At 35.6% G+C, this 288,358-nt stretch overlaps 2 protein-coding genes across 2 annotated transcripts; both read left to right on the top strand.

Moving 5' to 3' along the window:
* The first annotated feature begins 90,789 nt into the window (after positions 1–90,789).
* Positions 90,790–138,470, top strand: LOC120417243 (protein jim lovell). Its single transcript, XM_039579203.2, has 4 exons — positions 90,790–92,225; positions 107,167–108,878; positions 116,356–116,490; positions 136,329–138,470. Exons 2-4 carry the CDS (start codon positions 107,234–107,236, stop codon positions 137,024–137,026), a joined length of 2,478 nt encoding a protein of 825 aa, XP_039435137.1. The 5' UTR covers positions 90,790–92,225; positions 107,167–107,233; the 3' UTR covers positions 137,027–138,470.
* A 19,332-nt stretch (positions 138,471–157,802) lies between these two features.
* LOC120417222 (uncharacterized) lies at positions 157,803–283,875 on the top strand. The gene is made up of 10 exons (XM_039579183.2): positions 157,803–158,640; positions 208,829–210,045; positions 252,014–252,149; positions 258,958–259,075; positions 259,361–259,432; positions 266,565–266,641; positions 266,719–266,815; positions 277,878–278,030; positions 278,092–278,430; positions 278,489–283,875. The coding sequence occupies exons 2-10, from the start codon at positions 209,484–209,486 to the stop codon at positions 279,026–279,028; spliced, it is 2,094 nt and encodes a 697-aa protein (XP_039435117.1). The 5' UTR covers positions 157,803–158,640; positions 208,829–209,483; the 3' UTR covers positions 279,029–283,875.
* The last annotated feature ends 4,483 nt before the right edge of the window (positions 283,876–288,358 follow it).

The raw sequence follows: 288,358 nt of genomic DNA, 5'->3' as shown, positions 1-288,358 counted from the left end.
ACGGCATGTCCTTGCGGCTCGGTGGTGGATATGTTACATGCTCGAGTCCCTCTTTTCCGAATGAGAAATAGGAGAAGGATGTAGGGTATGTTATCAAATCTGGCCTGGCGCTTGCCGGATTGACCGGTGGCGGAGCAGGGTATTAGCCGCTAAACTGTGGCGAGACGTGTGCTCAGACTGTCTAGAGCTGAGCAGTTTTTTCTAAAGTATCGGAAATCAGATGTGTGCAAGTGACTTAACCCTTCATATTTTGAAGCCAGCAAAAATCATGGAATTCTAAGGTTTAAAAATCTCATGGGCGTTCTTGAAAGTGAACAGTCTATCTACTTTAAATCCCCAATCTCAAGTTCAAAATCACTCTCAAATTAATGAAGCTCCCCCCTCGAAGAGAAACCACCAGCCAAAATGTAACCGCATCGCTGCTAATGAATGCATTTTTCATCTTATATGAGCAAATTTGTTCCACACATGCAAAAACCTTTTTTTGGTGCCCTCGTCTCTTTCAGTTTCAGCACGATACAAATCTCCTACACGAATTCTCAAATTTTCACCCCGTGACGTCTGGCTGAAGAGAATCCACCCCGTTGCGTCTGAGGGGGCACCCCCACGAGCAATTTTGTACGGTTATAAATTCTTTTTTCGACCGGAGTTAGAAACAAAAATCAGGATTTACATACATTGAACTAACTTGACACACATACGCATTTTTTTAATAAGCAAGGTTCATTACATGAATACTAAATATTATAAATCATTAATCAATTTTATAAAAAAAATAATAATATTAAAACATGAATAATCCCTTTTAATTCTTGACAAAAACCCACTCATGTTGCAGACGGCATACGCAACTTATACTTTCAGTCTGTGCATTCAAGTAATAATTCAATATAAAACATACTCTAAAACCACGCTCGAAAAAAGGTTGCAAAAACTCCCCAACCAACTTGCATTTTTCACCCCGAAAACAAGAAAAAGACACACAGTCATACGAAACAAAATTTTCACTTATGCATATCCTTTGCCGTGATGTGATGAAAAACAGAGCAACTTTTCCACTTGGCAGCAGAAATAATTCAGCGGAAAGATTTCCGCTCAACAAATAGAATTTTCCTCCAACCACCAGTAACATCCCCTTGGGCACCCGAAAAAGTCAGTCCGGGTAAGTGTGCGAAAAAAAATCAATGTTTTTATAAATATGAAATTTACCATACGTGAATTCAATTTCCTACCAGCCAGACTGCGGGGTGAAGTTGTGTTTCGGGATTTAGTGGTGTTACATCGCTTGCCCCGGAGGGCAGGAAACTTTTCCTTCTGCATTTTCCGGCAGCGCGTGAGGAAGACAAAAAAAATGTTAGCAACCACACACACACACACACGTATGTGCGAATGGGGAAATGTAAATTTCCACCCAATTTAGTTCTGGCGTTTATCCACACGTTGGCTCACCCTACTATATAAATTTGGGCTGGAGCTGATAAAGAGCAGATGTCGGCAAAGTTTTTTTTCTGCTCCTGTTGCCTTGAGCTAGGATCAGCTTCCTGGTTTAAACCGTATGAATATGTTTTAAAAGATGTATTGGAGATTGTAAGATTATCACACGTAAAAAAAGAGAAAGTAACGAGTGAAATCTGAACAAAAAAAAATGCAAATTTTAAAACGTCATCAGTTCTACAACACTATTTTAAACTGTAGAGACGAATTATGTTGCAGTAGGTTTGCTTAAATTTAAGTACTTATTATAAAATTGCAATTAAAAACAGTTTTTGTCTCACTTCCTTCTTAAAAAATTCTCAAAAAATCATTGCTCATAAAAATAATGGAAAATTTAAAGGTAAAAACTGGAATTTTCATTGTAAACAAACTGAGAGATTTTCAAGGTCCAAATATCAAAATTTTATATATTTATTTTTCTGCTTTGTGGGTGTTTTTGAATACAGTCATGCCTCGGTTATGATTCATTCAGCTGCCTCGGATAAGCACGACCCAGTGCTTAACTGAAGCACAGAGCTTATGGGATTTTTGCTATTTGGGAGACATTGGCAATAATCCTACGAAAAAAATCATCCAAACTTCAAAAATAATAGTGTTTGGAATCGGGATAATGTCAGCTATCCGTTGCAATTATAATTTCATGAAAATTTTCACAAAAATACGTATTTTCCCCGTATTTTGAAAATGCAATGTTTCTCAAAAAATACTATAAATTATTGTTTCTGCCATATGGTATCAAATGATCGATATTTTTGCATTCATTTCTAATATATTTGCAAACATTTGAATTTCGGAAAAATACTCAAAATTTCAATTTTTCACAATGTGGGTTTCAAATGATCAGAATTTTTTCATACATTTCAATAGTAATTTATTTTGTGAAACCCACAAAATTTTTCACAAAACAACGTATTTTCTCAACAAAATCTTGAAACTAAGGTTTATGTTAGTTATTATCACAAGATCTGGATTTGTTCAAATATTTCCGAAAGTTATGACACATTTTTTTGGAAAATCGTGAAAAATATTTTAAAAATCAATTTTTACAAGCAAAAATCCGATTATATGATACCTTTAAAATGATTACTGAAATTTAGAGTATATTTTAAAAGAACGTTGTTCCGTAAAAATTTTGAGTATTTTCAATAAAAATTCTTTCGAAATGTATGAAAAAATTCACAATCATTTTAAAGCCATTAGAAAGACAAAATTTTAGTACCGTAAATTGGGGTGACATTGAAAAGATTTTAATTTATTTTAGGAATGTGTTCCTACTATTAATTTAATAACATGTAGTGGGCTAGGCTGCACAAGGCGCATGCATTTTTTTTTTTTTTTTGAAAAAAATCCGCTCTCTAATGCCTATAGTTTTGAAGATTTTTTCGAATTATTTTTCGAAAAAAACATAATATTTATTATTCACAAACTTTATTCACCTTCTCCTAGTGGAAAATTGTCCAAAGAATCCAAAAAAGCATTCCGTTTTCCGATTTGAAATCAAGTTTACTGTGAAAATCACACTTTGAGAATATTGAAATAAAGCTTTTTATAAACATTTTCTTTATTATAGTTGAATAACTTTTAAAACTTTTAAAAATTTTATGAAAACTTCTTTTAATCGTTAAATATTAAAAGTACTTCAAAAAGCATGTAATCGATTTTACAGTTTCTGGGGTTTAAGGAATTCGGAAAAAAAATGTTTGAAGCATTCATATATCAGCCTGTTTGAAAGTTTTTCGCACAACTGTTGGAAAGTTATTGACTGCCTACTGTTTCCTGTAACCATTTTGGGACGATGCGAAAAAGTTCGGTAACTGTAAGTATTTAACTGCAAGTATAAATAAAGATGCATTTCTTTTAACTGCTAGACCACGTGCACGAACGAGACAACATTAAATTGAATGATACATGTACGGGCTGGAGTGAAAAAGATTTCATGACGGCTCCAAAACACGGTGGAAATCACAATGAAGAGAGAGGCCCCCGCTAATCAGCCAAAGCCGTTAAAATTTTTAATATGGGAAAATTGTACGCTCGAGGTAAACTCCACTCCACTCTGTATTGGACATTATTTTATCTTATTTTTTCGGAATTTCATATGACCTCTCACGGTGTTTCACAGCTTTTGGAGCTGGCCAGGTAACGACACACCGTGCCGGTGATAAACTTTTTTCCAACGAAGTGGTCATTGGTGGATTGTGGAACACAACTTCAATTAGGCCGAATTTTTTCACACACAGAAATTAAGAAACAAGCGCCAATGTGTCCATTCTCGTGCTGCGGCGCAAAACGATTGCGGGTGGACAGGTGGTGGATTAAATGGTGATGTTGTAGGTTAGTATCGTAAAATGATTTTTTAACCAGATTTTAGATCAAATTTCGTGTGGTTAAATAATGCAATATTTTGTTTCAGTAAGGTATTTCAGCTTATCTTATCTTTTATGTAAGAAAGTCTGGGAATGATCACATATTACTATTCAATTCTTCAAATCGCAATTCCTCCCACCGTCGTAACTACGTCTCCAAAACCAGCGTGGAAAACATAAAAAATGTGACCGTATAAAACATAACTCAACTCGTCAGAGAAAAATTACTGAAAACGACACGAAACGCGTTCACCCCGAAACGGTGAATGTGGTGTATCAACGCTAACTGTTAATGGTAATTAATTCATCTTCACCCACCTCCCCACCCACTTCCTCACAAAAATAAAACAGAAGAAAAATTGTCCAAAAAGAGCAACATAGTAGTAATTGTTCCCAATGCGAGGTTTGAAATCAGGCTTGAGACCCCTGCAATTAAAAGTGGTTTCCATTCTCAAAAAGAGTGACCAACCTACCAAACATTAAAACATCCTCCCCCGCGCCTCACCTTGCCAAAGCACGACACCAAAGAGATTAAAACAACGAATAGCCACGAAATAAATGAATGAATGAATGACATATGCCTCATTTGACACATACAAAAACAACCAAGAGAATGGATCGTATCTTTTTGACCGTCGCCGTTTTCGTGCATCTTTTTGGAGGAGGAAAAATAAACCTCCGAAATCAAAACACTTGGAGGGGGGCTACTTAACAGCAACACAATGGAAGATCCCACTGAAGTCAGTCAGAGGTCGTCGCTGATAGCACGCACACTCGTGGAGAGTGGGATTTGTTTTAACAATGCTTTAGACTACTTGTATGTAAGAGGAGGTTCACGAATAGTTACTTAAATAAATGATCCAAACATTTATACCTTTGATTTTATATTTCTTTAATTTTAAGCGCAGCTTTTACACAGTAGATTCACTAATGGGAGTTTCACAACTTGAACGTATTCGATCTAAAAAAAAAACACTCGAGCGTAGAGCATCCAATTTCCCAGGGTTAAAATTCCGGGGAAACGGGAAATTTTCAGCAAATTTCCAGGTAAATCCCGGTTAATTTGAAACTGATTGAAAATTGTTCTGATCCTGGTGAAGATCACAAATCAATATTTTGCAACCAATTTGTACGGGAATGCAACTTTTATGGTCAAAATGAGAGTGATGATCAATTATTGGCTTAACTGCTGTAAAAATCCATAAATCTTCAATATGTATAATTTTTTAAAATATTTTTCCTTCTTTCAAATCGTACCACAACACAGAAAAAAATTAAAAATAAAAATCATGCAGAAATACTTTTTATTACGGCAAATATTTTTTCTAGAACTAGTCTTCTGATTTCAGCTCATTAACAAAATAGAAAATCATTTCAGTTTTCCTTTAAAATCTATCTCCTCGTATATTTTTTACTTGAAAAACTTATTTAAAAATTAAGTAACAAATATTTGGAGCAAAACGGGCAAAAATATGGGTGCGTTCTTTGCTAATATCTGTAAGCCCATACATCCAATTGAAATGTGGTGAAAGACAAACGTATGGGAAATTGGACGAGCATTTCGGTAAAAATATTTTAGAGACTGAAAAATCAAGTCTGTCAAATAGAAATCGCCAAAATCCATCAAAAAACCTATTTTTTCAACATTTTTATTTCTAAAACCGCTGCAAGGATTGGACTTAGGACAATGGTCAATATGGAAACTTTTATATAAAATTGTCTGGAGAATCGAATCTCGTGTTCGGTTTTTGAAAATTTTGACGTTTAGAGCACTTTTCAAAAAAACAGTTTCAGTAAATGATTTTTTGTATTTTTTACGGTGACTTGCTCCATCCTGCATTTTTCGTGAGTCTTTTTGTAACATCTTAGACTATTTTCACAAAAATGTTGAACGAAAAAAAAAAACGTGGGCTCACCTTCAAATTTGACTTTTTAACTTAAAAATCAAAAAATCTCATAAAAGTGGAGTGTTTTTTTCTTTCAGTGTATTTTTTTCGGAAAGCCCGTCAAATTTCCTACAAGTTTGTCTTTGACCACTTTTTGATACGATGCAACGGCATTGAGATTCAGCAATATTTAAATTAAGAAATACAAAAATATTTAAAACACTTACGCCCTTCTCAAATGTCATTATCGAGTGTAACTGGCTCCATGTACACAAAAATGGCTTATATACGCCTAGGACAACATACAAAGTTTCATTGAAATCGGGGAGGGTTGGGTACAACCGATTCCCTATTTGACATGGAATTGCTCTAATATGAACAGTAACTTGCATCGAATTATATCAAATTAATTTCTTTCATTCAATAATATATTTATGTACATTTTTTCAAAACATTGATGCCACAAAGGATCAGTAGTGCGGTGCCTGTGTGGACGCGCAGTCCTGTTTTTTCGTGTTATTTTCCGTCTCTTTTATGTCGCTGTTCGAGTGTATGGGGTGATTGGTCATTATAATTAAATAATGGCATCAGTAGTGTGGTGCCTGTGTGGACGCGCAGTCCTGTTTTTTTTCGTTTTATTTTCCGTCTCTTTTGTGTCGCTATTTGTGTACATGGGGTGATTGGTCATTATAATTAAATAATGGCATCAGTAGTGCGGTGCCTGTGTGGACGCGCAGTCCTGTTTTTTCGTGTTATTTTCCGTCTCTTTTATGTCGCTGTTCGAGTGCATGGGGTGATTGGTCATTATAATTAAATAATGGCATCAGTAGTGTGGTGCCTGTGTGGACGCGCAGTCCTGTTTTTTTTCGTTTTATTTTCCGTCTCTTTTGTGTCGCTATTTGTGTACATGGGGTGATTGGTCATTATAATTAAATAATGGCATCAGTAGTGCGGTGCCTGTGTGGACGCGCAGTCCTGTTTTTTCGTGTTATTTTCCGTCTCTTTTATGTCGCTGTTCGAGTGCATGGGGTGATTGGTCATTATAATTAAATAATGGCATCAGTAGTGCGGTGCCTGTGTGGACGCGCAGTCCTGTTTTTTCGTGTTATTTTCCGTTTCTTTTATGTCGCTGTTCGAGTGCATGGGGTGATTGGTCATTATAATTAAATAATGGCATCAGTAGTGTGGTGCCTGTGTGGACGCGCAGTCCTGTTTTTTTTCGTTTTATTTTCCGTCTCTTTTGTGTCGCTATTTGTGTACATGGGGTGATTGGTCATTATAATTAAATAATGGCATCAGTAGTGCGGTGCCTGTGTGGACGCGCAATCCTGTTTTTATTTCGTTTTATTTTCCGTCTCTTTTGTGTCGCTATTTGTGTACATGGGGTGATTGGTCATTATAATTAAATAATGGCATCAGTAGTGCGGTGCCTGTGTGGACGCGCAGTCCTGTTTTTTCGTGTTATTTTCCGTCTCTTTTATGTCGCTGTTCGAGTGTATGGGGTGATTGGTCATTATAATTAAATAATGGCATCAGTAGTGCGGTGCCTGTGTGGACGCGCAATCCTGTTTTTTTTTTCGTTTTATTTTCCGTCTCTTTTGTGTCGCTATTTGTGTACATGGGGTGATTGGTCATTATAATTAAATAATGGCATCAGTAGTGCGGTGCCTGTGTGGACGCGCAGTCCTGTTTTTTCGTGTTATTTTCCGTCTCTTTTATGTCGCTGTTCGAGTGTATGGGGTGATTGGTCATTATAATTAAATAATGGCATCAGTAGTGCGGTGCCTGTGTGGACGCGCAGTCCTGTTTTTTCGTGTTATTTTCCGTCTCTTTTATGTCGCTGTTCGAGTGTATGGGGTGATTGGTCATTATAATTAAATAATGGCATCAGTAGTGCGGTGCCTGTGTGGACGCGCAATCCTGTTTTTTTTTTTCGTTTTATTTTCCGTCTCTTTTGTGTCGCTATTTGTGTACATGGGGTGATTGGTCATTATAATTAAATAATGGCATCAGTAGTGCGGTGCCTGTGTGGACGCGCAGTCCTGTTTTTTCGTGTTATTTTCCGTCTCTTTTATGTCGCTGTTCGAGTGTATGGGGTGATTGGTCATTATAATTAAATAATGGCATCAGTAGTGCGGTGCCTGTGTGGACGCGCAGTCCTGTTTTTTCGTGTTATTTTCCGTCTCTTTTATGTCGCTGTTCGAGTGTATGGGGTGATTGGTCATTATAATTAAATAATGGCATCAGTAGTGCGGTGCCTGTGTGGACGCGCAGTCCTGTTTTTTCGTGTTATTTTCCGTTTCTTTTATGTCGCTGTTCGAGTGCATGGGGTGATTGGTCATTATAATTAAATAATGGCATCAGTAGTGTGGTGCCTGTGTGGACGCGCAGTCCTGTTTTTTCGTGTTATTTTCCGTCTCTTTTATGTCGCTGTTCGAGTGTATGGGGTGATTGGTCATTATAATTAAATAATGGCATCAGTAGTGCGGTGCCTGTGTGGACGCGCAGTCCTGTTTTTTCGTGTTATTTTCCGTTTCTTTTATGTCGCTGTTCGAGTGCATGGGGTGATTGGTCATTATAATTAAATAATGGCATCAGTAGTGTGGTGCCTGTGTGGACGCGCAGTCCTGTTTTTTCGTGTTATTTTCCGTCTCTTTTGTGTCGCTATTTGTGTACATGGGGTGATTGGTCATTATAATTAAATAATGGCATCAGTAGTGCGGTGCCTGTGTGGACGCGCAGTCCTGTTTTTTCGTGTTATTTTCCGTCTCTTTTATGTCGCTGTTCGAGTGCATGGGGTGATTGGTCATTATAATTAAATAATGGCATCAGTAGTGCGGTGCCTGTGTGGACGCGCAGTCCTGTTTTTTCGTGTTATTTTCCGTCTCTTTTATGTCGCTGTTCGAGTGTATGGGGTGATTGGTCATTATAATTAAATAATGGCATCAGTAGTGCGGTGCCTGTGTGGACGCGCAGTCCTGTTTTTTCGTGTTATTTTCCGTTTCTTTTATGTCGCTGTTCGAGTGCATGGGGTGATTGGTCATTATAATTAAATAATGGCATCAGTAGTGTGGTGCCTGTGTGGACGCGCAGTCCTGTTTTTTCGTGTTATTTTCCGTCTCTTTTGTGTCGCTATTTGTGTACATGGGGTGATTGGTCATTATAATTAAATAATGGCATCAGTAGTGCGGTGCCTGTGTGGACGCGCAGTCCTGTTTTTTCGTGTTATTTTCCGTCTCTTTTATGTCGCTGTTCGAGTGCATGGGGTGATTGGTCATTATAATTAAATAATGGCATCAGTAGTGCGGTGCCTGTGTGGACGCGCAGTCCTGTTTTTTCGTGTTATTTTCCGTTTCTTTTATGTCGCTGTTCGAGTGCATGGGGTGATTGGTCATTATAATTAAATAATGGCATCAGTAGTGTGGTGCCTGTGTGGACGCGCAGTCCTGTTTTTTTTCGTTTTATTTTCCGTCTCTTTTGTGTCGCTATTTGTGTACATGGGGTGATTGGTCATTATAATTAAATAATGGCATCAGTAGTGCGGTGCCTGTGTGGACGCGCAGTCCTGTTTTTTCGTGTTATTTTCCGTCTCTTTTATGTCGCTGTTCGAGTGCATGGGGTGATTGGTCATTATAATTAAATAATGGCATCAGTAGTGCGGTGCCTGTGTGGACGCGCAGTCCTGTTTTTATTTCGTTTTATTTTCCGTCTCTTTTGTGTCGCTATTTGTGTACATGGGGTGATTGGTCATTATAATTAAATAATGGCATCAGTAGTGCGGTGCCTGTGTGGACGCGCAGTCCTGTTTTTTCGTGTTATTTTCCGTCTCTTTTATGTCGCTGTTCGAGTGCATGGGGTGATTGGTCATTATAATTAAATAATGGCATCAGTAGTGCGGTGCCTGTGTGGACGCGCAGTCCTGTTTTTTCGTGTTATTTTCCGTCTCTTTTATGTCGCTGTTCGAGTGCATGGGGTGATTGGTCATTATAATTAAATAATGGCATCAGTAGTGTGGTGCCTGTGTGGACGCGCAGTCCTGTTTTTTTTCGTTTTATTTTCCGTCTCTTTTGTGTCGCTATTTGTGTACATGGGGTGATTGGTCATTATAATTAAATAATGGCATCAGTAGTGCGGTGCCTGTGTGGACGCGCAGTCCTGTTTTTTCGTGTTATTTTCCGTCTCTTTTATGTCGCTGTTCGAGTGCATGGGGTGATTGGTCATTATAATTAAATAATGGCATCAGTAGTGCGGTGCCTGTGTGGACGCGCAGTCCTGTTTTTTTTCGTTTTATTTTCCGTCTCTTTTGTGTCGCTATTTGTGTACATGGGGTGATTGGTCATTATAATTAAATAATGGCATCAGTAGTGTGGTGCCTGTGTGGACGCGCAGTCCTGTTTTTTTTCGTTTTATTTTCCGTCTCTTTTGTGTCGCTATTTGTGTACATGGGGTGATTGGTCATTATAATTAAATAATGGCATCAGTAGTGTGGTGCCTGTGTGGACGCGCAGTCCTGTTTTTTTTCGTTTTATTTTCCGTCTCTTTTGTGTCGCTATTTGTGTACATGGGGTGATTGGTCATTATAATTAAATAATGGCATCAGTAGTGCGGTGCCTGTGTGGACGCGCAGTCCTGTTTTTTCGTGTTATTTTCCGTCTCTTTTATGTCGCTGTTCGAGTGCATGGGGTGATTGGTCATTATAATTAAATAATGGCATCAGTAGTGTGGTGCCTGTGTGGACGCGCAGTCCTGTTTTTTTTCGTTTTATTTTCCGTCTCTTTTGTGTCGCTATTTGTGTACATGGGGTGATTGGTCATTATAATTAAATAATGGCATCAGTAGTGCGGTGCCTGTGTGGACGCGCAGTCCTGTTTTTTCGTGTTATTTTCCGTCTCTTTTATGTCGCTGTTCGAGTGCATGGGGTGATTGGTCATTATAATTAAATAATGGCATCAGTAGTGCGGTGCCTGTGTGGACGCGCAGTCCTGTTTTTTCGTGTTATTTTCCGTTTCTTTTATGTCGCTGTTCGAGTGCATGGGGTGATTGGTCATTATAATTAAATAATGGCATCAGTAGTGTGGTGCCTGTGTGGACGCGCAGTCCTGTTTTTTTTCGTTTTATTTTCCGTCTCTTTTGTGTCGCTATTTGTGTACATGGGGTGATTGGTCATTATAATTAAATAATGGCATCAGTAGTGCGGTGCCTGTGTGGACGCGCAATCCTGTTTTTTTTTTCGTTTTATTTTCCGTCTCTTTTGTGTCGCTATTTGTGTACATGGGGTGATTGGTCATTATAATTAAATAATGGCATCAGTAGTGCGGTGCCTGTGTGGACGCGCAGTCCTGTTTTTTCGTGTTATTTTCCGTCTCTTTTATGTCGCTGTTCGAGTGCATGGGGTGATTGGTCATTATAATTAAATAATGGCATCAGTAGTGCGGTGCCTGTGTGGACGCGCAGTCCTGTTTTTTCGTGTTATTTTCCGTCTCTTTTATGTCGCTGTTCGAGTGTATGGGGTGATTGGTCATTATAATTAAATAATGGCATCAGTAGTGCGGTGCCTGTGTGGACGCGCAGTCCTGTTTTTTCGTGTTATTTTCCGTCTCTTTTATGTCGCTGTTCGAGTTCATGGGGTGATTGGTCATTATAATTAAATAATGGCATCAGTAGTGCGGTGCCTGTGTGGACGCGCAATCCTGTTTTTTTTTTTCGTTTTATTTTCCGTCTCTTTTGTGTCGCTATTTGTGTACATGGGGTGATTGGTCATTATAATTAAATAATGGCATCAGTAGTGCGGTGCCTGTGTGGACGCGCAGTCCTGTTTTTTCGTGTTATTTTCCGTCTCTTTTATGTCGCTGTTCGAGTGCATGGGGTGATTGGTCATTATAATTAAATAATGGCATCAGTAGTGCGGTGCCTGTGTGGACGCGCAATCCTGTTTTTTTTTTCGTTTTATTTTCCGTCTCTTTTGTGTCGCTATTTGTGTACATGGGGTGATTGGTCATTATAATTAAATAATGGCATCAGTAATGCGGTGCCTGTGTGGACGCGCAGTCCTGTTTTTTCGTTTTATTTTCCGTCTCTTTTATGTCGCTGTTCGAGTGCATGGGGTGATTGGTCATTATAATTAAATAATGGCATCAGTAGTGCGGTGCCTGTGTGGACGCGCAGTCCTGTTTTTTCGTGTTATTTTCCGTCTCTTTTATGTCGCTGTTCGAGTGCATGGGGTGATTGGTCATTATAATTAAATAATGGCATCAGTAGTGTGGTGCCTGTGTGGACGCGCAGTCCTGTTTTTTTTCGTTTTATTTTCCGTCTCTTTTGTGTCGCTATTTGTGTACATGGGGTGATTGGTCATTATAATTAAATAATGGCATCAGTAGTGCGGTGCCTGTGTGGACGCGCAATCCTGTTTTTTTTTTCGTTTTATTTTCCGTCTCTTTTGTGTCGCTATTTGTGTACATGGGGTGATTGGTCATTATAATTAAATAATGGCATCAGTAGTGCGGTGCCTGTGTGGACGCGCAGTCCTGTTTTTTCGTGTTATTTTCCGTCTCTTTTGTGTCGCTATTTGTGTACATGGGGTGATTGGTCATTATAATTAAATAATGGCATCAGTAGTGCGGTGCCTGTGTGGACGCGCAGTCCTGTTTTTTCGTGTTATTTTCCGTCTCTTTTATGTCGCTGTTCGAGTGCATGGGGTGATTGGTCATTATAATTAAATAATGGCATCAGTAGTGCGGTGCCTGTGTGGACGCGCAGTCCTGTTTTTTTTCGTTTTATTTTCCGTCTCTTTTGTGTCGCTATTTGTGTACATGGGGTGATTGGTCATTATAATTAAATAATGGCATCAGTAGTGCGGTGCCTGTGTGGACGCGCAATCCTGTTTTTTTTTTTCGTTTTATTTTCCGTCTCTTTTGTGTCGCTGTTCGAGTGCATGGGGTGATTGGTCATTATAATTAAATAATGGCATCAGTAGTGCGGTGCCTGTGTGGACGCGCAGTCCTGTTTTTTCGTGTTATTTTCCGTCTCTTTTATGTCGCTGTTCGAGTGTATGGGGTGATTGGTCATTATAATTAAATAATGGCATCAGTAGTGCGGTGCCTGTGTGGACGCGCAATCCTGTTTTTTTTTCGTTTTATTTTCCGTCTCTTTTGTGTCGCTATTTGTGTACATGGGGTGATTGGTCATTATAATTAAATAATGGCATCAGTAATGCGGTGCCTGTGTGGACGCGCAGTCCTGTTTTTTCGTTTTATTTTCCGTCTCTTTTATGTCGCTGTTCGAGTGCATGGGGTGATTGGTCATTATAATTAAATAATGGCATCAGTAGTGCGGTGCCTGTGTGGACGCGCAGTCCTGTTTTTTCGTGTTATTTTCCGTCTCTTTTATGTCGCTGTTCGAGTGCATGGGGTGATTGGTCATTATAATTAAATAATGGCATCAGTAGTGCGGTGCCTGTGTGGACGCGCAGTCCTGTTTTTTCGTGTTATTTTCCGTCTCTTTTATGTCGCTGTTCGAGTGCATGGGGTGATTGGTCATTATAATTAAATAATGGCATCAGTAGTGCGGTGCCTGTGTGGACGCGCAATCCTGTTTTTTTTTTCGTTTTATTTTCCGTCTCTTTTGTGTCGCTATTTGTGTACATGGGGTGATTGGTCATTATAATTAAATAATGGCATCAGTAATGCGGTGCCTGTGTGGACGCGCAGTCCTGTTTTTTCGTTTTATTTTCCGTCTCTTTTATGTCGCTGTTCGAGTGCATGGGGTGATTGGTCATTATAATTAAATAATGGCATCAGTAGTGCGGTGCCTGTGTGGACGCGCAGTCCTGTTTTTTCGTGTTATTTTCCGTCTCTTTTATGTCGCTGTTCGAGTGCATGGGGTGATTGGTCATTATAATTAAATAATGGCATCAGTAGTGTGGTGCCTGTGTGGACGCGCAGTCCTGTTTTTTTTCGTTTTATTTTCCGTCTCTTTTGTGTCGCTATTTGTGTACATGGGGTGATTGGTCATTATAATTAAATAATGGCATCAGTAGTGCGGTGCCTGTGTGGACGCGCAGTCCTGTTTTTTCGTGTTATTTTCCGTCTCTTTTATGTCGCTGTTCGAGTGCATGGGGTGATTGGTCATTATAATTAAATAATGGCATCAGTAGTGCGGTGCCTGTGTGGACGCGCAGTCCTGTTTTTTCGTGTTATTTTCCGTCTCTTTTATGTCGCTGTTCGAGTGCATGGGGTGATTGGTCATTATAATTAAATAATGGCATCAGTAGTGCGGTGCCTGTGTGGACGCGCAGTCCTGTTTTTTCGTGTTATTTTCCGTCTCTTTTATGTCGCTGTTCGAGTGCATGGGGTGATTGGTCATTATAATTAAATAATGGCATCAGTAGTGCGGTGCCTGTGTGGACGCGCAATCCTGTTTTTTTTTCGTTTTATTTTCCGTCTCTTTTGTGTCGCTATTTGTGTACATGGGGTGATTGGTCATTATAATTAAATAATGGCATCAGTAGTGCGGTGCCTGTGTGGACGCGCAGTCCTGTTTTTTCGTGTTATTTTCCGTCTCTTTTGTGTCGCTATTTGTGTACATGGGGTGATTGGTCATTATAATTAAATAATGGCATCAGTAGTGCGGTGCCTGTGTGGACGCGCAGTCCTGTTTTTTCGTGTTATTTTCCGTCTCTTTTGTGTCGCTATTTGTGTACATGGGGTGATTGGTCATTATAATTAAATAATGGCATCAGTAGTGCGGTGCCTGTGTGGACGCGCAGTCCTGTTTTTTCGTGTTATTTTCCGTCTCTTTTGTGTCGCTATTTGTGTACATGGGGTGATTGGTCATTATAATTAAATAATGGCATCAGTAGTGCGGTGCCTGTGTGGACGCGCAGTCCTGTTTTTTCGTGTTATTTTCCGTCTCTTTTATGTCGCTGTTCGAGTGCATGGGGTGATTGGTCATTATAATTAAATAATGGCATCAGTAGTGCGGTGCCTGTGTGGACGCGCAGTCCTGTTTTTTTTCGTTTTATTTTCCGTCTCTTTTGTGTCGCTATTTGTGTACATGGGGTGATTGGTCATTATAATTAAATAATGGCATCAGTAGTGCGGTGCCTGTGTGGACGCGCAATCCTGTTTTTTTTTCGTTTTATTTTCCGTCTCTTTTGTGTCGCTATTTGTGTACATGGGGTGATTGGTCATTATAATTAAATAATGGCATCAGTAGTGCGGTGCCTGTGTGGACGCGCAGTCCTGTTTTTTCGTGTTATTTTCCGTCTCTTTTGTGTCGCTATTTGTGTACATGGGGTGATTGGTCATTATAATTAAATAATGGCATCAGTAGTGCGGTGCCTGTGTGGACGCGCAGTCCTGTTTTTTCGTGTTATTTTCCGTCTCTTTTATGTCGCTGTTCGAGTGCATGGGGTGATTGGTCATTATAATTAAATAATGGCATCAGTAGTGTGGTGCCTGTGTGGACGCGCAGTCCTGTTTTTTTTCGTTTTATTTTCCGTCTCTTTTGTGTCGCTATTTGTGTACATGGGGTGATTGGTCATTATAATTAAATAATGGCATCAGTAGTGCGGTGCCTGTGTGGACGCGCAATCCTGTTTTTTTTTCGTTTTATTTTCCGTCTCTTTTGTGTCGCTATTTGTGTACATGGGGTGATTGGTCATTATAATTAAATAATGGCATCAGTAGTGCGGTGCCTGTGTGGACGCGCAGTCCTGTTTTTTCGTGTTATTTTCCGTCTCTTTTGTGTCGCTATTTGTGTACATGGGGTGATTGGTCATTATAATTAAATAATGGCATCAGTAGTGCGGTGCCTGTGTGGACGCGCAGTCCTGTTTTTTCGTGTTATTTTCCGTCTCTTTTATGTCGCTGTTCGAGTGCATGGGGTGATTGGTCATTATAATTAAATAATGGCATCAGTAGTGTGGTGCCTGTGTGGACGCGCAGTCCTGTTTTTTTTCGTTTTATTTTCCGTCTCTTTTGTGTCGCTATTTGTGTACATGGGGTGATTGGTCATTATAATTAAATAATGGCATCAGTAGTGCGGTGCCTGTGTGGACGCGCAGTCCTGTTTTTTCGTGTTATTTTCCGTCTCTTTTGTGTCGCTATTTGTGTACATGGGGTGATTGGTCATTATAATTAAATAATGGCATCAGTAGTGCGGTGCCTGTGTGGACGCGCAGTCCTGTTTTTTCGTGTTATTTTCCGTCTCTTTTGTGTCGCTATTTGTGTACATGGGGTGATTGGTCATTATAATTAAATAATGGCATCAGTAGTGCGGTGCCTGTGTGGACGCGCAGTCCTGTTTTTTCGTGTTATTTTCCGTCTCTTTTATGTCGCTGTTCGAGTGCATGGGGTGATTGGTCATTATAATTAAATAATGGCATCAGTAGTGCGGTGCCTGTGTGGACGCGCAGTCCTGTTTTTTTTCGTTTTATTTTCCGTCTCTTTTGTGTCGCTATTTGTGTACATGGGGTGATTGGTCATTATAATTAAATAATGGCATCAGTAGTGCGGTGCCTGTGTGGACGCGCAATCCTGTTTTTTTTTTCGTTTTATTTTCCGTCTCTTTTGTGTCGCTGTTCGAGTGCATGGGGTGATTGGTCATTATAATTAAATAATGGCATCAGTAGTGCGGTGCCTGTGTGGACGCGCAGTCCTGTTTTTTCGTGTTATTTTCCGTCTCTTTTATGTCGCTGTTCGAGTGTATGGGGTGATTGGTCATTATAATTAAATAATGGCATCAGTAGTGCGGTGCCTGTGTGGACGCGCAATCCTGTTTTTTTTTCGTTTTATTTTCCGTCTCTTTTGTGTCGCTATTTGTGTACATGGGGTGATTGGTCATTATAATTAAATAATGGCATCAGTAATGCGGTGCCTGTGTGGACGCGCAGTCCTGTTTTTTCGTTTTATTTTCCGTCTCTTTTATGTCGCTGTTCGAGTGCATGGGGTGATTGGTCATTATAATTAAATAATGGCATCAGTAGTGCGGTGCCTGTGTGGACGCGCAGTCCTGTTTTTTCGTGTTATTTTCCGTCTCTTTTATGTCGCTGTTCGAGTGCATGGGGTGATTGGTCATTATAATTAAATAATGGCATCAGTAGTGCGGTGCCTGTGTGGACGCGCAGTCCTGTTTTTTCGTGTTATTTTCCGTCTCTTTTATGTCGCTGTTCGAGTGCATGGGGTGATTGGTCATTATAATTAAATAATGGCATCAGTAGTGCGGTGCCTGTGTGGACGCGCAATCCTGTTTTTTTTTTCGTTTTATTTTCCGTCTCTTTTGTGTCGCTATTTGTGTACATGGGGTGATTGGTCATTATAATTAAATAATGGCATCAGTAATGCGGTGCCTGTGTGGACGCGCAGTCCTGTTTTTTCGTGTTATTTTCCGTCTCTTTTATGTCGCTGTTCGAGTGCATGGGGTGATTGGTCATTATAATTAAATAATGGCATCAGTAGTGCGGTGCCTGTGTGGACGCGCAGTCCTGTTTTTTTTCGTTTTATTTTCCGTCTCTTTTGTGTCGCTATTTGTGTACATGGGGTGATTGGTCATTATAATTAAATAATGGCATCAGTAGTGCGGTGCCTGTGTGGACGCGCAGTCCTGTTTTTTCGTGTTATTTTCCGTCTCTTTTATGTCGCTGTTCGAGTGCATGGGGTGATTGGTCATTATAATTAAATAATGGCATCAGTAGTGCGGTGCCTGTGTGGACGCGCAGTCCTGTTTTTTCGTGTTATTTTCCGTCTCTTTTATGTCGCTGTTCGAGTGTATGGGGTGATTGGTCATTATAATTAAATAATGGCATCAGTAGTGCGGTGCCTGTGTGGACGCGCAGTCCTGTTTTTTCGTGTTATTTTCCGTCTCTTTTATGTCGCTGTTCGAGTGTATGGGGTGATTGGTCATTATAATTAAATAATGGCATCAGTAGTGCGGTGCCTGTGTGGACGCGCAATCCTGTTTTTTTTTTCGTTTTATTTTCCGTCTCTTTTGTGTCGCTATTTGTGTACATGGGGTGATTGGTCATTATAATTAAATAATGGCATCAGTAATGCGGTGCCTGTGTGGACGCGCAGTCCTGTTTTTTCGTTTTATTTTCCGTCTCTTTTATGTCGCTGTTCGAGTGCATGGGGTGATTGGTCATTATAATTAAATAATGGCATCAGTAGTGCGGTGCCTGTGTGGACGCGCAGTCCTGTTTTTTCGTGTTATTTTCCGTCTCTTTTATGTCGCTGTTCGAGTGCATGGGGTGATTGGTCATTATAATTAAATAATGGCATCAGTAGTGCGGTGCCTGTGTGGACGCGCAGTCCTGTTTTTTCGTGTTATTTTCCGTCTCTTTTATGTCGCTGTTCGAGTGCATGGGGTGATTGGTCATTATAATTAAATAATGGCATCAGTAGTGCGGTGCCTGTGTGGACGCGCAATCCTGTTTTTTTTTTCGTTTTATTTTCCGTCTCTTTTGTGTCGCTATTTGTGTACATGGGGTGATTGGTCATTATAATTAAATAATGGCATCAGTAATGCGGTGCCTGTGTGGACGCGCAGTCCTGTTTTTTCGTTTTATTTTCCGTCTCTTTTATGTCGCTGTTCGAGTGCATGGGGTGATTGGTCATTATAATTAAATAATGGCATCAGTAGTGCGGTGCCTGTGTGGACGCGCAGTCCTGTTTTTTCGTGTTATTTTCCGTCTCTTTTATGTCGCTGTTCGAGTGCATGGGGTGATTGGTCATTATAATTAAATAATGGCATCAGTAGTGCGGTGCCTGTGTGGACGCGCAATCCTGTTTTTTTTTTCGTTTTATTTTCCGTCTCTTTTGTGTCGCTATTTGTGTACATGGGGTGATTGGTCATTATAATTAAATAATGGCATCAGTAATGCGGTGCCTGTGTGGACGCGCAGTCCTGTTTTTTCGTTTTATTTTCCGTCTCTTTTATGTCGCTGTTCGAGTGCATGGGGTGATTGGTCATTATAATTAAATAATGGCATCAGTAGTGCGGTGCCTGTGTGGACGCGCAATCCTGTTTTTTTTTTTCGTTTTATTTTCCGTCTCTTTTGTGTCGCTATTTGTGTACATGGGGTGATTGGTCATTATAATTAAATAATGGCATCAGTAATGCGGTGCCTGTGTGGACGCGCAGTCCTGTTTTTTCGTTTTATTTTCCGTCTCTTTTATGTCGCTGTTCGAGTGCATGGGGTGATTGGTCATTATAATTAAATAATGGCATCAGTAGTGTGGTGCCTGTGTGGACGCGCAGTCCTGTTTTTTTTCGTTTTATTTTCCGTCTCTTTTGTGTCGCTATTTGTGTACATGGGGTGATTGGTCATTATAATTAAATAATGGCATCAGTAGTGCGGTGCCTGTGTGGACGCGCAATCCTGTTTTTTTTTCGTTTTATTTTCCGTCTCTTTTGTGTCGCTATTTGTGTACATGGGGTGATTGGTCATTATAATTAAATAATGGCATCAGTAGTGCGGTGCCTGTGTGGACGCGCAATCCTGTTTTTTTTTTCGTTTTATTTTCCGTCTCTTTTGTGTCGCTGAGTGCATAATTGGCAAAGGGAGCGCGTGGTCGTAATAAAAAAATATTCGGAGTGAAAAGTGATTTTTTTTTTGTGTGTGCCTTTTGTTTCGCATTTTTGTCGTGAATTGTGATATAGTTTTCGATAAAAACGATCTAAGTTCGTTAGGTTTATCGCGCAGCAAAATTATTTTGATTCATTAAGAACGTCGTGTGGTGCGCGAGTCTTTTTGTGTTGAAAAGACCTTCCCATAGCTCCGTAGCTCGGAGGGCTCGACGTCGGTTGTTTGTGTGTTAAGCCCTCTCCATAGCATCGTAGCTCGAGAGGCAACGAAAATCAATACCTTATCTAGCTAACAGAAAGAAGATCGGAAGGCACTTGATGATTGAGTTCGTCGCGTCTATTCCGTTGCAAATTCATGAACTAAATGATTATATAATTAAAAATCAGACTACGCTATCATTGCAGCATTGCGTTTAACACCTCATTTTATAAATAAATATTATTTGGTTTTATCTTTCCACAGCCGGCTGTCTAAGATTAAACCATTTCATTTAAAATTTAACAACAGTTAAACGGGAAATGTCTCATCCGCAGCAACCGATTGTTTGCCTTGAGAATAAAATATAATACCTTTCAACAAACACTATGATTTTGGGTCGCATCATCATCTTCTATGATGAATCCTGACCAAACACCCTATCCTACTAACCAATTTTCAGGTTCCTGGCGCTTGTTGGGTGTAAGCACAGAGTAAATCAGCTGCCCTAGTAGCAACCTGCGCTAACTAACATTCCCGTCCCTAAAAATCGAGATCTACAAACTGACATGGCGGGCGCCGTTGGTGGCCAATGACTGCTACCTATTCGCAACTGATCTTGTTTTGGCAATCATGGTGTTTTATCTTTTCAGCGCATTCATACATGCTGTTGATAAGGGAAACACCACTAGATCGTCGAAGCCTATAATCAGTAGTGCTGAAAGGATATTACGGTTCTGTTCAGCAACGGAGGGGCAACCATGGGTGATCTCTCATGCTCATGCTCATGCTCATGCTCATTTTTTCAAAACATTGATGCCACAAAGATAAGAAAATCTATACTTCTGCCTTTGAGAATTTCCGGGAAATGTTTTTACGGTAAACCCTGGAAATTCTTGATTTTTTTACCGGGACGGGAAATTGAACGCTTTACTCAAACGTCAAAATTAGTTTTCAAATGAATGATGACATTTCAATCTTCATGTTCGACGCTTCTATTTTATTGACAGTTGTCAGTAGTTCCAACTAGCAAAATCGGAATCTATATTTCGAATTTAGTTCTCTTGCAATTTTCGAATTTCCTCTGTATATTTATAAAAAGACTCAATAATATTAAAATAAACAAGTAAGTCAAACAAATTACGCATATCAAAATACAATTTAATGCGAAAATTTATGCATTCCTTTTGGGTTAATCATCTCAAAATACAATTTTGAAATCAACAGGACAAATGATCAATTATGTTTGGTTTTCTTGAAACTTTATGATAATAGAAATATTTTGGTTCAAAAACTTCTACTATAACGAAAAAATGCAGCAAAAGTTGTTGAAGTTGAACTAAGCAGCATATATTTTTTCATGCAAACTATCAAAAATGAAAAAGTTTACCATCTAAGACATCGAATTAATGCGATGAAACTACTGAAATCCAACAGAATGTTCTATAATACTTTTTGTCAAGCAAAGAGCCTATATTTTCAAAATTATCTAAGTAAGCCTTAAAACTAAAATATTTCATTTTAATAAGAATTTAAAATTCTGAAAATTTGTTTCTTTGAAAGCTTAAAATTTCACAAAGATTTTTCAGCCTTTGAAAAAAAAAATTTTTTAATGAGCACAAATGGACACAATAAAAAAATGTTTAAATTTTTAAATGAAATAAGCCCTCAAATGGCATAAAAATGAAGCATTTTTTCAAAACACATGACGTATTTTTACTTTTGCAAATTTAGTATTTCTTTTGAAATAGTTTTTAGATGTTATTGTATACATTTCCAACATTTTTGAAAAACATTTTTTTGAAAATTATTTTTGTGTGAAGCATATTGCCGCTCGAAACTAGTCCGTAATTTTGCCATTTTTGAGGTAATGATGCAGTTTGGTTCAAAATCATGTAAACTATCAGAAAAAACCAATAAAATGCATAAAGCCAGAGAAAATCCACTTTTTCATAAAATTCCAAAACGTAGCCTTATGAGCGAGACGATTTTGACACGCGTTTTTCTCGGCTTGCTGTTCTTACATATGGGACGGGCACGATAAGAGCGGCAGAATATGTTGTCTAAACTTTTCACTAATTAAAAAGTTGCCTTTTTTCACTAAGTCCACTTAGTCCTAATGTTCACTTCCAACTTTGCTTCAGATAGCGTATCAATCAGCAAATCCCTACCCAAGATTTACAAACCTTTTTGTAAGGATAGCTACCAAAATTGTATGCAAAATTTTATGAACAAACCAATTATGCGAAATGTCTTCTTTGGTTATAAAGAAGGCTTGAAAAATTCCTAAATAACGAATATTTTAACAGCTAACAGCTGCATTATTGATCCAATTTATATATTCAAAATCGGAAACCTTTTTGAAATTCTCTTATCTCTCGTGATAACAATATACCCTCCCAAATTCCTCCAAGGTTCACTTTGACAAACCCCAAATTCGTTTTTTTTTGTGTTTACTGATGGTTACTAACGAAGCCAGAAACTGGTTAAGCTTGTGCGACATAATTAAGACACTGACTGACTCGCAAGTAGTGGCCACGCTGTAAGTGGACGGCGTCCGACGGCGATTATAGATCAAAAGTAATTTGTGCGAATTTATTCAGACGTGTTGATACTTTTAATTATCCACGGGAGATGGTGAAATACGTGAGAGCCTCCAGACGTACTCGTTTCGTTTTATTTAGTAAATGTTTTTCTCGTTTTTTCTTCATTGCAGGTTTCACCAAGTGGGAGTTGATTGCTAACGGTTGACCAGTAGCGAAAAAAAAAAACCGAAAGGTAAGTCGTCTGTCGAATTAAAGCAATCATGTTCATCGCTTATCTTGTGGCTTGTGAGAATCTTCAAAGTTATTTCAAATGAAAATTAAAACACATTAACAACCTAGCAAACATTCACATCGATTAGCTCGAGACACAGTTTGTAATTGGAAACCCCCCTCCTCGTTCTTCAAACCGTCGCACCTTTGCTTGCTCAAGCCACCATAAGTTGACATTTGATACTCTGTCATCATCAACGATGTTTTTTCTCTGCTTGTCTAGAAGAACCCCTCTCGTCGTTCCCACGTGTCTGTCACACGCGTGCAAGCAAAGAGACGGTGAATAATGTCACCCACTTGGCACTTATCACATAATCATACACACATTTTCGAGCACATCCCAAAATCCCAAATCATTCGATATTACCCGCGCGCGAGGCAACAACCATGCAGCAGCAACATCATTAATTATCATCCTCATCCTCGAATCATGCGGCACACACACACACACTCATATATTTTTATGCAAATTTTATGAATAATAAGAGAGTGTGCCATATCGTGCGCGCTTTGAGAGTTCCAAAAAAAACAGGAGGCATACTGGTTGATGGGAAGTATGAGGAGAAAAAAAAATCTTTAACCAGTCTTATCAGTTTGGTGGTTTGGCATTGAATAATTCACAGTTAAAAAAAATAAAATTTGTTTTTGTTCCAATAATTAAGTGACGTTATATTTTTGATTAAGATCTTTGACAAAAATGATCTTTGTCATACTGGTCATGTCTGTAACATAACAATTTACAAACCAGATTCCAACATTTTTAAGGTGTCCACAAAAGTCACCTCTCGTGAAGACGACGACAGACGTCGCGACGCCTCCGTCACTGGCAAGGCGCGACGTATGCTGCTGATACCGTGTGTGTCGCGAGGATCTCACATTTGGAGAGGGGTGGATTATTGTGGTAATGCTTTTAAAGTATGCGAACATGAAGTCATACCTGTTAAGGGAAACCGTAATGCCTAAAGAATCGACAGTTGGAGGGGCAAGTGCGACGTTTAAAGCAAATTTGCAGGATTATTGGTAATAATTACTCAATATGACTTCGTAAAGGACAGGGAAAGCTGAGCAAATTTGCTATGCAACCGGCTTTGAGTTTTTTTTTCTTTGTTTACTGTTATTAAATTTTAATTATTTTTTGTGTATTTTTTTTTTTTTTTGAAAGAAACATTAACTTTTGAAGTTTTTTGTTTATATAATAATAAAACGAAAAAACTATATTTTATTGATAACATATTTTTGAAAATTTATCATGAAAATATTGGAACATTTCCCCATAAATGTTAATATGCTGTTTTTTACCAAAAGAAGAATCCTTCTTTCTGAAAACATTAAATCTTAAAATCTTCAAATCTTCTAGTCTTGAAACTCGAAACCATAAATTTATGAACAATCAATTCTTGTTGATTAGACTCTCTATAGATTTTGTAACTGAGCAGTTCTCTCAGATTTCAGTCATTCGATTTTTTGTATTGTTTAATCCGACTGAAACTTTTCTGGTGCCATTTTGCATCATTAGTTTGTCCATATAATTTTCCATACAAATTTGGCAGCTGTCCATACAAAAATGATATGTAAAAATTCAAAAATCTGTATCTTTTGAAGGAAATTTTTGATCGATTTGGTGTCTTCGGTAAAGTTGTAGGTATGGATACGGACTACACTGGAAAGAAATGATACATGGTCAAAAAATTTGTGATTTTTTATTTAATTTTTTGTCACTAAATCTTGATTTGCATAAAAACACCATTTTTAATATTTTTCTTTTTTTGATATTTTTTAGTGGACAACTTTTCAGAAATATCCAGGTTCTGCAAAAAATCTTTGACCGAGTTATGAATTCTTTAATCAATACTGATTTTTTCAAAAAATCGAAATATTGGTCGCCAAAATTTTTCAACTTCATTTAATGATGTAAAATGAAATGCAATTGAAAAGTTTTTAGTGAAATTTTGATAAAGTGCACCGTTTTCAAGTTATAGCTATTTTTATGTAACTTTTTTCAAAATAGTCGCAGTTTTTCATTTTTTAGATTTAGTGACCATGTTTGCCCACCTTTGAAATTTTTTTTTGAAAAGCTGAGAAAATTCCCTATATTTTGCTTTTTTAACTTTGTTGATACGACCCTTAGTTGCTGAGATATTGCCATGCAAGTGTTTAAAAACAGGAAAATTGATGTTTTCTAAGTCTCACCCAAACAACCCACCGGTTACTAAAGTAGATATCTCAGCAATTAATGGTCCGATTTACAATGTTAAAATATGAAACATTCGTGAAACTTTCCGATCTTTTCGAAAAAACCAAGACCAATATTTTAAAAGGGCGTGATATTGAATCTTTGGCCCTTTTTAAACGTCAGTCCTGATTTAAAATTTTTGAAAATATTTTTTCGAAGAGATCGGAAAATTTTACGAATGTTTCATATTTTAACATTAAAAATCGGACCGTTAGTTGCTGAGATATCGACGTTAGAAAATGGTGGGTTGTTTGGGTGAAACTTGGAAAACATCAATTTTCATGTTTTAAAACTTTGCATGGCAATATCTCAGCAACTAAGGGTCGTATCAACAAAGTTTAAACAAGCGAAATATAGAGAATTTTCACAGCTTTTCAAAAATATTTTTTCAGAGGTGGACAAACATGGGCACTTATTTAAAAAAAATGAAAAACTGCGACTATTTTCAAAAAGTTACCAAAAAATGGCTTTGACTTGAATACGGTGCATTTTATCAAAATTTCACTAAAGTACTTTTTGATTGCAAATTTGATTTTACATCGAAAAATGGAGTTGAAAAATTTCGTTTTTATGAAAAAATCAGTATTGATTAAAGAATTTATAACTCGGTCAAAGATTTTTTGCACAACCTGGAAATTTCTGAAAAGTTGGCATTTCTAGAGTTTATTTGAAAAGGTCCCATAAACCAAATTTTTAATTTTTGCTTTTTGGGTGTTTTTAGAACTGCCTTGAGTCAGGGATATTCAAAAACACCCAAAAAGCAAAAATTAAAAAATTGGTTTATTGGACCTTTTCAAAAAAACTCTGGATTTGATGTCCTCTATAAAATATCAAAAAAAGAAAAATATTAAAAATGGTGTTTTTATGCAAATCAATTTTTAGTGACAAAAAATTCAATAAACATCACCAAAAAAAATTTTACCTCGTATCATTTTTTGGCAGTGTAGTCCGTATCCATACCTACAACTTTGCCCAAGACACCAAATCGATCACAAAATTCCTTCAAAAGATACAGATTTTTGAATTTTCATTCATCGTTTTTGTATGGACAGCTGCCAAATTTGTATGGAAAATTATATGGACAAACTAATGATGCAAAATTGCTTCTTTGGGCATAACTAAGGCACCAAAAAAGTTTCATTCGGATTATAAAATACAAAAAATAAAATTCTAAAAAAAAAGACCGAAAAAAGACCGTCTTAGAATTTAGACATTTTCTGGTTTTCATTTTTTATGACGTTTCAAACAAATTTGTATTTTTTTAATCAATTTTAAGAAAAATTACAAACTTAAATATCAGAAAAAAATTGAGCCTTGATCCTGGGGCCCTCGGGATATTTTTAAAATAAATTTAAAAAGTATCTGATTGCTCTCCATGCTAAAATATTTGAGTTTCTCTTGAAATTTATGGAAAATTGAGCAATCCTTGTTTTAAAATGCCGTTAAACCGATTACAACCGTGAAAAAAAATTTAAATTTTGAATTGGGAACCAAGAACAAAGTGTTCTAATGTCATTGTACATTTTTGAAAAATGTTTAGAGAAACATTGTATGGCTATCTGTAAAATGTTACAAAATATCTTGATGAAAAGTATAAGATGTCAGTAATTTTTTTTTCTTATTTAGTTTGGCTTAAAACACAATCCATATTGATTTTTTGAGCATTTTATAAAGTTGTATAAATTAAAAGACATGTTAATATTAACCTTGATCTACTGCTAAATTTTCGATAGAATTTCGGTACAAAATTGATCCAAAATAACAAAAATTTATGTGTATTTTTAGTAGATTTGCTGTTATTCCCAATATTTTCCATTTTTTTTTTTTTTGCTGTGGATAATCACTGCTTAGAGCATAACCTCAATCTGATACAAACCACACATTCCCATAATTTTGGTTCCAATCAGCGAAATGTTTATTAAATGTATTTTTTCTTCTATCCAAAATTGATTCTGAATAAAAAGTATCCCAGCAATTAATATTTACAAAAGTTTGAACAATATTTGCTATTTTTTTCTTATAAAAACTATGTTCATTTTTTGCATCATCAGAAATTTTTGTTTCAAAGTCCAGATTTATTTATTTTTTGTGTAAGCAGATTTAAAACATAAAAAGAAATAGCAAAACAATTTTAATTATTGACTTTTTTGTGTAATGCAATTGATATCCAAAGAAATATAAGTATATCCATCATAAATTGTATACATTCCCGACTCATTACGACATATCCTTACTGATACATACACATTCGTATCCAACACATACAGTTCATTACCCTCGCGCCAACAAAATGAATACTCATTTTCGTTAGGGACACAGAAACAACACCGCAGAAAAAAAATCCAGCAAGAACCCAAGTCCAAACAAAGAGCTCCCTACAAGACGCATTTCATCTCCATACATGACGTGAATAGTCCCAAAAATTTATATGGAATAAAATATGAACAACACCAGCAGTGACGAGAAGGACGCATAACTAGGGTAAACATGTCTCATTTTGTTCTCACTTGAATTGTGAACCGGTATGAGAAGTCTTTAAGGAAAATCCAAATTCACAGTCAGTTACTCTCTTCATTGAAATCGCGGGCCGCACTCCAAAAAGCATAACCGCGTGCAGGATCTTTTTTTTTGTTTTGGCTCCTTAACGAACAAAACACTCTGTAGAGAAAAAAAAAAAATTACCACCCACAATCACCCACTCTCCAAGTGATATCTTTTCGGCAAACACACGACCGACCCGGCCTTCGAACAAACCACCAGCACCCAGAAAAAAAAAGAAAAAGAAAAAGAAGTTGAATATATCCGAGTACAAAAAAAACGAAACTCCGAATCGTTGCTCTCATTTGCATATGCTACGATAAGCATGTTCTATGCCGCTGTCTAGGGTTTGCTTGCCTCCTCCTACCCACCCCCTCATTACACACCCCACCACACACTCGCACGCATTATCATTAACGATTGTGTGTGATGTGATGTGTGTGGGAGGGGGTGGGGGAGGGCTTAGGATAAGAGGGAGATTTTTTTTTCTTTCGCCCTGCTAATGCTGCCCTACTTGAGGCGCGAACACGAGAAGGACCTACATCATTATGAGTGAGCGAAAGCAGTCACCACCCCCTGCACTGCACCCACAAGCTTGTGGTGGGCCACAAAGTATATTTGGTGGGTGATAGGTGAGGGAAATCCAAGGACAACGAGGATGTGAGTGTTTTTTGGTGGAGGATGCTGGTTGCAAGTCAATATGATGCGGAAATTTTGGGAAAAATCGATATTCATTACATGTTAATATCAGGAATAAAATATTGAAAGATCAATACAGTCAGCTGCTTCAGAAAATGCAATTGACGCTCTACACAAATATAAATGCATACTTTGCGATAAAGTTTTTTTTTTAAATTTATTATTTGCATTGACTGTATTAAAAAAAACTCAAACCGAATATTGGTTTTGTAACAACAAAGTTTTAAGACCAATTGATGTTGTGCTGCATGCAATAAAAATCACAATTCTAATTTGGACAATCCATATGTCCAGCCTTTGTTTGTTATTAATCTTATAAAAATGTCTATTTGAAAAATATTTTAAAAAAAATCCATGTGAGCAACTCTCAACGAAATCGGCCGATTTCAACCATTTTCATTTTTTGTATTTTTTTATTTCACTTAAACTTTGTGGGGGCCTTCCCTATGACCAAATAAGCTATTTTGCGTCATTGGTTCACCCATACAAGTCTCCATACAGTTTTGGCTGCTGTCCATACAAAAATGGTATGTAAATATTCAAACAGCTGTAACTTTTGAGTGAATTTTCTGATCAATTTGGTGTCTTCAGCAAAGTTGTAGGTATTGTTGAGGACTTTTGAGAAAAAAATAGGTACACGGAAAAAAAATTTATCAACCTTTTTTTCACTAAAACTCAATTTCCCAATATACGTATTTTTCTGCCTGTGTGGATCAATTGGACCGCGCACTGGACTCACAATCCAGAGGTCGCTGGTTCGAATCCCGAGGCGGACGCAAAAAATTCTAAGTGTAAATATAGGTATTCGGTGCCCTCTCCCCGTGCCATACCTTCACACTTAGGAGACCCGGGAGGCGGAGTCTTGTCGCAAAAAGAACGATACACACCTGTGGAACCGTTGACGAAACCGCAAGGTTTAAGAGGGCCACATTATAAGGTGTTACGTCGATTCCGTTTTCCGTTTCCGTATTTTGATTTTCGAGATTTTTTGATATGTTTTAGGGGACAAAAATCCGCAACTTTTGAGCCAAAAACAGTGATTTTTGGAAAAAATCGAAGTTTCATGCAATACAAGTTTGACATTATTTTTTAATGCAAAATTGAATTTACAATCGAAAAGAACTTTACAGATTTTTTGATAAAGGGCTCCGTTTTCAAGATATAGCCACCGAAAGTTTGATTTTTGCGAAATATTTGCAGTTTTTCAATTTTTAAAAATAGTGACCATAAGTGACCATTTCTAATATTTTTTTTTAAGAAGTTCAGAAAATTTTCTATAAAATTGTCTAAGAGACATTGAAGATTGGACCTCGGGTTGCTGAGATAGAGCCGCTTTAAGAAAAAGAAACACGAAAATTGAAGTTTTCTTAATCTCACCAAAATAACCCATCATTTTCTAATGACGATATCTCAGCAACTTATGGTCCGATTATCAATGTTAATACATGAAACATTTGTGAAATTTTCCGATCTTTTCGAAAAAATATTTTGAAATTTTTTAAATAAAGACTATTATTTTAAAAAGGCCAAACATTGAATATTAAGCCCATTTCAAATGCTAGTCTTGATTTAAAAAAATTCAAAATATTTTTTTCGAAAAGATCGGAAAATTTCACGAATTTGTCATGTATTAAAATTGAAAATCGGACCATTATTTGCTGAGATATGGTGGCAATCTGTAAATTTTGATCAGAAAATTCACTCAAAAGTTACAGCTGTTTGAATATTTACATGCCATTTTTGTATGGACAGCAGTCAAAATTGTATGGAGACTTGTATGGATGAACCAATCAAACAAAATAGTGTTTTTGGTCATACACAGAAAAAAATATGTAGATTTACACAGCACGTAATTACTGTTTCTTATGTAAACCCACTCAATGTAATGTTGAAATATGATGTAAAGAGTAAAAAGTCATGGAAATTACTCCAATGTAAATCTAAATCTAATGTAAATCATGAATCTAATGGAAACGTTGAGCATGGAAACTCAAATCTGATGAATTTCTACCCGTGTTCGGCTTCATGTAAATTCCTATTTAATGTAAATCATATATCCAATGTATTTCTGCCAAACGTTGACTTCAAAACGACCCGAACTAAAAATAGTTATATCTGGTTTTCTTTCTATCGCTCTCATACTTCGCTGGCCCACTGCCTGAGCCTCGACCTGAACAAGTTGATGCTTTTGCCGCTCGTTTATAAAATGCGAAGATGGCTCAGTCGGCAGCGGGTAGCAGCAGTAACACCGAACATCCTACCCGTCGTCCGTTCGATTCCAGTCCAGCGTTATTCCACTTGGCCGTCGACAAAAACGCGTCTCCTACCTGTAAAACAACTTTTTAAAATCAGAATTTCCTTTTGCTGCCCGCTTCACTCATTTTAAAATAGAACATAGGCCACACCCTTTTCCTACTGCAATCCATGTCGAGCTTCTCATTCCCATTGGCCAATCAGAATTAGTTGATTTGAACTAATGTAAATTTCAAAACTAATGTAAATTCCAAAACTAATGTAAATTTTCAAAACTAATGTAAATTTCCAATGAATCTAATGTAAATTTCCAATGAACCTAATGTAAATATACATCATTTATCATGATACCTTTTGGTACATGATAAATAATGTAAATTTACAGAAATATTTTTTTCTGTGTAGGGAAGGCCCCCACAAAGTTTGAGCCAAATAAAAAAAATACAAATAAAATCCATTTCCGGTTTTGGTAGAGAAATGTTCATGTGTATTTTTTCCTAAACTATAACGGGTTAAAAGAATGTTAAAATCAGGCTTGTAAAATGTACCGTCGAGTGACATTTTTTCTGTGACATTCATGCTGTGCAGCACCTACCGTCACAGACCATCGATGATGCGTTGCGCGAAAGTCGTCGCAAATACACGCCAAAACCGTCACGCTACCATCGCTACACTACGTTCGTCGCACGACGGTAGTCTTTGACGTTAAACGATGATGTTCATGCCGAATATCGTCGTTCCTGTGTTCCTGTACGGGAGTGTCGTTGTTGACAAAAGCTTCAGATAATGAGAGTGTGAGTGCACTGATACCATCCATAAACCACGTGGACACTTTTTTTGAAATCTCAGTTAAGACCGGTGAGTCTACCGCCGTAACAAGCAAGAGGTCGGCAATGTTTGACTACGGATTGTACCTACGTAGCATCAGTGAGTATGTTAGACTACTCTGCTGTTATGTTGGGTTGTTCTGGGTCATCCAAGAACTTCCTGGAGTTATGATCTGTAGGTCTACCACCGTAACAAGCTAGAGGTCGGAGATTTTCGTGCATGGATCATACCCGCATAGCATCAGTGAATATGGTAGACTACTCTGCTGCTATGTTAGGATGTTCTGGGTCATGCAAGAACTCCCTGGAGTTATGATCTGAGGGTCTACCGCCGTAACAAGCAAGAGGTCGCAATGTTCGATCACGGATCATACCCGCATAGCATAAGTGAGTATGGTAGACTACTCTGCTGTTATGTTGGGTTGTTCTGGGTCATCCAATCTGTAGGTATACCGCCGAAACAAGCAAAAGGTCGGAGATTTTGGACCAAGGATCATACCTAAAGTTGACTTTATAGCTGTCGGCCACTATTGCTAGTACCAACCACTACAAGAACTTTTCCACCCTGGGTTCCTAAGTGTACGAAGGTATGGCATGGAGCGAAGGAGTCGAACACCCCACCGCGGGAGTTTAACCGGCGACCTCTTGATTGTTAGTCCAGTGCGCGGTCCGGCATCCACATGGGCGGGACCAATTTGGTATGATCCGTGTAAAAAATTACCGACCACTTGCTTGTTACGAAGGTAGACCCACAGATCATAACTCCAGGGATTTCTTGAACGACAGATCTTCTCAGCATAACCATACTCACTGAAGCTATGCGGGTATGATCCATAGTCCAAAAGCCGACCTCTTGCTTGTTACGGCGGTAGACCTACAGATCTTAACTCCAGGATGTTCTTGGATGACCCAGAGCATCCTAACATAACAGCAGAGTAGTCTACCATATTCACTGATGCTATGCGGGTATGATCCATGCACAAAAATCTCCGACCTCTAGCTTGTTACGGCGGTAGACCTACAGATCTTAACTCCAGGAAGTTCTTGGATGACCCAGAACATCCTAACATAACAGCAGAGTAGTCAACCATAAACACTGAAGCTAAGCGGGTATGTTCCGTGGTCAAAAATCACCATTTTGTATACCCATACAGTGCTGTGATGGTCGCGCACGATGGTCATTCCTATGAACTTCACAGAGGGTAGCTGTGAGCGTCGCGCGACGTTCATGCGAAGCAATTAGTCGTGACCGTAGCGGTGACGTGCGAAGCGGAGATGTTGCATGACGGTTGTCGCGACATTCTCTTTGTCCGTGTTGCGTCGACGGTCTGCTTGCATAGGACGGTGGTTTTTTGGTCGACATTTTACAAGCCTGGTTAAAATCCATACATGGCGTAGAGTGGGTTATGTTTTTTAATCGTATGTTCATAAAAAACTAAGTGTGGAAACACACAATTTTAGCGAAAAAAAACTACAGTGCATCGTAGTTTCACAAAATATCTAAATATTTTTAAATTTTATTTTAATTTAATAAATTTGAAGAAACGGAGAAATAATGCACACACATTAGGGTGGTCCAAATCCGGACTTTTTTGGGGCTACCCCCTGAAATCAAAGATTGACCCATCACTAGGCTAAATTCCAAATTTGAGCTCATTCTGACCACGGGAACCCCTCCCTCCAATCGCTTAAAGTTTGTATGGGAAAAATCGTCAAAATGTATGGAGAAAAGCAACTGTTTTACTTTTTTACCTGTGGAAGGCGCCATAATTATCCGATTCTTACCATTTCTCAAATGTAGAACCTTCATTAAATTTAGAACAACTTTCCCGAAGACACCATATTTTTAGGATTTTTTCCCGCGAAGTTATTAGCGCCCAAAACTGACCCTTTTTGCGCGGCCAGCTGTAAGGGGCTACCTAACAACGATGTTTATTTCCAATTCGTACACGCACGTGCTCTCTCTCAGGTTCAAACTCTCTCACGAGTTTGCTTGCCTGCCTGCCTGCTTACCAACAAGCGCGCGCTGTTTCTCTGCTTGGACTTATGTCGTCGTCGTCGTTTTCGTTTGCTATCCGCTGTGCTGCGTTCTTGACATGTTCATTATAATGTTGAACTTAAATACCAGGTTTGTTTTGATATATAAAATTTAATGTAATATGTGATCAACAAAATATATCACATTATAAGAGCGTGTGAGAGAGAATACAAATTTGATGAATTAGTTCATCCATGAATCGTCATCTGTTCTGATCCAAACCTAATTGCAAACGTTTTGGATTTTAATTTATCTGCTTTTGTTACAAGAAATACCATGCAGTTTTTTTAGATAAAAAAGGAAGGAATTTTCTTTAGATTTTTTTTAAACTGAATCCAAATGAGTATCTTAAAGGAAGGCCGCAACTGCAAGATCTGAAGGTAGTTAACGATTGTGCAGAAAGAGTTGTTTCCTGAATCGAAAAATTTACAGGTAAACTGACAAAAAATGATAAACAGTTGCAATATTTGTTGCAGGTGGTCTAGGAACACAGAAAGAAATTTCCAGAAAGAATAAAAAAATAATTTTAGAGAGTATGAATGAAAATTTGCAGCAATAATTGTAAAATTGCCTTGATTTGTACTAAGTATATTTTTGTTAAAGCAAACTACCTAAAGGAACAACATTTATATTACCTGAAGATTTTTTTAAATAATTGAATCATTATCATGTTTCTTTAGTATATATGAAAAACTGCGTGTAATGCTTGGAAAAACAAACAAACCCTGTTCTCATGACATTTGCTGTAATTTTTTAATCGAGCCTAAGCTGTCTTTTCTTTAAACTATTTTTTTCAGTGCAGTTTTTTTTTTTAATTTTTGTCGTAATTTAAGAATTTATATGCTAAATATATCTCAAAACAATCCTGCTATTTTAGTTGAAAATTATAATAAACATGCCAGAAACGCAGCGCAGCGGATAGCAAACGAAAACGACGACGACAAAAGTCCAAGCAGAGAAACAACGCGCGCTTGTAGGCAAACAGGCAGGCAGGCAGGCGAGCAAGCTCGTGAGAGAGTTTGAACCTGAGAGAGAGCACGTGCGTGTACGAATTGGAATTAAACATCGTTGTTAGGTAGCCCCTTACAGCTGGCCGCGCAAAAAGGGTCAGTTTTGGGCGCTAATAACTTCGTGTCTTCGGGAAAGTTGTTCTAAATTTAATGAAGGTTCTACATTTGAGAAATGGTAAGAATCAGATAATTATGGCGCCTTCCACAGGTAAAAAAGTAAAACAGTTGCTTTTCTCCATACATTTTGACGATTTTTCCCATACAAACTTTAAGCGATTGGAGGGAGGGGTTCCCGTGGTCAGAATGAGCTCAAATTTGGAATTTAGCCTAGTGATGGGTCAATCTTTGATTTCAGGGGGTAGCCCCAAAAAAGTCCGGATTTGGACCACCCTAACACACATTAAAAAAAAACAAAAGCTTACACAAACATATCTGGAGTTTTTTTTTTTTTGAAAAGGTCCAATAAACAAAATTTTCAGTTTTTGCTTTTTGGGTGTTTTTTAATACCCCTGACTCAAGGCGGTTTCAACAACACCCAAAAAGCAAAAACTGGAAATTTGGTTTATTGGACCTTTTCAAAAAAAAACTCCAGATATGCAATGAATGAAAACAAATTTTCTATTTGTAATAACAATCATTTCTGCTTTAAATCTGGAATGTTTTGTAGTTTTATTTATTGAGAGTAACATTTATTGCAAAATGTGTTTTACTTTTCATCGATTAAAATCAACTAATTTAATGAAAGGCCACACCCTTTTTTTCCTCCACCATTTTTTGTTTAAATGAATTTAAAGGTTGATCTTATACTTTTCATCAGATCAGATTATAGGGTGACGAGCGGGAATTCCCGGGAAATCGATCATTTTCGGACCTCTCGATTCCCGGCAAATTTGGTCGAGACTCCCGGGAAATTTTCAAATCAAATTAAAATCAAATCAAATTATTCGCTCTACAGCTTTGCCTTGGCGTTCTCGATTGCGAGATTCCTACTCGAAACTAGGTGTTCGAAGGCTTGATTGTTGAGGCAATTGCAAACCTCTTTTACACCTTAGCTTCCATCCACCCCGGGATTCTAACTGACGACCTTTGGATTGTGAGTCCAACTGCCTACCAGCGAATTCACCGAGGCAGGACCCAGGGAGACGACTCCTACACCTGGACTGAGCTAACGACCTCTAGGATAGACCGGGGCCAACATTTACTTCCCCATCCGACGTAAGGCGAGATCAGACAAATCTCGTCTCAAAATTTGCCACCGGGACCTTCTGGGATCGAACCCTGGCCGACTGGGTGAGAGGCAACCACGCTTACCCCTACACCACGGTCCCGGCTATTTTATTCTTGTAAATATGAAAGCGTAATTATATAAACTAATCAGAAAAAAACATTTAAAAACGAAACTATTGGCACTACGCCCCCCGGGGCATGGCCTTCCTCTAACGTGGGATTTCTGCTCCAGCGCCTCTGACGAGACAGGAGAAACCGGGACCGACGTTTTACTTCACCATCCGATAGAAGCTCAGTGGATAAGGCGGGAATCGAACCCACGTCTCATAGCATCATCGGGATCGGCAGCCGAAGCCGCTACCCCTGCGCCACGAGACCCACAAGAAAAAACATTTGAATAAATCGAAATTGTTCAGAACATTGAGTGTTCAATGATCGATATTCAAGTTCGAATAAACCAATGCTTCTATAATCTTTTTATTCAGAAAGTGTAAATTTTAACTTGTCAAAAATTTCAATAACTATTATCAAGTGTAGCCAAAAGTTACTTTATAGCATACTTAGCAGGTACACCCCAGAAATTAAAAACTCAAGTTTTTTTTTTAATATGGATGATTTTTTAATGTTATTTCTATTTATTATTTCTAAGAGGGAAAAGCCTTTTCATATAAGATAAGTTCAATTTTCATATCATATCTCGAGCATATCAAACCTAAAAACTTTGTTTTTTTATTCTAAGTTAGTAAATTTTGCTGTATCAAGGTAATTTCCTTTTTGATGTCAATCATAGTTTTCGGTTTTGCATCAACCTCAAAATTAAATTTCATTTTGGAAAAATAATTCTGCAGCTCTTTGTAAAGTTAAGGTCCGATAATTGTTAAAAAAGTTTTTGGATAACTGTTAAAATTTCTTCATTTAATATTTTCCAGGTAAATATCTCTTTATTTTAATATTTACAGTTGACCCTAGAAGGAAAAAACAATTTTAAATTGTTGTTTTGAGTCGTTATTTATCATATTGCAAAATAAAGATACTGGGAAATTATAAATTAGCTTATTTTAAATTTTTTTAAATCTAATCACGAATTCATGCAAAAAGCTTCAGGATTCATTAAAAAAAATTATCAGAATGTAGAACTGTGAACTATAGAACGAAGCTACTTAAATTAACGTTTCATTGAATAAGTTTGAATTAATTGTAACTGAATTGGTTGAAAAGTAACAATTTTATTACATTTCTAATAAATTATTGACACTATTGCATACTCAAAAAACTCCCAGGTCCCGGGAATTCCCGGGAAATAGCAAAATAAAACTCTCGATTCCCGGGAAATTGAAAATCTCGAAAACGTCACCCTCTAGATCAGATCTTTTGTGTCAGAGTTTAGGATGGTGCAACACCATGATTAAAAAAAATCGTTCATGAAGGCTGCCAATATTTCCTTCAACATTTTCTATTAAAAACTTTGTTTGATATTTTCAAATGGTATGTCTGGTTTAGATTTCGAAAATCTCACACATGAAAAAATATATTCGAAAGCATTTTTTCTGAACTGTCCTACAACTTTACTGAAGACTCCAAATGGAACAGAAGGTCTTTTTTTTTCAAAATGCGTTATTTTAATTTAAGTACTTATTTATATTTTTCTTGCTGTTAAAGGTTTGCACAAGGTCGATTTACACAACCTCAATTTAAAATAATTCATTGAAAGCGTTTAAATTCCAAAATATATTATTATTTACAAAGTTTCATCTAAATAAAAAAATATCTTAGAAATTTTACAGAAATATTCGACTGTAATCATGTCATAAAACTACAGGTGATTAAAAAAATTTGATTCACTGGAGAGCATTTTTTATTAGATATGTGTTTTTTTTCTTTTCTCACTTTGCACACATCTTCTGTTCAAAATATTTCCAGTTTTTTTTATTTCAATTTTTATCACTTTATCTTAAATTTCAAAAAAAATGATTATCATTTTTTTTTATTTCTTTATACAGATATAAAAAAATATTCATCTATTGCGCTAATATTAAGGATGGAGCAAAAAAAAAAAAGATTGAAAAAAGTTTTTTTGCGAAAAAAAAACCTCAAATATTTCCAAACATATTTTTAGATCACCGTTTCCAAATTAAGCATAAGCATAAGCATAAGCATAGGTGCCCACCCGAATTTTTAGATCACCGTTTCCAAATTATAGACAAAACAAGTTTCGATAAACTGGAAAAACAAATCTAACATATTTTTTTTATTTCTTTTATCGGACTGCTACTTGCAAAGATACAGTCTCTTTAAGTTTTAATTTTGTTAAAACTGAGTTTTTATCAGTTCCAGTGTTACCTAATTAGCTCTCATAATTCAACTCACGATACCTTGTAAACGATTGGTACAATTTTTAAAGTTAAAACTTTTGTGAGAATTTCTGCTCTTTTCAATTAAAATAATTAATTTTTTTTGTTATCAAGAGTAACATTTTGAAAGGGCAAAAACACTTATTTTGGATGTTTAAAATGTTGGGAAATATTTTTCCATTTTTTGAAATTAAAATTTTGAAATTCTTTAATTTGTAAAAGCGCAGAAAATTTAACAAAAGCTTCATTTTAAATCATTGAACAAATTGATTCCTAGATACCACGAGTTGAAAAATGCAGTGACACTGAGAAAAACTCTATGCAAAATGCATTTTTAAATACTTAAAAATTAAACACTTTTCGAATATGACGACAAAAACTAAATTTTGAAAACCATCAAACATTTTTAGGCACGATTCTTTAGGTAAATATAAATAATTGTGCAGATTTTGAGAAAATTAGTAAATGTTTAAGGCTCGGTATTAATCGTTGAAGTTTGTATGGAAAAATTTGAAAACATGTTTGGGAGAAGCAAACATTTAAAAATTCAATTAAAACGTGGTGTTAATTGGATTTTTGACAACTCTGTCTATGACCACAAAACGATCCGAGTTAACCCTGACGAGTTATTAGCGATTTGAAAAAGACGGGTTTTTATGAAGGATTTTTTTTTCACCGACTTTAACGATCTTTGCGACCCTTTGATCTAAACCGATTTGACACAATCTCAATCAATCAATCTATCTTATTTTCATCTATTAATCGAGCCAGAGAGTATCCCTAATGAAGTTTTTTTTTATTGACTCTCTAACGTGTACACTGACAACAATTTAAAATTACTTTTCCTGCTTTGATAATCATTTTAGTATTTTTTAGCAAGCTTTAAAATATTTTGAATTTTTCAAGAAATCCGATTTACAATATCGCAAATCGTTTTTTTTAAATTATACTTATTTTGGGAAATCAAGTTATAGTGATCTTTTAAAAGAAATAACCTTCAATTTAAGTTAGGCCAAACCTGAGATAAATATATCAATTTATTATTTCTGTTTGTATCCAGAAATAACTCAAACATTCATTCATATTGACAGTTGGGCCAGCAGCAGTAATTCCAAATTCAATATTTTTCATTCTACAAAAATTGGATGGTTTTCCCCACACTCAAGAAACTTCAAGAACCATCCCGTTGAGCATTGTTCGCTCCTTTAATCCCACCGTAAGTAGAAAAGTAAGTAACAGTGAGCAGCGGCTCCTTCTTGCTTACTCATATGAATTTATGTACGTTCGATTCATTTATTTCCATTTATCGCATATTTATACCCCCGTGGAAAACGGGAGCCGTGTTTTTTCGCTGTAACAAACGCAGCAAAAAAAAAGGAAAATCGTAAGATGCAAACAGAGTTTGTCGTCGCATTTTTTTTCGAGCCTCCTTGAGAAGAAGAAGAAAAAACTCGTCGTCTTGTTCTTACTGTTGTTGTGTGAAGTTGGCAAACAGAGGCGGTTGGTGGGTCCCCAAACCTCATTCCCTGCTTTTTTTGTTTGGAGGACACCATCTCCAGTAGAAAAATAATCTTGTGGGACACGGTGCCATGCAAGGAAGGAAGCACAAGGAAACGAATTCCAGCGACTAAGAAATTAGTGGAAATGAAAGTATGCATCGTCTTCGTCGTCGTATGTCTGGATGTGTCTTGTGGGAGATCCTTAACCCTCTACTGCTCATATTCCTCCGTTTTTTTTGTTCATATTCATTAGATTAGTTTGAGTAGCTTTTGCTGCTTAATTTTTTGTTACAAACTATAAGTTTTTTTTTAGAAAATATATGACTTTCATGCTTTGCAATTCTTACCAAATTGAAAACTCAATCGAAGGTTAATAAAAACGAAACTTACTCAATACCACTCCCGGATTGTCCCCAGGAGCTCCCAACGCTACCGATGCTGGCTGCACCCACCACATCTGTGCTGACGATTGAGGATTGTATGCAAACCAGGCAGAAGGAAGATTCCATATCCTTTCGCCAACATGCAAGGACGAACCGCCGCGAATCTCTGGCAATGAATGCTAGGAAAAATCTGCACACATCCCCCTCCCACCCCTCTTTTCAAACCTATATGTATATGTGTTGTCATCAACATCCTTGCCTCTATGGTTTTTGCCGGCTGCGTCGTCGTCTGGTGGCAGCAGGTCCTTGTTCCCCTCCCCACCCTGTCCACCCACCTTTTGTTGCAGCGCTAGAGAGGAGTAAGTGATTCTTAAAAAATGAAATATCCTTCTATGAATGCTTTCTGCTTGCATTATGATTTATTGATTCGACCGAGTGAATACGTGTGGAAAGGTTGGCTGGTTGGGGAAGAGTGGGTGAATGTTTTTAAAATCAGAGCAAATTCAGGGTTTGTTCTGGTTGTATTAACAGTCTTAAAGTAAGCTGTGAGCAATTTGAATGAGTTGTAGAGTTCTTGTTTTATTTTCATGTTCGTTGAAAAGTTAATTAAAATTCTATTTTCGATTTTTTAAACGAATTCAACAGCACAAATAATTTTTATTCAGAAAGTAACTTTTACTCAGATTAACCGAATTCACGACCTCTTACTGACCACTTATCTGACGGCCACGGTAGCTCGGCCTTTACAATAAAAAAAGAAATGTGGTGGATGAAAAAGTTGTAGATTGTGTTAAATTTGTTTCCTTTAAAAATTCTACAACAGATCAAAAAACTATAAAATAAAAAAAAATGTAAAGAACATATCTCGGGTAAGTTTTCAAAAAGCCGTAAGAGCCACCGTGACCTCTGACACTTATATTCGTTTTTCTCCCAATTGTAGCAAAATTTCATTAATTTTCAGTTTGAGGCACTTAAAAGACGGGTAGATGAACAATCTTAAGCATATATTATATTAAGATATATTATATCTCAGATTTTTAGAAAAAAAAAACAAAAATTTGGCAGTAGCAAAACTGTTTCTTGAATTTCTTGAATTTTTGAATTTTTAAATTATCTTGATTTTCTTTAATTTCATGATTTTTTTGAATTTATTAAATTTCTTGAATTTCTTGAATTTCTTGAATTTCTTAATTTATTGAATTTCTTGAATTTCTTGAATTTTTTGAATTTCTAGAATTTCTTGAATTTCTTGAATTTCTTGAATTTCTTGAATTTCTTGAATTTCTTGAATTTCTTGAATTTCTTGAATTTCTTGAATTTCTTGAATTTCTTGAATTTCTTGAATTTCTTGAATTTCTTGAATTTCTTGAATTTCTTGAATTTCTTGAATTTCTTGAATTTCTTGAATTTCTTGAATTTCTTGAATTTCTTGAATTTCTTAAATTTCTTGAATTTCTTGAATTTCTTTTGAATTTCTTGAATTTCTTGAATTTCTTGAATTTCTTGAATTTCTTGAATTTCTTGAATTTCTTGAATTTCTTGAATTTCTTGAATTTCTTGAATTTCTTGAATTTCTTGAATTTCTTGAATTTCTTGAATTTCTTGAATTTCTTGAATTTCTTGAATTTCTTGAATTTCTTGAATTTCTTGAATTTCTTGAATTTCTTGAATTTCTTGAATTTCTTGAATTTCTTGAATTTCTTGAATTTCTTGAATTTCTTGAATTTTCTTGAATTTCTTGAATTTCTTGAATTTCTTGAATTTCTTGAATTTCTTGAACTTCTTGAATTTCTTGAATTTCTTGAATTTCTTGAATTTCTTGAATTTCTTGAGTTTCTTGAATTTTTTGAATTTCTTGAATATCTTGAATTTCTTGAATTTCTTGAAATTCTTGAAATTCTTGAAATTCTTGAAATTCTTGAAATTCTTGAAATTCTTGAAATTCTTGAAATTCTTGAAATTCTTGAAATTCTTGAAATTCTTGAAATTCTTGAAATTCTTGAAATTCTTAAATTTCTTGAAATTCTTGAAATTCTTGAAATTCTTGAAATTCTTGAAATTCTTGAAATTCTTGAAATTCTTGAAATTCTTGAAATTCTTGAAATTCTTGAAATTCTTGAAATTCTTGAAATTCTTGAAATTCTTGAAATTCTTGAAATTCTTGAAATTCTTGAAATTCTTGAAATTCTTGAAATTCTTAAAATTCTTGAAATTCTTGAAATTCTTGAAATTCTTAAAATTCTTGAAATTCTTGAAATTCTTGAAATTCTTGAAATTCTTAAATTCTTGAATTTCTAGAAATTCTTGAATTTCTAGAAATTCTTGAAATTCTTGAATTTCTTGAATTTCTTGAATTTCTTGAATTTCTTGATTTTTTTGAATTTCTTGAATTTCTTGAATTTCTAAATTTCTTGAATTTCTTGAATTTCTTGAATTTCTTGAATTTCTTGAAATTCTTTAAATTCTTGAAATTCTTGAAATTCTTGAAATTCTTGAAATTCTTGAAATTCTTGAAATTTTTGAAATTCTTGAAATTCTTGAAATTCTTGAAATTCTTGAAATTCTTGAAATTCTTGAAATTCTTGATATTCTTGAAATTCTTGAAATTCTTGAAATTCTTGAAATTCTTGAAATTCTTGAAATTCTTGAAATTCCTGAAATTCTTGAAATTTTTGAAATTCTTGAAATTCTTAAAATTCTAGGAATTCTTGAAATTCTTGAAATTCTTGAAATTCTTGAAATTCTTGAAATTCTTGAAATTCTTGAAATTCTTGAAATTCTTGAAATTCTTGAAATTCTTGAAATTCTTGAAATTCTTGAAATTCTTGAACTTCTTGAAATTTTTGAAATTCTTAAAATTCTTAAAATTCTTAAAATTCTTGAAATTCTTGAAATTCTTGAAATTCTTTAAATTCTTGAAATTGTTGAAATTCTTGAAATTCTTGAAATTCTTGAAATTCTTGAAATTCTTGAAATTCTTGAAATTCTTGAAATTCTTGAAATTCTTGAAATTCTTGAAATTCTTGAAATTCTTGAAATTCTTGAAATTCTTGAAATTCTTGAAATTCTTGAAATTCTTGAAATTCTTGAAATTCTTGAAATTTTTGAAATTCTTAAATTTCTTGAAATTTTTGAAATTCTTGAAATTCTTGAAATTCTTGAAATTCTTGAAATTCTTGAAATTCTTGAAATTCTTGAAATTCTTGAAATTCTTGAAATTCTTGAAATTCTTGAAATTCTTAAAATTCTTAAAATTCTTGAAATTCTTGAAATTCTTGAAATTCTTGAAATTCTTGAAATTCTTGAAATTCTTGAAATTCTTGAAATTCTTAAATTCTTGAATTTCTAGAAATTCTTGAATTTCTAGAAATTCTTGAAATTCTTGAAATTCTTGAAATTCTTGAAATTCTTGAAATTCTTGAAATTCTTGAAATTTTTGAAATTCTTAAAATTCTTAAAATTCTTAAAATTCTTGAAATTCTTAAAATTCTTGAAATTCTTGAAATTCTTAAAATTCTTGAAATTCTTGAAATTCTTGAAATTCCTGAAATTCCTGAAATTCTTGAAATTCTTGAAATTCTTGAAATTCTTGAAATTCTTGAAATTCTTGAACTTCTTGAAATTTTTGAAATTCTTAAAATTCTTAAAATTCTTGAAATTCTTAAAATTCTTGAAATTTTTGAAATTCTTGAAATTCTTGAAATTCTTGAAATTCTTGAAATTCCTGAAATTCTTGAAATTCTTGAAATTCTTGAAATTCTTGAAATTCTTGAAATTCTTGAAATTCTTAAAATTCTTGAAATTCTTGAAATTCTTGAAATTCTTGAAATTCTTGAAATTCTTGAAATTTTTGAAATTCTTGAATTTCTTGAAATTCTTGAAATTCTTGAAATTCCTGAAATTCTTGAAATTTTTGAAATTCTTGAAATTCTTGAAATTCTTTAAATTCTTGAAATTGTTGAAATTGTTGAAATTCTTGAAATTCTTGAAATTCTTGAAATTCTTGAAATTCTTGAAATTCTTGAAATTCTTGAAATTCTTGAAATTCTTGAAATTCTTGAAATTCTTGAAATTCTTGAAATTGTTGAAATTGTTGAAATTCTTAAAATTCTTGAAATTCTTGAAATTCTTGAAATTCTTGAAATTCTTGAAATTCTTGAAATTCTTGAAATTCTTAAATTCTTGAAATTCTTGAAATTCTTGAAATTCTTGAAATTCTTGAAATTCTTGAAATTCTTGAAATGCTTGAAATTCTTGAAATTCTTGAAATTCTTGAAATTCTTGAAATTCTTGAAATTCTTGAAATTCTTGAAATTTTTGAAATTCTTGAAATTCTTGAAATTCTTGAAATTTTTGAAATTCTTAAATTTCTTGAAATTTTTGAAATTCTTGAAATTCTTGAAATTCTTGAAATTCTTGAAATTCTTGAAATTCTTGAAATTCTTGAAATTCTTGAAATTCTTGAAATTCTTGAAATTCTTGAAATTCTTGAAATTCTTGAAATTCTTAAAATTCTTAAAATTCTTGAAATTCTTGAAATTCTTGAAATTCTTGAAATTCTTGAAATTCTTGAAATTCTTGAAATTCTTGAAATTCTTGAAATTCTTAAATTCTTGAATTTCTAGAAATTCTTGAATTTCTAGAAATTCTTGAAATTCTTGAAATTCTTGAAATTCTTGAAATTCTTGAAATTCTTGAAATTCTTGAAATTTTTGAAATTCTTAAAATTCTTTAAATTCTTAAAATTCTTGAATTTCTTAAAATTCTTGAAATTCTTGAAATTCTTGAAATTCTTGAAATTCTTGAAATTCCTGAAATTCCTGAAATTCTTGAAATTCTTGAAATTCTTGAAATTTTTGAAATTCTTGAAATTCTTGAAATTCTTGAAATTCTTGAAATTCTTGAAATTCTTAAAATTCTTAAAATTCTTGAAATTCTTGAAATTCTTGAAATTCTTGAAATTCTTGAAATTCTTGAAATTTTTGAAATTCTTGAATTTCTTGAAATTCTTGAAATTCTTGAAATTCCTGAAATTCTTGAAATTTTTGAAATTCTTGAAATTCTTGAAATTCTTTAAATTCTTGAAATTGTTGAAATTCTTGAAATTCTTGAAATTCTTGAAATTCTTGAAATTCTTGAAATTCTTGAAATTCTTGAAATTCTTGAAATTCTTGAAATTCTTGAAATTCTTGAAATTCTTGAAATGCTTGAAATTCTTGAAATTCTTGAAATTCTTGAAATTCTTGAAATTCTTGAAATTCTTGAAATTCTTAAAATTCTTAAAATTCTTAAAATTCTTGAAATTCTTAAAATTCTTGAAATTCTTAAAATTCTTAAAATTCTTGAAATTCTTGAAATTCTTGAAATTCCTGAAATTCCTGAAATTCTTGAAATTCTTGAAATTCTTGAAATTCTTGAAATTCTTGAAATTCTTGAAATTCTTGAACTTCTTGAAATTTTTGAAATTCTTAAAATTCTTAAAATTCTTGAAATTCTTAAAATTCTTGAAATTCTTGAAATTCTTGAAATTCTTGAAATTCTTGAAATTCTTGAAATTCCTGAAATTCTTGAAATTCTTGAAATTCTTGAAATTCTTGAAATTCTTGAAATTCTTGAAATTCTTGAAATTCTTGAAATTCTTGAAATTCTTGAAATTCTTGAAATTCTTGAAATTCTTGAAATTCCTGAAATTCTTGAAATTCTTGAAATTCTTGAAATTCTTGAAATTCTTGAAATTCTTGAAATTTTTAAAATTCTTAAAATTCTTGAAATTTTTGAATTCGTTAAATTGGCTAAATTTCTTGAATTTTATGATTTTTTTTAATTTCTTGTATTTATAGTTTTTCTGAAAGTCTTTAAATGATATTTTATGTAGTTTTCGCCCACTAAGAATTTTGGCTCGAGCCTCGAGGAAAATAGTGATATACGATTTGGCTATCGTACCGTCACCACCAGAGAAACTGTTAATATTGTGGTTTTTAGAAAGTTCGTATGCAATGAATATATAATTTTTGCTTTCAAATTAGTATTAGTTAGTTTTCAGTATCTTTAGAAAATTGAACTATATTTGAGAAAATTACAAGTTACTTTTGACATTTATTGGATCAATAAAAAAAATTCTACTTGACAATTCAAGCTATCAAGCACAATAGAGTAGTACGAGCTAGAGTACGAGGCAATAGTGCTCACGGGAATAAGGTGTGCAACAGCCTTTTCAATACTTAAAATTAACCTTAAAAGCTCATATTCGGGTTTCGACTAGTTTTAAGGTTATTTTTATGAATTTGAAAAAAAAATAGTAAAGCTGAAGTATGTGTAAGTTAAAGGCAAAAATCACTATTTGGCCATTTTGATCTAATTTTAGAAGTTTACAAAATAAGATTTACAAAACATCAGAATCACTTAATCTTTGAAACCATCTAACTAGTGTTTATCCAAGCCGATTATTTAGATAATCATTAAAGAATTTTTGAAATTTCTAAAAACGAAAAAGGGGGCAAAGGTGCGCACTTAAATTTCCATACATTTCTGAATGAAAAAAAAAAAAAAAATACAAACGCATCTAATAATTTTTATTTGTGACAGTATTGATTCAAAATCACTGAAAAAAGGAATTGCTGCTTACATAGGACCAAAAAATAAAATTTATGCAAAAATAGTAAGGTAATCAACTCTAAAATTGATATTCTAGTTTTGTAAGTACGTCTTAGTTGAACTAACTCAAATTACCATAATATAATCTTAGTTTGAGGTAAAAAAAAACCTAATTGCAAAACGTGATTGTTATTAGATGCGCACTTTTCCCACACTACACTTAACTAAAAATTAAATTGCTTAAGTTATCTTGATTTGGTTCTACAACCAAAATCATTATCAATTCTTCCAATTTTGAACAACTGTGTTGTCTATTATGACAACATTTATTGCAAAATCGAAAAAAATGTTGACAATTTTGGAAACATTTCGAAAGTTTACACGATATATATTCGGGTTTCGACTAGTTTTAAGGTTATTTTTATGAATTTGAAAAAAAAAATAGTAAAGCTGAAGTATGTGTAAGTTAAAGGCAAAAATCACTATTTGGCCATTTTGATCTAATTTTAGAAGTTTACAAAATAAGATTTACAAAACATCAGAATCACTTAATCTTTGAAACCATCTAACTAGTGTTTATCCAAGCCGATTATTTAGATAATCATTAAAGAATTTTTGAAATTTCTAAAAACGAAAAAGGGGGCAAAGGTGCGCACTTAAATTTCCATACATTTCTGAATGAAAAAAAAAAAAATACAAACGCATCTAATAATTTTTATTTGTGACAGTATTGATTCAAAATCACTGAAAAAAGGAATTGCTGCTTACATAGGACCAAAAAATAAAATTTATGCAAAAATAGTAAGGTAATCAACTCTAAAATTGATATTCTAGTTTTGTAAGTACGTCTTAGTTGAACTAACTCAAATTACCATAATATAATCTTAGTTTGAGGTAAAAAAAAACCTAATTGCAAAACGTGATTGTTATTAGATGCGCACTTTTCCCACACTACACTTAACTAAAAATTAAATTGCTTAAGTTATCTTGATTTGGTTCTACAACCAAAATCATTATCAATTCTTCCAATTTTGAACAACTGTGTTGTCTATTATGACAACATTTATTGCAAAATCGAAAAAAATGTTGACAATTTTGGAAACATTTCGAAAGTTTACACGATATATATTCGGGTTTCGACTAGTTTTAAGGTTATTTTTATGAATTTGAAAAAAAAAATAGTAAAGCTGAAGTATGTGTAAGTTAAAGGCAAAAATCACTATTTGGCCATTTTGATCTAATTTTAGAAGTTTACAAAATAAGATTTACAAAACATCAGAATCACTTAATCTTTGAAACCATCTAACTAGTGTTTATCCAAGCCGATTATTTAGATAATCATTAAAGAATTTTTGAAATTTCTAAAAACGAAAAAGGGGGCAAAGGTGCGCACTTAAATTTCCATACATTTCTGAATGAAAAAAAAAAAAAAATACAAACGCATCTAATAATTTTTATTTGTGACAGTATTGATTCAAAATCACTGAAAAAAGGAATTGCTGCTTACATAGGACCAAAAAATAAAATTTATGCAAAAATAGTAAGGTAATCAACTCTAAAATTGATATTCTAGTTTTGTAAGTACGTCTTAGTTGAACTAACTCAAATTACCATAATATAATCTTAGTTTGAGGTAAAAAAAAACCTAATTGCAAAACGTGATTGTTATTAGATGCGCACTTTTCCCACACTACACTTAACTAAAAATTAAATTGCTTAAGTTATCTTGATTTGGTTCTACAACCAAAATCATTATCAATTCTTCCAATTTTGAACAACTGTGTTGTCTATTATGACAACATTTATTGCAAAATCGAAAAAAATGTTGACAATTTTGGAAACATTTCGAAAGTTTACACGAATTTTTAAAATTTGTTAGATTTGAAAAAAGAAACAACTTTTTTATTTTTCTCATAACTGCTCTAGAAAAGCCTGCTCTTTCAAAGTGCTCTTAAGCAGGAATCTCATTGCAGCAACACGATTAGCAAAATTTAACCTGTTAGACCTGTTAGACCATTGAATTTGTACAAATAGTACCAAGTTCACGACTCGTCAGTAATGAATGAAAAATCCACCAACTTCAGTCCCAAAACAATGCCCTTCTCAAAATGCACACAACTCATCGTTCAAAATTCCCCAAAAATAAAGGAACAAGTACAAGTCTTTAGTCCTCAGCGCGGACCTTCATTCCCATACAGTCCCACTTGACAACGGCCGGGGAAAACAACGAAATAATTAGCTCCATCGACTTTCTGCAGTGTGTGTGCGCTTGCGGTTTCGCATACAGCCCGAGTGTGATCATCTTGTTTTCATTTTCCGACGACCCAGGAAAATCCGACATTTCTGCAGCATCCTCCCCTCGCAACGATTGCATACAGGCTTGAATTTGGTTACAAAACTCAATGGGCCTTGTATGGGCGAGAAGCTATCTTCCAGACCTTGCAGCGGTTCAGGCCTTTTTGTATGACATTCCTACGATGAAATTCGGCCCACTCGTCGTCGTTGGAGTCCTTAGAGTTCGGGGTGCGGAGAAAAGTAGCAATCGTCGAGGACTCTTGTCCGACTTGTCAGGGTTAGGTTTGACTACGCTGTTTGGGGTTGTGTGTATTGAAGCACATGCACCACCAGCTCAGTTGAGATGGTTGTTGCCGCAGAACAACCACTTGTTTGCTTGGAGCATGGACCACGTGGACAAGCACGGAATACACGGTGGGGTTGAAGTTGGTAATTTTAGGATTTTAGCATAAGCATTTGACTCTGACTCTGACTCTGACTCTGCCTCTGCCTCTGCCTCTGCCTCTGACTCTGACTCTGACTCTGACGCTGACTCTGACTCTGACTCTGACTCTGACTCTGACTCTGACTCTGACTCTGACTCTGACTCTGACTCTGACTCTGACTCTGACTCTGACTCTGACTCTGACTCTGACTCTGACTCTGACTCTGACTCTGACTCTGACTCTGACTCTGACTCTGACTTGGACCTATGACTTTGACCTATGACTTTGACCTATGACTTTGACCTATGACTTTGACCTATGACTTTGACCTATGACTTTGACCTATGACTTTGACCTATGACTCTGACTCTGACTCTGACTCTGACTCTGACTCTGACTCTGACTCTGACTCTGACTCTGACTCTGACTCTGACTCTGACTCTGACTCTGACTCTGACTCTGACTCTGACTCTGACTCTGACTCTGACTCTGACTCTGACTCTGACTCTGACTCTGACTCTGACTCTGACTCTGACTCTGACTCTGACTCTGACTCTGACTCTGACTCTGACTCTGACTCTGACTTGGACCTATGACTTTGACCTATGACTTTGACCTATGACTTTGACCTATGACTTTGACCTATGACTTTGACCTATGACTTTGACCTATGACTTTGACCTATGACTTTGACCTATGACTTTGACCTATGACTTTGACCTATGACTTTGACCTATGACTTTGACCTATGACTTTGACCTATGACTTTGACCTATGACTTTGACCTATGACTTTGACCTATGACTTTGACCTATGACTTTGACCTATGACTTTGACCTATGACTACGACCTATGACTTGGACCTATGACTGCGACCTATGCCTACGACTTTTACTATGGCTGTGATTAAGAACTTGAATTATGAGTTTTGTTAGTGATTTGAACCCACCGTGTCCAACTCCGGTGAAGCAGAAGTCCTCTCTCTCTCTGCTCACTGGTGTGTTGCCAAAGGACCTGCTCAGACGTTTTTCCCATTTCCTCGAATCAGGTCCATTTCTGGAGTCGCAAAAAAAGGTTGAAAAAAGCAACCGGAAAACAGTAAGAGATTTGCAGCTGCTTTTCCGCATTATGTCCTTAACACAACAGCATCATTTTCGGTGACTGGCGTTGCTGCTGCCAGCCAGTTTGTGGTCGTTTTCTCAAGTGCAGCAACGGGAAAATGCATTTGGAAAACCCTTCGCCTCCCACTTTCGTTACTTCGGGTTGACAAGCTTGGAGTCCCCATACAAAAAGAAGAAATAAAAAACGCGGAAGAATAGGAGAATGCTCATTAGCAAATTAGCTCGGCTCTCCAGAATGAAGTGTTTTCGGGTTTATGGTGCTGCTTATGTTGGGGATTTTCAACCCGAGCGCGTGTGTTTATTTGGGTGGAAATGCAAGAAAAAATTTCCTCCGAGCCTCCCGGGCTAATTGACGTGGTCGTCACCGATGTTTACGCTAGAGGGGACATTTTCGCTTCGAAGGTACACAACAGCAGTGGCCATTCAGGTTTATCTCGTAATTTTGGCGCTCTTGAGATGCCTCCTTTTTTGCACTTCTTTTATTTTACGAAATTATAAGCGCAAGTATAGTGGGTGGCGGTCAATTATGTGGGGTTAAGGGGCGATTGAGAGAGAGTGAGCGATTTTCGGGAAATGGAATAAGTTTGAGGTGCTTTTTGTGGAAGATTATCACACTTGCAACAACATCTTTAAAACAAAATCTGATCGAAAAACTATTGTTCAATCATGCATCCATTACAATAAAATAAATTAATTTTAATAGATAAATATCATATGATTTTCTTACTTTAGATATCAGTTAAAATATCAGAACTGAGCAATTCTCTACCTAAACCGGAAATGGATTTTATTTGTATTTTTTTATTTAACTTAAACTTTGTGGGGGCCTTCCCTATGACCAAATAAGCTATTTGCGTCATTGGTTCACTCATACAAGTCTCCAAACAATTTTGGCTGCTGTCCATACAAAAATGGTATGTAAATATTCAAACAGCTGTAACTTTTGAGTGAATTTTCTTTTTTTTTTCGGCAAAGTTGTAGGTGAGTAATTCTCGCTGAAAGTGGACCACTATTTACACAAGGTGCTCAAAAATCAAATGCAATGTACTTTTCCAATAGCCCCCACCAAGTTATGAACGAAACCATGTTTGGTTGGTTGAATTTGTCCTCACCTCGGCGCCACGAAGCTAAAACATTTTTTTTTTATTGGTAATTTTTTGACTTAGGCGCGCCTACAAAATTGCTAATAACTTTGCAAAACTTCAACGAACCCTTGATGTTTAGGGGTGTTTTGGAAAGGAAATGGCCAGAGCTTTCGAATGAACTTGTCAGAAAAATACCGTTCCATACATTTTTTAGCCACAAAACACCAATGTATTTTTAAAAGTCATTTTTGAAGGCCGGCGCCCCGCTTTATCGAAAAACTGACAAATCCATTCGAAAGCTGAGACGATTTCACATAAAGGACCAATAAATCTAAGGTGTATGTTCCTCCTATCTTTTTTAATCTAATTTTGATTCTGCGAGCACAGCGCTCCGTTCGCATTTCGGGCACCCAAAATGTTGCAATTTGCTTGCCCCATTTTAAGGTTTTGTCAAAAAAATATAGGTGCTCACTTTTTAAATGATAGTTTATTGTCCAAGGATCGAAATGCACTTTCGATAATTTACCAATATTTATGTTTTTGGGTTCTTCCAGGCAATTTAATGTCGAAAAATGGTTTTTTTTTTGCTTTTTTTTTGTAAAATGCTCACTTACAATTGGGTGGACTTTTTTCAGTAGAACTAATGAATGTAGCATGTAGGAAATTTCACTACGAACATTTTTCTCTAAAAGAAAACGTAATTTCGATACTCCAGTGCCAAGATATTTTAGTTTTAGTGAGAAAAAAAAGTGCCAATTTTACAAATTTCTCGGAATCAACAAGCACGGCCTATTATTTACATGCGGCATATGTTTTGGAGGCCAGAGTATGGTTTCTTATAGTTATTTTGGTCGCTGAATTCGGATCTGGAATCAAATTTCAGATTAACAGTGAACCGTGATATTTTAGCCACGCTCAAATATTATTTGCGTGTATTCCCCATAGCCACTTAGGGATCGGCAGCCGAAGCCGCTAACCACCGCGCCACGAGGCCTCTCAAAACAATCAGAAGTTGAAAAAAAACAATCTCCATAAAACATCCGTGAGTAAAATATCAATTAAAGGTGAGCGAAAGATGAAATATGACCGAATTCACTAGCGATCAAAATTACAGCATATTACCGCAAATAACTTTTGGGCGTTGCTCCAAATTTAACAGTTAATCTGAAATTTGATTCCAGATCCGAATTCAGCGACCAAAATAACTATAAGAAACCATACTCTGGCCTCCAAAACATATGCCGCATGTAAATAATAGGCCGTGCTTGTTGATTCCGAGAAATTTGTAAAATTGGCACTTTTTTTTCTCACTAAAACTAAAATATCTTGGCACTGGAGTATCGAAATTACGTTTTCTTTTAGAGAAAAATGTTCGTAGTGAAATTTCCTACATGCTACATTCATTAGTTCTACTGAAAAAAGTCCACCCAATTGTAAGTGAGCATTTTACAAAAAAAAAGCAAAAAAAAAACCATTTTTCGACATTAAATTGCCTGGAAGAACCCAAAAACATAAATATTGGTAAATTATCGAAAGTGCATTTCGATCCTTGGACAATAAACTATCATTTAAAAAGTGAGCACCTATATTTTTTTGACAAAACCTTAAAATGGGGCAAGCAAATTGCAACATTTTGGGTGCCCGAAATGCGAACGGAGCGCTGTGCTCGCAGAATCAAAATTAGATTAAAAAAGATAGGAGGAACATACACCTTAGATTTATTGGTCCTTTATGTGAAATCGTCTCAGCTTTCGAATGGATTTGTCAGTTTTTCGATAAAGCGGGGCGCCGGCCTTCAAAAATGACTTTTAAAAATACATTGGTGTTTTGTGGCTAAAAAATGTATGGAACGGTATTTTTCTGACAAGTTCATTCGAAAGCTCTGGCCATTTCCTTTCCAAAACACCCCTAAACATCAAGGGTTCGTTGAAGTTTTGCAAAGTTATTAGCAATTTTGTAGGCGCGCCTAAGTCAAAAAATTACCAATAAAAAAAAATGTTTTAGCTTCGTGGCGCCGAGGTGAGGACAAATTCAACCAACCAAACATGGTTTCGTTCATAACTTGGTGGGGGCTATTGGAAAAGTACATTGCATTTGATTTTTGAGCACCTTGTGTAAATAGTGGTCCACTTTCAGCGAGAATTACTCAGGTATTGTTGAGGACTTTTGAGAAAAAAAATAGGTACACAGAAAAAAAAATTGCAGATTTTTTTATCAACTTTTTTTTCACTAAAACTCATTTTCCTAAAATAAGTATTTTTTGATTTTCGAGATTTTTTGATATGTTTTAGGGGACAAAAATCCGCAACTTTTGAGCCATAGAGAAACATGGTCAAAAAATCTGCCGCCGAGTTATGATTTTTTGAAAAAAACAGTGATTTTTGGAAAAAATCGAAGTTTCATGCAAAAACAAGTTTGACATTATTTTTCAATGCAAAATTGAATTTGCAATCGAAAAGTTCTCAACAATTTTTTTGATAAAGGGCTCCGTTTTCAAGATATAGCCATCGAAAGTTTGATTTTAGCGAAATATTTGCAGTTTTTCAATTTTTAAAAATAGTGACCATGAGTGACCGTTTCTAAACATATTTTTTTGAAGGTTCAGAAACTTTTCTATAAAATTGTCTAAGAGACATTGAAGATTGGACCTCGGATTGCTGAGATAGAGCCGCTTTAAGAAAAAGAAACACAAAAATTGAAGTTTTCTTAATCTCACTAAAACAACCCACCATTTCCTAAAGACCATATCTCAGCAAATAATGGTGCGATTTTCAATTTTAATACATGAAAAATTCGTGAAATTTTCCGATCATTTCGAAAAAATATTTTGATTTTTTTAAATTTTAAAGGGCCAAACATTGAATTTTGGTCACTATTTTTAAAAATTGAAAAACTGCAAATATTTTGCTAAAGAGCAGTTCTCTAGGATTTCGGTCATTCGATTTTTTTTGTATTTTTTAATCCGACTGAAACTTTTTTGGTGCCTTCGGTATGCCCAAAGAAGCCATTTTGCATCATTAGTTTGTCCATATAATTTTCCATACAAATTCGGCAGCTGTCCATACAAAAATGATGTATGAAAATTCAAAAATCTGTATCTTTTGAAGGAATTTTTTGATCGATTTGGTGTCTTCGGCAAAGTTGTAGGTATGGATACGGACTACACTGGAAAAAAATAATACACGGTAAAAAAAATTTGGTGATTTTTTTATTTAACTTTTTATCACTAAAACTTGATTTACAAAAAAACACTATTTTTAATTTTTTTTATTTTTTGATATGTTTTAGAAGGCATAAAATGCCAACTTTTCAGAAATTTCCAGGTTGTGCAAAAAATCACTGACCGAGTTATGAATTTTTTAATCAATACTGATTTTTTCAAAAAATCGAAATTTTGGTCGTAAAAATTTTTCAACTTCATTTTTCGATGTAAAATCAAATTTGCAATCAAAAAGTACTTTACTGAAATTTTGATAAAGTGCACCGTTTTCAAGTTAAAGCCATATTTAAGTGACTTTTTTGAAAATAGTCGCAGTTTTTCATTTTTTTAAATTAGTGCACATGTTTGCCCAGTTTTGAAAAAAATATTTTTGAAAAGCTGAGAAAATTCTCTATATTTTGCTTATTTGGACTTTGTTGATACGACCTTTAGTTGCTGAGATATTGCAATGCAAAGGTTTAAAAACAGGAAAATTGATGTTTTCTAAGTTTCACCCAAACAACCCACCATTTTCTATCGTCAATATCTCAGCAACTAATGGTCCGATTTTCAATGTTAATATATGAAACATTTGTGAAATTTTCCAATCTCTTCGAAAAAAATATTTTTGGAATTTTCAAATCAAGACTAATATTTCACAAAGGCCAAACATTCAATATTACGCCCTTTTAAAATGTTTGTCTTGATTTGAAAATTCCAAAAAATATTTTTTTCGAAAAGATCGGAAAATTTCACAATTGTTTCATATATTAACATTGAAAATCGGACCATTAGTTGCTGAGATATTGACGATAGAAAATGGTGGGTTGTTTGGGTGAAACTTAGAAAACATCAATTTTCCTGTTTTTAAACCTTTGCATTGCAATATCTCAGCAACTAAAGGTCGTATCAACATAGTCCGAATAAGCAAAATATAGAGAATTTTCTCAGCTTTTCAAAAATATTTTTTTCAAAACTGGGCAAACATGTGCACTAATTTAAAAAAATGAAAAACTGCGACTATTTTCAAAAAAGTCACTTAAATATGGCTATAACTTGAAAACGGTGCACTTTATCAAAATTTTAGTAAAGTACTTTTTGATTGCAAATTTGATTTTACATCGAAAAATGAAGTTGAAAAATTTTTACGACCAAAATTTCGATTTTTTGAAAAAATCAGTATTGATTAAAAAATTCATAACTCGGTTAGTGATTTTTTGCACAACCTGGAAATTTCTGAAAAGTTGGCATTTTATGTCTTCTAAAACATATCAAAAAATAAAAAAAATTAAAAATAGTGTTTTTTTGTAAATCAAGTTTTAGTGATAAAAAGTTAAATAAAAAAATCACCAAATTTTTTTTTACCGTGTATTATTTTTTCCAGTGTAGTCCGTATCCATACCTACAACTTTGCCGAAGACACCAAATCGATCAAAAAATTCCTTCAAAAGATACAGATTTTTGAATTTTCATACATCATTTTTGTATGGACAGCTGCCGAATTTGTATGGAAAATTATATGGACAAACTAATGATGCAAAATGGCTTCTTTGGGCATACCGAAGGCACCAAAAAAGTTTCAGCCGGATTAAAAAATACAAAAATTAAAATTGAAGAAAAAAGACCGATTTCGTAGAGAATTGCTCTAAAATCAAATTTTTGGTGGCTATATCTTGAAAACGGAGCCCTTTATCAAAAAATCTGTAAAGTACTTTTCGATTGAAAATGTCAAACTTGTTTTTGAAACTTTGATTTTTTCCAAAAATCACTGTTTTTTTTGCAAAAATTCATAACTTGGCGGCAGATTTTTTGACCATGTTTCGCTATGGCTCAAAAGTTGCGGATTTTTGTCCCCTAAAACATATCAAAAAATCTCGATAATCAAAAAACACGTATTTTGGGAAATTGAGTTTAAGTAAAAAAAATGATAAAAAAATCAGCAATTTTTTTGTTCAACTTTTGTTAAATATTGTATCTTACAGAAAGCGTTGAAAGATTTTCATAGTTTATGACTTAACTAAAAATTATTAAAATGCTTTTCCCATTATTCTCACACATCAACGATGAAATTGGACGATATGGTCATCAAAATTCATGACAATCAACATTAAAAAGAAACAAGATAATTTTACTTCGGTAAATGTTACAGTCAGGGTTCATGGACAAGAATTTTATTTATAAATTTATAAATTTGTTGCTCCTATTTTTCTCAACAAATCTTCAAAGTATCAGAGAGATATTTTTTTCAAAAAAACATATTTTTGGTAAGAAAAATAAAATAAGTTCAATTAATTTTGAACTTTTCAGAAGAATATATATTGTTAATCTCTGCATTTTTTTTTTCAAGTGAGGCGCTCAAGGGCCATTAACATTTTTTTTTGTTTGTTGAACTTTGTGATTTGAAGATTTTCATAATTTCATTTATAATTTACAAATTTAAGACATTACCATAACATTACAAACGCATAATGGTCTGGCACAACGCGTTTGTCAATATTTATATCAGGGCTGTGGAGTCGGAGTCGGAGTCGGAGCCGGAGTCGGTGGAGTCGGGTCTTTTTGGGGACCTGGAGTCGGAGTCGGAGTCGGAGTCGTCAAAACTCGAACAGCTGGAGTCGGAGTCGGAGCCGGAGTCGGCTAAATTTTAAGAGCTGGAGTCGGAGTCGGAGCCGGAGTTATCTTAAATTCAACAAAATATATGTTTTTCTTATTGTTCAGTATTTCCTATAGAACGAAAAAAAAACGAAACTATTGGCACTACGCCCCCCCGGGGCATGGCCTTCCTCTAACGTGGGATTTCTGCTCCAGCGCCTCTGACGAGACAGGAGAAACCGGGACCGACGTTTTACTTCACCATCCGATAGAAGCTCAGTGGATAAGGCGGGAATCGAACCCGCGTCTCATAGCATCATCGGGATCAGCAGCCGAAGCCGCTACCCCTGCGCCACGAGACCCACTACCTTCCTATAGAACGGCTTAAATTAAAAAAATATCTTTCATTTTAATTGATTTATCAGATGCCATTATGTTTTTGAAGCTTTTTATTGCTATTGAAAAGCTCTAATTGTGTTATTACACTATGAGTACAAGGAAATCAAAAATAATTGAAGTACAAGGAAATTAAAATAATTGAAACTATCAAAAAATATCAAAAGAAGTTGCAACAAATTTTGAAATAATCATTGATTGTTGATGTTGATTTTAGGTAAACTATTTTGATATCGTTGCAAATTATCGTTGAACAAATCGCAAGAATTCAGTACAAAAAAAAAATATAAAAAATTTATAGGACAAATTATAGGATTTTAATTTATTTTTCAAATATTATAAATAAAAAAACAGAATCAAAATATTATCAACTGGTACGAATTTTCTCATACTGTATGTCCCACGCCATTATGACGGAAGGTGATAATCATTGCAAATCAATCAATCAAAGAAAATATTTTACTTGTGGATATTTGTTTTTTATTATATTTTAAGTTTTTTCATATATTTTGATGGAGGCGCAAGATCATTCATAAAGCTTCGTTTTAGGTTTCACGAAGTATCGTGAACCTCCTTTTTAAAGTATATAAAATTTTAAAATTAAATAAATTAAAAATTTCCAGGGTAAAATATTTTCCATGTCACAGATATTTGAAAAGGACATCTTAAGCGTCCTTTACACGAAGAAATTGTTTAGATACATTGATTTGCAATAATAATCTCCTTCAGCCATGGCGTGATGTCCATGTACGTCTTAAAAAAACAAAAAAAAATGTTTCGTTTAAAATTGTCATTTAAAAAACAAGGTGCCTGTCACTGTGCTTCTTACAAATGCCAGCCTGAAAGTGAGCAAGTTGATTTTTATTGTTCAATAGATCATTAAGGCCAAGTTCCTTTTAGTTATTCATTCAAAAATAACAATTAAATATTTAAATTTATTAGCTTTGAAAAAAATATTTTCAAATTTGAGGTTAAGCAATAAATCCAAATTTACTTACAAAACTGTTCGTCTCAAAATGCCTCTAAAACTGAAGATTTATTTTGATTTCTGTTTCCATAACGTATAAAATTTGTAACCTAGAAACATTTTTTCCGTTTATTTACATTACTTCACTTTTACTTAACTTATTTTTCTTGAGAAAAACATGACGCTTAGAGAGTATTTAAATAATCCAGTTTATCAATGATTTAAAAATAATTAACTGATAATAGTAAACTAACTTTTGAAACATTTAAAAATATGTGGAGTCGGAGTTGGAGTCGGAGCCAACCATTTGTTGAAAGCTGGAGTCGGAGTCGGAGTCGGCTAGAGTTAGTTGGCCGGAGTCGGAGTCGGAGTCGGAGCCAACCATTTGTTGAAAGCTGGAGACGGAGTCGGAGTCAGAGTCGGCTAATCTGAGAAAGCCGGAGTCGGAGTCGGAGTCGTTTGAAATATGACCCAACTCCGCAGCCCTGATTTATATTTTATTCAAATGGTTGTGTTTTGGTTGTTTTCAAAAGTTTTTTTCTGAAACATTCAAGGCAGGTCTGGATTTAATTCTTGTTTTTGAAATAAAAAATAATAAAGATTTATTTAAAATTAAATATATCTTATTTAAGAGCCAGATTTTCGCTAGGGGGCACGCTGCTCGCATCGATGAGCTCCAATTTTGATGAAACTTTCAGCGTTTGTTGGTCTACAAAAAATATGAACTCATGCCAAATATGAGCCCTGTACGATACGAGGAAGTGAGGTAAAATATCAATTCATAATTTTGCAAAAATGTTCATAAATAATAGGCCAAATTTTTAAAACTCTCATAACTCAAGTTTGGCAATACATAAACCTGCTCGCTTGGTTTCATTTGAAAGGTCTTTACATGCACTACAACTTCGACTTTGAATAACATCTGTCGGATACTTACCTCCAGAGATATTTACTAATTATTGAAAAGTCATGATTTTTAAAAAAATGTCGTATCTTTCTTTAAAACGGAGATACCACCATACCCTATGTGGCATAATTGAGGCATGGCTAGTACTGCCCCCTAGCGAAAATATGGCTCTTAATTTTAAACATGCACTTACATGAAATCAAATGATAAACTCTTCTTTCAAAATGATGGACAGCTCAGAAATATTTATTTCCAGTTTTGACCTCCTTCACAATACAACAGGAAGCATTTTTAAATTGATAGTTTATTGAAAAAAAAAACTGATTTAAAAAGGACGTCAAATTTTAAGGGATTTTTTTCTTAAGATCATTGATTATATTTTTTACAATAAAGAATTTCAGGGGAACTTTTTAGTAACAAATGAACTAGAATTCATGCTGTCACCCATGTAACCAAAACAAGAATTGATGGAGTGCCAAAGTCACGATAAACCACCGCCAAACATCCATAAAAGTTCCATTTAACCTTATTTTCATTTCCGACTACACCGTCCTCCTCGCGAGTCAACGACATTCAATTCAAAAACATAAAGCCGAAAACTCGATTGCATGTCAGTTCGACATATAGGCAAAATCAACCCTTTTTTCCCTTGATTATTTTCCTCCTCGTCGGCCGCCAACGAGCCCTAAAACACACATATCAAGATCTCATAAAAAGGTAAAACTTCCTCTTTTGGAAAATTTTTCGGGTTTCTTTTTTCGTTTTTCGGCGGTTCGCTCGCGTTCCAATCTATTCCACGGAATCGTGCAGGCAAGGGCACCCTTTTTGGTGGGTATGTTTTTTAGTAAAAGGATTTCGACCCACCTGGCTGCGCGACCCCACGTGTGTGTAACATCTATTTTTATGGGAAAACATTCTCGAGAGGTTCACCCCTACTCCGTCGTAGTCGACCTTTAGGTTCCACATTAATAAACTTGTTCATTATTCACATTCTTGATACGACGACGACGACTCCTTTGAAGTCACCTTCGCCAAGGGGTTGATTTTTGCTTTATTTTAGCGGTAGCTGGGGAATTGGGGTGAAACTTCATGTTAAAACATGTGACATTTTTACAATTATTTTGTCAGCAATTTTTAAAACAATTTTGTCAAATTTTACACATGTTTGTAAAATGATGCCCAATTGACCCCACCTTCCCCTCACAAAGAAAACTAAGTTTCGACCACATTAGGAGGTTGCGTGATTTTTACGAGTGCGTGTAAGCATTTTTATGCGGTGCTTTTAGTCTGTTCCAGGTATAGTTCAGCCCTCCCCACACCTTTTCCTTATAAAATTTTCTAGACATGAGGAGGAAATTAATGCAAATTTTGTTTTACTTTTGGCCTCAAAGTATTATTTTCGACTTGGTCCTTGAACGCTGGTAGCGACGACGGAATTGATTTTCTGCGTGTGAACCTCATTTTCATTCCAACTACGGAAAAAAGGTTTTTTCCTCGATTTTTTTCCGACCTGGGGTGGGGTTTGTTGGAGGGGAGTGCGAGGAGATATATGTTTTAGTATGTCGGCGGTGGCGCGTGTATCGTCGATATGAATATATTTCATCGATGATTATTCTTTTTTTTTGTGCTTAGGAAAGTGGGTAGCATGAATGTTGTATATTCATGAGGATAAAACAAGGGTTAAGTACTTGTATTGTAGAAAATTAATTTGTGACAGGCAGTAATAAATATGAATTGAGGAATAGCTAGAGAGAAAACCCTTGAAAGGTTCAATAAATTCTAGAAAATCAAAGCAAAAATCTAAGGTATCACAAATGAAAAACTTTTCTCTTAAATTCACCAAGACATCTTCTTTTGAGCAGTTCACTACGGAATCGGTCTTTTTTCTTTAATTTTAATTTTTGTATTTTTTAATCCGGCTGAAACTTTTTTGGTGCTTTCGGTATGCCCAAAGAAGCCATTTTGCATCATTGGTTTGTCCATATAATTTTCCATACAAATTTGGCAGCTCGATGCTTGTGTGCTCTCTTATACTAACTGACATTTTGGTGGTTACGAGAAAATCGACTTTTTAACTTTGAATAACTGTTTCTGGGAAACTAGTCGACAAACAATTGTCCTAATAATTTTAAAGTATGCTCCTGACATAACTTAAAGATATGGTAAAATATGAAAACTTTTGAAATGCAAAAAAAAAATGGCAGAGAAATTACGAAAAAAAATCATGCTTGCAATTAGCACAAGTGTGTCTTGAACAGTGATTTGTATGAGTTAGCACAAACGTGCACAGGGCGAATTTTGCAGTTGAGCTAAAATGCTTCTTCGATGGCAGAGTCGTGTATACTTCCAACGTGGCACTTGGTACAAAAGTGCGCAGAGTCATTTTATTGTAAAAATAGTAGTTATTTGTTGGTTCAATGTTTTTTGCGTATAAACTTTGAATTGTTGTTAGTTAAGGAACATTTTCCTCAACGATAGTTTTTTAATAGACTTGTTTATCATTAAATTTATTGTGAAAATTGTAGTTTTTGAGAGCAACTACCGTTAAAACTTGAATTTTTTGAAGAAAAACTCAGTGAAGTGTGAGGTTTCATAAATATAAGTATGATAATCCATGACATAGATTCAATAAGACCAACTATGACGAAAACCGAATAGTTCTACGCTTACAAACAGAATAAAATGATTTTGTTAAAACTTTGAGCCAGTTTATTTTATTTCCATCATGTCATACGACCTTTTCAAAAATGCAAGATATCCAGGACACAAACCATAGAACTGTTATGGTTAGATTGCAGTTAGAACAAGTGTGTCTCTTGCAATGAATTCTTGGTTTGTATCAAATAGAACAAAAGTGCTCCAAAATAAAATCAATACTTAGTCTTTGAACATGGACGACCCCTACAGTTGTGCTGAGTGTGCACAACTACGTGGATGATGTTGTTACGTGTTTTTGTGGTTTGGACGATCCCTGCAGTTGTGCTAAATGTACACAACTTCTTTAAGGGTGTTTGAGTTGGATATTTGGGTTAGGTTAAGTGTGCCATTGGTTAGTGTATGTTGTTGTTACGTAGTTTTTTTGTTTGGACGACCCCTGCAATTGTGCTAAGTGTGCACAACAAGAGTTCTCAAATGAACCGGTTAGGCTAGGTTCACCTATTGGTTCGGCTTAAACCTCCCTTTGTGGTTCAATCCTGGTTCAGTGAACCATGAACCATTCGTTACACCGCAACATTCGTTACACCGTAACATTCGTTACACCGTGACATTCGTTACACCGTAACATTCGTTACACCGTAACATTCGTTACACCGTAACATTCTTTACACCGTAACATTCGTTACACCGTAACATTCGTTACACCGTAACATTCGTTACACCGTAACATTCGTTACACCGTAACATTCGTTACACCGTAACATTCGTTACACCGTAACATTCGTTACACCGTAAAATTCATTACACCGTAACTTTCGTTACACCGTAAAATTCCTTGCACCGTAACATTCGATACACCGTAACATTCGTTACACCGTGACATTCGTTACACCGTGACATTCGTTACACCGTAACATTCGTTACACCGTAGTACGGTAACACCGTAACATTCTTTACACCGCATCATTCTTTACACCGTAATATTCGTTACACCGTAACATTATTTACACCGTTACATTCTTTACACCGTAACATTCGTTACACCGTAACATTCGTTACACCGTAACATTCATTTCACCGTAACACTCGTTACACCGCATCATTCGTTACACCGTAACATTCGTTACACCGTAACATTCGATAAACCGTAACATTCGTTACACCGTATCATTCATTTCACCGTAACATTCGTTACGCCGTAACTTTCGTTACACCGTAAAATTCCTTACACCGTAACATTCGATACACCGTAACATTCGTTACATCGTAACATTCGATACACCGTAACATTCGTTACACCGTAACATTCGTTACACCGTAACATTCGATACACCGTAACATTTGTTACACCGTAACATACTTTACACCGCATCATTAGTTACACCGTAGTATGATTACACCATAACATTCGTTACACCGCATCATTCGTTACATCTTAACATTCGTTACACCGTAACATTCGTTACACCGTAACATTCGATACACCATAACATTCGTTACACCGCAGTATAGTTACACCGTATTATGGTTACACCGTAACATTGTTATACCGCAACATTCGTTGCATTGTAGCATTCTTGACACCGTGACATTCGTCACACCGTAAAACATCGCAATTAAAACATTTTTTAAGTCGTTGTGCACACTTAGCACAACTGCAGAGGTCGTCCAATCCAAAAAACTACGTAACAGCTCTCAAAAATATTTTTCTCAAAAGTGGGCAAACATGGGCACTAATTTTACAAAATGAAAAACTGCGACTATTTTCAAAATAGTTACCTAAAAATGGTTATAACTTGAAAACGGTGCAATTTATCAAAAATTCACTAAAGTACATTTTGATTGCAAATTCGATTTTACATCGAAAAATGAAGTTGAAAAATTTTTGCGACCGATATTTCGATTTTTTGAAAAAATCTGTATTGATTCAAAAAATCATAACTCGGTCAAAGATTTTTTGCCCATTCTGGAAATTTCTGAAAAGATGGCATTTTATTTCCTCTAAAACATATCAAAAAATAAAAAAAAATAAAAATAGTTTTTTTTGCAAATCAAGTTTTAGTGACAAAAAGTTAAATTAAAAATCACCAAATTTTTTTTAACGTGTATCATTTTTTTTCAGTGTAGTCCATATCCATACCTACAACTTTGCCGAAGACACCAAATCGATCAAAAAATTCCTTCAAAAGATACAAATTTTTGAATTTTTACGTATCATTTTTGTATGGACAGCTGCCAAATTTGTATGGAAAATTCTATGGACAAACCAATGATGCAAAATGGCTTCTTTGGGCATGCCAAAGGCAGCAAAAAAGTTTCAGCCGGATTAAAAAATACAAAAAAAAATCGAATGACCGAAATCTCAGAGAATTGCTCTTTTCACATATAAATGCAAAGTTTAACTGCTCCAGACAAATCTCGCCAATCAAAGCCATTACACATCTCCACTCAACTCTTGCAAGTGGAAACAGAGGAAAAACATCAACACTTCACTCAAGTCGAGAAAAATAAACTTAATTAGAAATGTTTTATTCAGTTTTAATAAACCACACTCCCAGATCCCTTCCTGCACTCAACTACATTTGCATCCTCACGAGTAAAAAGGGTGCAAAACTCTTTTCCTTACTTTTTCCCACCCACTCTGAGAGACATTCAACGAACATATGTTCTACCTCGGCTGCAGCTTCTCTGGACTGTTTATGTGTTGTTTTTATATTCCACTTTTCCACTTCTACCAACTTCTGCCAGTTTTATCCTTCCTTTTCCAAATGGGAGAAAAACTGCCAGTAAAACGTCTTGCATCATCATCACCATCACTACCAGTAGAGTTTTTCCTTGAGAATAAGTTTTTATTTTGAAAAAAAAAAAGAAAAACAAGCAACACATATGGCACGATTCTGGAAAAAAAAACCGCATGAAAACTTTATGCAATTCCCTCATGTCAAACCCCTTTTCCTTCAGAGGATGTTTGTCTTTACACATCGCAAATCGTTCATTTTTACTCATACATACAAATCACAGTTTGATTCATGATTCATGAAATTTTTGTCCCTAAAAATAAGTTTTTTTTCAAATTAAAGCTTTTTATATTTTTTTTATATTTGTTTGAAAATTTTGACATTCAGAAAAAATAATAAAATAGAATTCAGAATTTTCTTAATATTTTTTAAAAAGTTGATCATAAACAAAATAAAACCAAATATTTTCTGCCATGATTACCAATTTATCTTACTTCATGATAACAGATGTTGCCCACTCATCACTCTTGCAAGATAAGCGATAAGTGAGTTTTCTGCTCATCCAGGACCTGCACGAAAACAGCATCATGCATCCAATTTCCACCGGATTACTTATTTGCCTTGAGCAAAAAAAACCCTCCAACTCAAAAAAAAGTAAAAAAAAAATCTCGTAATCGTAAACTTTCACCTTATTCCCCACATCAGCACCATCTCCATCGTCTTCATCGTCGTCATCATTGCATCAACAAGCTTTCACCTATTAGTGGAAGATTCGCCCCAAACCCACCACCGTTTTTTTTTCTCCTCCAGCAGAGTATACTTTTCTCATATCCCGTGGAAAAACTTCAACCTCAACCTTTTGCCCTTTGCCCACCCTCCGACCTCCCACACGCGACATTCATAGTCTCATATATTTGCACACCTTTTTTCGTTTTTTTTTTCATGCGAGAAGAAAAAAAAAATCACAACTTACAGCTCCTGCAGGATCTGCCAAAGGAGCTTGGGTTTTGCCTTGCTTTCTTTCTCCTGCGAGGTTCATGCAACTTGCATCATCACTCTCCCTACAAGCTGAGTTTAACTGGCATAGGTGGAGAAGATTCAGGGATTTTGAAAATATTTGGTTGGATGAAATTGTTTAAATAAAAAAAATCTATACATGCACAATTTTTGAAATTTTTTATTTAAGGTTATTGCTGACAGACATCTTCTTAAATATGAGATTTTTTTTGGAAATTATTTTGTTTGTAAATTTTATTTTGCATCAAACTTTGTGTGTATTTTTTATATGGCCAAAAAAGGCATTTTGCATCACCGTTAAAACAAAAATACTATTCAAATATACAAAAATCTGTATCTTGAGAACAGGTTTTCTTATCGATATGGTATCTTCAGCAACATTTTAGGCGTTGCTAAGTTCTTTAAAAAAAAATTGTTACACGCTTAAAAATAAATAACCCATGTTTTGGTTTCAACATATGAATGTACAAAGTGTTTAAAAATGCATTTTACACCTTCCCAGTTGTTTTGCAATCATTAGTTTCCAAAATACCTATTATTATTTTTTTTGCCAAAAAAAACAGTTTTTGCGGTGCTGTACATTGGAATTTCATAACAATTCAAAATACTTTTAATACAGCCCAAACATGCTAAATATGATTATAAATGCAGAAAATGCGATTTTGATTGTTTTAAGTGGATTTGACTTCTATATTCATTAAAATTTTGAAGATTTTTGAAAAAATATTTTTTCCTTCTGATTTTTCAGACCAATTTTGAAGGTAAACACATAAACTTTGAAAAATATTTGCAATGGCCTTACCAGCTATGGGAGAGAATCATGGTAACGTCCAGCAAACAAAAACAAACAAATGTCAAACACCCTTCAAAGCTTCGTTTCTCAAAGAAAAATGTCTATGCAAGTCATGAGAAAGTGAAATTATTGACAACCGGAAAAGTTTTAAAAAGCAAAAAGAATACAAGGGACCGTCGAGGAAGATATCCTTCAAGCAATAGAAAATATCGAGAAATGAAGAGAATCGAAGTATGCAGTTTGAAGGGACTGAAACAATCATCGGTGCAAGGAGCAATATCGATATAGAAAAGATCGACAGCCAGAGAGTCGATTTGAGAGAATTTTGACTCTAAAGATCGAAATAGTTCACAATAAATTCTTTTTTTGTCACTTGATATTGAACACATATTTGTCGAGATTAATTAAAAATGCTTATTTGCGCGATAATTTTGTCTTGTGAAAGGATTAAATTAGAAAAGGATATTATTTAAGGTGCAAAATTTTTTCAAGGCAATGCTTTCAACGTTGTCGATTGCCGATTGAATAGGAAATTCGTTCTCAGAATACAGATTTTTGAATTTTCATACCTCTGATTGTAACATCCTGGAGCAGAACTGTTAAATTCTTACAAAACACTTATTAAATTGAAAATAATAGATTCGATTTCGTTTTTTTTTTCAAAGTTGTTGAAAATCATTGATAAAATAAATCAAACTAGCTCAAAGGAGAAGCAAGTAAAAAATACTTAGGCTTCATCCATAAAGTACGTCACGCTAAAATCAGCCAAAATTTACCCCCCCTCCCCCCCTTTGTCACGCTTTCCCTATACTTATAACACGCAATGTCACACTTTCTCAGACCCCCCCTCCCCCCTAGAGCGTGACATACTTTATGGATGACGCCTTAAGAATGATGTACAACCATCAATTATTTTTAGCATAGCATAGCATAGCAACAATAATTATTAGATAGAAAATATAAACAATTAAAAAAAATCAAGAAAAATCCATACAAAAATAAAACAAATCTTTGATTTTTTTTTTTCCTTTATTTGAAACAAATATTCCAAATCATAGAAAATTAATACAGTCCAGGCTCGATTATCCGAAGGCATCGGAAAAATTTCACTCGGATAATCGAATCACGAAATGTTTTTTTTTTTTTTTCGTTGTCTAATTTTTGATTGTTGAGCATAGGTTTGACCCCTAAACTACGCTAAAATTATTTAGGATTTTTAAATCCAAGATGGCGGCCAAATGGCGGTGATGCAATTTTGGAAAAAAACATGCATTTTATTTTTTTAAAGGCAATCAACAACCCAAATTTGACTAAAATGGTAGTAGTACTCAAATTTTATATTAAAAACAAGAAAATTTAAAAAAAAATCGATTTTTATTATTTTTGTTCGTGATTCGATTATCCGAAGTCCCATATAAACCTTGAATAATCGAACTTCGGATAATCGAGTCTGGACTGTACTTAAATAAGAGTCTAGTGCAATTCGATTTTGTGAATATATTGAACAACAACCATTCAGCTTGTTGAAAATCATTTGAATAACCAATGAAGAAAATGCATGCATGAGACTGAGTAGAATTTCAAATTCAAAATAAATACTTCAAACAATTTTCAATAAAAATTAAACAAAAGCTTTTACAAGAGCACGTGTGAAAATCCTGTTCAATTAATTTTCAGTTATATAATTGTGAATTGAAAATTCACCGGAAATACATTTTCAAACTTTTTTACTCGATTTACCAACTTGTTAAAAGTGCATTTGGACATTTATGCGAATACCGTCATCACAAGTGACATTGGGTCTGGGGGTAAGATTGGGTCCTACAAAAATGTCACCCCTGATGACGGTATGAACAGTTTATATAATTGAAGATATGAGCTCTCTAAATATCTGAACATGTCTTTCAAGCAGGGCTGCGGAGTCGGGTCATATTTCAAGCGACTCTGACTCCTACTCCGACTCTGGCCTTCTGAGTTAAGCCGACTCCGACTCTGACTCCAGCTCCGGTTTTCCACAAATTGTTGACTCCGGCTCCGACTCCGACTCCAGCCTACCAACTCTAGCCGACTCCGACTCCGACTCCAGCTTTCCAAAATTTGTTGATTCCGGCTCCGACTCTGACTCCGACACCTAATCTGAATTTCAAATATCAAAAAAATGCATTTTCAGCACAACAATTTTCTGAGTAAATTTGATTTCTGTTGTTTGAAAAATTGGAACATTTTATTTAACTACAATTTACATTCATTTTTTTAGGTTAATAAGCTAGCTACTCTAATTTTCAATTGTTTTTTTTTTTTAGCAAGTTTTCATTTACTGAAAATTTCAGTAGTGCACATTTCAGTAAATTAAACTGAATCCAGTAATGAGAAATTGGTGTGCAGTAACTATCAAAGATACCCTGGTTTTGAAATAAACAATTTTCAAAGTAACTGTTTATTAAACCTTTTTTGAATTTATTTGAGAAGACGTACATAGACATTGTGTGATCCAGCCCAGTACACACTTTAAACATGCATAACAAGAGAAAATTCTAATATTTGAAAAATAAATTAAATTATATCAATTATATCACCCCGGTTTGAGGCATTTAAAAAAATAGACTTGTTCAACGATATTATTTAAGGATCAACACATTTAAGAGTTTTGTATAGAAATTGTAAATATTGGGGTAATCTAATGAATTCAATGACTCGTATATGCAAAGTTGCATATGCGAGGCACAAGAGCGCCGGTTTAACTGTATTTCAAAATTAGTTGCAGCTTATTTTCGATTTTTTTTGTCAGCTTGATATGATTGATTTGTTTTTATTTACATAAAAAATGAGGATGTTGCGTTCCAAGTAAAAGATTTAATAATTATTTTGTTAAATACTGATAGTAAACATTCCAATCACAATAAAAATGCTTCGAAAACATCATGGTATCTGATAAATATCTTGAACCAAAAAATAAATTAAACAAAAAAATGTCAACGCAGTGCACGCAATTCAATAAATAAATTTAAAATATAAAAAATGGGAATTAACCTGAATTATAACAAATATTGAACAATAAATAAATTCGTAAATTATATTAAATTTTTTGACAACTCCGACTCCAGCTTCGACTCTGGGTCTATAAGAAATTTACGACTCCGGCTCCGACTCCGACTTCAGCTCATACAATTTAGTCAACTCCGACTCCGACTCCAGCTATAAGAGTTTTTACGACTCTGACTCCGACTCCGACTCCAGCTATTAGAGTTTTTATGACTCTGACTCCGACTCCGACTCCAGGTTCCCAAAAAGATCCGACTCCATCGACTCCGGCTCCGACTCCACAGCCCTGCTTTCAAGACTGGCATTTTTTAAATGGGCCCCTGCAAAATCAGAATAAATCCTTCAAAACTTTTACACTTAAAAATTGTCTCTTTTGCATTAACACCATTTTAATGCTTATAATGTCGTCTCGTAAAAAAAGCTAAAACAAACTTTAGAGAATTATTTCTTTGTTCTTTTAAACCAGGGCTGTGGAGTCGGAGTCGGAGTCGGAGCCGGAGTCGGGTCTTTTTGGGGACCTGGAGTCGGAGTCGGAGTCGGAGTCGTCAAAACTCGAACAGCTGGAGTCGGAGTCGGAGCCGGAGTCGGCTAAATTTTATGAGCTGGAGTCGGAGTCGGAGTCGGAGCCGAAGATTTCTGATAACCCGGAGTCGGAGTCGGAGCCGGAGTTATCTTAGATTCAAGAAAAAATATGTTTTTTTATTGTATTTCCTATATAACAGCTTAATTTACAAAACAACTTATATTTTGAATTTTTATTGTGATTGAAAAGCTCTAATTAGGTTATTACACTATAATCACTAACCTCTTACCCAAGTATGTAGTATCATAATCAAAAAATTAATAAAAAAATATTGGTTATGTAGTCAGACTACAATTATGTACCCTTTCAATTCAAATTTGACCAAATTTCATCCAGTTATTTCTGAAAAAAGTACACGCAAAGTCATCTTTTACCCCGATAGCGAATGTCTTAGAGGTTTTAAGTTAAATCATTTTGCCTTCCTCACTGAGGTAAGGCTATAATCCTGCTCTAAAAATGAACTTTGTAAAAAAACGTCGTTGACCCACCTTCATGTATACATATCGACTCAGAATCGAAAACTGAACAAATGTCTGTGTGTATGTGTGTGTGTATGTATGTATGTGACCAACAAACTAGCTCATGTTTCTCGGCACTGGCTGAACCGATTTGACCCGAACCTGTTGCATTCGACTTGGTTTAGGGTCCCATAGATCGAGTTTTATATAGATTGAAGTTTGGATAAGTAGTTCAAAAGTTATGTATAAAAATGTGTTTTCACATATATCCGGATCTCACTTAAATGTATGTAAACTATGTCCGGATCCACCATCCGACCCATCGTTGGTTAAGTTATCGAAAGACCTTTCCAACGAGTTCAAAACAATGAAGATCTGGCAACCCTGTCTCGAGATATGGCCCCTTAAGTGATATTGGTGTACTTTTTGGAAGCCGGATCTCACTTAAATGTATGTAAACTATGTCCGGATCCACCATCCGACCCATCGTTGGTTAAGTTATCGAAAGACCTTTCCAACGAGTCCAAAACAATGAAGATCTGGCAACCCTGTCTTGAGATATGGTGTACTTTTTATTCCGGATCTATAAAATAGATGAAATTTGTGTACAGCTATTGTTGGTAATGAGTGAGGAAGGCTCCAACCACATAGGTGGATTAAGTTAGTTTTTTAGGAAAAAATTACGAGTTACATAAAAAGATTATAAATAGTAATCACTGTTTTTGCAGATCGAAAAAGAGCCACTGACAGTTTAACTTTTGTAACAAATAATCAACGATTATAACAATCTCTTACTTGAAACTCAACATGCGCATTATAACTGTTTATAACTGAGTACAAGAAATCAAAGTGTTGCATTTAAAATAATTGAAACTTGCAACAAATTTGAAATAATCATTGATTGTTGATGTTGATTTTGGGTAAACTATTTTGATATCGTTGCAAACTATCGTTGAACAAATCTCAAATTTTCCCATACTGTATGTCTCACGCCAATATGACGGAAAGTGATAAACATTGCAAATCAACGTACCTTAAAAAAATGAAATATTTGTGACCTTGAAAATATTTTACTTGTGGATATTTGTTTTTATTATATTTTAAGTTTTTTCATATATTTTGATGGAGGCGAAAGATCATCGATAAAGCTTCGTTTTAGATGAAGATTCACAATGTATCGTGCACCTCCTTTTTAAAGTATATAAAATTTTAAAATTAAAATAAATTAAAAATTCCAGATTAATATATTTTCCATGTCACAGATATTTGAAAAGGACATCTTAAGCGTCCTTTCCACGAAGAAATTGTTTAGATACATTGATTTGCAATAATAATCTCCTTCAGCCATGGCGTGATGTCTATGTACCTCTTAAAAAAACAAAAAAAAGTTTCGTTTAAAATTGTCATTTAAAAAACAAGGTGCCTGTCACTGTGCTTCTTACAAATGTCAGCCTGAAAGTGAGCAAATTGAATTTTAATGTTCAATAGATCATTAAGACCAGGTTTCTTTTAGTTATTCATTCAAAAATATCAATTTAATATTTAAATTTATTAGCTTTGAAAAAAATATTTTCAAATTTGAGGTTAAGCAAATAAAACCAAATTTACTTACAAAACTGTTCTTCTCAAAATGCCTCTAAAACTGAAGATATTTTTTGATTTCTGTTTCCATAACGTATAAAACTTGTAACCTAGAAACTTTTTTTCCTTTTATTTGCTTTACTTTACTTTTACTTTACTTATTTTTCTTGACAAAAACATGACGCTTAGAGAGTATTTAAATAATCCTATTTATCAATGTTTTAAAAATAATTAACCAAGAATAGTTAACTAACTTTAGAAACATTTAAAATATGTGGAGTCGGAGTCGGAGCCAACCATTTGTTGAAAGCCGGAGTCGGAGTCGGCTAGAGTTGGTAAGCCGGAGTCGGAGTCGGAGTCAGCTAATCTGAGAAAGCCGGAGACGGAGTCGGAGTCGGAGTCGTTTGAAATATGACCCGACTCCGCAGCCCTGTTTTAAACCTTATAAAACACTACTCTTCCAATAATTCCTAACATGTAACCTTATGAGCAAGACAAATATACCTTAAAGCGATTTTCCAGGAATACAGGAATCCTGGAAAATTGATAAATCCACAACCAACGCTAATGACTTCTCGAGCAGCGGGATATGAGTGAATCTCGGAGGCAAGATACGACTCCTCTGCTCTTCCAAAGTGGTATGTAGCATATACCTAGCTCCTCCACATCTTTTGCAACCAACTGCTGCTGCCGGTGATAGATGGGTGATATGATGCTCCACTGCGAAATTGGTTGCGCCACCAGCGAGCCACCAAAAACGAGAGCGTGTAAGGATGTTTACCGTGGAGTTCGCAGGGGGGGAAAAACTCAAGTTGCGAGTTGAGGGTGGGTGGAAAACCTCTCAGGACAAAAAAAAACGCAACTGGAAAGAAATGGAATAAAATGATTCGTATAAATGAGATGAATGTGTGTTTGCCTTCTCGTGAGCTGGCTGCTGGAAAAGTGGTGGGGCAAGGAGGGAAAAATCAAATTTAGTTTTTTGATTTTTTTCACATTAATTTATGAAAAGTTTTTTCTATTTCTTTTTTATTTCTGTTGTACCTAAATAAATTCCAAACTTATGAACAATTTCTCACAGTGCCATGAACTGTAGCGAATGCAGAATCAAGCCCGTCAAGGATCGGGCTGTTGTTGATCCTTGCCAGCGAAAGCTCTTTCCCTGTTATGGATCCAACTACGTTTTGCGTGTGGGACTTGAGTCTGCTTTCTCTCCTTGTTGAGGAAAAAACAAGGTGATGATGCGAAAAAAAGGTTGGTAGAAGGGGAGGTGCGGGCTGCCACGTGTACCCCCGAGCAGGAGCGGGGTTTTCTTTTATTTTAGTGATTTGCAGCGGTAGCATATCATCATCACCGTACGTCGGTGTCGTAAGTGGGTTCTCTGCAAGTGTGTGTTTGCTTTTTTGGCTGAGTTTGTGCAGGATGAAAAGTTGGGCTAATGAATATGTGGTAATTTTGGTAATGGAAACATATACCGTTTAAGTTTAAAAAAAGTTTTTTGTTCCAAATACCCCAACGAAGAGGAAATCTTTACAAAATGACCCATGTAATGAATGATGCAAATTTGTGTAACTTCAAAATATTTAATTAAAATAAAAAATAGGTCTAATTGCTTTCATCGGAAAAGGACGAATGCAATGCAGGACTGATGCAAATTAGAATTAATTTTTATCTCATTAATCTGTTGGTTAAATATCGTGAAACATCCAGAATTAAGAGAAAATGTGTAGAAAAAAATAGGAAGAAAATCGAATCGGTTGATGGCTGTTGGGTTGAACTTTTGGGACGTGGTACGCCATTACTTAGTAAATATTTCGACTCTGTACAGAAAAGAGTGAGAGATTTTCGAGGTGCAGCTGAAGTGAAGGAATTTAATCGCTATCACCAGTCGGGTTGTACATAAGCTGGTCGGGGCACACTTTAGCCGGCTCATTTCAAAGTTTTTGCCGTTGGCCTAATTGAGTTGGCCGTTGCCGCGACGATACCGACGAATTAGAGGCAAGTGCCAGTGAAACAAGCTGAAATTTGTCTGAAGATTTTGGATTCTATGTCGATTTCAATACTTACTTCTTACTTCTTACTTCTTACTTCTTACTTCTTACTTCTTACTTCTTACTTCTTACTTCTTACTTCTTACTTCTTACTTCTTACTTCTTACTTCTTACTTCTTACTTCTTACTTCTTACTTCTTACTTCTTACTTCTTACTTCTTACTTCTTACTTCTTACTTCTTACTTCTTACTACCACAAATTCATCGGCTCCCAACTCTACCCTCCAATTCACACTCTCCGACGCATCAACCAAAGTCACCGAGTCCTTACGCGTCGCGACGCCCCATCGTCGAACAGCAGGTGCAAGTGAGGGGCTCGTCCCCCGAAGCAGCTAAAAGGCAAGTTTAAGCAAAATTATTAATCTTGCCTTAGTGTGGCGCGGCGGTCCTGATCATCATCATCTAATAGCACGTGCACTTGGAGGACTGCTCCGTGTCCCAGTAATTAAATTAAAACTCACTTAATCCATCGCCCATTAAAATTTATCTCATTAGAGATGGATTCGGTTTGAACGCTGCTCGTAACGGGTTGGTGGCCGCCAAATCCCATAAATTATTATTCCAAGTTTTTTTTTCCACACTATTACTGAACCAGAAGAAAGGAGTGACGCGAACAAAATTATCTCAAGAAATCGAAAGGACTCGTCCGTCCATCACCGGGAAAGAAAGTGAAACTTGAAGAAAATCGATCAATTTAAAGGCAAGGCTACAAAGTTCACGCGGGAAAAGTCCAGGGAAAACGTGGCGTGAAACTGACCAGCGCCATCCTGCCATAAAAACGGAGAAAACGACGACGACAACGGGGCGGAAATACGCGACGAGGGAAATTGGTCGCGCCGGCGTTTTCTTATAACCTTGAAAAGCTAGAGGTTTTTTATGCGGAAAATTTTGCCACCAGGAAGAACTCTGGAAAGTGGGTTCTGATGACCTGGAAGCACAAAAAGCTGATATCTACTGACCAGCATTTGCTGAATATCAAGCATGGTAATCTATTTAAATTGATTTTTATTTGTAAAATGCGTAGCCCTTATTTATACAATAGATCAGAATATAATCGCTGACTTTTATAAACATTGTGTAACACTAATTTGCGCTATAAGTTTATTGCCCTTCTGCTTGTGCTTTCATTTGAGTGAACTATTATATACATGGATAAACTTAAAAAACATTGACGTTTAAGTTACATGAAAAGTTATGTGGTTTTTTTCCACTAGAATTTTAACGTAACTTCTAAAGATGTGAGACAAAAAGTCGAATGGATAAAAGGCTGAAAGTGAACAAATAGTAATTCAAATATTATCTCAAAATATGTACTATTTTTATGAGTTCAAAGATAATCAAATCTTTATACAAAATCAGATTTCAAAATTAGAAATTATAAAATATTTCTGTGAGCAAGGGCCCAAAAAGACTCAGTCACTCGCGAGCACAAATCGAGTGCCATGTATAACTGCTCTGATGAATTCCTTCCTTTTGTCACTACCACACCAATCGCTACTGAACACTCTCTTTTTGCTCTCGCTCTCACTCCAATCGGGTAGAACAGCGAATGGTTCAGAGAGACCGACTGCGTTATGTCGCTCAAAGTTGAGTCGGAATAGTTTGCGATGGGCTTTGTTTTGTTCATTTATTAAACTGCTTAAAAGCAATAATATCAAACAAGTTTTGCATTTTTTTTTTTAAATCGCAACATCAAAGACACATTTCACACCAATTTCCACGAAACCAAATATAAATTAACGGCAAACTGTGGTAGTGCAGGGCAAATGAGCGCAGAGCTGGTATTTTGTTAGATTCTCTCCTCTCAGAAAGTACCGTAAACTGGGGTGACTTTGATAGGATTTCAATTTGATTTTAGAATATTTTCCAACAGGTAAGGTTTTTCTCAAGATTATTATTTTTAAAACATGTACTGGGGTAGGCCACAGAAAGTCCATGCACTATTTTGGAAGAAAAAAAATTTCAATAGTGTTTAGAAAAATAGTTACGTTAAAAATTCTTAGTTTTAATTCCGGGGTGACTTTGATAGTCATAGTTTTTCTTGTTAAAATCATATTTAAGTTGTTCAAACTTTATTTGTACGTTAAATGTACCATCACTAAAGTAGCTGATATAGTTTGTAAGAAAAAAAATCAATGTTTATGTTAAGTCAACTAAGTTTATAAGCTTTTTAACAAAATTCATATGGGTAATTCTCTACCAACTCACACGAAATCAGGAAAAGTTGCCCCGACCCCTCTTCGATTTGCGTGAAACTTTGTCTCAAGGGGTAACTTTTGTCCCTGATCACGAATCCGAGGTCCGTTTTTTGATATCTCGTGACGGAGGGGCGGTACGACCCCATCCATTTTTGAACATGCGAAAAAAGAGGTGTTTTCAATAATTTGCAGCCTGAAACGGTGATGAGCTAGAAATTTGGAGTCAAAGGGACTTTTATGTAAAATTAGACGCCCGATTTGATGGCGTACTCAGAATTCCGAAAAAACGTATTTTGAACGAAAAACCACTAAAAAGTTTTAAAAATTCTCCCATTTTCCGTTACTCGACTGTAAAAAATTTTGGAACATGTCATTTTATGGGAAATTTTATGTTTTATGTTCTTTTCGAATCTACATTGACCCAGAAATTTTAAAATGAAAAATTTTGTTCAAAATGAAAAACGACCATTCTGGGTCAATGTAGATTCGAAAAAAACATAAAATTTCCCATGAAATGACATGTTCCAAAATTATTTACAGTCGAGTAACAGAAAATGGGAGAATTTTTAAAACTTTTTTAGTTTTTTTTTCGTTGAAAAATACGTTTTTCCGGAATTCTGAGTACGCCATCAAATCGGGCGTCTAATTTTACATAAAAGTCCCTTTGACACCAAATTTCTATCTCATCACCGTTTCAGGCTGCAAATTATTGAAAAACACCTCTTTTTTCGCATGTTCAAAAATGGAAGGGGTCGTACCGCACTTCCGTCACGAGATATCAAAAAACGGATTCGTGATCAGAGACAAAAGTTACTCCTTAGGATAAAGTTTCACGCAAATCGAAGAGAGGTCGGGTCAACTGCTGTGTGAGTTGGCGGAGAATTACCCATATAAATTTTAGGTAAAATTGTTAAAAATTCTGAATTTTGCCTGAAATTTGTTAAAACTAGTTTTGTTTACAAAATTATCGATTTCTATTGCATTTTATACTGAATTTGAAGCACGAATCACAAGTTTTCACATTTTACATGAAATTTGTTCAACTGAAAATGCCTATAAATTTTGAGTTTTTTTAACTGTGTTTCAAAAACACATATTATTTATTATTTACAAACTTATTTAACCTTCTCCTAGTGGAAAATTGTCCAAAGAATCCGAAAATGCATTCCGTTTTCCGATTAAAAATCATGATCATTGAGAAAATCATGACACTTTGAGAAGTTTAAAATAATGACTTCCATCAACATTTTCTTAACTATAGTTAACTAACTTTATAAACCTTTCAAAAATTTATGAAAAGTTCTTCTTGAGGTACTTTGAACACTTCTCTACCACGGTCAGTATGTTTCTGAACCATTCCTTACGTATTTTAAATGTACTCTTCATTTTGCGGAAAAATCGCAAACCTATCAAAGTCACCCCGGCTATCAAAGTCACCCCGTTTTACGGTATTCGTGTGTGACTCGGGTTGACGAGGGAGTAAGAAAAAAAACTCACAAAGCGATTGAGCAAGTAGCTGGCAAGTCGTGATTGATTTTTAGTCTTTGAACGGAAAATCAGGACCCTTGTCTGTGAGTTTGTTTTATTCTTTAATACATTAGAAAAATCTGATATTAATATAAATTCAAAATGTTTTTTTTTTTTTGATTGTGTAATATTTATTGATTTATTCCATTCTTTCGAACATTACATGAGGCAAAATAGAAAAAAATCATTATTATTCTGAATTTAAAAAAAAACAAGAATTTTATACTGTTTCAAAAATTAGTTTCTTAACCTAGCAAATAAATTGTTTTTTTTTTTTTCGAAATGATTTATTTAATTATTTTCAGTGATATTTCTGAGAATTTTTCAAAATAAAAATTTCCTTGTTACTTTTTATTTTGAAAAATTTTAATCCCAGCATTTAGTAATTAATTCTTCTTTCAGTTTTATTTCTGTGATCTTTTCCATTCTTTCAAAATAGTTGATTGCCACTACTTTAAAATTTTTGTTTTTCATTCTTTGGAACATTCCTTTATAATAAGGCTGGTACAAATTTTATTTAAATTTGCCCGAAAAATCAAGGGGCAAAAAAATATTTTATCAAAATACATCAAATTATTATTGGAAATTTAAGTGCTATCAGCTGAAATCAATTTAAAATTCACTCTCCTACGTTTTTGCCTTCCTCACTGAGGTAAGGCTATAATCCTGCTCTAAAAATGAACTTCGTATAAAAACGTCGTAGACCCACCTTCATGTATACATATCGACTCAGAATCGAAAATTGAACAAATGTCTGTGTGTATGTGTGTGTGTATGTGTGTGTGTATGTGTGTGTGTATGTATGTATGTGACCAACAAACTAGCTCATGTTTCTCGGCACTGGCTGAACCGATTTGACCCGAACTTGTTGCATTCGACTTGGTTTAGGGTCCCATAGATCGAGTTTTATACAGATTGAAGTTTCGATAAGTAGTTCAAAAGTTATGTATAAAAATGTGTTTTCACATATATTTGGATCTCACTTAACTGTATGTAAACTATGTCCGGGTCCATCATCCGACCCATCGTTGGTTAGGTTATCAAAAGACCTTTCCAACGAGTCCAAAACATTGAAGATCTGGCAACCCAGTCTCGAGATATGGCCACTTAAGTGATATTGATGTACTTTTTTGAAGCCGGATCTCACTTAAATGTATGTAAACTATGTCCGGCTCCACTATCCAACCCGACGTTGGTTAGGTTATCAAAAGACCTTTCCAACGAGTCTAAAACATTGAAAATCTGGCAACCCTGTCTCGAGATATGGCCACTTAAGTGATATTGATGTACTTTTTTGAAGCCGGATCTCACTTAAATGTATGTGTACTATGTCCGGGTCCATCATCCGACCCATTGTTGGTAAGATTATCAAAAGACCTTTCCAACGAGTCTAAAACATTGAAGATCTGGCAACCCTGTCTGGAGATATGGTCCCTTAAGTGATATGATGTACTTTTTTGAAGCCGGATCTCACTTAAATGTATGTAAACTATGTCCGGCTTCACTATCCGACCCGACGTTGGTTAGGTTATCAAAAGACCTTTCCAACGAGTCTAAAACATTGAAAATCTGGCAACCCTGTCTCGAGATATGGCCACTTAAGTGATATTGATGTACTTTTTGGAAGCCGGATCTAAAAAATAGATGAAACTTGTGTACAGCCATTGTTGTGAGGAAGGCTCCAACCACATAGGTGGATTAAGTTAGTTTTTATTAATATTTTGAATCTTTGAATATTTTCGATGTTCATTATCGCAAAAAGTTTTTTTCGCTAAAATTGGTGTATTTTTTAAATCTTACATTTTTTGAAAACAAATGATTGCAAACATCTGGACTAGTATGAAATGCATTTTAAAACACTTTTTCCATGCAAATGATGAAACTATGGCTTGTTATTTGCATATTTGCATCGGCCTAATAAGAAAAAGTTCAAATTCAAACATTATTCCAAGAATTTTATATTTTGTTCAAATATTTTATTCTTGCTTCAAAAAAAAATTATTGATTTCGTAACACTGTTGCTGAAATGCATTTTGTGTTCATTTTATAAAAAAAACACGCAAATTTTCGATCCGTTGTTTTCCGATCTTTTAATTTTTTGGCATGCATTTATACAAAACCATGTCCATCAATTCCTGATGTCTAAATAAGCTCAATAGAGAAATACAAGTCTTCATACGAATTTGCAGGCATAACATACGAAAGTTCTATGAAATAATCGCAGATCTGTAACTTAAGGAGAGATTTAAAGATCTTTGTAATATCTTCTGGAGAATTGTTAGTCCTGATTAAGGCAACACAGAAAAAAAATACAACCATTTTTTAAATAAGTGAATTTATTTTTGGCCAGGTTAGGCTGTTTATTCTAGAGTATTATTTTAAAAGTTTTTTAACACATACACACAAAAGATATATCCAAATGTTGCATCATTTATGATGTAACACTTTGCACGTCATTAAACATTTAAATTTGAATGCAATACGTTAAATTCAACCGTTTGCGTCGAATTTCAAGTTCACATTATCTGAGTTTGCATGTAATTTATCTTTAAAAAAAACTAAACTAAAACTAAAACTACATGCGTGGATTGGACTTTTTGGAAATTATCAAAATTACACTCCAATTTGAAACGTTAAATCGTGCTCAGAATTTTAATTTTTCAGTGATAAAAATTACTAGGCAACATTTTTCATATTCCACCAAACATCAAAGATAGTGTCCATTCCAATAGCTGACATTTTTTGTGGTCTATCCTATGATTGCTGAGAAAAACACTTCACACTAATTATGTAGGGCCAACATTACTGCCCACCATTGAAAAAACAGCTAATATCCACTTTTAAGAAAAACGAGATATTAGCACCAGGTGGTAGAGGATGTTCCAACGCATCTTTCGGATTTTGAATTTTACTGAAACAGTGTTTAGACTTGGCTGCCGATGCGAAAAACCAAATGGCTAATATGCCACTCTTATGGGAAATTGCCTTAACGGAGATTTTGTGACAAACACTAAAACGCGTTTTTCTCGGAATACTTGATTTGGCATAATAGCCGAATTTTCAATTATGGGCAGATTAGCTGAAGCTACACCATTAAGGACTAGTCGTCTAAATCTCTAAAAGTATTGATCAAAAATCAAACAAATCTTTTGGGAAATTTCCTCATCTCACTTGCTTTACAAAATAACACAAATAAAAATAAAAAAAAATCTACAGAGTAGACTATAATAATTATTCCAATTAGTTGTTTCAATTCTATTAAATTATTGTTTATTCGTCAGGCTTATGTAGACTACTTACAATTTTCTTACATACTAGTATTCTGTTTATAATTACTATTTTTTCCTGTCAATCTTGAATTACGAAATGTCCTTCATTTCATCGTCGAAAATAACAGTACTGAAAAGAACTATCGTCCATTTGAGTGCTGTAAAATTCAACTTTTCAGCACTTGTATCAAGCAAGCACACATTCAAGCTAGGAATCATACGTAAATCGACTGGAATCGACTTTTTTAGTTCTATGTATTAGTTAATGAGTTAGTTTTACTCAACTTTGAGTCCCCTTCAAACACTAGCGCTACAAAACCTAGTGCACCACCCACATCCTGCTCCAACTAACTAACTGTCTTCACTTGCACTTTCGTTTTCGAACGGAGATAAAATCAATTACCCAGCCAGCCTGGCCAGACGGGGCGTGCAAAAACAGAAACTTCCTTGGCATCCCTCCCTCCTCCAAAGTAGAAAAAAGGACGAAACCCGCTAATGCAAAAAAGAAAGAAAGAAAGAATGAAATTCGCGCGCACCAAGGCAATTCCTTTCAAACGAAAGTGAAACGCTCCTTCGAAAACCAAACTGTCTGAAACAGCTGCTCGCGGCTGCGGCAAAAACGCTGTACAGCAGCGCTGAGAAAGTTGAATTGAATCTTGGTGGGTTTGCATGAATGTTGAAAAAAGTTGTTGTTGATATGTTCGAAAACTGCACTGCTTATGCAGATGGGACTTAACCCTTCACAAACATAAAAACATGGAATAGCATCAAGGTTTTTAAAATTGGAATCAAAAAGCATTAAACTAAAATAAAAAATTGAATGAAAAATTTTAAAAAAAAATCTTGAACTAAAAAAAACTAAACTGAACAGTTTAGAGTTAAACAAATCCGTTACCTACCGCGTGTCCAAAAGTTCTATTATTTTTTTCACGAGGGTAGAGTTTTCTGTTTGTCCAAAACAGTCCAACCTCCTCCGCGCTCAAGTCATAAACATCACAGCAAAGGGAAGAAAAGAGGCATTGTACTCACGTCTTAGTCCCGCAAAACCCAAAGGTCGTCTGGCGGCGATGATGAAGACGAGGCAATTGTTTTGGCACAGTTCTTTGGGGCAGACCAGGGACCGGCCCCCTTCTGCCCCGACTTCAACAATTCTACCCGACTTCTACTCTGCGTGTCACCAGGAAAAAAAAGAGTTCGCAGCCGAAAATGTTTGGAAAGGACACATGTTTACAATAGTAATTAAAGACGTTCAGCTTTCACAAAAACACAGCCCAATTCGGAATTTCTCCATGCTTTTTTATGACTATTATTACAGCGATTGTAGCCTAGAAGAGGTTGTGGCGACAGAGATAGAAAAAAAAAACTCAAAGAAAACAGGAGGACTCCTGCCAGGCAATAAAACAATAAAAAACCGGAGGCAAAATATCGTTAGTGGAACTGCTTTGTGATGTGATGTGAGCCAGGCAGAGAACATATCCTTGCTCGTGTATGGAACTGTTCAGGATGATGATGGGTGCATGTGACGTTTTTTTTAAAGAATAGAGGTGATATTTCGAGTTCAGAAGCACATGCTAGGTAAATAAGAACAGCTGAATTTTTTTGCAAAAATGATCTACTGTAGACTTTTAATACTTATGTGATAAATTGTTTTTTCTTGTATTATATTACATCATAACTTTCCATTTTCTTAAAAAAGGGAGAAACAAGTTATTAGAACGAAGAAAGGAGCAACCGTGGCTGAACGGTTACGGTGCTCACTTTGCAAGCGAATGGTATAATGCCCATCCCATTTCAAAAATCAAAAGTCGCTCGAACCGGGGATCGATCCACCATCCAAAAAAGCTAACCACTAGGCCATCACGGCCTGGTGAGCTATGACTGGATTTAGGTTACCATTACTACTAACTTTATATGCGCTGGGTCTTAGTAAATTTGACAAGGGTTCGGAAGCTCTAAATAACGTTTGTATCCGATTGATGCAAACGTTCTTTAGGGTGGGGCTTGCCGATTCAAGCTCAGATACCTCGCGCGGTGTTTTTAAATGATTTGCAGCCTGAAACGGTGATGAGATAGGAATTTGGTGTTATAGGGACTTTTATGTAAAATTAAACGCCCGATTTGATGGCGTACTCAGAATTCAGAAAAAAAAAAACATTCATTTTTTTTAAACTCTGCCATTTTTCGTTACTTCACTGTAAACAATTTTGGAACATGTCATTTTATGGGAAATTTAATGTAATTTTTGGGTCTACAATAACTCAGCAGGGTCATTTTTTCATTTAGAACATTTTTTTTTATTTTAAAATTTCGTGTTTATTGTAACTTGCAGGGCTGTTTTTTAGAGTGTAACAATGAGTGTAGGGGAAGGTGGGGCAAGACGACCATACGGGGCTAGAGGAACAATCGCTCGTACGGCTGTAATTTTTACAATTTTGATTATTTCCAGTATGAAGAATTGTTGCTAGCAATGCAATTAGCTGATTCTACTACCATATAACCGCCAAAACGACGTAAACGCCACGGGGCATAAGATTTCATGAAGTTTTTTCAAAACCTTTGTTTTCTTACAATATTTGGAAAGCACAAAATAAGGCTTAGGGTTCGTTTTAAGACTCATTTTATCAAAATGCTATTTTTCCTAGATCAGTAGTGTCCCTACCAATGACATGCACCTATTACAAAGTATGATTTGACTTTTGGTTATTTTTGTTGAGAGCTTTTAAAAAAACTTGTTCAGGTGGGGCAAGTGTACCATATGGATTGTTATGTTGGAAAAAATTACTAATTGCTGCAACAACATATTTTAATGGGAAATAAATACATGAAAGTAATTAAAAACTGATAAACAATTGTCTAAAAAAAAATATTCCATACAAAACATAGTGATATTATGAAAATTTACTATTTATCGTCTAAATAATATTTTTTTCGTAAAAACGATTAAATTTTTAGTAAAACATTATTATTTAATCTAAAAATGGAAGAAACCTTTCAAATACATTCTAATCTGATGTATCTAAGTGACAACAGTTCAATTGTTAGCAAATTAACATGTTTATTCATGCATTGTTCCTCTTGCCCCAACGGGTTGTTTGTCTTGTCCCACTAGTTGAGTAGAACGTACGAAAAATCAAAATTTTTAAAATCAATTTTTTACATTAAAAAACAGGATTTTTTAAAACTTGCTCTGACAAAGTCTTAGTCAAGACTTAAAATAAGATGATTATGATAAAATCCTACAGATTTTTTAACTTTTTAATGAGTTATAACGAGCATTTCCTTAGCTTGTTACACTTGCCCCACTTTCCCCTAACTTCTTGTGTTTCTCTTTGTTTCGTTGTCCGTGTCCGTCGCGCGCGGTTGACAATAAACGGCCATGATCAACGACGACCAACATTTTCAAAACGTTTTTTTAGTTAAATCGCGATTACTCGTGATGATTGTAAGCAAACCTCTCATGTTATTTTTTTGTAATTTTCTGTTCTACAACTTTGTAGTGAGTGCGATGCCTGTGTGGACGCGCAGTCCTGTTTTTTCGTGTTATTTTCCGTCTCTTTTGTGTCGCTGTTCGAGTGCATGGGGTGATTGGTCATTATAATTAAATAATGGCATCAGTAGTGCGGTGCCTGTGTGGACGCGCAGTCCTGTTTTTTCGTGTTATTATCCGTCTCTTTTGTGTCGCTGTTCGAGTGCATGGGGTGATTGGTCATTATAATTAAATAATGGCATCAGTAGTGCGGTGCCTGTGTGGACGCTCAGTCCTGTTTTTTCGTGTTATTTTCCATATCTTTTGTGTCGCTATTTGTGTACATGGGGTGATTGGATTTCTTCTGATTCGTGTTGTTTTCATCTCTTTTGTGTCGCTGTTTGTGTGCATGGGGTGATTGGTCTTCTTCTTCTTCTTTTTTCTTTATTTTTAGTTCGCGCGTTCGTTGGCCAATGAGTTTATTTTTGTTCTCTTTACATAGTTTTCGATAGAAACGATCCGAATTCTTTTTTTTTCGAGACAAGCAAGTCGTATTGCTGGATTAAGTCCTTTCTATATCATCGATGATCGGAAGGCACGCCGACGAATATGTTTTAAGGCTTATGATATAAAATCATTTTAATAAATAAAGCCCTTCTTACATCACCGTTGATCAGAAGGCACGCCGACGAAGAATTTCTGGAGGATCGCGGTCGAATTAATACTATATTTAAAATTCTAGATAGCTATCTTTCGGATTCGATTGTGAGTAGCGGGACTTCGCGGTTATTATGCAACGTATTTTTTGGAGTCTTTTTATAGAGTTCGATTTGCGATGCCTTTTCGTTGGGTCGCAAAATTTTTCGCGTCCGTCGCAGTGTGTTTTTCGTTTTTTTTCGCGTGCGTGTGTGCGTGTGAAGGTGCGGCTGGCTTTGACTGTCCCGATGACAGTTAGCCAGTTCGATTTGCGATGCCTTTTCGTTGGGTCGCAAAATTTTTCGCGTCCGTCGCAGTGTGTTTTTCGTTTTTTTTTCGCGTGCGTGTGTGCGTGTGAAGGTGCGGCTGGCTTTGACTGTCCCGATGACAGTTAGCCAGTTCGATTTGCGATGCCTTTTCGTTGGGTCGCAAAATTTTTCGCGTCCGTCGCAGTGTGTTTTTCGTTTTTTTTTTCGCGTGCGTGTGTGCGTGTGAAGGTGCGGCTGGCTTTGACTGTCCCGATGACAGTTAGCCAGTTCGATTTGCGATGCCTTTTCGTTGGGTCGCAAAATTTTTCGCGTCCGTCGCAGTGTGTTTTTCGTTTTTTTTTTCGCGTGCGTGTGTGCGTGTGAAGGTGCGGCTGGCTTTGACTGTCCCGATGACAGTTAGCCAGTTCGATTTGCGATGCCTTTTCGTTGGGTCGCAAAATTTTTCGCGTCCGTCGCAGTGTGTTTTTCGTTTTTTTTTCGCGTGCGTGTGTGCGTGTGAAGGTGCGGCTGGCTTTGACTGTCCCGATGACAGTTAGCCAGTTCGATTTGCGATGCCTTTTCGTTGGGTCGCAAAATTTTTCGCGTCCGTCGCAGTGTGTTTTTCGTTTTTTTTTCGCGTGCGTGTGTGCGTGTGAAGGTGCGGCTGGCTTTGACTGTCCCGATGACAGTTAGCCAGTTCGATTTGCGATGCCTTTTCGTTGGGTCGCAAAATTTTTCGCGTCCGTCGCAGTGTGTTTTTCGTTTTTTTTCGCGTGCGTGTGTGCGTGTGAAGGTGCGGCTGGCTTTGACTGTCCCGATGACAGTTAGCCAGTTCGATTTGCGATGCCTTTTCGTTGGGTCGCAAAATTTTTCGCGTCCGTCGCAGTGTGTTTTTCGTTTTTTTTTCGCGTGCGTGTGTGCGTGTGAAGGTGCGGCTGGCTTTGACTGTCCCGATGACAGTTAGCCAGTTCGATTTGCGATGCCTTTTCGTTGGGTCGCAAAATTTTTCGCGTCCGTCGCAGTGTGTTTTTCGTTTTTTTTTCGCGTGCGTGTGTGCGTGTGAAGGTGCGGCTGGCTTTGACTGTCCCGATGACAGTTAGCCAGTTCGATTTGCGATGCCTTTTCGTTGGGTCGCAAAATTTTTCGCGTCCGTCGCAGTGTGTTTTTCGTTTTTTTTTTTCGCGTGCGTGTGTGCGCGTGAAGGTGCGGCTGGCTTTGACTGTCCCGATGACAGTTAGCCAGTTCGATTTGCGATGCCTTTTCGTTGGGTCGCAAAATTTTTCGCGTCCGTCGCAGTGTGTTTTTCGTTTTTTTTCGCGTGCGTGTGTGCGCGTGAAGGTGCGGCTGGCTTTGACTGTCCCGATGACAGTTAGCCAGTTCGATTTGCGATGCCTTTTCGTCGGGTCGGTAAATTTTTCGCGTCCGTTGTCGATGTGCAACAACACCAAAACCCTATCATACCATTTCATCTCGATACATCGTAACTCGTCGTTCGCAAAGTTAATCAGTACCTCACTAAACATCAATCATTCAAAACTCGTGAAATCATCTCAAGTTAAAAATTACACTGTTTAACCCTTCAGTTTTAATTACAAATGATTTTGGTTCTATCTTTCCACAGCCGGCTGTCTAAGACTAGACCATTTCATTTAAAATTTAACAACAGATAAACGGGAAATGTCTCATCCGCAGCCTCCGATTGCTTGCCTTGAGAATAATACAAAATACCGTTCAACAAACACTATGATTTTGGGTCGCATCATCATCTTCTATGATGAATCCTGACCAAACACCCTATCCTACTAACAAGTTTTCAGGTTCCTGGCGCTCGTGGGGTGTAAGCACAGAGTAAATCAGCTGCCCTAGTAGCAACCTGCGCTAACTAACATTCCCGTCCCTTAAAATCGAGGTCTACAAACTGACATGGCGGGCGCCGTTGGTGGCCAATGACTGTTACCTATTCGCAACTGATCTAGCTTTAGCAATCATGGTGTTTTATCTTTTCAGCGCATTCATACATGCTGTTGATAAGGGAAACACCACTAGATCGTCGAAGCCTATAATCAGTAGTGCTGAAAGGATATTACGGTTCTGTTCAGCAACGGAGGGGCAACCATGGGTGATCTCTCATGCTCATGCATGCTCATGCTCAACGTATTTTTTGGAGTCTTTTTATATTTTAAATTTATAAGTCCTTCTTTTACCATCGTTGATAGGAAGGCACGCCGCCGGTTAAGTTCGTTTAAGTTATTGTTTTTATTTCATTACAATCGGTTACGTGGTGTCCTGTTTTCTTTTCGTTTATATTCGTTGATCGTAATAATTTATTCCAACTGGCAGCTTTAGTATTAACTCATCTACTATTTTTGACATTTGCTCGCGTTATCTTAATTGTACCAACAGTAAAAATATACTGATAAGTCCAACCCATAGCACTACCGCTCGGTTGGCACGCGTTCGATTAAAACAAATTTTTTAAATAATCAATTATTTATCTTTCCGCAGCCGGCTGCCTAAGATTTAAAATTTCAACCGATAAACAAAATGCTCATGGTCACATCACTGCCACTCGTGAATCCTGACCTCATACCCATCTACTAACCCCCTCAAAACTCATGTGATACTTTGTCGGAGAAGCAGTCGATTGGGCGGTCTCTATCACTCAAGTATCGGACCCATCCACTTCCCCGTGACCCTACCACTGGTCGTGGCCGGCGCCGGTATTGATCAGCATGATAGGGGCCTTTGAGAAGTTGCGAAGCGAGGAAAGATAGCACCCACTTATCTTCCACGGCTCGTGGATGTAACTTCTGGAGGTCCTGGTCAATAACGGAGTAGCAACTGCGGGTGGGCACCTATGCTTATGCTTATGCTTATTTTCTGTTCTACAACTTTGTAGAACATTTTTACCCTTGAAAAATAACCCTGCAAAGTTAGAAAAAACACGAAATTTGAAAATGAAAAATGTTGTTCTAATTGAAAAAAATGACCCTTCTGGGTTAATGTAGATTCAAAAAAAAAAACATTAAATTTCTATTAAAATATATTCCAAAAATATTTACAGTTGAGTAACGGAAAATGTCAGAGTTTTAAAAAAAATTGTTGTGTTTTTTTCGATGCATAATACGTTTTTTCGGAATTCTTTGATAAGGAGTAAGCTAATATTCAACAAATGTGTTTGGGAGTTGATGTTTTGGTCAAATTTGCAGCTTGTGGAGTCGGATTGGGAATCAATAAATTTTAAGATGCCAGAATCGAAGTATTTAAAAAGATATCCAACATCACAGAACCTGATTTAAAATTTTTAGAAAATTTAAGATTAAATTTCTTTTGTTTTTCTATCAATCACACTAGTTTTTCAGTTCATTAATCATGTTTTGATCATAGAAAAAAATGAAATTTTATTTTCGAAGTTATGATTATTGGAAAAATAATGTTCTTTTGGAAAATATAGGATTTATATTGTATATGTCATACAAAATCCTAAAATTCTTTAAAGATTCAAAATCAGGTACACATTTGAAAATGACTCTGTTTGCTAAGCTTAAGCCTCTTTAAGTTTGAATTTTGTGAGAAATATGCAATTCCAAAATCCAGAATCCTTGGTGGAATATTTTGATTATTCAACAACTTCTAAAATCAGTGTTTTTGTCTTTTTTTAAATGTTAATGTTAATCTTGATTTGATTTCATAGAATTAAACATCTCGCAAAGGTTCACTATTTCATATTCAACTAATAGCGACCGAAGCATAACCAATAATTCTGCCCAACACACCAAGTCAATCTGAAGATCCCTTCTTCCCTTAAATTGCATGGAAAACGTCATCTAGGGTGAATCAGGACGCGTGTAGCGAATTGGAACAGCTGATTTAGCCTAGTTACTGTGCATCGTTTGTCAAAATTTCAAGCTTTCAAGTGCTTTGTCCTTATTCAGAGTGTCGTTCCGATTCACTCCAGTTGACGGTACGGTTTGTCCAGGCCAAAAAATCCTCTACGTGGTAAAAATAACGCGGCGCTTTAATTTTTTACAACATTTTTGAGTATTCTCGAATGTACGGTCATTAGAAAAGACTGATTTCGATGCATTTTTTTAACGACCAGGAATAAAATGGTCATGATTTGGGCAGAGAGAATGATGGGTAGATGCTTGTCAGGTGAATCATATCAGTTAAGATAGATTTCCGTTTGGTTTTCAGAATGTTTATAAAACATTTCCTTTCAGTTTAAGCATTCTGGAAATAATAAAAGGTGAAATTTCTCCATTTTGTTTCATTTTTGTCCCCCAACTAACGACACCCTTCTCGTGACACCGCGCGCTCACTCGTTCCTCTCCCTCCACCCATACACCACGCGATGCATCGTCCACGCTCTCACATCACCTCGCAAGCTAGCGAAAATAGCAAAAATAGACAAACACCCTCAAAGCTAGCGCCCAACAAAGCGAATAAAAGAAAGAAGCCACACAAAAGATCCCACCAATCGATCCACTCCCCGCTTTGCCGAACAAAAGCCGTCGCATATTGGCTCAATTTCGGTTCCCACACTCTCGGCTCACTCTCTCTTACCACTCCTCCACACACATGTGTCGTGTCATAGGTGCCTGCATCCAAGCAAGCCGTGCCAAACATGTACGAACACGCCTCATTCCAGCGCCGAGCAATCTCTTGTTGCCGTCGCCTACTACTCACATGTGTGAGAGGCTCACACGCGCGCTCACATATGAGCGAAAAAGAAGGTTGGACCCGATGTGTGACATGTGTGAGGTTAGGGGTCACCCTAACCTCGCAAAACGCCGCACTAGGGTAGCGCGCTAGTTATTTCGCTAATCCAGGCTTCACCCTCTCACCCTGCTCCGATCGCTTCCCTCTCACTCGCCAAACTGCTATCGCATTAGGAATCTTTTTAGGATGTTTCCCGTCCCGTTTCCTCCCCTCCCTGCTCGGAAATCCCTTTTTATGGATTTAATTATGCGCATGTGCTCGGGTTCCGGTCCCGTATGTCGGTCATATGTCGAGCGACGCTCGACGAACGGGGTGAGACGCTCCGAGCGCTCACTGTGTGAGCGTGAGCGAACACTGGAAGGTGAGTGGCGAGCGGCACTCAGTTTGAGCGAGCTTTCGAGCGATTTGAGAATTGTTTGCTTGTGTTGGTGCGAGTAACGGGGTAATGTTTTTGTTTTTTCCTCGTGTTTCCACGGCGTTCGCTGCAAGGGTGTTATGTATTGGCGGCGGCGTGAGCGTTTGCTCGCGAGAGTGAGCCGTTCATGTGAGCGTCGCGAGGGAGGAGGAGGAGGTGAGCGAACGAGTTTAGTGTTTTTGCAAGAGGAGCAGCGACCGCGCGTATGTATGTGAGCCTCTCGCTCGCGCTCGATGGATGTGTGTCGGGGTGCGCACACGGGTTGCTTGCGGGATACATATGATGATTGAGTGAGTGTATGTGCGCGCGGTAAGAGAGAGGGAGCGGCGAGTGAAGAGACACGGCAGAGGCGAACACAGCAGCAGGCCAAGGCTCGTCGTGCGATACAACGATTCAGTCGGTCTCAGGCAGTCACGGCGTAAACCTCTCTCTCTCAAAATGTGCGGTTCGATAGTTGACGTTTGGTTTATTTAGAGGATTTTTGGACACACACTTGCCCCCCCGGCTGTCAAAACAGAACGCCCGGTGCAGAAAAAAAGGTCGCTAGAACGAGGTCGGAGCTGTCAAAACAGGTGCAGCAGCGCAGTTGAAGCAGAGTGGCGCAGATGAGCAGTTGCGGCGCCCGGAGTAGATCGCGATCAAAACAAGCGGTGACGACGAACCCAGTTGGATGAGTTGTTGGAGGAGGAAGAGAAGAAAATTTTTAAATCTTTCGGCAAACACAGCAAAAAAGAAGAATTTTCGTTTCCACGCAAGTGTTTCGTTCCGGCTACAAAAAAGGAAAATTGTGCAATTTTGTGTTTACCTTTAAGTTCCACGAAAAAAAACCCCGAGTTACGACCTCTTCAAGAAAAGGTCCTACCGCGCTGAAATCCTGGGAATTCCAAATCTCACAACAAAAGGACACCCTCCCCTTCAGAGCAACCCAAGGACGGGGCGACAACAAAACGTCCTAAATCCGGGAATTTCCAGGGCCATGACCGTGCATCCTCACATGTGAACCGATGCATGATCTAATTTATTGTGGTCCTTAACGCGCCAAACAACATCGAAGGAGTTTCCCCCGTCAACAGCAAAAGTTCAAAGAAAAGGAGTCCCTTTTTTCTGGTAACGCTCTTTGATCCTGTACCTGCGGAGAGACCCTTAAAGGTTAAGGATTTGTTGTCGAGGAGGTCACACGGCAATGCAGTCGCAGCGCGGCGGAACCAGCAGGTTGGCCACGTTAAAGCCCACAGTCAGTCAGTGTTGCCAAAGCATGATTGATTAAAGTGCACCCTTAACGCCCGCTAAATGCCCAAGTTGGTGGAACCATTTCGGACCGTTCAAAATTTACGCTGAGGGCAAGTGATTTTCGGACAAGTGAAAAAAAGAAAATTGTTTTCGGAGCGAGAGAGAGTTAAGCGGAAAAGTGAGTTTGCAACTTTTGGATTGTACTCAAAAATAAATAATGTTGAAAAAGTGAAATCTTGAGTTGACGTAAAAAAGTGTTCTTGACGAAAACGAAAAAAAAAAAAGTTTGTAGAACAAAATTAACCCCATTAAAAAGAATACTCGCTGGATGTTTGTGTTGTTTTCTTGTGTTGACGTGAAATTTCGAGTAAAACAAAAAATATAACGTGATTTTGGAGATATTAAAACGATATTGTAAAGCAAACAAAAAAATAAACGTAGATATTTTCTGTGTTAGAGTGTGTAAAGTGCAAGTAGTAAAAAGCAACGAGTGAACGAGGAAGAAAAATTAACAAGGATTTTAAAAACGACTGCGGGTGCAGGAAGCACTAAATAAAGGTATGTCATACGAAGGATGTGGTGTCGATACAGTTGCTTTGAATAAGTGCTTTAAGAAAAATTGGGCAAAACAATTGGCGCTTGAAATCGCAGTTCAGTGGCGGGAGTTCAAAATCTGAAGTGTGAATCAATATTTTGCTCCAAATAAACTCAGTTTAGTTTTCGGCAAAATCAAATTTTGGGCTAAATTTTGCTTTTATGACCAGATTTTTTTTTGTTTTAACCGGAACTACAAAACAACTATGCCAAATAGGAAAAATGTCAAGTTTCCGAGTTTGGTATGATAGTCAATTTTGGCCGAACTTAAAATAAAACGATGAAGTTCTAAGACGAGTGTAATTTTTAAAAGGGCTAAATACAATCATGGACTCATAATTTTAACACTCTTTAACCGAAGCAATAAAAATAAATGTTATGAAGAACCAAATCTAGTTTTGTGCTAAAAAAGGACCTTCTATCAGCTAATGATTACAATCTCGTATTAGTGCCGATTGTTTGATAAACATAAGTTATTCAATTTATGATCGTTCCAACATTTTATTAAAAATGAAGTGAAACAAGACTCCACTGCCCATGTTCGAATAAATGTCCCAAATGCAAAAGCAGCAAGCTGTGAAAAACGTATTTAAAATTTGTCCCATACATAAGTCTACGTGTTAAGTTTTCACGAAAAAAAACTGGATTCACTCCTAATTTCTAGAACAAAGTACTGGATGTTATAGGCTCTTTTGAAAGAGCACACGATTTTGAACCAAACTGCATCAAAAACTCACAATCGATGAAAATGCATATGGGACATTTATGCGATCAGGGGCAGTCCGGTTCTTGAACAACTTCTGTTCAACTTAAATCAATGACTAAACTCCACAGATTAATTGCTATCTTTATATTTATCATCTACAACATACATGACTTTACTTTTTCATTAAAGATGCTTCCATAAGTCGTGGTGTTAAAATGGCGCTGCCTTCCCGTTTCACCTTAATTAGTTTGCATTTTATAAGAAGACCAAAATTTCAGACAATACTGTTTTGTGTTGTGGTAACGAGACAGTATTCTTAAAAACTAAAGTTTCTTTATGTATCTCATTTGTAATAATTTCACAATTATGAAGATTAAAACAATACCATTAACTGATTATATTCTCTGGAACTTTAATAAACTTGATTTTACACTTTATCATTAATTTATGCTTTAAACGCAAAAATGCTCAATGTTCCGATGTTTTTTATAGAGAAAAATGCGTTTTATTTTTTATTTAATCAATTGTTTAAAAAAATCAAAGTCTAACGATAGTTGGCATTTGCATTTGATCACATTTTTAATTTTCCGGAAAGGACGATTTTGGCTGAACCATATTCGTTTTTTTTTTGTGATTTGAATTTCCGAAGCTTTATGATAACTGGAGCAATTTGACTCGAATTACAAAAAAAATACTGAAAATTTACTTGTCTCGTAGAACAACTATGCTAATTTCTTTAAAAGTTTGCGATGATTTCTCTGATATTTTTAAAACTTCCAATTTTAATATCAGCATAAGTCATGATTTAGGAATAAAGGCGTCTTACATGGAAAATTTATTTTCTGAGATTCATATTTTTCAATCTTGTTTTGATTTTAACGGTGAAACAACTAAACACATGGAAATTTGACTTAAAATTCCATTCAAATTGTTTTTTTTTTAAATTGCCAAAAAAGTTGATTGAATCTCGATGCAATACATATTTTTTCAGCACTGTACGACTCGCGCTGAAATTTTTTTTTGCAACTTGTTGCATAATCTACTATTTTTCCAATTATCGATGAAAATTGACTTTAGGATAATTGATGATTTTAGGGAATATTAAATATAATAAAATTTGATTAGCAGCATCGATGCTTAAAGAAAAACTGAAACCAGTAAAAGTGCCTTGTCAAATACAAGAACAAAGTTTCCTGGAAAATTGCAATATTATTCAGGGTTTCACAATTGAAATCCAGAATAATAAATCACATAAACTAATTATCAAAAAAAGTTTTTGTGCCAAAGTAAAACATATTTTTGACTTTTTTTTTGCGTTTTTTCTAACAAAATATTTATTTTGCAGCGCATTATTCAGAAAAGAGAAAAACTAAAAAATCACAAAAGTAGTTCGTTGCGGTCTCGTATATAGTTAAATAATTTTAATAATTATAATTTTCAAATTTTCTTTAATTTTGTGCAAACAATTAAATAAGCTATTAAAAATAAAAATGGCTGAAAGGTCCGAAGATGCGAAATTTCAAATCAAAATGATAAATCTTCGTATAATTTTACAATTTTTCGCTCTTTACAGAAAAAGATGCCGAATATTTTAACAAGAATAAAGGAATTCTAAATTCAACTCCTTATTCGTTAAGAAAAGTTATGTGATTATTTTTGAAACTGAATTTTAAATTTACTTTGAAATGATTTACAGTATATTTAAATCTTCAAAAAAAAAAAACAGCAAATTTATCACTAACCTTAACATACAACAAAATAACCATATTTTGTGAAACATCATTTTGATAATAATCATTTTGTTTTTTAAAACATTCCAATTTATGCTTAAACATTTTAATATTATCAATTTTGATTTTTTTATGAAATCTTGGTTAAAGTTTTAACCAAATTATATTTTTTTCAAATTCATACTGAAACTAGAACAATAGAAAATACATTAAATTTCAGCGTTTGAACTAAAGTTTTAACAACTTTTGATTATTTTCATATTTTCCGTTCAATTATATGTTAAAATCAGGGCTGCGGAGTCGGATCATATTTCGAACGACTCCGACTCCGACTTCAGCTTTCTGAGTTAAGCCGACTCCGACTCCGACTCCAGCTCCGGCATTCAGCTCGAAATGACTCCGGCTCCGACTCCGACTCCAGCCTACCAACTGTAGCCAACTCCGACTCCGACTCCAGCTTTAAACAAATTATTGACTCTGGCTCCGACTCCGACTCCGAAACCTGCTCAGTATTAAGAATACCTAATAATTGTATTCATAACATCACTCACATGTTCAGTTCACACTTGCGGGAATACCGTAAACCGGGTTCATTGTCAAGTTGAATTTTTGTTTTGCAAAATGATAAATACGAATTTAATAGAAACAGAATGATATAGAATCAAAGCTTGGTAGATTATTGCAAGAAGTAGTTTTCAACAAGTTTTTAAATGTTTCGAAAGTTTTCCAAGAATTATGAATACATTGATATATTTCAAATACTCTAGTTTTCAAGTACACATAGTTTCGAGAAGGAATCTCGTAATCGAGAACGCCAAGGCAATGCTGTAGAGCGAACAATTTATTAGTTTTTTAGGTATTTTCCTAAGAAATTTTAAGAGTATTAACATTACCCATCTATTTTCATGGAAAAACCTTTTAAAATCGAAAAAATTAGAATGATATTATAGTTGAAAACTTGTTGGTGGAGTTATACTGTCAATTTTACAAATCTTTTAAAAACGTTGTAATTTTTGTCACGTACTGACAGTGAACCTTTATTTTTCCGATTTAAAAAAAAAGGATTATTTTGATTATAATTTTTTCAATGATTTTTTTAATGTATCTCATATCTATTTTACTTTGAAAAAAAAAATGATCTAAGATTTTGATAAAATATGGTCAAATTTGAATTGATAAAGTACATAAATAAATGCAAAAAAGGCAGCAAAGAATCAATTGAATAGATTTCAAAAATTTGACTACAAAACAACAATTGTCTAATATTTTTTGAGTTATGACACTACAAATATGGGTAAGAGAGTATTAACAGGTTATAATTTGGTGACACACAAACACAATAAGAGCAATCCAATCAAAATAAAAATGCTTCAAAAACATAATGGCATCTGATAAATATCTTAAACCAAAATATAAATCAAATGAAAAAATGTCAACGCAGTGCAAGATATTCGTAAATAAAACAATTTAAAATATATAAATGTTTTGGGAATTAACCTGCATTATAACAAATAGTGAACAATAAATAAGTTCAATAATTGTGTTAAATTTTGAATAACTCCGACTCCGGCTCCGACTCCGGGTTTATCAGAAATGTTCGACTCCGGCTCCGACTCCGACTCCAGCTCATAAAATTTAGCCGACGCCGACTCCGAATCCGACTCCAGTTATTCGAGTTTCAGCGACTCTGACTCCAGGTTCCCAAAAAGACCCGACTCCGGCTCCGACTCCGACTCCGACTCCACAGCCCTGGTTAAAATTAAATTATACAATCGATTCTCTGATTGTCGATCTTTGCTATCCCAATATTGCTTCATCGATCAACCATGCCCATCTTGTCTCAATATTCTTTCTAGCTCGATGATTCCCTCCCTCAACGGTTCCCTAAGCTTTCAATTACATTTTCCAATCGATCAATCGAGTCTTCAGTTCAGATAGTTCCATAAAAAATACTTCTCTCCCTCGAATGATCGTTTATTATTATCACTCTTGATAAAAAAAACTATTTGCTCAATCGAGGACCTGTTCTGACCACCGAAAATGCACCCCAAATAAAAACCATCTCAATGACAAACCGTTAAAATCGGTCTTCTTTCCCTCTAGTCATCGTTCACTACCCAGGGGTCACCCAATTAAACACTTGCAGTTGAACCGTACTTATTAGAAACAATTTTATTCGCCCCGAAATGCCCTCGGGGGCTTGCATTAACTCGTAATCGCCTTTTCACACGCAATCATCCGTAAGGGGAGGAAACAAATCTGACCAAAGGGGATGGTTAATAGTGACCAGTGGTCAGAACTTTCGGTCGTAAATATCTGCTCGAGGACGATTGAAGAGGGACTTTACAAGTGCACACCACTTGATAGTTTTTTTTTTCTCTCCCCTCGTCAAACTGACCAGTTCGGCTGCTGACCGTTCAGGCGAACGATACCTGGAACAAGTGCGGTAAAGGTAAACCTCAAACTCCGTAACTAGCGTGGAGTTCCCTACTTTTGATTTATGGCATTTAGTCAGTTCGGTTGGTCAAAACCGGCCACCATGTGGAGGGAATCGGAAGGGGTTTAAATTTTTCACACCAGATTTCATCGGCAAGGGGCTATTTTCGGTCATGTTTTCCGTAGTTTTTAGTTTGATGAAATGGGAGAGAAGGGGCAAAACATATGATTTGTTCTCGAATAATAAGGAGATTAGGGAGAAAGACAGAAGGGGGGTTTTCTTTGCAGGCTGGTCATCATCGGCGGCGGTAGAAGCAGTAGTCTCGGAGGAAGGGTTAGCAAATTAATTAACATAATTTATGCCGTGACATGATTTCGGTGGGAAAATACCACCTTGCTGCCTTTTACGGCCTCTGTCTGATGGTTGGAGGTTTTCTGAAGAAGTTTTTTTTTTCGGGTGAAAGGTGGTTGTGTGAGCTTGGAGGAATTTTACTTTTTGGAGGAAAATTTCATGCATACTTTGGTGAAGGTGGATGTGAGGTGGAATTTTAATAAATTTAGGTTACCACCAGTTATGACAGGGGAATTAATTGCTTTGCAATGTTTGAGTTTGAGTTTGGATGTTGGAATATGTTTGAGGAACATGTGTTTAAAAGTGATTAAATGTTTTCACAGAATAAATTATGGAGCAAACTCCTTGAAGTTTAAGTTAAAAATTGTCATCATAAATAAAAAATTAGATTTAAAACCTTTTCAAGTAAAAGTTGAACTGTTTTCATCCCGAAATTCGTATATTTTTTCAAAATTAAATTCAATTCTCCCGGAAAATCCATAAATTCATTACAAAATGCATCTCCGCTTGCTGAATCCTGACAAAAGGCATAAACACGGTTCCATTTAATTTCCCAACCTGCTCGCTTGCTCACTTTGGAGGTGCCACATTTCATTTCCATTTTTTCCGACGTCGTCGTCGGTTGACACCTTTTTTTCCTTTCGTGAAATTTTCCTTCAACATTTTTTTTCCCTCTTCTCTTCCAGTTGACGTTCAAATTAGGAATGCACATGTAATTAAATAAAATAACAAATTCGCACATGCATGCAAAATGTGCTCCCATTTCCACAGCAGAGGGTGGAAATGGGGGAAAAACCTTTTCCGCTTTTCTTTTGCGTTTCCTGTCAGCGTCGTCGGTGGCGTCACCTTCTCAAGGGAAAACCTGCCTGGCTGCCTTCCACATGAGAGCACGAAAAGAGAGAGCAGTCGTCGTCGCAGAGGTTTCGGAAAACGAAATACAAACGACACTCGTTGTAATTATTTTCCGCTACACTTCCTGGGCGCCCACAGTGCTGCCAGCCTTCTGGATGTGGGAGGAGGAGGTGTCGAGGTCGAAGCAAGTGAAAAAATACGATTTTTGCAAAACTCATGCCACTCTTGTCAAGTGTTTGCAAGTGTGCCGGGAAAACACATGTTGGCACATTTGCTTAAGAAAAAAAAGATTTAGGGTTGCTCGAAAAATCAAAAAATGTTTAAAATATAATTTTAACAGTTTAAACTCTATTTTGAATAAAATTAATTTTGAAATTTTTAAAGCAACATCCCATGTGCTTAAACCTTATATTTCGCAAAAATAGCTTTTATTTATTTTGAAATCAGAAATGAATGCGGCCAGCCCTACTGCACTGAGTTCACCGCAGAGTGGATTATGTAAACGTATTTCACAGAATCTACAGGAAATAAGGAATGCGTGGACATACCGTACCAAATGAGCATCCCTTACATCATACGAATACCCTTTCTCACCACAAGCGTTCAAGCCGCAGTCAGCTCTGCTCGGAAAATGTCATCCTTGGAAGGTTTTCCTCGGGGTTTTCCTCCTGTGGCAGCACACACCAAACCACCCGCCACCCCCCACACTCACGGAGCTACAAACATAACGAGGGGTGACACATATTAACACATCATAAGGAATATGTTATGCGCGTCCTTTCCACCTCAACTTTCCAAACCCCCGATTACGTCTTGCCCCGCGTTCTGTGTTCAACTCGCTGAATTGAAACGGGTTCCACCTCTCTCAAATGTGGCTTGGCGATACTTGGTTGCACTTGTTTCGATCCGCAGTCCTGGTCCAGGGCTTTGGGGACATTTCAACGGTGTGTTCGCACCGTTACAAACGCTGCTGTGACGGTGTGGGCTAGGATTTTGCCCTTTTTAGTCCCAATTGCGCTACCGGTTGGCAGGTTAAACGGATCGGCGATATGCAAAATAGACCAGGTTAAGTGGTGAAGTGAGTGAGTGGAGGAGTTTTTTTTTACGGTGACACTAAACTGGCACTTTAGGGGCAGTTTGTACGTCTTGTTGAATTTTTCGTTTAATTTTTAAATTTAAGGCATGACAATTTAGTCCTTTTGAAACCATGTCAAGAGATGTTGCCTACTTAATGCTTGAGGGTGGGCAACACTCTTCTCATAAATTACCTGGGCAATCTGGGGACGGTGACCTTTGCAGCCAAGAGGCAGAGTAGTGCAATTAGGCAAATTAGGAGGAAGCATAAGTGTGACGGCATATGCAGGATCACGTTTGGCCACATTTAAATGGAAGTTAGAACTGGTTGTACTCAATTTCGCTGACATTTTTCGGGTTTGTTTCTAAAAGTGGGATTTTCCGAATTTCGGGATTTTTTTATATTTTTTCCCGGTTTTCCCGAAATTGAAAATAAAATTGAGGTTTTGCAGCACGACTGTTTTTCAAATGTAGGTGGCGCCACTAATGACGTTACTTGCCAAAATTCGTGTGCCTTTCGCCGGGTTGAAGTACAATAACTCGATAATTACTCGTGATAAACTGCATCAATCTAAATAAAACTGGTTGCAAAAGAAGAGAATTTTTTTGCTTAAAATAGTAGACATCAAAAATTGTGAACTTTTTCTTTTAAACACATGTTTTGAAACACAAAAAAAAATAGTTTCCCCATGTATATCAATGGAATAAACAGATATATAGATCAAAACATATATGAGCAATTCCAGCCCAAAACCTGAATTTTGTAGGTACTTTTTTCTCGACCTTCTCCGATTTCAATGAAACTTTGTAGACATGTTATCCTACGCTTATATAAGCCATTTTTGTGTATATGTAGCCAGTTATACTTGATAATGATATTTGAAAAGGGCGTAAGTGTTTTAAATATTTTTGTATTTCGTAATTAAAAAATTGCTGTATCTCGAAGCCGTTGCATCGTATCAAAATGTGGTCAGAGATAAACTTGTAGGAAATTTGACGGGCTTTTTGAGAAAAATACACTGATAGAAAAAAACACGACACTTTTATGAGTTTTTTTGATTTTTATGTTCAAAATAAATTTGAAGGTGAGCCCACGATTTTTTTTTTCATTCAAAATGTTTGTGAAAATAGCCTTAAATGTTACAAAAAGACTCACGAAAAATACAGGATGGAGCAACTCACCTAAAAAAATACAAAAATCATTTACTGAAACTGTATTTTTCAAAATTGCTCTAAACGTCAAAATTTTCAAAAACCGAATACGGGAATCGATTCTTCAGACAATTTTACATAAACATGGTTACATGGTCCTAAGTCCAATCCTTGTGAAGTTACAGCGGTTTTAAAAATAAAATTGGTGAAAAAATAGGTTTTTTGATGGTTTTTGGCAATTTTTATAAGACGGATTTAATTTTTAAGTCTCGAAAATATTTTTTATCGAAAAGCTCGTCCAATTTCCCATAAGTTTGTCTTTGACCACATTTCAATTGGATGTATGGGCTTACAGATACAAGCTAATTACATTGCTCATAACTGAAAACATTTTTTTTCAGTGTAGTATGGTAACCTGGATAGTAAATTAGCTTATATATGTAAGCCCAATTGAAATTGTTGTCAAAGACAAACTTATGGCAAATTGGACGAGCTTTTCGGTAAAAATATTTTTGAGACTGAAAAATCAAGTCTGTTTTTTAGAAATTGCCAAAAACCATCATAAAACCTATTTTTTCACCAATTTTTATTTTTAAAACCGCTGTAACTATACAAGGATTGGACTTAGGGCCATGGTCGATATGGAGACTTTTATGTAAAATTGTCTGAAAAATCGATTCCTGTATTCCGATTTTGAAAATTTTGACGTGTAGGGCAATTTTCAAAAAAACAGTTTCAGTAAATGATTTTCGTATTTTTTTAGGTGAATTGCTCCATCCTGCATTTTTCGTGAGTCTTTTTGTACCATCTCAGGCTATTATCACAAAAATTTTGAACGAAAAAAAATCGTGGGCTCACCTTCAAATTTGAATTTTTAAACTTAAAAATCAAAAAATCTCATAAAAGTGGAGTGTTTTTTTCTTTCAGTGTATTTTTTTCGGAAAGCCCGTCGAATTTCCTACAAGTTTGTCTCTGACCACTTTTTGATACGATGCAACGGCTTCGAGATACAGCAATTTTTAAATTACGAAATACAAAAATATTTAAAACACATACGCCCTTCTCAAATGTCATTATCGAGTGTAACTGGCTCCATATACACAAAAATGGCTTATATAAGCTTAGGATAACATGTCTACAAAGTTTTATTGAAATCGGAGAGGGTTGGGTACAACCGATTCCCTATTTGACATAAATTGCTCATATGTATTCATAAATTCAATCATTTTTATTGATTTTTGACAGACTTTATTGCCACATAGTCCAAATTACTATCATGTTCTATATTTACAGTTTTCTCATAGAAAAATTGAACAAATATCAGAAAGTTGTACGCCAATATGTTGAAAATAATTTTTCTTATCCGAATCCGGCATAAAGATCATAAAAATATTGGCTTTGAAGGTAAAAACACATTTTTTCAAAAAGTAATATGTTTACGCTACTTATTCATAAGTGGCGACATGTGTCTTTTAGCTTTGTTGCAAAACTTCTATAATAAATATTTTGGTCAAGTTATTCCAAATTCCATGTGAAAATAGTGGAACAGTTTAATACTTAGTATTCGTTGCAATTTTAAAGCAATACAAATTGTATTCGGCCTATATCAGAAATTTTTTTTTATAAAAAAAATATTGTTTTTTTTTTGTATTGATGCACAAATTCCTTAAATATTATCCATGTAGTTTTATATATTTTCAGAACAAAGTGTATTCTATTTGTTTTTGAATTTTTTATAGCTCGAATTTTTCTCATATTATTTTATCATTATCAGAGCTATTGGGCAGCGTTGAAGCCATATTTTTGCAAAAGGTTTTGATATTTTTGATGATATCGGTTGAAACAAGCAAAATACTTCATTTTCCCTAACACCCATTCCAAACCTCCCAAAAATATTCCGTTCACTTTTAAAAGTCGCATGGGTTCCCTGCACTTTTGCCACTAGTGAACAACAAAAACATCCCCTCCCAAATCCCCACGGAACTGTATGGGCGTAGCCTTGGAGCACAGTGTGGAAATTTACGTTCTTAGATATTTTTGGATGTACCGGGCAGCAATCAAATTGTCTAAAAATAATGAATTGACCATTGTGGCACCCCCTACAGCGTGGTGCAGACCCGTTATGCTATGCTATGCTATGCTATCGGTTGAAACAAGCACAATACAACAAAATAATTACACTGTTACAATTGAATGCTGTGAAAACTCCCTCCCTGTCTATTATCTAAATGGAGATAAAAATCATTTTAAAAATACGTATTACAGTCCTGACTCGATTATCGAAATTTCGATTATCCGAAGGTTTACTGAAAAAAGCATTTCTTCGATAGGGTTTCATAGCCACTTTGGCCACCATCTTGGATTTAAAAATCATATGAGAGTAGTTTATGGGTCATACCTAGTGTTCGAACTCACTAGAAACCGTTTTCTTTGCTCATCTAAAAATGTGTTGATGTGCTCTGGTCTAATGGAAAAAGTAAATATACTGAATAAACAAAATAAATTTATTGATTCGACACTGTGATTGATTTAAAATCCAAAGAACAACAAAGTACATAAGAAACTAAAATGTTGGAAATATTTAAGCTATCAAACCATAGTGTCCCTGTTCCGATTGTATTTAAGATTATCACCAGTTTGTGATGACTAAATACAGTCGACTCTCTGGCTGTCGATCTTCTCGGTATCAATATTGCTCAATCCGTCAATATTTAAAAAAAATTATTTCAATTGCAATTTTAGTTGTGTTCTGTTTTAACCAATTTTGTTTCCATTTTTGATTCTTTAAATTTGGTCGTTATGTTGCGTTATGTAACGACAAATATTTAAAATACCTTTTAAACGATAGTAAATGATAGTAAAAAAATCGAATATCTGCAAACACTGCCTTAAGTGTTGAGTACTCAGCTTAATGTGGATAACATTTCAAAGCCATTAATAATGTCATTTGAAATGACTGCTGAAGGTATTGTTATGTATATCATTTATTGGGAGAGTATTTAAAAAAACAACTGGTTGTAAGGTGATCTGGCAACACTGCCATGAAATATAGTAACTTAATCTAAATTCGAGGAAATTTTCTAAAAGACGACTACTGCTAATTTTATTTTTTTTAAACTTTCTGGAAAAGCATAGTTGTAGGTAAATCATTGGATTAATATGAGAATTGACGAACTGGCAACATTTTCAATGAGATTTTAAGACTGTAGAGGATTTAATAGAACTTTAAAGACCAGATTTGTAAATAAATCTTATGAAAAGTTTTTGAGTCAATACGCATTTTTTCAAAAATCGAATATTGGTCGCAAACATTTTTCAACTTCATTTTTCGATGTAAAATCGAATTTGCAATCAAAAAGTACTTCAGTGAATTTTTGATAAAGTGCACCGTTTTCAAGTTATAACCATTTATAGGTAACTTTTTTGAAAATAGTAGCACTTTTTCATTTTTTTAAATTAGTGCTCATGTTTGTCCACCTTTGAAAAATATATTTTTGAAAAGCTGAAAAGCTTTCTGGAAATTTCTGAAAAGTTGGCATTTTATTTCCTCTAAAACATATCGAAAAATTAAAAAAAAATAAAAATAGTTTTTTTTGCAAATCAAGTTTTAGTGACAAAAAGTTAAATTAAAAATCACCATTTTTTTTACCGTGTATCATTTTTTTTCAGTGTAGTCCACTGCCTGCAACTTTGCCGAAGACACCAAATCGATCAAAAAATTCCTTCAAAAGAAACAGATTTTTGAATTTTCACATATCATTTTTGTATGGACAGCTGCCAAATTTGTATGGAAAATTATATGGACAAACTAATGATGCAAAATGGTTTCTTTGGGCATACCGAAGGCACCAAAAAAGTTTCAGCCGGATTAAAAAATACAAAAATTAAAATTAAAGAAAAAATACCGATTCCGTAGAGAACTGCTCAGCCTTTCCGCTTGTAATCAATCATTCTACGAAAATAAAAAGCATCATAATTCAATTGATAGTTATCCTAATTCTCGATAGTTAATATGATAAGCATAGTAAATACACTCTTAAATAAAAATGGCTGCATTCAAATATCGAGTTCTTGCTGATACATTGGTGTTTTTATCTAAATAAAATATGTCGCAGATCGATTCCGAATTTTTGACATTATTCACGGAAATTTGTTTTATCAGATTTTAAAACTAATCTCATTTAGTATTTTGAAAGGCCTTATTCAACGCACATTTTAGGTCAAAAATTCAAAAACAATCGGCAAATATTTATTTTTCCGATATATTTCAATCAGTTTTTAGGTTATCTCAAAAATACACCGAAAAAAATCTCATTTTTTATGTTATTTCCTGAGTACTATTTTTCTACAAGGGCTCAAATTGCTGTTAAATTTAACATATTTACGCTAGTGGCCAGGTTACCAGATAAATCTGGGAATTCCAGATTTTTTAAATGTCAACCAGAATAAAGATTAATCACTATCTGTACCAGATTTTGACCGATTTTGAAAGATTTTACATTTGCTACCAATTTCGAACATCTTTTTGATTCAAATGAACGAGATTGATTGAACTTAAAAAAAATGAAACTATATACTAAACTGTCAAAAATCAATTCAACCATCAGAACTTTACAAGCTATCGCATCAATTCACTTTCTCTCTTCCCTTTTCCATTCATAATTGTTAGAATTTCGTATCACAGATTTTCCAACTCATTTCGTTATTTGGCTAGATCTTTTCTATTTTGACGAATTTAAAAAAGTGGTTTAAGAGATTTTTAAAAATCATCAAAAAAAATCTACAAGGTATTTGGAAGAATATGTTCTCATTTATTTGTTATTTCCGCACAAATTTACTTAAAATTCAAACTTAAACTTTAGTTCAAGTCTACAAAAATGTCGAATCTCACATGAATTCAGTCACAAGCAGAATCCTTAAAAAATAAAAACCTGCCAAGATTTATTATAATTCCCAGCCATTGTGCCAACTGGAAAATCTCGAAAAAATAAAAGCTCAGCTACAACCCAAACCGCCCAACGGCTCGCCACAAAAAAAAAACCTGGAATGCAAAGCGTAAAAAATCTTCTCGCGAAATAAAATCGACTTTTCCAGCTTGCAGCAGCAGCTTCCCCTTCAAGGTCTGTCTGCTTTCCTCCAAGGTAGTGGCGAAATCAACAACACAAAAACGAAAAAAAAAGAAAAGATTCCACGCGAGAGAAATGATGTTTGCTGTGTGCAATACTTCAATTTGAATAGTGTGTATGTTTTGGTACCTGGGTTGGAAACTCTGGCCCAAGAAGAAGATGCACCTCGCCCAGAAGAGGCAGAGTTTTTCACGGGTTTTTGTCGGTGTGTGCGCCTTCTTTTCGAATCGCGACTCGACCCAAAGAAAAATATTTCGCCTTTTTAAAGTGTGTTTTCGCTTTTTCTTCTCAAAAAAAAAAAGAAAAAATGAAAAGTCTGGCAGTAATTTAAAGGGAAGGCGTGAGAACCTCTTGAAGCAAATTTCTTCAAATAGCCTCGAAACTTAAAGGTCCACGTGGCCGAATGAAAAGGAGGCTGCAAGAAGGGAGGGGGTGAGGTCAAGGAGGTCCTTTTCTTCTTCGTTTTCTTCAGTCCGGTCAGGGTGAGGAAAATTCCAACAAGAGGACAAAGTTTAAAGTACGTGCAGTTAAACTTGGGCAATTTTTCGTCTTCTTTTTCTTTTTTTACTTTTGTTGTCTGGGGAGGGTGGTGAGAAGAAAAAAAAGCATCCTGAAGCCATGCGTCTCCACGGTTTTATCCTTGGGAGAGAGCAAACTTTCACTTGGGTGACAAAAAGAGGGGTGGTTTGTTAGTCGATGGAGCGTTGTTTAATGTTTGGAGATTGGTTGAATGGGGTAGTTTCTTTTTAACATTTTTTTTTTGCTCTGAATAGATGCCCTTTGGCTTGTGTGAACGCCAACTTTACTGTGATCTTTGTTGGGAAATTGATGGTGATTACAGATGTGATGCAACATTCTTTTGATTTTTTCGTGGAAAATCCTCGGAAATGGTAGAGTTCCAAATTGAAAATCCAAACCATAAACTACAAAATTAGCATCAAAACGAATCAAATTGGATAATGGTCCTCTAAACCGTGAAAAAAACGCAAAACAACAGCCCACGATTTAATAGCTCAATTTTTCAATTTGTTGCTTCGCGGTAATTTGCCTACACGAACTCCATTTAGTGGCACGCTTCACGATTGCTACCTCGGTAGTCTGAGACTAGTCGGACCAACACACGTGGTGGTGGTGTCGACCTCCCACTAAGCCAACGTCATGAACGGAAGGATCAAGAAAAAATATTCAATTTACTACCCCCCAACAACCTGAAGGGAGTTTTTCGCCGTGAAAAACTGCTGCAAAGTGGGAGAAGTGACAGTGAATTTCAATTTTCCTTTTGGCCTCGCGACCCTCCAACTCTCAAAAAGAATAAAAATAAGTTTTCGCTTTAAGGATTCGCCTTTTTGGCGTTCCTCCCACCGCGGAACGTGGTCAAGGGAAAACTTTAAGAACGTTTATTTTGATTTAAGAGGAAGATGTGTTGAGTTTTGTCGACTTTATAAACTAATCGAATTATTTCTCTACTTCTTTCCAGGTTCACCCCCATCACCACCAACATCGCTCACATGCGCTGAAGACTTCTCCCCCGTGAGGCAAGAGGCATGCGCGAAAAGTTCGAAATCATGACCGACCAGGAGCATTACAGCCTTCGGTGGAACAACCACCAGAACCACATCCTGCGCGCGTTCGACACCCTGCTCCAGACGAAAACCCTCGTCGACGTCACGCTGGTGTGCGCCGAAACGAGCATCCGGGCCCACAAGGTGGTCCTGTCGGCGTGTTCGCCCTTTTTCCAGCGGGTGTTCTCCGAGACGCCCTGCAAGCATCCTGTGATAGTGCTGAAGGACTTCCGGGGATGGGTCGTGCAGGCGATCGTGGACTTTATGTACCGCGGGGAGATCAGCGTGCCGCAGGAGCGCCTCTCGGTGCTGATTCAGGCCGGCGAGTCGCTACAGGTGCGCGGCTTGGTGGATCACCCGGTCGCGGGGAACACCCCGACTCCGGCGCAATCACCGGAAGACTTCAGCCTGCTGGACTCGTCGCTGATATCGCCGACTTCGCCAGCTCTGTCGTCGCCAAATTTTAGCCACCATCAGCACCGGAATCAGAACTCGACCGCCACCGGGCTGTTGAGCTCGAGCACGCCCAAGCTGCTACTTCCACCCCAGGTGTTTGCTGACCCGACGCTGAACCTGCCCAACCCGGATATTTGCACGTCACCGATGCCGAGACGCAAGCAGGCCCGCCCGCGGAGACGATCGGGAGATTGTGGCCCTCAGGACCTAAGCAGCAAACCGACCTCGCCGGTACCCCCGATGCAGGACAAGGAGGAGGAAGATGACAACGAAATGGACCGCGATGAGGAGGAGGAAGACGAAGACGACGACATCAAAGAGATCCTCCGGAGGAGTGAATCCGACGAAAAGCCAGAGGAAAAGACCCCCAGCAAAGCGAGCGAACACAACGAAAAGGACAAAAACAACTCGACGGCCTCAACGGCAACCCTGGAAGGCCCGGAGAACCTCTGCCTCAAGAAATCCTCCTCCACCAGCAGTCCCGGCAGCAGCAGCAGTCCCGGCAACAACTCCGCCAGCAAAGACGCCTCCCCCGCCAGCCTCAAAGAAGACTCGCCCCAGTCCCAAATCGGTCGCCTCTCCCTCAAGGACATCCGCCACCTGAACCGAGTCCCGCTCGTCCGCTCCATGAGTTCCCTCTCCCCACCCCCCTCCTTCCACCTCAACAACAACCCACCACCCCCTCACCTCAGCCACCTCCCCCCGGAAAAGCGCGTCAAACTCGAAGACGATGACCGCCTCACCGCCGACGACGAACCCGGCCACCATTTTTTAGACCACATGGACCTGGCCCTAGCCTCCCACCAGCACCCGCTCGCCCACCTGTCCCACCACGTCCGCAACTCGTCCCCACACTCCCTCCGACCCCCGGGCCTCACTCCGGACCACCCCGGTGAAGCCAACAACAACAGCAAGCAGCAGCGCGGTGGTGACGGAGGACACCCGAACAACGGCCGAGGGAGCGACAGCGGACCACTCGAGGAGCGGAATCTCCGCAAGGAGCGACACCAGCACGGTGGGCCGAAGGATTTTCTGCACAGCCCGACGTTGAACTTTCCGCCGTTTTTTAACCAGTCCGATGGTGGGCCGCACCCAAGGCCACCCCACTCGCCGCTGTCCTCCTTCTCGCACATGTCGTCCGTGTCGTCGCTGACGCTGACGCCGCCGCACAGTGAGTATTGAATTTTTTTGCTTTTTCTTTAAAACATATTGATTTCTTAAATATCTTCAAGCCAAAAAAAATTATAAAAATATTTAAAAAATAAATAAAAATCATTAAAATTTGTTAAATTTGAATTACAAGCTTCACAATATAAAAATAAAATATCCAAAATACTAAAATACTAAAATAAATACAAAAATACATTAATAATAAAATACTAAAATACTAAAATACTTAAGTACTAAAATACTAAAAAACTAAAATACTAAAATACTAAATAACTAAAATACTAAAATACTAAAATACTAAAATACTAAAACACTAAAATACTAAAATACTAAAATACTAAAATACTAAAATACTTAAATACTAAGCATTTGGTTTTGCGCTTCTGTACATTTAGTGCGTCCATCCCGGGAATTCCCGGGGCAAAATTCCCGGGATTTTCCCAAAACGGGGAATTGCCGAATCCCGGGATTTTTAATAATTTGTCCCGGGAATTCCCAAAATTGAAAAAATAATAAATTTTATTTTGCAATTAAGATTTGGTTGTGAAAATAAATGACAAGTGTAATATTTCGTAAAGAACAATTTTTAATTATTGAAATTTTTATTCGGTTTTTATCTTGGTTTTTAAAGGTCCTATGAACTAAATTTAAAAAAATGTTTTTTGGTTGTTTTCAAAAAAATTTGTAAATGTGACCTTTAAAAAAACTCTAGACATCAATTAATAAATTTGGCTTATCAGGGAATATAGCTAAAATTTTAGTTTACAGGTCTACAAAATGCCTAGTGCTTTAAATTTTATCAATTTATTTTACATTTTTAAAAGACTGGGTATTATATTTACGTATATTTATGATTTTGAATTTGTTAAAAAATATGTCATATTAAATTATTTTTCATCAATCAATAGAACCTTGGTCAAATCAAGACAATTATAATGAATCTTGACAGCTATTTAAGCCATTTTTAGCATATTGTTTTGAACGACTTCGGTTAAAACAGGAACAGAACAAAACAATTAATATACCAATTTTAAAATTTATTGCTTTAAAATCTCCTGTACCTATTCAGACTGTAGTCCCGATTTTCCCAGTAGACCATATTATGTTTATGTTTTATATGATACATCAAATTCAAAAATTATTTAAAATTTTACATTGACTGATATTATTTTATTTTTTTCGCTTCTTGTTTTTTGACATTTTTAAAGAAATTTTTCAAGTTTTTCTAGTCAGTTAAAAATATTTGCATAATAAGTCTATTTATCCAGCTTTTTAAGCAAAAATGGCGTTCGAATGGCGAACGCTCGAAATGTCAAAATCACGCAGCGGTACCAACATTACGAAAAAAGTGTGCCATGGTATGACAGCCGCATTTTTTTCTCATGTTGGTGCTACTGCGCGATTTTGACATTTCGGACGATCAACATTCGAACGCCATCTTCGCTTAAAAACCTGGATAAAATATTTATTAAAAATACTGATTAAAATTACCTCATTGGATACAAAATTGTAGTTCAGAACAAAAAAGATCAATTTTTAATTTATTTTAAGTTATTTAAAAACTGTCGTTCTAGTTTGGGTTGAAATGTAGATTATCATTAAATAATATTATTGAGCTAATTCTATTAAAGTGAGCTTTTATAAAATAACAAATATAATGAAAACATAGATTTTATAACTGTTTCAAAAATTTCCCGGGATCCCGGGAATTCCCGGGATTCCAAAAATATTTTTCTCGTTTCCCAGGAAATTCAAAACCCGGGAAAATTGGACGCCTTATGTACATTGAAATTTCATTAAAAAAAATCAAAATGTGTTTAATCCATCCCAAACATGCTAAATATTATTATCAATGTAGAAAAATACGTTTTTCATAGTTTTCAGTTTCAAAATCATAAAAAATTTTAAGTTAAAAAAAAAATAAATTTCGCCCCCTGATTTTTTGGACCGATTTTGAAAGGGGGCGCCTAAAATTTGAAAAAAAAAACAGATTTCAGTCTCTTGAATCAAATTCATTGAAAATTATTAATAGTTGATTACTTCTATTTCCATAAAAAATTTGAAGTTTTGAGATTATTTTTGGCTTATTTTTCGGGATGATTTTTAAGAAAAAAATTCCAGGGACGTAATTTTGAATTATTTAAAAAAAAATAAGTTTTTTTCGAGAATTATCAAGAACGTTAAAAATAGTTTGAATATTATTTTGGTTTGTTTAGTTTATGGTTGAACAAGTTTGGTAGACTGCTAGATGATTTCTTTAGATAAAAACTCCTTGATAGTGAAGGAACTATTACACTACGTCAAACAAGCTCGCACTTTTTGAAAGTTTGCCTGCTTTGTTTGTTTGCCTTGATTTGTTTGTAGGGGAATAGCATTTAATTCCAGCGTGCCTCTTATGTTGTCATATCAGCACTTTGACTTTCAATTACAGCTCATTTAAAGCATTTTCAATTTAAATCGAGTGATAAATAGCTCAATAAGAAGTGAACAAGCAAGTCTCTATCAAAAGTTGTGCAAAATTAGTTGTTTAAATAGTGAAAATCAGCAAATTGGATGGAGCTAGGAGCGAGAGCTTGACTTGCCAAACACACGAGAATTTCCCCCTCATATGTCAGCCTGCATACATTTTGCCTTGTTTGCGAGTTTGCCGCAAACAAGTTTGCGAGTGTGGTAAACTGTCAAACACGGAAAAGTGCGAGTTTGTTTGGTTGTTTGCGGTAGTGTAATGGCTCCTTGATTATATAAATTTAAAAAAAATCGTGTTTCAACAAGATTTCATTGAATGTTTCTCTCACCCAGATTTGACCTTAAAATCTAGATATTTTTAGGAGCGATAATTCTACCCAACCCTCCCCAATTCCCCGCCCCACGGGGTACAATTACCAATTTTCCTCATCACCCGTGAGAGGACCACATCATCATCGTACAAAACAAAATGCATACACATCTCCATATAAAAGCCATTTGTCCGAAAATTTAATCACCACTCTCATGGTAACGTAACATTCACAACAATCACCGAAAATGTATCCCTCCTCCTCCTCCAACAGTCCCCTTAAGGGTCGCCTAACGGGCCCGTGCCGGGGGGTGTCCGCGCGCGAGACATTCGGCTGTATGAGAGCAATAAAAATTAAGATATTTCCATTGTTTTAGTGACCCCCCCTTCGGTGTCTCGGGTGGTGTGCGTCTTGAGAAAAAGTAACAACAACAACACACAATGACCATATAAAGATATATATACATATTCATTTTCGTGTTTATATTTGGTGGTTGCATGAGCCCGAAAACATTTCTCAGCGTGTAAGTGTGGGGGGTAGGTCAATCTCTCGCGAAAGAATTCTTCACACACATTCACATTCAACGCAGGAGGAAAGTCACATTAAGATTAGGATCGTAAAAAAGCCAAAAATTTCCCCTCTGGATATCATCTTCATTTCATCTCTGTCTTAATTTTTGTTTTCTGGCCCCCAAATATGACCCCTCGTCGGTGTGTGTGTGTGTGTGTTTGCGTTTTGCACGGAGGAAAAATCCACCGTTAGAAAGTGTGTGTGCACGGGTCGCGTTTCGACGCGGTTTTTATTGGGACGGGAAAATTTTTTGGGCGCTTGTATTTTTCGACGGTCGAATGGAATTATATTCTTTTGTTTTCTGATTGCGACCTCGGGTCCCACACGCACCGCCGAAATGTGGCAGCCGCAATTCCGCGGGGGTCGTTAATGATCCACATACTTATACGAGATGAAAGAGCGGGTGGGGAAGACCCCTCGTTTTGGAATGGAGAAAAATGTTATTTTGCACTGTAATATATGTGAGAGATTTGGAGGGGCCAAAGTGGGCTGATTTTTTTTTTGGTCTGTTTCAATCAAGTTGGTGCCTTTCTCTAAGCCAGGTTTTGTATAGTTTTGTCAACGTAAAATTTAAAAAATTTTAAACATCTAAAACGAAAACTCTAAATATTGCAGTTCATTTTCGAAAAAGATAAATCAAATATTTTGAGTACACATTTGAGCAATTCTCTACGAAATCGGATCGGTCTTTTTTCTTCAATTTTAATTTTTGTATTTTTTAATCCGACTGAAACTTTTTTGGTGCCTTCGGTATGCCCAAAGAAGCCATTTTGCATCATTAGTTTGTCCATATAATTTTCCATACAAATTTCGCAGCTGTCCATACAAAAATGATGTATAAAAATTCAAAAATCTGTATCTTTTGAAGGAATTTTTTGATCGATTTGGTGTCTTCGGCAAAGTTGTAGGTATAGATACGGACTACACTGGAAAAAAATGATACACGGTAGAAAAAATTTGGTGATTTTTTTATTTAACTTTTTATCACTAAAACTTGATTTGCAAAAAAACACTATTTTTAATTTTTTTTATTTTTTGATATGTTTTTGAGGACATAAAATGCCAACTTTTCAGAAATTTCCAGGTTGTGCAAAAAATCATTGACCTAGTTATAAATTTTTTAATCAAAACTGATTTTTTCAAAAAATCGAAATATTGCTCGCAAAATTTTTTCAACTTCAAATTTCGATGTGAAATCCAATTTGGAATCAAAAAGTACTTCAGTAAAATTTTGATAAAGTGCACCGTTTTCAAGTTAAATCCATATTTAGGTGACTTTTTTGAAAATCGTCGCAGTTTTTAATTTTTTTAAATTAGTGCACATGTTTGCACATTTTCGGAAAAAATATTTTTGAAAAGCTGAGAAAATTCTCTATATTTTGCTTCTTCGGACTTTGTTGATACGACCTTTAGTTGCTGAGATATTGCAATGCAAAGGTTTAAAAACAGGAAAATTGATGTTTTCTAAGTCTCACCCAAACAGCCCACCATTTTTTAATGTCGATATCTCAGCAACTAATGGTCCGATTTTAAATGTTAATGTATGAAACATTTGTGAAATTTTCCGATCTTTTCGAAAACATTATTTTCAAAATTTTCAAATCAAGACTAACATTTCAAAAGGGCCAAACATTCAATATTACGCCCTTTTAAAATGTTAGTCTTGGTTTAAAAATTAAAAAAAAAATAAAAATTAAAAAAAAATGTTTTCGAAAAGATTGGAAAATTTCACAAATGTTTCATATATTAACATTGCAAATCGGACCATTACTTGCTGAGATATCGACAATAAAAAATGGTGGGTTGTTTTGGTGAGCCTTAGAAACATCAATTTTCCTGTTTTTAAACCTTTGCATTGCAATATCTCAGCAACTAAAGGTCGTATCAACAAAGTCCAAAGAAGCAAAATATAGAGAATTTTCTTAGCTTTTCAAAAATATTTTTTCCAAAAGTGTGCAAACATGTGCACTAATTTAAAAAAATTAAAAACTGCGACTATTTTCAAAAAAGTCACCTGAATATGGATTTAACTTGAAAACGGTGCACTTTATCAAAATTTTACTAAAGTACATTTTGATTGCAAATTTGATTTCACATCGAAATTTGAAGTTGAAAAAATTTTGCGAGCAATATTTCGATTTTTTGAAAAAATCAGTATTGATTAAAAAATTCATAACTAGGTCAATGATTTTTTGCACAACCTGGAAATTTCTGAAAAGTTGGCATTTTATGTCCTCAAAAACATATCAAAAAATAAAAAAAAATAAAAATAGTGTTTTTTTGCAAATCAAGTTTTAGTGATAAAAAGTTAAATAAAAAAATCACCAATTTTTTTTACCGTGTATCATGTTTTCCAGTGTAGTCCGTATCCATACCTACAACTTTTCCGAAGACACCAAATCGATCATAAAATTTCTTCAAAAGATACAGATTTTAAAACTTTCACATAACATTTTTTATGGACAGCTGCCAAATTTTTATGGAAAATTATATGGACAAACTAATGATGCAAAATGCCTTCTTTGGGCACACCGAAGGCACCAAAAAAGTTTCAGCCGGATTAAAAAATACAAAAAAAAATCGAATGACCGAAATCTCAGAGAATTGCTCTTCTTGTTAAATTTGACAGATTTTATCGTTCTGCCGTAAATTTAAATGCTCATTTTTATTTAATTAAATATTTATTTCCTTTTTTAAACATTTTTTTTAGCACACAAAGGGCTGATATGAAATTCTCATTTTTTTAGAAATTTGTAAGTCACTTTATTTGCAGAAAGCCCGTTATAAATTTTAATATTATTATTTCTTTACCATTTGCAAGATGATTTCACATTTTTGATCGTCAAAATTACAATTGTTTATTTTTTCATGGTATATTTGATGGAATCGGTTCATAGATGACCACATAACTTTTTTAAACAACATAACTTTTCCAAAAGGTTGAAAAAATATTCATACAAGTCGTTTTTATCTACATTTTACGTCAAAAACCAATCCAGCCCGCGGGTTGGACCAATTTTTCACTTAAAACTTACATAAAAACAACCTGCAAAAATATTTGTACAAACTTTTGTTAATGTGTTCACTGGTCATCTGAGAACCCATTCCATCAAATAAACGATGGAAAAATTGGCAATTGCTATTTTGACGATCAAAAATGTGAAAATTAAGCCAAAAAGGTTGGGCAGGCCTGAGTAAAGTCAATACATATATTTGCTCTTTAAGTTTTTGGAAAATTTTGAAGAGAGAAGATATTTAAAAACTTGAAATAAGATAAAAAATTCAGCCAAAGTGCACTAGACTCATAGATATTTGGTTTCAAATTATCATATGAAAATTATATTTTTGTTTTGCAATATTTGAAATTGCTTATCGAAATGTCACAATAATAATAAAATTAAACTGTTTATAATTCATATGAGTGAAATCACTGAACAAAACCGTGAGAACCAAAAAAACCCCGTTCTTTTTTCGACATATTTGTCAGTTTTTGTTTCGAAGAGGGGGAGCGCATCTTTAAATTCATTTCAATTAAAATTGTAACAAGAGAGACTACCGAAAACCAAAACCTCACGGTGGGAAACCCGCGCGATTAAGACGAAGCTCGCGATGAGCTCGTCATAAATTATTAATCACTCGCCAGTGCCTAAGCAGGTGTATCAAGTTGAGCTTTTTGGGAAGAGAATTCAGCTTAAGCCACGCGCACTGGTCAGCTGTAATTATGTGAGAGCCGAGCGCAATAAATCGCCGATGAAAATATGTATGCGTTTTTGGTTTTGGGGGGAGGAGAGAAGGGGATTATCGTTGAAATTGCAGATTTTGGAAAGGTGGAATTTTGGATTTGTTGAAAGCTAAGGCGTGGACAAAGTGCAAAAAAATTACAGGTTCATAAAAGCCTTAAAACTAGAGTTAGTAGTTGACAGTTGACAATTTGACAGGTTGACAGGTTAGTGTTGTAAGAAAAATTTGTACTCACCAAAAATCGTTGAAAAATACTCGAACTAAATCACTTGTACTTACCACTTACCACCGGAACTTAATATCAAAACTTCAGTTAGATTGCATGCGGTATATCATTTCTGAAGTCCGTAATTGAGAAGACATCTAACATTTCAAAACCTTTCTTTACAGTGTTCTCCCTGGACTCGCCGCTCGGTCTCTTCCCGCCGGGGATGGACCTGGGCAAAAACTACAGCCCGCTGATGGAGATGTCCGACCCGCGTGGTATGCACCACGATGGACCTCCGTTCCTGAAACACAAGAAAAGTAAGTACTCCAAACAACTTTGCAGTTAGCTTAAAAAAACTCAAATTAAAAAAAAACACGTTAAAGCACTGCACTGCAGTGGGCTCGTCATTATTATCGATGTAACCTTCCACGGCGGTGTACACGATGATTGAAGAAGCGACTGGTCTGAAAGTTACAACCTTCAAAAACCACGTTTCCGTTCCCCCGAAAAAAATAACAGAAGGCTCTAGACGAAGTTTTTCCCAGCCCCACGTACGACGATGACGAGGATATGAAATTATCGTTTTTTTGCTGCTCCTCACAGTGGAAGCTCATTGAGGTTGGGAAAACGGCGCCGCGGACTCCTCATATTCATAACGATGTTTATAAAACTTACATGTCCCAGAGTGGAACCTCCCCGGGCGTGTCTCCTTCCTACTTTTTGTTTCTGGTCGCCACAGGTTCAAAGTTCGTGGAAATGCTCGTCCTCGTGCGCTTGAACGAAATTTTTGGCAGGGGGAAAAACAAAAAAGCAAGCCGAATTTTTTTTTGGCGGAAATTTGCCCAAATAAAATCGTATGGCGAGCTCATACGAAGAGATATATTTCTGTGGAAGTCTCACTCTGCCCTCCCCTGCCCGGGAGGGAGCCGAGGGAACTACTTTGGGTGGAGTAGCGAGCTCTCTTTCTGTGTTCATAAATTTTCGCCACAAGTTGGCAAAGTGCCTATGAATGCGGTGAGGCTTTTCATCATCTACCACGTAGGGGGAACGAAACTGAACGTAGGTTGGTGATGATATGCCATATGAAAATTGTGGAAAAAGCTTTTTGAAAAGACCTTTTGTGAGCTCCACATGAGGTCGTTATTTTCAAAACAATTTTTTTTAGTCTATTGACAGGTTGACAGAACACCTTCCACTACTTACCCAACTCTGCTTGACGACTTAACGTTAAACTGCTTCTAAACATTTCAAAGTTAAAGTTCTGGAACACTTACATACTACACTTACTCACCTGATTTCGAGAAGTTCCTTTCCATTTGTTTAGGTACCTTGGATTTGAAGTCCGTAATTGAAAGGTCAATTTCGAATTTTTGAATCACTAGCCTTCCTAAACTTCAAATTTGACGTCCGTTTTAGAGGACAGGACTTAACATGAATCGTTTGCATTCATGGTGCAATGTTCTCAAATACAATTATGATACAATGAAATCCAAGATCTTCACACTTTCGCCCAATACCGCATAGAGAAAGCTCATCAAACGCTTTGATGTCCAAAAACCGCGTCGGAATCCCCGCCGAAATACTGCAAATTCCTAACCTAACCAAAGCAACAAAAAAAAAAGCAGATCACCACTCCAACTGCAGGTCGTCGTCATCTAAGACGATCACGATCTTTCCCCTCTTCGCGTGTACAACAATTCGGCGGCACCTCTCTTTAAGCCATCGATCTACAAGCTTTTCGCACGACACACAACCTCCTCCTTTGATCTGGAACCGCCCTTCCCCGGCCATGTGTTGATCCCTCCACCCCCCTCAAACCTTCTGGAATGATATCTGCCCTGTGTCGTGAATTCCAGCATCTCTCACCAGCATCCAGCCGTTTGAGGTTGGTGCCGCGCACTCTTATCTCGCTCGAAACCTCCGACGTTGAAGTCCCTCTCTGAGGGTGAGATGATTAATAATTTCCCACATTGTCATGTGAGCTTGGTGGGATCATTTATCTAACCCCCACCGCGTCAATCGAGCGTTTTATTGCTTTCAAAAGTTTTTCGGCAACCCCCCCCCCTCAAGCTTAACATATGAACTGTGAAGCTACTCCCCAGAAAAGTTACGAGGCAGCGCAAGCTTGTTTGTTTTCGACTTCGTCATCGCGTTCATCGTTAACTCAAGTTTTCAACGTTTATGATCGTAATTCATACCTAATCAGTTAAGGAGAGGAGCAAACGCGCATCTCCCGCTCTTGAGCGTGGGGAGCGATGGCTTTTTTGCGTTTGGCTGATCGGGTTACGATAAAGATGATATGAATAATTTTATCACGAGTTGCGGGTCGTGAAAAATTACGAGGAGGTAGGATTGAGTGATTATGGGAGGGGGAGGGGGATTTTGGGGTTGGGACGAGGTGTGATAAATTGATGCGAGTGAAATTGGCAATTATGGAGGGGCGTTAAAAGTTTGTGTGATGGAATTAGCAGATTGAAGGGTGTGACCTTAAGGACTATGGGTTATTGATTGACTGGTTGACAGGTTTAACTTGTTAGTATTGACTGAGTACTTACCATTTGTCTAAAAAAATCAGCTACTCACACTTTTTGTACTTACCTGAAAGCATCAAACCACCGATATTGCTGTTATAAGTCTTAAGATTTGAAGTCCGCAACTGAGATGTCACCTTAAAATTGTTGTTACTTAGCTTCAAATTTGTTCAGCTTCATAAAACTCTAGTTTTAATTTGATGAAGCTGAAGTCCGTAGTTGAAAGGTTGATGATTTTTGTAATCATTTGGTTTACGATATCGTCACAATCCATGCTCTATACCTAGCTTTTATCGATAACTAACTTGAGTTTTTAATATTTACTGAATTATCATTAGTCTGGAAAATCGGTTTCCAACACTTCATTTCTACTTCCATGAATAGAGTAGGGTGCTTCGATTACCTTCACAATTCTAAATACACATCTAAATTATCTAAGATGATTCAAATATCAGAGAAAAAATGATTTAAACAAGACGAACAAAAAAAACTAGATTTTTTCAAATTATTTATCACGAAAATCAACTTGAAAGACATAAATAATATTGAATAATGTATTTTTGGTTTTTTTCTTCATTTTTTTATAAGGCAAGGAGCTTTTTTATAAGGCACTTAAATGATAAAATCCATACTTGAAAGTTTACCGAACCATTGTACCGCCTGAATTTACAACAGGGTGGCAGCTCAGAACCTATTTTCAATTCCAGACTTTTACCGATTTTTTAAGAGTTCTTCCAAACAAAAAAGAAAAAAAAGTCAACCAATCATCGAACAAAGTATCTAAATAAATTGAAAAAATCAAACTATTGTAATTTTTTTTTAGAAATGAAACATAACAATACGTCCTAAAAATACTTTAAAAATAAAAAGTTTTAAAATACATACAATGTCAAAGTGCATTCGAAAAATCACCAAACATGAAGTAAAATGGTTCAATTGGAAATCAAAAGTTACCGGGAAATAGTTAAAAATAACATCATTTTAAATTGAATTATAAAATTTATGTTTGTCAGAAAACGGTTAAAAATATGATAAAAAAATTATTTGTTGAAAACATTTTATAAAAATCTAATTTTAAAAATTATTTTTTAAATGATCAACCCTCAACAATCCAACCCAACCTCTAATCGGGCTTCGATCTGAAAACCAACAATTTCAAACAATTTTTGATTTTCAAAATGCATAGGAAAGAAGATCTCAATTTTTTTTTTAGAAAATTTGGAAGTTTAACTTGTGTTATGTGATTTCGCCAATATTTTTACAAATGTAATTTTTTAGAGGTCAACTTTAGATGTATTTTTACTAGCATTTCCTATATTTTAAGCAAAAAGAAGTATGCAGTATTTTTGTAGTGTGCCAGACTCTGCCCTACGCATTTTTTTACAATTTAAATGAAAATGGTATTATTGTGTTGCAGAAAACGTAAAAAAAACATGCAAAAAATTGAAAAAGTGACTTAAAAACATGAAAAATATAAATGCAAATGGTTATTATGGTAGTTTGTAGAATAGGCCTAATACTGCCAAAAACGAACAGTAACTAAACAAAATAAATGCAAATTTAATACTAAAAATTAAACAAGAACAAAATAACACAAGAAACCAAAATTTTTTGTTAGAACAAATTTTGATCAAAATGACCTCCTGATCACGGAAAAAAATCTTAAAAGATTTGGACAGTACAGGTTTAATACAATATCAAACAAATATCTTTGATATAGTATTGCTTTGAAACAAGTTTATTCTAAATGTTTGATGAATCACATTCTTTGAACTTATGTGCAAATCATTAAAACATTTAATTTTATAATTTTTTTTCATCATTGATATTTTTTCTTATTTTCAAAGCGTTAAAAATAATTCCATTTATTTCAAATAGAACGTCACACGATTGTATTTTATTCGATATTCAATTTTTTTCCGATAAATGAAAACAAGCTAAAAAATAAAAATATGTGCAATAACTTTATGAATTAGGGTTAAAATTTTGATTGTGATAATTGCTTTTTTATATTAGGCAGATTTAATAGAACGATAACTATTCGATGGTCATAATTGTTGAAATTATGTTCTTTTTTTCAAAATAGCTTTCCTTAAGATTTGTTGTTTTTTAAATTAGTAATTTCTTCCCGAGCAGACGGAAATAACTTGGGAATAAATTTTTTTGTTATTTGAAAATACTAGGCTAATAACATTATATGTTATTTACATTTTTAGTTATTCTTCGAACAAATCTTTGTTATTATTTTTTGTTATTTTAACAACTAATCCGATCATCCCAATAACATTTGGAGATATTCTTCCATAACAAGAAATGTTATTCCAAAGTTGTTTTGGATTTCAACCAATATCAGACCAATAACAAATTTTGTGATGATAACATAAACTGTTATTATACCCTTATGCAAAAATGGATTTTTCAAGAAGATTCCATAAAAATTTCTGTTATTTTAACAGTATTTGTTATAGAAATGGCATGAATTATGTTATTACCGTCTGCCCGGGTTTATAATCCTAGGCGAAAATAAATAAAAATCTATGAATTCATAAAAATTCACATAAAAATCTTAGTCGAATAATAATATAATAATTGTTTATGATCAACCAATATTTAGTGTCTTAAATAGCCCTTACATTCTCAAATAGATAAAACTGAAGGGAAAAACAAGTTTTTAAACAGTTATGCTAAGAATTCCCAACTTTTGACAAAAAAGAAAAACAGAAGTTTCCGATTTTTCCCAATTTCTGGCGTGAGGGGCCACCCTGAATGAATGCTCTTGTTTTTAATATTAGAAGGTAGTGTGAATTCTATTTAATTTATGAAAGAGTTTTTTAAAGTTGATTTTGCCAATAGAAATTCAAATTATGAAAGCTCAGGAATATCTGTTAGTGGTTGATTGTTAAATTGACATTAATGATTTGTTTCGCTGTCTTATTTTTGATGGTCGAGCTTAAAGTACTCTTAAATGATTTTTTTTTAATCCATGATGGCTGCCAAAATGGCGATGAAAACATATCGAAAAAATGTTTTTTTTCAATTTTAAAGGCAATCAAATATTCAAATTTGACTAAATTGGGTCGCTGAACATGAAATAAGTGTATAAAGTAAGAAAATAAATTAAATTGAAAAATTGTGAAAAAAAATCAGAAGAAAAAAACATGAAGAAGTCCCATACAAACCTTTGGATAATCGAACTTCGGATAATCGAGTCTGGACTGTATTTACAAAGCACTTATTATGAAAAATCAGCTTCAATCATTTTTTTGTACTTACCTGAACACTTCAAATCATCTTGACTACTTTCAAATAGATTCAGTAGTATTACAACTATTTAAAGATGAAGTCCGTAATCGAAAAGTCATCTTTTACTATTTAGATACTTGAGATTTCTAGTACGATCTCTTTCAAAGTTACTTAAATTTGAAGTCCGCAATTGTGTTTAGAATCGCTTAAAAGTATCCTTATTTATATTTTACCCCCAAGGTCTGAGGTTTCAAGCTTTTAAAGTCCCACTAAAAATGTCGAAATAAACATTTCAAGCTTGAATTGACAAAGGTGCGATCTTCAGAGGATCACCCCCCAAAAACCTCCAGGTTGGCGCCAATAATTGAGACATTACCGCACCAAAACGACCATTCAATTACTCAAAAACAATCATAAAAGATCAGCTGGGCCAGACCAGACCTTTTGCGTCGACCCCGCGCTCGGAGACCCTGCGGCGATCTCCGATACATTGGCACTTGATGATGGTAATTTCGTCAATATTTGCCTATGGAGAACCTGCAGGTGCCGAGGGGACTTCGAGGGGGCGCCCGATTGATGAATTTTTATCTGATTTTACAAGCTCACCTATCGACGCCACGCCACCCACAACTGGTTCCCCTCGATCTTACCCCGATCGATTGTGCAAAGTTGCTGCGGCTGCGGCCAGAAAGGTTACCTTCCCTATTGGCACAGATCTTGAGCGGGGTGGGGAACCCCGAAACAATAGTCGAGCTGCGCTCGCTCGGTGGTATTTCACCTTTCACGTGCCGTTATTGCACCATTATTTGCATATAAAACTTGATGGTGAGACTGCGATTGGGAAGGGTGGTTACGACCGGGGGTTGAGGAAGGTTGGAAGATCAACCCACCCAAAGCGAAATCGCCCCCCTGCGCACAACACAAAAAACCAACAACGATCAACGATCTTCTTCGTCCTACCACTAATCGAATATATGTTAATCGATTAGTCTATTGGCATATTAGCGTCGGTAATCCGCTGGCGCCCCCTTCTCCGCCGTCGAAGAATGGGCCGTTTTGCGCTGCAGTTTTCGGGATTATTATCTTATTGCCTTGCCTCGCCCCCGGCCATCCCGGGCTCGTATGTTCAACCCCGGTGAGAGGGGCCCATCAAACCAGAACTAATTTGCCTATGGTTCGATTTCTGTGCATCAAGTGGTGGGTGTACCCTCTTCTTCGCTGATCTGCGGGACTAACCGCTTCATTGGAGGAGTCCAGGGGGGAGATCCGCGATGGATTATTGTAATTACGCAACGTTATTGGTCGTAATGATCGATCTGGGGAACGGTCTCTCTCCCCTTGGGGAGAGTCCGGTCCCATTATGTGGAACATACGGTCGAGTTATCGCGATCGCGCAGGAACGTGCGATCCGGGTAATTGTTTTGACATTAAGTTGATGGCGCTGGTGGCACTTGCGCGAGATCCCCGTATTGAGGTCTGCGTAAGCCCCGGCCAGGACCAACGACTTGTTGACAGGTTGACAGAGTTGACAGCACTTGGACACTTTGGGTCGTACTTACCTGAGAGCCTACCACCTTGATCAGCTTCAGGATGCTCCTTTAGGAAGCTCTGAATCTAATCCCACTTTTTAACACTCACTTGGTACTTACCTGATTTCGCTCAAAATTTCCAATTCAGACACCGAGTACTTCAAAGTTGAAGTCCGTAATTGAAACGTCACTTTTCTACACTAACTAGAACTTACCTCAAAAACAAGATCAACGACCTCATTAAAGCCCACCTACCTTCTAGTTGAAGTCCGTAATTGAGGTGTCACTATCGTACAATCCCAATTACCACCAACAATGTATCGTCCGTCTATCAAAAGCATTCCCCACACATTCCTAGGTCCCGAAAACTCACTGACCCAAATCGGGCGGGCGATCAAAGACCACCTCACACTGAAGACATTGAGTCTAAATTGTATCACCACATCACAGAGAACCTCCCGGCAACAATGTTCTCAAACTTGGCGGCGAGAAAGTTCCCACGCGCCGATTCTTCGCGCCGTGAGTGATCGAGGTAATTCAATTGCCCCTCTCGTGTTCGTCCAGAAATCGCGGGCTCCACCAACGTTGTGTCGTGTTCTGCTGCTCACCGGAAGTAACGCGCGATGTAGAGAGGTGGAGAACGTGAACGCTCTCTCGCTGCGCGAGTCTTAATCGAGTCATTAGATCTGGGTGTAAAGTGTATATCATTTCGCGGTTGACGGATTGGGATGGGTGATGGGAAGAAGGGGGGTTTGAGTAGTGTTTTTTGGTTGAAAGCTATAATCATGTGTGATTGAGGTGTTGTCATTAAATGTGGAAATAATATGTTTCACATTGTTTGGAAACAATAGCTCGTAAAATAATGATATCATACAAAAAATTGAGAAATTGTACAATATATTGGTTAATTTTGACAGATTTTTAAGTTTTTTCGATATTGTTATATCTCCTACTGGCATAGTTGCATACATAGTCGTCCTAAATTTCGAATAGATCGACTCTAAAAACCATGTCGTTTTTCAAAATCGGCAAATTTTGACAGGGTCGTTCCTAATTTTTTTTATTAGGACGACAATACAAGTCAAAATAAGTCTTTTGGATCGTAATCAGAACAACGCATTGAGCTGACTTTTTCAGAACAAAAACTTTTTTTCTTCATTTGATATTTATCTTTCATTCTCTGCCAATTTCTTGAGTAGTCCTTATCTCAAGTAAGGTCTATTTTTTTTATTTTATTAATAACTGTTAACACTTTTTGACTGATTTTAACAGTGTCGTTGCAACTTGCTTAATAGAACAAATGATTTTTTCGATGAATAATTGCAATCCTAACTATCTTACCATTTTCCATTTTGTTTCATCCTTTTTAGCTAATTTTGAATTGAATCGATTAGAATAATCATGCAAGTCAAAACTTACTTATTTTAAATGTGTTTCTTTAAAGTTTAGCATTTTTTCATCATTTTCATTTATGGACTTGTTTTGGAAGTGTCGTACTGATTATCAAATATGTGATTGATTGCTCAATAATTGTATGCTTTTTTTGTTATCGTCTAAAATTATTTATTCTTTTTTCTTGACTTTTTAAGTAGAATCGTACTTTTATTGCATTAGGTCGACAGCACAAGTTTAAAAATACCATGTCAAGCGTTTTCACATTTTTTTTTAATTTTCGAATTTGTTTATCACCTGCTTAAGCTTTTTTAGAGTGTCGTCTATATATTTGATTAGGCTGACAACTTAGATTTTTGGTCAACTATTACTGGAATTTGATATTATTAAGCATTTGGTTTTGTTTATAAAATTTCATTCAATAATTTCTGACGAGTTGGCCTAATCTGAATTTAGGACGACAAATTATGATGTTTCAAATTAGCTAAATTTGTTTTGAAAACACGAAAAAAAAATGGACATGACTCCTGGGCGAAAATGAATTTCTGATTGCTATCCAGTGACAACATGGTCTTCTGAAGCCCAGCTTTAAAAGACTCTGTTGTCCTAGGATGATTGACAAATTAATTGGTTGACAGATTGACAGGAACAGCATTCCACTAATATCACTCTTAATCACTTTTCACTTCACATCAATTAATCACGTCAACTTCGTTACCTACCTTGAGTTTGATGTCCTTAAATGAAATACATATAAAAAAAATAAAAACTTACCTGCTTATTGTATTACTTAACATCAATTTGGTCATTTATCAGCTTTTAGTACATTGACGTTGAAGTCCGTAATAGAGATCATCAATGCAAATTTTCTCAAAATCGTAATACAAGAGTCCATTCTGTTTTCATGTCAAATTTTATGCCCTAAAATTGAGCACTTTATGCCAGTTTCTTGCAAGTTGACCTAATCTTTGCGTCAAAATTATTGGTTAGATCGACTCTCCAAAACTACTCATTTTACTCGTTTTCATGACCATTTTTTATCATATTTTTAGGGTTTCACAACTCATTGAAGCTTGAACAGTGAAGTCGTCCCATTTCTTAAATTATAGTTTGAGCACCATCAAATTCTGGAAGCTTAAAAAAGTGAAGTCGTCCTAATTGGAAATTTGGTCCTTTCTCTTAAATCTGCTAGTTATACTTAATTTTCATGATCAATTTTGATCATTTTATTAGCGTTTCACCACCATCAACTCTAGGAAGTTAAATCAATAGAGTCGGCCTAATTGTTGACTAGGTTGACTCTCCTAAATATGTTAGTTATACTCAATTTGAATATCAATTTGGATCATTTTCATTTCACAACACCAACTCCCGGAAGCTCCGATCACCATCTAACTCCCAAAACCCAACAATGTTATACAAATCGTCTTTCATCACCCCCTCACCGCCAATTAGATCTATTGCCGAATCCCGGAATCTCTCACCGTCACTCACCGATACCGCAGCGATTATCCGCGCGCAGATCTGGCCACCGCACACAAACCCCTCTCAAATTACACGTTCGCCGTGCAGATCATCTCCCCGAAGAAGAAGTGTCTAGCCGGGGTCTAGGCAAAACCAAAACCGAAACGAAACCGTCGACCAAGTCGACAAACGGCAGCAGCGCCCGCGCGATAATAAATTATCATTTTATTCTTTTCTGATGTGATTTATTGTCGGTTTTTGTGTGTTGATACCGAGACCAGCTTCTGCGCGGCCAGACCTTGGACGACGACGACGATGCTGCTGCTACAATTCAGAGGTTGAGACCACTTTGGAAGCTGGTGGTGGAGGCCGGTTATGATACATGGTTTTGATTCACTGTGACAACCTGACTAATAATGGGCCTTTCCGCTCAAGCTTTGATGTGATGGTCGTTGGTTAATTCCATTAGTGCGCGATGGTTGATTTGTTTACGGTTTAAAACAAGGCAACATTGCGGCAACTTGGTCGCGCAGGTGTGGTTGAGTAGGTGGAAAAATATTAAAAAAACATAACTATGCTTCTTGCCCGCGACACATTTCGGTCAGTGTGGTTTTTGAGAACCTCAAACGCAACACGTGAACACCGCAGAACATTATCCGGTCCAGCGAGCGAATCAATCACCGAGTTGGGGTCTGATCTTGTAACAGAAAACAGAAGCATTGACCTAGCGCGGAAGAGTTGGTGCCACCCAAGGAGGACGGCGACGCCGGTGAAGGCGTAGATTGCGGGAACACAAGTTGTGACAAGATCGCGTTCTAGGTCCTCAAGGTCCCCGCAAAAGTGCCGAAAGTGATCATGCGCCGGAGTTGTCATCGTGCGATAAACGGTAGTAGTTGGGAGGGAGTGATTAATTGAAGCATTAGAATGTGTGTGGTCTTTGTTTTGAGTTAGATTTCGGGGACATGAAGCGCGACCTTGGTTGCGTTAGATTTTCTCACGGAACGACGAAAACATGGCTTTTGGGAGTGATTATGTGGGTAGAGCGAAGACTATTAGTCGTCTAACGAAATCGAAATAAGATTGTTTGATAGGAATTTTCAAGCTAGCTCTGAGTGTCGACCTAATCGCAAGTTAGGACGACATCCTCGAGTTAGGTTGATTTTTTTCTGGAAAGATGAGTTATTATGAAGTCGACCTAAAGCAATTTTTGGACGACACATATTAGCTGCATCAATCACTGGTGACAGATTGACTGGTTGACAGAAATGTACTTACCATTTCAATTATTCAGCTTCAACTTTCACAATCTAGTTACACCCAGGCACTTCAAATTTCTACTCTGCTTTTCAAAGTACCCAGAGTTTGAAGTCCGTAATCGCAGTCCAAACCTACCTTCTAAAATGCTCGAAAATCTCACTTACCTTTTTAAAAATCAATCACTTCTAAACATTAATCTATTCTTCCAAGCTTTCCAGTACCTTGAGTTTGAAGTCCGTAATAGAAGAGTCTTTTGGATGTCGTTTTGATGACATCCAAAATCAATCATTTAATGATTGCCAAAATGGTAAATTTGAAGCATCTTTTTACAGTCGTTCGAATTGATAATTAGGACGACTTAATTTTTAAAGAAAAAGCTGTTAATTCAAGCATTAAAAAAATTGCAACCACTTCAAAGACATTCCTCGTAAAAAATCTCAGCTCAATCCAACCGAAAAAAATACCTTCCGAAATTCAGCCCGCCAATGAACGTCAGTTGTAAACAACTTTACCCCGGAAACCGATCTCTTTTCAGTCGGGAAGTAACCCGAGAAAAGTTTTCACCTACGCTTACAAAAATCCTCTAAATTGCAATGAAAACTTTTCACAGCTCCCCGCCCTCAAACGTGAGTCTCCCTTTAATGACACACGTTGCACATCATCAAACATACTGAGACGACCTTCCCGCCAAAAAATCACAGTCCTTCTCACGCATCAGGACGACTGACTTGACGACTAGTAGCGATTTAACGCATCCTGATAAACTCTCTCGAGCGCACATCCGCTTCCGCTAGAAATCGAGATATTCGAGCACAAACTTTCGCAAGCGATCCCTACATGAACTTTAGTGGGAGTTGTAGGTGGTTGGAGGTGTTCAAAAGGTTTTATTTTGAAATGTAAAGAGCTTGTCGAACTAGTTTAAAATTAAGTTGCCAAAAGTTATTTCAGTAGAAATCAATAGATTTTGGGCGTAAATATCAGTGAGTCGTCCTTGTTTCAAAAAAAATCTGACAAAAAAAAGACTTTAAGCAGCCAATTTTGAGGTCAAATACCCATGAGTTGTCCTAATTTCAAATTAGGTCGACATGCCAATGTATGTTTCAAAAGCCTTCAATTTTAAATCTCAGATTTCAAGTTTATGTTGTCATGTCGACCTTATTTGAAATAAGGTCGACTCATTGATATTTGACTTCTGAAGCATAAAAACCTTCTAACTTTCGAATTTGATTGCTTCAAGTCATTTAAGTTTCAGTTTTCGTTCATGATAAGCATAAGCTTAAGCATAGGTGCCCACCCGCAGTTGCTACTCCGTTATTGACCTGGACCTCCAGAAGTTACATCCACGAGCCGTGGAAGATGAGTGGGAGTTATCTTTCCTCGCTTCGCAACTTCTCAAAGGCCCCTATCATGCTGATCAATACCGGCGCCGGCCACGACCAGTCGTAGGGTCACGGGAAAGTGGATGGGAATGTTAGTCCGATACTTGAGTGATAGTTTCAGTTTTCGTCCATGAATTTTAAAAATAGATCGACTCGCCAAATAGGTTTAAAACAGCGAATTTAAAAGTCCAATATCAATGAGTCGTCCTACTGTCATATTAGGTTGACATGCCAAATTTTGTTTCAAATAATTCTGAGGCTCAAAAGCCTTCAATTTCAAATCTCAGATTTATTTCAAGTATATTTTTGTCATGTCGACCTTATTTGGAATTAGGTCGACTCATTGATATTTTCTTTCTAAAGCTTGAAAACCTTCTAACCATTAAATTTGATAGCTTCCAAGACATTAAAGTTTCCCAATGTGCTGTTTAGAGCATATTTTGGTGTGTCAACCTAATGTTAAAATATGGACGACTGACTGACGTCAAATATAAACCCAGAAAACATGGTTATATTTGTTTAGGAATTGCATCAATGATAATAATTTAGTCGGTGGTGAGTCGACCTTTTTGAAAAAATGGGAAAACTTACTGATATTTGTCTCCATTCGACCTAAACCAAAAATGGGACGACTCACTAATATATGCTTAAAAAAGGTGTCATAGATCTGCAAAAATTTCTTATTTTGTGAGGATTTAATGATAAGTTTTGAAATTTTGTTTTGTAAGCATAGTTTGGTAAGTCGACCTTATTGAAATTTAGGAATGTTCAAATTCTTCAAGTTCAACATGAACCAAAATTAGGAAACTTGCAAATTTTAGTTTTGAAACAAAATTTTTGTTTCAGAATTGATGAAAAGTATTTGTATTTGATGTTTGAAGCAACATGTTTTTTAAGTCGACCTTGTTAAAAAAAAATAAAATAAGACAACTAGCTGATATTTGCCTCTAAAAGCCTGTAAAGCTACTTATCTCAGAATTAGGTGATTGAAAATTAGTTTGGTTAGTCAAATGAGGTTAAAATAGAAAGACTTGCTTATATTTGCTTGGAAATCACATAATAAATTTTAAATTTTGTGAACTACTTTGAATTCTCTGAATCTTGTAATCTCATAATTTGTTGCTATAGAATTAGTTTGGTAAGTCGACCTTATTCAAAAACAGGACGACTCACTAATATTGACTTAAAAATTGCATCTAAATTCGTCAAATATCTTATTTTTGTCTAATTGGAGAAAATATCTCAAAAATTGGCTGTTTCAAGCAAGTTTTACTTAGTCGTCCTAATGAAAATGGAAGAATCATAGATATATGTTTCAAAAAGCTTAGGCCTCTTGTAAACTCAGAATTTGGTGCTGGAGAAAAAGTTTGTTAAGTGCACCTAATTCAAAAATAGGACAGTGATCAATGAACATCAAATTCCTGAATTTTGTTGAACTTATGGAAAAATCTTAGAATTGGCTTATTTTTATAAAATGACCTAATTTAAGTTTTGAAAGACTCTCTGACATTTGCTTCAAAAATCTTAAGACATTTTCAATCTATGAACTTTATGTTTGAAGAATAGTTTGTTATGTCGACCAAAACCAAAAATAGGACGACTCACTGAAAATTGCTTAAAGATAAGATTGCATTGAGACTATTAAATTTCTGAATTTGACTGCTCTTGCGGAAAAGTCTTAGAATTTGCTAATAGAAGCTTATTTTGGTAAGTCGACCCAAATTAAAAATTAGAGCGACTCTATGAAAATTGCCTCAAAAATTTTGTTTAAAAATTGCATCAAATTTCTTTCAAATATCTTAAAATTTCTGAATTTGGTAAAATTGAAGGAAAAGTTTAACTGTTTAACTTTAACTGATTTTACTGTTTTTCATTAGGTTTAAAAAGGTTGATAAGTTAACTTCTAATTTTTAAATTGGGAATATTAAGAACATTTTAATAATCACAAATATTATTAGGACGACTTACTTACTGGAAAATATCCTAAATTGATTGTTTAAGAAAAGCAAGTCAAACGGATTAAATCCTAAATAAGGACGACTTAAAAAAAATTACACATTGTTTCAAGAATGATTTTTCAGCGTAATTTTTCGAGCACCCCCAACTCACACATCACGAGCACCATGCACGAGATCCGAACGACGATAAACTTTTTTGATTTTGTAACTCGCACAGTGTCTCCTCGTCAGAAGCTTGTGCAGCACGCCAGGAGTACGGTGTGTAATCCTTTTCGCATACTTCACTTCAGCCCAGCATGCTCGCCCGCGGGCAGGAGGGAGAGCCCCAAACAATTATTCCAAAGCATCAAAACATTTAGAGAGAGAAGATTAACTTTTGAGCAGAGCATCTTTACGCGATGCACTCGGGAGGAAGTGGTGGCCCAAAGATGAAAGAGAGCCAACACATTGCGAAAACCGAGTTTTTCCTCCTCGTCGTTTTTTTTTTTTTTGCTGTTTCTTTCTACGTTTTGTGGGTTATGCCACACAACCCCGGTTTTATTTTGCCGAGCTTCATTCAACCGTTTTTCGGCTGTTCGATTTTCACCTGTTTTTTCCCTCCCTCGTCGCGACCAGGAGTGCGCTTGTTTCTGCTTGCCATTCAAAGTGGTTGCTTTATTTTTAAAATTTCGATTAAACAATTCCACCGCCGCTGGAGACCCCCCCTTCTTACCTTCTGTTTTCGGTTTAAAAGTGGGGGGGCATTGCGGTTCCCACCAGCCTCGTTGTCTGTGTCGCAAATATCGGTAGCCATGTGCAACGCGCATAACCTCACAACTGCAGAGGTACAGACAAGGTACGTTTGAAACACGGTATCGTGTCGTTTGAAGCAAGGAAAAAAACGTATCTTTATGATAGCTCTATATGAGTGTGTTTATTGTCTAGTTGACACGGCGTTGACAGGTGAGTTGCTTTTATGCAATCGATTTTGTTGTTTTTGAGCGTGCTCGACATCAAATTAAGGACGTTTATGGATGGTGACAAGGATTGACTCAAAGTTATGAGTTCAAAGAATGCGAAATTAGCTCGATTTGTTCTCGAAATCTTGAAAAAATGGACATGACCCCTAGGCGAAAAGGGATTCTTGATTGCTATCCAGTGACAACGTGGTCTTTTGAAGCTTAGCTCCAAAAGACTCAGTTGTCCGAGGATAATTGACAAATTGACTGGTTGACAGATTGACAGAATCAGCTTTCCACTAATAACACTCACTATCACATTTCACTTCACCTCAATAGTTCTCATCAGCTTCGTTACCTACCTTGAGTTTGAAGTCCGTAACAGAGAATACTTTCACTGTTGTAAACACTTACCTGATTACTGTAGCACTTCACATCAACTCAGTCATTTTAACTTTTCAGTACCTTGAAGTTGAAGTCCGTAATAGAAGAGTCAATCGACATTTTCTCAAATCGGTCTTTTCAAATGTCCCAAACCAAGCCAACCGTGTCCTCTCAACGAGGGCAGTCCAATTTTGGACCACTCCCAAATTTCCCACCACCATCAAGCCCCGTTTCTAGCGCCATCGATAACTGCTCTCGCGCGGCTAGTACAAATCAATTACCGCAAAACTGTCAGCTGCGGCATCCGCCGCAGAGCAAATCTATTTTCCTTTTTGGATGACTAAATCTCGATTCGACTTGAGTCACCAGCGCACGGAATTAGAGCTAGGTTTCCCAAAAAAAATAACCCGTAGCCGAGTAGCAACCGCCCAAAAAATCATTATAAATAATGTTTTCTTGTCTTGCCCACCCCGTCCGCAAATACAGAGAAAAAAGCCCCGTTCGAGTATTGTTTCAATTTCGCTGTCAAAAATCGTGATTCTTTATGCAATCGGTTGTTATTTCGTTTAGCTTTGAGCCCGCGTGCCACCTCTTCCCCCTCTTAACAGTCGTTGAAGTCGCTCTTCAAGCTGAGTTTGATTTGGAACTTTTGAGGAATTGTGATTTTTTGGAAATTTCTGTAATTTCTAAACTTCGAAATTCTCAAAAATGAAATTGATTTTTAGACAAGATATCTATACCTTGAGGTCCGTTTTAGAAGTGATTTTGAAAAAGTTTAACTTTTTTTTCAAAATTTTCGACCAAAACCGCTCCACTTACCCCTATTGCTCCCGAATCGTAACCCGTTGACTGGTTCTAATTTTCGTTCGTTCGTTCGATGTTCATTTCCCAATCACGAGACAACTACAAATTTCGGGGGGAAACGCAACCGTGTCTGGCAACCTGACCTGCTGCTCAACTGCTGCCAGCGGGGGTGTGGGAAAATGGCTGCAATTTAAAGTCCCCCGTCTCTGCTCCCCTTAACATGAACGCTGCGCCACTCTTGTGTCACTCTGGCCAAATTTTGGAGGTGTTTGCTGCTCGTTTGAACAGCAAAAAAAAAAGTCGGGAAGTACCAACCTGCTTGAGGCCAATTGCTCTAACCGATTCGTGTGATTTGACAAATGTTGGGTCGTGCGAATTGGCGTTCTTTTTGCTGGCTTGGAACGCCGCAGGGGTAACAGTTTCGCGAAAATATTTCGTGCTGAGGGGTAAGTGGGTCAATTTGGGGTAAACTGACTTGATTTTGGGGAATTTGTTGGGAAGGGTGAGGTAGTAGCAAAGAAGAGACTGGTAACAGTTTAGTTTAGCCTTTCTTCTAATGCTAGTCTTAAACTATGACAGAGTGACAGAATTGACATTGACAGAAACTGCGTCATCACTGTCTGTTTCACTTAACAATTGTACTTACCTCTTACACTATCCCTACACATCAGCATCGCTGCTACCTACCTTAATTTGAAGTCCGCACTACCTTACCTGTGTACTCTAACATTTTACATTTTAATTATTAGATATCTCGATTTTAGTACCTTGATGTTGAAGTCCGTACTTGAGAAGTCGTTATCTCGAATATTTGCAAATTGACGTCCGTATTTTAAATCTCCCTTTCAAAAAGATTTTTTGTGACTACTCTGTTGCCGTTGAAATAATTAGACAGATTTATCCAGACTATGTAACAGTTTCTCCTACCAATTGAGGGTCTTGCCTGGCGCCAATCGAACCTAGTTAAGCAACATCCATATCAAAACCCACTTCAAGATCATTGGCCCTTCCCAACTCTTGCCCATTCATCTTTCCCAGTTCATAATCTTCCTCAAAACGCAAAAGGGAATCAATCAACACCTTTCCCCTCACTCCAGAAAACGCTTAAGAGGAAACCGCCAAAATTCCGCAAAAGCTCCCCAAAACAAAAAAACACTCCCGCCAGCATAATCCAATCAATTTCCACCCACATACGAGAATCAATCGGCGGCGCCGCCGCCACTTCCACTATTACACACATGCAGAAGCCGCCCATCAATTGCCCAAAGCGTTGTCCAAAAACATACAATTAACCCCGCGCGGGGGGAAGCTGCCCGCAATTAGAGGCCGCGATGATGAAATTTGAAGAAACGGTTTCCTCAGCGCCAAAGGTGAGAAAATCATATGATTCTGCACGTGGTGGCTGCACCTGAGCTTCATTGGAAAACCGCAAACGTAAAGTGCTTCCTCGAATGGTGGAATTCCTTTGGGCGATTGATAAGAGCGTGTATTAAATTTGACGGAGCAGCAGAGGCAGCGCCAGGAAGTACTAACGTTTCGACGTTCTTTTTGCTTGAGGTTAGGAACGTTTTAGTGTGCGTAATTGTTCTGTAACGGAGTTTGATTAAAGAGTGCGGACCACCGGAGCAGATATCTGCAATATTACGCCAACAAAAATCGGGCATGAGTCCTCCACGAAGTCATGGAATAATAACTGTCATCGATATCAAATTTCCATGAAGCGAAGCTTCGTAGAAATTTGATAGTCGATTGACTGTTGACAGATTGATTGGTTGACAGATTGACAGCTTCTACTTACCATGTTCCACAAGGCTCCATTTCACACTTCACACACTTTCTTCCGTACTTACCTTTATCCTAACAATAAACACATTTTTCACCACACTTCACATCAACTTCTTTGTTAGGATTACTAGGTACCTTGATGTTGACGTCCGTAATAGAGACGACCACTTCACACTTTACAGTTTTCTTCAGTACTTACCTCAATCCTAACAAAAAACACATTTTTTATCACACTTCACATCAACTTCTTTGTTTTGATTACAAGGTACCTTGATGTTGACGTCTGTAGAAGAGATGACGATTAGTTTTCTTCAGTACTTACCTTGTATAACTTATCACTTATTAAGATCGCACTTCACATCAATTTCTCCACATCGATTAGTAGGTACCTTGATGTTGAAGTTCGTAATAGAGATCAATGAGTACTTCGATTCTGACGTCCGCATTCGAGATGCCCCTTCCAAACCTCCTAGTAGCAATTATTCAAATCAAGCGCGAAGGTGTAAACTGCACATGCTCTCCGTATCCCCAGAGTGGGGGCACGTGGGGGCCAAGATTAATGCCACTGCAGCAGCACTACCCCAAGCAGCGCGACAAATTATCCTCCCCATATAGCAACCAACATGTTGCTGCCTGCTCATGAGAGATTTTTCATGTTTCGTTTGCTTGTGAGTCATCTCCCCTCTTCTTCTCTTCTCCGGAAGGTTTGGCTGTGCTCCGCAAGTCGTGACTCCAGCAAACTTTTCAATCGTTTGGGGGGTGGGTCCAAAGTTATTTTTTACTGATGCCCTCCGCCTCTTCGTCGCTGAGGCGACCCTTGAAGAGTTTTTGGACCTCGTGGAGGAAGAAAGTAGTCAAATTGTCCAATTAGAGCGAACAAGCACCGAATTAGGCGTTGACGGTATTAATTACTGATGTCAGCGTGCGGGGGATTTGACCGGTTATGATAGGCATCAGTTCGGGATTGCAGCGGGAGGTCCCGGTCGTGATCCGTACTGGATGGTGATCTCGTGACCTTAGCTGTTGAGCTTAAAGATATCAGAGCATGAGGTTGTGCCTCAAAAAATTTGACAATACCCCAAGGCAAAAAGGGTTCATAACCATAACCAGGGACAACATCCTATAATGAAGCTACGCTCCAAATGGTTTAGTTGTCCTTGGACATTTGACAAATCACAAATACATCAAAAACGAATTTTCAAGAAGAAAAATTTGTTTAATCGATGTTTTTTGACAGGTGACAGATTGACTGATGCTACTTACCACTTAAACCGCATCACAGCAACATTTCACTTCGATTTTTTCACTTCACCTTAATTGGTTTCACAATGTTGAAGTCCGCAATCGGGACGTATTCCGTACTTACCTGATTAAAATCACTTCTTAAACACTAACACCGATCACTTCACAGCGATTTGGTCATCAATTCCCTCTGCTCCCTCGATGTTGACGTCCGTAATAGAGAAGCTAACCATTTTTTTTAATTTCCAGTGAACCGACCAAAGGGCCAGCACTCGGCGCCACGTGGAGGACCCCCGCGATCCTGGACGAACGCTGAGCTAACCGAAGCACTCCAGCACGTGTGGAACAAGAAGATGACCACCAGCCAGGCTTCGCGCATCTTCGGCATCCCGTACAACTCGTTGCTGATGTACGTGCGTGGCAAGTACGGCAAGAGCTTGAAGCTCGAACAGCTGCGCAAGGACTGTATTAGCGGCCCCCCTATCGAGCTGCTCCAGATGGGCATGAACAATAACGGCGGCAGCGGTAAGGACAAGAAGGAGGGCTCCGACAAGGAGCAGGGTTCCGACGGACGGTCCGCGTCCTCGAACAACGGCGGCCCCGATCAACGCGGCGGTCCCCGATCGGCGTCCTCCGAGCCGGAACTCCTCTCCAGTCCGAACCCGCTCTTCAACCCGTTCCCGCCCGGATTCTACCCGGACTTCCCGGGCGGCTTCCCGGGACTCCCGCTGAGCATGCTGAACCTGCTACCGCCGGATCGGCACGCACCCCCGCACCACCAACTCCCGCTCGGCATCGACGAGGACTGCAAGAGCGACCGCTCCAAGCAGTCCCTCGACGACGACTTCCCCCAGCCGCTGGCGCTAAACCGGGGGTCCGGGCTCGAGGCCGGCCCGCGGGACGCGGACAGTCGGCGGGAGATCTACCAGCAGAACGGCCAGGACTAATATTTGTACTTTCTTGACCGCCTCAAGGCACTGCCACGGTATCCCAAGTGGGTGGGTTGAGAAAGTGAGAGCGAGCGAGCGAGCGAGTCATGCTGGAGCTGCAACAACAACAACAAAAACAAACCGGCTGTGTGATATATAACTGAGAGAGACGAAGGAAGGGTGGGCGAAAGTGAGACGGTTCGCGTCTTGGCTAAAGCTTGCGGCGAAAGGCCAAAGCTCTCTCTCTCGCGAGCGTGTGTGATTGAGAGTGACACATGCAGAGAGAAAAACTAACGAAACGTGATAGTGGTTAGGTTTTTATTGTAAAATATTTTTATTTTGACGATTCCTATTTAGTTTTGTTTTTACTTTGAGTATATTAGTTAAATCATTTTATTTAAAGCAATGTTATCGTAGAACAAATGCAATATTTTATTTTAAAACGCAATTACTTGTAAGTTTGTATAAAAAAAAAAACCTATTTTATTTTGATCACATACACAACTTTGGGGCAATATTTAAAACAGTGGCAACAGAAAAGAAACGACGAAATGTGCGAATAGTAAGCGAATTAAAAATCACGCACACACCAATATTTAAATTAGATTTACGTTTACACAAGTTTCAAGTTTTAACGGCGCGCGTGACTTAGTTCAGCAAACAAGAAGATGGTGCTTTATGGAATACACACAAACACATAAATATATTTTAGTTTAAGTTTTTAGTTTTTGTCAACAAACGCGAATCTGATGAAAGCCAAACGTTTTATTTTTTTTCCTGAAAACAAAACGACCACAATTGTAAAGATGCGACGAAGAGTGCGAACTACAAACACACAGAAAAATACAGAAATACACACAAACACAATAGAACTAACTAATTAAGATGATGAACAAACGTGCTTCCTGAGTATATAAGTTAAAGTATAAGTTTTAAACATCCATTTACAGTGAATAAAGCGGATCTAATTGAAACAGGTGTTACACACACACAGACAAACACATGAACAAACATGTCACAGAATAATTTAAACATACTACAATAGCTAATTTATTTAAAACAGAAGAGAAAATCATAACGCATAAGTGAGAGGCGTAGTGCTGAGATATCGTAACCGCGAGCAGTGTTTTAGAAATCTTCTTTATTTTATTTTTTGAGTAGTATAATTTCTATATTTTTGTTGACGACGACGCAGAAGAAGAAGACATATTTTTACCACCAGGCAAACCGTCCCTATTATGTAGTTATGTTAGTATTATTTCTCACCACCTCGGTATAAACGAAATCACAACACACACATTCCAAGAAAAAACAACTTTAATGTTTTAATGTAAAAAATACTTTAGTTTTCTGCACCCCCCGTCAAACACCACCAACCCGCAGCATACTTCCAAGAAGAAGCGACAAAAAAACGACAACAGTATTAATCAAATAAATGGAAAATGCAAATTTTTACACGAGACTTTTTTCGGTTGTTTTTGTTTGTTTTATTTGTTTATTATAATTTCACCCTCCTTGTTTTGAATATTTATTTTGTTTATAGACACTCTCTCACTCACACATAAACACACACAAAACACTCAAGCAGCCAGAATCAATAAAAGACTGATCAAGCCCCTCCCCCCCCCATTTTATGTTACTTTGAGAATTTTAGTTCTACGGAAATCAGGGTTGTTATGGAAAAGGTTACTAAATATGAATTTAAAAATCAAATGTAAATTTTGCATTTTTACTTTACCTAGCTTGCCTGAACTCAGTTTTGTGGCTTTTTAGATTCAAAAATTTTATATTTTTTTTATTTTCATCAAAATGAAAAAAAAAAGGTGCAGGTGGTTATGTTCTACATGACCAATAGGACAAAGAACTTTGTACAAAACTCCTAAAAAATATTCTATTTTATTTTATATTTTTAAAACATTGCCTATGTATTTAATCCTAAATAATTTATTCCTATAAAATGTTTTCAATCTTTGGCACCTCTGTGGAAATAAATTGCCAAAACAAGTATGGTTCGGAAAATGTCCAATCAAAATGGTAATTTTCATGTCCAGTATCAAAAACCATGAATTTTGGTACCCATATTGCCCCAAGTCGAATAGTTCGATTAATGTCCCCCCGGTAGAACCTTCCCGAGGGCAATTGCCACTCCGGGTGTGGCCAATCCGGTCAAAATGGCCATTTTCATTACCAGTTTAAAAAACCATGCATTTTGATACCCATATTTCCCCAAGTCGTATGGTTCGATTAATGTCCCCCTGGTAGAACCTTTCCCAGGGCACTGACCACTCCGGGTGTGGCCAATATCCTATAAATGTGGTCCCAAGCCCATTGCCCCAAATCATTCTGGTCCGGTGACTGTCCTTGCAATCTTCATAAGAACAGAATTCCTCCCAATTTAGTGCACAAACTGTGTCTTTCAATGTGTGCGTGTGTGTGTGTGAGCAATAAAATTACCACCGTGGATCCGCTTTTGTCGAAACCTCGTAAGGCACTGAATTTTTCTGAGGCTATCTGTTAGCTTAAATAGTTCGCATGAAATGTGGCAACAGTGGTGCAACATTCTCGCGTGACAGTTCCACGTAAACAGGAGAGGAGGCAAAATTTGCACCATGTTGCCACATTTCATGCGAACTATTTAAGCTAACAGATAGCCTCAGAAAAATTCAGTGCCTTACGAGGTTTCGACAAAAGCGGATCCACGGTGGTAATTTTATTGCTCACACACACAAACGCACACATTGAAAGACACAGTTTGTGCACTAAATAGGGAGGAATTCTGTTCTTATGAAGATTGCAAGGACAGTCACCGGACCAGAATGATTTGGGGCAATGGGCTTGGGACCACATTTATAGGATATTGGCCACACCCGGAGTGGCCAGTGCCCTGGGGAAGGTTCTACCGGGGGGACATTAATTGAACCATACGACTTGGGGCAATATGGGAATCAAAATTCATGATTTTTGAAACTGGTAATGAAAATGACAATTTGACCGGATTGGCCACACCCGTAGTGGCCAAACCATGAATTTTGATACCCATATTGCCCTAAGTCGTATGTTTCGATTAATGTCCCCACGGTAGAACCTTCCCGAGGGCACTGGCCACTCCGGGTGTGGCCAATCCGGTCAAAATGGCCATTTTCATTACAAGTTTCAAAAACCATGAATTTTGATACCCATATTGCCCCAAGTCGTATGGTTCGATTAATGTCCCCCCCGGTAGAACCTTCCCCAGGGCAATTGCCACTCCGGGTGTGGCCAATCCGGTCAAAATGGCCATTTTCATTACAACCACTGACCACTCCAGGTGTGGCCAATCCGGTCAAAATGGCCATTTTCAATACAAGTTTCAAAAACCATGAATTTTGATACCCATATTGCCCCAAGTCGTATGGTTCGATTAATTTCCCCCCGGTAGAACCTTCCCGAGGGCACTGGCCACTCCGGGTGTGGCCAATCCGGTCAAAATGGCCATTTTCATTACAAGTTTCAAAAACCATGAATTTTGATACCCATATTGCCCCAAGTCGTATGGTTCGATTAATGTCCCCCCCGGTAGAACCTTCCCCAGGGCAATTGCCACTCCGGGTGTGGCCAATCCGGTCAAAATGGCCATTTTCATTACAACCACTGACCACTCCGGGTGTGGCCAATCCAGTCAAAATGGCCATTTTCATTACCAGTTTCAAAAACCATGAATTTTGATACTTATATTGCCCCAAGTCGTATGGTTCGATTAATGTCCCCGATTAATGTGTGGCCAATTCTGCCAAAATGGCCATTTTCATCACCAGTATCAAAAACCATGAATTTTGATACGCATATTGCCCCAAGACGTATGGTTCCGTAAATGTCCTCCCCGGTAGAACCTTCCCTGAGGGCAATGGCCACTCCGGGGGTGGCCAATCCTGCCAAAATGGCCATTTTTATCACCAGTATCAAAAACCATGAATTTTGATACGCATATTGCCCCAAGTCGTATGGTTCCGTGAATTTCCTCCCGGTAGAACCTTCCCTCAGGGCAATGGCCACTCCGGGTGTGGCCAATCCTGCCAAAATGGTCATTTTCATTATCAGTATCAAAAACCATGAATTTTGATACCCATATTGGCCAAATTTGTATGGTTCCGTAAATGTCCTCCCGGTAGAACCTTCCCTCAGGGCACTGGCCACTCCGGGTGTGGCCAATTCTGCCAAAATGGCCATTTTCATCACCAGTATCAAAAACCATGAATTTTGATACGCATATTGCCCCAAGACGTATGGTTCCGTAAATGTCCTCCCGGTAGAACCTTCTCTGAGGGCAATGGTCACTCCGGGTGTGGCCAATCCTGCCAAAATGGCCATTTTCATTACCAGTATCAAAAACCATGAATTTTGATACCCATATTGCCCAAATTTGTATGGTTCCGTAAATGTCCTCCCGGTAGAACCTTCCCTCAGGGCAATGGCCACTCCGGGTGTGGCCAATCCTGCCAAAATGGCCATTTTCATCACCAGTATCAAAAACCATGAATTTTGATACGGGACCATCCATAAACCACGTGGACACTTTAGGGGGGGGGGGGGGGGGGGTATTGCGATTGTCCACGCTCCATACAAAAAAGATTTTTTTTTGTATGGACAATTGTCCACGAAGGGGGGGGGGGGGGTACGAGATTCCCAAAAAAGTGTCCACGTGGTTTATGGATGGTCCCTACGCAGATTGCCCAAATTTGTATGGTTCCGTAAATGTCCTCCCGGTAGAACCTTCCCTCAGGGCACTGGCCACTCCGGGTGTGGCCAATTCTGCCAAAATGGCCATTTTCATCACCAGTATCAAAAACCATGAATTTTGATACGCATATTGCCCCAAGACGTATGGTTCCGTAAATGTCCTCCCGGTAGAACCTTCTCTGAGGGCAATGGTCACTCCGGGTGTGGCCAATCCTGCCAAAATGGCCATTTTCATTACCAGTATCAAAAACCATGAATTTTGATACCCATATTGCCCAAATTTGTATGGTTCCGTAAATGTCCTCCCGGTAGAACCTTCCCTCAGGGCAATGGCCACTCCGGGTGTGGCCAATCCTGCCAAAATGGCCATTTCATCACCAGTATCAAAAACCATGAATTTTGATACCCATATTGGCCAAATTTGTATGGTTCCGTAAATGTCCTCCCGGTAGAACCTTCCCTCAGGGCACTGGCCACTCCGGGTGTGGCCAATCCTGCCAAAATGGCCATTTTCATTACCAGTATCAAAAACCATGAATTTTGATACCCATATTGCCCAAATTTGTATGGTTCCGTAAATGTCCTCCCGGTAGAACCTTCCCTCAGGGCAATGGCCACTCCGGGTGTGGCCAATCCTGCCAAAATGGCCATTTCATCACCAGTATCAAAAACCATGAATTTTGATACCCATATTGCCCAAATTTGTATGGTTCCATAAATGTCCTCCCGGTAGAACCTTCCCACAGGTCACTGGCCACTCCGGGTGTGGCCGATATCCTACCAAATTGTTCCCAATAATTTTGGTATTCCGGTGACCGTTCTGGCTACCGTCAATAACTTCTTGGACCTCCTTTCAAGTTCGTGCACCACCTGCGTGTGTGTGTGTGAGCAATAAAATTCCCAACGTAAGGTCCGACCGAGTCGGGTCCGACTTTGATGAAAGTCTGATGGACACTAAATCCTCCAGAGGCTAACTTTTAGCTTAAATAGTTTTCACGGCATCTACGCAACAGAAACAGAATGTCACGCCGAGGGCTTGCGACGGTAACGCTACATTTTCGAAAAATTTTGCATTGACACCGCAGATAGAGCTTTAAGACAAAGTCCTTTGTCAAAAAACTTGATTAAATGATTCATGAAATCATTTTAAGATTTAATCAAAAACATGTGTCATTCAACAATTTTTTAACACAAAATCTTTGAAATTTCTTTCTTGTAACTGAGCAACATTTTTTACATTTATAGTCTTAAAAAAAATTCAAATGGAACATTTATTTAGGCACATTCCAATCATAATGGATTTTTGTGAAATAAAAACAACATGAGCCTGTCAGTAATGCCGTAACGTTTCGAGAAAATAAATAAAATGAATAATCATCTATATATTTTATGATTCGTCCCTTTTGGATGGAAATTTGTTTATGGATGGCTCTAGCAAAATTAAAATGAAATGTTCAATTTTGGCAACATATAATTTTTAGCTGAATTGCACAGAAAAACAAGTTGAATTTTGGAATGTTGAAAATTTGGTAGGTTGAATATTACCTCTTTATTTGTGTAATATTACATCAAAAATGTGTAAAAATGTGAACCTGATGAATATTCATCAAAAACTGATGAAAATTCATCATTTTCTGGGGTAAAATTTATCATTTATTTTGCCACAAAATCTGTCACCATTTCCTGATGAATATAACCATCATTTTTTTTCTGTGTGGGAAGGCAATATCAGTATTATCACATTAAATATATTATTATAATATTTTATTTTTGAAGGATCTGAATTAGTGTTGGCATTCTCGCACCCTCGCGAGCAAAAAAAATCATCTCTCTCGAGTCCCGAGCTGCCGAGAGCAACTCGCCAGCTGTCCGTTCTCTCCCCCGCTCGCGAACGGGCTAGCTCGCGAGAAGTTAAACGAGTTGGCAACGAAAAAAAAAACAACACAACTATTGAAGTTACACTTCTTTACCATCATGTCACTCGCGAGCGCTCGCGACGAGAGCGAGAACGCGAGAAAAAAGCGAACGCGAGCGAGGAGAGCAACGAACTACAAGTTCTCTCTCTCTCTCGCTCGCGAGTGAGAAAAGCTTTCCTTCTTCTAAATTATGTGTGTCATTGTGAAAGTCATACACCCAAAATTCAGAATCGAGATAATCGTTCTCTCAAAATTTATTGAGGGCTCAGTGCCAAAATCGAAAGAATAATGGTACCAACTCACACCATCATAACAAATGAGTTCATTCGTTAGTTGAATCAATAAATCTCCAACAAGTGTCATACATCGACTTCTGACTTCTCCATGGTCACCAAGCTGTGGTGGCCGAGGCAGCTAAGTCATTGGATTGGTTTGTCAAAGGTCTCTGGTTCGATTCCCGTTGTCGACACTTTTGGTTTTTTTGTTTGACGGATGAACTTTTTTTGCAAATGAACCTCGAGAGAATAGTTCTATCGCCCATCTCGAGCTGTGTTCTCTGCGTCCGTGAATGGTACCACTATTCTCTCGACTCGAGACCATTATTCTCTCGAACTAGCGTTGCCAGTTTTGGGTGTAGTGAGTCTTTTATTGCTAATCTGACGTGAAACTTCTTGCTTTTCTTGCCATTCTCGAACGGCTTTGACTTTTACCATGCATAAAAGAATCGACAAGTAACACTTTTCGATACAGAGGCTAATACTTTCAGCACTTGTATTGCCATGATTTGAACAGTGAATTTACTAAACATGTTTTTCCGGAATTGGGTACTAAAGCCCTGTCTCAATTTTTATATACAACGGTAACAAACACGATTTAAAACCATTTCTGATCATTTTTTTCATTTTAATGCAAAATTTTTTTTTTGGCAAGACAACATTTTTTCGATGGATCAACTATGGTCCCCTTTGAACGAGCTGTCAAGTAGGAGCTTTTCTGTCAAGAAGGACCGCGAGATTAATTTTTCAAAATTGATTTAAAAATCCATTTTAAGCTCTTTATGGTCGTTCAAAGGGTCATTGTACTCAGAAAAATAAGCTCTATCGCTGTAAACAATAATATCAGCAATCTAAGCTTCATTTTAGGACCCAATTGCAAAAATAATTGTATACAATTGGGTACTAAAGCCCTACGTAAATTTTTATGTACAACGGTAAAAAACACGATTAAACACCATTTCTGATCACTTTTTTTCATTTTAATGCGATTTTTTTTTTGACAAGACAACATTTTTTCGATGGATCAACTATGGTCCCCTTGGAACGAGCTGTCAAGTAGGAGCTTATCTGTCAAGAAGGACCGCGAAGTTAATTTTTCAAAATTGATTTAAAAATCCATTTTAAACTCTATGTGGTCGTACAAAGGGTCATTGTACTCACAAAAATAAGCTTTATCGCTGTAAACAATAATATCAGAAATCCAAGCTTCATTTTAGGACCCAATTGGTTGCAAAACTTTTTTTGTATAAATGCTCGTCTCGAGCTGAAAAATTATCGTTTTTGCAAATTGTTGCATAAAATACTATTTTGTTTCACATCAAAACATGAAGAAAAAAAATAAATTTGTATCAATATCAAAATAAGTTCCAAACCTTGGAGCAAAATAATGATAATCAAAATACTGTTGATTTTTTCTATCGATTGCAAACTATTAGACCAATGTGAACTTAAATTGAAGTTTTTTTTAAAGCTTCCAACAAATCTGGAAGCAACAAAAATTTGCATAGCTTTTTATTTAAAAAAAAGCTGTTTTTTTAATGCATTTAGATGCATTGAAGATTTTGGAATTAACTTTGTTTGGAAGGCAAATTCCACTGAGGTGCTTTAAATATAAAAAAAAAGTTTTAAAATCACTAGCCGGAAAAAAATTAAGCCTAAGACAAAATTTGTCTTTGTATTATGTTTTTGAATAGTTACAATCAAGGATAAGCAACTAAAAATGTTGCTTGGGAAATGTTTCGAGAACTTTTGATAAATTTTGCTTAACAAAATGCTAAAAATAATCATGAAATTCATATTGTGAATATATAATGATTTTTTTAATGTGTATAAAAAAACACTTTATTGCAGCTTCTGCTTCTGAAAAATATATTGATCTGGAAAATAACTTTGCTTCAAAAACAAAACAAAAAAAAAAGTATCAAAATTGTACTTTTTAAGGAACGTTTTCATAACAACTCTGATCATAATTACATTCCAACTCTCAATATTATCATTTCAGAATAATCTCAATTCATTAATCGTTAAGAATCGTTACAGAAATGCATTCAAAGAACACACCCAACACAATTCAAAGCCAATCGAGAGTGCTGAGCGGCCAATCAGACGCAAAAGGAAAAGAATTAAACCTGCTCTGACAGCAAAACAAAAACCCAAAACTAATTCTAGGCACTAACAACAACAATTTTGATGGTATCGATGTTGGTAGCGATAACATTTAGGAATGAGTAAACTCTCCAAGTAGTTGATAGAGAGAAGAGCGTGCATGTGAATCGAGAAAACAAAACAAAAACTGGACAAAAATCTGAACAAATTAATAGCAAATAAAGCAAAACAGTTTAACCAAAAACTGCAAACAATGGAACTAATTTCAACTCGCATTACATAGGTTACTAAAAATGACTGCAAACCGGTCACAAGTCGTCGATTTGCAAGCAACAGGTAAATTTCAAACACAAATCTTTCGTTAAATGTTTCGTTTTCGCAGGGCTGCAAGCCTACCGTTAGGCGCATTACAGTGACGAACTTCCGTCAACTTTTGTTGGTTTAGATTATTCCCTCTCTAAAAAACAGAACGAGAGAGGGTCAACAGTACCTCACTCTCACAAGATAAAACCGGATTGGATTGTCGGCAAACAAACAAAACTACAGATGCAACACAATAGACTCTATTTTTTACACAGCTAAGGGTGTTTATTACAAATCAGAACCGAATACACACACAACAAACCAAGAGCAACACAGAAATCGGACGGAAGTAACAAAATAACAATAGTTCCTCAATCAGAATTACAAACTAATTACAAGCAGCGTTAGGGAAGGAGGGAGAAGCCACCAAACAAAACAATAGAATTTACAAAACAAAACAAACAATGCAATAGTTATTCGTTAAAATGGAAGTTGCGCTAGCGCGAGCTGTCACGTTTGACAGCTTGCGCGCTCCCGCGCGCTTTCCACTGGTTATTATTTACATTCTCCGCGTGAACTGACAGATAATCTTAACACACACTGAAACAAACCGCAACCGCAGATTTATACAACGTTTTATACCGGTTTTTCAGCCAGCAAAAAATAAAACACAGATGACTGATTCACAATGTTTGTTTTCGTTACCGCGCAAATGTCATTGAAAAGGCAAACAAGTAAACAAACCACAATAGAGCAATAGAAAAAAAAGAGCGAGAGGGCGTAGAAGTTGTACACGTGTGCGTGTGTAGGAGAATGTTAGGTGCGCGTCAGGTTTAGGAGTAGGTTATTTTACTCTGATTACGTAAGTATATTACGATTGATGTTTTTTATACACTACAACTACCAGAGAAAGGAAGCTGATATTTAAAGGCAGGATTTACAATAGAAACGGGAAGCATTTTTTCAAACAAACATGTTGTGTTTTCGGTTCCAGTTGTCAAACCTATTTTTCGTTTTCCGTTACCTAGGTCGCCACTTTGTGATTCTTGTCGCGCGAGGCGCCACCTGTCATAATATTTACCACAGATATACAGAGCAAACACACTACCACACAAACCAGTTGACAGAAGGAGTGGGGAGGGGGAAGCCAAACCTTTCTCCAAACCAAGTGATAAACCAAACTTACCAATAGAGCCAAACCGTATATTTTTATTATTTACAGTGAAACCAGCAGGAAGGTAAACAATAACAAACACAGCATTAATCAACAGATTTTCAAAATGTCCAGGGTAAACAGACGTCAAACTAGAATGAAAACAGCTATTTTGACAGTTTTGTTTATGAATTGTCAAACGTACTGCGGTGAGTCCTAAATGGCTGTGGTGAATATCGAAACACACCTCAAACGAATGTAAACAAGCTTAACAAAACACTGTTTTGATATTTTTGATTCTTAAGCTGTCAATCTCCCGGTAATGGGATCAGAAAAAAGTTTTGAACAAAGAAATTCGCGTCAAACTTGTTTTGTCAGTGGATGTTTACATGAGGTTTATTATTTGTTTACGTATCTTCTTTGGCCTGATGTTGATGTATTTTTTTTTGCATCAACTGTCAAACGTTCATTGCTGAGTTTCAAATGTCTGTGTTGATTCAAGACACTCATCTCAAGCAAACGTCAACAAAAATGAAAAAAAAAATCGTAAAAAAACTGCCAAACGATCTGAGGTGAGTTCAAAATAGCTAAGGTGAATAAAGAAATACACCACAAGCAAGCGTTTAGTGCTTGACATTCAGCTTGACGTCTGTTTATCTGCGACAAAACTCAGTAAAATGGCGCAACCTAAAACAACACAACACATTTCGGTAACATATTTAGGCAACGAAGTTTGGAAACGTTTCGCGCAGTCAATAATTTTGTTTGCACTGTCCAAATAACTTCACCCAACTTTTCGAACGTTTTCCGCGAATTTCGTTGTTTTGGCAGTAGAATAAAATCTAGGCAGGAAAAAGCACGTTTAGAACAAAATTGTACCAATTTATGAAAAATGTGTACGAAAACAGAAAAAATATGTCGTAAAAAAGTACTTTAGTGAAGAAAATTTAGTTTGAATAACCGTCACCTTAAATTTAGTTTCACGTAGCAATTTTCACCACAAACAAAATCTACTTTTCGCCTAGTATACGACTTGAGATCTAGATGTCGCACTCCGTTCAAGCAAATGTCAAAAGTTGATCGAAATTTTGCCCCCTTGAAAAAGAAGGCAGAAAATCTCCAAAATTGAAAACAAAAAAAAACACTATCGAAACGCCATTTTACTCCAACTCTACCCGCGAAAAAACAGGAAAAATATGAAAAAATTGCAAATCGCAGTAACAACATAAAAATCGTAATGAAACAGATGTAAAAAAATCGTGTCATATTCCAAATTGGAACCTTGAAGAGTAAACGCATATAGAATAACTAAAGTAATTCTGTAAACCACATGTACAAACTAACTTAGATACAATAATACGATGAAAAGAAACACGAAAAAACCGGCGGAAGATCTTTTGAAACTCAACTTATTTTATTTTGAAATCTTGAAAACCAACAGTTTTTCGTTTCTCCCCAGAAAATCCCTTTTCGCAAAGGGCTTAGCAAACCTCAACAAATCAGCCAGCAATAGACAATCTACTTTAAGCTTGAGCATTAAAACAGGACAAATACACCCAAATTTAAAGCAGTTTTCAATAACCCCTCAAAAGAAGTCAAATTGGACAAAAAAAACTTGTTTCGTTCACTAATAAGTTGCAACCAATCAGAAAGAAAACCAACCAAGCTGCTCATCAAGAAGAGGAAGAAATAGACAACAACAAAAAACAAAAACTCACACACACGGAAAGAATAAAACAGGGTAATTTAATGAATTTCATATACATTAAAGAGAAAACAAAGAAATAAAAGAAGTAAACAATGAAGAAGACAAAGCAAATAGGATAAACAAACAAATCGCATAAATTTACTAAAACAGCAAAAAGGGTGAAAGAAAAAAACACAAACATACAGTAAACAACAAAAAAAAACAAAACAATATTTGTGAGATGTACTTTTTCGATATGTGATATCAACCCAGTGTACGCAAACACCCGTTTATGAGTTTGGTTTTGTTTGTTTCCAACAGGTGAAATTTTCGTTCTCTCCGAGCAAATTTGAGCTAGAAATTTATCACAGTGTCTGTACATAGAAAAGGACGATTTTCGGATAAGCTACGTCAGAGAAAAACCCATTTAACGAAACAAACAAAAAATGTAAAAGATTAACTTTGGCGGTAAGTGACACAAATAAACACACACTAAAATAAAACGAGTGATGTAAACGTTGAGGAAAAACTTGTGTAAAATAAAAGAAAAGGGCAAAACCATGTAAATCCAGTAAGGACTTGGACGTGACAAAAAAAACGGTAAACGCAATTTAGGCAAATGTGAAACAGAAAGGAAATTTAACTGTTATTTAGGCACAATTATTTATATAAATAAAGTAAAGCAACCGTAAAAAAAGGAAAGTAAACGAAAATCTCTAAATTCAATTTGGCTGATTCGACGAAACTAATAAATATATGTGTATTGTAAAAACAAAACAAATATTCGTGTGTTGAGCAGGAAGGGGAAAGATTTTTAGCTTAAGTTTTTCCGAGCAAAACGAGAAACACTGACTCACACACACCAACGCAAAAACAAAATTAAGCTGTATTGTTTCGAGGCGAAGACTCGTTTGATGTTTACTTTTTAGTCCCCGATTGGTTTTTGTCTCATAGAAGCAGTTCTATCAAAATTGTAACATAATTCGAGAAAAAAACAGAGGGCGAAGGAGAAATTCAGTAAAATAAACAAGAAAAGTAAGAAAAACAGACACACTGGAACGTAATTTTAATATAAAACAACAAGAAAAAAAGACAAAAACGAAAATTATAAAGTTTAAGATAAGGTGAAACTGTAAGAAAATATTTGGCACTTATTGATATTTACTGTTATATGAACAATTATGAAACTGAAATAAAACTAATTGATAAAAAAAATCATTGTGTTTTGATGTTTTGTACTTAAAAAAATTTAGAAATTTGAGAAAAAGTTCATGTATTTATGATATTTCCACAATATCAACAAACAACAAACAACAAACAACATAAAATCATAAAATCATAAAATCATAAAATCATAAAATCATAAAATCATAAAATCATAAAATCATAAAATCATAAAATCATAAAATCATAAAATCATAAAATCATAAAATCATAAAATCATAAAATCATAAAATCATAAAATCATAAAATCATAAAATCATAAAATCATAAAATCATAAAATCATAATATCATAAAATCATAAAATCATAAAATCATAAAATCATAAAATCATAAAATCATAAAATCATAAAATCATAAAATCATAAAATCATAAAATCATAAAATCATAAAATCATAAAATCATAAAATCATAAAATCATAAAATCATAAAATCATAAAATCATGAAATCATAAAATCATAAAAACTTGACCCAAAATCAGAAACGGTGACGTCCTACCCTCAAAATGCAATCAATCATTAAAAGCTTTGCCCTACATACTCACTGCAATTTACACATCCCCGTGCCTTTGATATCACAAATTTAAAATCTAATAGCTCCAAACCGTCATAAACATTACCCCCGCCGTTCAATCAATATGTTCACTTTCACCACAGCGGTCACATTTTCCCTGCTTCTGTCCAGCTGCACCGCAGTCCTGAACCCTGGCCACTGCCCGGTTCGCTTCATCGACTCGCTCGAGGAGACCAAGCTGAACCTGCGGAATGTCCTGCACCTGAACCTAACGCTCGTGCCGGTGCTCATGACGGAGCTGGAATCCGCCCACTACACGATCCCCTTCGACGGCAGGTTGCTGGATCGTCACTTTCTGTTCGGACTTTCGTACGGAGCGCGGAGTTGCGTCGGCAATCACTACCTGGGCATCAACGGCGAGGATAAGGATCCGTACGGGATGTTCCAGATCACCGGGAGTAGCATTTATGGCCGGGCCACGGTGCTTCACAACGCCACCAACGGAGATTGGTTGGTGTTTCTGTGCGAGTACGTGGGTGGAGACCGCCACGTGGCCCAATTTTTTCTCATGCAGCGGAAGGATAAAATTTCAAAAAAATCCATGAGGAAGGAAAATTTAATCCGGAAGTATGGGGAAACGCTGAAGGGGATCGGACTTGGGGTGGAGCAGGTTAAGGCGTTCGATAGCGGGGACTACAAGTACTGTGACGAGGCGCTGCAGGATCAGCTTAGTGGTTATGGGGTGACCCTGTTCTGGTTCCGGACCGTGGTGCTGGCGTTGATTGCGATAATGTTGATCATTACGATTGCCGGGTTTGCGATTCGGTTCTTTAACGCGATGACCAAGCTGAACAAGGTGAGGACCTTTTCGGCGTCTTAAGTTCCTGTTTTGTGTATTAACTCAGCAATAATTGTTCAAATTTTGAGTTTGAAGAGTGAAACACTGTAATATTTAATTTTCTTGAATAAAATTTCATGAAATAAAAAAACCCCGACCATTTGAGCAGTATGAAAACTTTAGTGTATCGATCTTTCATACCGAAACTTTCAGTTTGTTTAACGCATAGGTTGTTTCAATCCTTATTAAAGTGGGTATATATGAAAAAATAATTTCATAAAAACATTTCTTATCAAAGAAATATAATCTGACAATATCTAATATATCTTGATTACTCCCAGCATTTTTCAAGTTCAATCAATATGTGCCCTTTAACCAAGCTAGTCATATTCTTGCTATTCCTCTCCAGTTTGAGTGCAGCTCAAATTCCTGGTTTCTGTAAACCCCATTTCCTCGATTCCTTGGACCAATCCAAATCGCTTCTCCAGGACACCAAGCAGCGCAACCTGAGCCTAGTTCCGGTGCTCCTGACCGTTCCAGAATCCACGGACTACTCCCTCCCGTTCCGTGATTACGCAGGAGAACGATTCTTTTCCTTCGGGGTCACATTTGGACCGGCAAGGTGCGTCGAAAGTCACTACCTGGGAGTCGCCGGAGAGGATAAGGATCCTCACGGAATATTCAAAATTTCCGCCACCGAATCGTACGGTCGAGCCTCTGTCCACTGGAATGACACCAACGGGGATTGTTTGGTGCACCTGTGTGAAACACTAGACGGGGAAAGTCACGTGGTTCAGTTTTTCATTCTGCAGCAAAAGGAAACGCTTTCCAAGGAGTCGATCGATAAGGAAAGGCTTTTGCGAAGGTATCGGTTTCTGTTGGATCAGTTGGGCCTGAAGAGGAATCAAATGCTGGGATTTTCGGATGGGGAATTTAAATTTTGCGATGAGAATCTGCAGAAACAGATGAACAAACATGCCGGTGGAAGTGTGTTTTGGTTCTTTGTCGTCGTGTTTGCGGTTATGATCCTGTTGACTATCGTAGGGATTGTTGGAACTGCTAGTAGGTTGTACAGCGCGATTAAACGGCTTATCAAATCTTGAAACATTACATGTTCATCGTACTTTGCATTGTGTGGATAGAGGAAAAGTTTATTTGCTTCAAACATTACATAAATTAATCATGTATTAAATTAAAAATCTTTTATCGTTGTCAGCGATGGAAGAATCTTCATCAATAGCATTTCTTTTGACGCTTATCAAGAGAAAAAAAAACGAAATGGAACATGGCTTTCCTCTCTCGAGCACGAAACATCGGTAAAAGGAATCTGAAAAAATCATCACCGGTATAGAGTTATCTACGTGCGCATGTATTGCGTGTACGTACACGAAAAAGATTGAGGTTAAATTTAGTACCGGCCAGCAAAACAAATAGCGTGCTAGTGTGCGTGAGATCGGGCTTAGATAACTCTATTCAGCGGAACATCGATTTCACTACTACACTTGAGCAATTCTCTACGAAATCGGCCGATTTCGACCATTTTTATTTTTTGTATTTATTTGACCATTTTTATTTTTTGCTATTTTGTGTCATTGGTTCACCCATACAAGTCTCCATACAATTTTGGCAGCTGCCCATACAAAAATGGTACGTAAATATTCAAACAGCTGTAACTTTTGAGTGAATTTTCTGATCAATTTGGTGTCTTCGGCAAAGTTGTAGATATTCTTGAGGACTATTGAGAAAAAAATAGAAACACGGAAATTTTATCTTTGCCGATATTTTTATTAACATTTTTTTTCATAAAAACTCAATCTCCCAAAATACGTATTTTTGATTTTCGAGATTTTTTGATATGTTTTAAAGGGTTACATACATGTATATTGGCAAAAAAATCAGATGTTAGTATGAGCACACATTTCAACTTTTTTCAAATTCTTTTTTCATGGCATTAAAATATACATTTTCACCTACTTTCAAAATAAATTTGTAGATATTTGGTTGCATCGTTGCCGAGATATAGCAATTTCAAGTTAGCAGTTTCAAAAAACGGGTTCCGCGATATCTCAACACTGTCTTGGCCAAATCGGATCAAAATTTTGGTGAAGACTCGTTAAACCAATTCCGTGTGCATGACGAAGCCCGATTTTCAAAAACTCTATTTTAAAAAAAGATAAAAATATGTTTGTGTTTTTCATATAAAAAAGTAAGTTTTTGATTTTTGTATTTTTTTAAAAAGCTAATTTTAAAAATTGGGCTTAGTCATGCACACGGGATACATCTTGAGAGTCTTCACCTCAAATTTCAGCCAATTTGGTTCATCCCATCTCGAGATATTGTGGCACCCGTAAATCAACTCGGGGTTTAGAGAAAAACGGCAACAAAGTTAGGCAGCCCGCTTTGCGCATGGCAAAATTTTGAACTTAAATCGTCTCTTACTCAGTTTAATCATGAAATATCTTCATGAAACTTTCTGGAGTGATTAATAATCATCTTTTGAGTGGATTTATCAAATAATCTGTAATATAAAATATTGTGATTTTCTACACATATGTAACCCCTTAAGGGAAAAAACCCGCCATTTTTGAGCCATAGTCAAAAATTTGCCGCCATTGTCAAAAATCTGCCGCCAAGTTATGAATTTTTGTAAAAAATAGTGATTTTTGGAATAAAAATCGATATTTTACACCAAAAAAAATTAACCTCAGTTTTCCATGTAAAATTGAAATTGCAATCGAAAAGTACTTTACAGATTTCTATTTTTTTAAATCAAGACTAATATTAAAAAAAACGTAATATTGAATGTTTGGCCATGATAAAATGTTAGTCTTGATTAAAAAAATCAAAATATTGTTTTCGAAAAGATCATAAAATTTTACGAATGTTTTATGTTTTAACATTGAAAATCGAACCATTAGTAACTGAGATATCGACATTAGAGAATTGTGGGTTGTTTGGGCGAGACTTGGAAAACTTCAATTTTCATGTTTCTTTCAATTCCATAAAAAATTGAGGTCAATTTTTTTTGGTGTAAAATTTCTATTTGTTTCAAAAATCTCATTTTTTCAAAAAAAATCTTGATTGGCGGCAGATTTTTTAACAATACTTCTCTATAGCTCTAATGTTGCAGGTTTTATCCCCTAAAACATATAAAAAAATCTCGAAAATATTTTTTTTTTGGGAAATTGCGTTTTTGTAAAAAAAAAAAGATAATTAAAAAAAGGCAAATAAAATCCAATCAAAAGTTACAGCTGTTGTATGAACAGCTGCCAAAATTGTATGGATACTTGTATGGGTGAACCAATGACACAAACTAGCTTCTTTGGTCATAGGGGAGGGCCCCACAAAGTTTGAGCCAAATCAAAAAATACAAACAAAATCCATTTCCGGTTTTGGTAGAGAGTTGCTCAATATTATTATTTTTAAAATATGTACTGGGGTAGGCCACACTAGGTCCATGCAATATCCTTGAAAAAAAAAAAATGTTCAATTGTGCTTTAAAAATTGTGTAAAAAAAAAAATGAAAATTCTTGTTTCAATTCTGGGGTACATTGAAAGTCATAGTTTTTCTTGTTAAAATTTGATTTGGGTGTTTCATTTCTACGTCAAATTTTCCATCGCTTGATTGGCAATATAGTTTATAAGAAAAAAAAATCAATATATTATTTTTAGTTTACTAAGTTTATAAGAGCTTTTTAAGCAAAACAAATGCAAATATTAGGAAAAATTGTTGAAAAGTCACAATTTTGCATGAAATTCGTTAAAAATAGTTTTGTTTTTAAAATTATCAATTCATATTGCCTTATCAACTGAATTCGAAGCACTTATCAAAAGTTTTCACATCTTATATGCAATTTGTTCTATAGTAAATACCTATAAATTTAAAGATTTTTTTGAATTTTATTTTAAAAACACATAATATTTGCAACATATTTTACCTTCTCCTAATGAAAAATTGTCCAAAAAATCCGAAAATGCTCTTCATTTTGCGGAAAAAGCTATCAAAGTCTCCCCGTGTAACGGTAACTAAATTCATAAGCTCTTAGGCCGATGCAAACATTTTTCAAAGTTTTTGTCCCACGGCTCTGGCCGGGGTCGATGGGAGGTGTGGGGGAGGGGGGGGAATAAAAAAATATAAATATTGAAATAACAAGCCACAGTTTCAACATTTGCATGGAAAAAGTGTTAAAAAATGAATTTCACACTAGTTCTGTTGTTTTGCAGTCATTAGTTTTCAAAAAATGTAAAATTTGACGAAAACAAATATTTTAGAGAAAAAATACTTTTTGCGATAACAAACAACAAAACTTTTCGAAAATTAAAAGAATTTTTAAACTAGCCTAAAAATGCTAAACATGATTCTAAACGCAGGGCAATGCATTTATATTGATTTCAACTGATTGAACTTCAATTTTCATTAAAATTTCAAAGTTTTTTGAAATAAAAAAAATTTTGCCCCTTGAAGGAAGAGGGGGGAGGAGGGTCGACAAAAACTTTAAATAAAATTTGTACCAGCTTTACTAGAAAAAAAATAGTAAATTTTTTAGGTTCTCAATTTTACCTGAAATGTGTGAAAGCGTTTAAAAAAAATCGATTCATATTGCATTTTAAACTGAATTCGAAGAACGAATAAAAAAAATATTTTATATGAAATTTGATTTACTGTAAATGTTTATGAACTAGGAGAGTTTTTTTGATTATGTTTCAAAAACACATAGTATTTATTATTTGCAAACTTACTTTACCTTCTCCTAGTGAAAAATTGTCTTAAGAATCGGAAAATGCATTCAGTTGTCCGATATGAAATCATGTTCATTAGGCCGATGCAAATATTAAAAAAAGTTTTTGTCCCTCGGCCCTGGCCGAGGTCAAGGGGGGGGGCAAAAAAATATAAAAATTTAAATAACAAGCCATAGTCTTCACATTTAAATAAAAAAAGTGTTTTAAAATGCATTTTACACTAGTTCAGTTGTTTTGCAATCATTAGTTTTCAAAAAAATCTAAGATCTGACAAAAACAAAAATTGTATCGAAAAAAAAGGTTTTGCATCGAAAATTTTCAAAAAATTTTAAAATTTTTTAATAAACCCAAACATGCTAAAAATGATTTTAAACGCAGAAGAATGTATTTTAATTTGATTTCAGCTGGTTGCACTTGAATTTTCATTGAAATTTTGAAGTTTATTGTAAAAATATTTTTTTTGCCCCCTGATTTTTCGGGCCAATTTTGAAGGGGGGGGGTGACAAAAACTTTTAAAAATATTTGTACCAGCCTTAAGAAAACAATGACAATTTGAGAATACAGTCAACTCTCTGGCTGTCGATCTTCTCGATATCGATATTGCTCCAGCTGTCAATAAATATTTCAGTCCTATCAAAATTCTTTGATTTTGCGTTCTATAATGTGATACCTCAAGCTCTCGACGATCCCTCCAACTTCGACAACGAAAGATTTCACTGTAGGTACTAACATGTCTGTAAACAAAAATCTAGCTGCAAAAGAACTGGTATGAAGCTTGTTTTTCGCCTAACCTTTGAAAAGACGATATTCAAGTTTCAACTTTTCTGCCGTATCTGAATTAAAAGTGAACATCCCAAACTCACCTGTACTAAATTGAGAGATACTCAGCAATGACTCAAACCAATTAAAAAAGACTCTATATAAGAGAAACGAAAACTAAACCACCAAAGTTTTTACTCTTCTCTGTAAAATTTGTTTCTGCCCTTATTGATTGAGAGAAACTCTCCCATAATGTTTTCAGTGTTTTCTTCTCTCTCTTTTCAGTCTCTTTGTGTACTAAAACCGCTGCTGCCATCTACCATCAAATCATCAAACTAACCCCGTTTCTGTCATCACCGTTTCCACTTTTCGTTGCATCTTTATCAATCTCTTTACCCCTCTTTAGAACCATTCACAGCCGCAGAGGCCTTTGTGGTGTTTACTCACATTCAACTTTGACAGAACACCACCGCAGCAGCTGCTTCAATCTTTTCTCTCTCCCTCTCACACACACTTTGCATCTTCTCTCCCTGCTGGCTGCGACGATTTTACTCACCAGCACGGCCAGTTCACTTCTGTCTGCTTAAGGTGAAGCACCCCTCGCGCGTGTGACGGTGCACGGTGTGGTGTGAGTTCAAGCTCTTTCGCGGTGTTTGCCGATTTTGCGTAGAATTTTTTTGTTTCTGTTCTCCGGTTGCAAGGAAAAAAACAATTACCGTCACACTTTAACCGTGTTAACTTTGTGTGATAGTATTAAAGAGAGTTTCCTTGTTGAGGGAAGAAAAGCTACGCCTTAAGGTCGTGAAAATTGTGCGGAAAAGCTTTTGCGTAACTTGCGCGAGGAAAAATCGAAATTTTGTGCCTAACAAATTGCGACAAAAAGTGGGGCAAGTTCAGTGGAGAGTGCAACTTTGACAGCTTCACACGGTAATTTGTGAATAGGCTACTTCCCAGCTTGATCGTGAAAAAAGAGGGTCTCGAGTGGCAAACAAAAGTGGTGCAGAATTTTCATTGCCAAACAACACAAAAAGGAAAATTCTTTTACTTCCCTTCTTCCTCCACCGTTCGAAATTTTCATCCCTCTTCCTCCGAGAAGTGCTCACCTAGAAAAGTGAGAAAGAGAGAGGGAGAAAGTGAGATCAAAAGTAAAAGTGCTAGCTGCACACAGGGAAAACACAGATATTCTTCTGAGTGGCATTGTGGGTGTTCTAAAAATATCTCCTTAATCGAAAGAAACGCGAATCATTTATTTATACTCGGAGACGTGTGAAGACAACAACACTGACTTGGCAGAAAAATAACACACCACAAATTGCTTGGGAAAACGCAGCTGAGCGTTGTTGAATGTTTGAAAATTGGTGAAAATTCGGCGAATTTGCGTGCGGAAAGCTTCAAAAAGAAGGTAAATTATTCATCAATGCTAAATTTGTACTAAATTCTTAACAAAAAGTAAAAAAAAAATAAAATATCACATCATGAATGAAAACCCAAAAGAAAACAAACCATTTCCAAAACTTTTTCATTTGTTTTTATTCTTCCTTTTCCCTTCCTTGTCACACTCTACTATTCCAGTTTTTGCGCTCTCTCCTCCTTCCTCTCGCTTTAACCTTCCTCTCATTCCCTGCAGCAGAGCTTTGCTCGCACGACTTCAAGCAGGCAGGCACTGTATCCAAATCGTTTTCTGTTGTTGGGTTCGTGTACTTGTTTCTTCCTTGTCTCTTTGTTCGGGTTCGGGTTTTGTTTTTCTTATTTGCGCGATTCAATAACCTCGATTTTTGTGTTGTTTTTTTTTGTTTTTGCTTCTCTTCTCTCTTTTGCTTTTCGTGGAGTGAGCCCAAATGAATGAATCGTTTGAGGCACAGGTCAGATGAATGAGCAGAAACCGGGTTGCCGGTTGAGGGATTCATTTTCGTTGGGAAATCGATTGAGATTTCGTGTATTGAAATCCTTGTATCCTTTTCTATTTACGTAGTAACAGTTCAAAAGGGCGAATCTGCGTTTGTAAACAAGCAGTCTATCCCCCTCTTACTTGACGTGAACTGTCACTTGAGCGAAATGTTACTACGAATTTGATACATTGTTTTCCCTGGTGAAGAAGGTAAATGTTAGGAAGTATGGCTGTGATTTTTTTTTTTTTGAGAAATGAATCAACATTTATTTTGTTTTAAAACTTTTTTGTTTTGAATTTTCCCACGATGTTTAATACAACAATCGGAATAATCAAATCTTGAAAACATTTTATATCATACTTTTAACACCAAATTCGAACACAGCGAACTCATTTATAAAAGCAAAGCAATCCACTTTAACGACCCCGGGTCTTTTGTGGTATCTGTTGCAAGTTTCTGCTCATTTCTAGGCGTCCGAAGGTTATGTGTGGTGAGTCACTCAAAACCTATTTTAAGCAAATGGACCGACGTTTCACTTCCCCAACCGATAGAAGGCGTGATCAGGCAAATCTCGTCTCGAAAAATTCCACCGGCTCCGTTTGGGATTGAACCCAGGCCATACTGGGGTTCAGAGGCTACCACGCTAACCACTAAACCACCGGACCCGGAACACATTCCAATAAAATTTGAATTGCGGGATTCAATTATCCAAAGTGAAATTTTCCATGCCATGCTTCCGGAGATTTTTTTCAAAAGAATAATTTCAAACATATTGTTGAATTGTAGAGCGAAATATTTTAATAGTTTTCGAGGCTTTCTAAGGCTTTGACATTACCAGAGTTTCGATTATCCGAAGGTCTTCAATGAACTTCTGGTATTTTGATATGAAAAAAAGTGCAATAATAAGGCAGAAAATGATGAATTTTTATCAGTTTCACATTTACACATTTTTTAGGTTATATTACTAAAAAAAGAGGTAATATTCAACATACCAAATTTTCAACATTCCAAAATTCAACTTTTTTTGCTATGTATGTTGAACATTCTGCGGTAGAGTATTCTTGAAATATAAGCCTACAATTGTTTGAGTTTAGCAAAAGTCTGACTTCAATACTATCTCGCTGACCTTTATTTATGGAAAATCAGTTTCTTTTTTCTTGAAAGACGAAGTTATTAATTTGGAATACATATGAAATCGGTTGAACTTATTTCTTTTAAAGGAAAGCTATAATATTCCTAAAATAATACTATACACAGAAAAAAAATAAGTCGAATTTTGGAATGTTGAAAATTTGGTTGGTTGAACATTACCTCTTTTTTTGAGTAATATTACATAAAAATGTAAAAAACTGATGAATATTCATCATTTTCTGGGGTAAAACTAATCTTTTTTTTGCCACAATATCTGTCACCATTTCCTGATGAATATTACCATCATTTTTTTCTGTGTAGTCCAGACTCGATTATCCGAAGGAATTGGCGAAATTTCACTTCGGATAATCGAACTTCGGATAATCAAAACTTCGGATAATCGAGGCTTCAGATAATCGAGTCTGGACTGTATATTTGCCATGACTTATTTTAAGAGAATTGTATAATAATAATATCGCGGGCGTTGATAATAGGAGCTCACGCGCGTTGATATAACCGCAGAAGAATCGCCGCATGACAGCCGCAGAACAAATCTGGAGTTTTTTTTTAAAAGGACCAATGAACCAAATTTTCAGTTTTTGCTCTTTGGGTGTTTTTCAATACCCCTGACTCAAGGCGGTTCTGAAAACACCCAAAAAGCAAAAACTGGAAATTTGGTTTATTGGACCTTTTCAAAAAAAACTCCAGAAATTTTCGGCTGTTGTTAAAGGTAGCCTTGAATTTTCTGCTGACTTTTGGAAAATATTGAAAATAAACCAAGTTGACAGCCAAAATCTACGCGGAATTTCAGTTCAACTTGCTGATTTTACAACGCGGAAGTTCGGCAGCTTTAATCTCCTGTCATTCGAAGCGAAGGAGGATCGCGATTTTATCTCGCAATAAGCAATATATCAAATTTGTAAAAAATATGGTTTCCACATTTGGAATATTAAAACTACCTAGGTATTCAAATTTAAATGGATTTTTAGCTTGTTTTTCCTTTTCGTGATGGTTTAAATAAAATGAAAAAAAAAAAATTTCATTACAAAATAACGTGATTTTTCTAACTTTGCAGGGTTATATTTTAGAGTGTAACAACAAATTTTGATATATAAACATAAGGGGTTTGCATGTATGCTTCACAAGTTATCAGAGTTTTACGAAAAAGTTTTTTGAAAAAGTTATGATTTTGATTATTTTTGACCAGTTTTTCGAATTTTTAACCCCTAAAACTCAATCGTGTGCTTTTAAAAGTATTTTTTCGGAAAGTTCAGCTAATTTTGCACAAGAATGACCCCTTGAACGATTGTTGTGGAGAGTTTGTTTTTTGTCCTCAAAATTAACAATTGTAGATAATTTACTCAACTATATGAAAATGTCTTAGTTAACCTAGGATGTTTGTATCTGGAGTTTTAAATAAACAAAATTTCCAGTTTTTGCTTTTCGGGTGTTTTTGAAACCTTCAAGGCGGGGGTATTAAAGAAACTGTATTACCCAGAAACCAAAAAATTAAAATTTGGTTTATTGGACCTTTTCAAAAAAACATTCCAGGTATCTTCTTATTCCGAAATTGTCAACTCATAGACCCAATTCTGCTCCATTTTGATTGTAATAATAATTGAACTTTGTTTAAAGTTGAGTTGAAGATAGTATTTAAGGGGATAAATAAAAAATTATATAAATAGTTCCCGTAGTTTTGAAAAAAAAAATCCATAACAAATATCTTGGTGCAAAACTCTGGTTGATGTGCTCCGTCAACTTAAAAAATGCACTTTATCAAAATTTCACAAAAAAGACAAATTAAATTTAATTAAAATGCATAACTTTGTCAAATTCAAATCGATCATCATGGGCTTTAAGGTCAAAAACTGCAAAATTTGGTCCACTAATCATTTGAAGAAAATCAAAAGAATCATAAGGGGTTTTGATTGTCAAAATCAAATTGAAATGATCCATCAAAATTCTGTATTGCATTAAAAAAACAATTGCCAATCGACAAAAACATATAAACAGAATGGAAAAAATGCTTACATTTAATTGATTTTCATTAAAATACTTTATTCTCAGTTTATAAATTTGTTTTTCAGGCTGTGTAAAAAATTCTGGTATTTATCTTAACTGGTTTCATTTAATTGTTTAAAAACACAAATTAATGTATGAAAAATATTATACCCAAATAAGATTAAATTTAAAGGTAACCATAATCCAGACTTACACAATGTTTATCAAATATTGTTCAATGCTCTTAATTAACAAAAATAAATCAACGTTATCTTTTTTTCTGTGCCCATTTTTTAAGCATTTAGTTTGATTGAATTGTTTACAAAAATTCTGAAAAAAAAACATCCTTTATTTTAATATAAGAGCAAATCTCTATTATGTTAATGCAAAAAGAAGGTTCAATCTATAGCATTTTCCAGAATCCGGAAATATGACGACTTAAATAATACATTTTAATAAGAAAATGGAGCGTTGCCAATCCCTCATTGAAAAATCGTCCCAAATCCAATTACAAACTAATGAATATTCAATGATCAATTCTCGTCCCCCGGAACACACGGGGTCGGGCTGGCATCCTTGCCCGTGACGTGTTTCGTGATTCGGGAAGTGAGAAAGCGGCCAGCCAGATCAAGGAAGTCATCTCTCCCGCTCTCTTTCTCTCTGAACACTAGTTGGCATCGTTCCCATGTGATGAATGAAATTTGTGCAGAGAAGCTCTAGTACATTTGGAGTTTGGCTTAATTTTTTTTTAAATAATATTTTTTGAAACCTTTTATTTACCGTTTTTTATCAAACTTTTTCAAAGAAAACCTTAAAGAATGTTTATAAATTTGAAAAGTATCAACTCTGCAAGATTTTTCCAAAATCAGAAAGGAAAACAAACCATTCGAGGGTGGGAAATTCATGCTTCCAGAGCCGCTGCCAAAATTGGGTCAATCAGAAGCCAAAAGATATCTCTGCTGAGAGGACATTTTCGAGAGCTTTGCTTGGGGATTATGTGTACAGTTGTTCTGAATGTTTGTTGGTTCGTTTGCTCCTTCTCACTCTCTCTCTGTCAAAAGACAACATATGCTTCCTTCTTTTGGTTGATTTTATTTTTCTTTGCCCAAGGCAAAATTCAGCTTCGTATTTTCCGTTTCCGGATGTCCATTCAAACCATTTTGCAAGTCCTACGTGAGGGTGTGTGGTGGGGGTGGGGTGGTGGTTGAGTTGTAGACGTCATAAGGCTGAGAAAAGGGATTTCACGTTAAATGAGCGAAGGTGTGCGCTGAATGAGATGACGTGTGTTTGATGCTTGATTCCGGAAAATTTCACTCAACCTGGTCCGGAGGTGGAAATGGCAACCTGTTTGCGAGAAGAGGGTTGCGGGGTGTGTTTGAGGTTGGAGCCTCCATTCATTTGCAGATGTGTGACCCAGTTTTGATGGGAGGAAATGCCATCAAGTCAACTGATGTGCATTATTTAGTATATACTAAATGTACTCATTTCCAGATATTTATGATTTAGTCGAAAGTTTCACCAAGAATAAGACGCTTTTCAATAAATTCCTAATGATACATGAAACAAGTAAAAGTAAAATTGATTGAAATTGGAGCTATGGCGTTTTTTTTGTTCGAATTATTTCTAGAGGCAGTGTTGGGTCTTAAAAAAAATTGGTACTTTCCGTGAAAACACACATTTTTTGCGTAAGTTGCGGGCAGTTTTAACAAAACGATTTTTTTAATTTACCTTAACATAAATACAGTGCCAAATTTTTGTACTTGAACATCATAATATTGTAAATATTGATTAATGTTTTTAAAAATTATAATAAAAAAGCATAAAACAAATTTTGTTAAACATATTTAGTAAAGATGTTTATTTCTCGAGAATTCTTCAAAAATAGAAACCGAGCAAAATTTGCACCAAGTTTTAGCTTATATTTTTATTATTTTGTATAAAAAATAGTGTTGTATTCACTAACACGGAGAGACCGGCCAAGGCAAATCCAAGAAAATCTTGGTTTTTTAACTAAAAGTATGGGTCAATTTTTTACACAGCTTTTTTTCAACAATCGATTGTTGATTTTGTTAAACCGAAATTGTTGACCACCGGTAACTCAAAGTAACTAAAAAAATAGTTGGAATTGCTTTTTTTGTTGGTTAAATGGCCGAAAAAAATTATAGTTAACTGCAAGAATATTTTTTGAGAAAAATAACTAAAAAAAAAATGTTGTTTTCAGCTGAAATATTGTGGGATAGTATGTAAAAAACAGGCTGGACAATATTTTTCAGCAATTTTTTTGTTGTATCAATCGAAATATTTTTGCATGCAGCAAATTATTAGGGGTTTATAACAAAACATTGCTTGATTAACCAAAATCAATGTTAGTGTTGATATATATTTTCTTTAAATATCTAACGATACAGGATGGGTCGAATTTATAGCTATATTTTCAACTAATGTCTTGCTTGAATTCACAAAAATATTCGTACATGTAATCAATAATCAGCTGTTGTCAGCATTATTTTTTTATGGAATTTGCAGTAAATTTTGTAATACTGCCTCGTAAATATATGCTGGGTGTCTTTTTATTCGCATTTATTCTGGCTAAAATCTAAACTATTTATACTATTTTTTCATGAGGTAATTAAATTACTGGTAATAAGTATAAGACGTACTTTTTTCAAACTGTTTTCATGAAATATTAGGTTTGATTATTGTTTTAAATGAATACCCTGCATAAATAAAAAAAAATAATTAAAAAAAACTCATTAAAAATGTTGTTAAAGACACTTAAAACGATGTTAAACTTAACATGACTTCCTGAAAAATAGAAACCAACCATAATTTTCACCAAGTTTTAAGCTTTTATTTTTATTATTTTGTATTAAATTAAGAGTTGTATTCACTTACATCATTGTGAAATCATCCGATTAGTCATCATTTACAACGGTCTCAGATTTAGTTATTTTTCACAAAGCGAACATTTTTGCTGCAAATAGACATATGAAATTTATTAGTCACTTAATAAGAAATTCATGTTCGGCTATAAACTGAAAAAAGAACGTAAGTAAATGTTGCATACATTAAAATGATGAATGAAGAATATCAATAATGCTACTTACCAAGTTTATAATTATTTAACTACTTTTGGCAACACAAATTCATTGCTCCTGACTTCAAATGACAATCGTTAACATACACAAGTTCATCTTTTAAATATTGAACCAATTGTTAATTATATTTAATCAACAAACAAACCAAAGCTAACAGTCGAGCACGTTATTTCGAGTTCGGGAAATTTGTTAGCTTTTTGCCTTTAGCATTTTCAATAAACAGGTCATTAAATTAATACTGAATTTTGGTTAATTCAACTGAAAATGTACAGTAACAAGTACGTTTTTGTTTAAATTTACGAAAGTAAAATCAACCATTTTAATTGTTAAAATTTTATTTATCTAATTTTATTTTATATATCTAATTTATCATTTTTAAAAATTTAGATGATTGATAATTCATTTATAACTTTAGATGCTTCGTTAATTAATATTTGTAAATTTCACAATGTTTTAATTGAAAAAAAATTGATGAATGAATTTGTTTTTAATCTGATAAAAATTAAAAGTGGATTGAAGATATGTGACTACTAATAAGTAGTACTTTCTAATCTAATCTAATCTAATCTAATCAGACCCTAGCGCAGCCAATCTTTCGAAGGGATCCTGGAGAGTGCCTTAGGTTAGATGACGCCTAGCACTCTTGTTGTCATTTATTAACATTTGTAGTGCGCCATTGCATTGAAATGCATTGAGACATCACAAGCGTTAAAGCGGCCAGGCCTACTGCGTAAAGCCGTATCGCAGAGATGACTCGTAATTGGGTTGAGTTTGAGCACTGAGTGTTCGAACAACAACACAATTCTGAATCGACAGGGGAGGAAGAAGCGTGGGGACACACCACCATACGCTCCGAGATTTTGGTTGTATTCGTTGGGAGCACCATGCTAAGAAGGTTTGGTACTCCGGGACCCTCTGGGATGGGACATTGTATTTCCACGAAAGCTCTGGACTCTATTTGCCGTGGTTATAGCGCCACAACTCGCTCTGACTACTAATAAGTAGTACTTTCTGAAAAAACTTAAATTCAATTTTCTAGCTGAGTTTTACAAAGTGTCACTTCCGTGAAAATACCGGGAGAGTGAGTGTTTTGTAATTATGTCCTGCAATTTATCAGCGTAATAAACCATTACGCTTATTTTTTGTAACCAACCTTGGTTAATTGATTAACCAACCTTGGTTAATTTTTTTATATTTTCAGTAAGTTAATGCCATGCTATGCTGTTTTGAGACCAAACTTTTTTGTGTTTAGTTTTTTTTCTTTCTAAAATTTTTTGCAGGATAATATTTTTTTAAATGATTTAACAAAATAACATAACTTTTTACTATGTTATCATCTTAGTTATTTCGATATCTTAACCTTTATTCAAATTCAAATCCTCCTCGCTTAAGTTTTTCCATATCCAATGACCCATAAATCCGCTGCTACCACACGTGGTCCAAATCCAAAAGGTCAGTTATGGATGGCTCACGTGCTGGAATTTCTACACTATATTGAATTACAAATGGGCGGAACGTTTTCCACATTACCAGGCTAACCGGTTAAGGCCAACCACGACTTGCAAACCAAAGGCCATTTTCCGAGTTTCCTTTGGACAGCCAATACTGTCCCGCTTGGTTAAAGTCACGTGGCTTGAAATGGGATATTTCTGACACATTTTAATCTTCATATTAATAAACAAGTCAAACAATTTCCTCAAAGTACTGCAAAGTACCTTTCTAATTAAATCCTCAGATAATACTTAAACTAAACACCCCCCGCAGCAGTGACCACGTGTGGGTGATTAGGGTGGGAAACTCGTGTTTTATTTCTGCCGCCTCCCCTTTGCAAAGTGCACACAAAATGCACATTCCGTTGCCTAGTTTGCGCCTAGGACTTTTGTGTGCGGCAGAGGGATTAGCATTTTTGCCGGCTAGAGTGAAATTGGATCAATGGTGCGTGTTTACCTTCTAAGGTTTTTTTTAACCGCCTGCTGTTGTTTACTGCAATTTGTGCAAATGTGGTCGGTTTATAAATGTTTCATCAAGGTTGAGGTTATTTTTAAGGGGTTTGCAAGGTCTTTAGATGTTTTCAATTCCAATAATAACAAAAAAAAATAGAAGAAAATTTGAAATATTCGAATTCTTGAAAAACTAGAAATAAAATTCCGACTTAAAAGAGAATAGCAAAATCCAAGTTTCACGACTAGAACCGCACAAGTTCAAGGATCTCCGAATCCGGTTTAAGGCAGAACCGGCTTCCTCAACAACCCCACGAGATGATTTGGCCCGCCGGTCTTCACATTCCTAGAGAGGTTCAACGTGCTGGGCCAATTTGGCTGATTTGTGACTGCCCCAAAGGGGAGAGGCGAGGGGGATTGAAGAATAATTGAGCAATCCGCTGAATATTTGAACGATGGAGCGCCTCTTCTGCTTCTCAATCAATCGATTTCCTCGAGTCGAGTTTCAAATGGCGACTTCTTAAACGGGGTGGAGGAAGTCGACGGAGAAGCGGAGCAAACTGCAAAATTTAGTCGGCCAAGAATTGGCGCGCACTCGTTTTGCGACATGCCGCAGTAATCAGGTCAATTACGCGTCGATTTGTAGCGCCGTGCCTTCCCTGGATCAACCTGGGAAACGTTCCAAGTTGTCAAGGTACTCTTTGCTCAGGGGGTCATTCATAAATCACGTGAGGTTGTTCTCAAAACATGCCATGAATTGATATAATTAAGATCATTTTTCATCTAAAATGCATTGTTTATGAATGACCCCCACTTCAAGAAATAGTTGGGCTGACGATTTAATTGCCCTAATTCGCGAGAGGAAAATCCAACTTTGTTACGAGAAGGGAATAACGCTGGCTAATTGTAAACATCGGTGGTGGGGTCGTCGTCGCGGGCCCAGATTGTAAACAAAATATTTCTCACCGCACCAGTTGAAACAGAAAACCCCGCTTCGGAAGGAATTTCTCAAAACCGTTTGTTTGTTGTTGACTGTGGCGCGTGTTGCATTTCGTGACCTAGTCTCTGAGGCGAGACTTAGTAGAAACTTGGTTGAGTACTAGGGCAGTGGCGGACATAAGAATTTTAAATGTTTTTTTTAATGTTTTGAATTAGTTAGTAATTTAAAAAAATTGCAAAGATTGTTTTTTCTCAGATTTCCTTGATTTAAGGTAAATTTTTCTTGATGTTTTCAAATATTTTTTATTTTTTTGTAGAGATTGTTATTCGGACCATTGATTTTTGGGTATGGTCTTGCAAAAAATAAAAATTAGGAATAATAAATATTTCCAAGTGCTACCAAATTAGCTCTTATTTTTCCATTGACGATATCTTGTAAACCTTTTGATTTATTTTTAAAGTAAATAATGAAATTTTTGTGAAATTATGTATTTTTTTATTCGTTTCGGGATATCAATATCACGACTAACTTTTTCAAAGAGGCAAACCAAACCTAAAAGCCTATTTCAAATGTTAGGTTTGATTTGGATGTTGAAAATATTTTTTCAGCATCAAAATTTAATTTTTTTTAGATTTGTTGACAATGAAAAACGGCGGGTGATCATTACTCAAAAATATTACACTTTATAAACACAGTACTATTATTTTTATTAAAAATTCAAATTGAATACAAAAATGTTGCAAATATTTTTTGAAGTTTATGTCCCTCGCCTCTGACCGAAGTCGAAAATGAAAAAAAAAATTATATAAACATTGAAGAATATTTGCAGCTGCCAAATTCCTTTTTAAAAAGCAAGCTCAAAAATTATCACTTTTAGTATACTAAAACAAATAAAAAAATAAAACTCGAGAGGGGTAAATTTTGTAAAATAGAGTTGTAAAAATTTAAAGTTATAGTTAAATTGGAAAAAAATCCCTGTGCCCACTTCTTTTTTGAAAACCCCTAAACGTTGTCGTAACCTCCAAATTATTCTGAAAATCCTTTTTCAAGATGACCAAGCACAAGCACTTTAGTATGGACAGCTTTCAACATTTTTATGGAGAATTTTGCAAAAACAAATTACTTGAACTGAAAAATCAATAGATAAAGCTTCACCTGGATCAAATATATAATAAAAAGTCAATTTTCGAAAACGTCACTCCTAATGCACAAAATTATAATTAGCAAAATTTAGAACATGTTCAAGCATTTTAAATGCAATATCAGCTTGCCTATAATTAAATTGAAAAAGCATTTTTATGCAACCTTGTACTCTTTTCTATAAATGATTTTATAAATATAAAAAAACAGGTAAAAATTCATTGTAAGAGAATTGAAAAAAAAAAACTAAATGAATTTTCAGTAACATTCTGAAAATTGCACTTCTGCATTCGTTTTAATGTTGAAGTATTTTGAAAGATTGTTTAAACAAGAAAAATTATTCATGAAAAACTGGATTGGGTTTATGAAAATCAATAATCTAAAATTGTATTAAAAATTCTGAACAAATGTAAATTTTTTAACTCGATTTTGAAAATAATCTTCCTGAATACTGTTAAAATTATTTTTCCATGAATAATTTAAGAACTTATCACTATATTTTCTATGAATCTTCATTAGATTAATAATTTACAGCAATTCCCCACGAAAACAGCATGATTCGAAAAAAAGTTCTCCGATCGGGCTCAAAACTTTTCTGGGGGTTCCTTGGCCGAAATAATTAGATCCGTATTTTTTGTTTGGCCATTAGGGTGACCTACGCCATTTAAGAGTGGTCCGAAAAATTGCCATTTTCGTCATTTTTCGCAAAAACCACTTTTTTCAGAAAATCAAATCTCCGCGACATTTTATCTGATTTTAGCTGTCTTAGACGTAAAAGAAAGGTGATTAGTTTGGCTATTTAGGAAAAATAGTAAGAAGCTTCAACAATCTAGCTTAACATTTGAAAAGGTCGTATGAAAACTTAAAATGCTGTTTTGAAGGTTTCGGGACCAAAGAGCCTATGTCTGAAAATATTTTTATCGGATTTCTCGGAAAATTTCACATAATATATCAAAAAATGGTGAAATTATGTTTTCGATACTTTGAAATACGATTTTTTGAAAATAAAAACTGGGTTTTTCGACGCGCTACGCGCAAAAATTGAAAATTGACGAAAACGGAAAAAAATCTACTTTTTTTTCACTAAAACTGCGATAACTTGTTAACTTAGCTGTGAGGGTACCAAGAGTTGAAAAAAGTTGTTTTTTTTCTGTTTTCGTAAATTTTTCATTTTTGCGACCACTATTTTTCAGACCACCCTTACATGGCGTAGATCACCCTAATGGGCAAACAAAAAATACGGGTCTAATTATTTTGGCCAAGGAACCCCTAGACAAATTTTGAGCCCGCTCGGAGAACTTTTTTTTTCGAATCATGCTGTTTTTGTGGGGAATTGCTGTATATTATTTATTTATTTTTTTCAATCTATAAACGAGATTTATTCATCTTTTTTTTTGTCTTGGTATAAACAAAAAAAGTCGTAATTTTTTTCATTGACTTTTTGAAAAAAAAAGACAATGTCTATAGAGATAGAAAAAAGTTGAAAATAATTGAGATTGTTTAAAAATGACATTATTTTATGTCACAAACGGTTCAAACTATAAAAATTTCCTATAAATGTTTATGGATTTTAGGTGAGTTTCAATTCTATACGAAATTATTTATTTCTTAAAACATCCTGCGTTTTTCAACTTTTTCAGAAAGGCAGATAGCATGAGATTTTTTTTTAAATAGATTTTATACCATAGATTTTCTTGATAAAAAATATTTGCGTTTGCGTTGTGTTTACTGTAGAAATTTTTAAACGAATTTATTTTATGTTGTGTCCCCTCGCCCTCAACCTTGGTGGAAACAAAATCATTTGGCTTTCATTTCAAAAATATAAATCATTTAATTTTTTCGAAATAAAACAAATGCTATTTTCAGAATTTAAGCATCATTTTCAAAATTCAGAAATTAACAGTATCACACAATGTTTTTTTAAACATTCAACATGTTTGTTAATGTTTTTTTACACATTTCGCAAAATTAAATACATTATAGATTTTTGTCAAATGTCTCATTGATTTTATACGGTTTCCAGTTTCAGTTTTCCTTTTCTTGAACATTGGTTTATTTAACTTTTTGCCTCATGATTATTTGGCAAATAATTAAAAATGTTGGGAGACAAACACATCAGTTAAAAAAAATAAGTTTTTTTTATTTTTACGTAATTTAGTAGTGCGTCCATCCCGGGAATTCCCGGGACAAAAATCCCGGGATTTTTCCAAAACCGGGAATTCCCGAATCCCGGGATTTTTCATATTTTGTCCCGGGAATTTCCGAAATTGAAAACATATCAAATTTTGGTCTAGAAATTCAGATTTGGTTGTGGAAATTAGTAATCGATAAGCATTTTAAAGCATTAAAATTTATAATCGGCATATCACAGCATTAATTTGGCAGGGAAAATTGTTCAAATTTTTGTTTAAAAATTATTTAACTTTTCATCATAAACCGGCATCTGGAGCAAATCAGGACAAAAGAAACGAATTAAGACAGCTGTTTAAGCTAATTTTTTTTTTGAATAATGTTCTGATTGTTTTGATTGATTTCGATTACAGCAGGAACAGATCAAAACAATTAGTACACCGATTTCCAAATTTATTGCTCTAAAATCTCCTGTGCCTATTCAGACTGCAGTCCCGATTATCCCCAGTTGGTAGTTGGTTGGTAGTGACTTAAAGATAATTTTTTAAATATGTTTTTGAATAAAAAAAATTAAATTCTAAACTTATCCAAAGTGTTACATTGTCTGGTATAATTTTATTTCTTGTTGTTTTAGACACTTACAATGAAATTGTATAAGTTTTGTATGATATAAATGTTTTATTATATGAATAAAAAAATAAAAGAAATATATTCAGAATTCTGGTTTAAATAAATTCCAAAGCACATCAAAGAACTCATTTTTTTATGTGTTTTTAAATTATCTACTGCTGTCCTTGTTCAGATTAAAGTGTAGCTTATCACCATCAACAGTTTTGAGCTAATTTTATGATTTAAGCTAGAAAAACGTAACAAATATAATGAAAACATAGATTTTATGACTGCTGCAAAAATTTCCCGGGATCCCGGGAATTCCCGGGATTCAAAAAATATTTTTCCCGTTTCCCGGGAAATTCAAAACTCGGGAAAATTGGACGCCCTATAATTTAGGAACATAATTTTTCATAGGGATATCATTGCTTTTATTTATTTTGAACAATCTTTTGCAACTCGAAATTAATCATTTCGAGCAACGAAAAACTTCTTCTCTTGTTTTATTTTTAAGTATTTCAATTTGCATTTATTTTGTTAAGTCTATGTTTGTTTCTGATAGTATTTGGCTTACTCGACCACTTCTCACCATAACCTGTTGCCTGTCTAGTTTTTTTTCATGTTTTTACAGCCACTCTTTCATTTCTTTACTTGTTTACCCCCCATTTTTTACTATAGAAAAATACCATTATCATTCAAATTGTAAAAAAAAATATTTGGAGGCAAAGTCTGGTACACTACAAAAATTACTGAATACTTATTTTGACATAAAATAGAGGAAATGTTAGTAAGAATCAAAGTCAAAGTTGACACCAGTAAATTACATTAAAAAAAAAAACTAGAGCAAAGTCACATAACACAAGACACACTTATTAATTTTTAGATCGAAGCCCGCCTAGAGGCGTGGTTGGGTTGTAGAAGGTCAACTACGCCCATGCTTTTCTTCACTAAATCCCTGCCAACTGCACACACACAAATAAACAAACACAGACTGCCTGGTGTGTACTCTTGTTGTGGTTTACTCAACACTGAGAAGAGAGTGCATGCAACTGTCGCCCAGAAACCAGCAACAAACTGAGCAAAAGAACACAAACTTTTTCGGTATCCCGTAGTAAAATAGGTCAACGGCTTGCGCGACTTGAAGTACCATGCACACAGTAGTTTGATGTGTGTACTAAATTAAAACGTGTGGCAATTGTTGCCTGCAGGGGGATGTTAATTGCAGTGACTTAAAGAACTTTGTTTGGAACGTTGTGTTAATTTTTTATAGAACAAAGTTAAATCTTAAGCCATTTCTAGTCTTATTTTTGTGTAAATTATTGAAATTGACGTTCTCAAATAGACAAGTAGCCATAAATCTTTACAAGCTCGATTTGAATCGCTAATAAATTTCGTATGTTTATCGCCGCACAGAATTGAACATTTATGGCACGGCTGTTGTTGTCGCTATCAGCCAAGGGGGAAGTCCCCAACAAGGAAATCCGTTTGTCACCCACGTTTTAAATCGAACCCATTGTCTTGCACGGAGATAAGCTCGATCGATGGCTTTAGAAGGCAGATCGCCCCACCGAAATACTAATTATGTAAGTTTCTGCGCGACTTAGTATACCCTTTCGAGGTGTAGTTAACGTATGGCAAAAAAAAAACGTGCAAACGCTTTGGGAATTTTAAATTTCCTCCCAGCAAAAACAAAAAAAAACTCTTCTTTGTTCAGCATTTCTAGAGGAAGCGAGAACTGTCAAAGTAGGAAATCATCGCCGTCGCTGGCTCGTTAAAAAGCCAAAGCGCCAAATCTCGACGGCCCCCGTGCCCGGCATAATCAAACTTTTCCAACTTATTTTATGTAAATTTCGCAAGGGGGCTCTCGTTCGCGAAATGCGCTGTTATTAACATGTGCGATGAGAGCGCGCCGTGTTTAGTATACATACTAAGGTGTGACTAAGAGGGGAGAGGAGAGTGGTTAGGAGATCCCATTACTTCCTAGTAGGAGACAACGGAATTCACCTGTTGAGAGAGCGAGAGATGGGGGCGGGGAGGACCTGCAGCAACGGTGATGAATTATTCAGAAGACGTGCCCAAAGTTGGAGATTAAAGCAGCCTGAAGACTGACTGGACTGGGCTGTCTACGATGATGGCGGTGACGATGGACGGCCGGATGATTTAAATCTGACCAGATTGATGTTGCTAGTAACCCTCAGTATCGTGGATTACATTTGAAAATAATTAGAAATGTCTGCATTATTTTGCTTGATAATTTTTAAAAGATGGGGGAGATATTTTTTATGGATTCACAAATTGTTTTTAAAGGTTTTTGAATTGTGTTTTTTTTATATGGATATATTTGTCCATGCTTACACAGTTCCATATAATTTTGCGGGCTTCTCATACAAAAAAGGGAATTTGAAATTTTGAAAATCAGTATCTTAAGAAGGGATTGCCTGATCGCAAAGTTGTGATATATAATAAAGACCTAGAATAAAAAAATAATATTTTTTCAATTACTGAAAGTGTTTGATGATGATCTCGGTCAAATTAATAAAGTCTAAACGAATCGTTGTTTGAAAATGCCCGACGTTTTGACTCGGGGTTTGAGCCTTTTTCAAGGGGATTATAGAATATTTTTTATCGAAAACGATTGGAATTTAATACCCTTGAAAAGAGTTCATACCCTAATTCAAAAGGTCGGGCATTTCTAAAAATCGTTTGAACTTTGATTATTGAGCAATTCCAGCCCAAAACAGGAATTTTTAAGGTACTTTTTTCTCGTCCCTCTCCGATTTCAATTAAACTTTGTAGACATTTTATCCCACGCTTATATAAGCAATTTTTGTGTATATGGAGCCAGTTACCCTCAATAACGACATTTGAGAAGGGCGAAAGTGTTTTAAATATTTTTGTATCACGTAATTTAAATATTGCTGTATCACGAAGCCGTTGCACCGTATCAAAAAGTGGTCAAAGACAAACCTGTAGGAAATTTGACAGGCTTTCCGAAAAAAATACACTGAAAGAAAAAAACAATCCACTTTTATTACTTTTTTTGATTTTTAAATTTTAAAGTCAAATTTAAAGGTGATCCCACGATTTCTTTTCGTTCAAAATTTTTGTGAAAATAGCCAGAGATGTTACAAAAAGACTCACGAAAAATGCAGGATGGACCAACTCACCTAGAAAAATACAAAAATCATTTACTGAAACTGTTTTTTTTTTCAGCAGTGCTCTAAACGTCAAAAACCGAACACGAGGGTCGATTTTCCAGACAATTTTACATAATAGTCTCCATATTGACCATTGTCCTAGGTCCAAACCTTGTGAAAATACAGCGGTTTTAAAAATATAAATGATGAAAAAATAGGTTTTTTGATGGTTTTTGGAAATTTCTGTATGGCAGACTTGATTTTTTAGTCTCAAAAATATTTTTAACGGAAAGATCGTCCAATTTCCCATAAGATTGGGCCGGGTGCAACCGATTCCCTATTTGACATGGAATTGTTCTTGATTGTAAAGCAAAAATCATCAAACCCTGCAACTGAGCAATTCTCTGAGTTTTCGGTCATTCGATTTTTTTTGTATTTTTTAATCCGGCTGAAACTTTGTTGGTGCCTTCGGTATGCCCAAAGAAGCCAATTTGCATCATTAGTTTGTCCATATAATTATCCACACAAATTTGGCAGCTGTCCATACAAAAATGATATGTGAAAATTCAAAAATCTGTATCTTTTGAAGGAATTTTTTGATCGAGTTGGTGTCTTCGACAAAGTTGTAGGTATGGATATGAACTACACTGAAAAAAAATGCTACACGGTAAAAAAATTTTTGGTGATTTTTTATTTAACTTTTTGTCACTAAAACTTGATTTGCAAAAAAACACTATTTTTAATTTTTTAATTTTTTGATATGTTTTAGAGGACATAAAATGCCAACTTTTCAGAAATTTCCAGAATGGGCAAAAAATCTTTGACCGAGTTATGATTTTTTGAATCAATACTGATTTTTAAAAAAAATCGAAATATCGGTCGCAAAAATTTTTCAACTTCATTTTTTGATGTAAAATCGAATTTGCAATCAAAAAGTACTTAAGTGAATTTTTGATAAATTGCACCGTTTTCAAGTTATAACCATTTTTTTATAAACTTTTTTGAAAATAGTCGCAGTTTTTCATTTTTTAAAATTAGTGCCCATGTTTGCCCACCTTTGATAAAAATATTTTTGAAAAGCTGAGAAAATTCTCTATATTTTTCTTTATTGAACTTTGTTGATGCGACCCATAGTTGCTGAGATATTGCTATGCAAAGGCTAAAAAACAGGAAAATTGATGTTTTCTAAGTCTCACCCAAACAACCCACCATTTTCTAATGTCGATATCTCAGCAACTATAGGTCCGATTTACAATGTCAAAACATGAAACATTCGTGAAATTTTCCGATCTATTCGAAAAAAATATTTTCAAAAATTTAAAATCAAGACTAACATTTTAAACGGGCCAAACATTCAATATTACGATTTTTTGCACAACCTGGAAATTTCTGAAAAGTTGGCATTTTATGTCCTCTAAAACATATCAAAAAATAAAAAAAATTAAAAATAGTGTTTTTTTGCAAATCAAGTTTTAGTGACAAAAAGTTAAATTAAAAATCACCAAAATTTTTTTTTACCGTGTAGCAATTTTTTTCAGTGTAGTCCATATCCATACCTACAACTTTGTCGAAGACACCAACTCGATCAAAAAATTCCTTCAAAAGATACAGATTTTTGAATTTTCACATATCATTTTTGTATGAACAGCTGCCAAATTTGTATGGAAAATTATATGGACAAACTAATGATGCAAAATAGCTTCTTTGAGCATCCCGAAGGCACCAACAAAGTTTCAGCCGGATTAAAAAATACAAAAATTAAAATTATTTTTTTATTTATTTTATTTTGGTGTCTACCCGTAGTTGCAACTCTGTTATTGACCAGGACCTCCAAGAATTGCTCCGTGGACCACAGATGAAGAGTAGGAACCAATCATCACCACTTCGCAACTCTCAAATGTCCCTATCATGCTAGCCAATCACAGCGCCGGCCACGACCAGTGGTAAGACACGGGGGAAGTGGATAGGAATTTTAGTCCGATACTTGAGTGATGAAGACCGCTAAATCAGCTGCGTCTTCGACAAAGTATCACGTGAGGTTTGAGGGTGTTAGTAAGATGGGTGTGAAGCCAGGATTCACCGTGGTAAGTGATGCGGCCGGTCAAATCTATTTATAGTCCTTAATTCTTCGTATGTTCTTGGATTCATTTTTGGAAGCTTTCCAATTCGGTTCACCAAGCTTTTTGTGGTGAATTCTGGTCGTGTTGAAAGTTCAATATTCGCCTAACAATTATGCAACCAATGTCGTCCTTGAATTCAACTTGCATTCAATATTGCATTTTCCTGTTCTTAGGTTCACACAGATTCCAATCAAGTTTCTTGGATTCTTATAGCATTCTTAATCCTTCTAGACAACTAAGCCTCGATGGTCTGGTGGTTAGCATTTTGTCTGCTGACCCAAAGGACGGGGGATCGAACCCCGCCGCGAGCTAATGAATTTTTCGTTCGTATTCAAGTGTTCATAATTCCTTCTTTCCATAATTTCTCGATAGGAGCAGATGGGAATCGAACCCAGAACCTTCCGCTTACAAAGCGAACAGCGTAACCATTCAGCCACGCCTACCCCTATTAAAAAATACAAAAAAATACAAAAAAATACAAAAATTAAAATTAAAGAAAAAAGACCGATTCCGTAGAGAACTGCTCAACTATAAAAATTAACATTACTAAAAGTTTAATAATTGATTTTAACGTCCAGTTATTTACTATTATTGATCGGATGGCTAGTTATTTAACCAAACTATACAGTTATAATAATTTTGTTTCTGTTTATTTTTTCACCTTTAATTAAAAAAACACATTTTGAATTGAAACATGGATTATTAAAAAATGTTTAGAAACTAAATATAATTTCAGGCAATTCAAAATAAAAACATCACGTCTCTACATTTCTTTGCCAGGTGAGCAACTCTCTCCCAAAACGGGAAATGGATTTTTTTTGTGGGGCCTTTCAAAAGACCAAAGAAGCTATTTTGTGTCATTGGTTCACCCATACAAGTCTCCATACAATTTTGGAAGCTGTCCATACAAAAATGGTACGTTAATATTCTATCAGCTGTAACTTTTGAGTGAATTTTCTGATCAATTTGGTGTCTTCGGCAAAGTTGTAGGTATTGTTGAGGACCTTTGAGAAATAAATAGGTACACGAAAAAAAAAATGCCGATTTTTTTATTAACTTTTTTTTTACAATTACAGCAATTCCCCACGAAAACAGCATGATTCGTTCTCCGATCGACGGCTGCGTCTTTTAATTACGAAAATTTTGGTACCCTAACATGTATAGGTCATCGCAGTTTTAGTGAAAAAAGTCTTTTTTTTTCCGTTTTCGTCATTTTCCCATTTTTGCGCGTGGCGCGTCGAAAACCCTAGTTTTTATTTTCAAAAAATCGTATCTCAGAGTATCGAAAACATAACTTCACAATTTTTTGATATGTTATGTGAAATTTTCCGAGGAATCCGATAAAAATATTTTCAGACATAGGCTCTTTGGTCCCGAGACCTTCAAAACAGCATTTTATGTTTTCATAACACCTTTTCAAATATTAAGCTAGATTTTTTAAACTTCTTACTATTTTTCCCAAATAGCCAAACTAATCACCTTTCTTTTGCGTCTAGGACAGTTAAAATCGGATGAAATGGCGCGGAGATATGACTTTTTGAAAAAAGTGGTTTTTGCGAAAATCGACGAAAATTGCCATTTTTGTTGTTGTTAATTAATTAATTTCTGGCAGCTTTAACCTTCTTGGTCATTTTTTTCCCTAATGGCCAAACAAAAAAAAACGGGTCTAATTATTTTGGCCAAGGATCCCCCAGACAAATTTTGAGCCCGATCGGAGAACTTTTTTTTTCAAATCATGCTGTTTTCGTGGGAAATTGCTGAATACGTATTTTTTTAATATCGAGATTTTTTTATGTTTCACGGGGCAAAACCCGCATTTTTTAGATATAGTGAAGTATGGTTAAAAATCTGCCACCGAGTTATAAATTCGATAAGATCGAAAAATTTCACGAATGTTTCTTGTTTAAATATTGCAAATCGGACCATTATCGACATTAGAAAACGATGGGTTGTTTGGGTGAGACTTAGAAAACTTAAATTTTCATTTTTCTTTTTCTTTAAGCCGCTGTATCTCAGCAACCAGAGGTCCAATCTACAATGTCTCTTTGACAATTTCATAGCAAATTTTCTTTAAAAAAAAAAAAAATAGAAATGGTCATTATTTCTAAAAATCAAAAAACTGCAAATATTTCGCTAAAATCAAACTTCCGGTGGCTTTATCTTGAAAACGGAGCCCTTTATCAAAAAACCTGTAAAATTTTAAAGTTTTTTTGTTCTGTCCGGGAACCGTGGTGTAGGGGTAAGCGTGGTTGCCTCTCATCCAGTCGGTTTGGGTTCAATCCTAGACAGTCCCGGTGGCATTTTTCGAGGCGAGATTTGTCTGACCACGCCTTCCGTCGGACGGGGAAATAAATGTTGGCCCCGAACTAACCTAGAGAGTAAGGTCGTTAGCTCAAGCCAGGTGTAGGAGTCGTCTCCCTGGGTCCTGCCTCGGCGGACACCTAGTTTCGAGTAGGAATCTCGCAATCGAGAACGCCAAGGCAATGCTGTGGAGCGAATAATTCGTTTTTTTTTGTGTTGAATGACTACTTAATTGCAATTAAGAATTCCATTTTGTTTCCGCCACAATTATGTATAAAATACAAGATTTCCGAAATTATCCCGCCATTCTTCCCAAGGTTGATCCCCTTCGAACAACTCCACCCAATATCAACGCAAATTCCTCGCGCATCAGAGCCATCTAACCCCCGCGTTTCAGCACTGTCGATCTGCATCTTGATACGAACGCGAATTTGCGTATAAACCTGGGCCACTTCCTGTCTTTGTTCCCATCGGCCAGTCGACGAGTTTGAAGTCTGCCTAGCCTGGCAGCTGGCTCCACCGCACTTTAGTTGATTCGCCAGCAGCAGCATGATGTGTTGAAAGCCAGCCCCCCCAGGGAGGTGTGCAGGCAGAGATTTGCATTTACGCACCAGCTGGTTGAGAATCGCTGACGGACTGACTGACTACGAAATTGAGGAAACCCTTTGGAATCGAACGCAGATTGTGAAACAATGAAGTTGTTAAATTTCCGCTTGGAATGATTGAGGAAATTTTGTGGGAAATTTTTGAAGCTCAAATTATAACTAAACTTTTATCTTTCTTTGCTTTCAGGTACTTCAAATTTGTGATGTTACGCAAACTATTACGCGACAATCTTTCATCCCAAAGGTAAACACTAATAATCACGTTGAATAACTCCAGCGAGAAGTCTCTAGAATTAACTTACGGCTGCCTGGAATTCCGTCCGTCGATGAAGATTATTGTTTACGAAAGACTGGAAAAACTCGTAATGATCGTTGATAGCCAATTACAATCAAAACCGGATGAGGGAAGAAAATTGCTCTTTCAGCACATTTTTCTTGAAACAATTCTGAGCGATAAACACTTGTATGCAGGCTTAAAAGCTCACACTCTGAGTATAGACTTTCTGCTTCGTGAAATGATTGTCTTACAGATTAACTAGAGCTTGTTAGAATAAGACGTTTGAAGAGTACTGAGATGACTGTATTTGCAAATTAAAATGAATTTAGATACAGCATAACTCGACTTTGTTTAGGTTGATGTCAGTAAACGCTTCAGTTTTGTCAAGGTATGACAGATTTATACTCTCTGAACACGCTCCAATCTACAAAATTGAATTTTAGTTGAATCAATAAATAAAATTAAATACTCGAAAAATTGAAAAATGTTCAATTTTATTCATTCACTGACATCAATTTCAAAAGTATCGAGTTGAATAGCTAGAATTTCTTAAAGAATTGATTGTAAAGTTCTCACAAACAAGGTCACAATGAAAAACTAATAACACTTCGTTAAATCAAATTGAACAGTCGATTTCCAATTGCAAACTATTCAGAGACTGTAGAATTACGACCCACTAAATTAATGCACACTTGTGGTAGCACAACCTTCACCCGAGATCAGGTGCGTGTGCAATCAGATCTAGACTTCCTAGTTCTGAGTTTTGCCCCCACACAGAGGCGCCACGTGAGCTTAATTGATTCCACCGACAGCAATTAGGCTAGTTTTGTGAGTAAAATCCAAATTACCCACAATTTTCCTCATCCAACTAATTCCTGGCATGTTTGAGGGTTGCTGCTGTGTGTGTGTCGTCACCACCACTCTAACCTTCACCTTCAATTAGTGGTGTCTCGGAAATGCTTCTGGGTGCTTCTGACAGTTTGTTTGCAAAGGCTAGGATTTCATTCACAAAAGGAAAAAAAGTCTTTCTTTTGCCTCCCAGCGAGATTCATCAGCTGATGTGGCGTTTCGTCTCTGTAGGGATATCTTGACGCACGTGCATTTTGGGCCAAATTGAGTTAATAACGCCATTTTGTGAAGCTCTCAATGCCTCACCTTTTGACCTTCACAGATTCGTGTCGTGCAATCTTGACACAACCGGAAAACTGCTGTAAGTGCGACAACTCGGCAAAGGGATTCCAGGTCAGAACGCGTTTGACACACGTACCTACCCGACTTCTGTAAACATTTTTAGTCATAACTCGGGACTCCGGCAAACAAATTCAACCAATATTCGGGACAATGCACAGAATGGTCAACCTAACAAAACAAAAAAACGCGTTTTTCTCCGAAAGTCAAAAAGCTTCGTGCGACAAGATAGCACGACAGCGCCGATTTACGAGTGCCAACATCTTGAGAAGAAGCAGCATAAAACAACAGACATGAATAGCAGCGTATTATAAATGCCACAGGGTGAATAGCGCGCCAGCTTCTTCCGCATGAATACAAAAGTGTGATTTCGAGATCATGATGTTCTGGGGTTAGAGCGTTGGAAGGAAGTTTCTTGGGGAACCTCAGAGCAACTAGATGGTAAACGTCTAAAATTTCGTAATTTGAAAACTTAAAATTTGTGGTGTGATTTTCAAATCCATGATCAAGGCTCTTGTTGTTAACTTTTTTTTGAAATTTATTTAGACATTGCATCATAATACACTTCAAGCTCGCAGAAATACTAAACACATTCATTTAAAATGGGTAAGATATCATCATTCTGATGTAACACTGGCAAACCCACTCCAAGGCTTCAGAATTCCTTTTGTTTTCAATGTGCCCAACAAAAGAGATCAAACAATCCTATCAACCTAATCAACTTTACTTTCAATCCACAACAAACACTTCAGAACTTCCTCGCGCCATCCAGAACACTTTGTCCAAAAGGCCCGTATCATCGCAGAGTACCTTTTACGGCACCACGCAATTCGCCAATGCACCACCATTTTAATCGTGCCGTCGTCGCGGTGATTAGTCCGCCGATCGTCTTTGTTCATAGTCGAGCTTAGTCAGTGCTACTAACAACAGCAAGTCACACGAGTATAGAGAATGTATCATCTAATCAAGATCGGAATGTCATTTCGCGTGGTGCGGCCCCTTCAACACGAACCCGGGAACGTGACCACGGCGCAAAAGTCTTCACAAATGTCCACCAGCGTAATCCGCACCTTGCTCCCCCACGCTGGTGCTGGTGGGAAAATGTGTCGCATTCGGAAAAGCCGTGGAAAACGTGTCCTGATTAGGTCGACGACGGCGGCGGCATTCAAATGGGTTCAATCTGCGGTGGAGTTTGCTGGCGGCACGTGAAAATTACGGCACGTGGGATTTGCAAAGAGGAAGTTCTGGGGAAGCTTTTGTTTAACAAGAACATTGTGAAGAAAGTTTGAAAGTTTGTAATAACATCACAACAATTCTAAGTTCTTTGTATTACACGGTAAGAAAAATGTACTTACCAAACTCTTGTTCAAAAATCCATGAATAATTTTGAGTAATTTTGTTCACCACTGTGAATCATGTCGCAAATATGCTATTATCCATCCACTTAACTATTTAAAAAAAATGTAATTAAATGTGTGTTTTGAAAATTCCAAATAATTATTTTTTTCTGGAGAACCACAATTTTGCTGAACATAACAAATAAAATCACTTCAAATATTGGTTTGCGTCAAATCAACTTCAACAAGGCAAATCTAAATTTCCCTTCTCAAAGCATCTGTTCTACCTCCCCTTAGGCTTATCACACCAAACACAAAAAAAAAAAACAAAAACAAAAAGCGATGCAGATAGTGTCATCTGATACATGTCAAGCAAATCCGGAGCGAACGTCCTTGGTCCCCACCAAACTCATTGACCATGAATTAGGGCTTTGTTGGTTCCGTCCTCTTGAAGTTGCTAGCCGGCAAACACTTGCAGTTGGCGCGGGCAAAAGTATAATTAAGCCAAAGTGTCATCTTTTGTCTCGCTGCTTTTCAATGGGGTTGCCACAGACAAATAGACGTAATTCTATGTATTAATTCTAATTTACTAGCACCATCTGGTGAGCATTTTCTTCAACTTGCACTGAAAATTCATGACTGATCAATAAACTTCTAATTTTCTCGTCTGTTGGTCTGTGGCGTTGAAGTGTTCGCTGCGAAATAATATCAGACTGTCAAGGTTCCGGAAGGGGCTGGGTTCTCGTCGAGAGGCTTTCGTTCTGCGGTTGGAGCCTTTCGCAAGCAAGAACTCTTGGCGGTTTCACTCTTATTTGGGTGCTGGGTTTGCAATGGTGTTCTACTGTTTGTGCAGGCTGGAGGCAACATAGTGACATTGCAGGTGGAATAGCGGAGGAAACTCTTGAAAGGGCAGATTTTTTTCTGATTCGGATCTGAAGTGTTAAATTCGATTTTCAAAAAGAACTTTATCGAATGAAAAATATCAGATTATTTTTTTTGATCCTTCAAAATTATCGAAAACTAAGACAAAATATGTAAAATTGATCTGTTTTGTAAATAAATTTTGAAAGACGATCGCAGATCACAGAATTTTATTTTAAATCTGATTTTTAGATTATTTGCTACAACTTCGAGGTTCCCCACGTCCTGTTCAGAAGCGTAATGGTTTTTTTTAATCATTTCTTTGTTTAAATACTGAGTATTTTATTTTTACTTTTTTTACATCCATTTTTCAGAAATTTGTATGATTGTTGTTTTACCAAAAACAGGTATCATTTTTTTAAATAAAAATAATAAAATCTAAAGCAGTTTTACCCCTTTAGTTCTATATCTTTAAATCTCCAGATCTTCTGATTTTAAAATTTTGAAATCAAATATTCTAATTTTAATACAGTCAAGACTTAATTATTTTATTTTATTTTTATTCTTTTAATATCAAATTTGGGTTCTGCGACCTTATTTTAGTCAAGTTTGAACAGTTTTTGATTTTTTTTCTGAATTAAAATTATTTTTTTCAATATTTCATTACCACCATTGAAAAAACTATCTTTTTTTTTGTTTATTTTTGAATTTAGTTTATTTTATCACAGTTAAGAGGTTATAGTAAGACTCAACAATCAAAAATAAGACAATATATATTTTTCGATAATCCAAAGATTTGACTATCCAAAGCATAAGTTTTCAAAACTTTCTAATGATCTTTTTTGAACTTTATTTTGAAACTGTACTTTTTTGAGGTCGGATCTCACTTAAATGTATTAAAACTATGTCCTGATCTATCATCCAACCCAACGTTGATTAGGTAATCGAAAAACCTTTCGCACGAATCCAAGTATTGAAGATCTGGCAACCCTGTGTCGAGTTATGACCACTTAACTTATATTTGCTGTTCTTTTTTTGTCGGATTTTAAGAAAACCTAGATGAAATTTGTGTCCAAATCCATCGAATCATCAATAGTTAGTGAGAGAGTGAGGAAGGCACCAATCACTTAGGTGGATTAAGTTAGTTTTTTAGTAAAACAACAATAGAACCAATTTTGCTACACTACAGCCCAGACTCGATTATCCGTATCCAAACATCAAATTCAAGTTCTGCGACACCATTTTAGTCAAATTTGATTAATTGATTGCCCATTTATTGGCCATTGGCCGCTATCTTAGATTTAAATTTGGTGAAAAATTTAAAAAAATAACAAGTTCTAGTTTTTCGAAATCTAGTTGCCATAGTAAACATCAAAAATGTAAGTTTTTTTTCAGGAAATGATTTTTTTTAAATGTGTGTTTCCTGCAAAATTCTGACCAAAAGTGTGCAAATTTAATTGATTACAATTTAATTTTGTAACTATCAAAACAAAATATCAAAAAAAAATAAATGTTAAAATTTTTTTGAGAAACTTTTTTCTTTGAAAATTGAAGCCTGTAAATCTACAAATATTTTTGAATTCTGTTGCAATAATACTTAAAACTTGTTAAAGAGAAACCAATTCCGTTTTTCAATTCGAACTCATTTTCTTGGATTTTTTTTTCGTAAAATCACGATAACTCGTGATGGTTACAAGCAAACCCCTTTACATATCAAAATTTTTGTTATTGTCGGATCTATAACTTTGTAGAACATTGTAACACTCTAAAAAATAACACTGAAAAGATAGAAAAAACATGAAATTTTAAAATGAAATTTTATATTCTAAACCCTTTTCGGTTAATGTAGATTCGAAAAGAACATTAAATTTCCCTTACAATGACATGAAAAATACTTTTTTTCGGAATTTTGAGTACGCCATCAAATCGGGCGTCGTTTGCAAAAAAACACTAGGGAAAGTGGGGCAAGTGTAACAAGCTAAGGAAATGCTCGTTATAACCCATCAAAAACGTTAAAAAATCTGTCAGATTTTTTATAATCATCTTATTCCAGATCTTGACTAAGACTTAGATAGGAAAAGATTTAAAAAATCCTGTTTTTAATGTAAAAAAAATGATTTCAAAAATTTTGATTTTCCGTACGTTCTTCTCAACTAGTGGGGCAAGACGAACAACCCGTTGGGGCAAGAGGAACAATTCATGTAACAACATGTCAATTTGCCAATTTGAACTGTTATCACTTAGATACATCAGATAAGAATGTATTTGAAACTTTTCCTTCATTTTTAGATTAAATAATAATATTTTACTAAAAAATTGATCGTTTTTACGAAAAAAAATATTACTCAGATGAAAAAAAGGAAATTTTGAAAATATCACTATATTTTGCATGGACAATTTTTTTTGACAATTGTTTATCAGTTTTCAAGTATTTTTATGTATTTTTGCCCCAATAAAATATGTTATTGCAGCAATTCGTAATTTTTTCCATACTAAAAATCCATATGGTACACTTACCCCACCTGAACAAGATTTTTTTTAAACTCTTAACAAAAATAACTAAAAGTTAAATCATACTTTATAAAAGATGCAAGTCATTGGTAGGGACACTACTGATCTAGGAAAAATAGCATTTTGATAAAATGAGCCTTAAAACGAACCCTAAGCCTTATTTTGTACTTTCCAAATATCATGAAAAAACAAAGGTTTAGAGAAAAACTTAATTAAATCTTACGCCCCGTGGCGTGTACGTCGTTTTGGCGAATATGTGGTAGTAGAATCAGTTAATTGCATTGCTAGCAACAATTCCTCATACTGGAAATAATCAAATTTGTAAAAATTACGGCCTTTCGAGCCATTGTTCCTCTTGCCCCATATGGTCGTCTTGCCCCACCTTCCCCTATTATTAATTTATTTTTATATGTACTCTAAATCAAATGCCAACTTTTCAGAAATTTCCTGGTTGTGCAAACAATCTTTGACCAATTTATGATTTTTTAATCTATACTGATTTTTTCAAAAAATCGAATTACTGGTCGCAACAAATTTGCAATCAAAAAGTACTTAAGTGAAATTTTGATAAAGTGCACCGTTTTCAAGTTAAATCCATTTATAGGTGACTTTTGAGCATGAGCATGAGCATGAGCATGGTTGACTGCCAATGAGCTGCTACTCCGTTATTGACAGATCAGCTGAAGTTAAACAATGAATCAAAAATGATCAGTGGGAGCCAACCATCCGTTCACTGTTTAACCTCTGAAGATCCCTATTTTATTAGTCAATACCGGCGCCCTCCCAAGAAGCCTGCAGTTCAACGAAAGGGAGGAATGTTAGTCCGATAGTTGAAGTTGCAGACTCATCAAGCACACAATTTTTCGCTATATACTTGTTGATACCGCTTGAGACCGTTGAATCCACAGCATCTCCTTCAAGCATCACGTGATTATTATATTTTTGGGTTAGTAGGATAAGGTATTGGCTTTTCGATGCCTTCCGAGCTACGATGCTATGGGGAGGACTTTCATAACAGACCCGTCGGCGAGCCTTCCGAGCAACGATGCTATGGGAAGGTCTTTCTGGTTAACACACAAAATCACTCTCTCACAATTATTTCACTACACTATTAATTGATCCAAAATGTCAGTGCGTCTTTCGATCATTATATAGAAGTGGCTTTTTCACCATTAAAAATAAAACCTTATTCAAAACATTATACACAATTTACCCGACGCCGTGCCTTCCGATCAACGATGATATAGGAAGGGCTTTGAAAATGACAAAACAATTAATTAAGATCTCAAAAAAAAAATCACAAAAAAAACACCAATTACTCAACGAAAATTACGCTCAAGACACAAATAATTCAGTAAATCATGCTATTATTCGATCACCACAATCACTCACCCCTAACGAACAGCGACACAAAAGCAAACAAAAAAATAACCTGCATAATCACGATTTCGCGTCCCCACTTTCAGCGCACCAATGATGCTATTATTCGATTACCACAATTTACCCGACGCCGTGCCTTCCGATCAACGATGATATAGGAAGGGCTTTGAAAATGACAAAACAATTAATTAAGATCTCAGTTTAAAAATTGTATTCAATAAACCACTCCTCTTTCCGACTCTTCAGCTTTATGCAGATACCACTCACAATGTTCTACCTGTTAAATCACTTTGCGTCCTACAAGTTTTGCTGCTCGTTCATGACGTTTTGTATAATAGAAACATTCATCACAATTTGCAACTCTCAACTGCCACGCATACGTATAATCTACGAAATAGTAATAATTTACAACGTGAATTAATGACTACAAATTTGGGACAAAAACGGTTTACCTTTCTAGGTCCAACTTTATTCAATCAGTTACCGTTAGAAATAAGTTCATGTTTAAGTCGACAAACTTTCAAAATAAGATTAAGACAACATTTGAAGCCATCAACCAATTAATAATAACTGTAGTGTAACTTGTGTAATCCATGTAATTGAATGTCGTTTGTAGTGTTAATGTTGTAGTTAAGCATGAATCCCTTAATCGGAAATTTTCCACTGGGATTCATTAGCTAATAAATGTGTCACGTCCTCCACACACCTTTCTTGTTTTGTAAACCGCGCTTTGAATAAAAATGTAAACGTCTCAGCCCTGTTAAAATTAGTTTATTTGTTTATGTGCTGCATATTAGAGGGCTGTTGACAGTAAGGAGTCCATAACCAGGGGGCTCAAATTGAGCTCTTTGGTATGGGGGAGTGTGGTGGGCCATTAAAAAAAAAAAAAAAAAAAAAAAAAAAAAAAAAAAAAAAAAAAAAAAAAAAAAAAAAAAAAAAAAAAAAAAAAATCACAAAAAAAAATCACAAAAAAAAATCACAAAAAACACCAATTACTCACGAAAATTACGCTCAAGACACAAATAATTCAGTAAGTCATGCTATTATTCGATCACCACAATCACTCACCCCTAACGAAACAAAAGCACACACAAAAAATTAACCTGCATAATCACGATTTCGCGTCCCCACTTCCAGCGCACCAATGATGCTATTATTCGATTACCACAATCACTCACCCCATACGAACAGCGACACAAAAGCACACAAAAAAATTAACCTGCAAAATCACGATTTCACGTCCCCACTTCCAGCGCACTAATCAATCCATTTATAGGTGACTTTTTTGAAAAAAAGTCGCAGTTTTTCATTTTTTAAAGGTCATTGCACATGTTTGCCCACTTTAGAAAAAAGTATTTTTGAAAAGTTTCAGTCGGATTAAAAAATACAAAAAAAAAATCAAATGACCGAAATCTGAGAGAACCGCTCCAGTGTGAACACTCCTTGTTCGACAATTATATCACGTTCCCTGTAAAAACTTCAATATTCATAGCAGTCGAATTGATATCGACCGACTGACTTCCCCATGGCAACATCTCGATCAGACGACTCCTACATTCTTGAATCAGGAGAAGGTTCAACAACCACCAATACAAACCGCTCTCGATTTGCTCAAGTTCAGACGGGTGGCTGGCCTCCCTCCAGAGCGCGGCTACAAACTGGCGCAATTAATTTTGCAATGTACGTGGACAACAAAAAGTAACACACAGTAAAACGCTAACGAGCACATCAAATCTACTGCTATGCTAAATTAGGAGGAATAGGGTCCTTAAAAGTTTTTGGTGCTCAGAACTTTTTGCTTGTTTTCATTTCTTCGAACAATGTGAATTCTTTTAAGATCCCTATTTGACGTTACAAAGTTCGTTTTTTTTGGGTTTGAAATTGCGATAAAATGCCATCGGATGGTGCTCAAACAAAGTGAGTGCGATAAGCACTCAACTACGCGAGTTTGAATGGTTCTTTCTCGTATTCGTAAAACCAGATAAAACGCCAATCCAACGACGACAAAACAGCCAAAAACAGAGCCATTTGTTTACCATTTCCATCAATTGGTATCACTAAAAGCGCAAGCAAACACACGACTTTTTACGATGTTTTGTGAAATTTGTGCCAATTAGCAGGGTGGGGAATGTCTAAACTTAGAGCAATGATAAGATATTGCACATATTGGTGCGTCCTCGTCAGTGCGGGGGGCAAATCCCGAAAATTATTGTCATGGCGAAATGTAAGAGGAAATGTTATTGATGGTTGTTCAAAACTTTTATTGATGTTCTTATCACTTAATTGTTGGAAATTGTACGAATTTGAGCAATTTAGATAGCCGAAGAAATGTGTGGACTTAGTGTTTTATTGAAGTTTGATAGTTACAGAATTGTTATTTTATTGTTGATTTTTTGGCGTACAAAACTAGAAAATCACAATTAAAATTGTAGAAATGTACAACCAGAAACCTCTTAGCCATCGCAATGCAATTCTTCCCGGTGCCCAATAAATCAACTAACTGTAATTGCACTCTCGCAAAACTCGCAGTGCCATCGTCCCACATCCTTTTATCACACCCATTAGGTCGAAAGTAGCACAAACAAGCGAACCAACACTATAGAGGTGACAAATCTCTACACTCCACCACCACCACAACCAGGCCAACTCTCCAAGCTAATCTCTGCAACGTACCATTCGAACCGATCCCTTATCCCGTAGGACCTGTTTCACGTGTTGCTTGCTGTAGAACTGCAGAGTGCACATTACCTCAAAAGAGGGCGATTAGGGTGGTGCAAAGTTTTTCTAAAAAAAACAAAATTAAAATAATATTTTGAATAGAAAATACAAATTGAAATTGTGCAGAGATTTTTAGATAATTATTATTTTAATTTTACGATCATCATTGCTCTCAAAACCATATTCAAATTTAAGGTAGACAGCTCAAACTCAAAAAAGTAAGATGAAAGATCTAAAACCAAGATCGCATGAATAGGATAGAGAGAGAGTAATCACGTTACTTAACATTACGGAGTTATTTTTTTTTTTCTAGCAATTTTAAGTAATCTGTTAACTAAAAAGTTCTAATTCAAGTTGTGTGAAATTATTTATCCAAGCTAAGCTTGCTTTCATAAAGTACAATAAAGATCATCTTTCTATTCACTAGCGTGGTTCACAAATTTTCGCAAAGCCTTAAATATTGTTGTTGTGGATGGTTTGTGCTGAACTTTTTAAAATCCAACAAGTTCAAGTTCGCCCTTTTAGTATAATGTAGTTTTATGAAGTTTAATTTTTACAAGAATACAAAAAAAATGCATTTTAATGTAGTTTTTTTTATCTTAAAACACTAGATATTTTGTTAAGCGGGTTAAACGCTTTTAACTATTTTAGAGATTATTTAAAATTCTTCTTTTAAAATTTTTAGAAAGCGCAAACAATTTCGTAAGGCTACTGAATATCACTCTTCTGTTCACTAGGGTGGTTCATAATTGTTCTCAAAGTCTAACTATTTTTCAAGTGGATAGTTCACATTAAACTTGTATAGAGATTTATTTGAAATTAAAAAAAAAAAACAATGTTGACGAAAAATCTTGAACCAAGTTCACATGCCTAAGACAAAGCGGTCACCTACTTATCATTAGGGTGGTAAACTTTTTTCAGAAGTTTTCTTTGAAGTAGAAATTCAAAATTAAACTTGTGTAGAGATTTTTAAAAGGTAATTCCCCTCAATTTATTAACATTTATATTAAAACTTGAAAATAGACAATGAATCAAATTATTAAATTGGAGTAGTTACAAGAACACCCTACTGTTCATAAGGGTTGTTCAGAGAAACATAATTATTGTACTAGTAGATAGTTCAAACTGATTCTTTGGTACATAAAAAATACTTAAATTTGAAACTTAGATCGAGCAAAAACTACTTTTATTTATTTATTTTTCAATTCATCCTTTTTAGGGCGGTTCACAGTTGATTTTTTTAAAAATAAATTACCAGAATTTTACAATGCATCGATATCAACATGCAGTGTTATTTATTTGAATGTGATGGACTCAAATGACTTAGTTAAAGAAGTTTTAAGGTCAAATTTCTATCTAACGTCATGATTCGAAATCCGGATACTTAGTTCCATATTATTTTTGTTATAGCTGGCAAAAAATCATGTAATAAGTTGGAAATGTAGAAATATCATCATCATTTAGTATAAACAGTTAGTTTTAAGAAAATGCATGCAAAATATGTCTTTTCTAACAATTTAAGAAAATCAAAAACATAAATTTCTGCTTTGCTTTCCCGGTGCTTCGGACACCCATGAAATATTTCCGTTGAAATGTTTCGCATTTTCGGTAAACTTATAATTTTATTTTATTTAATTGTTTTGGCATTAACTACAGCGTTCAAACAAACTTGAAATGAAAGTTGATGTTAGAATTCATCAAATAACACAGTTTTTACATTCATAATGCGAACATATATCCAAACAATTGATAAAACAAGTTGAAGAGTCCGGGTTTCGAAGCGTCCGGGAATTCGAATCATGACGTTATTAGTGTGGTTGAGGGTTTTCTAAAAAAAAGTTTCAGTAAAAACGTCAAAGTAATCATTTCTAAATTGATTTGTTAACAGATTTATTCTTTATATTAACTTTAAAGCAACAACCAAGCTCAAACGACTCTATTGAATTTGATAGTACTATTTATTAGGGTGGTCCAAATGTTTATTTTCTTCATTTTTCATTTTCTCTTTTGAGCCTTTTGTGATAACAATTTCAAAATTTTAGAGAAATTCATAAAATTATACATTTCACTGAATTCTAATGGTAAAATTGAAACACATTTTCAAAAAAGTCTACTATTTATTAGAAGAAATTCCACGACCACCCTACCATTCCAGGGTTACAATCACTGCCTTCGTCCGGGCTCTTGCGTTAACCTATTTCCCCCTCCGAAAACTAGGCCAACGTTGCACCGACAGTCGCCCGGTCTGGAGTGCGTACTCGGTAACCATTAGAGGTGATGCTTTTTTTTTGCCGCCTCTTTCACTTTCCGGATAGTTCAGCCGGGGATGGAGTTCTGTGGCAGCTGAGAGTGAAAAAAATTGTCTAACCTCAGGTGAAAGAGATCGTGTGCGCGCACACGGGGGAAATGAATGGAAAATGGTAATTAGGCCAAGTAAGTAGTTTCGAGGTGTAGAATTGATGAAAAGATGGTTCAGGTTTAGAAAAGTGAGTGTAAAAGTGAGCATTCAGAGAATTCACTTTTCTCAAAATAAGATTTAAAATAGCTGAGGTACGATAATTGGATTGAATGAAGGAGAATGAGATGAGAATGAGATAAGAATGAGATGAGAATGAGATGAGAATGAGATGAGAATGAGATGAGAATGAGATGAGAATGAGATGAGAATGAGATGAGAATGAGATGAGAATGAGATGAGAATGAGATGAGAATGAGATGAGATGAGAATGAGATGAGAATGAGATGAGAATGAGATGAGAATGAGATGAGAATGAGATGAGAATGAGATGAGAATGAGATGAGAATGAGATGAGAATGAGATGAGAATGAGGTGAGAATGAGATGAGAATGAGATGAGAATGAGATGAGAATGAGATGAGAATGAGATGAGAATGAGATGAGAATGAGATGAGAATGAGATGAGAATGAGATGAGAATGAGATGAGAATGAGATGAGAATGAGATGAGAATGAGATGAGAATGAGATGAGAATGAGATGAGAATGAGATGAGAATGAGATGAGAATGAGATGAGAATGAGATGAGAATGAGATGAGAATGAGATGAGAATGAGATGAGGATGAGATGAGAATGAGATGAGAATGAGATGAGAATGAGATGAGAATGAGATGAGAATGAGATGAGAATGAGATGAGAATGAGATGAGAATGAGATGAGAATGAGATGAGAATGAGATGAGAATGAGATGAGAATGAGATGAGAATGAGATGAGAATGAGATGAGAATGAGATGAGAATGAGATGAGAATGAGATGAGAATGAGATGAGAATGAGATGAGAATGAGATGAGAATGAGATGAGAATGAGATGAGAATGAGATGAGAATGAGATGAGAATGAGATGAGAATGAGATGAGAATGAGATGAGAATGAGATGAGAATGAGATGAGAATGATATTAGAAAGAGATTACATTATTTTGTTTATCATAACCGATTAAAAAGAGTATGTAAATCATTCAAATTGATTGATTTGATACTCAATAAAATTCAAAGATCTCGCTTTCAAGTCAAGATTTCACTTTCAAGCCGTGAGCCGTTGTGAGCTAGTGTTGCTCACGACTTCAAAAGCAACGCGGAACAGCCTATTCACTTCGGGCAGAAGGCCATCATTAGGTTGTTCAACACAAATCAGCATCGTCGAATTAAATTTGAAGAAAAGGGGCCCGGATCCACCGTAACATATGGCCGTGCAACTGTGCGTGGAATCTTCACCAGGTTTTTTTTCTGCAAGCCCACGTGTCTGATCTGGGCCAATTTGGCGCGGTGAAGCTGTCAGTTACGTGAAGATTTAATCTCTTAATCAGATGGGCTGCCGTTTTGAGCAACTACAAAAATCGTATGAGATGATTGCCATCTACCGTGATGTTACCCAATCAATTTGGGGCGTTTTTCGCCACTTTAAAGTATGTTATTATGTCTGTTGTTAAGACGGTCTTATCAGATGTTTTGTACCGCGAAACATGTTGGTCAAATGTTGCAAAAAATGCAATTCAATTTGCAGTTTATCCGAATAAACGAAATAGAAACGTTCGTAAATTTCAATCGATGTTACAAATTGAACTCGCAAGATGCAGTGTAGTGTCCAAATACATCTTGTACAGCTCAATCTCAGCTTTAATCAGCAAACATTTTACACCAATTCAATTACACGCTTACACAAACCATTAGAGGGAAGCCAATTAATCAATGTTTGCCAACGGATTGCAACAACAGGTGTTTCTTGTTGCCCAGCCACCCAGCAAGGAGGAGCTGTGTTGATCCACTTCTTTGAGCTGTAGTCCTGCGTTGGTTCAGGAAACTAGTACCAGGGGAAAATAAATCTTGGTGAGAGTAATCCATTTATTACAGCTTCCGGGCTCTGGAGGAGAAAGGTTTATCACGTTTTTAATCAATGCTTTCATAATTTATGATATTTTTTGCTTGCAACTAAATGTCCAACTTGCATGCAACTTTGAAGATACGAAAGTTAACTTGCATGCAAAAACAAATTTTGATAAAGCGACATCTGTTGATTACTAGCAACATAACAGTTCTTTTTGTAGCAACTTCTTCATTTTATTTCAGTGTTTCTTAAATGACTTCTAAACTAACATAACATTTGAGTCAAGTCGACAAAAGAGAAATCGTCTTACCAACCCTGAACCGTCACGATACGAAGCGTGAGCTTTCCGAAGGAGTTGGTCACACAAAAACTAAATAGAGGAAAAACGATTTTACTTCTTGAAACGCCGGCTTCGGAATGGAAGTTGGTCAAATTTGGGCGCAAAAAGTCAATCTTTTTTTTTTTGGTTATGTTATAAAAATCAATTAGTCACACTTGTGTTGATGACTTGTCCGAGGACGATCTCGACTCCCTGGGTTAGTCACTCACTTGTTTTGATCTTTTGACGTGTCACGTTTGGCCCCGCCAAATCCAATTAGCTCCGCGTGTTGCCATTTCTTCCGGACTGTGTGCAAGCGTTAAGCGCGTTGAACTATTTCGGGAGAATAAGCCATTCCCCGCGCGCGTTGCAGTCACCTGTCAACGACTTTTGTCAAGGTGCGAGCAGCAGGTGACCGGTTGAGGAACTCCTACACACGTGATTGCGGACCCAGACGCGAGTCGTCGCGTGTTCATGGGGAAGATTTAATGGGCACGTAAATTAGCGCGGTTTGGCGATTTTGGTTAAGCTGTTTGGTTGGTTTTTTTTTTTTTGACGTGAGGTTTTGATTTCCGGGATTGTCTGGGAGAGGGAGGTTGACTTCCGGACACGATAAAGTTGACAAATTGATTTTCGATTGAAATAAGATACTACTGTTGGACCGTAATTTTGAGTACTTCCAAGAACCTTGATGTTTAAATTCAACATAAGGAAACAACTTTCTTGCTCATCATTTTACCTGAATATCCAACACTTATTGTTCCTTAATGTCCAATATAGGAGTTCATTGCCTTAGTGTTCACCTTTCAATTGCAATACTTTGATAACCAACCTTCACAAACTGTTTCCAAATGTCCAAAGAGAGCTACCTTTCATGTCCAACACATGCTTTTGTCCTAATGTCCAATACTAGAGTTCTTTTCCTCAATGTCCTACACAAGAGATCTTTACCATTATGTGCAATACTAGAGTATTGTTATTTCAATGTCCTACACTAAAGTTATTTCACATTATATCCAACCATTGACTGCATTTCGTCAGTGTCTAAGTCTAGAGTACGTTAATGACCAATGTCTCCCATAAATATCCAACACGCAAAATTGTGTTTCCTATATATCTAACTCTACCGAAAAAAAAACGAAACTATTGGCACTACGCCCCCCGGGGCATGGCCTTCCTCTAACGTGGGATTTCTGCTCCAGCGCCTCTGACGAGACAGGAGAAACCGGGACCGACGTTTTACTTCACCATCCGATAGAAGCTCAGTGGATAAGGCGGGAATCGAACCCGCGTCTCATAGCATCATCGGGATCGGCAGCCGAAGCCGCTACCCCTGCGCCACGAGACCCGCTAACTCTACCGTGCTTCCTAAATATCTAACTCTACCGTGCTTTACCTTAATGTCCAATGTAAGAGTGATTTCACCCGATGTTCTATACTAGGGTACTTCCCCCTAATGTCTAACAAAAGAGTGATCTTTACGTTGAATAATAGAGGTCTGTCCATAAATGCCCTAGAATTTTTTTTTAGAGGTCTGTCTATAAATATCCTATATTTCTTTGAGATCTGTCCATAAATGTCCTAACATATTTTGTAGAGGTCTGCCCATAAATATCCTAGAATATTTTGAAGAGGTCTGTCCATAAATGTTCTAAAATATTTTTAAGAGGATTCTCCATAAACGGCCTAAATTTGTTTTAATGGTCTATCCATACATATGTTATAATATTTTGTAGAGTTCTGTCCATAAATGTTCTAAAATATTTTTAAGAGGTCTGTCCATAAACGGCCTAAATTTGTTTTAATGGTCTATCCATAAATATCTTATAATATTCTGTAGAGGTCTGTCCATAAATGTCCTAGGATATTTTGAAGAGGTCTGTCCATAAATGTCTTAGAATGTGATTTAGAGGTCTGTCCATAAATGTCCTAAAATATTTTGAAGAGGTCTGTCCATAAATGTTCTAAAATATTTTTAAGAGGTCTGTCCATAAACGGCCTAAATTTGTTTTAATGGTCTATCCAAAAATATTTTATAATATTTTGTAGAGGTCTGTCCATAAATGTCCTAGGATATTTTGAAGAGGTCTGTCCATAAATGTCCTAAGATATTTTTGAAAGGTCCATAAACGGCCTAAAATTTGTTAAAGGTTTATCCATAAATATTTTAGGATATGATTTAGATATCTGTTCAAAAATGGCCTGGATTTTTTTTAAGGTCTGTTCATAATATCTTTAAATATTTTGTAGAGGTTTGTCCATAAAAGTCCTAGAATATTTTTTAGATTCAATATTTTGTAGAGGTCTGTCCATAAATGTCCTACCATATTTTGTAGAGGTCTGCCCATAAATGTCCTATAATATTTTTTGTAAAGATCTGTTCATAACTGTCCTAGAATATTTTTCAACACAAGACTACCTATTTTTCCTTAATGTCGAATAATAGATGTTCATGAATGTCTAAGAATGTGTTTTTTTGCAATTATCAACACAAAAGTTCATTACTTTAATGCCCAACACCGGAGTGCTTTACCTTAATGTTCAATACTAATGAGTACTTTACTTTATAGCCACGATTTTTGAAAGATATGCCTGAAGTTTTGAATACTTAACCTGCAATGTTGTTGTTCCGGAAACCGATTCCCATTAGGCCATTTTTCCGAATAGCCATTCGTCACCTCAAACATTGTGGAATAAGGCAGGTTGTAGCTCTAAAGCTCATGTCAAGTGCCCTCAACAAGATGCTGTCAAAATACCGGACATTCCGGATACTGGTTCCTGTAGGGTCATTCGTTAGCATTTCTCGAAATGATCATGTGCCACTAAAACATCGTGGAATCAGCCAGATATTAACTAGTTCACTCACTCCATGTGCCTTAAAGAAGATCATGTCAAGATATGACCTCTTCAGATGTTCCGGATACCGGTTACCATGAGGCCAATTTTCAGAACAACTCCTAATGGTCATGCGACACTTCAAGTATTCTACAACTCATGTCAAGTTCCCTTAACCAAATATGGACACACCGGATATTCCGGATACCGGTTCCCATGGGGCCATTCCTGAGAATATCTCGAAACGGGCATGCGACACTTCAAACATTGTGGTATTGGCCAGATATTTACCCTACAGCTAATGCCAAGTGTCCGCGACAAGATGCTGTCAACATTTGGCCACTCCGGACATGCCGGATGCCGGTTCCAATGGGGGCCATTCCTTAAAATCACTCAAGATGGTCATGCGACACTTCAAACATCGTGGAATCAGTCAGATATTTACTCTAGAACGTATGTCAACTGTCCTTGCAGGATCCTGTCACAATACGGCCACTCCGGGTATTCCGGATAGTGGTTCCGATGAGGCCATTTTTTAGATTGGCTGAAGATGAATGGAAGTAGCCATATATTTACAATGCGGGTGAAGTGTCCTCGACAAGATCTTGCCAAAATTACTAGGTCAAAAAGGAGATCTGGCCCCCCTGCCGCGAGTTATCATTATTTATGTGCAATAACCTAGAAATAAGATCGTTAGTCCAGGTGTAAGAGTCGTCTTCCTGGGTCTCGGTGGAGTCGCTGGTAGGCAGTTTGATTTACAATCCAAAGATTGTCAGTTCGAATCCGGGGTGGATGGAAGCTTAGGTGTCAAAAGCGGTTTGCAATTGCCTCAACAATCAAGCTTTCGGACACCTAGTTCCGAGTAGAGCTAATAATTTGATTTGATTTTTTGCTTTCGGTATATTTTGAGTTAAAACAATGTAAATCTTTCAATGAAAAAAAAGTGTTTCAACAAACAAATTTAAATACTTCCTCCTACTCACCAAACGGGTTGTGTCATTCCGCGAGCAAGCAAGTCGTCTACAAATTAACCTTGATGCATACAATGACCCTTTTCTCTGCGTATACAGTCTCTACGTAGTCTCTCAAGCTGAATCGCTGAGGATTCTGTTTTTTTTTTGCTCACTTCCTCGAGTTCGCACCACAACTTCTTCAAGTCGCGGGGGTTGTAGATCTTGCCGTTTGAGAGGAGTTTGCTGGGTTGGGGAGAGCGGAATTGGGGAGCGGACAGGCTAGGAGTTGTTCAACCGCAAAAGCTTCTTCGAGCAAGTCGTACGTAAAGAGTGGTCAAGAGATGGACTCAGGGTTGGCGTGCTGAACTCCTTCAATATGTAAGGGGAATGAGTTTTGGATGTGGATTTTGACATAAAGTCTTCAAAATTATGGGAAAACAAGAATAAACAACACTAGAACGTTTTAACAGTTTCAATTGATAGCTTTGACCTCCATTATGATCTGAATTACTCATTTGTATCAAATAACCCGTCCTGGATATTGCTCGACCTCAAGCAGATTCCAACCAAATATCTCAAACATACTAACGTCATGATTCGAAATCCGGACACTTAGTGCCATATCATTTTTGTTATAGCTGTCAAAAAATCATGTAAAAAGTTGGAAATGTAGAAATATCATAAGGATGTAGTATAAACAGTCAGTTTCAAGAAAATGCATGCAAAATATGTCTTTTCTAACAATTTTTCATCAGAATTTTAAAATTAAAATGACTTGTTGTGCTTCGAATTCCGGACACTGATAAAAGCTGATTCGAAATCCGGACACTTTTGCTTCGAATTCCGGACACTCGATTTTACTTATTAATCGCACAAATTGGGACTGAAATGTTAGTAAATGACATTCTTTAGGTCTCAAATAAGCTGTTAACATCAAAACAATCAATAGTTTATGTAAAAATTCACTAGAATTCAAGGAAATCGAAACCACAAATTTCTGCTTTGCCTTCCCGGTGCTTCGAACGCCTATGAAATATTTCAAGTGAAATGTTTCGCATTTTTGGTAAACTTATAATTTTATTGTATCTAATTGTTTTGGCATTAACTACAACGTTCAAACAAACTTTAAATGAAAGTTGATGTTGGAATTCATCAAATAACACAGTTTTGACATTCATAATGCGAACTTATATCCAAATAATTGATAAAACAAGATGGAGTGTCCGGGTTTCGAAGCGTCCGGGAATTCGAATCATGACGTTAGTCCAGCAAGCGACCTGCATCCCACCCTGCCACAACCGGTCAACAGAGCTCGCCTCTAGCCGGGCCTATTGAAATCTACGACTCAGCCATAACTCTCTTGCGCTGCCAACCACCCGGCAAAACAAAACCAACCCAGGCTCACTCACACATGCGGCTCAGCTCAACGAACCGCGACGAAGAAACTTGACTTTGATTCCGCGGCGGCGGCGGCCACGGTCAAGGCATGGGAAATTGACTCCATTACCTGGTCGGACATGAAAGTGTTTCAGAGGTTCTGTGGATTAGCAGCGGTACGATGTCCAATTTATTGCGGCGGCCCCGTTGGTCGAGTCGACTGACCTTTGGCTGCAGAACGAGAAGCTACGAGTGCGTTTTGCCTTTTTTTTGCAAAGAATGAGAAGCATTTCTCCGATGCCATGAAAGTGCACTTAGCGGAGCGATGCTGCTGCATCTCGAGGCAGTGCCGTCGTAAACTTGGAGGTTGCTTGTAGAAGTGGTTCAGAAGCTAGGAGGAGGTTGTAGGCCAATGCAAACCAAGGGGGAAAGCATTAAACCGTGTAATTGCAATCTGGTGTTGTTGGTTGACTTTTGAATAGAGCCTGGATAGTCGAGAGGAAGAACTGGTTTGGTCCAGTAGCTGTATATCGAGATGGCTGTGGAGCCCCAAGGGATGGCCGCAGCTAGTGACTCTGTTTTGTTGGGATTGGTTTGCTAAATGAATGAGATTACAGTTAGGGTCACCGCTAAGAACTTGTAGATACATTGTAATGGATTTCAGTCGCAGTTATCCTTCTATAATTGAAAATAAGTCTACTTTTAACTTTTACTCAATAGATGTCACTTTGTCGCTATGAACATTTGCATGCAAGTTCCTTATTGTATTGCATACAAGTGCCATTATTGCGGAATTCATTTTGTACAAATCTCGTCCACGGATTTGATATCACTCTTCCTACCTGTTTTGTTTTGACCAAATGCATGGAACTAAGCTGTCATCGATAAAGCTTATCAGCTCGATAAGCATCGTCTGATTGACGGAACGTGCTCGAAGCTTCTACTAGTTGATATCGCTTGAAAGCTCCCAAAGAAGAGCAAGAAGCTCCAAACAGAGCGTGTGATTAGGCCCGTTGATTGCGTCTAATCGAGTTTAATTGCGTTTGCCCGGGTAACGGAATCCAAGATGATATCTCGCCTCCGGGTAATCTCCACGTGTGATGGAAAGATCTCTTCCAGAACACACCCGCGTCATCACACGGTGTGTGTCATGTTCCAAGTTCCGCCGAACGAGCGCGTAACGAGACACAAAGAGAAGCCAACTTAACTACAGTAACTGTTTAGGCAATTGTCCAAGAGGTATGACTAAAGTACCTTGCACGAAAAGTCATTTTTTCGGTCCGTTGACAGCCGCAAGTCGGGTTTGGCCATAAAACGGGACATTTTTAGTGCTTTTTCTTTGTTTTGGAGTGCAATTATCCAACAACCGCACACGTGTGTGTTTTAAATGGTGTCTGACGTCTGATGTGGTACGCTTGAAATTAGACGGCAGTGAAAAATCATCACAAAAACAAAACAAAAACATTCTCGATGGTGGCGTCGGATTTTCTTTGTTTTCGTGGAGCTGCGGTTTCTGTTTGGTGAGTCGAGCAAGGAGGAAATGGAACGGAATTCTTTTGTGATGAGAGAGCATAATTGAGCCAGATTGAGGCAAGATTGGGTGAGCTGAAATGGTAGCTTCTGATGATTTTTATACAATACAGTAAATAAATTTGACTAATCAACTTTGGCAGCAAGTTTTCAATAACATTACAAATTTCAAGCATGTTATATCTTTTTTATTTTTTTGTTTGGCTCAAACTTGTTGGGGGCTTCCCTATGGCCACAAGGCACCATACAATTTTGGCAACTGTACATACAAAAATATTACTTAAATATTCAAAAATTTGTAATTTTTGATGGAATTTTTTGATCGTTTTGGTGTCTTCAGCAGGTATGAAGAAGACTATTCAGAAAAAAAGCGTGTTAATAAGGATTTGTTTTATACGATTTTTCAACCAGCTTTTTGACTAAACAATTATTTCCTGCAATCCATTTGTTTTATTTTGATATTTTGTCTGTCTTTTAGGGGACAAAACACCGCAACCTTTGAGCTATAAAAAAGTGTGGGTAAAAAAATTTACCGGTGGGTAATGATTTATTTTCGAATATTTTTAACCCTCTACAACCTAACCCCGCCTTTAGACGGGCTTCGATCTAAAAAATCGCCAAAAAACGAATTTTCCAACCGATGTTTGATCTTTAAAAAGCATTGGAAAGAAGAACTCTTGAAATTTTAGAGAAATTCATGGTTGGAAGTTTAACTCGTTTTATGTGACTTTGCCAATGTTTTTTTTGTTATTTTTCTCTATTGGAGGTTTTTTTTTAAATATCAGTTTTTTAGGGGTTAACTTTGGCTGTGTTTTTTAGTAACATTTTCTATATTTCCAGTAAAAAGAAGTTTGCAGTAATTTTTGTAGTGTCCCAGACTATGCCTCTACGCTTTTTTTGCAATTTAAATGATGACAGTGCCATTCTATAGCAAAAAATGTGAAAAACATGCAAAAAATTGAAAAAGTGACTGTAAAAACGTGAAAAAATAGATAGGCAAAATGTAATTATATTAGGTGGGAGAATATGCCAAATACTACCAAAAACAAACATAAACTAAACAAGATAAATGCAAATTAAAGTACTAAAAACAAAACAAGAAAAACATAAAACAAGAGAAGTAAAGTTCTTCGTAGAACAAAAAATGCTCAAACTGACCTCCTGAGCACGGGAAAAATAAATATTTTGGAAAAAACAAAATTGGGCAGCAGAGGGTTAATTTTATGACATTTGAGAAAAAAAATATTATGAAAATTTTGAAATCATTTCAAATGGGCTTAATCTACAAAATTTGACAGTGTCCATACAAAAATGGTAGGTAAATATATGTAAATTGTATCTTTGGAGGAATTTTCTGATTGATTTGGTGGTTTCAGTAAAGTTGATCCGAGCAGAAAGAAATAACGTGGGAATAACATTTTTTGATGTTTGATAATACTAGGCCAATAACGTTTTATGTTATTCATATGGGTAATTCTCTACCAACTCACACGAAATCGGGAAAAGTTGCCCCAACTCCTCTTCGATTTGCGTGAAACTTTGTCCTAAGGGGTAACTTTTGTCCCTGATCACGAATCCGAGGTGCGTTTTTTTATATCTCGTGACGGAGGGGCGGTACGACCCCTTCCATTTTTGAACATGCGAAAAAAGAGGTGTTTTTCAATAATTTGCAAGGTGAATCGATAGAGCGTCGAAAATCGATGCAGTGTGATTTTTTAGCGATTTTTCGGTTTAAAATTCATGCTGAATCGACATATTTACGAAGCTGGAAATGACGTCCTGGCTTAAAGTAAAACCTATACCTTTCTTTAGTAAGAAAGGCAAAAAGAGGTAATATTCAACCTACCAAATTTTCAACATTCCAAAATTCAACTTTTTTTCTGTGTAAAATTAGGCGCCCAATTTGATGGCGTACTCAGAATTCCGAAAAAACGTATTTTTCATCGAAAAAAAAACACTAAAAAAGTTTTAAAAACTCTCCCATTTTCCGTTACTTGACTGTAAAATTTTTTGGAACATGTCATTTTATGGGAAATTTAATGTTCTTTTCGAATCTACATTGACCCAGAAGGATCATTTTTTCATTTAGAACAAAAATTTTCATTTCAAAATTTCGTGTTTTTTCTAACTTTGCAGCGTTATTTTTTAGAGTTTAACAATGTTCTACAAAGTTGTAGAGCAGACAATTACAAAAATTTTGATATACAGACATAAGGGGTTTGCTTCTAAACATCACGAGTTATCGCGATTTTACGAAAAAAAAGTTTAGAAAAAGTTACTTTTTGCGTTTCTCTTTGTTTCGTCGTCCGTGTCTGTCGCGGGTGACCATGAACGGCCATGATCGATGGCGACCAACTTTTTCAAAACTTTTTTTTCGTAAAATCGCGATAACTCGTGATGTTTAGAAGCAAACCCCTTATGTCCATATATCAAATTTTTTGTAATTGTCTGCTCTACAACTTTGTAGAACATTGTTACACTCTAAAAAATAACCCTGAAAAGTTAGAAAAAACACGAAATTTTAAAATGAAAAATTTTGTTCTAAATGAAAAAATGATCCTTCTGGATCAATGTAGATTCGAAAAGAACATTAAATTTCCCATAAAATGACATGTTCCAATAAATTTTACAGTCAAGTAACGGAAAATGGGAGAGTTTTTAAAACTTTTTTAGTGTTTTTTTCGATGAAAAATACGTTTTTTCGGAATTCTGAGTACGCCATCAAATCGGGCGTCTAATTTTACATAAAAGTCCCTTTGACACCAAATTTCTATTTCATCACCGTTTTAGGCTGCAAATTTTTGAAAAACACCTCTTTTTTCGCATGTTCAAAAATGGAAGGGGTCGTACCGCCCATCCGTCACGAGATATCAATAAACGCACCTCGGATTCGTGATCAGGGACAAAAGTTACCCCTTAGAACAAAGTTTCACGCAAATCGAAGAGGGGTCGGGGCAACTGCTGTGTGAGTTGGCGGAGAATTACCCCATATCAAGTTTTGTTATTTTTGTTATTCTTTTTTGTTATTTCAACAACTAATTCGATCATTTTATTTTTCCATAACAAAAACTGTTATTCCCAAGTTTTTTGGCTTTCAACCAATATCAAACCACTAACAAATTTTGTTATGATATTATAAACTGTCATTAAACTCTTATTCAAAAATGGATATTGAAAGAATATTCCATAATTCTAGCATTAGTTATTGAAATGGCATGGATTTTGTTATTACCGTCTGCTCGGGGAAGGTTATAATGAGGACTATTGAAAAAAAATCCTTAATTTTTCTAAACTTTTTTGTGCAGAAAGATTAAATTACCAAAAATTTTATTTAAAAATAATAATATTTTATTAGGGGACCAAAGGCAAGTTTCCATGTTTTATTTTTCAAATAAATCAACATTATTTTTTTAGGCCGTGGCAAATATTGAAAAAAAAAATCAAATCAACTGAAAACAATCTAAAATGCTAGTTTCTGCATTGATAGTCATATTTTGCATGTTTGGGCACGGTGGGTAAGAAGGGGATTATTATGCAACTTGCATGCACCTCGGAAATTCTTTCTGGAGGTTGTTGGGGGGACTATTCTGAGTCAGAAAAATCAACTCCCAAAATATTCTGTCGGTGAAAACTGATTTTATCTCGATTTGAAGTTCAAAAACCTAATATATCAGCTAAAACTCAAAAATACTTCTAAAAACTCGGTCTATCTCTGGACAAAGATGTACATTTTCATCTAGATATCAATTTTTAGTTCACAAAATATATCCCTGACATAGTACACCTTAAATCGATCCATTACTTGAGTCCCAGCGTCATCAGAAGGTGTAAAATAATGTTTTTTCTAAAAAAATATTTTCAATTAGCTCTGGTAAATAAACTGTCATGTCTGAATTCAAAACCTAATGATGTAGCATTGTTGCAAGCGAAATGAAGAACAATTTTGCAGAAAAAAGTATGACATTTTATCCATTTACTGTAAAGTTATGTCTATTTTAGTGGGAAAATTTCTGCCAATTTTCAAAATTCTTCGATATTTAACTCATTCCTGTTATAAACAGCTACTATGATCATACTCAGGAGGATGTAACAAAAATTATAGTTTGGCGGTCATTCAGGGGCTGGTTACGGTGGGTATACTGAGCTAAAATTCCAAATATGAGCTTGATTGAACTTAACAGGAGCTGGCGTTTTGCATTGGATTTTTGAATGAGATTTAACCCGTAGAAAAAACTTTTTTTCTAAAATGTAGATTTTTTAGTCACTTTGGCCACTGAAGCGTTTATTTTTAACATCATTGGCGTGTAGGACAGATCCTTGCGGATGTTTTGACCTATATAACATTGAAGTTTTGAGCAAAATGAAATGGCGCGACGCTTATCTTTTCTGCTGAGACGTTTTTCTAAAAAAAAAAAAACAAAATTTTGAAGGCCTGTACAGAGCTCCAGAGTGCTTCAATTCAATGTTCTATATACCAAAACATCTGCAAGGATCTGTCCTACACGCCAATGATGTTGAAAATAAACGCTTCAGTGGCCAAAGTGACTAAAAAATCTACATTTTTGAAAAAAAAAGTGTTTTCTACGGGTTAAATCTCATTCAAAAATCCAATGCAAAACGCCAGCTCCTGTTAAGTTCAATCAAGCTCATATTTGGAATTTTAGCTCAGTATACCCACCGTAACCAGCCCCTGAATGACCGCCAAATTATAATTTTTGTTACATCCTCCTGAGTATGATCATAGTAGCTGTTTATAACAGGAATGAGTTAAATATCGAAGAATTTTGAAAATTGGCAGAAATTTTCCCGCTAAAATAGACATAACTTTACAGTAAATGGATAAAATTTCATACTTTTTTCTGCAAAATTGTTCTTCATTGCGCTTGCAACAATGCTACATCATTAGGTTTTGAATTCAGACATGACAGTTTATTTACCAGAGCTAATTGAAAATATTTTTTTTGAAATACATTATTTTACACCTTCTGATGACGCTGGGACTCAAGTAATGGATCGATTTAAGGTGTACTATGTCAGGGATATATTTTGTGAACTAAAAATTGATATCTAGATGAAAATGTACATCTTTGTCCAGAGATAGACCGAGTTTTTAGAAGTATTTTTGAGTTTTAGCTGATATATTAGGTTTTTGAACTTCAAATCGAGATAAAATCAGTTTTCACCGACAGAATATTTTGGGAGTTGATTTTTCTGACTCAGAATAGTCCCCCCAACAACCTCCAGAAAGAATTTCCGAGGTGCATGCAAGTTGCATAATAATCCCCTTCTTACCCACCGTGTTGGGCTGAATTTAAAAATATTTTGAACTTTTACGAAATTCGAATGCACAGCACCGCAAAAAAAAATTTCCCAAAAAAATAAAATTTTCGTCAATACTTAGATATTTTATAAACTCATGATTGCAATACAACTGGACAGGTGTATGATGCATTTCAAAACACTTTTTTCATTCGAATGCTAAAACCATGGCTCGTTAATTAAATTTTAAAAACTTTTTCATTTATTTTTCAAATCTGAAATCACAATTGATATTGAAGATATTGAAATTTATTTAAAAAAAAGTGTATTCCTCTCCAACTTAAAAGAAACTGTTTTGAATAGATTCAATTCTCAACGTAGGAATGATTATTCAAAAATTTCAAGCGAATTTGGCATGATTTTTCGTAGGCTCTTAGAATACAGTTTGATTTTGTAATTTTTTATCAGCTTTTGAATTATCAACTTGATTCCGTTTTTACACAAATTTAGAGTCAATTTTTCAAGTGATTTTCTTAAGAACTTGATTCTGTGACCCAAACTGGGATTCATTCTTATTATTTGCTTTTCATCCAGTTGAAAAACAATCTCTATTTTCAAACAAAATGGAAAGAATCTTATTATGAATTTTAAAGTTTGACCTTTCCAATATTTTATTCCAACATCCGCAAAACTTGGGAAAAGAAAAGAAAAATTGAATAGCATGGAAAAATACTAAACAAACAAAATAAATGAGTTTTGATTATAGAATATGTGACTGCTTTTGCAAAGATTCCACAGCTTTGAAAGCAAGTTTTTGAAATATTTCGAAATAGAAAAATTAAAATAATTAAATATAAAATTTCAAAAACTATATAAGAAAAATATTTACGCAATTAAATTTAATTTTTCTCAAAAAATAATTGTGATTTAGTTTACAAAATCTCAGTAAAATGAAATTCGAATACATATTTTATAGGTGTTTTTGTTATAGCACAATTAAAAGCACTTTCAAAACGCAATCACAAATCAACCAGAGACTACACTCGTAACATCTGTTCAACGCATGACACAATCCTCCTACCACCCATTACCCTGTAGCACCTATGTAACCTGTCGTCTTATAATGTGAATATTATTACAAAAGCGCGAATTTCAACGCGTTTCTCTTCTTCCGCCTTGCGATACTTGATGGAAACGTTTTAAGAGGTAAAATTACCAAGATTGTTTTTTAGTTTAATGTGTTTTTATTTTGAGTTTATTTCAAGTTGTTTTCTTTACTTGTTAATGATGTGTCAAAGAATTTGTATCGATCGAAAAAGGCTAGGATAAAATATAACCACGATAATCTTCATTAGACGTTCCGGATCTTCTTTAGGGTTCGATAAAATTAATATATTCGATACGATACCTGATTTAAATTTTGCTATAAAGCCGTGAAATTCTAACTGCTCAACAATCGACGTTCTACCTTCCACTCTTGACCAACCCATCAATCACGACTATCGTTACTCAACCACAGAACAACAGAACCGCGAGAAATTAAAATCAGATTTAAAATCACAACTCCATTTGACATTCCCATCACCAGCCGTTGCAATGCACCTGTCCACGACCATAACTAACCGACGTTTCTTCCCTCTTTTGGTCCTTTTTTTCCCCCCCAGATTGTCACCACACCACGTCCAAACCTAATCGCGTTACATTACGTTTGGTCAGCTTCAGCCTGGAAGCTCCTATTTTAAGAATCGCCACCAACGTGAGCCGCCAGTAGCAGGAAGTCCCGCCGTCCGAGCGGTTGGAAGTTCCCGTCAGTGTTTCGCGAGCCGGTGATAAGTGATGGTCGCAGCTTTTCCAGTCGGTTGGAAGAAGAGTGCCGAGTTGTGAGGGTTTGTGGGTTCTTATCTCTGCAAAGTGTTTATCGGTGGGCAGGTGATTAGATTGCAGAAATCAATCGCCGAGTTGAAGTGAAGACGGAGGGGGTTTGTGTGAGTTATCACACGAGCGGATGTATTAGTGTGCAAAAAGTGACGACCGCGTAGGAGTTGGGGAGTTGTTATCAGCTGTGTCTCCCCCCTCGTTAATTGCTTGGAGTGATGATTGCGAGGGCTCCAATCGAATGCTGTAGTCGTGTTTTTGCGTAGTACGAGCGCGGGTAGACCAAGCGCCGACCCGACGACGATGCTGTCCTGAAGTCCTGAAGTTGTGCCGCGTAGAATCAGGAGTCAGTCTGTTAGTGTGTGTAGTTCATAAGTTCTAGAAAGTTCAAACCACCCCCGCGTACAAAGTGTTCACAGTGAAATCAAGGGAAAGACTCACAAGATGTTCGGAATGTCTGCCCTGGCCCATCAGGTGAACATGAACAACTTCCTTTCCCTGCTGGTGGGGGCCTCGCTGGTCGCGGCCAACTCGTCCCCGAGCCACCACGACCTCACGTCGTTCTCCCAGCCCTCGCAGGACTTCTCCAACGGAGTTTCGTCCTTTGCCCTCCCGGCGGAGGACGGCCGGATGGCAGCCTTCGACAGCTACACCCTGGCGTTCCTCAACTACACGTACACCAACGGTGACGACGCCCTGGTCCAGGACGGAGAACTGATCGGCAAGTTCGGTGAAGGTCGCATCCTGAACCGCACAGGCCTGCTCGTCCACATCACCAAGTCGGACAACGAAAACGATCACACCGGGTGTACCAAGGATTGGAACGGGACGCTGGGGACGCCGCTGCCCCCGCGGGAGGTCCCGTGGATTGCGCTGATCAAGCGTGGAAATTGCAACTTTGAGGAGAAGGTGCGCCACGCGTACAATCACGGAGCGGGCGCGGTTATCATCTACAACGATAAGGACGATCCGCGGTTGGATAAAATGAAGATCAACGATAAAGAACGTAAGTAAAGGAAGCTTTGCTTTACTTGGGGGGTTTGCGAGATTGTGAGAGTTGTTTTGACTGAAATTTGTGGAGATATCAGTCTGGAAATAGCTTGTTTTGAGCAGTGAGAGTTGAGATAAGAAATCTACTGTGAATTTTTGGGGCCCAGATATACAAACATTCATGAAACAAATTTAAAATGGATCACTTTATAGATGAGCTTCAAACAAACATTTAATATAAATCAATAAAATCATTCTTAACATCGCATAAACTGCTTTTGATGGTATCTGGGTCAGTACTCAACAGAAAAATAGTATCAACTATGAATTCATTTATCGATTTAGTACTTTTTTAGAGTGATATTTTCTAGGAAAATATAAGAAGACTCGTTCATGGATTTTTCCAACACAACTCACACAACTGTGGCCCGACCCTTCTTAGATTAAAAAAAAACATTAATCTGAAGGGTAGTTTAAATCCCTAATCACGAATCCAAGGTCAACTTTTCTCGGGATGGTGGAGATATGAGAATTCTTCCATTTTTGATTATTTTTACAAAAAAAAACATGTTTTTCCACGATTTCTAACTCGAACCACTGATTTGTTAGAAATTTGGTATCTGAAGGTCGTTTTTATAGAATTGCACGCTCGATTTATTAGCGTAATCAAGATTCAAAAAGATTTAGTTTTTATCAATCGAAAAAGTAAAAAAATAAATCAAACACTCTGCCATTCTATGTAATTATCCCTTTACAATCCAACCCCGCCTCTATGCGGACTTAAATAAAGAAAAATCGTCAAAAATCAAATTTTCAATCAAATGCTCATTAAATTAAAAAAAATCTAGGGTAAAAAGTTTTACTTGTTTTCTGTGACTTTGCCATTTAAAAAAAATCGTTTTTTCTGAGGTCATCTTTGACTGTGTTTGTCACTAACATTTCCTATATGTTTTGTAAAAACAAGTCGGCAGTATTTTTTGTATTGTCCCAGCTATGCCTCCACGCATTTTTCTACCATTTAAACGACAATGGTATCGCGCTATAGCAGAAAATGAGAAAAACAAGCATTTGTTGAAAAAAGGGGCTGTAAAAACATGAAAAAACTAGAAAGGCAAAAGGCAATGCTAGGAAGCAGTATAAAAAGCCATACACTATCAAACATAAATATAATCTAAACATGATAAATGCAAATTAAATTACTAAATATGAAAAAAACAGACCAAAAGCAAGAAAGGTATTTTTTTGTTGTAGAACAAAAGTTGCTCAAAATGACCTCAAAATAAAAATGTTGGGCATTACAGGGTTGTTTAAATTTTTTGATCAGTTTATCGATGTTACACAATGTATTATTTTTTGTTAAGAAAATATCTAAATGAATATAAGAATGACAATTTGTATTATAAATTTCCCAAGCCTTATTTAATTTCTTCTATATATTTTTTTATAAAAAAAATTAGGCCATCTTGTTAAATTTCTGTTTAGGGTATAGGGTTTGAAAATTTTCCGAATTTTGGCGAACACGTAAAATCCATGAATTTCTCTCCACGAATTTTTTTATTTACGATGAAATCATGTGAAAATTTATATTTTTGTCTACTTCTGAATTGATATCTAATTAGAATTTATTTTTAAATGTCATCTGTGATGTTGTGGAAATGTTAGTTATATGTAGGGGAGAGTGGGGAGACTTGATCCCCTTTTTTGTATCGCACATAATTCTGTCAGTTTCTCACAAAACTATGAACTTTTTGCATGAATTGAAAGCTTAGACATTCAACTATGTTTGGCTGATAAGGGTATTTCATCAGATAAACTCTTCGAATTATGCCAAGCGTTTTGAAAAAATATTTTATACTGGCATTTTCAAAATGTTGGGGGTTATTTGAACCCCCTTTCAACATTTTGAAGAAATCTTAAGCAAAATGTTTCTTATTCATCCAAACTTTGAATTTTCTGTTACTGCAATTTTACATTAAACCTGTACGTTTGTAATCAAAATATAACAAGTTTAGCATGCAAAATATTTAAAAACTTAAAATTTTCTTTTTTAGACCAAAATTGAGCATGTTTACAAAAGCTGGTAATTTTTGTTTACAAAACTTTTGAAATATGGTTCAAACTGCAGTAAGTTATGTACAACTATACTAAAGGAAACTATGTACAAAAACCCAGCCCAATTATATAATCTTGAGGCTGATTCCAGTGACTGTAAAAATGCAGGGATCAAGTCTCCCTAAACGCACTTTTTTAAACAATTAATTGTAAAAATAGTATGACGATAAATTTAACGTCAAGTGCGTAAGGGTTTTGGAGTTGATATGTTTATCTAACAATTCATGTATGAAAATATTTTTTTGAATAATTTTTGAGTGTTTTCTATACTTATCAAAACAAAGAAAAAAGATCTCTTGGAAGTTTTTTGCAGCACTTTTTAGAGAAATGTGTGTAACTCAATCTGAACATTTTTTAATTTTTTTCTTTGTTTTCTACAATGAGTTTTAGTCAATTTCGCACAACTTTCTAGAACAAAGCTAATTGTTTTACCCACATGCTGACGAGATACAGGCTTGGGATCAAGTGACCCCGGTGATCAAGTCTCCCCACTCTCCCCTAAGCTTGTAGAACTTGTCAGCATTTATTTTGACAATTGTTTCTATCCAAATCTTTTATTTTTGGTAGTTAAAAGTAGGCTGTTCCGTTTCTCCAGAAGGACACGAAAAGTTGACAGTTTCATAGCGGGATTGCAAAAGTAACATTTTTCAATATTTTTTTTTTTGTTTTGAACGGTGAATTTACTAAACACATGAATGTTTGACATAAAATTTTATTCAAGAATCGGTTTTTGGAATTGTTTGAGTACGGAAAGTCCATCTTTCAGCATTTGGATCTAACATTTTATACTTTTCGGTACCATTTTGGAGTTTACCTTGAAGTAAACAACATTCAATACTATTTTAATCAAATTCATTTTTTTTTTTGATTAAAAAGTAAAAACAAATTGGGAGTTGAAAAAAATCAATTGTTATCATATTATCAACGGGTTGAAAAAAAAAAACAAAACTTTTTTTTGCTTTCTGATTTGTAACGTTTGAAGAGCTGATACAACAACTTTTAAACAAACTTGTAATGGGTTTATATGGAATTTTGAATTTTTTTGAAAAAGTCTCGCGGATACAAATCCTCTAAGCCAATCCGGTAAATCCATGTTATCAAATTTGTAAGCATGGAAATGTTTCCAAAATCGTCAATTTACTCTGATTTAATTAATAAGGCTTTTAGGCCCATTGAAAAAAAATATAACTCAACCCAAAAATGACGAACTTCCCGTCACAGTGTCCTGATGCAAACAATGATCGAGCTGTAGCTGTCACAGCCCTGCGAAAAATGTTGGCTTAATATCGTACAGTCAGTCAAAAAAAAAAAATAGCTAGAAGTTGCCTGACAAAAAAATTTTGCTGGAAGGAGATAGAAAATCTGATGCAAACAAACCTCAAGCTGTAATGTAAACATACTTTGAATGTGTTGGTAAATTACTGGCAAGAAAGCCATTTGTTGTCGATTTTGAAAACATTTACAGTGAAATCGTTTTTTTTTACGACTTTGAAAAAAAATATTCTATGTTTGCAAATTCCAACGATTTTATATGTCGTTATATGAAATATTTATTAAATTTTCTAATCTCTTTTCTCAGATTTTAAAGATCTACTACCATTTCACTGCAGAAATCATAAGGAAACGATGGACAAATTTATTCAAATCACAATTAATGCCTAAAATCGATTAGCAAATTATAGAAGTTTTATTTTTTTAATTTTATTAAATTCTTTAGGTATAAAGAAATTACCTTTTTTTGACGACGTTTCACTCATTATGATTCTCAAAAAATTTACCTCAATTAGATTGTTAACTGTGCTGTTAACAAAATGCAATCAACATGTATTCATATTACCACTGAAATTATTTTAAATTTAAAATTTAAAATATTGAAAATACATATTAATGAAAATTCAACCCGCGCCACTTCAAATCAATAAGCCGACCCATTTCCAATCAGTGCTCTTTTGGCGCACACCTGCCTGCCCGCAACAAAAAAAAGTTGCCATTTCGATTGCAGATAAAAAATTATCCCGAACCTGGTCAACACGTTCGATTGGTAATTCAATTTAACACTTGAAGCTTTTTTTTCGTTTTTTTCGCAAAATGGGTCACCACTTTTTTTGCCGCACTTCTCGACTGTTCCAATGAGCTTAACAAAAAAAACCGCGATGCTTTGCTCCACAAATTGCATCACCCTCGATTTTTTTTTGCTTCTGTGCGCCTCATAAAGCAAGAGTAAAGTCGCATTTTTGCCTTTGTGGATTTCTGGTTCACTCATTATCTGGTTCGAAAATAATGGGCGAAACAAAAAAAAACAAGAGCGCGCCGAAAAACAAAAAGGAAAAGTGAAAACAAATTTTGCCATAAAACACAAAGCAAAAAGAAGACGCGATACGAGCTCCCCTGCAGACTTTCGGGCGTGCGAGTGCGTGTGTGAATCTGTGCAAAAAGAGATGTTTCACACACATCGGAGCCATTATCATCATCAATCACGTAATTTAGCATAACCTGAGTGAATCACAGCCTTTCGGGCGCTGTATTGTTAAAAACAATCAATTATTTCGACTGGTTTGGTGCGGCTTTTTTGTTGATCAATTTTTCCTTGTTTCCAACGAATCGATTTTGACGTAGCTGCTGATAACCTGAATTTTTATTAAGGTGGGAACGAATTTCGGCAACCTCACCAAACATTTTGTTCAATTTACAAGCAATCAATGCTTGTAAATTGATTCCGACCCAAACTTTCACTTTCAAATTTGTATTTATCCATAGGACGAATCAGTCAATTTGAATTTTAGCAACCTCATCAAATGGTGAAATCAACCACTTGCATCAGTCATAACTAGGCTTAGTGATTTTTCACGCTCGAAAATTGAAAATTTCACGGGGACCTCAATTTCAAAACACCAAATTTCACGCAAATTTCGCGGAACGTGAAAAATGTTAATATAACTTTTAAAATCTTATGTTTAAATCACAGAAACTACTTTTTATGCTTCACTATATATTATTCTTCAATAAACTAAAAAAAAAATCTTTAATAAATTTGAACGTGACACAAAAAAATCCCCTTATTTTCAAAAAAGATTCCACCTAGTTATAGATGGGCTCTATATAAATATTGAAATAAAATGTAGGGCATGCGCATTCTCATTTTTTGAACTTCTTTTTTTTTAATATTCGACTGATATAGTTAAAAAGTTTTCGCTGATTTGCTTCTTTTTTGATTTCCATCAAAGCAACATTAAACACTTTTGTCCAGCAAAAATAAGTGAAATAATTAATTAAATTTTTTGCGACATTTAGCACATTAACATTTTTTAAGGTTTTCATCTCCCTTTTCAAAAAACAAATTTAAATCAAAAAGCAAAAATAATTTAATTTGTAACGAAATCGAAGTTTTTATTAAAAAAAGAAAACAAAAACAAAAAAAGTAGTATTTTTTAACTTTTACGGAAATTGTTCACCCAAATAATCAAATATCGTTAACATTAAACATTACAGAAATAATCTGCAAGGTTTTAAAAAGTTGATTTCAAAGCTTTTATTTTACAAAGCTTGATCCTTTTAATTTTTTTGAAACTTTAAATAAAAAACGCAGCGAATGGAAGTAATACTGAACATAGTAGTTTTAACAATTCATCTAATGGTTCATATTAAGCTTTTCAATTGTAAACTAATAAAATTAATTTAAAATGTCTGTATGGATGAAATATTAAGTATGTTGTTATCTTAAAAAAAATATTTAAGAAAATTGATAAATTTCACGCCGTCCACGAAATCGTCAATAATCACTTACCCTATGCTAGAAATTTAACAAGGGTATTCACTTAATTCTACAGTAGTTGATATGATTATCTTTTTTCCTATTTGAATTTGATAAATAATTTTGATAAAAATCGTTACAGTTTCACACAAACATAAAATTTCACGGGATTTCACGGAAAAATCCAAATTTCACGGATTTCACGTTGTCCGCGAAATCGTGAAATTTCACTTACCCTAGTCATAACCATTATTTCAATCAATTTGCACAGTGTGTGTCACTTAAGTTTCTTATCATGTTTCTTCAAGTTAAGTTGTTTGTTTTGCTTAAACCGGTGATTTCCATAAAAAATGTGCGATAAGGGCTGAATTGCGGATGTGTGTTACATGCAATTTCTAAGAAGAACAAAACTCGATAAAACTTGTTTTAAAATTTTAGGAAATATTTTGTTAAGTTGCAAATGTTTGTACATATTTCACAATGTTGTGGTGTTTATAATGCACAGTTGTTAAGATCGTAGATAGAGTGAATTTAGTGATTAATGGATTTTCGAAAAATTGTGCATTTTTGCAGCTTTGTTGTCTTGGGAAAATATGTTGCATATGAAAAGAGTCAACATTTGTAGAGGTTAAGGGTGGTTCAAAACCATGGTGTTTCTGAAAATCTTATTTTTCCGGAATATTTTTGTATTTTTTCTTTAAAGTAAATTGTCGGGAATTCAAATCCAAGCAACTTTGTTGAAGACATCCAGGTTAATCTCTTAATCTCGCAATCTATGCCTTCCACGACTTTTATTTTCAAGAGTGTCAACATCATTTTCTACTGAGCTCTGAAACTGAACACTTTTTTTATTTGAAAGCTGATTTTCTTTTAACCCTCTACAGCCCAATTTTTTTTCAGGAATGTTTATTTTTTCCTTGTTCAGGAGGTCATTATGAGCAACATTAATTCTACGAAAAACATTACTTCTCTTGTTTTATGTTTTTCTTGTTTCATTTTTAGTATGTAAATTTGCATTTATCTTGTTTAGTTTATGTTTGTTTTTGGTAGTATTTGGCCTAATCTACCACCTCCTATCATTTTATTTTGCCTATCTAATTTTTTCATGTGTTTACAATAAATTTTAATTTTTTTGCTCTTTTTTCACATTTTCTGCTATAAAATGGCACCATTGTTTAAACATTCGTAGAGGCATAGTCTTGAACACAAGAAAAAATACTGCAAACTTCTTTTTACATAAAACATAGGAAATGTTAGTAAAAAAACACGGTCAAAGTTGACCCCTAAAAAATACATTTTTCTAAACACTGGCAAAGTCACATGAAACAAGTAAAACCTTTACCCATGAATGTTCTAAAATTGTAAGAGTTCTTATTTCCAATGATTTTGACGATTTTTAAGAGCGAGTCCACGAGCAAAGCATACCCATCTCGCATCGAGCTTAGCAATCTGCCTGAAATTTTCAGGGGTTGTTTGTACATATAAAACTAGCATCTGACCAAAATATGAGCACTCTAGATCAGGCCTGCCCAACCTTTTTGGCTCAATTTTCACATTTTTGATCGTCAAAATTATTTACAATTGTTATTTTTTTCATGGTTTCTTTGATGGAATCGGTTCTCAGATGACCAGTGAACATAACTTTTCCAAAAGTTTGAAAAAATATTTATACAAGTCGTTTTTATCTACATTTTACGTCAAAAATCAATCCGACCCGCGGGCCGGACCAATTTTTCACTTAAAACTTACATAAAAACGACCTGAAAAAATATTTTTTCAAACTATTATCAAACTTATGTTCACTGGTCATCTGAGAACCGATTCCATCAAAGAAACCATGAAAAAAATAACAATTGTAATTTTGACGATCAAAAATGTGAAAATTGAGCCAAAAAGAATGGGCAGGCCTGCTCTAGATCAATGGAAAGTGGGGCAAATTGGGACACAAAGTTTGAAGGTTCAAAAACGTCAAAAATCTTAAAAAGGCTATATCTCAAGCAAAATTTAATTTAATTTCAAAATTCAAAAAATGCAACAAAATGCCGGGAGAAGCATCCCAATTGGTTAAATCTATTGGCATTTGAGTGAAAAAATGCATAATTTTTAAACTCAAATAAAAAAGTGTTACATCCAGATGTCAACTCGGTTCGACCTGCAGCTTGTAGGGCACATCTGGGACTACCATCTGAGACTGAGAACGCTTTGGGTAAGGCAGTTTAACATATTAAATATTTTTGCTCGGGGGACCCCTTAGATCAACTTTTCCGGTAATAATTTTATCATATTCGTGTTCCTGAGACAATTTCACAATAGAAACATGAATAAAAATGTTTATTTTCATCAATTTAACCCTTTTAGAAATGAAAGTTATAAATAATAAGGAAGCTGCTTTTTCTGGTGTCATCTAGTATCCTTGGAAACGTACTTGATTTTCAATATATGTGAATCGAAGTTTTTTTTTTTTTGAAAGGGTTAAAATTAATGAAAATAAACATTTTTATGCATTTTTGAACCATTAAACTTTGTGTCCCGATTTGCCCCACTTCCCGTTGACCTAGAGTGCTCATATTTTGGCCAGATGCTAGTTTTATATGTACAAACAACCTCTGAAAATTTCAGGCAGATTGGTGAGGTTGATGCGAGATGGGTATGCTTTGCTCGTGGACTCGCTCTTAAATCAAAGCTATAGGCTTGGTTGTAAAGGGTTATATGGGCCCTTCTCCCTGGCGATATTATGGTTTACACAAGGGGTGCTCAAAGTTTTTGGATGCCGGGCCAATTTTGAAGCTCAAATGAGCTTGCGGGCCATATGTATAAAATTGGTTATTTATATAATGAAATTTCGTTATATAAATGTAAAAGACTAAAAAATACATCTATTACTTGAAGTTTTTCTTAGAATTTCTGTTTTTTAACATTTTCGTTATTTAAAAGTAATAGAAAACGGAAAATGTCAGTTTTCCATCAGTTTTGTTGATATAATTGTTTTGGGTATTCGAAAAAGGGTATTTAGTTGTTTTCATTTGAATTTTTAGTATTGTCTATATTTTGAAAATGAAAACATAAAATCAAAACAATTTATGCTACGGCATAATTTTATCTTTAAATTGTTTTCCATCATGAAAAATGGTTCAATTTTCTTCCAACAATAAGGCCGAGGCAAATATTATTGGTCCCTCAATTCTGGCCAAGGTTGAGGGGAGGCAAAAAAATAAAAGAAATATGAAAATTGAAAATACAAGCCAGAATATTCAACATTTCACGCCCCAAGCACTTTTCTTGTCATTATTAATAATTGCAGTACATCCGAGAACACCCGAAAATGCATTGCAAAAATTAAAGCGGCCAGCCCTACTACGTTGTGTTTACCGCAGAGAGGATTCTGAGAACGGATCACATTTCACAGAACCTACTACACGACGTAAAAAATATTTTTTTGCGAAAAACACTTTTTGTTGTTAATCGAAAGTTCACTACAATTCATTTTTTTTTTAATAAACCCGAGCATGCCCAAAATGATTCTAAACGCAGAGGAATGCATTTTAAATGGATTTCAGGTGATTGCACTTAAAAAAACAAAAGCTTTGAACAATATTTGCAACCGCCTTATTTCTCCGATTTAAAAATTTTGTCTGTCTGTTTCAATCAGTTTCGTAATCCAACTGTCATGAGTTCGAATCCCGAGCTGGAATGTTTCTGAGTGCAAAGTAAGTTTGAAGCTCAGTTTATTGAAATTTTAAATTAATATGTAATGCTTATCTGCCCATAATTGAAAATTCGGCTATTATGCCAAATCAAGTATTCCGAGAAAAACGCGTTTTAGTGTTTGTCACAAAATCTCCGTCAAGGCAATTTCCCATAAGAGTGGCATATTAGCCGTTTGGTTTTTCGCATCGGCAGCCAAGTCTAAACACTATTTCAGTAAAATTCTAGTTCCAGAAGATGCGTTGGAACATCCTCTACCACCTGGTGCTAATATCTCGTTTTTGCCAAAAGTGGATATTAGCCGTTTTTTCAATGGTGGGCAGTTATATTTTTGCTATTATAACAGTTTTATAAAAAAAAACAAAGCAATCAAAAAGGTTATGTGTGGTGAGTCACCCAAAACCTCTTTTACGCAAATGGACCGACGTTTTACTTCCCCATCCGATAGAAGGCCAGGAGGATAAGGTGGGAATCGAACCCGCACCCCATAGTAACTTAGGGATCGGCAGCCGAAGCCGCTTACCACCGCGCCACGAGGCCCTCCCAGTTTTATACCTAAGTCAAATTTGAACGTTTCATTAACATTTCCAAAAATATTTGATGAATATTTTGACAATATTTACTAGTTTCACCACGAGTTTCACTCACATTGAAACGTGTGAAAAAAGTTTCAATTAGAAAGATTTTTGAACAACATATTTGTATCGTAAAATAAGGATAAAAAAAGAATAAATCATTAGTTTAATACTAACAAAGAAACAAAAACAGATCAGCACTAAAAGTTTAAAATAAAGTTTAATTTTGAAAAAAGTTTAAAAACATTTTACAGATGGTCAACGGACCATTTTACTTGATCATTCAAAATGGGTTCGCGGGCCACAAAATATCACCTCGCGGGCCACGTTTGGCCCGCGGGCCATACTTTGGTCACCCCTGGTTTACACCGTGGTCCAGATCGATTTTCCGATCTTTTCTATTCAATCATCTTTTATTCAAGAATTAAATTATCAGATTAAATAATAAGCTAAAGTTGCTCTGCTAAGGAAGTAAGTCTTTCACGACATATTTGAAGATCTGAGATCAGACTGAGATCAATTATTTTACAGGAACAGAAACTCCGTTAAGATTAATTCTAATCATTGAAATAGCCTCCTTCAATTCCACGAACCTTTATCCCATCACATGCTTATTAGTTCCCCGAACAAGGCTTTCCTTTCAATTAACCGGTTCCAGCAGATCGCGACTCCCGCCGCAACCGGGTTGCGCTATTTTTAGCCCTCGCAAAATATTACATGCACTCACATGACAACAACAACGACATACTGGCCGCCCAGTCTTGGCTGTCGCACTGTTTAATGGCTCTGCGATGATAAAGTGACGCGTGGGTCGTTCCAATAAAAAACGTTCACTTGTCGTAAAGCATTTATTGATCAGCAGCGCTGCAAGTCGCGCCGTTTTTTTTTTTGTGCATGTAGTCGTGGGCATCGGGTTGTGCCTCCTCGTTTATGCAAAGTTCACGAACACTTACAGTAGAGCTTTGTTTGTTGGACAGAAGTTGATGTCAAAAAATGAGTTGCTAGAGAAAGTGACAGTTTCCTCAAATCAAATTCCTAACTGTCAAACCAGCAGGTTTCACCTGCACCCTTGCTCACACCCCATTAATCCAACTGCATTACGAGGAAATGATTATCTGCTGCTACCAACTCTACGCCAGACTACCGGTTAGCTAACGAGCGAACTTACTAACTGACTTGGCTTGGCTTAGCTGGCAGCTAGAAGATCAAGGTCTCTCCCCTGAGGGTGCACCACACACGCCAAGTGTAAGAGTCGCGTGTGAGCTTGACTTGTCAAGTGCAATGTCGCCATCGTAGAGCGGTGCCTCCAAGAAGCCCGTTGAACAGCTGCACCGAGCCAACTCTACCAAAGATCTCTTGTGGTCAGCGGCATGTGGTTGGTGCTGGTTACCCAATGACCATTACCGTTTGTGTGACTCTAAAGAGAGCTGCAGCAAGGTTGAGGCGAATCAAACAAGTTTTGGTCGCGACCACTTCTTGTAGTTGACATGTTGATCAAGAACTTGGGAGTGGTGGCTGCAGCTTGGAGGGCGTTCAACTTGGCAATGTTGAAAGAATTGAATTTGTGCGGAGATCTACTCACTTCAACAAACCTAAGTACTTCAAAAGAGGTTACGGTCGTGGTCAAAGCCATTCAGTGACATCTCAAGTCAGAACGATTCGTTCAATTAATTTTTACTACTCACCACTGGAGAGTGACCGAGTGACAAATGGTCATTTGCCTGGCCGGTCTGGGCTGACGATGACGGACTGATTGAATTTAATCTCAATTGAATCAGTAGTGCAGTGAGTGCAGGGAGCCCAGCCGCGGGGTCATCGCGATTGGTGAAGGTGCTGAGTACAATTTAGTTTTAACACTAGTTTTCAAATCCCGATGATGCTATGAGACGCGGGTTCGATTCCCGCCTTATCCACTGAGCTTCTATCGGATGGTGAAGTAAAACGTCGGTCCCGGTTTCTCCTGTCTCGTCAGAGGCGCTGGAGCAGAAATCCCACGTTAGAGGAAGGCCATGCCCCGGGGGGAGTAGTGCCAATAGTTTCGTTTACTAGTTTTCAAAATTAATTGGTTGTTGGGATCCTTGGCTGGAATTTCCTAATGGGTCATTTGCTGTTATTGATGATGTGTTGTTTATCATTTTAAAACAGAAAATTTCAAAGAAGTTGAGACAAATACTTACAGAAAAAAATCGATTCCCTAAATCGTGAATTATGTTCATGAATTTAAGAACCACGAAGGAATTTATTCATGAGTATTATGAGATTATTGCCGATAATTTTATCATCCGACTTTAACGCCGAAACGTATCTCGTTAATTTTTTTTACTGTTTTACAATTTTAAGTGTCAAATACTGATTTTTTTTAAATATTGTATGATTTTTGACATCAATAAAATTGTTCATAATTTTATTATTTCATTGTGACGTGGAAATTTAAGTTACATTTGCAGTGTAATATAATTTACTTCTGATACTCTCAAATTTATAATAAGAAGTAATTATAATGAAAATGCCAGTTTTTTTTTTAATTCGCAATATGGACTCACAAAATTTGGAATAAAAGATTTTAACTGTAACACAATTTTAATTGTAAAATGCTACAATTTTTAACAAAAACCGTTGTTTTTTCTTGAAAACAGTCAAATTTTAATAATTCACTTGATGGGTTTCAAACAGAACGAACAAAATATCGTTTTTTCAATAATAAATAATAAATGATTTGCAACTAGGATAGGGGAACAGCATCTAATTCCAGCGTGCCTCTAATGTTGGCAGGTCAGAACTTTGACATTCAATTAAAGCTAATTAAAAGCGTTTTCAACTGAAATCGAGCGATAAATAGCTCAATAAGAAGTGAGCAAGCAAGTTTCTATCAAATGTTTTGCAAAATTAGTTGTTTAAATAGTGATAATCAGCTAATTGGATGGAGTTAGGAGCGAGTGATTAACCTGCCAAATATACGAGAATTTCTTCTATCAAACGAGGAAAAAATGTGAATAGAATTTTACTATATAACAATTCCCCACGAAAACAGCATGATTCAAAAAACAAGTTCTCCGATCGGGCTTAACATTTTTCTACGGGTTCCTTGGCCGAAAATATTAGACCGTATTTTTTTGTTTGGCCATTAGGATGACCTACGCCATGTTAGGGTGGTCCGAAAAATTGCATTTTTCGTCATTTTCCGCAAAAACCACTTTTTCAAAAAATCATATCTCCGCGCAAATTCACCCGATTTTAGCTGTCTGAGACACAAAAGAAAGGTGATTAGTTTGGCTATTTAGGAAAAATAGGAAGAAGTTGCAAAATTTAGCTTAACACTTGAAAAGGTTGTATGAAATCTTTTAATGCTGTTTTGAAGGTCTCGGGACCAAAGAGCCTATGTTTGAAAATATTTTTATCGGATTTCTCGGAAAATTTCACATAACATATCAAAAAATGTTTTCGATACTCTGAGATACGATTTTTTGAAAATAAAAACTGGGTTTTTCGACGCGTCACGCTTAACAATGGAAAATTAACGAAAACGGAAAAAATCGACTTTTTTCACTAAAACTGCGATGACTTGAAAATTCTCCGCCAATTCACACAGCAGTTGCCCCGACCCCTCTTCGATTTGCGTGAAACTTTGTCCTAAGGGATAACTTTTGTCCCTGATCACGAATCCGAGGTCCGTTTTTTGATATCTCGTGACGGAGGGACGGTACGACCCCTTCCATTTTTGAACATGCGAAAAAAGAGGTGTTCTTCAATAATTTGCATCCTGAAACGGTGATGAGATAGAAATTTGGTGTCAAAGGGACTTTTATGTAAAATTAGACGCACAATTTGATGGCGTAATCAGAATTCTTGAAAAACGTATTTTTCATCGAAAAAACACTAAAAAAGTTTTAAAAATTCTCCCATTTTTCGTTACTCGACTGTAGAAAAATTTGGAACATGTCATTTTATGGGAAATTTAATGTACTTTTCGAATCTACATTGACCCAGAAGGGTCATTTTTTCATTTAGATCAAAATTTTTCATTTTAAAATATCGTGTTTTTTCTAACTTTGCAGGGTTATTTTTTAGAGTATAACAATGTTCTACAAAGTTGTAGAGCAGACAATTACAAAAATTTTAATATAGATACATAAGGGGTTTGCTTATAAACATCACGAGTAATTGCGATTTTACGAAAAAAAAGTTTTGAAAATGTTGGTCGTCGTTGATCATGGCCGTTTATGGTCACCCGCGACAGACACGGACGACGAAACAAAGAGAAACGCAAAAAGTAACTTTTTCAAAACTTTTTTTCGTAAAATCGCGATAACTCGTGATGTTTACTAGCAAACCCCTTATGTATTTATATTAATTTTTTTGTCTGCTCTACAACTTTGTAGAACATTGTTACACTCTAAATAATAACCCTGCAAAGTTAGAAAAAACATGAAATTTAAAAATGAAAAAATTGTTCTAAATGAAAAATGACCCTTCTGGGTAAATGTAGATCCGACAAGTACATTGAATTTTCCATAAAATAACATGTTTCAAATTTTTTTACAGTCGAGTAACGGAAAATGGGAGAATTTTTAAAACTTTTTTAGTGTTTTTTCGATGAAAAATACGTTTTTCCGGAATTCTGAGTAACTTTTTTAGTGTTTTTTTCGATGAAAAATACTTTTTTTTAATTCTGAGTACGCCATCAAATCGGGCGTCTAATTTTACATAAAAGTCCCTTTGATACCAAATTTCTGTCTCATCACAGTTTCAGGCTGGAAATTATTGAAAAACACCTCTTTTTTGCATGTTCAAAAATGGAAGGGGTCGTACCGCCCCTCCGTCACGAGATATCAAAAAATGGACCTCGGATTCGAGATCAGGGACTAAAGTTATCCCTTAGGACAAAGTTTCACGCAAATTGAAGAGGGGTCGGGGCAACTGCTGTGTGAGTTGGCGGAGAATTACCCCGTTATTTTTTTTTGAAACATTTAAAATTTTCATAATTTACTTCAAGAGTTTCAAGCGGAAGCTGTCTTAAGTTTTTTTAGTGCTGAATGCTCAAATTTTCACAAAATATCTCTTAAGACATGAAGGCCACAAAAGTGGTACAATGCTGTATAAAATAAAACAAAACATCGTTTTTTTCAAATACAATTTCCCTGATTTGCAACTAGGATATCAAACGACGAAAAATTGTGTTTACTAAAAATTTACTTCATTAAAACTTCAAATTTTAAGTAAAAATTGTAATTTACATAAATGCGTAAATTTACACTAAATGTGATATTTGGGTCTCGTGGCGCAGGGGTAGCGGCTTCGGCTGCCGATCCCGATGATGCTATGAGACGCGGGTTCGATTCCCGCCTTATCCACTGAGCTTCTATCGGATGGTGAAGTAAAACGTCGGTCTCGGTTTCTCCTGTCTCGTCTGAGGCGCTGGAGCAGAAATCCCACGTTAGAGGAAGGCCATGCCCCGGGGGGCGTAGTGCCAATAGTTTAGTTTTTAGTGATATTTTATCAAATTTCAGTATTTTACACTAAAACCCCCGATTACGCTCAGGCGTTACGCTTTTTGTTAGGTTGATTTCTCGAAAACAGTGTAATGTTTCTACAATCTTTTGAAATCTATTCGTAGATCTGCACAAAACGTATAAATTGCTTTAAAAAGATTGCAAAAATGTTGCGTCGTTTCAGAAAAATCGACGAAATACAAAGCGTAACGCCTGAGCGTAATCGGGGGTTTTAGGGTACACTAATAATTGCTATAAAAGTTAAATTTGTTTGAAATTTTGCGTCGTTTGATATTAAATTGTCAAATTATGAAAATTGGAGAATAAATAATTCGATATTTTTTGGAAATTAAATTGATTGTATTAAACATTTTAACACAGTTAAATATTTTCGAAATTTTGCATCTTATGAATCCCATATTGCAGTTTATTAAATATTAGAATAGTATTCATTCTCAAAAACATGTTTTTCCTGAAATATTATTAGTAGTTATCTTTTTTAAACTTCCACATTTTTAATATATTTTTCAAAACTTTTCAAGCCAGGAACATTTTTCTTGAATAAATTCATTTTAAGAAGTTACTTTAATTTGTTGGTTATCTTCAATAAAATAATCTTATTTTGATAACGATTACGATTCATCTATCAATATCGTCCAGACGACAATGAATGCAAAAAAACGTTTTCATGGATATTGCGGATATTTAAAATTATTTTTCTGTTTTTTTGTTTATATGAGAAATATTTGATGTTCACAAAGAAGATAAGATTTCATCTTAGACAAAAAAATATTTTTGGCAGATTCTGATACCAATTTTAAAAAGAACTCTTAATTTAAAAAAATGCGACCCTGAGTTTAAGAAAAGTACTAAATTTGCTGCTGTCTCATTATAAATAACTGTTTGAAATAAATATTTTAGAAAAAAAAAATCCAACGCAATGAAAATTTTAAAAATCAGCAGACCGATTTTCTTTTCAAATTAACGATTATCTGAAAAGAGTTTCAAAGATTCCTTCATCAATGTATTACACCATCCGTTATTGTTAAAGTTGACAAAAATCTAAGATAAAATATTATACCCATTTTTAAGTAATGGAAAAATAACAAGCCAATTGATCAAAGTTTCATTTTTTAGAAAGTTCAATTCTCGGATGCGTTTTTAAAAAGCCGTAAGAGCCACCGTGCCCTATAACACAATTTTTCGTTTTCCTTCAAATTGAAACAATATTTCATTTGTTTTAAGTGCAGGGCACTCGAAGGACGTGTAGATGAACAATCTCAAGCATTTTTGAAATTGTTTTTTCGTAAGCAGGTCGAATACCGATGCAAATAAGGCTTTGTTTACCAATGGATGTTACGTCTTTTTGAAAACTAATCCGAGAATTATTGTATCTCATTATTATTTCAAAGAACTTTAAAACTAGTTCTGATGTTTTCGTTGATTATAAGGCTTGTCACATATTAATTTTTTCTTTGGATTTTTAAATTTATTTTGCATTTTGAAAATAAATGATAATTCCCTTTTTTTATCGTTTTGTTCTTTTTCGTGTATTTTTTTTCATCAAAAAACATATGACACATTCCGCCGTGACGTTGCAACGCTTTGACTTTTCTTTTTTCAGTATTTCGGCTGTAACTAAAAAAATACATAGAAAAGGTACATATGTTATTACAGATTCGGAAAGTACATTAAATTTCCTATAAGAAACAATGTTGAAACATTATTTTAAGCGAATATTCTATTTTTGAGAGGGGAATATGTAGCGTGACGTTGCAACGCGTGACTTTTTCTCAATCCTGACCCAATTCATGTTTCGCCATTAACTCTGCTCTGTTAGACGGCAAATTTGGAGTTCTTCTTCCATTTTTAGTATAAAATTGTCCAACAAATCGAATGCAATCATTAGTTTTTCGAAAAAATCAAACCTCGATTTTTAAAGACCATTTACATTTCGTGACGTTGCAACGCACTGTTTTTGAAAACAGGGTTTTTCGTTGCGTTGCAACGTCACGAAATTTTAGTTTCAAAATAAATCATAGTTTTTGTTAGTTTGAGCAACTGTAGGTTATGATTTTATTATAAGACATTAATAGACAGTACAAGGACATGTGAATTGATTGGCCCACCCATGTTAGACCCCCCCCCCCCTCCCCCTATACCGCTTTCACAGTAGCAGTAAGATATACGAAGTTTTCCAAGCATTTTCTAAGTAAAAAAAATATTTGTATTATTCCATTATCACGAAGGACAGAACCCCCCCCCCACTCTCCCCTTGTCTCTCCATGTAATGGGGCGTCCATGCATTACGTAACGCCGTAATATCAAGGGGGAGGAGGGCGGGGTTCGAGGATTTATACAAAAAAATGTATCAGAAATGTATTACCAGGGGGTGGAGGGGGTCTAAAAATATAAATGTTTTGTTACGTAATGCAAGAACGCTCCCTTAATATTTTAATCGTTTCGGGAAATTTACAAAACAAGTGGAAGTTTTAGAAGGGAGGTATGGAGCTTCGAGTTTTCAGGATGGCAGAAATTTATAACTAAAGTGCCCATATCGTTTGTTGATGGCCCCTAAGGGGTGATCTGCAAACAACGTAACTTCTTTTGTTGACTTTTGTGCTTTTTAAATTAAATTTGAGGAAATAATAAAACTGTTTACCTGCGCAACATAACATTTTTAATTGCAAACAACTAAACGTTGCATACAACTTATTTAGGTAAGGGTTCGTCTAACAACAAAGTGACAAAAGTTTGTAAAAAAAACAATCGTATCACGTGATTATTATTGTTTGGTGAATTTCACCGTAATTTGGCCTACATAAGGGTGTGCGATAAAAAAAAATTGTTGCGTTGTATTAGAATGCACCCTCACATAAATCTGTTTATCATAAAGGGGCCATCCAGTAACCAGGTGATTATTTTTTTGAATGTTTTAGAATTTTTCCCCATTGTGAACATCGATCTATTTTGATTTACTCAACAAGTTTTATAAAATACATACTTTTTTCGAGTTGCTACAAACCTAAGTGACGGAATTTGTGAATGACCCATGTACAATTTTTCTGTAAATAGACTCGGAAACATTATATAAAACATATATAATATTTATTATCCTTTGATCTCCAACAATTAACTACGCATACACCTTTTTTGCCATGTGACCAATATGATTTAAAATTTCGTGACGTTGCAACGCAAACTTAAACCTGTTGTAACTTTGGATCTAGACAATCAATTTAGTCGCTCTAGGTTGCATTTGAAAGCTCTTTCCAAGTACAAAGAGCATACGAAATATCAAAATGATTGAATGTTTAGTTTTCTGTTGACATAAACAACTGTCTCTTTTTCGTGACGTTGCAACGCAATAAAATGGTAAACTTACACTAGTTTGAAAAAATATTTAACTTAAGATAAACTGTAAATCCATGACATTTCCGTTTAGTACATCTAAAAACCTACAAAATGCAATCAAAAGAATAATTTTTGGATTTTATTTCGCTGAAAACCAGGAGTTTTTAGAAAAATGTTTTAAAACGCTGATTTTATCACGAATTGTTGCGTAACTTAACCAACTTGTACATAATGATATTCAAAAGTTCAATTAATGAAAACCATGATTTTTGAAGCTTCATGTAGTCTAGAATCGAGGAAAAATATCCAAATAGCTCATACACACTTTTCAAAATTTCATCCTAAGGTGTACATTGCCGGAGAATGTGTCATATTTATCTAAACAAGATTATACGAGGCAGTTTCAAACCGTGAAACCGTTGTCAACATTACCAAAAATAAACCGTTAAATTACCTTGACACGAAAATCGAATTTGTTGAAGCTTCCGCAACAAACAAGCCAGGTGAAAACAGCCAAAAAAAGTAAAAACAAACGACGACACCACTTTGGCGTCATTCGTCACTCTCCAGTTGGGCCCGGAATCAGCAGCAGCAGCGTCACTGCTGAAAGTCTGGCGGGGTATTATCTAACAGCCGTCTATGTTTAGGTTTCCCTTATCGAACAGAGCACCCATTACCCAAAAAAAAAAAAACGAAGTGCCCCCTTAAAATGGATGCCTATCTAAGTGCAAACACTGGCAGCAGAAACCCACATAAATACACGTACAACGTTACTGTTCGAAAAAATGGTGGAAGGTTCGACTGCCAATATTTACCTCCGATTATGGTTATCGCCTAATCCACTTAGTTGGGTCAGGATTATCTCGTCTCTTTTTGACTGTTTTCATTTATTTTTAAAATTCGATTTTTCAAATTAAATAATCCTTAAAATTAGAAAAGTAGCATCTTCCCAAAAAATCGTGCCAGCATGATACACGACACTCCTCCGGACCAACGGAAGAAAAGGTTAGTTTACGCCCAAACACACGTTGTGATTAAAATTGTAACTCCAGCGTCACCTCCAGGGAGTGAAAGTGAAAGTCCACGTGGGAGGGCGATGCCTATCACGAGATCACGTTGGACGACAATCTCGAGTTTAGTGCAGCTTGCTCCGAAAGTGGGAGTGCAACGAATCAGTTTGAACTAGGCAAGAGAAACAAAGACCCAGCCAAAGTGGCGTTTGTTTAAGCTTGATTTGCATGGATTAGGCGTAAAATTACAGGGGTTTTGGTTGCGAAGCTGCCTCCGCTCGTGAGATCGCTTCGAGTGTCGCAATGTGAGCTTGTTAGATTCGGATGTTAGCGCGAGTTGCATAACGTCTGACGAAGCGGTAAAGGCAGTGCATTAGTTCAGCTCTATATTCGACTGTGCAGCAAATACAGTCGATTCAATGCAAATGTTTGCCTAGAAAGGTCGGGGTCGACATTGAGTCAATTGTATAACAAAGATGTTTGGATATCCGAAACTCAAACAAAACTCCACTCCAGAACGACCTCGGCGATTGCACAATTTCTCTCTCCTTTTTTGCTGAACATGATGTTGCGACATGCGACCCGCCACTCACTCAACAATGCATCGACACAACATCGAGTTTGGGGGGAAGTCGATATTCCCCCGATGACTCACTATTCACGCTGACTGCTTGTTGGTGGCCGAGCGCATGTCTGGCGTCACTTGTTATCACACCAGCCTTCCCACCCACCCCCACGTGGTTTTCCTTCGCGACTAGATTGTGTTTGCTTCTCCTCCTCGCCCCTTTTGTGGAAATGCATTTTCACGATTGCAATTGCAGATTGGCTTTCAGTTTATTTTGTTTGAACGTTTGCGATTGGTGATCCAGCAAAAAAAATATTAGGGATCTTGTATGCATTGAGTTTGTAACTGTTGGATTATTTTCATGAAGATTTCGTGTTAGAAAAAGTGTAGTATTACATCAGAAACTGTTGCAGTTTTCATCAATTTAAGTTGCATTACACAAATTTCAATCATACAATTTAGGGTAAATTTAACAACTTATGAAAACGAAAAAAAAAACGAAACTATTGGCACTACGCCCCCCGGGGCATGGCCTTCCTCTAACGTGGGATTTCTGCTCCAGCGCCTCTGACGAGACAGGAGAAACCGGGACCGACGTTTTACTTCACCATCCGATAGAAGCTCAGTGGATAAGGCGGGAATCGAACCCGCGTCTCATAGCATCATCGGGATCGGCAGCCGAAGCCGCTACCCCTGCGCCACGAGACCCAACAACTTATGAAGGATTCTAAAATTCAACTTTTTTTACTGTATACTCAGTATTTTTACAAGTAATTTTGAAATGTTTTACATTTTATGGTTAGATAGCACTTCTTATCTGTTGTAATATTACCCTAAATTGTAAATTTGGATTGTTAAATATTGCCTCTTTTTGTATAATATCACTTAAAATTTTTAAAAAATGTGAACCTGATGAATATTCATCCAAAACTGATGAAAATTCAACATTTTCATGTAAAATTAATCATTTTTTGACACCAAATCTGTCATCATTTCCTGATGAATATTACCATCATTTTTTTCTGTGTACGCAAGAGTAAACAATCAAATAAATGTGTAATTTTACAAACTATCTGAGGTAAAATACCTCTGGGAATGGGTACATCATTCCAGAGCTTATGTTTCTGTTAAAATCAACTCATTCTCAGGTGTAATTGAACCATCGATTGTGTAAAAATGCACATTATGTGTGATTGTGAAATTTTCATCTAACATTAGGGTAATATTACATCTAAAAAGAGGTAATCTTAAATCAAACAACCTTTAACTTTTTAAAATAACAAAAAAACCTGTGTATTCTTCGTATTATTTAAATTCTATAATTGTAATTTGTGTAACTTGTTATGAATTGATAAAAATTTCACCAGTTCATAATGAAAACTCACTTTTTTCACACAAAACAAATATTAAAGATGATCCTTTATATAATTTAACTATTATTTAACTCTTACAATGTGTAACTTAATCTATAACTACACAGAAAAAAAATCATGGTAACATTACATCTGGAAAGGGGTACATCTTTTATGTCAGAAAAAAGGTGTAATTTTACCTCAGGAAATGTGTAATTTTACCACTTTTCTGGTGTAATTTCACTTTTTCAGTCTAAATTGAGGTAAAATTACATCATAAAAGAGGTAATATTCAACCTTCCAAAATTACAGCTTCCAAATTTACATTATTTTTTTCTGTATAAGGTGATACATAAATCTTAAAAGATGTAATATTACACCTGCTAATAACATAACATCCTCCACAAATTTCACCCTCAGTACTTGCGGATCTTCGGCAGTCACAGTAAAAAATTGTGTAAATTTGAAAGGATGCATATTACCGCTTTTATGATGTAATTTTACCTCAATTTAGACAGAAAAAATGACATTACACCAAAAAAGTGGTTAAATTGCACATGAAAAACGAAAAATTGCCATTTTTTCTGATATAAAAAATGTACCCCTTATCAGATGTAATATGACATGATTTTTTTACTGTGTAGCAATGACAAAAAAGGCAAGGTTAAAAAGTTTGAAATTTTTAAAATATGTGAATTAACAGATAAAAAAGTTTCAATTAAGTCATTTTTTAAAAGCAATACAGTACACATTTTTGTGACACAATTTTTTCCACATTCCCAGATTACCATGAGTTTTTTTACTGTGTTGTACAACTGTATCATGCCTCACGCATTTGGGAAACTTTTATTTCAAAACTAAAGATAATCGATTAGGAAATTTTAACCACACTCCTGAAACCTTAAATCCGAATGAAAATGATATTTTCACATTGTTATTTAAAAAAATAGTGTATAATTAGTGATATGACATCTCGGAACGTGGACATATTTTGTGTCAAAAAAATATGTAAAAATACTTCATGAACTGGTGAAGTTTTCATCAATTTCTGTTAAATTTTACATTTATACACATTTATTTAGGTAAAATTACAAAAAAGGAGGTAATTTTTAAACATCAGATTTTCAACCTAACAGGACTTAACTTTTTTTATTGTGTAGTTGTCATTAGAGCAAATAAAGGAAAAGTTTAAATAACATCAAACTGTTATTTTTATTTTTATTTTTTTGCTTAAACAACTAAAACAAAAAGAATGATAGAAAAACTAATTTGAACATCATTCATATCACGATTTAAAAGAAAAAGGTACTGGAAATCTATCTAGGAAGGTTTGAATTGCAAGTCACTTTGAAAAAAAGTTAACTGTTGTATGAATCAATCAAAAATAAAGGGATAAGCTATATAATTATTTATTAATAAATAAAAATAAAATTGAGCATGAGCATGAGAGACCACCCATGGTTGTCCTTCTCCGTTGCTGAACAGGACCATAATATCCCATCAGCACAACCGGTCACACGCTTCCACGATCAAATGATGTTTCCCTTATCAACAGCATGCATGAATGCGCTGAAAAGATAAAACATAACGATCATCAAAACTAGAGCCGGTGCGAATAGGAAACAGTCGTTGGCCACCAACGGCGCCCGCCATGTCAGTTTGTAGATCTCGAGGGAATGGGACGGGAATGTTAGTTAGCACAGACTGCTACCAAGGGTGGGTTCTATACGATATCCACACCCCCACGTGTACCGGAAAAACTACTTCTACTTGGGAATTTGTCAGTAGGAAAGGGTAATGCTCAGGATTCAACATAGAGGATGATGATGCGACCCAATAATCAATAAATTTTGTTTAATGGTGTGATGTATTATGCATTCTCAAGGCAAACAGACGGAGGATGCGGATGAGATTATTCCCGGTTATTTGGTGTCGAGTTTAGCATTAATAATTCAATCTTAGACAGCCGGCTGTGGAAAGATAAAACGAAATAAAATGCGAAAACGCGAAACCACCCGGATCGAAATACACGCACAATCGGGGGGACAACAAAGACGGAAACGGCAACGAAAATCCTGCGTGATGACCGCGACGCGCACCGTTCAAATTCTCCAACGCAACTCTTATTAATAAATAAAAATAAAATTATTTAGAAAATTTTAATCTTACTTGTTAACCACTATTTTTTTTTATCAAAAATGGAAGACTTGATTAAATCAAAAGAACACAAAATAATATTTTTGGATACCACCACAGTACAATATTGTGTAAATTTTTAAGGTGTAAAACTAATAGATTTAATCTTGCCTCTTTTATGATGAAATTTTACCTCAGTTTAGGCTGAAAAAGTGATATTTCAACGAAAACACATTTTAAGATAGAAAATAACACATTTTTTCTGACATAAAAGATGAACTCATTCCCAGATGTAATATTACCATGTTTTTTTTTTTTGCTTTGCAGTTTGAGCAGACCTGAATTTTGGCTTGTTTGTTGAATAGTCAACAAAGTTTTAGCCTAATATTTGAAAAAGTCATATGAAAACTTCAAATGTAATTTGATTGGATTCCTCCGGAAATTTCACGTAAATTACTCAAAAAATGGTTCATTTATAGGAATTAGTGATATATTTTTTGAGTGAAAACTGGGGTTTTCAACGCACCGTGCACAACTAAGCTCCTTTTATTGCTTCCAAGGGTCCAAGAGAGTAAAAATCGTTTAAATGAGAGAAAAGTTATATTTTTTAAGTGTGGTTTTTGCGACCGGCCAAATAGAAACACTTGTGTTGCGTAACTTTCATATGTAACTGCTGCATATAAATACTTGTAGACATATTTTTAAAAAGAATTCAAATCCCAATAACCAGAGCATTCATTCCTGTTCTCGCAATTGAGAGAGATAATAACCTAATCCAGAATCATCCCACTCATGCAAACAGCTTTACGAGGAAACTTGCCGTTCACTGGAACTACCCTTCCCAGTCACTTTGTGCCTCCACACGGATCCGTCTAGTGACGATTCCCAGCAATCTGGGCAATAACGCTTCGTCAGAGACTGCATGCAATCTTGATAAACTTGGCCTAGGGCTGCCAAACAGACCGCCCAGTCTACGATTGTGCGCAATTCGATTCCAGTTGGGTTCTGGTCCTGGCGGCCAACCCTGGCCGAAATTGGGTCAATGCTACCGACCTCGGTGCGCCTTCAAGGTAGGCAACACTGGCTTCATTTCACGAGTAGAGTGAAGAAGAGCGCTGTCTTCACCTTAACCGGTCACGTCACGGTTGAAAGTTTTGCTGTGTTGTTTGTAGCTGTCAGAAGTAGCAGAACACGACCAACGATAAAAAAAACGGAACACCTTGAGGTGAAAGCCCTTCGCGGCCGGGTGCTAAAATGGCCCTGAACAGCCCGAACCGGCGATGGTCGAGACATGCATGAGGCACTGCGGCTCGGTGGAACACGTTCTTGGAAAGCCGTTGAGCATGACGACGATAGCAGCCCAGGTTGGATGGGAGAGCCATGTATCATTAGTGAACTTTAAATGTTGTACTTTGTTGTTCGTATTTGACATTTTGAATATGGAGCGATTCTCCTATTTTTTTTTTCTTTCTTATTATTACTTTTTATTTTTCTCAAATTCTTAGCTTTTCTCATGTATCGTAATTACCGTAAGTAATTTATCACCTCATAATATTAACACTTGTGTCAATAAAACATTCTCTCGTACGCCTGACTCAAGATTTTGCAAATATCAACAAGTTGCTTATCTTCCTGCTTTCGTCGTTTGAATATGTCATCTTTATTATAAAGTACTTATTAATTCGACTCTAAACTGACTCACGCTTGTCGTTTAAGTACCCTCAAACACCTTCATGACCTGTCCGTTCAAAGTTCAAGCCCCGATTTGTAACTTTTTTCCGTCAAGAAACCCTCAAACATTTTTTTAATGAGCTGTTTGCGTTTCGACAGTTTTGCCGGTAGCCCGGTCTCTTGACTCAATTACCGCCGTCGACCTGTGTGCCGCTGCGTATGTTGCTCAAACAAAAAAGTTACTACGCAATTTAGTCTAGCCCCGCCAAACAAGCGTGGTTTGGCCAAGGTTAGTCTACGACGTGACTCAGAACGCGGTTTTGGTCAATTACCTGTCAAATTTTTAAGAAGGGGGCTTGCACGATTCCCGTGTTCTACAAGAATGAAAACAAACAATTCTTTAACAACAGTTCCAATTCCGGGGTTGTTTGACCTTCTGGACGGGGGGAGCGCGATATCGTGAATTGATTCTAGATCTGACTATTTGCCCATTCTATTTTGGCCAAGTCACGATCAAAGTAAATACTCCTATGGTTGACCCCTCCGAGTCATGCTGACTGGTGTTTCATGTTCTGCCGATCTTGATTGATTGGGGTGTTTAGATGACGTTTCCTGACAGCTAGTCCCATGTTGGGATTACGGGTCAAATGTTGAAGATCGATTTACCAGCAATTTAAGGTCCTTACACGCGTTTCGCAATCAAAGACACGATTCTTTTAAGCACAGCTTAATAATACATTCCTTCACTTTTTGTCCTGGTCATTCAAGTTAAAAGAATGTGATTCAGATCATCAGTTGAACGTGACCTTTTATTTATGACAATCAAAAACACCGTTTCTTAAAGAAGAATAACAAGCAAAAATCCCCGCGAAAAACTTGAACTTTACTTAATTGTCCAGATCGTTGGACAGGGTTGCCAGTTCAACAATATCTGTGAAAAAGAAAAAATCACTAAAATCTATCGTATCATTACTGAATTTGACCACAGTTCATAATAAACTTGTTTTTTTGGTAATTTTACTTAAATAATTAATCAAATTAAAAATAAAAATTGAAATTAAAGCAGCGTTGCCAGTTCTCGGTTCAGTTTGTTCGACTTCTACAGTATGTAATAAGAACCAAACACTTTGAACTAGTGAAGTCGTTCAGCTTGACATAAACAGTTCGATAAACATTACTCAAGTGTTCATAACTTCTGGCAGGGCTGCCAGAAATTCAACAATTTAATTTAATCGACTCCCACGTTACATAAACTGCAACAAAATTGCACAACCATAATAAGCTTGCAAAATTGTGCCGCAAAAAGATGAAAAGCGAAAGCATTATGGTCATTATCGGAACCAGTGGTCCAGATTCCGGCCAGCAGCATGGTCGTAAATATAATAATACCCCACGACAATGCATCGGCAAGCTAACCCTAAACCTAACCTAGCCCAACAATAACTCGGATCGTGAGGCCACCGCCGCCGCCACAATTGAGATGACAAACGACAAATTGCTTTGCGTTTGCCATTAGAGCTATTGTTGTCACGTTTTATCTCTCTGGAGGTTCAAAAAGCTGAGAGCAAAGAGATTACGAGCGAGTTTTTCACCGATGTGAAACAGGTCGTATCGAGGTGCTCTGATTTGGATGAAACTTTCAGCGTTTGTTTGTCTATGCATGAGATGAACTCATGCCAAATATGAGCCCTCTACGACAAAGGGAAGTGGGATAAAACGGGCATTGAAGTTTGAGGTCCAAAACACATGAAAAATCTTGAAATTGCTCGCATTTCCGTAAAACTTCAACAATTCCAACTCTCTTAGATGCATTCGAAAGGTCTTTTGAAGCCCTTCAAAATGTGCTATAGACATCCAGGATTGGTTTGACTTTTTCTCATAGCTTTTGCAAATTACTGTTAAAAATTGATTTTTTTAAAACCTTAATAACTTTTGGCAACAGCCTCCAACACCCATACTCCCATAGGTCAAAAGTTAGGGAATTTCATGGACTATAAGTCTACGGTATTAACTTTTTGGCCAATCGCAGTTTTTCTCATAGTTTTTCGATTTTTCTAGAACAAACATTTTACAACGTTAGTTTTTGCCCTGTAGGCCGCCATAGCGGCACTTTTTGGTCTCAATTTTGTCATATTCGGAATCCTCGGTCAATTTCACGTAAGTTAGAAGTATTGGAGTTGTAATTTTGATTTAAAAAATAATTAAATAAAACATTTTTGAAAAAAGAAATAGATCTTATTTACCCTATGATCAATACGTCAAATGCTGTATCAAGTAGGCGAAAACTTGTTTTACCCCTAATCCGACAAAATTCTAAATAATATTTTAATTAATTCTAAATGGCATTTTTTACAATCAAATTCAAAATTCCAACACCTCAATCTAATGTAAAATTTTCTGAGGATTCCGAATATGACAAAATTGAGACCAAAAAGTGCCGCTATGGCGGCCTACAGGGCAAAAACAAACGTTGTAAAATGTTTGTTCTAGAAAAATCGAAAAACTATGAGAAAAACTGCGATTGGCCAAAAAGTTAATACCGTAGACTTATAGTCCATGAAATTCCCTAACTTTTGACCTATGGGAGTATGGGTGTTGGAGGCTGTTGCCAAAAGTTATTAAGGTTTTAAAAAATCAATTTTTAACAGTAATTTGCAAAAGCTATGAGAAAAAGTCAAACCAATCCTGGATGTCTATAGCACATTTTGAAGGGCTTCAAAAGACCTTTCGAATGCATCTAAGGGAGTTGGAATTGATGAAGTTTTACGGAAATGCGAGCAATTTTAAGAATTTTCATGTGTTTTGGACCTCAAACTTCAATGCCCGTTTTACCCCACTTCCCTTTGTCGTAGAGGGCTCATATTTGGTATGAGTTCATCTCATGCATAGACAAACAAACGCTGAAAGTTTCTTCCAAATCGGAGCAACTCGATACAACCTCTAGAACAAACCGTGCAGAATCTACAAATACTGCCTCTTACACTGGTTTGCGCATTTGCCAATTCGTGCCACTAATGGCACGCGAGTTAGTCGCTGGCGCTAGAGTTGAAGTGGGTAAATCGCTCTCTTTTTTCAGTTAGTTGGGGGTATACTGTTTTTCTGCTCTACGATGAAGAACTACAAGAGAGAACCCCGAAACTATATGGTGCAAGCAAGAGGTCGTGCAATGACAATCACGACATGAAAATATACATTTGTTCAGCTGCATTGAACTACAAATGATAGTGACACTGTAAAAATCAATTTAAAACATATTTGGAGCAGTAAAATTTTTCACAACTTGAAGTGCTAGGTACGGTATGTCCACGCATCATCTGTGAAATGAGGTCCGTTCACATAATCATCTCAGCGGTAAATTCATTTTCAAAAAACTAATTGTTTTTATTCTGTGCATAGTTAAGTGTAGCGTGAGCCCTACATTTGTAAAGCAGCATTGTACGGCTCAACATTGGCGTGATATGATCGCTTATGCTCACCTGAAACCACACCCGCGCAGCATCGAAAACTGGGGCGTAGGTCGTGGCTTAATTTGGCTAACACAATTGTGGGTTGACTGTCATAATGAGATCGGCATACAGGGTATGGTTTAGATCAAGCCTTCGGCAGTTATTTCAGATATATGTTTCGCAAAAGTGTTTGTATTTTCGTTATCTACACCCAAAGGAAAAATATATCTCAAAATCTGCAACATTGGATTTGCTGCAGAAAATGTCATATTTTATAACATTTTTTGCAGCAAGCCCGTAGATCATTTTTGCCCGCGTGTAAAAATTTCAGCGATCTGCAGTTCTCACCAACACATATAAAGCTGGCCCATTCCCGAGCAACACTCCAAAGAGAAGCATATGTTGGTGCTCTTTCACTCACTTTTCATCAAGCGTCCATGGCGCGGTGGTAGCGTGTCGGATCAATAACCAAGAAGTTGGTGGTTCAATCCTCGTTCTGCGATGTGTTTTTTTGTGAAATACAACCAAAAAGCCGTCGGTAATGTCGATAATTGTCGGTAACGGGCAAAAATGTCATACTCCTATATCGCAAAAAATGCATGAGGACAGATTTCATGCAGATTCTGATATACTTTCATGCCGGCATGCATCACAATCATGCGACTGCCAGTTGGGTGTATTAGTTCATATTTTTGCAAACTGATCATTTTCCGTGTAGTACTCACAGAAATCTAGAAAATCTAGACGTACTGTTATCTCGTTGCAAAGAGTATAAATATGCGCTATTTTTAGTTTCGGTAATTATAAAAGCTCTGTACAAAACTTTTAATAAAGTTTGTAGCATCAGAAAATTTTAATTTTTTAATTTAAAAATTAGGCTGTTGCAAATATTTTTCAAAGTTTATGTCACCCTCCCCACCAGGGCCGTAGCCAGGATTTTTGTTTGGGGGGGGCTTGGGTGCAAAAATTCAAGGAGTATAAAAATCAGAAAATCATTTATACCATCACTTGGTTTGTGGTATAATTATTGAGATGAATTGTAAAATTTTAATGTAATGTATGCAAAAAAGTTTTCAAAGATTTTCATATTAAGATATCAATGTATTTATTGAAGAAACTCGTTCGTCATTTTTTTTCTTTATTTTAACAGCTAGTTTGTATTAAAGGAGTAGAGAAAGTGTTTTTTTTTAACATTTTCTTGAATTGTTTAATTGTAATCCAATTTCGTGATAAACGTCGCTAAATTTAAAATATACTTAACTTGAATCAAACTTTGAAAGCATAAATTTTTTTAAAAAGAAATATCGATTTATCTAACCATAAGTATTATGTCTGGATTTACATTTTCAGCTGTGTGATAATTGTGATGGTTTATCTAACATTTTTCATTTTTTCTAGCACAACATAAAACTCATAACTGGAATATTTGTTTTTCTTAAAATTTTATAAACAAACTTAAACAATGTTTTATTTTAATTGTTCTAAGCTATTGAAGCCATTTCATATTTTGCGAAGCTCCTGGTGCTCTCAAAAATAAATAATTTTAATGAAATACAAAAAAATATAATCGTTGAAATTTCAGCTTCTGAAGTGTCTCCATGGCAACAAAAAAAAATTACGTCGAATCTCAAGTTTACATCAACTGAGTTTACATGTGATTCATTTTTTCCGTGTCGAGTAAATTCACATTTTTTTCTGTGTAGGCCTATAATAAATATATATTTGAAGAAAAAAAATCAGTGCCTGTGTTTAATTTTAATGCGTTAAAAAATTTAGATAAAATGTATTAAATTAATTTTTTAACGAAAAAATATTCACTGGAAGAGTTGTGAATAATGCATATGTAACCATTTTTAAATGCATATGTAACCGTTAAAATTTTCCTCAATTGCATCAAACATTAAAACGAATCATGTTTAACTTTAATATTCCGACTAAACGCCATTTTCAAATTCATTACTCATTGTATTCTGAAAATTGGTCCAGAATTTGAGCAAAAATAAAATTTTAAAACATGACAAAAAAATTTAATCAGATCTCAATTCTAAAGATAATTTTTAATAAAATTTTAATCTATATACATGTTTAATAATTTAGGATTGTAACCATTTATTAAAATCGATGTTTGTTCAAGCAATATCTTGACTCTAGGAACAAAATCCTGCACATTTTATGGTTTAGAAATTTTATATTTACGAAACCTTGCTAAATTAAAAATAAAGAAAACTTTATGTAAGAATTCATAAATTGATTAGTTTTATCCTGTAAATCTAATCTTAGTCTGCACTTGAATTCAAACATACCAATATTCGAAGCATCAAAAAAATAAGATTATTAAAACATAATTTATTGAAATGATTGAAAATTATTTTTTGAATATCTTTATTTAAAAATGATAAAAAATGTTTTTTTTTTATAATTTAAGGATTTTTTTAAGTTGTAATTATTTTATAGTTTTTTATGTATTTGATTTTTATCATTTTTGGAATTTCTGATTTTTTTGAAATTATCATGTGTAATTATTATCTTAAATTTTTGTTTTAAAAGTAAAGAATACTTTATGTAAGAATTCTTAAATCAATTACATTTTTCCTGTAAATCAAATCTTAGTCTGAATTTTGCTACAAGAACTATATTTTACTTTCAAACGAAAATTTTAAAAAATGTCCTGTAGTACGGAGACTCTTAAAACTCCATACAAAAAAATCTCAAGGAACGGTCAAGAAAAGGTTTACGAAAAGACTTCTCTTAAGCGGTACGCAGCTGAAAAGGAACAGAAACAAAAAGCGTCGTTTGATATTTCTTCGGGAGCAATGTGTTGATGAGATTTTGATTTGTTTATTTGGATGCGACTGAAAATAACGTTTGAAAATAATGTATTTTTAATTTTCTGTTAAATATAAATTAATTTAGGAATACTAGAATTCAAACATAAAAATATTTAAAGCATCCAAAAATTAAGATTGAAAATACATAATTTATTGGATTTATTTTTTTTTCAATTATTTTATTAATTTTTCAGTTTTAGATTTTTTAATTTTTGGAATTTCAGATTTTTTGATATTATTCTGTTGAATTGTTATCTTAAATTTTTTATGTTTTTATTATTTTTATTTTTGATTTCTGGCATTTCTTTGTCTTATACCAAAAAAAATTAAATCAACAATTATGAAAATTTAGAAATTTGAAAGTGTAAAATTTTTAAATCTTCAATTAGCCGTTGCGAATATTATTCTGAAGTTTATGTCACTAAACTCTGACCAAAGTTGAGAGGGTTACAAATCAAAACTACAAGCTATGGTTTTATTATTTTAAGTGTTCAAAACACACTTTAAATCAGTACAGTTGTTTTGCATCATTAGTTTTCAAAATATCTAGCTGATGGCGAAATCCTTTTTTCGTGAGAAAAAACTTTCCGCGGTTCCGCGACATGTTACAAAAATTCTAAATATTTTTAAACGAGCCCAAACATGTCGTATATGATTATCAAAGCAGGAAAAACATTTCAAATTTGTTTTCCGGACCGACCTGGTCGCTGGTCCTAAAAAGACTTAATCGAAATAAGTTATTTCCATTAAAATTGTGAAGCTATTTTTTTTTAAATATTGTATTTGCTCTCTGTTTTTTGGTCCATTTTGAAAAGGTGGCAACATAAACTTTGGAAAATATTTACAATTGATATTCAGAAATAAGAAATTATAAAAAAATAATAAAGAAATTTTAAACTTTTCAAAATGCAAATTCTAATCTGTAAAATCCAAAAAATATAAATCAAATAGTTTAAAAATGAATTATTGATCAGAAATTATATAATTTGAAAGTGATGTTTAATTAATTTAATTTCTGAGCTGTTGAACCCAAGCTTAAATTTTTTTAACGTTTTGAATTTTTATCATTTTATTTCTTCCTTTAAAAATCGCAAGCTCATGCACAAAGTGAAAATTAGTTGATAATAAGTATTCACTTAGTTGATCTTCCGATTTTTGATATATTAAATAAAAATTGGAGATTGGCCACGGTGGAAATTAAAAAATGTGACCAAAAGAAAGCATTTTGGACGAGTGGTTTCGGAAAAAAGGTTTACGAAAAAGTAATAAAAAAAATACACGCAGATATTTCTCAAGCATTTTTCTCTAAGGTCTTAGATATGTAACTAACCATATTCTTAAAACCAAAACGATAAAATTAGAATTGTATTTCTGATAATAGTCAAAATTCACTCAAATGTTTTTCATATTAAATGCTTTCGTTTTTGAAAACAAAATCTAAATATTTTTGAGAAATTATGATAAATTTTGAAAAATATAGAGAAAAAACATGTATTAACAGTTTAAAGGTTTTAATGCAAATAAAGGAGGGCTATTAATTTTACAATCCAAATTCGACTAGCCGAAGCCTCGATTATCCAAAGTTTCGATTATCCGAAGTTCGAAGGACTTCGGAAAACCGAATCAGGAACAAATGAAATCGGCATGTTTTATTTGCTTGTTTTTAACATCAAATTCGGCATCTGTTTTTTTAATGGTCCAATACACCAAGTTTTTGCTTTTTGGGTGTTTTTTAATACCCCTGACGGTTTCAAAAGCACCCAAAAAGCAAAAACTGGAAATTTGGTTTATTAGACCTTTAAAAAAACACCAGAAATATTTCTTGACCTCCATTTTGACCGCCACATTGAATCCAAAAATTCTAAATTATTTTATGGTTCTTCAGGGGTCATACTCTACAATCAAAAATAAGACAACAAGATCTAAGGATTTTTGCCGTCCCTATTCAGACTGTAGTCCCGATTCGCTCCAGATGACTGTAATTATTTCTATGTAGCCCCTTAGAGCAGTCCGCTCGGAAATTGCTATTTTCGATGGTTAATAACTTTTTAGCAAAAAACCCAAAAAAATAAGGTGTCTTCGGGAAAGTTTTTCCAAATTTAAAGAAGATATTAGTTCTGAAAATTGATAAGAACTGGATAGTTATTACGCCTTCCATTGGTCAAAAACTGAAACAGTTGCTTTTCTCCATACAATTTGACGATTTTGCCCAAACTTGGTGGTCAGTGGTCAGAAAAAGCTCAAATTTCGGAACTTAGGCTAGTGATGCGTAAATCTTTGATTTCAGGGGATAGCCCCAAGTAAGCCCAGATTTGGACCATCCTAACCAATGTAATGCTAAGACTACAAGATAAATTAGATGTTACTGAATGGAACAATGTTCAAATCTGCAGCTCAATTTTTAAATATCCAAATTTTGGATCCATAATCTACAAAAACTGAGCCCGGCAATGGACAGGCAAATTACTTAGTTTGATCAATCAATTCTTGATTCTCTATCTTACAAATTATTTCTGGGAAGAGAACACACAATCATTGATTTAAGATTTTTTTAAGGTAGTTCAATTTAAAAAAAATGGAAAAAATTTCGGGGGGGGCTGCAGCCCGGAAGCCCCCCCCCCTGGCTACGGGCCTGCTCCCCACCTACCCCTCCCCCCCTTCAAAATTAGTCTAAATAAACAGGGGGCAAAAAAAATCCAAAAAATTTAAAAAAAATCCATGAAAATAGAAGTCTAATCAACTGAAAACAATCTAAAATGCATTTTTCTGCATTGATAATCATATTTAACATGTTCGGGCTTGTTTAAAAATGTTTTGAATTTTTATGAAATTCCAATGTATAGCACCGCAAAAATTTTATTTTTTGCAAAAAAATAAAATTTTCGACAATACTTAGATATTTTGAAAACTAATGATTGCAAAACAACTGGACCGGTGTGTAATGCATTTTAAAACACTTTGTTTCATTAAAATGTTGAAACCATGAAAAGTAATTTAAATTATTATGCTTTTTTATTTTTTTTTTCCAAATACAAATTTAAAAACCCGATTTAATCCCACCAGGGGTGAGATAGAGCCTTTCTTACTAAAGAATATAACTTCTTTCAATTCACAACATCGACTTGATACAAAAAATCTTATGATGAAAGCAAGGTATTATTAATGATGTGTTTTCTAAAAGAAATTGAAAACGCAATTTTCACCAATAGAATATTTTTAAATGTACAAATTCTTAATCAAACAAGCGTTTATGACAAACGCTAGTTTGACGACACACACCGCGGTTTTGGTTTTCTAGTTTTGGTACGAGCCTAAAAAGCGAACAAAGCAGGTGCAAAGCAAAACCGAGTAAACCGCACAGTGGGAAGCTTGCCATTCAGCATCTACAAAAGTGAGAGAGTCAGAGATAGATATTTTAACAACCGCACCACTACACACTCAATCGCAATACCTTAGGTAGATAGCCATTGGCGTCGCGAGCATTGAAAACTTTGAAAACGATATAAAGCTTAGAAGCTTCGAAAGCTCCTATTGGAATCCAATGAACTCTGTTAAATAAAACGACACGATAAATGAAGCCTACTTAAAGGCGATTTAAGGAGCACACGGGAAACAAATTGTTTGTACCCGGATGAATGTCCTATGTCACAAAAGTTTTTGCATAAACATTGAACAGTTATGCAAAAACGGACAGACCAAAGGATCCGAAAAGCTACGATATCTTACAAGTTGAAGGAAACATCGGTAGACAAGCTACTAAAAACGAGTATAAGTCGAGCCAAAACATATATGCGCCAGCATTCTCGCGCCAGTATTCGAAGCTCAACTTGACAACTTGTCGACTAGACGACGAAGCGTCGAAAATCAATGCAGTGTGATTTTTTGGCGATTTTTCTGATTAAAATTCATGCTGTATCGTCTTATTGACGAAGATGAAAATGACGTCCAGCCTTAAAGTAAAACCTATACCTTTCTTTAGTTAGAAAGGCAAAAATATTGCAAATCCCGGAAAACTCATCACTTTACCGGCTAATACTTAAAATGAAGGCCAACTACCACATTACGCACCACCATGCAAGTGCATCCCAGGTCTGGGATGCAAATCAGCAATCAACTAACTAACGACTACACCAGATAGACCGGCGCTAGCGCTAACCGGCCCCTGGCGTCAACCTGTCCCAAAGCCGGAAGAGACGCTCACTCGCCGCCGTAGTCGTATTTCATATTTTAATTTACCGCAACGCTAATTTTACGTTCTAACTTGGACCCGCTGGACTTGGTGGCCGGCTCGTTCCGTTAACAAGTGGTGTGATTCCCTAGTCTAGATTGTTGCATACAGCTTGAATCGTTGGTCGTTGCGTCACCAATTCGTCACTTTAGCGATTGATTGACACATTTGTACTAGTTATGACATTATGACAGAAAGTGTGTGACATTTTGCCACAAGTCATACAAATTTTACTCATTTTGAAAATGTGTCAAAAGACAATCATGCCGTCAAACGATTCTCACAAACAACTTCTGCCTTTCTACTGCAAGTGTAACAAGTTGTCACACTCACTTATGAGATTGTCCTAATGAAATTATCGCCGCGTCCAACTGCCTATAACTTCTGACATTTCGCAACTTGAAGGCTTCCAGTTCTAAGTGATTTTTCGCGACGCTTCCCTTAATTGACCCCCACGGTCACGGTGGGTCGTTTCGCGCTCGATTCGTTCCCAAACGATAAGAGTTGATGACCGGCCTTCCCTGGGAACTTCCCCCTTCGCACGTTTGCACACTTATCTAGAGTAAATTGTTGGTTTAATGGCATTTTTTTCTATTTAAATTGGATTTCACACCGCGAAGCTGCAGACGACGTAAATATCTTGCCCACATATTTGTTGTCTGTAATCAGAGTATAAACATGCCAGCCGATGCAGTGCATACAGGGAGATGAAACCGGAATCGTTGACTACCCGTGAGTTCCCACAGTTCACGGACCTTTAATCGAGGATTAGTAGCTGCTGCTAGTTGGTGCAGGGGGTAATATTTACGAGCTCGATCTAACTAGCAATGCGTACGTACTCTAGATCGATCGTGACGGGTTGGAGCGAACACAGATGTCCGGTTTCGATAAGGAGTTCGTTTGCGAGTAACAGGAGGGTCCATTGTATGAAGTTCAGATTGACCTGCCCATCGATCGTAAAATTTAACTGCGCTGTTTTTTATTTTGCATAGTTGGTGACTACTTGAGAGGGAGGCTAGTCGTTGAAGGCGAATCTGAGGTATTTCCTGTTGTTTTTTATACACGTGAGAGTGAGATTAGTTCGTTTTTGTGAGGGATTCATTTCACTGATCATGGTATGAGAAGTTTGAATTTGAATAAGATCCCACACAGATACAGATGAAACACGTGCTGAAATCATTTTTTACGATTCTTTATTCCTGGATCTATGATTGCAAATGAGTGATAGAAAAGTTATCAATTGATTATCTATGCACCAAAAACATTCGAGAGTAATTGCAGTTGCTGAGAGCTGATGTTATGATATTAAAAAAAAAAAAAAAAAAAAAACCCTGCATAGATGTAATTTTACTTTATTGTATGTGAATAAAAATTACAAAAATAAACATTTCAAACAAATAATTTTCTACGGTGATATTAGAATGACCCTCTTCAGCCACTTTTCAAGACAGGGTTGCCGGATTAATAAATTTTATGATTCATTGGATTCGTTTCGTTACTGGTTTCAGCTCATGAACAAAAAAAAAATTAGTTTTTCTCTAAAAATTCAATTTCTCGTGTATGTTTAACTTTAAACAATTCAATTTTTCCAATAAAAAAAAATCTTTTAAAATGTTTGCATTTTTGCAATCAAATGTAATTTTCCAATAATTTTCCAATGGATTTTTATGCCACATAGTTTATAAACAACTTCGGTTGATGTTTTTTCATAGACCAAAAATATGATTTAAATTATACGATAAATTAACAGCATTCCACCATCAATCTTCCATTTTTCCATATTTAACCTTTCAATACTCCAAAATTTCTTTCACTTTAAATTGTGATTTCTTAAGTGGTATTCAACGAATTGAAGTAATTCTTCTTGCCCAAAACTATTTGAAATATTTAATGAAACCAATTAAAATCATGATAAACAAAAATCTCAAATTTGCTTCGACGGGAAAGGGTTATATATTTTTTTGTTAGAAGAACACAAATTATTCTTTTAAAAGTTTTCCGAATAATATATAATTATATAATGTTTTCATGAATTTATCGACAAACAAAAGCAAAGCAATCCACTTTAACGTCCGAAGATTATGTGTGGTGAGTCACCCAAAACCTCTTTTACGCAAATGGACCGACGTTTTACTTCCCCATCCGATAGAAGGCCAGGAGGATAAGGCGGGAATCGAACCCGCGACCCAAAACAACTTAGCGATTTGTCGACATTGGAAATAAATTTTCAGTGGCATGACCGTTACAATGTATTAAGCATTTTGTGGTTCTCTACAATTTGTAAATTAGGCTTAAAATTTAGTCTTTATTAAAAATTGAAAACTTAAAAGTTTTCTAGAAACTTTATAAATCTCCTTGGAAATTTGTCAATCTTTGGAAACCATTTGAGCAACCTTCCCCGAGCAGGGGTAAATAACACCGGAATACCAAATTTTGATATTACTTGGGCAAATAACAGGGACCACAATGTGCCTTTGGTTGCCCAGTAATAGATGGTAAAATACCATGAAATCATAGCAAAGTCTTGTATGTGGAAGGGCACAGTGAGTGAATTTTCTGATCAATTGGGTGTCTTCGGCAAAGTTGAGGACTATTGAGAAAAAAATAGGTACACGGAAAAATATTTCCAAAAAAAAAATTATGGAAATGGTCACTCATGGTCACTATTTTTAAAAATTGAAAAACTGCAAATATTTCGCTAAAATCAAACTTTTGGTGGCTATGTCTTGAAAACGGAGCCCTTTATCAAAAAATCTGTTGAGTACTTTTCGATTGCAAATTCAATTTTGCATTTAAATACAATGTCAAACTTGTTTTTGCATGAAACTTCGATTTTTTCTAAAAATCACTATTTTTTCAAACATTCATAACTCGGCGGCAGATTGTTTGGCCATGTTTCTCTATGGCTCAAAAGTTGCGGATTTTTGTCCCCTAAAACATATAAAAAAATCTCGAAAATCAAAAAATACGTATTTTGGGAAATTGAGTTTTAGTGAGAAAAAAAGTTGATTAAAAAATCCTCAATTTTTTTTTTCCGTGTACCTATTTTTTTCTCTATGGTCCTCAACAATACCTACAACTTTGCCGAAGACACCAAATTGATCAGAAAATTCACTCAAAAGTTACAGCTATTTGAATATTTACATACCATTTTTGTATGGACAGCATCCAAAATTGTATGGAGACTTGTATGGATGAACCAATCACACAAAATAGTTTATTTGGTCATAGGGAAGGCCCCCACAAAGTTTGAGCCAAATCAAAAAATACAAATAAAATCCAGAGAATGTATCTTAATACTTAAGAATTTATGTTTATCAGAGCATTTGTTTTTGACATTCCTGGATTTATTATACAGTGCAAGATTCAACCGAACAACAATGCATTCATTTTTGATGCGAGAAACATTATCTTGAACTCATTAAAGACCGATATCTCAAATGTACGTCAAATGTTCCGAATCTTGTTAATTACATATTAGGGTGCCCGGAAAAAAAGAACCCTTGCTCCACAAGTGGATAACGGTTTATTAGTTTTTTTAAGCATCTTTGCCAATTTTGTGCAAAATTGTTTGAGATTGGTTGATTTTTTGTTTCATGCAAAAATGTATCTTTTTCAGGATCGAGTTTTAAAGCTTTAGTATGTTCTACAAAGTTATGCATCATAAGTTTTCAATCAGAATCTCACTTTTGGGAATATTTTGATGGAAGTAGCGCACCGTGCAGACAAAATTGTAAGAAAATTGGGTTTTCAATACAAAAAACTCCAGTCATGCATTTTTTTTGTCTTTTTAAACTCCTTAGAACTCAATAAAATCGTTTCATTCTCATTTGAGTTCTTCGATTCCTTTATGAATCTCTTCAAATCATTTCATATTTTTTTAGGCCTTTAGCTTTTGAAACTCAAAATAAATATGATGACACTTTGCTACTACTTATCAAATTAATAATTCTTAGGAACCAAAGTTTCAAAATTCTAATGAATGCTAATTTTACCAGAAACAGGTGCTAAAACCTTCATTATAACCTTCCCACCTCGCACGCAGGTGATAATTTGACTCAATTTTATTCTTTTTAATTTGTGCTCGAATTTAAATCGCTCGTCCCAAATGCCAAACCTTTTTTGCCATAGTGGCGATGCTATTTGTGACTCACCACGACAACTAGCGCAAAAAGACAACGACGACGTGGTTTGGAGGTTAATTAAAATGCGGAATTTATCGGTTACAATTTTAATAGGAGTTTTTTGGTGGGTGAGAGTTTGAACTTTGTATAGAACAGCTCACCCACCCACGTGCTGGGGCAGAGAGGTGTAAAGTTCATAATTTCTCATTCTAGCAGCACAGTGTAATGGCCAACAACAACAGCAGCAGCTGGCAAATAACAGGACTTGGCGCAGTAAGAATAAAGCCGGCGAGGTTTAATTAAAAACAGAGCGAAAAAGTCCGTGACTTTTTGTTGCTGGTTGCAGTTTTGAAAATATCTGTCGACTAGCTTTTAAATTTGACTAATATTGAAAATGTCATTGGTTTCAATTTCAAAAGTCGACATTTTCTAACAAAAATTTGTTCGTTCTTTTCAAACATTACTCAAGATTCGCGAGTGCACCCACGGCGCGTAATTTATATTGCCCCTAGACTGCTACAGAAAGTGTCTGCTGAAACTGCTAGGTTCCACCAACTCAATCTGCAGATGCACTGAGATTTTAGCAATTTCAAATGATGTGAACGGAAAAATAAATGGTTGAATTCGAATGATTATGAAATTTAGTTATTACCACAATTCATTTTGAAAAAATAAAAAAAAGCAGAAATTTTTGAAATATTATTTTTTTGTAAACTGTGAAATTTTTGTTGATTCCAAAAATTTAATGAAAAAATCTTCATTTTTTTCCGTGCTTCCACAAATCATCCACAGCTGTTATTACGGAACGAAAGTGTGTGAAACACATGATGATCGGAGGAGGGCATTTATGAGAACCAACCGAGTCAATGGCCATATGACCCCAGGCCACCGGTGCAGGCGCCGTGGGGGATCTAAGCTGGCCTGGCAGCTACCGTTTCGTTCGGTCGGTAGGGAGTTCATGAACGATTAACTCGTCTTTTTTTTGTATTGTTTTCGAGTGTTTGTGGGGGATTACGTTTTTGGTATAACTGGGTTCTAATAGAGTATTTTCATTCAAAGCGTGTTTTTTTTCAAGAAGTAATCTTGTAATCTAAATAATTTCAATTGAAATTACTAACTATCTTATCCTTCAGATATTCTCAACAGTTTATTCAAGAACTGCCTTAAAACAATAACAAAACCCTCGTTGTGACAAACTGCTCGCCTGCTGGTGGTGCTAATTGCGTTTCACGTTGTTTGCTAAATGAGCTCCCTGGCAGAAGAAATCTGAGAGGTGGGGTGGTGCTAGAAAAATGATCGGTAAACAAGCTTAAGTCGCTGCTGCCAGTCGTGCTGTGATACGCGCAAATAAGCCGCATGCCATCGAGTGTTGCAAGGGCGCGACCACTCGGAATGAAATGCGTCTTGGAGCAGGCTGCGCTGCACCTTGCACCTTTGCAAGAATGAGAATACCGCGTAGAATTGGTTTGGGCACGTTTGCACGTTCCATTTTGAGTCAGTCGGTCAGGGATTTCAGTTAAATTTAATCAAAAAACGCATCTTGACGTCTTGATAAATGCCTCAAGAACAAAAAATCATAATTAAAAATAACAATAAATATCTAACAAAATTGCGATGTTATCTTTCAACTTTCAACAGGGAACATAACCGCCGTGTTCACGACCAAGGCCAAGGGCCACGAGCTGATCGACATCATGGAGCGTATGGGCTACAAGGTGACCATGGCCATCATCGAGGGCAACCGCCACTTCAAGTCGATGGCCAACATTAATAGGTAAATATCTTTCAATTGATTTTAGTTAAATTTTGTGATATTTTTGGATTGTAGTTTTCAAAGTGCCAATTCCCTCCAAAAATTCGTGATAGATTTTATTTTTCTTTTTCGTTTCGATCTCTTTCCGGTTTTAATTTTAGTTTTTTTATTGTCTTTTTTCAAATGATTTTTGAGGTTTTTTTTTAAATTTTATTTTTTGTTTCATTGTTTCGAAACGTCAAGTGCTTGTTTCGATATTTTCCTAAATGTATTGTATTTAAAAAAAAATCTTTTAAACAGTCAAGATGCATGCAAAATTTCTAATTGTTTGATACCCATATTGCGAATTATAGAAATTTAAGTATTTTCGATAAAATACGGTATTACATTCTTAATTCGAAAATCTTTTAAAAACTAAAGAAGCATGAAAAATTTCAAATTGTTTGATACCCAGATTGCGAATTATAAAAACTTGAGTATTTTCGAGAAAATTCAATATTTTGTGTTTTTTTTGTATTTGTACTTTGAAACTTACTATATTATCAAAAATAAATTCTTATAGGAAATTTAAAAATTCCACCTAATTTGATTGGATTTAGTCAATTTAAGAAATGAATCAAATATCAGTTATCATCGATAAAATTATCGCCGAAAGAATTATCGGAATAACGATAACGATGGAATTATCGTTAGCGCTATCGAACCTCGATAATTTTATTGATATCAACCTTGGTTGTAAACGATAAAACTATCAAAGTATTGAATTATTGAAATTGTAGAATAACTGTAAATTTATTCTTGTTTTTTGTTCAATGTTTCCATCTAAATTTTAGTAATGTTGTTTATATGAAGAATTGTTATTTTTAGTATTTTATTTTATACAGAAAAACTAACTTAATCCACCTATGTGGTTGGAGCCTTCCTCACTTATTGCCAACAATGACTGATATGCTGGAATTGTACAAAAATTTAATCTATTGTTTAGATCCGGAATAAAAAAGTACATAAATATCACTTAAGCGACCATACCTCGAGACAGGGTTGCCAGATTTTCAATGTTTTGGACTCGTTGGAAAGGTCTTTGGATAACCTAACCAACGATGCATCGCGATGGGTCAGATGATGGATCCGGACTAGAGATGGGCTTTTTTGAGCGAACCGTTCTTATGAACCGGCTCAAGCTAAAGAACGAATGAGCGACCGCTCAAAAAAAAATGAGCGGCGGTTCATTTTGTGAACCGGTTCTTTTCAAAGAACCGTCAAATCAAAGAGCGAGTCGAAGAACGAACCGAACGAGAGCGAATGAGCGAGCGCGAATGAACGGAAAGAAAAAACGGAGCGCTTGATAAGCGTCGCTCGCGCTGTCGTCGACGTCGTCGAACGGCGTCGTTTTCGCTCACTCTTTCGTTATTTCGCTCTCGCTCATTCGCTCTCATTCGGTTCGTTCTTCCCCGCGCTGGTGGTGACGGTGCTGTGGAGAAAAGAGGGGAAGCTAGGTTCTCACCGGTCGCCTCATGTTCCAACATTATGGCGCACTTTCTGCTTGTTGCTAGCCTGTGTCGGGGCGCCTGTGATTTTGAATCAGCTGACTGTCGCCAGATGTTGCATGATCTCATTATGTTAATATCGATAGATTTCTCAAATGTTACGTACATGAAGTTGTTATACGCATTCGAACATAATTAGTATGCTAGTTTAAGGTTTTAATACATGTATTGGACCGTTTATGATTTAAAATGTAATTTTCCACAGCACATCACACAAACTTGGTACTCTTTTGTGGTAATTGTTCAATAGATTTATTAAGGCATTTTTTCAGATCTTCTTTTTTGACGCTTGTTTTGATCATTCATTTGTTGTCATGAATTAAAGTTGTTTTTATTAAGGGGTTACATACATGTAGAAAATCACAAAATTTCATATTACAGAAAATTTATTAAATCAACTTAAAAGATGATTTTCTATCACTCCTGAAAGTTTCATGAAGATATTTTATGATTAAAGTAAGTTACAGGCGATTTTAGCTGAAAATTTGGCCATGCGCAAAGCGAACTGTCAAATTTGCGAGTGTTTTTCTCTGAACACCGAGTTGATTTACGGGTGCCACGATATCTCGACATGGGATAGACATAATTGGCTGAAATTTTGGGTGAAGACTCGCAAGACATATCCCGTGTGCATGACGAAGCGCGATTTTGAAATTTTGCATTTTTTTAAAATACAAAAATCAAAAACTTGCGATTTTTTATATGAAAAACATAAAAATATTTTTATCTTTTTTAAAAATAAACTTTTTGAAAATCGGCCTTCGTCATGCACACGGGACCGGTTTAACGAGTCTTCACCAAAATTTTGAGCCGATTTGGTCAATGCAGTGTTGAGATATCGTGGCACCCGTTTTTTGAAACTGCTAACTTCAAATACCTATATCTCGGCCATGATACAACCAAATGTCCTCAAATTTGTTTTGTTAAAAGCTGAAAATATATATTTTAATGCCCTGAAAACAGATTTAAAAAAAGTTTATGTTTGTGCTCAAACCAACCTCTGACATTTAAGCCGATTTACATGTATGTAACCCCTTAAACAAAGAACTGCATTTCAAGACTATTTTATCAAGTGCAGCAAAAGGCTACCTCAAATATGCCTGTTACTGAACACCAACTTAAATCTATTGTTTCACAAAATAATGAAAAGATAATTATCAAAACGATAATTCAGCTTACTTTTCATAACTTTTAACGATTGAAAGCAATAATTTGGTTGAAAATATTCACTTTTGAAGAAAACTCAAGTTTGTTAAACAAACTTTGTTTACCTCTCTATGGAAAAAGTTTTCGATATTTGTGGATTTCAGAGATCAATGTTTTTCTCCTTTTTCATATAAAACGTTTATATGCTTTCCAAAAAAGGATAAAGCAAATCGAGGATTTTCTATGTTTTATGGACGTTCTCCAATCTGTTCAGAATAAGTGCGATGAAAACATATATTTTTTTAATTATCAATCATACGAAGCGTGACACTCATGAACACTCCATTGGTCGTTTGAAAAAAAAATCTAAATATCTTGAGCAGATGTTTCAGTTCATTCCAGTCTATTTTCTGACTTTGAGCGAAATGAGCGGATGAGCCGTTCAAAAGAGCCGCTCATTTAAATGAGCGAACGAAAATGAGCGGCTCACAGAAATGAGCGGTTTTGCCCACCACTTATCCGGACCTAGTATACATACATTTGAGTGAGATCCGGCTTCAAAAAAGTACATCAATATCACTTAAATGGGCATACCTCGAGACAGGGTTGCCAGATCTTCAATGTTTTGGACTCGTTGGAAAGGTCTTTTGATAACCTAGCCAACGATGGGTTGGATGGTCGATCCGGACATAGTTTACATACATTTAAGTGAGATCCGGCTTCCAAAAAGTACATCAATATCACTTAAGTGGGCATATCTCGAGACAGGGTTGCCAGATCTTCAATGTTTTGGACTTGATGGAAAGTTCTTTTGGTGACCTAACCAACGATGGGTCGGATGATGGACCCGAACATAGTTTACATACATTTAAGTGAGATCCGGATATATGTGAAAACACATTTTTATACATAACTTTTGAACTACTTATCGAAACTTCAATCTGTATAAAACTCGATCTATGGGACCCTTAACCAAGTCGAATGCAACAGGTTCGGGTCAAATCGATTCAGCCAGTGCCGAGAAACGTGAGCTAGTTTGTTGGTCACATACATACATACACACACATACACACACACATACACACACACACATACACACACACATATACACAGACATTTGTTCAGTTTTCGATTCTGAGTCGATATGTATTCGTGAAGGTGGGTCTACGACGTTTTTATACAAAGTTCATTTTTAGAGCAGGATTATACCCTTACCTCAGTGAGGAAGGCAAAACCCCTTTTAACGCGGTGGCGTTACGCTTTTTGTTTTGTAGATTTTTCTTGAACCATACAAAATTTTTGCAACTTTCAAAAAGCGTTTTGTAGACCTGAACAAAACCTACAAATTGCTCATAAAACATTACAAAAATGTTGCGCCGTTTAAAAGAAATCGACAAATTAAAAAAAACGTAACGCACCGCGTAAAAAGAGGTTTCACTGTGCTGGCAAAAATTTATCAAATTTCACTAAGATTTTCAAATGTATAAAAGTGAGAATAAATCGAAAATGGAATAATATATTCTATATATTATTTATAAAATATAGTGAAACCTCTTTTTACGCGGTGCGTTACGTTTTTCTATTTTGTCGATTTCTCTGAAACGACGCAACATTTCTGCATTGATTTATAAGCAATTTGTATGTTTTGTTCATATCTACAAAATGCTTTTTAAAGCTTGCAAAAATATTGTATGGTTTAAGAGCAATCTACTAAACAAAAAGCGTAACGCCACCGCGGAAAAAGAGGTTTCTCTGTAGATTATTGCTTTTATTTAACATTTCTGTGAATTCAAAAATGGCCAGCTGTTCGAATAAACTTATTGGATAAGTAATGCATGCATATTTATGTTTATAAAAATATGTTGACCCTGTTTTAATATTTTTTCATTAATTTCAGTTAGTGATAAAGTAAATATGAAACTAAAAAATAATCAGTTTATTGTTCTATAAACCTGGAAAAATAACTTTATTTTCAAAATTTAACTCATACAAACTTGCCTAAAATTTAAAAAAAATCATGGTGAAACGTCAAATCGAATTTGCAATTGAAAGTGACTTTACACATTATTTGATAAAGTGCACCATCTTCAAATTCTTAGCATAGGCATAATTTTTCCTTAATTTTTCGAAAAATGTTTAGTTTTATGCAGGTTTAAAAATATTTCACAAAAAAGTATCCTGCAAAACATATTTCAGAAATGCTGAGAAAGTTTGCTACCATTTTTCTTTTCTGAATTTGTCGATGGTGCTGGTTCCTGAAATACAACCACTTTAATTTAAAATTTTGAAAGGATTGAAAAAAAAATTGTGACATTTTCTGCTTTTTCTTTAAAAATATTTTTTCGAAAGAATTTTTTTTTCAAGAGAAACTTTTGGGCTATATTTTTTATTTGCGGAATACTTTTTTACCGAAATAATTCATAAAATTTCATAATTTTTATTATTGTTGTATAAGTTTGTAAGTTTTTTAAATTATATTCCATTTTTCCATTAGTTGCCAATATAAAACAAAAACGTTACTTAATCCACCTTTAGGTGGTTGGTGCCTTCCTCTCATTTATAGTGATTCCAACCCCCCTAACATGTGGGCACTTGTTTATGGATCTCCCCTAATAAAAATAAGTGATGAGTAAAAAACAGACTACCTACAGACTTTTTGTCAACATTATACAGACACGGCCTTTGAGGAAAATTGCATCCCTCTACACGGCTTTTTCGTGGCGATCAGACCCGACCAGTTGAGGTTATGTGAATTCAGACCATTTTTTAAACTGCTTGTAATTTAAGATAGGTAAGTCAGATCTTGAAAATTCTTACTCCACCTAAAAGGTCTTCTCATATGCTTTCTAAAAATATATAACATGTGAGGGTTTCATGAAAAAAACCACCCTTTTTACCACAATTTTAATTTAATATGAAACAGTTTTCTTAACATAACTTTTTAAATACATGATAAAACTGCATGAATTTAAATAGCAGCTTAGGGGACGTCAAGACGGATCGATTAAAACCATTCCGGCCAAAATTGGTTGAGCCTGTGACGAGATATTCCAGTGACATTGATTTGGTACACATGTCTACATACAGCCAAACACACAGACATTTGCTCAGCTGATGATTCTAAATTGATTCGATATGTACAAATGAAGGTAGGTCTAGGAGGTCTAATTAAAAAGTTCATTTTCCGAGTGATTTTATAGCCTTTCCTCAGTAAGGTGAGGAAGGCAAAAACGAAATTCAACATTTACATAGACCTTCAAATCAGATTCTTTTTTCTTTTTTTTTTTTGTTATATTTTGGGGAGACGATATATTCATAACAATAATTTTTGAACGACAAGGTTTTTTGAGATTTATACCCCCCCCCCCCCCCTTCATCCTCTTCAAAGATGCCCAAACAATCTTGGGGCATAAAAAAAAGTTCCATTGAAAAAACATCTGAATTTTTTTCTAAAAGGTCCAACAAACGTTTTTTTATTTTTTTTCCTTTTTTGGGTATTTTTTAATACCCCTGACTCAAGGCGGTTTCAAAAACACCCAAAAAGCAAAAAAAAATGTTTGTTGAGCCATTAAAAAAATCTATGCTGTCCAGTCTCGATTATCCGAAACCTCGGTTATCCGAAGTTTCAATTATCCGAAGTTCGACTATCCGAAGATTTGTATGGGACTTCGGATAATCGAATCACGAACAAAATTTTATTCTGCAACCCCATTTTAGTCAAATTTGAATAGTTGATAGCCTCTTTTTTATCTTTTTTTTTATCTTTTTATCTTTTTATTTAAAAATAATAAAATGCATTTTTTCCAATATTTCAACACCACCATATTGGTCGCCATCTTGGATTAAAAGTTTTAAATCACTTTAACGTAGTTTAGGGGTCGTACTCAAGCTCGACAATAAAAAATTAGGCAATGAAAACAAAAATTTCGGATAATCGAGTCTGGACTGTAAATTGACTGTAAACTATTTAAAATACTTTGTATAACCTACATTGTGTATCGTTTATTTTTGCATTTTAAAGCACCTTTTAGACTTTCTGCAAATTTTGACTTTTTGGGCCAAAGATCAAAAAAGACATAAAACCTAAGGAAAAACCAATAAAACATTCTCTTCAACTCTCCCTCTCTTCCCTTTAGAACCTCCGTCCTGTTCGTCTCGATCTCGTTCATCGTGCTGATGATCATCTCGCTGGTGTGGCTGGTGTTCTACTACGTGCAACGGTTTCGGTACCTGCAAACCAAAGATAAACAATCGGTAAGTCAATTAGTGTCTTTACCTTCGCCGGCACAGACATCAGCACCACTAATCCGTTGGGCGTGTCACATCACTGCTGCCCACAGTGCTGTGAAGGAGATTCTCATCGTGAGAGCCCAGCGTTCAGGGACGATTGTGAAACTTGTAAACAGTGGAGACCTCAAGAGCGTATCCTTGAAGGTTGATTGATTAACGGTTCACGGGTTGGCCGTGCTGCCAGATTGGACGATTTTGTTTATTTTCTCACGAATGTTCTTTTTACTCTTCTCATTTCATCTACAACAGAGGCGACTTTGCAACGTAGCGAAACGAATCATTGCCAAAATTCCAACCAAGAGTATTAAATCAGATGACAAGGTAAGTTTGAGGTTAGGTTAGTGTTTTCTTAGTTGTATTCATTGCCAAACGCCGCACATTCTTTGAACGATTGTTAGATAATTGAATCAGTTTGTCAGTTTGCGTTTGTGCCTCTTCTCTATAGGTTTGTTTAACGAAATCAGGCAACTGGAAAATTTGCTGTTTCTACAGTTGCATTTTGATTTATGAAGCAATTTCATGTTGTGATGAATTTGTCAAACTTTGTAAATTACAGAATGTTATCAACAGTGTTGCCAAATTTACTAGTTTTCCTGAAGAAAAAAAATCTGTTTTATGCATTTTCAACAAAGTCTTAAAACAGTGCAAACAGTATTTTTTAAACGAAAATCGAATCTTCCCTGTACCGGAAAACCCAAACAAGAGCTCCATTCAATCTACTTAAGCTCACGGAAGAAGCACCCTCGAGGAAGAGTCTGTTGATCCGCTCGATTTTTCCCATATTTCATGGTGATTGGTCAGACACAAAACGTGTTATTAAGGAATAGGGTTCGCACTCGCAGAGGCATCGCCGAGAAACGGTTTGTTGAACTTGTTTTCGATCGGAAAAGGCAACTGAACCACCGCCACCGGCCATGATTGATTGCAAACTTGACCGCTAAAACGCTGTGGGTCAAGTTCTGTAACCGGTTTGTGTTAGGTGCTTGGAGTTGTGGTAACAAGCAATTTTCATTTTCAAAAAAAAATAATCGAAATAATCAATACTCAAAGCAAACTAGAAGTCAACAAATAACAAACTGCGCTTCCGCGGTTCGACGGGTTGTCTTTTTGCCCGAGAGCCAAGCAACTTTGTTTTGACGTGTGAAAATGCAAATGAGTGCGAGACCTAACTCGATGCACAATAATTCACAACCGGCTGTCAATTGGATCGGCAAGCGGAGCTGTTGTGTGCGGGTAGGCTGTTACATCACCTTTGGCGACCTGCGAATAGTATCGCATTGGAATGTAGTAGGGGACAGATGCATTTATTATAATTTGGTAATACACGTTGATTATTTTGTTACGTTGTGATAATAACTGATGAGTGCTTTGTAAACCAAATATGAGGTAAAGGATTATGCAGTTTAAAAGAAAACTGATTTTTCCATAAAAGAATGGAATTTTGATCATCATAAACAAGAACAAATTTGTGGGAGTTATACAATAAATAATGAAGTAATTGATTCAAAAATCAAATAATTTATGATTCTTTATTTTTGCCACTTGTGTATTCAACTGTGATTCTGAATAATATTGTTGGTTTTTATTCGTAATATTTTTGCAACTTTTGATTCGCCATTCAAAATTTATGTGACGTTACGCTTTCTATTTCGTACATTTCTCTTAAAAATGCAATATTTTTGCAAGCTTCAAACAGCGTTTTGTAGATCTGAACAAAACCTACAAACTGCTTCTAAAAGATTGCAAAAATGTTGCGTCGTTCTAGAGAAATCGACAAATTATAAAAACGTAACGCACTGCGTAAAAAGAGGTTCCGCTGTACTTTGCCAAGTGCAACGTGGAAGAACCCGAAGTTTTGAAACAATTTTAATTTTTTTATGTATATCATAGATTTTTACAGTCAGTGGCTGGTTCAGCTCTTAATTCTTAAGGTAAATGATTTTAAGTTATTTCTGAAAATGAAATTATTCATAGTTCAAAATAATATAACTTTCTCAGATTTATAAATCTTTGAACTAAAATCTTTAGTTTTATGATGTCGTGAGCATGTTTAATATTATTAGTTACTCAAATTTGCTCCTGAAATACCGTTTTTCAGGTGTAATAATTGCCATATAAGTATCAATCGAACTAAAATGTTGTGTTAAATTTCACTGTTTGTTTTTTTTTTTGCTAATTTTTTTTTATAAAAAACCAGTAATTACATGTCCATAAACGGGGCGTGCTTAGTTGAAGCAACGAGCTTATGGGATTTGGGCTAAATGGGAGACATGGCATACAAATCTTTGAAAAATCAGCAAAAGTTTAAAACATTACCGAATATTTTTAATCGGGATGATAATGGCTTTTCATTGAGAAAAAAAATACATGAATATTTCACAAAATACGTGTTTTTCTATATTTTGGAAATGCAATACAGTGAAACCACTTTTTACGCGGTGCGTTACGTTTTTCAAATTTGTCGATTTCTCTGGAACGACGAATTATTTTTGCAATCTATTAAAAGAAATTTGTAGGTTTTGTTCAGATCTACAAAACACTTTTTGAAGCTTGCAAAAATATTGTATGGTTTTAGAGAAATCGACAAAATAAAAAGCGTAACGCCACCGCGTAAAAAGAGGTTTCTCTGTATTTGAGGCACAAACTAAGTTTTGTTAAAATATTGAGCATTGAAGAAATGCTATAATTATCAATATGCATAGAAATTCTCGACCAAATATTACAAAATGATGAAATTTTGGTATTTTTCCGAAAAAAAAATCCGATTATTTGATGCCCACATTACGAACATTCAAAATTTAGGTCTTATTTTTAAATTACGTAGTTTTCATAATTTGATACAAATATGGGTTTCAGGCGTGGCGAAATTTTGTTTAGGTTTTTTTTTCATAAAATACCACATTTTTTAAATAAAATCAATCAAAGTTTTATGATTGCCTTCTGGGTATTCAGCGACGGGAAAGTATATATTTTTAATTCGGTATTTTGTGAAAATTTGACCATTTGCAATCATTTACCCATAATTGTGAATTGTGAAATGTATAGCTCTATTCAAATCAATACTATATATAGTGATAATTTGATTATTTTCCATTAAAAAAAATGTTTACAAATGTTGACAAATTTTGTAATTTTGAGTATTTAAATGAAATATTTGGAGTCTCTGGAGTCCCTTCGCAATGGCCTAAACAATCAGAGGGCAATAAAAATTATTAATGTCAAACATTTTTTTTTTTGAAAAATAAACATGTCAAATAACTTTATTTCGTTTATCAATTAATCAAAAGTTTTTTATTTAATTATTAAATTTTGAATTTTTGGACCGCCGCTCGGAAAAAGACGTGAAACATCAAAAATAAAATACATGCTTTATTTAATGATATTTGGTAAATTTGTTACAGTAGCATAAGTTTAATAATTTGTAAAGGATTTTTGACACCTTTAGCGTGAGAAGTTTGAAAATTTTGGCTTGATTTGCTTTTCTTCCCTCCAACCTCGATCAGATTTAGGGGACAAAAACTAAAAAATAAAATTTGTTCTGGTCTTGTAAACATGCCACGTTATATTAAATAAACGTTTTAGTAAAAGATTTGAAAGTCTGTGATGAGTTTGTTTGAATGAGTCACTTACCTAAGAGGTTACTTCTATCGTTTTTTTTTTATTTTAAAGTTATAAAAAAAACATCCTTTAAATTTCAAGAAATTAAAGAATTTCTTGAAAACAAATCTTGACTTGCTGAATATAAAGTTTTTTGATCCTAAATTGTTATTCACCTCTAAAAATTTGATTTCAAAAGTACAGATCAAACCTTTTAATTTAGAGTTATTGGAAAATTACCTGAAAAAAAGGATTTGTTGGCAAACAAAGAGATTTTTCCAATTATTTGCAATGAGTTTATTTATTTCATAAATCAAACATAATTACAATTTTTTTAAACATTTTTCCGAAATGAAATGCTTTGAATTGCAGAATATTGTTTTGTAAATTACTTTAAAAAAATACTTGAAACAACAATATTTTTAAGCTATAATTTGTCTGAGTAAATAGTTTTTTGTAATGCTAAGATATTCAACGAAATCCAAAAAAAACTCCGTGCATTTTTGTCGTGCTATCCCGAGCAGACGGAAATAACTTGGGAAGGTCAGTTTTTGATATTGTGAGAAGATCGAAATATGTTATTGGGATGATCGGATTAGTTGTTAAAATAACAAAAATCAATAACAAAGATTTGTTCGAAGAATAACTTAAACTGTTATTATGTTGTTATTGCAATAACAAACCAATAACACAGAAGGAATCATGAAGGAATAACAAGATTTGTTATTTTGTGCGGAGAGCTGGAGCAGCATAATAACAAAAAATGTTATTGAACTGTTATGTCTCCATAACAAAAAAAGTAATTGTTTTGGTTTGTTTGTAATTTGCAGTTGCCATAACTCCTCTGTACTAGTCAGGGCTGCAGAGTCGGGTACCTCCAAGCGACTTTGAATCCATACTTTGAAGACAACTCCGACTCTGGATGCAGGATATGACGTCAACGACGACTTCAGCTCTCTAAAAATACCCGACTTCACAGATTCCGACTCCAAGTAAAAGTTGCTGAAAATTAGATGAATCCGATGCAGTCTCCGAGGTCTCACTCCAGCTCGAACTTCAACGTCAGCTCCGACTTCCTGGCTCTGTGAAAATAATAACAGTTTTTGTTATTCACACTTCAAAAATTCTCAATAAATAAATCAATTCCGTTAGGGAATAACAAAATTCAAAAAAAAAATTAACCCTCAAAAGTTAATTTTATCAGATTAATTTTAGCTTGAAACCCCATTTCATGGTGAAATAAATGACCCCGATGAAATTGGTCAAAATTATTTCATAGTTCTAGCCAATTTTAGTAAAATCCCTTAGGGGGTATATCAAATAATTGAAAAAAAAAAACTTTCAAAATTTCAACTTTTTAGAATAATTTTAGCTTAAGGACCCCATTTGATGGCCAAAATAATGACCCTGACGAAATTGGTCAAAATTATCCCATAGTGTTAGTGTTATTAAACATTTTCAATATACTATCTTTTCAATACCAAATTTTGCTATTTTATCAGAAACTGTTATTATTTTTTCTTCTTGAAGTTGAACTGCAGGATAAAATAATAACACTTTTTGTTATTTTAACAGGATTTGTTATTGAAATATTATTAATTTTGTTAATACCGTCTGCCCGGGTATCTTGTCACTCCCTGAGAATTGATGTTAGTGCGACAACTGGCCAAAACAATTTCTGGTCAGAAAAATAAAAAAAGGTAAAAAATAAATTGTATGCCACGCCCAGTGAAAGGACCTCGCATTCGTGATCAGGGACAAAAGTTAGGACAAAGTTTCACCTAAATCGAAGATGGGTCAGGGCATTTTTTCCCGATTTCGTGTGAGTTGGTCAGAATCACACAGAAATGAAAAAAAAAGTGCAGATGATCACTTTGAATTCGAGATGTTGGCGAATGACTTGAAAAAGTCTGGTATTTCCTGGATAAATAAACAATAAATTGCTATTTATGCAGCAATTCCCCACGAAAACAGCATGAAAAAAAACAAAAGTGCTCGGATCGGGTTCAAAATTTTTCTGGGGGTTCCCTGGCCGAAATAATTAGACCCGTATTTTTTTTGTTTGGCCATTAGGGTGACCTACGGCGTGTTAGGGTGGTCTGAAAAATGGCCATTTTCGTCGATTTTCGCAAAAACCACTTTTTTCGAAAAATCATAACTCCTCGCCATTTCAACCGATTTCAACTGTCTTACACGCAAATGAAAGGTGATAAGTTGGCCTTTCAATGAAAAATAGTAAAAAGTTTGGAAAATCTAGCCTAACATATGAAAAGTGCGTATGAAACTTTAAAATGCCGTTTTGACGGTGACTGGACCAAAGAGCCTATGTCTGGAAATATTTTTATCGGATTCCCCGGACATTTTTACATAACATACTAAAAAATGGGAGGAGTTCATTAACAGGATTCCGAGATATGATTTTTTGAAAATAAAATCCGTGTTTTTCGACGCGCCACGCGCAAAAACCGGAAAATGACGAAATCGGCAAAAAATCAACTTTTTTCACTAAAACTGCGATAACTTTAAAATTTCAGCGATGACCTATACATGTCTGGGTACCAAAAGTGGCGTCTTTTAATTACAAAAAATTTGGTACCATAACATCTATAGGTCATCGCTGAAATTTTAAAGTTATCGCAGTTTTAGTGAAAAAAGTTGATTTTTTGCCGATTTCGTCATTTTCCGGTTTTTGCGCGTGGCGCGTCGAAAAACACGGATTTTATTTTCAAAAAATCATATCTCGGAATCCTTTTAATGAACTCCTCCCATTTTTTAGTATGTTATGTAAAAATGTCCGGAGAATCCGATAAAAATATTTCCAGACATAGGCTCTTTGGTCCAGACACCGTCAAAACGGCATTTTAAAGTTTCATACGCACTTTTCATATGTTAGGCTAGATTTTCCAAACTTTTTACTATTTTTTATTGAAAGGCCAACTTATCACCTTTCATTTGCGTGTAAGACAGTTGAAATCGGTTGAAATGGCGAGGAGTTATGATTTTTCGAAAAAAGTGGTTTTTGCGAAAATCGACGAAAATGGCCATTTTTCAGACCACCCTAACACGGCATAGGTCACCCTAATGGCCAAACAAAAAAATACGGGTCTAATTATTTCAGCCAGGGAACCCCCAGAAAAATTTTGAACCCGATCCGAGCACTTTTGTTCTTTTCCATGCTGTTTTCGTGGGGAATTGCTGTATGAATAGTTATATGTACTCCAATTGTACTCGACAAATTAAAACAAGTCTTAAACATACTATTTCACCACTACACTGTGGGACTAACTTTTTGAATCGTAACGCATACATCACCGAAATTAGGAATTTAATGAATTTTCTTATTTGGTTAGCATTGTTGCGATTTGTGAAATTTATTTCACTTTTAATTTATTCACTAACTGAAAGACAAACTTAACAGATTTTGGTCAAAAATTTATGTGTTTTTTCTTCTTATTTTCATTTTGCTTTACTAAATTGTTCATAGGAATTGGTAACTATCAAAAATCTAATCACTAAAAATTCACACAGCCAACAACAAAAATGACTGCATATTCTTAATTTATAAGGCAGGAAGAATATAAATATATTCACGAGTAATTTTAATTCTTCCATAGAATATTAGGAAAGGTTCACTCATTTTTTCAAAAGTTTGTATGGAGAATTGTAAAATTGCACGTGATTGTGAGACATTCACGTCTATGCTTCCCCGTGAATTAAAAATGTGCAGGAAAAATGTTGGTTAGTGTCAATTTATAATCAAAATATCGGTGTTGAGTAATTTATCTACTGCTAGTGCTTTTGTTTATTGAATTGTTAAATCAATGAATAACAACAAATTCCGTCCATCTTTTCCCAGGAAATCGACAACGATTGCTGCGCTATCTGCATCGAGCCCTACAAGGTAACGGACGTGATACGCGTTCTTCCCTGCAAGTAAGTTCCCCGCAATATCATTCTAGCTCAGAACCAAGTTACTAACACTTCTTTTTCCCTCCCCAAATCTCCAACAGACACGAGTTCCACAAGGCCTGCATCGACCCGTGGCTGCTGGAGCACCGCACCTGTCCGATGTGCAAGATGGACATCCTCAAGCACTACGGCTTTGTGGTGGGTTCCCCGCACGGCGGTTCCTCCGCCTCGTCCTCGTCCTCGTCCGCCATCCACGCCCAGAACCACCACCACCACAACCACAATCGCGCTACTAGCAATTCCACGATCATCGCGGACTACTTTAGCGTCGCGACGCCACCCCCGCCAGCCCCACCCAACAGCACGATGACGTCGTCGACGACGGTTGTCGAGCTCGGTGGCAGTGCTGCCAGTGCTGCCAGTGAGGGCGGAGTTGGTGGGGGTGGTGGCGTTGCTGGCCAAGGGTCGTCCGGTAGCAGCCAGAACAATAGTAGCGCTAGCCCTAGTGATCAAGATCAGATCGTTACGATCATCATCAATATCGGTAGTGGTAGTGGTAGTAGCGGTAGTAGTAACAGTGCAGCTTGTGACGCTGGTCCGTCTGGCAACACGTCGGTCGTGGGGGGAAGTGGTGCCAAGCCAAGCACCGATAGCCGGCAGATTACCGACGTTTAATGGGCTGCCGGTGTGCATGAGTTGTAAAGCCGTTTTTTTTTTTAATTTATTCAATCTGCGACGACGACGACGACGCGAGAGTAGATCAGAACTTAATTAGCGTGTAAGGAGTTTATAGAATTACACTCGGTTGCGTTTTAAAATAGCCGAAATGATGTTTGTTTCTTAAAGTTGGTGTATAAAAACGTGGATACCTTTACTTATAATTTTATTGTATTTACAATTTGAGCAATTATCCTCGAAACCCTAAAAAACAATTTCGTTTATTTTTTTTTTTTTTGGCTTAAGATGCAGTTTTTCTTAAATTTCAACCAATATATGAGATGAACTCATGCCAAATATGAGCCTTTTAGAACAAAGAGATGTGGGGTGAAATGGACATCATAAATTTGCTCGCATTTTCGTCAAATGTCATACAATCCATCATCATTGAATTTGAAAGGTCTTTTGGACCACTTCAAAATGCGCTATTAGATCCTTGGAATGGTTTCACTTTTTCTTTATAGAAATTGCTGTAAAAAAAATCATATTTTTAAATCACAATATTCTTTTCGCAGCAACCTAGAAAACTCACTCCTGTAGATCAAATGTTAGTATTGATCAAAAGAAGATTTTTCTTTATTTTCTTAAACGTTTTTTCATTATTATCTTACTTTGTTCTTTGTCGTATTAATCATGCCTGTAACATAAAATCATTCCCTTCTTAATGTTATTAAAATGCACATTTCGACCTTTTCAGTGATTTGTAGCTCAAAACCGTGAAATGTCTGAAATTTGGTGACAAAGGGTCTTTTGTGTAAAATTGGACGCACAATTTGATGGTGTACTCAAAATTCCGAAAAAAATTATCAAACAAGTTAAAATTGTTTTTTTTTTTTAATCGCTGCCATTTATGGTTACTAAACTGACTAAAACGAGAAAATTCATAAATTCCGCAATCTTAGATTACAGAAAAGAAGAAAATTTTGGAGCATTTTTGGAGACCCACAATTTGAAAAAAATTAATGTTCGTGATTCGATTGCCCGCATTGAAATTTTTCAAGATCTTTGTTGAATCGGGTACGAACTGTATTTAAATTTTTTAATTCCTCAGATTTTTGAGTTTTCAATTTTCGAATGTTTAGATATTAAGATCCTTTTTAATTTTGGTGTTTTTTCTACTTCTTGATTTAAATTTTGGAATTTTTCCTTTTTTTAATTTTTGAATCTTTGTTTTTTTTTTATTTTAAAGTTAAATTCTTTGGTTGTATGGTTGTACAACCAACGAAATACAACCAAAGAATTTAACTTTAAAATAAAAAAAAAAAAACAAAAAATTCAAAAATTAAAAAAGGAAAAATAAAAAATCTGAATCAAGAAATTTAAAAAAAAAATACCGAAATCAAAAAGGATCTTAAAATACAGTCCAGACTGGATTATCCGAGGTTAAGATTATCCGAAGGTTTGTTTGGGACTTTGGACAATCGATTCATGAACAAAAAAAATATATATAAAATTATCTTACTTTTGACATCATTTTAGTCACATTTTAATAGTCAATTGCCTTTTAAATTAAAACATATTTTTTTCTTGAAATATTTCATCACCGCCATTTTAGCCGGCATATTTAACCTAAAAATTTTAAATCACTTTCATACTTGGACTTAAAAAGCTCGTCAGACAATAGGCAAAGAATAAAATATTTTTTTCATGATTCGATTATCTAAAGTGAAAAAAAATTGTACTTCCAGAATATTAGTTTTTTCTAATTTTTGATATTAAAATGTTTAAATTTTGTATTTTTTTGTCTTGAATTTTAAGTTTTTTACATTGTTTTACATTTTATACATTCGTGCATTCGCCTCTTCAAGGTGGAGGTATTGCCTTTTTTCTGCTGCTTTTTTTTTCAAATACTTCGGAATTTATAAATTCCAAATCAATGATTTTGTTTTTTTTAATCATTGGGATTTTAAAATTTGAATTCCTCAATTTTTGAACTTAAGAGTTTGTAAAATTCTTACCTCTTGAATTTATAAATTCTTCTATTTTTGATTATTAAATTATTAAAAATAGCATTATCAAAAATACCTATGAAAGATTATAATTTTTATCATTTATTTTTGATTTTTAATTTGGAGCTTATAAATTTTTGAATTTTTGAATGTTAGATTTTTTTGCCATAAATAGAAATGATTATTGTTGTTGTTATTCCTTCTGTTTTGCCTTATACAAAAACGTTTCTTAATCCACCATTAAGTGGGTGGTGCCTTCCTCGCATTTACAAAGTAATAATGAAAATAAGTTTATGAAAAAATATATACCTGATACAGACTTTTCCAGAAAACATGCAGACTCTCATTTGAAGCAATGTGGCAACCGGGCGTTTCGCATCTGGCGCGACTCTCGCACGTAAACAAAAAGACCCGGCCTTTTGAGGTTAGGCAAAAAATCACCCTTTTTTGTAACTACAAAAATCTTTTTCTTGGCATAACTTTTTAAATACTCAACTAAACAGAACAAAATTTAATAGGGTCTTAGGGGACCCCAAAACGAACAGAATAAGGCGGATCCGGCCAAAATCGGTTCAGGTTCATGTCTACACACATCCCCACAGACATTTGTTCAGAATTTGATTATGAGCCGATAGGTATACGTGAAGGTATATCTAGGAGTCGTATTTAAGAAGTTCATTTTTCGAGTGATTTTATAGCCTTGCCTCAGTGAGGTGAGGAAGGCAAAAACATTATCGGTCCTTTTATTTTCCGCTATTTGAGACTTTTGTATAATTGTTGTTGTCCATTTGTATGAAATATTCTTTTAAACTTATTATTTGGCGAAATGTTTAAACGATCCTTCTGAGGAATTATTATGTTTATGTTTTTGCAATTGGCATCCAGCATCTCTGTAATTGAATATTGTTTATCAAAAAAGGACTTTAAGTTGTTAAAAGAATTATTAAATTTCTAAGACAAGTTATGTTATTTTTAAATATGTTCAATACTTAAAATAAAACGAGTAAAACATGTTAAAAATGACTCTCAACGCAGGAAAATGCATCTTAAATTGTTTCAGTTAATTAGACTTAATTTTGAATTCAAAATTTTAAGGTTATAGGAAAAATATTTCAAATATATTTTTTAATATTTTGTTGCATGGTTTTAAATTTTTTTTATAGAATTCTTTTTTGAAATGGTTACACCAATAAAAAATTAGCTTTTAGAAACAAATCTCATTTTATTTTTTTAAACGCAATCGAGTGCAACCCCCCTGCTTAGGGTAGAGGAATTTCGCTAGCCCGCGCGAGATTACTAGAGTGATCACGCGAGCCGCAAATTCTTTTGTAAATAGTTCAGCAGCGTTAGAGTTTAGAGAGACTTTTGTGTTTTTTTCTGTTCCGGCGGGCAGCCTAGCAGTTCCCACGCCGCAATATTGCAGTTCTGAACTCTGCCACACAAATGTGTGGGTACATGGAGTGAGATTGGGCCCTGCATTATTATAGTTGGTAGCAAGAGAAACGTCGTGTGAAACGTTTTGTTTGACTTTTTTTTTATTACGATTGAAATGAGAAGTAGATCAAACTGAACACAGTTACACTTAAAAAAACGCACACGCAGATAGAAAAATATACAATGATAGCGACGACTGCCATGAGGAGATGAATGTGAATGTTTGAGAAGATTTTCCAGACTTAAAATCAGCAAAAAATAGTTCTGTTTTCAAAATTGGTACTTCAAACGATTCGCATTCACAGCCAGTGCCATTTAAATAAGCTCCGATGTGCTCAATCAACGAACTAACTAAAGAGTGCAAAGCCAATTAGATCCTCCCGTTTTTAAGAAAATTGTGTAAGGTTGAACTTCGTCCGTTGTTTTCAAATCAAATTTCATCAAAAGGCCAACAGATGCAAACCTTTTCTAAAATCAAACATCCACAATTTAACGGTCAATTCGAATTATCGGAAACTCACCACGAAATTTGTGAATTCGCCACAGCTTGTTTACACGCGTAAATGAAAGTTGCTTGAAATTTTATGTACCTATATCTAGCGGTTCACGTGTTCACAACTAGGTGACTCTTATAAGGAGCGATTTTTGTCACTTCTCACTAGAGCCATCTAGTTGTGAACGTGCGCTTCACTCAATGTGATTGATAGTATGAGTGCATACACTTTAATCCAGCTGTCATCTCCGTGTAAAATGAGTAGCGGTGAATTCAAATTTGCCGTGGTGAGTTGCCAATTATTCAAATTGAATTAATAGGATTTAAACGAAATTTTTAAGACTGTTTGACTGGGATTTTATGATTTTCATCACTAGAGCCATCTAGCTGTGGACTTGCACACTGCAGGAAATGTGTGGTAAAAAGCAGTTTCAAGCAACTGTGAAACGTGTAATGAATTTTAAGATGCGTGCAGGGCAAGTTAGCCAGATTTCCAGAAACATCTAAAAATTGTAATTTTTTTTGTTTCTTTTTTTAAATTGATATTATTAATTGAGCCAGTTATAAATATATTAAACAAATATTTTTCTAAAATTTGAATGTTAAACCTTCAAGTTTTCAAAATCAATAGTTTTTAATGGTTTTCAGAACTACCTAATATTATCTAAGATAGGATATGTTCTCAATCACCTTTCAAAAAACAAAAAAATTGGAAATTTCTAAAAAAAATTGCTCCAAATGCTAAAATATCTAAGAATTAATTCTCAAAACTATGAATGTTTTACATCTTTTTTCAAATTGTGGTCACAAAATTATTATTTTTAATAAGCTAAACAGTGTCCACCATTTTTACAAAACTATGAAATCATTTTCTAATTTTGTTGTTTATCAGCAAATTCATTCAATCATACATCGATTTGAATACAATAGACGAAGTGATCACCTGAAAGCGAAATGCAAACCTGTGAGATTGCATCATCCTGCACAAACCCCATAATTAGTCGCACACTTACACAAAAACAACACCACAACCACCCCCGTCAGTTAGCAGTTAGCAGTCATCGTTCGTCGTGTGTATTGTTTCCGTTTTCGTGGCATAGTTTAGCTTAAAAAATATGTGGCAACAAATACAAACAAACAAAGTTTAAACCCTACTTAGTCGATATAGGAACGGTTGATTAACAAGTTATAAACGTAAGCTTCTGTGATAAAAGTGAGACATATTTAAAGAAAAAGAGAAGGTTAAGCGAGTGCTTACTACTACTACTACTATTACTACTATTACTAGCTAGGATCTACTACAAATACTGCAAATATTTAAACGTCAGAAATTTGTCCACTTTCTGACCGAAAAAAAACTAACTTTCTTCCGAACCCCCAAACTTTACTTAGTAATGTTTCGTTTGTCTGAAAAGAAGGTTGATTTCACTTAAGGTTAAGCTTTGCGCACAGGTGGGCTTTAAACCAGCTGTCAAACGCTGGGCAGTGTTGCGCGCGTCAAGTCAAAACAAAGCAAGCAACAGTTTCAGTAGCGATCGTGCAATGTGTAGCCCACTCCCGCAAACGTTTATTATTTTGTCTGTGCTAGTAGAAAGAGAACAAAATAAGGAGAAAAAAACATAAAATAAAAATCACAATATTTTTATAAATAACGTAGCGAATCCACTTTTCTTCCCGTTTATCCTTTTCCCCCTTTAAAATATCTGTTTCTGTTTGCTCCCCACCTCTTCTTTGTTGCTAGCAGCAATTTCGTATTTTAGGTGCTTTTACCCTACTTTGCATGTGACAACGCTCTTGCTTAGAATGTGTATCGCGCGACAATCACGGTTCGGGTCCTGGCTAACTGGTATGTTGCGCCTTTCGTCGTCGCGTCGCTCGTGCAACATCGCACCCGCTTCTTTTCCGTTTTTTTTCTAAATTTTGCACTGATTAAAATTAATCGCACTGAAGCAATTCGGAAAACGCCTCAAAAAACTTTTTTCGGAACATTTTTTTTTCGGGCAGTGAAAAACGTGAATGTGCGTGATTGGAAGAACAACAGCAAAATTTTGTTTTAGTTGTAGTGTAGTTATGGAAACCTTCAAAAAGTGATAATTTCAGTTCTAGTTCAGTTCGATTATCTTCCCAGTAGTGTAAGTTAATATTTCCGTTTGCTTTTTTTCTGTATTGTTACTAATAAGTTTTCCCATTTTTCCTTCATTTTCACTTGATTTGAGTGCTAACATATTCTTTCACATGCATAGTATATGATGATGGTAGTAACTAACACATCCAATGAAAATGATTATACTGAGCCCACACAAAACTTCACTTCAGTTAGTAAATGTTTGTTGGCTTGTGTAATTTATCAGGCAATCAACAACACAACTTTGTTGTGCTGTACATAGCCAAATTTGGTCTTGAAAATAAGGAAACGAAAATAAAACAGAGATTCAAATGTTCACGTGGTTCAAGACCTTTGGATGATCATCATGGCCTGTGATTTATTTTTTTATAATTTTGTTTATTTTTTGCCCCCTGACTTTGTAGTCGAGGGACATTACCTTAAAAAAATTGCAACGGCCGTAAATTTTAAAAAATCACATTATCATATATTCAATTCAATAAATTCCCCAATAAATTCAATAAATTCCTCAATAAATTTCCCTTTGCGGAATTCACCTTCGTTTTTTTATTTCAGCTATCCTGCATCATTTTAAAATGATATAGAATAGGTATTTTTTTATTTATTGGAAACTTTTGAATAACAGTCCAGGAAACATGTCAAATGATGTGTTTCATGTAACATTTACTCATCAAAATGTGCAAAATAAAACTAAATACAACTAGCTATTCGCTAAATATTAAAAAAAGAAGTTTGAACCGATTTTTTGGAGATATGCGATTTATTCAGAAATTAAAATCATAAAGCCGTATTTAAATTGATTATTACATAATTGTTGTGTACAAATAACACCGGCTTCTCTGATTCAGCTTGGAATTAGCTGATTTAACCGATTTTTTAAGATTTGAGATTTATTGTGTATTTCTAGATTTAATTTAATTTATTTGATATAATCTAGATTTAATCTAATTTAAAACACGAAATTTAACTGCAAACTACTGTTGCAAGCTTTAGGAGAAATATTTTTCATGAGTATGAAAGGATTGTTTTAGTTTTTTGTATTTAATGATCAATGAATTAGCAATTTTTTAGAAATTTTATGAGTCTCATCTTTAAAAAAATGTTGTATTTATCACCTTGATTTTTATTCAAATAGTTTGGAATGCAAGTTTCTGTTTGATTTTTTTACTAAGGTATTATTTATTTTTTGTGAAAACGAAAAAAATGTTTGTAGCGGTTTTTTCAGCATTCTGAGCTCATACACTCGAGTTTTATTGCTCCTTTTGAATGAATTTTCAACAGAAAACATTTTATAAAATTTTATCTTAATTTTATACTCATGAAAATATTACTTTTGAAGCTTTCAACAGTAATATGTAGTACATTTTCGATTTTAAATCATGTTTGTATTTTTGTTCCTGGTTAATGTTTGCTTAAGAAAATATCAAATTGATTCATTTAAATCCAATAATACCATTAACAATCACAAACCTGACAAAATCTCGGTTGTAAAAGCTAAATCAGAGCAGACCATCAATAATTGTACACAAAAATATGTTATAATCTAATAATTCTTTAAAAAAATATATTTTAATACGGTTTTATGATTTTAATTTCTGAATAAATCCAATGTATTCAAAAACTCAGTTAAACAAAACTAACAAAATGTTTAGCGGTTTGCAACGTTCAACAAAGTTGTTTCTTGTCTTATTTTGCACATTTTTATGAGTAAATGACACATGAAACACATCATTTGCTTAGTTTTCTGAGTTGTTAGTATGAAGTTTCCAATGAATAATGAAAGAATTTAACCCTCTACTGTCCAAATTTTTTTTCGAAAATTTTTATTTTTCCCGTGTTCAGGAGGTAATTTTGAGCAACTTTTGTTCTACGAAAAACTTAAATTCTCTTGTTTTATTTTTACTTGTTTTATTTTTGGTATTTTAATTTGCATTTATCTTGTTTAGTTTATGTTTGTTTATGGTAGTTTATGGTAGTTTATGGCATTTTCTACCACCTCCCATCATTAAATTTTGCCTGCCTAATTTTTTCATGTTTTTACAAACACTTTTTCAATTTTTTACTTGTTTTTCACATTTTCTGCTTTAGAATGGCACCATTATTTTTTAAATTGTTACAAAATGCGTTGAGGCATAGTTTTAAAAACTAAAATCAGTCAAACGAGTTCTTCTTTCCAATGTTATTTAAAGAACAAAAATTGGTTGAAAAGTAAATTTTTGAAGATTTTTCAGATTGAAGCCCGTCTAAAGGTGGGGTTGGGATGTTGAGGGTTAAAACAAAAAAAAAACTTAAAATATAGATATTTCAGAAATTTCCCGATGAAACATTTTGCTCTTAGAAGCATTGGAAATCTGAGAAAATTTCCTATAAGACATATTTGAAAGTTGATATAACTATTTTTTCCTGTAAAGTTTGTTCTAGAAAGCACGCCGTGGCCTTATAAAAATATAAGATTAGATAGATAGAAGATTAGCAACAATTACTTTAAATGGAAAATAGAAATCTTCTTAATATTAAGGAGATTTGAAGGTTTCGATAAACCAACGAAATATTCAGATTTTACTGAATTCTCAAGGAGGTAAACAAAGCAAAATGTATGCAAGCTGACGTTTCTGCGAGCTAATGAAGGCAAGCAAACAAAGCAGGCTGTCAAAATGTCAAAAAGTGCAAGTTTGACTGTTTTTTTTTTGTCATATACCAATACCTTCTTTAGTTATTTGACCTTAGTTTGTCATTTTGACAGACGATTTACTGAAATTTAAGTAAACGGTTGTCACAAAAACATAAATTTTAACAAAAGAAATGACAGTTTGGTTTGCTGAAAATACAGTATCATTTTTCTGTCAGTTTGACAGATTATTTGCTGAAGAATTGGCAACCGACGACGACGACGCTGTTGGTTGTTCAGATACACAGTTCAAAAATCATTAATTTTGGAAGGTTGAACATTTTGAGTAATTTTTATATCATAATATGTAAAAAAGTGAAATTCCACAGAAACTGATGAAATTTTTATCAGTTCCCTATGTTTTGATTTTGATGTAACACAAAATAAAAAATGTAGTACAGTCATCCCACATATTCGGAACACCCACAAATTTGGAACACTTTTGTGGTGATTTGTCAATAGGATGCAAAATGCAACTTTTATGTCGTCCTTGCTGTTTTTAGGACCTTTATTTGGACATTCTCTTGCTACTTCACTAGCAAAAGTAGTTCAGAGCCGCAAAACACTACCCCCAAATTGCTTGTTCCATAATTGTGGGATGTTATTGTGCCTCCCACAATTGTGGAACACCTAAATTAAATTGATATTTTCACAAAAAAAAGTTATCAGTCCATGTTTAAAACATCACTAAGCTTGAGTTTTATTGGTTTCAGAGTGTGAAGTCATTTTTTTTGTAAAAAATATGTACCCCTGGAGAGAAAAAAAGTGTGTTTACATCGTAAGAAAAAAGTGTTCCGAATTTGTGGATTTCAAGGGTCAATATTTTTCTTTAAAAACTTTATATAGAACGTAAAAATATACAGCCGGTCTATACATCAGTCGAAAGATCGCAAGAAAAGCTTTCACATGAAGGAAAATGTTCAATTAATGATTTTCTATGATTTGTTGAACATTGGCAGATCTGTAAACTGTTCCGAATATGAGGGATGACTTTATTACCAAATTTGTTTTTAACTTATTTGTTTTATTTTGTCTTTAAAATTATTGGAATGAAATAACAGTTCGGCCGTTGCAAATATTTTTCAAAGTTTATTTCAAATTCTCCCTCCCCTTCCCCGGAAAATCCGGGGGCAAATAAATTATTTTTTTTAAAACATCTAAATTTGTAATTGATTGATGGTTCAATTAAAATAATTCGAAAGCATCCAAAATTTGTTCAGTCTCAAACATAACTTAACGGATATTGGAATGTATTGGACAAAATTTGAGTTTTTTTTGGAATTGTTATTTTTTGTAAGTTTGAAACATTTGAAAAAAATATTGAAGAACGTAGATGATTCCCAAGAAATTTTTACTTTTATATGAATGCTAAAAAAAGATTAATGTTTACCCTCTATCACCCAAGTTTTTTTTCAGTTTTCGTTTTTTTCCAACTTGTTTATTTAGCGCAATCTTTGATCTAAAAACATTACTGCTACCTTTTTTCATATGTTTTTTGAATTTTGATTTATAGACCTTCTTAATTAATTTTTTGCAGTTTTTGACCTATTGTTTTTGTTTTGCCTTTTGATGTTTTCACAGCCAAAAAGGAATAGTTATCCTTTCCAGATTGATTTAAATAGTCTAAATTAGTTTAAAAATAGATTTTTGGCTTAAGAACGAAGCCCGTCTAGAAATCATTCCACATTTTCTATGGATTCCTCATACACAAATTATTTAACCTTAACTAACAAATTCAAATCATTTTCTCAACAAAAAAAACTCATCCTTCCTCCTGCTTAAACTCCTATTACCCAAAGTGTCGTTTATACCAAAGTTTAAGATTTCAAGCCGAAAAATTTCAACGAATCTTTTCCTGTACCTTGTTCAAACAGTTCACCGGCAGCCAGGAGAGCATTCTGCAGCTGGACCTGGACATGGAAGAGGGTGACTTGATCGATGACCACAGCAGCACCGATGGTGGCGGCTACCAGCGCCGTCACAGTGTGAGCCCGCTACCCCAGATTCGGGCCTCAAATGAGAATCGGGTGAGTTGCTAGAAAGATTTCTTGAAATTTGAAGAATTTCGACATTTGACTTATTTTCCAGATGTCCCGCAGTTCGTCGGAGTCGGACTCGGAGAACGACCGCCACCGGCACCACCACCATCACCATCACCACGTGGCCACGTCGAACCACGTGCACCATCACCACCACCACCACAGCCGGGGTCAGTCGCTGGGGGGTGGCCGTAACAGTTGCCACGGCGAAAGCAGCGTAGATTACGTCGACGAGCAGCAGCAGCAACATGATGTGGATGCGCAGGACTCGGCGGGGGTGGAATCACGCACCGAAAACGACATCTGCGTGGGCTGTTTGGCCGCGGCCCTGAACAAGAAGCAACGCAAGTTTGACGGAACCTGCTCGCAGGACGATGCCGATAGTGATGTGGGTTGCGGGTTTAAGGAAGATTACACAACAATTTTAAGTCTTAATTTTCTTCCAGACCTTCTCCCCGGAACACCAGCACGGCTCCAACAGTCTTCCGGCGACGCTCAAAAAGTACAAGGGCAACCACTCGACCGGTTCCTGTCGCGGAATGAATCCGCCGGACCACTACCACCAGCATCCGGCCCCGTCTCAGCAACAACCCACTTCCTCCTCAAAGCCGTTCAACTTTTACAAAACCGACGGCGGCCAGATCCGGAAGGTGCGCACGCCGCTCAAGAACCTGCTCTCGCAGTCCGTGTCGGCCCCGTGCGACGACGACTGCTCGCTGACCAACATCCACCTGGGCACGGAACAGCACGAACCGTGCTCGGATCCGCCGGCCGGACTGTTGGCCGAGGTTGCGCCGGCTTCCGGAGGTCGACGCTGTTCCCTGTCGCGGACTTCGTCCTGCGACTCGACGGATCGCCGTCGGAGCCATCTTCAGCAGGAGGAAGACGACGACGACGAGGGTTCGGACGAAACGGAACCGCACAGTGACAACGATCTGATCGCCAAAGGTGGGGCTGGCCACGACGGAGAGGGTAAGAAAAAGTGATAAAAGTGATATATATTCCTAGAAGTTTAATCTAACGTAGTGAAAAATTTAACGTTGCAGTTCTGCAAATAATTAACAAAAAAAAACTTTAGAACTTAGAGACAAGCGCTAAATTAACTAACAATTTTTAAGGGTTGAAAAAAACTTGTGCGTGATATAAATGTGTAACTTTCTGCTCTGACCTTTTTCGAAACAAAAGCAAAAAACGCAAAACAAAATAAGAAAGTTTAATTTTTATAGAAAACAAAAAAAACAAACAACAAAAACTTCCCCCCAAGTTGTTCTTCACTTCTTCCTCCGCAAAGTATTTCAGGTAGTACTTATATAGTTAAGCTCAGATCAGAACTAGTAGAAAAAAAAACCTCAATTTGGTTGGTTCGCTCTCGTCAAGTGCCTCGATTAGGGATGAGGGAGGTCGAGGTCGAGAAATAAAAAAAAATCAATATTTATGATATTAGCAAAGACAAAAGTAACTGATTAACTGAATTACTAGCAGCAAGACTAACACTAACCAGAGTAGCGTCGGTAACGAATTTCACTTAACTAGAGTTGATGATATTTAAATAAACTGGTACAGGCTACGAATGTGTGCTAATGAGGGAGGAGGTATTTCCTAAATTTATTTGTAGTTTGAGAGAAAAGATAAAAGGGAGGAATATTATGCAATAAAATGATAGAAAAGCTATTTTTCCCAAAAAAGACATTTTGTGCTCAGTTTGTAAGCGGTAAAGGGGAGAAATTATTCGAAATTCGATATTCGAAAATTTTTGCTGATCTTCTGGAGAATAACTTAAAAATACAAAAAAATTGCGGGTTTAGGAAAATTATTCATTTTCTTGAAAGATTAAAAATCTTTTCCTTAACCTCACAAATCAAATTTCATTGAAAATCTGCAAACTATAAAGAACTTTTTTTATTTGGATGAAACTTTGCCCATGCATTCTGTATATCTAAAGAAGCAATTTTGCAAAAAAAATTCTATCAAGTCTCTATTCCAAGGTTTTTAACGATAAAATAATCGAGGTTCGATAACGAGTTATATCGTAATGGTTGAGACGAACTTACTCAAAATCAATTGCTAAAATTGACTGAATCCAGCCAAATCCTGTTTAATTTTCAAAGCTTTTACTAAGAATATATATTTTTGGATTATATAGTAAGTGTTCAAATAAAAAAACGCAAATAAATAAAACAAAATTCTGTATTTTTTAAAAATACTCAAACTTACATAATTTGAAATACAGGGGTAAAACGACGAAATTTTTTAGAGTTGTTTTTTGGTAAAATACTAAATTTTTCAAAATTTACAGTTTTTTTTTCAAAAATACTCTAATTTTCACAATTTGCAATTGGGTATCAAACGATGCAAAATTTGAAATGCACTTTAAATTTTCAAGAGTTTTTTTTGTAAAATACTCAAATTTTCACAAAAACGTATTTTTTCAAAATACTGAAAAATGAAAAATTTGTAAAATTTTTATCGAATTGGTAATTGACGTGAAATTATAAATAAATTTTCACTTTTTTAAAGTTTTTTGTTTTCAAATACTAATATTTTTACAAAATGCCATATTTTTTAAAAATACTATTATTTTTGAAAATTCTCAATTTTTCACAATTTACAGTTTCCAAGCAACCTGCGTTGGACAAAAATCATAAATTCATGACGAAATCCAGTCTGCAACCCGCTAAGACAACCATCTCCATGCAAATGCGATGCGAAGTAAAAAAATGCAAATAAATTAAACAAAATTCCGATTTTTTTTTTGAAAATACTGATACTTACATAATTTAAATTACAGGTATCAAATGACGCAATTTTTTATGCATTCCACTTTTTTAGAGTTGTTTTTTGGTAAAATACTCAATATTTCACAATTTTAGTTTTTTTTTCAAAAATATTCAAATATTCATAATTCGCAATTGGGTATCGAACGATGCGAAATGTGGTATGCATTTTAACTTTTAAAGATTTTTTTTTCTGTAAAATACTCAAATTTTCACAAAGGCGTAATTTTTCAAAATAATGAAAATTGAAAAAAAATAAAATTGCTTTCAATCAAAGTGAAATTTTTAATGCATTTTCACTTTCTTAGAGTTTTTCGTTTTCAAATTCTAATATTTTCACAAAATGCCATATTTTTCGAAAATACTCATTTTTTTTTAATTTGCAAGATAGATATCAAACAAAGTGTAATGTTGTATGAATTGTTACTATCATAGATTTTATGTTTGTAAAATTCTCAAATTGTCATAGGCTATCGTATTTTTCGAAAATATTCATATTTGAATGAAAATACGATAATTTGAAAATTTGGGAATTATATAAATAAATTGTAGTAAAGCGAAAACACATGCAAAAATAATATTGCATATTATGAAAATTTAAAAGTTTTCAAAAATACGGGAATCGATGAAAATTTTAGCATTTTACTAAAAACACTGGAATAAATTGACACATTAAGAATTTTGCCTCGTTTGACACCGATATTGCAAATAATAAAAATTTGAGTGCCTTTGAAAAAAAAAACTGCATTTTTTGAAAATTTGAGTATTTTACAAAAAAAAAAATATTTAAAAGGCTTAAATGCACTCAAAATTTCACTTCTTTTGATACCCATATTGTAAACGATGACAATTCGAGTATTTTCGAGAAAAAACGGTATTTTGTGAAAATTTTACGTATTTTACTCAAAACTCTAATACAGTTCAGACTCGATTATCCGAAGGCCCCGGAAAAATTTCACTTCGGATAATCGATACACGACAAAAAAATTTGTTTCGCTGTCTTCTTTTTGATTGTCGAACTTAATTAAGTATGACCCCTAAACTACGCTAAAGTAATTTATATTTTTTTAATCCAAGATGGCGGCCAATATTGATGAATTTGATGTTTAAAACAAGAAAAAAACCCATACAAATCCCATACAAACCTTCGGATAATCGAAACTTCGGATAATCAAGGCTTCAGATAATCGAGTCTGGACTGTAAAGTGAAAATGCATACAAAATGTCGCTTGGTTTGATACCCATTTTGCAAATTATGTAAAATTTTGTTTTTCAATAAACACGATAATTTTAGTAGTTTACTTTTTAAAAAAACTTCTAATAAAGTGAAAATGATTATAATGTTTAGTTTCCTTTATAACGTATTTTCGAAAATATGCGGTATAAATACTAATATTTTCTCAATAATGTATTTTGTGATTTTATTTATGTATTTATCCTATGAAATTTATATATATCATCAAGAAAATATATCCATATTTGAAGCTACTCCTTACAATTTTGCGGGCTGGTCAAACAATATGTGCATGTAAATATGAAAACAACTGGAAAGACTGTTTATAATCGATTGGGTGTCTTGGGCAAAGTTGTTGGTTATCATTAGGATTAGGACTTGGTTTGCATCTAAATATATATATTTTTTAAACTTGTTTCGGCATTATTTTAGATGTTTTCCAAAAATCACAATGTTTTCAAAACTTATTTTTCTCTAGCTTCCTTTTCAAAACTTATCAATTGGAATTCAACTTTATCATAATCTAGGGGAACTATACCCTTTCTCAGCCTATTTCTATTATCGGCCTATCAGCACTTTGATCATGAATTACAGCTTAAATAAAGTGTTTTTAACTGTTTCAAAATAATAAATAGCTCAAATAAAAGTGAGCAGATTGTTGATACATCTGAAAATGTTGATTTAATAGCGGAAAACGGCAAAAGTGATAAGAATTGGTCAAACGGCTTAGTGTGATTAAAATGGGTATGTTTCCCCTACTACTTTTCCGAAGACACCGAATCGATAACACATCTTTCTTTTAAATATTTTGATTTCCAAATATTCACATGCCCATTTTAAATTACCAGCCTGCAAAGTTGTATCAAATCTTCTATGGAAAAAAAATAATGCTAAATGGCTTCTTTTGGTACCGGAAATGCATGGATAAAGTTAATTTGAATAAAAAAATACATAAAATAGCATATTTGCGAAAACGTAAACCTCTTACAAATTTGTTAGAGGAGTTGGCTGGTCATGTTTGGGTGTACCAAAAATAGTTTTGACTTGTGAAAAACCAAAATTGAAAGAAGTGTGCCACCTAAATCACCTGCTAAGAAACTTTGATATTTCAAAACATTCATTCATTTACACATTACAAGTTTTGAAAATTTTGTCAATCATTTCAAAAGCGTTGTCGTATTACTAGAAAATTAATGGTCAGAAACAACGTCAAGATTTCATCAAAATCCAAACAGACTACAAGCTAAAGGAAAAAGGTATCATTCTCGTTGAGTGCAACACGACTTGTAGTCTTGCAACATGCAAATCACACTCTTAACTTGTGTCGCGCAACACATTCATTCATTCGAGACGCAAACCAGTCAAACATTGCATGCAAGCCCAGCTCATCAAATCCAGTTAGAAAGGCAAAATTTAGGGGGGAAATTCCAGTTGGAAGAAATGCCTTCCCTTTACGCTTACCGTAACTTGGTTGTAAACTTGAAAATGCAATTACTCGAGCGACATAGTTATTCTCTCTTAGCGAAAAAATACCGACATAGTGAAAAAACTAAAATTTTCTCAACAAACAGTGTTGAGCCTAGAATCGGTAGAAACAAAAATGCGATTAATTTAAATAGACCTAAATTATCATAGCAAAAAAAAAAACAACAAAACTCACTGTATAAAATGCATTTGAAGACTGAAAAATCAAACACGAAACGAACAATAGGTACTAACTGCTATTGGCTATTTGTGAAACTTTGAAAGACAAGAGTAACCGTAAAAGAGGTACGTTTTAATGTAAAAATAAAAACAATAAATCAAATCTAGTGTGAAATCATGCGACGCGTTTTTTTGGTTTCGTAATTCTTGGCGTTTTTATGTTTCCACAGAGAGTTGATAAAAACGTGCGGCTAGAAATTAAAACAAAAACTTAATCTTAGCAAAACTGGTTAAAAGTAGGCAGCGGAAAAGTGACAAAAAGTGAGAAATTAGACAGTGTGCGGAAGAAACTAAACAGGAGCGTTGAATTGAAACGCAATGAAGAGGGGAGATCTTGGTACTTTCGATTCGAAAAATAAAGAGAATATTCTAAAACTTGAAAATTTGTTTGCGTTTTTATTATCATGAAGTATCACAAGTTGTCGTAATCGTGCTATCTTGTCGCATTTGCATTTTGGTCCAAATTGAGTTGCCATTTTGATCAGCTTTCGATGCCTATCCTTTTGACCTTCATAGATCGTTAAAATTCGATTTTAATCTGTAAAAAACCCGTGTAATGCTGTCACTCTTCATGAGAAAGATGTTGCGATATGATCGTAACTTGCAACATCCTGCAAATGCGACAACTTGCCCAAGGGAATTTTATTCATAGGCCGTTTTGACACTCTCGATTCGACGCTGTCATGCAAACTTGTCGCACGTCACTTTTGACCGAGAAAAACGCGTTTTAATGTTGACCTTGAATAAATAAAACCGATAGCACGCAATGTAAACAACAACAAACACGTTTTGTTTGGTTGATCATTCTGTGCATTGCCCCGAAATTTGGTTGAATTTGGTTGCCGGAGTCTCGAGTTATAATTACAAATGTTTACGGTAGTCTAACTTTTACGTGCGTCAAACGCGTTTTGGCCTGAAATCCCTTTGGCCAGTTGTCGCTCTTACATCAATTTTCAGGGAGCGACAAGATAGCACGACAAGATTGAAACTACTTTCATATGAAAAATGACAACAATGCACGGAGTTTTTTCGGTTTTTATTGAATATCTCAGGATTGAAATCGAATTTTGGGGTTCTGTGAAAGTCAAAAAGTGAGGAATAACTACATTAATGATCAATACCCCAAAAATAATATGATATGTTTGATGATTAGTCTCGAAATGTTTCTTGGCTGTTGTAACAAAGTTGGTTATCAATTCTAAGAAAAAGTTTTGCATATTTAACATCTTATCTGGCTGATTTCTTACTTTGATTCGAACATCTTAGTTTTGAACCTTCGAAAGTCACCTATCTTCATCAGAGTTCCCAAACAAGATCATCGGATTGACTTTCGTCAAGGCAAATATTTTCCTCGAAAATCGTGAGGAAATAATTGCAAAGTCAACCGATAATCTGATTACTGTCCTGAAATCTGAGACGAAATGTTTCTTGTTTACTCACTTTTTCAAAGTCACTTTTTTTCGTACCCTAACTCGTGCCCTAAAAGTCAACATTTTCCCTTTCCCCGATCATCCAAGCTTAGCAAGGTTACCTTCGAAAAAATCAGACACCCAAAAGCGAAATCCAATTTGGCCGAGATGGATCATCTAATTACGGCACACTGCAGCAAGATAATTAAAACCCATGTGCCCATCCCTGTGTGGAATAATCCGGGTTCGGTTCGACCCCGGAGCAGAGCTGGACGGTACCTGTGCCTCTGTTTATCCGGGGTGCACTTTTTTAACACCCCCGCGGCGGGGAGTGCGCCAAGACCCTCCGAAATCGGATTTCCTCCCTATCCTTGGCTTGACTTTTTAAGGGAAAGAGGTGCGAGAGTTAATGTTGTTTTTCTGCGGAGTGTGGAGAAAAACAGGAAAAAAGTTTGTAATTAACCAGCTTAATCCAAGGGGTTTAGTTGTAAAGGTGAACTCAACCAACGTATGAGTACTACCTTTGGAAGATGAGAAAAAAAATTTAAGAAGTTTTGATAAAATAGACAGAAGTTATCTATGTCTCGAAAAAAAAGGCATTTTATTTCTTTTTGATAGTTTTTGAATCTCATGTACTGACAATTTTTGACTTGAAAAGAATGATGGAGGCAATAATTAATTCGATGATTGTTTTTATTCTAGTTTATTATTATTATTATAGTTTATTATTGACACTTAACCATAATTTGGCATTCGTGTCATTATTCTAGTTTAATTCATACCTACTACATACATACATACATACTTACTTACTTTTGCCCTGTAGCCCAAGAAGATGGCTCTTTTTGGGCTCAATTTTTACATATTCGGAATCCTCGGGAAATTCCACTTGAGTTTTAAGTTAAAAAGTTGTCAATTTGATTGCAAAAAATACCATTTAGAATGAATTAAAATAATTTTTAACATTTTGGGTAAAACAAATATTCGCCTACTTGATACAGAATTTGACGTATAGATCACAGAGTAAAAAAAATCGAACTTTTTTTCAAAAATGTTTTATTTAATTATTTAAAAAATTCAAATTTACGTGGAATTTCCCGAGGATTATAAAAATTGAGCCCAAAAAGTGCCGTCTTATTGGGCTACAGGGCAAAAGTTAACCCGGGCATGGTCTTCGGGTCTATAGGACCCAGTAGCACTATAAAAGTAATTGTAACTTTTGACCAAAAACACCTAGAGATCTGAAATTTTGTGACTTTGTGTATCTTACTAAGACACACATTCTGGCCAAAAATGAACTTCCGGTGGCCACCGGAAGTGCCCACCAAAAAAAAACTGACACCAATGGTATTCCGGGTCTATAGGACCCAGAAATGTTTTCAGCTGCCAAAATTCGAGATTGTAACCGATTTTGGATGTCTTGACCGCAAATGAAAGGCTAGGATGTCTACTTTCTGAACCCAACCGGCAGAACCGGTTTTGGACACCGTGGCCACCGGGAACCTGCTATAACCGAAAAAAGTCCTTTCTGAGGCCCCTACTTTGAGGACCTGTATCTCCGAAACGATTGCACATAGCAGGTTGCTTCCGGTTGCATTCGACAGATAATAACCTGAATTTTAAGCCCCAGAAAAAATAATTGGTCCATAGTGGCCACCGGTTCCGGTAACCCGGAACTTCCGGAAAACTTGATTTTTGCAGTTTTTGACATAAAACCGTCACACAGACCAGTATTTTGAAACGGATTATTTTGCAAATCATTGCAGAAGGATACTACATACTACCCCTGACTGTTTGGTATCGGTTCTGGCCAACTCTGGCCAATCCGGAACCGGTTCCAGGGTACCACTAAAACGGTTCCAATAATTGTCACGCTAGAAACCCGTCATGTTGCATATCAAACTTCATGAAATTGCATGTTATGACCATCTGAGGTCATGCCGATGTCCTCTGACCCATCCTGGTCACTCCGGAACCGGTTACCGGTGGCCACTGGGGGACACTATCGGAATATGCATAAACCCTATCATCCGACGTGTCAAACTTCATGAAATTGAAAGTTATGACCATCTGAGGTCATGCCGATGTCTTCTGACCCATCCTGGTCACTCCGGAACCAGTTACCGGTGGCCACTGGGGGACACTATCGGAATATGCATAAACCCTATCATCCGACGTGTCAAACTTCATGAAATTGAAAGTTATGACCATCTGAGGTCATGCCGATGTCTTCTGACCCATCCTGGTCACTCCGGAACCAGTTACCGGTGGCCACTGGGGGACACTATCGGAATATGCAATGAACCCTATCATCCGACGTATCAAACTTCATGAAATTGAAAGTTATGACCATCTGAGGTCATGCCGATGTCTTCTGACCCATCCTGGTCACTCCGGAACCAGTTACCGGTGGCCACTGAGGGACACTATCGGAATATGCAATGAACCCTATCATCCGACGTATCAAACTTCATGAAATTGAAAGTTATGACCATCTGAGGTCATGCCGATGTCCCCTGACCCAACCTGGTCACTCCGGAATCGGTTACCGGAGGCCACCGGGGGACACTATCGGAATATGCAATGAACCCTATCATCCGACGTATCAAATTTCCAGAAATTGAAAGTTATGACCATCTGAGGTCATGCTGATGCCCTCTGACCCATCCTGGTCACTCCGGAACCGGTTACCGGTGGCCACTGGGGGACACTATCGGAATATGCAATGAACCCTATCATCCGACGTGTCAAACTTCATGAAATTGAAAGTTATGATCATCTGGTATCAAGACGATGTCCTCTGACCCAACCTGGTCACTCCGGAACCGGTTACCTGTGGCCACTTGGTGACACTCTCTGATTATGTAATAAACCTTATCATCCGACGTATCAAACTTCATGAAATTGCATGTTATGACCATCTGAGGTCATGCTGATGTCCTCTGACCCATCCTGGTCACTCCGGAACCGGTTACCGGTGGCCACTGGGGGACACTATCGGAATATGCAATGAACCCTGTCATCCGACGTATCAAACTTCATGAAATTGAAAGTTATGACCATCTGAGATCATGCCGATGTCTTCTGACCTAACCTGGTCCGGAACCGGTTTTCGATGGAACCGGTTATCGGTGGCCACTTGGGGACACTATCGGAATATGCAATGAACCCTATCATCCGACGTATCAAACTTCA

This window comes from Culex pipiens, chromosome 2 (assembly GCF_016801865.2).
Source record: "Culex pipiens pallens isolate TS chromosome 2, TS_CPP_V2, whole genome shotgun sequence".
Lineage (NCBI taxonomy): Eukaryota > Metazoa > Arthropoda > Insecta > Diptera > Culicidae > Culex > Culex pipiens.
This window is presented reverse-complemented; position numbering and strand designations above follow the sequence as displayed.

Excerpts from the sequence above, each read along its gene's own strand:
- LOC120417222 (XM_039579183.2), top strand. The coding sequence starts at position 209,484 with ATGTTCGGAATGTCTGCCCTGGCCCATCAGGTGAACATGAACAACTTC. Across the intron at positions 266,816-277,877 it reads TCAAGCACTACGGCTTTGTG|TTCACCGGCAGCCAGGAGAG; the intron begins GTGGGTTCCCCG and ends TTGTTCAAACAG. Across the intron at positions 278,031-278,091 it reads GGGCCTCAAATGAGAATCGG|ATGTCCCGCAGTTCGTCGGA; the intron begins GTGAGTTGCTAG and ends CTTATTTTCCAG.
- LOC120417243 (XM_039579203.2), top strand. The coding sequence starts at position 107,234 with ATGCGCGAAAAGTTCGAAATCATGACCGACCAGGAGCATTACAGCCTT. Across the intron at positions 108,879-116,355 it reads GACGCTGACGCCGCCGCACA|TGTTCTCCCTGGACTCGCCG; the intron begins GTGAGTATTGAA and ends CTTTCTTTACAG. Across the intron at positions 116,491-136,328 it reads GTTCCTGAAACACAAGAAAA|TGAACCGACCAAAGGGCCAG; the intron begins GTAAGTACTCCA and ends TTTAATTTCCAG.